This window comes from Struthio camelus, chromosome 3 (assembly GCF_040807025.1).
Source record: "Struthio camelus isolate bStrCam1 chromosome 3, bStrCam1.hap1, whole genome shotgun sequence".
In the NCBI taxonomy this organism is placed as follows: Eukaryota; Metazoa; Chordata; class Aves; order Struthioniformes; family Struthionidae; genus Struthio; species Struthio camelus.
The window spans coordinates 68,535,198-68,823,555 of NC_090944.1; the positions used below are offsets into that span (position 1 = coordinate 68,535,198).

At 40.9% G+C, this 288,358-nt stretch overlaps 4 protein-coding genes and 2 long non-coding RNA genes across 36 annotated transcripts; all 6 read left to right on the forward strand.

Moving 5' to 3' along the window:
* The first annotated feature begins 21,325 nt into the window (after positions 1 to 21,325).
* On the forward strand, positions 21,326 to 33,721 carry HEY2 (hes related family bHLH transcription factor with YRPW motif 2). 2 transcript variants are annotated; one of them, XM_068938218.1, is made up of 6 exons: positions 21,326 to 21,558; positions 22,748 to 22,826; positions 22,932 to 23,015; positions 25,658 to 25,739; positions 30,864 to 31,365; positions 32,625 to 33,721. In XM_068938218.1, exons 1-6 carry the CDS (start codon positions 21,476 to 21,478, stop codon positions 32,731 to 32,733), a joined length of 939 nt encoding a protein of 312 aa, XP_068794319.1. In that variant the 5' UTR covers positions 21,326 to 21,475; the 3' UTR covers positions 32,734 to 33,721. The 2 variants fall into 2 exon arrangements, with proteins under 2 accessions (XP_068794319.1, XP_068794318.1); XM_068938217.1 differs by having other exon boundaries at positions 30,864 to 33,721.
* Positions 33,722 to 45,164: 11,443 nt separating this feature from the next.
* NCOA7 (nuclear receptor coactivator 7) lies at positions 45,165 to 147,988 on the forward strand. Of its 27 annotated transcripts, XM_068938191.1 has the most exons (18): positions 46,539 to 46,679; positions 46,797 to 46,912; positions 47,723 to 47,921; positions 72,132 to 72,263; positions 91,801 to 92,054; positions 116,338 to 116,417; positions 117,315 to 117,422; positions 118,743 to 118,844; positions 119,879 to 120,004; positions 122,345 to 122,529; positions 123,979 to 125,045; positions 126,698 to 126,866; positions 137,712 to 137,859; positions 142,496 to 142,621; positions 143,083 to 143,235; positions 143,777 to 143,872; positions 144,585 to 144,658; positions 145,733 to 147,988. In XM_068938191.1, exons 4-18 carry the CDS (start codon positions 72,214 to 72,216, stop codon positions 145,866 to 145,868), a joined length of 2,874 nt encoding a protein of 957 aa, XP_068794292.1. In that variant the 5' UTR covers positions 46,539 to 46,679; positions 46,797 to 46,912; positions 47,723 to 47,921; positions 72,132 to 72,213; the 3' UTR covers positions 145,869 to 147,988. The 27 variants fall into 27 exon arrangements, with proteins under 27 accessions (XP_009681165.2, XP_009681169.2, XP_068794292.1 ...); XM_068938196.1 differs by lacking the exons at positions 46,539 to 46,679; positions 46,797 to 46,912; positions 47,723 to 47,921 and adding exons at positions 52,854 to 52,978; positions 71,557 to 71,585; XM_068938209.1 differs by lacking the exons at positions 46,539 to 46,679; positions 46,797 to 46,912; positions 47,723 to 47,921 and adding exons at positions 52,889 to 52,978; positions 67,387 to 67,545 and having other exon boundaries at positions 123,979 to 124,631.
* Positions 147,989 to 150,251: 2,263 nt separating this feature from the next.
* On the forward strand, positions 150,252 to 158,137 carry HINT3 (histidine triad nucleotide binding protein 3). The gene is made up of 5 exons (XM_068936489.1): positions 150,252 to 150,455; positions 151,615 to 151,732; positions 153,212 to 153,281; positions 154,202 to 154,328; positions 156,313 to 158,137. Exons 1-5 carry the CDS (start codon positions 150,252 to 150,254, stop codon positions 156,358 to 156,360), a joined length of 567 nt encoding a protein of 188 aa, XP_068792590.1. The 3' UTR covers positions 156,361 to 158,137.
* Positions 158,138 to 167,454: 9,317 nt separating this feature from the next.
* TRMT11 (tRNA methyltransferase 11 homolog) lies at positions 167,455 to 199,736 on the forward strand. 4 transcript variants are annotated; one of them, XM_068938214.1, is made up of 13 exons: positions 167,455 to 167,584; positions 171,082 to 171,147; positions 171,886 to 171,959; positions 174,582 to 174,663; positions 174,758 to 174,850; positions 176,119 to 176,253; positions 177,962 to 178,118; positions 182,183 to 182,263; positions 182,990 to 183,154; positions 184,839 to 184,911; positions 185,272 to 185,403; positions 189,387 to 189,507; positions 199,160 to 199,736. In XM_068938214.1, the coding sequence occupies exons 1-13, from the start codon at positions 167,477 to 167,479 to the stop codon at positions 199,289 to 199,291; spliced, it is 1,419 nt and encodes a 472-aa protein (XP_068794315.1). In that variant the 5' UTR covers positions 167,455 to 167,476; the 3' UTR covers positions 199,292 to 199,736. The 4 variants fall into 4 exon arrangements, 3 of the variants coding, with proteins under 3 accessions (XP_068794315.1, XP_068794317.1, XP_068794316.1); XR_011140192.1 differs by having other exon boundaries at positions 167,464 to 167,584; positions 185,272 to 185,423; XM_068938215.1 differs by lacking the exon at positions 167,455 to 167,584 and adding an exon at positions 167,789 to 168,045.
* Positions 199,737 to 205,256: 5,520 nt separating this feature from the next.
* LOC138066740 (uncharacterized) lies at positions 205,257 to 214,757 on the forward strand. The gene is made up of 4 exons (XR_011140193.1): positions 205,257 to 206,491; positions 210,294 to 210,369; positions 210,654 to 210,761; positions 214,574 to 214,757. It is a non-coding gene; the product is annotated as an uncharacterized lncRNA (long non-coding RNA).
* Positions 214,758 to 263,359: 48,602 nt separating this feature from the next.
* LOC138066741 (uncharacterized) lies at positions 263,360 to 272,479 on the forward strand. The gene is made up of 3 exons (XR_011140194.1): positions 263,360 to 263,430; positions 264,793 to 264,899; positions 271,986 to 272,479. It is a non-coding gene; the product is annotated as an uncharacterized lncRNA (long non-coding RNA).
* Positions 272,480 to 288,358: the final 15,879 nt, after the last annotated feature.

Here is a 288,358-nt window from a genome sequence, read left to right on the forward strand (position 1 = left end):
GAGGTCCTGAGACAACAAATCACTCAAGGATGTGCTTAACCTACATGCAGCAAGTTTTCTAAGGCGATCCCACGTGGATTAAGTTAGGGAATAATTGAAAATGTCATTACAATTTCTCTCTGGCTATTAATAATAAAGTTTGAAAACCAGGGCTCTCCATCATTAAAATTTGCACTGTTTCCAAACTCTGTAGTAGCACGTGGCTGGATAAGAAACAGTCAGCTGAAATATGTATTTTTTCAGTATCAGTTTGTCTTATAGGCTACATTATTTCTATTACTGGAGAATTGAAATAAAAAGATTGTGTTCTGGGTTTTGCTTAGTTTTTAATGTTATGCATTATCATGATGGCACAAAAAGAAGAAGAAAACATGAAAGAAATCAACAATTTTCAAGACCCCCAAAAGTGGATCTCTTCCTGAAGGTCATGCACCTACGCACACCATCCTGTCTCTGGATGTTTCCTCATCTCTATGAAGAGTCTGTCTTCCCTAATAAATAACCTACATTTGAAGAATTTTATGCTGAAGCTGCTGCAATATAAAGGAAGTTAAATTCTGGTCTCTATTTCAAATCTACCTCCCTTTGAAGCCCGCAGGATAGGCACTAGTAGAGCATCTGCACCAATGCTCCCTTTTGAAATGCAGGCAGATCTCTCCTGATGATTTAAAACGCACCTTTCCTGCAAGAAAGGAAGTAATTATCTGATTAAAGGCTACTTGCCTTTTAAATGCGCACATATATATCTTACTGTATATTTATCTTCTGCTTCCCAGTGTGTTCTATCCCCTTTCTAGATACAGCAAAGTTTAAGGGGGCAGAGGCTACTAGAAACATATCAGCATTGCTTTGCAAACCCATAAAAATAAAGTACCTCAATGTCTGAAGCGAAGTGGCAAAACCCAGAATATCCAGAGCTCAAGCATTCAATATTGAGTTTCTTATAACTCTCACCATAAAGCCTTTTGTACTTTATTTTTCCTATGTAAAATAAGGTCTTATTTTGATACAAAGGCTTTAAACCTGACTTATACACGTGTTAAATTTTACATACTGTCCACAGCCCTGCTAACATGCAAAGGACCATTCAAAGAGTGACATTTTGGCCATGTAGAGTTTTTACATCAGTGAACCAGGATAGCAACTACAAATGCAAAAAAGTTAATGTACAAAGTGAGCAGATACATATTTACACTCATGAATCCCAAGATGTAAGGGGTATCCTCCTCCTGAAGCTATAAATTTTTGATAATCAGCATCTTAATCCAAATCATAATTTAATCGCCACTAATATTGAGCTATTAGGCGGTATGCTGCAGGGCCATGGCAAGGGGGCAGTTCTATCCTGCCTGAGAAAAGGTCCAGAGCAAATCATTTCTACTCCTCCTGGATTGTGCTGTTCATGACAACTTAACGTTGGCCCAAGCCTCATGTCTCAATCACTCTGTTGAACAAATATCATAGATTTTACATTTACCATGGAAAAAAAAGAGGCTCAAGTGACTATTTTGGCCAACTATTCAGTCTGATATTTTTTCAAAGTAATATCTAGGATGTTGATGCTATTTAACAAAAATTGAATTCATTAACACATTAGTCAGTATTATACAAATATTTTTGATGATTAACTCCTTGTTCTCTGTTTCCCAGGCATAAAATGATCGAAGTAAGTCTCAGATCTGTGTTTTGCTGTTGATTTTCGTTCTTATCTGGTGGAGTTTTTTTTAACTCATTTTGTATAGATAGTTGGGTAAAAGGAGATGCCCCTGTCATTGCTCTCTGTTAGAACATTTCTGCTTTTTGCAGGGAAAGTCACTTTCATTGAAGGGCTATACGTCAAGAAAACAATGTAAAATACAGTTCAACAAACGCCATACACGGACTTATCTTTACTCTTCTGAATAGCATTTGAACTGCAGGATCTTAGAGGATAATTTTATGACTTTTATGACATAGCTCACTGTCCTGCCTAAACACAGCAGACTGTGCAATACAGTTCAGTTATATGTGTGCTAGAAATGTCTCTGCTCCAGCTTCTGATGTAGTCAGTGATAATTTTGCCATGAACTCATATTGCTGTAATTCAGATGTGATGTACATTTTCCATGATATGATTACTGATTTCAGTTCTGGTCAATTAAGGCGGTCTGCTCAGGGCTATCAACAGGGTGGTGATTGATGCTGATAAGCAGTCCTTCCTGGCATCAGCTGGCTGCCTTGTAAAACAGAATGAAAAGGCCTCATCAATTTACTGTCTTCAGTCACATTTAGACTAAGACTACACAGCTGCATGGAGCTGAAGCCCTATTTTGTAGCCAGTAAGAAGCAGGCAGAGGAAATACGTCTTACTATGAGTGCATCAGACTTAACACAAATGTGGCCACAGTTCAAGTTGAAGAGTTTGGCTGAAGCTTTGAGCACATCACATGTAAAAGACCAGCTGGCAGCACTCTGCAGCTACCTCACAGGAAGATTGAACTAGGTCTGCACCTAGTAGGAAAGCAGAAAATGACACAAAGCATAAATAAGAGAAAAGCTTATGTGAACATCTGAATTTGCACAATGTGTTATAATAACAAAACAGCCGAAGAGCCAGGGCTTTGGTGTGCGGTGGGCAGCCTGAGTGCCAGCACTGCTGAAGAAAGCACGAGAGCAGCCTCCAAACTGCCAGCTGGCTTGAGCTCCTGCCTCTGAGTGAGAACTCCACAGTAGAGAAACTTCTAGTGAACTTTAAGTGGGTTTCTGGGTTCTTCCTGTCTCCTTCTAACGAGTTTCCGGTACACCCATAACGACCCTTAACATTTCAGCAAGTGTGAAACATCTTCTGCTTTTCTCTTCTAGCTAGGCTTTCATAATCAAGCAGTGGGTTGTGTTTCTGAGACAAAGACGCTTCCTTGTACTCCAGTGACTCGCTCCTGGTTCCTTCTCTCCCTTTTGGTGCCACCCTAGAGACTGTACTAAACACTTCACTGCCCAGTGGGGAGCAAAGATGGACATCTCTCATTCTCATTGTTCTGAAGCAGGAAACGGCTGCAGAAAAGACTCTTCCCAGAGCACTCCAACTGATGACATGGGACTGGTGGGATCCCTTCTAGTCAGAATGTAACCCTCACTAGAACAATCAGCAATCAGCAATTTGGACACGTGAAAATTATTTTATTAAACAGCAGTTGTTAATCAGTAGGAGGTCTTTTTCCACATTCTTTAAAGCCCAAACATTTCCATGTTTCCTGTAATACTTGTGCTTAGTCACACATTGACAAATACAAGGAAAAAACTCAGATCTGTATGACAGATTTTTGGAACCGCCAAAATAATCTCTTTGAATTTTGCAGTCACTCGACAGCAGGAGGCCAGGAGGAGAGCAATGAAAACAAAAAAACATGTATTTCTTCACTGGAGTTTTTACTCCCTTCCTCTCCTGTAAAAGGACACCTATCATATTCTGCTAAAAATATGTTATCAGGCAAACAGACCACAGACCCAGCTACAGTTTAAAAATAGCTGAGTCCATTTTTTGCTATCCAGCCTACAACGTTTGATAGAGAGAGAAAGGATGGTCTTTTGCCAAAATTTAACAGACTTCAGGTATGAAGACTGAAGGCCCTGTTAGAGGATATCCTGTGAAGAGCCCTGCTGTCTTACAACCCTTAAAATCCTTATGAACAAAAAGATTCCAGCTGAGACGGGTCTCCTCTGCTGTAATACATGGCAAGAAAAGAGATCCTTAGATCAGAAGGTCCAACAGTTTAGAGAAAAACCAACATCTCCAACACAGAAGCTGATTGCACACGAGGCAGTATGTCGCTAAACCATAAATCTTTCCACGTCCACTCTAGACTGTGAGTAGACTGGCAGAGGGTCTTATATGGGCTATCATCCAGACAAAAAGCATTATGATAAGCTGATAAGGGTCATAGCCTGCTGAGAATAGCAGCCCTGTGGTCTGCTTTGCTGATGGCACTGTCCTGAGAAGCTGGGTTTAATGCTTGACCTTGCTTGACCAGTTCCTGCTGGTGGGATTCTCCCTCCTCCTTTCACCAGAGGTGGACCCACAGCTATAAGCAGCAGCAGGGCTCTTCACTAGCTCTCTGTCTCAGTTTTTTCCTCTCCTCCCCCTTCTCTTTCTGGCACAGGTCCTGTCTCTCCAGCCCTCCTCATCAGATAGGCTGTGTTGCTGAGAACCTTGAGCATGGACTACTTCAGGGTCTACCTCCAGGAAGGAGTTTCAGAATACATCCCGCAGCAGCCCTGTGTCAGTACCTGAGACCCAGGAAGGGCTGGGACTTGGGACGTGCCCACAGTGTTTCCTGTCAGCCTGCTAAGCAGTGTATAAACATCTTTTATGGCTACTACACATGCAACTACACAACCTAGAGCATGATCCGAAGTACTTCACTCTCCCTATGATGTGCCAACAGACTTTGGCAGCCCAACTCAAAGGTGATGGTTTCTGCAGGCAATGCTGTGAGCCAAAATTTCAAAGTTTCCCTGTGAATCTAGTCCTTAGCCCATTCTATGATCATTTGAACAACATGGGTAATATTCTTCACAAGACAAAATATTTCTGCAGCTCAAAGGAGTACTGTGAATATGTTATATATTCAAGTTCATGAGGTGCTTATTTCTTTAGGTCATTGGGGTCATTTTACTAGATGGATTGAGAGGTGCTATAGATAAAAGGAGCTCATCATCTTCACAGCACAAGTAGAGGTGACCTTTGTCTGTAAAATGAAACAAAAAACAAGATTCTCCAACAAATATGGATTGAGGACCGATCCCCTATAGATACCCTAAATAATCCCTTACAATAAAGACAATATTTATGCTAGAGATGGTATTTTAAATTTATTTTAGCTAGATGAACAAGGTGGTGGCTGTGATGGGGATAAAGCCATAGGCAGAAGACCCCTGGAGAAAGCAAACACTGGTGGCTGGGTGGGTATAATGGGTTTGGCTGGGCACCGCCAGCTTTGTCAGACCTCAGCAAGCCAAGTAAGTCAGCATTTTCCGTGTAACAGACAGCAGTTTCTTTCACTTTACAGCTTTCTCCTGCAGCTCTCAAGAGAACAATTCTTTTTCCTCAGCCTGTGTCCAACTGCCGTAGAGCTTCCTCCTAAGTCTCTGTAGCTCCTGCCCTACTGATATAGCAAAGGAAGAAAACCATAATGTTTTGAGTGACAGGTTCAGCTGTTTTTCTTCTTAACTAAAAATGTGGGAAACCTGTGATGGCGGGAGAAAGAGGTGAAAATATGCAAGTGCAGAAAGGTAACATGTCTTTGCAAGTCTCCTACCTCACTCCCCCCTTCCACAACCACAAACGGCCGTGAACATAGATGAAATGGGAGTGGCTGTTACAGATCCCCCAGCTCGTCCCATTATATCTTTGAAAAGTTCCTTTCTGAACAGACTTCTTTGATCAGTGATACAGAGAAGGTTAGATCTGAGCTGGCACAGTAGGTCATTACTGGACAAAGCCATGCTTCACTCCTGCCTGTCAGCGCGATGGTCCATATCAGCGGGGTTACTGCATATGCGTAAGAGAGGCCACACCAAGCCCCCAAGATGCAAAAAACTGAGGTACCGAATTTTCCCTCTTTGCCTCCAGCCATCCCTATTCTACTTCTTGCTATGTCAATTAATATCTACTATACCAGCAGTTAAGGGCTCTTGGGAAAAGGAACCCAGGGAGTAGGCTGGTTGCTCCCGATCTAGGCTCTTCCTGTGCCAATACAGCATATTTTCTGGAGTGTTTTTTACAGTTTGGTTTAAATGACTCAACTGAGGGGTTTTGTACAACTCCTGACCACAGCCTAACAGTTCTCACAGGAGGTAATATTTCCTAGTGTTGGCATGAGCTTTCCTCCTTTTCATCTTAGCACTTGTGCTCCTTCAGCAATCCTTACCCACTTCTTTCCTTTCTTCAGCCTACAACTTTGTAAGTGGTTACTGGCTCCCTCAACTTCTACTGAGTCCTTCACCATGCAGCATAATATATCACATTCATTACTGTTATGCAAGTACCTAGACAGACAGACTTATCTAGCTGTTTTAATCCTTCCCGTAAACCAGCGCTTAAAGTCCAAGAGTGGTCTGAGTTACTTTTATGTGAATCCCATCCAGTTTGTCAACATCAGTCTGGAACACTCTGAATAATTAGATTGTCACAGGGTTGACAAGGTATAGCCATTTTCTTTTTGGTAAGTAACCAGATATATATTTGCCACATTTTATTAATTGCACTTAAATCTATTTCTGTTTTGTCTCACTTTCGCTATCCTCTCCATACACTTTTTGTGGTAAGCAGCACCAGATGCAATTGGATTCCTTAGTCTGTGAGCAGCAGAGGTAATCACCGTAAATACTTAACACACAGTGAACTCTGATATACGAAGCAATTAAAACCCTTTCAAAAGTATCCTCTCTCTGAACCAACCTCCTGGTAAACTGAATTTAAACGGCAGCAAAGCAACCAAATCAAAATATTGCTTTTCATTTCCACCAGTGTGAAATGTTCTGCCTGTCTGCTCTATGTTCTTGCTCTACTGACAGAGCCAGTGGATATTTGATTAGGTACAGATTTAAACACAAAAAGATTTTCCAAGCCTCAGTTCCAAGTTCCAAGCAATTAGCCCATTTTCTGGGTGTAACCCACTGCAGGGTCGCCCAACTGGAGAGCAGAACAGAGGAGGCTCTTTACAAAGGAAAAAAAATATTCCAACTGCTTCACCTCACAAGGAATTCTTGAAAAATGTGCTTCCCCCCAAGAGACCTGGGGTTGTTTGTCTCAGTCAGGGGCTGCATATTTTCTTCTCACCATCAGACTCGGAAGAGGTCAAGGGCTCATGCTGCAGAATGAGTGAGGATCCCTCCCTAGCTAACACAGAGTATGAACAGGAGCTGGTGAGGGCTCCTCTTGCATCTTTTCATAGTGCTGTCTCCCAAAATACCAGATCTCTGCATTGGATTTCAGATGTAGCAAGAAGGATATAGTCACCTTCTCTGCTCACCTGCACAACAGCATCGGCAGCATAACAACTTTACAACCGGGGCAAAAAGTTCCAATCAAATGCTTAGGTCTGTCCCCAAAGCAGCCTTTCTGAAGAGAGAATGCAGCTGTTAAACTTGGTGGTCTTCCAGTGACTCTGCAATGCTGTCTCTGAGGAGCTCAACTAGAGAGAATAAGAGCTAGTATTGGTCCGCGAGGTATCAGATAATCAAGATTAAATGTGATTTTTTTTAACATTAAAATCAAGTAAAGAGAAAGAAGCTAACTAACTAGCTCTGACTAGATGACACTAAGTGGTCATAGCAAAGTTTACATTTATTATTACTGGACCACTTTGCAAAACTTTCACCCTTGGAACTGGAGTTTTGCAGCTTTGCTATTTGAACTTTCTTTTTAACGTGGGAGCCACTAAGTCTGAGCATTTTGAGTCTAGAAAGAGTGCTCAAACTACTAAAAAAACACACACAAAATATTTCAACATAAATTGTTACCATACGCAAAGGTAGACTTACTGTGTATTAAAAAGATGCAATTCACAGAATCACAAAATCACAGAATCACAGAATCACAGAATCGTTTAGGTTGGAAGGGACCTCTGGAGATCATCTAGTCCAACCCCCCTGCTCCAGCACAGTCATCTAGAGCACATTGCCCAGGATCGCGTCCAGGCCACTTTTGAATATCTCCAGGGAAGGATGGAGATATTCCACAACCTCTCTGGGCAACCTGCTCCAGTGCTCTGTCACCCTCACAGCAAAAAAGCTTTTCCTCAGGTTTAGGTGGAACTGCCTGCGGTTCAGTTTGTGCCCGCTGCCTCTTGTCCTGTCGCTGGGCACCACGGAGAAGAGACTGGCCTCATCCTCTCGACACCTTCCCTTCAGATACCTGTAAACATCGATGAGATCGCCTCTCAGTGTTCTCTTCTCCAGGCTGAACAGGCCCAGCTCTTGCAGTCTTTCTTCAGAGGAGAGGTGCTCCGCTCCCCTCATCATCTTGGTAGCCCTCCGCTGGACTCTCTCCAGGAGTGCCATGTCTCTCTTGGACTGGGGAGCCCAGAACTGGACACAGTACTCCAGGGGAGGCCTCCCCAGGGCTGAGGAGAGGGGCAGGATCACCTCCCTCCACCTGCTGGAAACACTCTGCCCAATGCACCCCAGGAGACCGTTGGCCTTCTTGGCCACCAGGGCACACTGCTGCCTCCTGCTTAACTTGTTGTCCACCAGGACTCCCAGGTCCTTCTCGGCAGAGCTGCTTTCCAGCAGGTCAACCCCCAGCCTGTCCTGCTGCCTGGGGTTATTCCTCCCCAGGGGCAGGACCTTGCACTTGCCTTTGTGGAACTTCAGGAGGTTCCTCTCCGCCCAGCTCTCCAGCCTGTCCAGGTCCCTCTGAATGGCAGCACAGCCTTCTGGTGTGTCAGCCTCTCCCCCCAGTTCTGTATCATCAGCAAACTTGCTGAGGGTGCACTCTGTCCCTTCCTCCAGGTCATGGAGGAATATATTGAACAAGACTGGGCCCAGGATTTAATTACTTAATGGTTAATGCATTATGTAGGGGCACTAATACAAAAGTCAGTGAAAAAAATCCTATTACTAAGGCAGCAGAGGACTTTAGCTAAGACATTCCATGGACTGTTCAAACTTACTTATGTATAAAATAGCAGCAGATCAGTTGCACTGTTTTTGAGAACAAGTGCTTATTACTCCTTATGCTCTCAGAGTCATAATATCTCTTACAAGAGATGTTTCAACATGTCTTTATTGGGCAAGATCCTTAATGATGTAGGAAAAAGGATGTCAGTGATGTGTTTTCTCTTCCATTATGATTTTGTGTATGATGTAGAGCACAAATATACGTACAAATATTAAAAGATATTTTTAAAAGCTAGTCAAGTGATGGAATGTGTTCTGTTAAGATGTTTTCTTTTCTCCCTTAGATGACCCTGTGAAATAATTCCCTAGCCATTTTGCCAGTAAACATGAAACCCCAGCAAAACATAAGAAGTCCAGCCAACCCAAAACTGCAACACTGACTACTCTGAAAATTAGCTCAACAGGTTCTTCCATTGTTTTTGACAGGCTTAAAATTCTGCCCCACTTAATAGACTGGATCAAGAGCTCCATGCAGGCAGCCCAGGAGAGGGATATTGGCGTAAAAGCAAATGCTCTCAAGAGCCACAATGAAGCGGAAGTCAAGGAGCAAGCAACACCGGGTGTGTGGACAGGTACCGTTTGTACTACTACTGTTTGTATAAATGAAACTCTATTCCCTTACTACGCAACATTTTTCTCTATGTATATTTCCAGTTTGAGTCTGAAGCATGTAAAACTTCTAATAATAAGGCATGTTTTGAATCAAAAGACTATGACTTGTAGAAGAAATTCTTCTCATGTAGCAGCCCTGGGGATAGAAAAAAGGGGACTTGCACTGGGTCTTTGGCAACTTTGTAAGTCCAGCAGAAACCTGTTTCTCCCCTCTTCTGGAAAACTGCCTGGATTAAAAGAATGTGGCCTGTAAAGAGATATTGTTTGAAATATTATTTTACTCCTGCTCCTGTATCTCTGCTCTACTTCCTACATCATATTCCCTTTAGACTCTACCTCCTGCTTTAGCTCTTTAACATGCACCATGACTGTTTGTTTCTGTCAGCACATCAGTCCTCTCAGAAGCAAGACACTGAAGTTGAAGTTTTGGCAGGGGGAAGTAGTTTCACATTTCAATACACGTATATATTTATAAATTGACCTTGTCACATGCCAACATTACTGGCTTGGACCTATTTCTTAGGTGTGCTTTGGTACCTGAGGCCCTGGAACGCTGAACAGTGGCTGCGCGTAGAAAGGGTAAATGTTATGTACATGAAGAAAAATGAAGGGCCTTTTCCCAGGGCCAAATGCTGCATTTGCATCACTAGCAGTTATTAAGCTTTCTTGGTAAGAGCAAGAGCAACCTTAAACCTTTGAGAATAATGGAGGGAAGATAACATGAAACACTCAACAGAAGGCTGTCCTCTTTCTTCCAAAACTTTCATAGCAGTCTCAGTGGTCATCTTCTTACAATGGAATAATTGTGATAAGTTGTTCTATAAGTATTATTCCTTGGATATCTGTATAGGTCTGCCCTTTAGGTGCATGACCATTTGACCAGCTGAGCTACATTAGCCAGTTTACAGACTTGCTACATTAGAAATACCCTGCAACCTTCTGTATGCTAGAATGGTCCCCCATTCCTCCTCTTTCACCTTATGATTGTGTTCTACCAGGTGAACTGGTTTGTTTATTTTCCCCGAATTTAATCTATTTTCTGAGCTTTCCAGGTTCCTTTCTGTCACAGTCTTGTCCTCAGTGTTGCTGGCAGATCTTCTGAATTGTAAATAATCTTGTATGCTCTCTTTAGCATCTCACAGTAGTCTGTTTACTTCCATTTTAAGATCAGTACAGAAGAAACAAATGGTCGAGACACCAATTCCCTCATGCATTTCTACCTAGAGCATAATACACTGCTGACCTTTCTTTTTTGCATCTGGTCTGTTAGATGCTTTTCTCTCTTTACAGCTGTGGTTTTATCTAAGATCCATTTAATGAGCAGATAGCTAAGATTCCTGGAGAACCAATTCGGAAGACTTGTATTGAAAATCGAAATACATATTATTTATGCTATTTTTTTGTATGGAACAAATGAAACACTGATCAGTTAAATCACCCAAGTGATGGACCTCAAAGGGACTACTCAGGTGCGTCCATGGACTCATATAGCAAAGGACTTGGGCCTTTGCGAAACCACAGTAAAAGCAGCATACGATGTGAAACTCTGCCTGAGCAACCGAGTCCTACTGGGTACCTGGCTTTATAAGGGGAGCATCCAAGTGCCTTGTACTCATCACATGGGTAATAATTTGTTTCAGACAGGCAGGTATTCACCAGTGGTCTCTGTCATGGCACTTGCTCTGGGTGACCCATTACTACTCCCTCTCCTTAATCAACACCTGAATGAAGACTTTTTTTTGTTCTCATTGCTAACAGGCTCTGTCTCAGGGCAGGAAGATTTGCCCGTCCATTTCATCCTCTCAGGCACTGCCCCCTGTTTAGGAACCTGAACCACCACATCCCCATGCACTCACCTTCCCCACACTTCCCCCTCCCCACCCACAGCTCACGCAGGACAGCAGCGGGGAGGTTTCTGGAGCTCGTCCCTCTCACCTCCTCCCTGACAGACCCAACTGTGCTGCAGTCAATGCCTGGAATTCCCCTATCAGGGATGAAAAATCCCCACTGATTGCGCAAACCCAAGTCATCCGCAGAGGTGGACAAACGACTGGGCCTGAGTGCCACTGCTCCGAAATGTCACCTCACAAAGAAGCCAAGCGCTCTGAAGTGCCTCCGTGTGGGGCTCGCAGCTTTCAGAAGCTCCAAGGCTAATGGAAAGAGAGACTCAAAGGTGAGAGGTCTGCTTACAGGCATGGACAAACCAGACAGGTCTGGGAGCATCTGGCTTTTACAGGCCCTGTGTTTAGGCCAAGAAACAATATAAAGGTAAGACAGAAGATGTACTATAGAGCTACGAGTATATAATCTGAAAAATACTAGAGTTAGTCTGCACTGGGGAGCATCTACTGAGCCTGGAAAATAAGTAGTGTGCATCTAAGTATGTAATACAGACAACTGTCTAGCACGCTTGCCTTTCGGAGCCCCGCACAACCACCACAAACTCTGTTATCTGCAAGACCCGTCACAAATGTGCACTTTATGTGCACAGAAAGAGGGAAGGCAGGCAAGTCTGGCTTTGCAGGATTAGCGGAAGAGATGAGGAGACAATATGGTATGAGAAAAGACAGGGGAGAGGCAGGGCTATGGAAGGGCCATGCTGGTGAAGACAGGGAATTTCAAGCGGAGTGGAAATGAGGAGCCAGAGCAAGTGACAGGAGTGATGTGGCCAGAGCTGTTAGCCAGAAAGATGAACTGAGCTTTTCTAATGGCCCAGAAGCTGTGACAGGAGACGTGTTTGGGAAGCCAGACAGATGCCTGAATAAAAGTTTTGTTTATCTAGCAGAAAAGTCAGTTTATTCTATGCTTTTGGAGGAAGACCTGATAACCAGACTTGGATCCAGCTTTCATGTCTATGCAAAAAAAGAAGCCATCAGTGTTATAAACCATCCTCACCATGACTGGAAGAACTGACACCATCACTCTTTCAGAGAAAGCAGAGGAAATAAGAGCGTTAGGGATGAACAAAGAAGCATACAGCTTTGGCTGCGTAAAGGCAAAGATAGGAGAGAGATGTGGGAAGAGGGAGAGCCTATCAAAAATGTAAGAAGTAACTCTGGCTGGGGACAAGTTATTACTACAAAGCAAGTTCTGGAGTCACTGGCCTTAAGATCACCTGAGGCTCTTTATGCGGAGATAGATAGGGGAAAGGGAAGGGAGCAAAGTTGGAGAACTGAGCACAATTCATAAAGAGCAGCAGAAAATTAAAAAAACAGGAAGAGAAATTGAGGATTAGGACTTTACAGAAAGTCACGGAGGCCAATATTTCAAGGAGGAGTAATGAAACGAAAGAATCAGTCAGAAGAGAAAGTTTCAGAGGCCTGAGATTTGCCTCAAAAAAGGAAGTTAAATTCTTCTATTAAAAAAAAAGAGTCCACGGTGAAAAGCAAAGCAACAGGGACTAAGATAGGGGCTGAAAGAAATAAACATAAAATAATAGTGTCTATCATATCCTTTACACCAGCAGAAAAGCACTTGTGAAGCTCATGGTGTTTCAGAAGTGGAAGCATTCCTTTGCTGTGGATCCAAAGTCATTGCAGGCTCGAGGCTGTGGTGTTGACCATCTCAAGAAGTTCGGCAATGGAGTCAGCAAATGGGGTAACATGGAGTCCAAAAATGAAACCTCTTTCCATTTCAAAGGTAAGAGCCAAAAGCCATTTAGAAACAATAAGTACCAAAATCAAAGCATTCTCTCACTAACAGTATCTTAAATATCCTTTAGTTAACATATTCCATGGGGACAAAAAAAAAAAAAAAAAAAAGAAATCACACAACAGAACAACTTACCAAGCAAGAGAAAGCAACTAATATTCTGGAAAGGCTTCAGTCTATACACACTTTACACGTCTTGCACCACAAAAAAGGTGAACACTTTTAAAGTCACTGATAATTGGTCTGACAAAATACTCAGAGCTTCAGTGAGATAGATCTTTCCTCTCAAAGAGAAAGTCTGATCTCTTTTTCCTGTAATATAAACAACATATGTATTTTCAACCTCATACAAACAAAGGATATAAGCAATAAAATTAATCAGTCAGATTTTAAGCTAAAATACCTCTAAAGTAATAAAACATTTTGAAGAATGGAAAAATATGTTTATCTCCGTAAATCAAAAATACATTGACAGCATCCTTTCATTTAAGAAAAGAGAAGAAAATTGGAATTAGGCCCAGCTCTTGCAGAGATGTCTTCGATTTCTTTATTGAGCCAAAAGTCATACGCAGTCAATACAGGCCTTCCAGATTAAGCTCAGCAGGATCGAGTGAAAATTATTAAGTAAAAAATGACAGAAATACTTCTTTAAGTACAGGCAGTTGCAAGACACAAGATTGACCTGAACGTAACCAAGAGAAAGAAGGTAACTCCTCTCCCAAGGAAAATGGCAGTCATTGACAAAAAGGAGCTTATGGCAGTTTAAAATAACTGTTCACTTCTCCTTCACATTCATAGCAGTATTTAAATCTTTCAGTCTGGAGAGGAATAGTTTACCTTTTCAGCCTTAAGATCCTAACATAGATTCGTCTGTGGTAGAAAGCTCTGGCTTCTTACTGAACCTGTGCCTGCTTATTTCAGGTCCAACTTCCTCTTTGAGTACTCATTTTGGTCTTAAATGATTTATAGGATAGATTTGGAAGATGTTTTCATTGATATTTGTCTTCTTCTACAGATTGTAACTTCTTCTACTGACAAACAGATGTGCAGCATGCCCTGTTATTTACCTAGTTTTACAAGGATCTATATTTTCACAGTCACTTCCAGGTGCCAACAATGACTACTGTTACTGAGGAAGTGAATTAAAATACCACGTATCTAGCCGGAATATCTAGAGTTGCTTATTCTTATTATAGGCACAGTCTATATATAGGAGTATTTTTAGAGCAGTAGGTGATGTAATTTTTTATTAACAGCTAGATTTGAAGCCTGAAGATAATAGACTATTTTTCTGCACAAATAAAAGCTCAGCTAGCATCACCGTTGTTTCCTTAGTGCTCACTGAAAATTGGTTCCTTCCTAACCCTCTGGAAAATAGTTCAAAAAAAATAATGGCGCTCAAATAATGACAGTTGTCCAGTTCTTGGCAACTGAAAAGCACCAAAGAAGACCTATTTGGAGTGAAAAGATTTAAGAAATAAATGAAAATGTTGCAGAAAGCAGGCAGTAGGAAAAAGGAAAAGAAAGAGGGAAGAATTCCTTCAGTCCGAAACTCACCAAGTTTTGATAAAAAAATTTCTACAAGCTCTCCACTTTCAACACCTAGTGTGTTTATCTAGTCTTTCCCGTAGTTACTAACAGCATGTGCTAGTCAAACCGTGCTACGCCACTTGGAAAATTCATTTAAACAGAAATGACTTTCAGTGAGAAAGCCAGGCTTATGTGCTCATTTCTACGACTAAGTACTCTATTTAGTTCCATTAAAATGGGAAAATTTTATCCTTGGTACAGCCCTATCAATTTTAGTAGAGCTACCTCTAAAATAGGTTAAAGTTCATCGTTGGTGTAGTGCAGAAAACTAGACTTTTGTTAACTAGACTAGAGACTAGGTTCTGTACATTTCTGTTTGGTAATTAAGTGACCTGATTTCCATTCATAAAGGAAGTGCCCTAGTTCCCGTTAACATCACCGAAGCTGTTCATTTAGACGACTAAAGTTAAATCGTTCTTAAATCTTGGCCCGTAGTCTTCAAAGAAAACACAGAGCCAAAGCCAAGGAGATATTCAGCGAAAGTTTAAAATGCACAGTGAGGCCCTAATTCTCCACTGCTGTATGTCTTGCGTGGTCATGTACAACTGTGTACAGAGCTCGTAAAATACTATCAGGCTAAAATCCTGCACGTATGTAGGAAATCAAGACCTGTTTTTTGCATAACATGTACACTGAATATCAGTCAAAATGCTGCAATTACCAAGCCCCTTCAACACAAGGACTTAAAAATGTTAGCAGGCAATTACTATTTCCGTTTTACTGATAGGAGACTAAAATAGAGAGACAAAGTAAGCTAGGTGAGATGGAAAAGCCCAGGAAAATGAACAGAGTTAATTTTTAAAGTGGATAAGTTAAACCACAAACAGTTCTACGTAGACATCCATTCAAAATTAAAGTTGCTTTTATTCGATTCAGTGTTATTTTATTTCGGAAGGGAATTAATTCAAATCAAACTGAGGCCACTTCCGTTGTGAACAGAAGTATGCAAACTGAGGTTCAATGCAGTTTGCAGTCAGTTTTAATTTACACCTTTTGTTAATTGAATTAGTTGTCGGGAGTGCCTGAGCTCACATGGGAAGCCAGTAAAGGTGGAAAGAGTTAAGGGTGAGGCTCTCAACTGCATGGCTCATTCTTGCCTGCAGCCCATCTTCTTTCGGGTGCTGCTCAACCCTCCTCATTATCACCAGGCTGCACAGCCCTCAATGCTGGATTCGATGTAGCCCAGGGAGGTATTCCTGTCTTTCCACTGTCACCTATGAAGTAGTGACAGCTGGCAGGGAGAGTATTTCATGCATTTAACGGGAGGACTGCACCAACATGCAGCGCCTATTGACTGAGGTCCCCAGGAAAGCGCATTCAGGGGCCTTTGCAGGCACTAAAAACAAGAAAATGGGGTGACATATTGCAAGGGGATGTGGAGTTTTCAGTGATCACCCTAAAAACCCAGTAGGCTGCTCCACTAGAGCGGGAAAACAGAACACTGAGATCAGTAGATTTGCAGAGGTGTAACTCAGTGACAGCCATTAAAAGGTGTCAACTGAGAAAAATCTATAAATACCTACTGCATCGCCCTTCCTTGCTATTTCTTTTTACCCTTACTCAACATGAAACTGCAGTTTCTTAAAGCAGGTCCCTGAATAATTTTTATACTTCTTGAAATTGAAGGAAGTAAGCTGAAGTGATCTACGGGTGTGACAGCATCCACATCGTGGCAATGCAGCTGTATCACTATCTATGCAGTTATTGCTGTAGCTCTGCTGTAGCTGCCTATCCACAAGCCCTTGTTTTCACCTGATGGTAAGTGTCCTATAGCCCAACTAATAGTCAAATATTTTTCCACAATGCAAAAATGTGTGGAATGCTGCACATCCACTTCCACCCGTATATGTGGTCACTGTCTAGGCAAGGCCACATGGTTTGAGGTCTCTTCATCTTTTTGGAGCATCATTTCTTTTGGATTCTTAGTATTCGGTTTCCTCTGTTCTCTGCTCTTTCTCCAGTCTGTGAATATTGCATTGGTATGAACTTAGCCAGAAATCAATTTAATCTTTCAGTTACGAGCACATCAGAGACGAAACTAGGAAGGGCTTTTCTCCGTTTTTTTTCAGCTTTTTTTTAGCACCTGACACGTTCATTAACCAAGAAGAAAATACAGTTCCATTGGCCATAGTCTTCGAATGCTGGTTGTCTGTCTTTGTTGTTCTTAAAGCTTCCTAATAAGAGAAAGCGACCTAAAGGTAACAGAACAGTTATCAGTAAGAGGCTGCTCACTGAGAGGAGGAAGTGAGATGTAAAGGTTTATTTAAAAGGCAGAGAGTAAAGTATGAAACACAGCTCCCAGACTAAAAGTTTAAGTGCCTTCTTTGTCAAACAAAGAAGCTCGGGACAATCTTGAACCCCCTTGGAGAGAGCTGTTAGGTAAAGGCTGCTATGCTTTCAGGAGGCCATGCTCATTTTAAAAAGTTCATAAAAAATCTCCTAACTACTTAATCTTCAACAGCTTACTGCTGCATTAAAGGGCATGTCCTGAAATCGCTGGCAAAGCTCCTGCCGAAGTCCATGTCATATTTGTTTTAAGGGGGAGGGCAAAGAGCTTTTCTTCTCTATGGGAGGCAGGCTCTATAGATTTGGTGAGAAATGTCCTAATTTCCTTATTTCGCAAGCCGATTTAAAAAATGCCTTAATCGTTCAACCACAGACTTGAGGCCAGGAGCTTCACAGGGGCTCCAGGAGCGCTGCCGGCGCCTCCCGGCGAGCAGGATTTGGCCCTGCGTGACCCACCACTCCCTCCGCCTCTCCAGGCCCGGGAGCCACACCGAGTTGCTATTCGCACCACATTTTCAAAGAAGGAAGGAGAAAGAAAAAAAAAAGAGGAAAAGGAAAGAAAAATCGCCTGCCCTCCTCTCGCACCACTCGGTCCCCGCTCGCTGGTGGGCAGCGCCGCAGTCTGCCCTCACACACACGCCAGTGCGAGCGGCAGAGGCAACCCCGCCGTCTGTTTTGGGTGAGGAAACGCCACTTTCCGAGGCGGTTGTCGCAGGCCACAGGGCACCCCCTACCCTCAACCCCGCGGCGAGACAGGGTAGCCCCGGGCCAGGGCGGCGCCGGGGCGCAGCTCCGCGCAGCGCCTGCGGAGCCGCCGCGGGGCCGGCGAGGCGGCCGAGCTGCCTTCCCGGGAAGGGAGCGGCAGAGCCGCCGCGGGGCAGCCGGTGAGAGGCGGGCGAAGGGCACCTTTCCCACCGGCCCGGGGCACTCGGGCTTCGCTGCTTTTCCCTTTCAAGGCGGAGCACGCTGAACGCCGACCGGCGAGCCGCCCCGACGGTGCAAGACAAGCAATTGCCAGTCAGTCCTTTTTTTTTTTTTTTCTTTTTAACCTTTGGAAGGAAAAGAAATTCAGAAAAAAATATTTATCGGCGTTTCAAAGTCATGCTGTAAGAGCACGCTTACTCCTAGCAGAGTGGGTAATCCCTCTGTAACAAGTATTCCGTGGAGCCGCTGGAGAGAGAGAGGGGCGACCGGTATCCCATTTCTCCCCCCAAGGGACCTCCGCAAAACTAAGGGAACAGCGAAGCGGACGGGGGCTTCCTCCGCCGCCGCGGCTCCCCGGGCTCGGCTCGGCCCGGCCTCCCGCGGTCCAAAGCGGCGCAGGCCCCCCTGCCCGCCGGGGGCAGCCCGGGCTGACCCGGCGGCGAGGCCGCGGAGCCCCTGCCCGCCGCAGCACACCTGCCGCGGCCGGCGAGCCCGGCACCGGCGGGGATGCTGGCAGCGCGCCCGGCAAGGGCCCTGCCTTGCCGGTTGCCTCCTGGAAAAGCCCGTAATTCCTTCCCTAAGGAGCAGGTGGATTAAATAAAATAATAATAAGAAGAAAAGAAGTCGAAGTGACAGCCTGTTTTTTTTTCCCTTCCTTTTGCAAAAGTTTCAAGCGCAGGCTGTATTGCCCTGAGCTCTACAAGGGAGTAAAGCCATAAAAAACCAAGCTGGGATTAGCAGCTTCCTAGAGGAGGGACTTCAGTAAGGTGCCGGGAGGATTTGGTAGTCGGACCCATGACAAACAACGCTGACATAAACCCTACCTGGGCAGGCTCAGGTTTCTGTAGGAGCAAAACGCGGGAAGAGTTGTGCCCCAGGGGGGAAAAAAATCGAAAGGCTGCAAGAACTATGTCTAAAGTGAGCATAAATTACAAATCCAGCGACGCTGACCCGTAACATTAAAGATTTCTGCGCAAAACCCCTAGACGGCTCGAAAATCCACGCGTGTCCTAGGGCGATCGAAATATTTTGTCGAGGACTGAGAACAGGAAAGGAGGCAGGACCTCCTTTCGCCTGCCGCCCGGTTTCGGAAGTGTTTCCAGGAGCCCCTAGAACAGCTGCAGCCCAGGCGAGGTACACTGACTTAAAATGTATATGTAATTAAAATTCAGACCTACTACATCTCCCCCCTCTGCAAGGTGACTTCTGCGGCGGGGCCTTTCCCGGCCGCTCCCCGGGCTGCCCCGGCGCGGCGCGGCGGCGGGAGGGCGCTGGCCCGGCAGGTCCCTCCGTGCCGCTACAGAACACGCAACCAAGGGACGCGTTTGTATTTATTTAATTTTTTAATTTAGAAAACTTCACCTCGAACAGTAAAATGCAGAGTCTGCTGGCATATTTCTAAAGCGCTGCTTCAAAGTAAGCTGGGACACTGCATTCGTTCCTCCGTGCTATTCCGTTTCTCCCGAAAGGCCCTAATACCTTTTCTCAGCTTTTTTTTTTTTTTTTTCCGGTCCGATATTCTCAAGCGGCCCACTGTGGGGAAGGTGTCCTAAGTCCCCGGAAACTGCCTTTGCCTTTCCTGTGGGCTCTGGCTTCTGTTGTGTCCATAGCAGCCGCGAAGTTTTTAGCAACTCTGCAAACACAGGCACGAAAAGTATGTCCCGGTACGGCAGTGAGGCATGAAATCTCGCTGTTCCTTTACATAGTAGCAACATTGACATGAAAGAGCAAACACTCAGCGTGCCACTAAACAAAATTGCATATATGGAGAGTATTAGTGGAAAAAAAAAAAAAAGAGCTGGCGCGCGTTTCTCTTTCAACACCGTCCTCCCTTGCACGCACACCCACAAACAAACAAAACCACCTGTACCTTCAGCAGAATTTAGCCGAGTGGAAAAATGACTCATTGGCATCCTCGGATGCTAAATATAAGGCAGATCGCGGCAGCCCGGGCAAACGCAGGGGGCACCGCGCGTGGGCAGCAGCCGTCGCTCGGCGGCGGCCGCGGCTTGCGGAGCCGGGCGAGGAGCGGGCTCCTTCCTGCCGCCGGCAGGGGCTCCTGCGGCCCCCGACGGGCAGGGGCGACCTCGTGGGGAGCAACCACGGCCCGCTCCGCAGCGCACAGCCGGGGGCGCGTCGGCCCGGGGCTGCCGCTCCCGCGGAGGGAGGCCGCCGGGGCTGAGGCGAGGGTGCCCGAGCTGTCGGTGAACTCGCGGAGCCGAGCGCACCCGGTGCGGTCCCGGCCCCGATGCCGCGGGGAGGGTCGCGGGGCCGCGCTGCGCCCGCGGGCAGGCTCCTCGCCTTTCTTCATTTGGCGGCCGCTGCGGCTTTCGCCGTTCCGGCAATTGCTGCGGCCGCTAAGGAGGGCGGCTCCGGTGCCCCTGCGGGTGCTGCTGGCGGATGCGCCGCGCTCCCGGGCGGCGGCAGCCGCGGCGCCCGCAGCCCCGAGGCGGCCGGTCCCTGTCGGCCGCCGCGGCTGCCCCGCCGCCGCCCGCGCCTCTCCCCGCCTGGCGTCTGCCAAAGCCCGGCTGCAAATGCTCCCGGCTGCTCAGTGACTGCCCCAAGGGTCACGACAACCTGGCGGTGCCCGGGCCGCTTCCAGCCCCGCAGCGCGCCGACTGTCCCCGGCCCCTCTGCGCCAGCGTCCCGGGAGCGGGGGCTGAAGAAAAGTATCTTAGGAAGGTAGTAAAGCGGGGGGGGGGAGGGGGAGTAGTTATCGAAGTTTAAAGACACTGGTCAAATATCTGAGAAGAGAGCCGGAATGTATTTTGTCAGGAATCCGGAATTAGAAATCACAAAACAAACAAACAAAGGGGGAAAAAAAATCCCCAAATAAAAGCAAAACGAAACCAGCCTGTTACAGATCCGCCGGTAACTGAGCCTCTGAGCTTCCTCCAAATCCTTTCCAATCATGATTATTTCCATACTTGGCTTCTACCACCTCCAGGTGCCGGGGACCCGCTGGGTGCCCGATGTGCGCGCAGCCCCCGGGCGAGGAGAAGTGGAAACCCCGCCGCTCGCAGGGGCGGGGGGGGGGAGCCCAGTACCCCTTTTCCCGGGAGGGACGGGAGCCTCAAACCCGCCCCGGGTGCCTGCAGGGCAGTCGCAGCCCGACGGCGGCTCGCCGGCACCGGGGAAACTCGCCGGCGGCTTTGTAGGACGGGGCGGGGGGGTTACCCAGCCCTGGGAGCGACCAAGCGCCCTCCAAATACCGCGGTCGGGAAGCAGGGCAGAGGGCTGGCAAGCCGCGCTACCGCTCCTACCCGACCACCTCGGACAAGACTTTTTTTCCCTTTCCTTTTTTTTTTTTCCTCCTTTAAGAAGGCGACCCCCCTTGGCCGCCCCCGAGCCCAGGACGCCCGACCCGGGGGCGCTGCCGAGGGGGGGGTGTGGATCTGCCCCGCTCCACTCCCCGCCGGCCCCGGCGCCAGCCCGCACGCCGGGGCCGAGGGCGGCCGCGACCCCCCGCGGGGAGGCTGCCCGAGCCTCCCCGGTGGGCGACCCCCCCGCCCTCCTCTCCACCACCCCCGACGGGGCGGGCCCTGCCGGGGGCGGGCTGTCGGGCTTGAGGCTGAGCCGCGGCGTGGGAAAGCGCCTCAGAGAGGGTTTGCTCGGCTGGCGGTGTGGAGCCGTGCCGTGCCGTGCCGTGCCGGAGCTCCCCCCCCCCCACTCCGGATTTATTTATCTCTCAGCCCCCCACCCCGCCCCCGGCGCTCCCCCGCGGCTATCGGCTGCGCCGCGCCCTCTGCCCACAATGAAGCGACCTTGCGAGGAAACTACCTCAGACAGCGACATGGACGAGACTATAGACGTGGGGAGCGAGAATAACTACTCGGGGTAAGTGGGTCCCCCCCGGCCCCCAGGCGCAAGTCTCGCCCCTGCGCTCCCCGGAGCTGTTTCTCCGCGGACGGCGGCGCGGGTGGGGTGAGCCCGGCGGGGCCCCCGCGGCCCCGCTGCAGCCCGCAGCCTCCCGGCCCTGCTCCTCTTCGCGGCCAGTTTTTTGCCCCTCTGCAGGCCGGCGCGACCCTTGTGTGCGGCCCCGCGAGGGTCCGCGGCGCGGCTCTGAGCGCCGGGCGGCGGGGGAGCCGCCAGCCTGGGGTCCCGCAGCTCTGCTAAATATGCTGTTCTCAAGGGAATCTTGACCAAAAAAAAAAAAAAAAGCCCCTGATCAGGCTGAGCACCCGAAATAAATCAGCACCGGTAGGAAAAGGCCTCTGGAAGTCAGCGGTGATCCGGTAGTTGAGTGGCAACGGCAGCAAACTCCCGTCTGTAAGCTGAGAAGGAGATTTCGTGTTTGCTGAAGGAGGGTTAGGTGCAAGCTCTGCGGGGACAGCAATCGTTTTGAAAGCTGATCTTGCCAATTGAGAGGCACATGTCCCAGAGCCCGGTCTTGTCCGCATCAGTGGACAAGTTACTATCAAGAGCTACTGTATTATTTCGCTCGCTCGTGATAAAGTAAAAGCGTTTTCATACTTGCGAGCAGTATAGTTCTAAAAGTGGATTTAAAATGCTTTTCCTGATACTGGACTACGGAACAGATTTACACCGAGTAACTGATTTTTTACTTCTTTGAGTGTAAATTGGCTGCCACAGTGATGGGCAGAGGTTAAATCTGGCAGGCCAGACAGAGATTGTGATATTATATGTATATGAATATATATAATTACCATTGCTGTTACCGTGCATAGACAATTGACATTTATTTGGACTCAGTTCTTTAGACTACTTTTCATAGACATTTCATAGACACATATGTAATGAAAGCAACATCAACTGAGCTGGACAGTGAACTGCCTTCAGAAAGGGACTTTATTTTTAGTAGAGTACTGTGTCAATTCAAAATATATGCTGAGGCAATCAAAAGTGAATCATCTCTCTCTTGATATAAAAAGTGCTGTGCAATACAAAGCACGTCTTCCAAGCATTTAAGACAGTAATGGCATTACTATGAATACTATGACCTAAGGTATCTTCAAAGAGCAGTGTCAAGTTATGCAACACCTGACATACTTTTATTGTTTCACAGGCAAAGTAATAGTTCTGTGATTCGATCGAATTCTCCAACAACAACATCTCAGATCATGGCCAGAAAGAAAAGGAGAGGGGTACGTTCTGTTTAATTACTTTCCCGTGTGACAATTAGCATGTGCTCTGTGATTTTGGCCTTCAACATTTTTTGTAAACTTAATATGTTTTGTTTTTGGGAATAGATTATAGAGAAAAGGCGCCGAGATCGTATAAATAACAGTTTATCTGAGCTGAGGCGGCTTGTGCCAACTGCTTTTGAAAAACAAGTAAGCCTTTTTTTTTTCTTTTTTTCCTTTTTCTTCTGTTTTTTTTTTTTTTAATGCTATATCTCATCTGCCAATGTTAGTTCTCTTGTATAGCTCCTTAAAATAATATTGTATGTGTCCTGATCTGGCACAAAGCAGGCATTTCAATAAAATGCTTTGTTGTGGCAAAAGTATTAGAAACATAATTCATCACAAAGCCGAAAAACTTTTCCATTCTTTGGCTTGTTTTTCCCTTAAGGGTAACAGTGTTCATGTTGTCTCTGTTCTTTCGATGAATTCCAGTAGTGGTTTTGTTTGAAAATGTGCCTTACTCTCTAGTAAAAAACAACAACAACAACAGCAAACCTATATGTCAATTCTATCTAGATCTTTAAATACAACCTTAGTTGTCTTTTCTTTAAGGAACCTTTTTTTTTATTTCAGTTGTGAACTTAGCAGTCCAGTTTCCTAAAAAAGAGAACAGACCGCCTAGATTATTTCAGTTTGTAAATGATTTTTTAGAAACAGTACATTAGGAGTGGGAATAGGCCCATATGGCTATAAGCTAGGGAAGTCAGCGGTACTTTCAAAGACTTTCAGTCAGTAGGAAGGCTGGAAGGATCCAGCTGACTTCAGTGAACTTTAGTTCAGCTCTGTAGTCATGAAATTACAGACCAAAAGCTTAGAATGCAATCTGTGCTACAAAAAGTGTACCATATTCGTGCCATTTAGTTTAGATTATTTTTCACCCCTTCATTTTTATTCCTTGGGTTTTGCTTCAATATTTAACATTGTTCCTGTTTTACTGAATATATTTGAAGGTTGCCAGTAGGTTTCAATAAAAGCAACCTGAAAATGAAGAACCTGATTTCCTTGTAATTAAAAATAAAGAAGAGAAAGTAAACTAACAACAGGCCTGTTGAGGTGCTCCGTTTCTGTGGTATCCAAGAGTGGCTAGCACCATACAGTACTGGGCCTGTTACATGCCTGAACTGAACAAAAGCTAAATAAAAAGAAATTTTAAGCATAGCAGACATGGTCAAAGCATCACTTTTCTCACCTGCAATACACTTTTAAATAGTAGCCATAACGGTGCCATTCCATAGGTTGAGACAAGATGCAATGACAGACGTATTTTCAGTTAGATGAAATAGGGGCAAGGGACAACAGTTGTTTGTCCCAATTTATTGTTTACTTCTGGAAAACCACAAACATTATAAAACAAGTCCTACAAAGCCCTTGGAAATTACCCAGCCACATGCAGTTTTTAGCTATTAGTCACTCACTGAGACGGCTTGTAATGTGTCTATGGAAAAGACTGAGACTGAGAAAAGTGCAGGATGTAATTGTACGTAAAATGCAAAATTCTACCCGAAAACTCACCCGCACAACAAAATTCATACGATGAGACGCTGAAAGCAATAACTGAATTTTAAAATATGTATTGGTGTAAAAATGGGCATGTGGTGTATTTTGTTCAAGAAACTCCACCATTTTTCTGTAATATGCCAAGGACAGAGTTTTTTTTTTTCAGCTCCTTGACATTCAGCTCCCTGAAGTTTCCAAGCTGGAGGTTTACTTTCAGTTCCTCCTACCCTCCCTCCATCCCCCAAATCACAGCTCTGCTCTCCAGGATCCCATTGTGGGGATTAGAGATGGTGAAGCGGAGCTATGGAGGAGTTCATAATTCTTACCTTATTTGCAAGCGTGTCACCTGGGCAAAGCCAGCTGAGGTTTCAGAGCTGCTGACGTCAGTGAGGCTGCACAGCTGATAACTAAGAGCAGGATTTGGCTCGCAGGATGTGATCCTCCGGTGGCTGAAGTCTGCACAGCTCTGATGCCAACGGATTATCTCTTTCACTGGAATAATATTTCGGTGTTCAATCCAGTCATTTGAGCATGCTCCATATATTCAAGGAAATGCTGCCACACAAAATAATTTTATTTACAGATTAATAGTGCTTTCAGACTTGCATTTAGTACTTTTTGAGCTCCTATATGTAGCACTGTGAGCTGGCCGCAGTAATGGAAGAGTCTTACTGATGGAAGAGCTAAGCTCTTCCTTTTCACAGTGTTTAGCTTCATATCCCTGCAAACTAGGCCTCTCAGGAATTTAAAAAACTGTGGACTTTGCAATTGTTTTTTCAATAGAGAATGAGAATAGAATATCCAGGAGCCAAATGACATGTCAAAAATTAATGGGCTATTAAGAAACAGGGATACTTTTCCATATGTGTCCACAGGGACACCTACCGGTAAAAGCAGAAAATAATGTTGCAGAAGGGTCTTTATCAATTTTTCCGAACAGACCTGCCATGCCATGATTCCATTTTTGCTTGGTTGGTTGGTTGTTTAAGTGGAAATTGCTGAGTTACGTACTTTTTTCATTTCAAAAAGATGCCACATCTACACAAACTCAGAGTTACTCTGAGCTGCAGCCTTAATAAAGCAAAATTGTCGTGCTGATGCATCTTTCACCAGACATGCACAGCATCAGTCCTCAGACAAAGCCTGGGATGCAGATGTTTACAAAAGAATTAAGTTGAGAAAGTCCTAGTGATAGGGGAAATTGAAACCATAAGGCTGATCTCAGTGGAAAGCGTATCAAATTAAAGCTTCTGCCTCTTGTAAGTCTTTATTTATACGGGTCTCTTATCTCAAAGGGATCTGCCAAATTAGAAAAAGCGGAAATACTGCAAATGACAGTGGATCATCTGAAGATGCTTCAGGCGACTGGAGGTAAAGGTAAGGAGCGGATGATTTCTTTTCTCACATTTGGGGAAATCTCAGCAAAAAGTGCTTTGACGAGCTGTGATAGGCGTTTCCAGATTAAAGGAGTGGAAATCAATGCTAATGGCAGGATTGAACTCGTGGGAAAGAACTACTGGGACAAAAGAAGCACTTGACCCTGGGCTTGTGTTTGCTTTCATAACACTGTGGGAGTAAAGGCTTCATTCACAGGCAGCCCAGTCAGAGATTTGTTTGGGGTTTCCAAAGAGCACTGAAATCTGCACAGGGAGACAAAACAAATACACAAACACCAAACATAAACAGGAGGTTTGTGGCAACAATTGTGTAGCACAAAACCAATGTTAAAACTCATTATACGGCAGCTATACCAAAGGAAGTGGATGGAGAGGCACTTTCAATATTGTTTATGTATTTTCTTTGTTCTGGAAAGACTTTAAAATGCAAGATTAGACTGTCTCATTCGCCAGAACAAAATCCAGTCTTGTTGTATGCAATTCTAGATATCAGATAAAATGGATGGGTAGACTGCTAAGAGTGCAATATGCACACGCATTTACGTGCCAAAGCTATATGTCAGAGGTCTCCGTTGTTCCTTATTAGTCAGTCCTGGAGTGACGCAGGGGCTGCACTAGCTGACCTGCTAGATCAGCCGACTGCCGTGAATCCAGTGTGCCTCACTTGTGCAAGCTGTCAGTCCCGAGGCTGGAGGCCAATTGTTTTCTGCCACCCACGAGGTATTTTGTATAGTCATGATTTCGGAACTTATTTTAAGTGAAAAACTTGCTAGCTTTTTGTAAAAAGAGTCTGAGGTCCAGTGCAATTAACCTTGATTACCTGTACAGTTCAAACTGTTGTCGTGCAACCAACCAATTTTTCAGTGCGCCATTATGCCAAATAGGATGCTGCTGCTGCTGCTTTTTCCCTTCCTTTCCCTTCCTTTCCCTTCCCTTCCCTTCCCTTTTTTTTTTCAACACAAACATTTATAGCCCGTTGCTGAATTACTGCACCTCTCTGTACCTTCCAGTGATTTCAGATTTCAATTTATAATTAGCATGTACTTAATAACAAAGAGATACAGGAAAGTGTATAGAAGGCTGGTGTTCTGTTATTCTTAAAATTAATACACAGCTGATTTGCGTATATTCTAGGTATGGAGAGGCCTTCGCTAGGACTCCATTAAGCTTAAGCTTTATGGGTAGTTTATGCTATCGGAGGAGAAAGCAATTCTATTGGCTTTCATCTAATAGACGCACCCTTTGATTCCTAGGAAAATATGCACAATTAAATCTAAAAAAAATTACATTTTTATATTAGAACATACAGGAGAAACTTCATTTGAAGAAGAGTATTTAGCTGGCAAAGCTAAGCTCTTGACAGTTACGAAATGCCAGAATGTGTAGTGCTTGTGCAATTCTAATTCAGATCCTCTTGCGTATGTGCACGGTGGTGCAGTCTTCAATTGCGTGATTGCATGCTGCTTTTCCACGAGGTCTGTCTCATTCAGTGCGCAGGATGAACAGCAGTCAAATACTGAGAAAAGTGGTTACTATTTCTTTTTATCTTTGCCATTCGATGTGGAGCTCGGTTATCCTGTTCTGATCCCTGCTTTATGCCGTTGTTCCGCATCATTTCTCTTAAGGCTTCAGCAGCTCCCACTGCCCTGATGTTTGTACCGAACAATACCGCTCTTGGTAGGGCCAGGAGATGAACCTGATCAGAGGCCTCATCTGATTTAAAAGTGACTCTCCTTTCCCTGCCGCCCTGCCCAGGAAGGTGTGTGCGGAGGGCTATTTTACACCTGGATCTGATCCAGTAGCTCACAGGATGTTCTGCTAGAGTCGCATATTCACATGGCTGCGATGGGAGCTGCTGGGCTGAGAGAGGTGTCTGCAGGGCCACGGCCGCCAGCGGCAGTCAGACAAACAGGATTTTGTCAGCAGCGCAGTCTCAGCGGGCACATTCCTCCTTGGCCACTCGTTGCTGCCTTCATGCCTCTCCCGGCGCTCGGCTGACACAGGCATTGCTGTGGTTGCCGGAGGGTGGTGCTGGGGAGAGAAGAAGGTGCAGGGAGAGGTGAACCATGCTCATACCAGCTCAAGCCTACTGCCACGAGTTGGGTAACCTCAGCCTAGTTCGGCACCCTTCCGAGTCCTTTTTGTTACTCCATGGTCCGTAGTAGGTGGCACATCAATAACAGTACCAAGCATAATACCTAGGCGTTTCACAAATACTCTGGCTTTATCTTCTCCTGACCCAGAGATAAGAGTAATCTCACTGTACAGATTAAGGAACTTTAAAAAAAAAAAAAAGGCTTGCAAATTAGTATCGGGCAGAGTTTAAATCTGCATTTCCTGCTTGTTTAATGTTTTACTTTGCAACCTAAGTAACAGCTTTTAAAAACAGCTTTCTAGGGTATTTTTAAGGCAGTTATTTATTTTATTTGCAAGCATAGCTATTCCTCCTTCATAACTCATCTTCTGAACCAAAAGCTTCCTTGGATCAGCAAAAAAGGAGCCCCATCATTTTAGGTTATGCACAAAAGTTATTGTCTTAGAAGGGAGAAACGGGTGCGGATAGCTCTATAAGTCTTGATGCTGAGAGCTGGGGAGAGCTTATTCTCTTCCCCTTCACACAGAAACTGAGGATGCGCTGTGCAGGGGAGGGCCAGTGGCTGGGAAAGCTGGGGAAGGAATAGACGGCTCTGTAGCGTGCTCAAGCTGAGGCAGGTAGAGCAGGAGAAAGGCCGGTGTGGTGCTGTGTCCTTCTCTAGGCTGTTCTTAGAGCCGCAGCAGCAGGCTGCCTACCCGTTTCTGAAGTCCTCCATGGAGCGTATGTTTCTGCCGCTCCCGTGCAGGTGTGGGCGATGGTCTTCTGTTGATGTGGAGTTATTATTTTGGCCTGGCACCAGCGCTTTTTGCTGACGGTGCAAGCAGGCAAAGAGGGAGAGTAACTTGTCGACAGCAAGTAGCTCCCGCTGCGACCTTCGTATAGTTTTACTGCATCTTGGCAGTGAAGTAAACTCGGGTGACTGACACTTGGGTCAGTCTCGGCACAGTTGTCGGTAACCAGCAGGAGGATTTTCAGCTTTTGAATGGCTTAGCCTGTGTCCTGACTGCGGAAGAGGTGGGTTGCCAGCACAGCTGAGCAGCACCCAAGATTTTCCATGCTCTGCAAAACTCTAGCGCATGAGTCTGTGCGGGGGGGTGCAGGGTGGGGTATGTTCTTGGGTTTTGGAAAGAAACACAGGCATTTTCAAATCTCCCACGGAAGGGGGAAACCTGGAAAAGATAACCATCAAAATCATAGCAAAATGGAGTCGGGGAGTCCCAGCTCTCATCCCACCCTGACATCATGTCTCAGCCACCTCATAGAAGACTGACAGGGAGCGAGTGAGCATGGTCAGGACGTTGGGACTTCTTGCCATAGAGGCAGGAGCTTAAACTCTGGGAAAACTGGAGACAATGACATTTCCCACATTTCCAGTCCTCTGCGAGGGAGGGCTTACTGGGAAAGCTGGGAAGCCCTGACTTGAGTGGAGCACTCTCAGGATGCCTAAGTTCACTGAGATATGTCCAGGAGCCAAGTCCTCGCCGGAGCTGGGACTCAGGTTTTGGCTTTGTGTCAGGCTGGCTGCAGTCATGGGAAGTCCTAGAGTCTCTAGCACTGAAGTTCACTTCATGCCAAGCTGTTAGGCAACTAAGCAGGTATCCTATTAGCTCACCACAGATTTCCTGCCTTTTTTTTTTTTATCAGAATTGCACTCAGACTAATTTAATTTCACAGACCATTTGGTTGCAGTGGATCTGATAGGAAAAAGTTTCAAGGAATCAGTGCTTTCTGACAACAATCCTTGACCAGTTCTGCTCACCAGTCTGGTAACTGAGTAATGGTTTCTCTTAGGTTTCATCTTATGGCATCAAATGAACAAGGTGGCCTACATCAAAAGCACCATCATAATTTGGCAAGAAACTGTATGTGGCAGACAAGGGATTTGGGGCAACGTCCATAACTGTGCCAAGTTAATTCTGTAATGAGGATAAGTGCAGCAACAGAAAGGCTCTTTTCTAGCTTGACAGTTGATAAATGTGAAAACAGCCATCTAAACTGGTAGAATTTTTCAAAAAGACCTAGATATTTTTGATGCCAGAAAGTGCAAGGCCTAGTATAAGTATTGCTACCAAAATCCTCTAAAATAAAAGGACTTGATCTATGTATATTAACAAACATCACAGTCACACATACTTAAATATTTTCACTGAAATAAAGTGGAAAAAACACCATGTTCACTTAAGAATGGATAGGACATTATTCTCTAAGGAGACTACCTTTAAACTAAAGTAGAATGGAAAGGGAATATCTTTTCATGTGTGTTTAATAATACTTTTTTTTTCCCCCAAAATACTTTTTTGTCCCAAGCCTGTGGAGCTCCAGTTGCTGTTTGCTGAAATACCTCATGGGCCATATGTGTCAGTCTTCCATCTCCAAATTAGCAATGGCATCACATAAAACGTTTTCTCGGTGAAGTTTTTTATGGTGTGTGTGCAGAGTCATGACAAGATGTTTTTAGTTTGTAGTTAAATAACACCATATGTCATACTCTCTTAATGACTCTACAAAGTACATGAGACCCCAGCAGCATTTATAACAACCACCTTGAAGTGTCAAGAAGTAGGTTTTAAGAGTGTTACTATGACTGAAAGCGTAGGGAAGAAAAGGCAGCAAAGTATGTGCAAGCTGTCTAATCTTCAGCCTGTTTCTTTGCGTGTATAAAAGACTGTCTGATTCACACACATGCACATGGGGTCAATGCTACACTGCAAAAGCTTGCTGAGGAATTTCAGGAGAGGCATCGTATAGCTTTTTGAAGACTCTTGAGTAGTTATGGTCTTAATTCTTTTCATTTGTATACTGTTTGCGAAAACAACTGTAGCCTATTGCATTACAGGAATGGTCACAGAAATTATTTACAGATCAGAGAACAAATTCTTCTCATTGCAAATTTTAACCCATACATGGAAGATCCAGTGGCTGAGCAAGGATCGTCTTAGCCAGGTGCCACCTAACGTTGGCTGAGAAGTCAGCTCGACGCTCAATGCTTCTTTTGCCCTCCCCCCGCAGGTTATTTTGACGCTCATTCTCTGGCCATGGATTTCATGAGCATTGGTTTCCGGGAGTGCTTGACCGAAGTCGCGAGGTACCTGACCTCGGTGGAAGGCCTCGACACGTCTGACCCGCTGCGCGTGAGACTCGTCTCTCACCTGAGCACCTGCGCCTCTCAGCGGGAAGCTGCCGCCATGACCTCCTCCATGGCCCATCATCACCACCCATTGCACCCTCACCACTGGACGGCCGCCTTCCACCACCTGCCAGCTGCGCTTCTGCAGCAAAGCGGACTTCACTCCACCGAGGCGGCCCCATGCAGACTCTCCTCCGAAGTGCCCCCGCACGGCTCGGCCCTCCTCACAGCCACCTTCGCCCACGCCGACGCCGCGCTCCGGGTCCCCGCCGCTGGCAGCGTCGCTCCCTGCGTCCCACCTCTCTCTACCTCTCTCTTGTCCCTCTCGGCTACTGTTCACGCTGCCGCCGCGGCCGCCACGGCGGCTGCCCAGAGCTTCCCCTTGTCCTTCACGGGAGCCTTCCCCATGCTGCCCCCCAGCGCCGCTGCCGCCGCCGTGGCAGCCGCCACGGCCATCACCCCGCCGCTAGCCATGACTGCAACGTCCAGTCCACCGCAGACCGGCAGCGGAGGGAATAGCAAACCTTACCGGCCCTGGGGGACTGAAGTCGGAGCTTTTTAAGGCTCTCCCCCAACTCTCACTCACTCACTCACTCACTCACATACACACACACACACACACACACACACGCGCACACACACACGCATGCACACAGGTGCGCACACACGCGTGCACCTCCGTTGGACTGCATGTGTCTGAGTGTCCTCCCTGTTCAGCCAAGAGCTGCATGCACACACATAGCCTTACAGATGCCTGAAAGTCGGTCAAGGAGCGGTGAAGCTAGTCCCACCTCAGACGTCCAGAAGGACACGAGTGATATATTTGTCTCGGTTTTGTTTTGCTTAAGGCACCTTGAGGGAGCAACAGCGGCTTTCAGAAACATCTTGCCCATACCAGCATTTAGAAGTGTCCTGGGAAATATGTAGACACTAGAACTAATAATTCTCCAGCTATGCATCTTTATTTGGCAGAGAGGTGAGGGGTCGTACCTGCCAAATCTCCTGAGGCTAGACAAAATGGTCGAGTTGCATAAGTGCCTGACATTTAAAAAATAATTTTAAAAAACCCTACATATATATATGTGTGTGTGTGTGTGTGTGTGTGTGTGTGTGTGTGTGTGTGTGTGTGTTCTGCTAAAACAAATAACATTGCACAGGTATGGAAATGCTATAGGAGAGAGGGGAAATCCTGCATTAAACTTCAGAACTTTGATATGTTTCCAGGAAAAAGTGTACTCTTTAAACAGACAGGTTTACTTAGCCAAAAGATTGCTGAGAAAGAATGTTCCATTTGACAGGCCTAGTTTTCGCTTACTTCATTTACTTTCTTTGTACAGACTTGCCAAATTGTGACATCTAGCATAGTATTGGTAAAAGCAATTATCTTATCAGTGCTTGGATTAATGAACATTTCAGCACTGCCTGTGAGCCCTGAGGCACTCTTTTTGTGGCGTAAATATGGTGCTAGCTTGTATCTGTACAAACAATGATTTTATTACGCACCCAGAAGTAGCCACTTATTTAAAGTGTGCACCCTTCAATATGATTGATTCGTGCCAGCACACGAGATTCAATGTTGCAAGAGTTCAAATTAACTTATTTAGCTGCATTTGGACATTTACTTTTAGCCGATTCTGTGCAAGATCCCCCTTCTTTTCACTATCAGCTTCTGGGATAATGATCTCTCTGGGTATGAATGAAGTTACGATAGGGACAATTTTTAAATTGGCTATTAACATGCCAACATTGTAATGTGGGTTTGATTCCAAACCAAAATGAATGTATTAAAGGGGATGTCAGTAAATTATTTTGTCAATACCCAGACAACTAGTGCTGCATAAAATGTTTTGCTTTCATTTTTTATTACAGTGACTTAAAATAACCTAAGTATTTTAATACATCAAGTCAAGAACTAGAGTTTTTATGTAAAAAAATAAAAAAATAAAAATAAAACACAGCATGTATTATTATGCACTTGATTTCTCTGCTGTGTGGAGAAAGCAATAAGCATTGAGAATGTTAAACATTATGCAAAATATACTTTAAAATATTTGTTTTAAAAATACTGTACCTAGTTGGTCTTTTATGCATTACTTTGTTAACCTTTTTTCTATGCAAAAGTCTTTACATATCACTAATTAAACGAAGTCCTTTTTGACTGCGTTTTATGGATGATTTGTTGCAGTTTTTGTTTGCTTTTGAGGAATGTCTGTGGACTCAAAGTTGCCGTTTCTACCTCTAGTCACAAGCCTGCCAGCTGTTGCTTTCTCTTCTGCTCCCCTTGCTCACTCAAAAAGCCCATCTCATACAGCATGCTTTGAAATAGGAAGCAAAAAAGACTGTCAGTGAAATAGTGTTGGTTTTCAGGCTTGTGCTGATGGTACACTTAGCAATACAGACCCATCCATCCATCCCAGTGAGCCCTTAAAATCACTGGCAGTTTTAGATTCAGCTTCTACTTGGATCCTCACTAAGGGTCCGTGTTTAGAAAGCGAGAAGTTTAACCCCATGGCATCCTTAAACATTTGGGAGAATGGGAGAGTGCAGCTTTTGCCATCACTTCTGGTTTTCTAATTTGCCAGTTCTCACTAAGGCAGCTACTGCTCTACATTTGTTATTATTTCCACTTAGATTTGCAAAGATCATTGGCAGAATATGTATAAAGCTCTGTGTGTTCATAAGGAAAAGCACAAAGTCTTGTCATCCAAGTGAAAAGCACTAAAAGATTATTATGTCCATATTACAGATAGCAAGACTGAGGCATGGAAATGAGGTGACAACTCCACAGCCCCACAGAGTGAGACAGCATCCGTAGCCAAAATACAGCCCGAGCTCAGTGACTCACTCCTGTTCGTCCCTTTCTCCCAAACGGTAAAAATTCAGCTAATCTCTGACCGCATAAACTAGTCTCCAGCACCCAGGAGGGAGGGATTTTGATTTGCCTGAACAGCATGCTGTCCCTTGGAGGAAAAGGACAAAAGATGAGGAAGAAGTCTCTCCACCCCTGAGCTGTAAATCATGTTTGATATTCTTTGAAGTTTTGTTGTTTGCAGGGGAACTAGGCATTTTTTTGTTTCAGGACGTAAATGCTACACTGGTGTAGTGGCATGTTTAGCAGCATCTGGTTCAGATAGCATTCGTTTTCCCTATAAACGATTTTGAGAATAGAGATTACATTGGTGAACCACAAGTAGATTAGAAGAGGACTTTATTTACATGAAAAAGAGTAGGTTTCAAGCATACTTGACTTCAAGCAGTTAAGTATTAACCTGCCCTCTAAGATCCTGGTAGGAGGTCTCCCATGTATTATACCATGTTAAAAATGGGCAGCCATTGATTTGGTTCTACCTAGGGGCTTCAGTCCTATCTGTGTGCCCCAATTAGTTACAAATGAAGCATATTGGCTCATTCTAAACAAAAGGTAATTTGAAAATATATTTTTAAGAGACTAATTAAATGATAGTGTAGTTATTTTAACATCCTGAAACAAAGCACCATGGATGGATTTGTGCAGGCCATGTGTTTGGGTTCATCCCACTTCCAGGCTCAGAAAACAGGCCAAATTCATGTACACTGAATTTCTCCTCTGTATCTTGTATGTGTATGTGTGGGGGGTGGGTTTCTTGTTTGTTTGTTTGTTTGTTTGTTTGTTTGTTTGTTTGAATTGAGTAACAGCAGTAGCGTTGCCTATGCTCTACTAACAGCTTTGTTGAGCTAAGTAAGCACCACCTCCGATACAGTCACCTGAAGGGACCAGCGCTGGACAAGGCAGGAGCTTAGCCTTCACGCCCACTTCATCCTGGGCCTTTTTTGAGAATGTTACCTCTGGAATGGCAGATGAAGGTTTTCCAAGTGAGAACCTGGTAAAGAGGAAGCATATTTTACATAATGCTGTTGGAAAGACATCAGAGAGTAATTGCCTCTGGCTTCTGAAGACTTTGGTTGTATAGTGCCAACAGGTCAGGACTGCAAGAGCCTACACCGTTTTTAAAACCGAGTAAGAGAAAGCTGTTTGCTTGGCATAATTGAGATCCAAAGGCAGGACATATGGCTATACATGCAAACATACTTCAACTCTTTTCTATTTTTCATTCTGCATTCAATGGTGCACGGTCCTGAAGGAAAAGGAGAGACTGTAATTTATATAATTTAAGACTAGATCATAGCACATAGCACAAAAAAGCAAATAAGGTTGCTTAGCACACAGTAAATGTGGTATTTACTAACTTTTCAATGCGTGGGTTTGCAACCTTAAAGTTCAGTTATCAAGAGGATCAAAGGAGGTTATGCAATTTCCTAGGATGTTTTTCTTAAGAGGAAAAAGCTAAAAAACAATTCTGTCACTCAGCATTAGCAGGCTTGAGCCCTTAACCCTCAGCAGCGCAAATAAAAAGCACTTATGCTGCTGGAGCTGTGGGACTATGTCACATTGCACCAAGAGAAGATTATTACCCTAGAGAGGAGAACAGGCTGACCCAAGACGTGAACTGCAGAGGTAGTGCTGCCTGTCATCTCCTTGCTCCAGTTGCAATTGGCAGAACTGCTGCATTCAGGCAGCAGGATAGTCCCAGATTAAAAATTGGCCAAGGGCTGAATGCATACATTCAAAGCAGACTAATCATACCCTGACTGTGGTTACATCTGCCGGAGCAACTGCCAGACGGTCCCCGTTCATGCTGCTGCCTCCTTAGCATGGTCCTTCAAAATGTTCGTTTGCAGGTATTTTGAAAGATGATACTTACATCAGGATATCATGAGATAAGTAGAAAGCTTTTACTGAAGCACAGGACACGAATATTGACAAATTGTTAGGACAAAGTCCTAATATGAAAAATGAAAATGTCATGAAATATCAAAAAGTCAAAAGCATCTTTATCAGAAGATACTATATCAGAAGATACAAATTAAATTCTAAAGCGGACAGTTACCAGGTCTGTAATCACCAATCTCCTTAGTAATCTACTTCTATTAGCGTAGATAGCCTAAGATCACACAGATGAGAACTTAATAGCCACAAGTGACTTTGTTCAATCTCAAGAAAAGATAAAGGCATTGTTACATCTTTGCTTGCAAGCTTTATGTGCACAGCCTCATTTATGTGAGGTGGCTGCGGGAGCCTGAGTGTGATTTTGCTCAAAGCTGTGATTTTAGTGGAGCTCTGTTCCTCTCTTTCTGCCATTTCACCCTGGCAACTTTCACCCAGCTACTTCTGGAGGGTGCGGGTCTCCCTTGTGTCCTGTGTCCCGTCTGCTGGCCCCGTGCAGCTGTCTAGGAAACACTAGACTGCTTAAAGCGTCACTAAATGCCTATGCCTAGGTGGCTGAATTTCTCCTTCTCTGCCTTATATTGCATCATCTGTGGAGCCATGGGGTTTGAACCTTAATAATATTTTCAGAGATGATTTAATTTCTTGAAAGAATCAGTCTCCTTCTCAGCAGCCTAAAGAAACAACAGAATAGTTTATCCAAATCAGCTGATGGTAACATGATGTCATCATCAGTCAATCTTATTAAACCAAGGCCAATCAACACACCTGCAATGGGCACATTCAACGCTGATCTCAGCGTTTTTCTTAATGCTTCGGCTGCTGCAATGACAGTCATTCCAAGACGATGTCCATATGATTTATTTCTAAAAGGACGTTTTTCTGCCTTCCCGGTGACAGAGCAAAGTTTGGCAGTATGAATTAGTGGTGCACCCCAGAAGCTCAAAAATAAGAAGCAAAAGGAAATTAATATGGGAAATAAAAGGAAATGTGTCTGTAGAAATTACTTTGATGATCTGGAGATGCAGATTCATTTTTATACAGCTATAGCTGTTGATACTGAATTCAAGTAAAATTGAATGTTTTAAATGATGTTTATGTGAACAGTGCTATTACTTACTCTACAGGAAACTCCTCCTGAGGTGTTGATTCTATTTTACTTTCCACACAGTCCATATTTAGCATTTTTCTCTTCTATAAAGGAAAGTTTTCAGGAGGAAAAAACACCTTGATGTAACAATAAAATTGTGATTACAATTACTTAACAGTTGGGAAATTTCTAACTCTGCCCACATTTTCGTATGTGTTACATTGCAAGACCTCCTTCTATTAAATCAGCCCACTACTCCAGGAAAGAGTATATTACTGGCAAATGTAGAGAAAAGTGCTTTACCTGTAAAAACCATAAGTAGTAATTTGTATTACTGTGTGGTATGTGAGAATCTAGTGTATGACTACAAGGTAATCCACATATCTGAGGAAACAAAATTACAGTTACTTAAGGGCCTACCCCCTTTTCTTCCTGAGTTTTGATTTAATTCTGAATGCTAATTTTTTTTTTCATATATCAGAGGGCCAAATAACTTTATTTTCCTTTAGGAGAAGGACTCTCTCTTGAGGATTTTAAAACAAAATGTTATGCGTTCAAGATACACATTTGCAGATAGATTAACCAGATGTCATCTGTTACGTGGGGAGAGTTCAAATAGTTTTTAATGACACTTGCCAGCACAACCCTTGGGTTCAATATACAAGCCTTAAAATAAAATAAGCCTGTTTCTCTCCCCCATACCCTCTCCCTCCATTGCTTTTTAAATGTATTTTGGTGAAGGAGAAGGGAGTTTATTTTGTTTGGGTTTTCTTAGTTTTGTTTTTCTGAAAAGGCACCACACTGGCAAGAGGAAGTGGCAGCCAGGCAAGCAGTCTCCTTGTGTACTGCGAATATCTCATTTAGTTTGGGTAGGCAAAGTCGCTTCCTCTGCCTTCCCCTTCCCCTTCCCCCTTTTTGGGCAGCTGTCCCACTGGGCAGCCCCCTCCCCTCCCTTCCTGACAAAAAGCAAAGGCAAATGTGATGAAACCACCATAAAACTGCCCTGCCAACCAGCCTCCTAAATAAAAGCTGGTGGTAAGCACCAGCAGTCAGTCTGCAGTTTCACCAGCCTGGCCCAGGTGCCTCTCTCCATTTGCTCTTTCCTTTCATTTCAGTGATTATTATGGCTCAAGTGTATCTTTTTAATAATTACCTCAGATACGCAACCTTGATCTGCCGTCATCGGTGTCTGCTTCCTTCCCTCCCCATGTTATGATGTGTCTGCTACCTGCTCAGTTACAACGAATTTTTCTCTTCTATTTACTGCACTACGCAGTTGGTAGATAAAAAGGCTATAAACAGGAACCTGAAAACAAAACAAAACAAAACAAATAAAAACATTTCTTGATACTGCTGAAAAATGACCTTTATGTGTTGCCCTGTCCTCCTTCAAGGCCTGGTAAACCCACAAGAAAGATTCCCATTAGTAAATCACTATTGGATCATTAAACCTTTTTAAGGCAGTATGTGCTTTACCAAGAGAATGAGGATTACGACACAGCAGTGCCTGCTGCCCACTGACAATCATGGGAACCGACCTCAGTAATAAATCCATGAATTATCTGGCTCACTTTGACCGGTTCTCACGCCAGAGCAGCTCCTTTGATGTGACCGTGAAAACCCAAGGATGCCCAGTACCAATAGCCACCGACAAAACAATAGAGAAGTAATAATTCGATATAAATATGTAAAGCCTGCTTCCCCATATGCCCAGCTTTTGCAGTGGGGCATTTCTTTGCCTGTGGATGAAATTGGAGACAAAAAAGAGAAATAAAGCCCTTGTATTTTCTGTGAATAACCTTTTAAGAGAAGAAAAGCTGGGCATGTTAGAGAGACATTTTTTAGCTATCATTGATGTGCATGACTTTTTTAGCCGGGGCGGGGGGCGGGGGACGGGGGGTTCCCTCTTCCTTTTTTACAGCAGTCTGAAGCAACATTCAGGTTCAGAAGCAACATTCACTTGAGGACTGATCCTACAGAGGGACTAAGGACATAAGCCATATTTAAAGGAACTGTTCCACTTCAGTGGGGCTATTCATGGGAATAAAGTTATTCATGCTTTTAATCCCTTGCAGAACCAAAACCTCAGAGGATACATTCTCATTTGTCTGATTTGCAAACATATTTAGGTGTCAAGCTCCCTTTGATTTTTCTGTGGTGTTTAAACAGGTCAGAAATATGACTGCCAGCTTGTCGGCTGCCCACCTGTAAAGTGAGGATAGCATTATTTAGTTTCTCTTGTCCTTGATCTTGTCTATTTAGATCTCAGGCTCTGGGGCAGAGATTGCCTCCAACTGCAGAGGCATGCTGTGAGCATCCCTAGCTACAGTCTCTGGCCCTCACTGTAAGGCTCCTGTTAACAGAAGATAGTAGCTGTCCTAAACGCAAGATGCTAGTGAAGAGATCAAATTTCTGATGGCATAGTGGAAAGCATGGAAAAAAAAAATCCTCTTCAGATCAGATGACCCCAGGAGAAGCAGAGTTTGCTACATTACTTTTAACTGTTCATTTTTTTATTCCTAAAGCAGGATCTGCAGAGGAGGTGGATTGTAGGTGCAGAAGACTTAAAGACAGCTGGTTTTCAAAAACACTGAATAGCTGTAACTGCACCAGCACGACAGGAATGAATAAGCAGGGGACACTGCTTGTGGGTGGGTTGCGCTGAGCTGTCACAGGGGAATTGCTGCTGCTTGGGGTGAGCCGACTCTCTCCTCGCTGCAGGCAGGCAGCTGCTCACTCCCACTCCGTTTGGCGTGTTTGCCTTGCACTGCAGAAGGTTTCCGATTCGGCGCACCCCAGCAGTTCAGTACAGTCATTGAGAAAACAGACAAACGGGGCTGATAAGGGCTTCCTCTACTTGTCTGAGTTTCTAAAGAAGTGTGGCAGTACGACTTATTGCAATGAGCTACTCCACATCACGTACCACCTCCAGACACAGCAAGAGCCACCAGCAGCTCCATTCACTCATTTCTTTGCACAACACAAGCTTGGGACAGGTCTTGGCAAGCAACCCAAATATAAGCACTTAGAAAGTGAGTTTTGCATGCACATGAGCCCTCTCTGTGACCATCGCAGAGGCAAGGAATTCACTGTGATAGGGACTTGTGCTCTCTCACGCGTGCTCTCTCTCACGCGTGCTTCATCCTCAGCTTCAATGCATTTGCTTAATGAAACATCAGTGCAGTAATGCTGGAGGGATGAAAACCACCTGGCAGAATATATCAAGACACTCTGTTTTGATTCATCCAGGACCCTTGCCTAAAACAGATCTGCAGCTGAAACTCTATACCTAGGTTGGGATAGAGGAGGAACAAACTGAAGGTTACATGCTGCAAAACTTCATCTTGTTGTAATTGGACAGGTGGCCTCTTACCTCCACAGAGGGAAAATCATCCCTCTGTTTCTTCATTTATTTTGCCCGATCTCTTGTGCTGAATTGTCATCTATGCAACACAATTTATGCAATTTATGCAATGCAGAGTTGCCAGTTTTGTCAAAAAAAGTCCTGGAAAGGGATTCTGCAGCCGCTTGGGGTGTCCCGGCTCACGGAGCAGCTCTCAGCGGCAGAGGTGCAGAAGGCACCCTGCCATGGTCACACACCGCTGGCTGTGTCAGGCTCACCGGGGTCACCGCCATCCCCAGGTCACACGCAGCACCACAAGCCAGAGCACGTGCTGCAGTATCAATTTTTCACTTGTTTTCCTGCTTTAGGGGGAAGCAGGCACCTCCCAGGTTTGTTTTGCTGCGAGCTAGCCAAAGAATAGCCACAGCATAATTCTTCATCAAGATAGTTTGCTAAAATGTAATTAATCAAAAGAGCACATGAGGAACAAGGCATGGAAGAGCAGAAGGTCATGATTGACTGACTACAAGGCAGTAATAAAAGAGGTCTAGAAAGTAGATTTTCAACATACAAGCAAGAAGTTCAGGCATTTAAAAGGATCAGAACTTTCATAATCTCAGGATCAGAGAACTTCTTAATAAGACATGGCAATTACTCCTGTTAAAGCACTTGTTGGAAAATGCTCCTCGAGTAGTATTATCTAGATCTGTATGTAGCAATTAAATCTGTATTTGACTTTCATTACCATTACCTTAAACAAAATGCCTTGTTTTGGATAAAATCATCTCTCTTAAAATATGATTCAGGGTAAATTTTCCAACTGTAGTTCTCAAGCAACAGCCATAGCAGGATTGCAAATGAGATTTTTTTTTTTTTTTTAGTTTATCTTATTCCAGAGGAGTTCTATATCAGCTCTGCAGTGCCTGGAAAAAGAGACTTACAGTTACCTTCTAAAACAACAGCATTTTATAGAAATCTTGGGGAGAGAGAACAGGAGGAAAAGAAAACAACTTAAAAAACAAACAAGTCTTGAGAAGGGATCGTGTGCCTGAAAGCTTCTTTTTTTCCCCTTTCCACCTCCATCAGTTTATCTAACAAACACTTTGCTTGCTTGTGTGCGTTGGCAGCGATGGCTACAACAGCCTCCTCCTAACGCCCAGACTGCTCCCCTGGTCCGCTAACCCTGTGAGTCCTTGGTGCAGAGGGGCATGAAGTCCGTCTTCCCTCTCTCCTGGCCGGCTGACGGCAGCAGTCAGCTCACCAGGGATGCACAGACTCTGGTTCCCTTCCCTGCCCTGGCGCAGACTTTCTGCACCATCTTCAGCTCAAAATCTACAGGTAAAACGGAGATGTCACTGTCCTCTTCGAATGGCTGCGAGGCTTAAACACCCCGAGGGCCACATGGTTCTTCATCACTCCAGCAGTGATATACTCTAACAGTATATAAAATCGATATATAAATCCTCAGATAAACTGAAGTGTTGAAGAATCTGCAGCATCTGCCTGATAATCCTTTACAACACCTCTTTTGTAAATGATACATCAAGGCTGTTCAAAAGATGTGTAAAGCTTACACACTCAGTCTTATACTTAAGAAAACATGTTGCTTGCAATTTGGCTTAGTAACAACTTCATCTGTACCTAACGTAGGTTTTATCAACAAATGCAAAGCCTTCATTACTTTATCGCTCATTAGAATTAAACAAATAGTGTTAACATTTGAAACTAAGTTAGAAATCTTTTAAATAGCAACCAGGCTGAGAGAGTAAGTGGAAGACATGCGACTAGGATGCCACCTTGTGGTGTATGAAAAAAATATTTTTAGCAATAAGCAGAGATTAGTTTTCCTTTAGAGGGCAGCACGATGTTTTACTCTAGTGTTTATTTCCACAATAAAAACAAAAATAATGGGATAAACTGCCGTCTGAATTTCATGGGTACAAAATAAATCCAACGAACACACAGTCAGTTAAATATGTCCTTCAGATAAAAGTGCGATATGAGGACAGGCAGAAAAAGCCTTTGGAAAAAAAGCTAGGAGCATTCAATTTTTTAATTATCCTATTTATTTTCAAAGTCATGCAAAGTTTTATGTTGACAGACAAAATATTTTTAATATAAGGTTGGGAAACCTTAAGAGGAAGAATTAATATAATGCTATAACTTTAAAGAGTCAGACAGAAAAAAAGTGCCAGAGACATAAAAACAAGTTTGTATGTGAAAGCTCCTGTCCCCTAAATTTTCCAAGACAGTATAAAAAATAAGAGTTAAGAGTCTTAACCAGATACTCAGCCGCTGGTTTAAATGGATCTATAGTAAAGGTGAGGTTTTACTTACCTCTCTTTCCTTATTTCTATTGCACTGTGATCCCATCAACCCTGGCTCTGAGATGGAAGGCAACAGAACAAGTTTTTGAGGAAGAACATAAGTGAAAGGAAAATATCTGAATGTCTCTACAAACACTTGAAATCCGGTATTTCGGGATATATCATAGCTGGAAGCAAATTCAGAATATGACTCTTCAGAAAACAAAAACCTCTTATTGACCTTATATTTGATTGTACCACCTGTCCTCCACAAAAGATCCCACCTCTTCTGGGACATTAGCATTCTAGTGTTGTGAGGTACTACTTATTTAAAACAGCAAAAACAACCTGAAAGACTCTAGGAGAGATGCCTCTTCCATCTGTTAATAGTAGAACTACCACAACTGTTTAAACTAAGCTGAAGGTGAACACTTACCCTGGCATCTTTTCAGTTCAAACCAGACCACTTTTAATCACTCAAAGTGTTAGTAAATCAGCAAGAGTACTCATTTCCACTCCTTGTCAGGTGGATTTTCTATTTTGCCTAAGTACTTTGGCAAGTTTCAGGTCTGGCATTGTGCCCCTCTTTTCTTTAAGAAAAGATAAATCTATAAAGAAAGACAACTTTTCTCAACACCTAAAGGATGATGGCCTCCCCTTTTGCTGTTTGCTTTCTGCCTTAAAGTGAGAGAGGCACCGTCCCTTTGCACCTTCTTAACGCTTCTTTGTCGTAAAAAAATATGTTAGAGGACCTCCGGAGTTCCCATGAGACGCTGCTATTGAGGCTGGAGAGTAGCCCAGACTGCGGTACTCATTTCGCACATCCTGACGAAGACGGCCAAAGTCGTTATTTCCAGTGGGGCTTTTACATCAGGGCAAAGTCATCCAATATGAAGCGTGGCCTGCTCATACTAAGGAGCTATACTGGCAATGCAAGGTCCATGGCCCACTACTGTCAGCAGGAAGGATCCACGATAAGCACAGTTTGCTGAGTGCACTCACCCCTATTTTAAGAGAGCTGGAGAGCTCTGCAGTCTGTCTAAGCTAATTTTATTGTGACTGGTATTTCTTAACTGTGGCAGGCACTGTCCAACATGAGAGAAGAGGTCCTCCCACTGCGCCCTCTCTCATCCCACAGATCATGGCCAGGGGCAGGAGGTGGGGGATTATACTCTAACTGGCCATGGGAGGAAGGAGGGCAGCAGCTTTTGTCAGAGCCAAGATGTGTGCTTGGGTCTACAACTGAAGTGCCCTGTTATGGGACAGAGCTGGGCTCAGCCCCACCACGGACCTCGGCTTAGTCTCACCATGGACTGGGCTCGGCCCCACCACGGACCTGGGCTCAGACCCACCATGGACCTGGGCTCAGACCCACCATGGACCTGGGCTAAGTCTCACCGTGTACCTGGGCTCGGACCCACCACAGACCTGGGCTTGGCTCCGCGATGGAGCCAGTGACAGCTTCATTGCAGGAGAGTGGAAGGGTGGGAGACTGAAGCCGATGAAAGGGAGGTATTAAAACTCCCTTAGCCTTCTCCATTTATTTCTTCCCATCATCCGAAGTATATCGGGGATGTGGGATCTCTCTCATCCTCTATCCATACACCCAGCCAACCCCTACGATTGGGGCTGTGCAAATACAGAGCGAAGAGGGTCTGTTTATCAGGTGAGCAAACGTCACTGAATATATGTGCACCCGGGGCACATCCTCGGCACAAAAAAAGGGGTCTGCAAGCAATCACCGTCCTAACCAGGCGCTCACCCTACGGGTGCCTGCAGCCCAGGGCTGCTGCACGCTGACAGTCCCTCTGAGCAGGTGTTGCTCAGCAGCCCTCTGCTGACTGCTAGGAACCCGAAGGGTAGGAACCGGGTGTCCAGAGACATTTTTATGATGGCTGGACTTCCCAGATAGAGGATACACCTGGACGGGCTGCCCCTGCTTGCCCTTACGTGCACAGGGAGTTAAGACTTTGCAAATTTCTTCCATACATGAGCCTTTTAAAATGTGAAGTGCGCATTAAAGCTTGCTGCTCTGCAAATGATGTCTCCTGCTTGCACAAGAGTTGGCTAGATGCTCTTTGGACTGCTTGCAGAACGAAAGACAAGGAGAACTTTAAAAATCAAGCGACAGTAATTAAGGGAGAGGGAAGAAAAAAAAACACTTCCCTGACCGGGAATCGAACCCGGGCCGCGGCGGTGAGAGCGCCGAATCCTAACCACTAGACCACCAGGGAGCTCCGCAACTATCTTTACAGCATTAAGTAAACAGCCCTTAGCAGGCGCAGGCGCGCCCGACCCCTGGACTCGCCTGGCGCGGCGCTCTTCCTCGCGTGTGGCCACGCCCCCCGCGTCCCGCCTTCCTTCTGCCTCCCCCCCCCCTTCCGGACAGTACCAAGCCCCGGAGGTAGGAGTGTGTCGGGGAGGAACGTTCCATTCAGTCCTACCGAAGGGGGGGGCGGCGGCGGCGGGGAGGGGGGCGCGTCACTCCACAGGCGGCCGAGGGCTCCGGAGCCGGCGGCGGCTGGAGGCGAGATGGCGGCGGGGGCAGCGGCGGCGGCGAGGGCAGCGCGGTTGCCGGGGCGGAGGAGGGCCGCGGCGGGCCGCCAAGCGGGGCAGAGCCGCGGGCGGTGCCGTGAGGGCGGCGGGCCAGCCGCTGACCTGCGCGGGGTGCGGAGCGGCGGGGGGGAGGCGGCACTCAGGGGGCGGAGAGGAGGCGGCCGGGCCGCTGAAACAGCAGATAGTTAACGTGTCCTTCACAGGAATGTGCTTTTTTTAAAAAAAAATTGTGTGTGTATTTATTTGCACACCTGGTATGCCCGTGCTGGTTCACGGGGCGCTGGGCAGCCGGTGGCGGCCAGGCGTCTGCGGTGGCCTGTATTTCCTGCAGGCGCCCTGTGCTGTGCGTAGCGAGCGCGGTTATAATATTCCTCGGTGCCAGCTGGTCCGCACTGAACCTCATGGTCCGCCTTAATCTAGGGAAAACCTTTCAAGAATGTTGGTAGCTGTTCAAAAATACTATTTAGAAAAAAAAAGTTACAGCGTACCTTGGGCAAAACCAGAGGTGATTTTTTTTCCTCATTTCGTGGTCCCTGTTTACGCTGTTTACGCCGTTCCTTAAAAGACAGTCATCCAGCTGGGTGTTTAAGTAGCTCCCCGGCAGGTCTTGCCTGCCGAGTGCTCCGGCATACAAATGCAGGGCAGTGATTCCCGGGAGGGGGGCAGCAGTGCGGTGCAGTGCGGTGCGGGTGCTGATCCGGCTTTCCTGCACTCCCTGTTAATCGGTGTGCCGATCAGGCCGGCCAGGGAAACAAAAATAATGCACACTTTCAGTTTTCCCGTATTTGGCCTATAGGCAAAAGGTGAGCAAAAGACCTGCCAAGTGGAAATCTGTGGCTCCACGAAAGCAAACCAGACTGGCCGTTCACTGACCCTGTTTTGCCAGGACGTTCTCACCTGATAGAGAACATGGATGAGATCTGTGACTTTTCTGTTTTCGGTAACGTTCCTATATGAGTGAAAGCTCTGCCTAGATGCAGATGATGTCTGCATGAGCATTTTTTTTCCTGTGGCATGTTGATTTCCTAAGCAATATAAATCCATAAGCGATAGTAGCAAAAGTAATTTTCTCTATGTAAGCAGTGACCACGATATAAGAGGGTTTACTCTATATAAGCAACTCTTCACTTCTCGAATTCTCTGACTTTGAAATTAATTATATAAGAAACCTTTTCCATGTTAAAATAGATAAGCTTCAGAGTCTATGCTTGTGTATCCTGCAAATATGACTTAGCTTATCTTAAAGGCTGTAGAGTCTGAAAGCAAACTAAAGGAACCCCTATTTCCTCAGGGATGTGATCAGGAGTTTTGCATGTTTGGTTTTCACTGTCTTATTACAGTCCCTGTTGAGTCAATTGTACATTTTATCTAAAACTTTTCACAGTTTGCAGGCTTGAACAGAACGTGTGCTTTCATTGAGATGAAAGGTTTTTTTTTTTGGTCCAAATCGATTGATTTTAGTGTGCAACAATGTAACTCTCTTATAAAACGTAAGGATAGGGGCTGGCCCTATTAGATAGATAGTCAGATGTCCTGTATACTGCAAGCACTGGATGTCACGTGTATTTTGATAGCAGCTTCTTTGGGTAGAGCAAGACATTGCAGTCCTTGAGGAGACACCACTCTGGAGTGCTGCAGGTAGGGAACAGTACGGACTGAGGCACTACCAGACCCCGAGTCCCATGCAAAGATGGGGAATTGGTTAGATGAGAGATTCAGTTGAACCCAGCAGGCAACCTGTGCCCTTTGCTATAGAGAAAGGCAAAGTGGGACCCAGTTACCTGCAAATCTGAGCTGAAGGAAAACTTCTCTGCAAATATAGTGATTTGACTCCGGAACCTGTGAGGAAATCACACCAACCAAATGTTAAAGTAGGTCAACCCTGCAGAAATGGAGATAGCTTTGAATGTGTTTATATGCTTATTAACTCCATACTATCATGTCTAACAGCATAGGCTACCCCACACAGCGCGTTGACTGTGCCTCTCAGGTGGGTTCGGGGAGGAGGGGCTGAATTCTCTGCTTCCGTGGCTATCTTGCTAGCAATACTTGAGACAGCTAGTTTAAAAACAGGAGCTGCATTTCCAGTATTGAAGTCTTGCATTACAAAAAGGTCATTGTCCCTGTTGCAGTGTTTGTTCTTAGAGAGCGTCCCTGCTGTGATACCTCAGAGGAAGAAAACAGTGATTCCCCCTGAGCTGTCTGAGTGACTGAGACAAAATATTCTCCCTAGGCAGTTTCAGAAAAGTAGCTGGGACTATGAAATACGAGATCTCCTGGCTAATGGCAGCAGTGCAGGCAAAGTTGTTTTTTTCCATGTCTTAGGAAATTGTTCGATGCAGAAGCAGATCATTCTTGCTTTGTTATGCTTCACAATTAGCAAGTTATTTTCAGAGTAGGTAACACATGATGTTACATTTCTATTTACCCATGAAAAAGTCCTTAATTGCAGCTACAAGGGCAATGAAAACTAAGTATGTACCAGAGAAGATTTTCTGAAACAAGGAATCCTTTCCTGGATATAAACCCTGGTTGCAGTGGTGAGAGGGCCGACCACTGGACCACCAGGGGAGTAGCGTTCAGAGTCAGGTGCTGTCTAGTTATTTTTAGAAATACCTTTCTTTGCCGCACAAGTCACACTGACAAAAGGTTATGCCTCTTCTCTGGCTTGCTATGTCTAGAGAGAGAAACCCATCAGTGAAACTGTCAGCGATTCAGCCTCCTGCCAGCGCAGAAGCAGCCTGTGCCTGTGCCTGCCTGCATCCTTGTGATGCTCGCTGGAGAAGAATGATTTTCCCGAAAGCGCCAGGGAAGGAACGTGGGCGGCTGATGTTTCTTTTCACTCATCAGAACGAAATGGCTGTGTGTCGCTAAAACCAAGTGAGTAACCCTCCGGCCTTAGAGGCACTGCACCCCAACTTTCAGAGTCAGGTACCCAGAGCTGAATTTTGGAACCTGAAAAATCAGAGCACTTACTTTTTAGCCAAGCTGTAAAGCAGCATACAGTTAAGTTGTCTGTTGCATATGAATATATTGTATGTTATTATTACTTCAGTTTGCCATGTTCGTTGATTTGTGACAGTAGGCTTACTAGGCAAAAAGAGAGAAAGAATAACATCAAACTAATTGGCTAATTTACTCAGAGTATTTTACCTGGATGTCTTTCTGCTATATCATTGTAAGTAGGAACTGTCTTTATTACCTGGAATGCTCACTTCAGTAGTGGTGAAAATCCTTGATTTGTGCAGAAGCTGTAAAGGGTATTTATAATTATGTATGTGTGCATTCGTCATTCCTCTTTTTCCCCGAGCAATGTATCTGATCTGGAAAATCTTTGTATCAGCTTTTCTTCTTTCAGTTAGCCTGGTTTAAAATGTACATAATTCTGTTTCTAGGGAGGTGGAGGGGGAGGGATGGGAAGGAAAAGACGACGCACAGTCTTTGGCTATTTTGTGATTAGTGTCTATGCATAGTCAGAATGGTTACATCACCGTTAGACTATAATTATTTTCTGGAAAAAATACCATTGCACTTTATATTTATTATAGGTGTTTGCAGCATAAAGGTATTTTTGTGAAAAGAATTTAAGGAAAAATCATCAAAAGGCGTTGTCCAAATAGTACAGCAGTTTATACACTCCGTGCTCAAATACCATGTTACAAAGCTCTAAGGTGACTGGTGACTGGCTCTGTCTTCTTGTAGTTTTATTTAAATAGAGCTAGGGGGCAGTATGTGAGAATTTGCAGTGTCATTTCTTAATATTATATAGACTAGATATTTACTATTTACAGAAAATTCTTCAAAGAATCAGAAGAAAAATGAGGGAGAAACTCACCTACAGTATTTTTATAAATAAAGTTTAAGTGCTACTCTTGTTTTCCTTGATCTTCGCGTCTTCCCCGACACTGTATTTGATCCAGGAATAACTCTGTTGGCTTTTCCTCTTATCCAGTTTTAAAATCCATATGATCTGGGGCTTGGGGGAAAATATAGTGGGGAGGGGGAGAGGGGAGAGGAGGGAGTGCTTCATCAAGTGTCCACGGAGCTCAGTTGAAATAAATATGACTTTTTTATTATCTCCTCATGTATCTGAACAAATTCCTTTTCCTTCACAATCTTTCTGCAGAGCGTTTTGGAAGCAACTTCTGGATTGCTCTACTAGACAGTAGAAAGTGGTGAACAGAATCAGTTATTAGAAAACTTCTTATAAAAGTTTCAAGTTCTCATCTCTGTTTTTTTTGATGAAACTTGTACAAATTTTTAATACCTCTGTTTGTCAAATTGAGTTAAATTTAGCCAATCAGTTCAAAGTTACAGTTCTGTCTGGGAAACTTGCAAAATTTCTCATTACATAAACCTAAGAAACCAGGCTAAAAATAGCAAGGAGTTGTTACAAAAGTCAGCCCCAAGCGCATGTTCGATCAAGCAGAGCCTCAATTATGCAAAAGCCTGCCTTTAGGAAACGTATTTTGTGGCTCTTTTGGCATGAATAATTGGGAAAAAACCAGAACAATTGCTAATAGGAAGAGAACTTTTTTTGTATATCTTCTCAAAACTGGGCTGTTATGGCGTTCAGGCTCAGCAATGTAATCTTTTACTGCAGGTTGTCTTCAATAAATAAATGTTAAGGTAACAGATGCAGATATTTAAAACAGTTACATGAGCCATACATGAACAATACAATTTGTTTTTTCCTGATGTTAGCATAAGCCGATCTGAGCGCGGGCCATATAATTACCTTCAGTACTTGTGGCAGAAGAGGAAAAAAAAATTGTAGTTTTAGTCTCTGTAATGTATGCAGTTCTGTTAATATACGCTAAAATAAGTATTCAGTAGGAAATCAAAACCCATTAAAATATTACACTTTTGCATCCCACGACTGTCCTGTCTTCCATGTATTATGTATGTGAGTGTGTGTGAGAAATCTTTTTCTTGGGTCAAAAATCACAATTTCAAAGTGATTAAAAAAGCAAACTTGCGTTTTTTTTCTCCTTCAAAATAGTGCAATCAGTGATAAGATAGATTTACTCAATCCTGAAATGAATGAACCAGGCGGTTTAAGATTTTCTTGGCTAAAAATATTCCAAGCATTTCTGTCATGAGGACCATGAGTTAAACAATGTTAGATCATTTGTATTCAAATGAATTGCCACAAGAACATTTTGCCACAGGAATGAGAAAACCATTCATCCTGTCCTCTACACTAGAGAGAGACCAACAGTAAATTTTATTTTAAAGGCGTTATTTCAAAGGTGATGTGTCTGTATCACATTCATTATTGTAACAGATAGTCAGGCACTGCCCAGACTCAGTAAAATAACATGGAATATTAGATCTCTGTCACTCTCGGTTTCCTCCACTGACATAGATCACGTGGGCTGAGGTCCAGGCAGTATCCCACAGCGCTGCAACAGAACTTGTAAGATGCTTCTGTCTCAGTCTTCCGGGTGTTGCTGCTGCTGCTGTGACAGGAGTTTGGGTGATTTCCTCCCAATGCCAGGAGGCTCGAATATGCGTTTGAAATGCCCGAGGCAATCTAAATACTGAAAAATGTGGAGTTACTGTATCTACTGTATGGAATCTATACATTGCCTTTATAATAGAGTTTTCCGGACAATACATTTTAGTGATACAGGTGAGATGCATGGAATGATGATGGGCAGTAAACTTGTACAGCGAGAAAGAGACAACTTTTCCTGGAGCTAATGAAAGGTATTGGATAGGGCTGCCTATCTTCTACTGAAATTTGGCAAAGGCAAATCCAAAAGAAGTCAGGGGAGAGGTAATATCTTAGGCTTTCAAATTTTTGTTCTTTTCTTCCAGTTTTTGTTATCTAAGCAGTGCCTAAGGAGTAACGGAGAGCAGGGCCGTGTTCTGTTCTGTTAGAGAATCCTTGTGCCGGTGAGGTTTTTGAGTTTTTTAACCAAAGTAACTTTGGGGTTGCCCATTGTTTTGCCTAGGTGGTCATGTAGATATAAAACTTAGCAGCCTCACTATGCTATCAAAACATATGCTAAGCAAGAGGATCTGTTTTAAAGAAAATCTGCACCTTGTAAAAATAAGATAAACAGTTTAAAAATGATACAAACTTTACATTTCGGATGTGGAGCAGTGCAGCTTCACCCAGAAGGGACTATTTCGACATTGTAAACAGGTTGTAGTAGAGAACTGCATGAGTAAGGATAGCAAGCGACCTTTTCTCGGTTCTTAGAACTTACTGTATAACTTACTGTTTCACTTTCCTGTAAAAAGCAGGAAATTAATTTAAAATTGTGTATGGATATTAGCAGAAGTGCTACAAATCTTTTAATTAGTATTTTTGTAGCATTTTTAGGTCTGAAATGAAGTACAGTGTTTTAAAAAATCATTTTTAGCTGGAAGTACAGGAGCAAATTTAGTAGAGGAGCAAAGACAGTTATTGCCCTCATTATTGACACTGAAGGGTAAGAAGCATACTCTGTGAGTAGGGTGGTGGTGGTGGGAGATGGCTGCATATCCTTATTAGAGTTGTCTCCGGTCCTGAAATCTACACATCTGTTTTTTGAAACGGATCTTTAAACAGCTGTTAGATTAAAAAATGACAAGCCTATGACAGATACCCATTACTTAAAATTAAAACTTGATTCATAATATAGTAACTACTAAGAAAAAAGATTCCTATCTTGAGATACCTGCACACAACTTGGTATTTTTTCTGTATGCTCTTTTAGCATGTTATGTATATGGATATATATACACCTTGTTTATACAATAGGTATTTATGCAGGTATCTGCCTATCTTCAGGCGTTTGTCTCGCAGGGTTTGGGACAGGATGGTGTTACAATGCCTTAGGCCTTTCCCTAAGCTTTGCAGTTTTTCATAACTGGTTACTTACTAAAGGAGGGAATAGAAAGCTGGATCTTCTTTAGGCTAGCTGCAAAGATTTAGAGGAGTTACCCAGCGTTATTTAAGGTAAGGAAACAGAGTTGCTGATCAGTGTGGTGGGTTTGGTTATGGGGTTTTGCTCTGTGTGTTGAGGGGGGGGGGCGGAGAAACCTGCAGGCTGGGAGCATGGAAACAGAAAACAGAGATCTTGAGCATTTCAGTTTCCTGCTGACCTAAAGGCTTTTGGTTAACCTCAGTTTTCAGAAGTGGTTTTGTTTCGTTTTAGCGCTGTCCTTAACAAAACTTAATAGAGGCAAGGGGTGAAGCTTGGGCTTCATCAGGAAATACGTAATATTTCACACTTCTTGGGGGGGGGGGAGAGGGAAGGGGGGCGTCCACAGAAAGACCCTTCCGTCAGGCAGGGCTGGCTCGCTCGCACTGACACGGGGCGGGGGCAGGGAGGATGCCCCATCCTCCATGAAGCAGTCAGAGGGGGGAAAAAGCCTCCCTCGGGCCCCACGTAATATTCAAATGCGGGCCCGCTTGCGCGTACATGAGCCGAGCGAGCGGCCTCCCTCCGCCTTCCCCCGGCGGGGCGACCCGGAGCGCCGCGGGAGGCCGCGCCGGGTAAGGGCCGGGCCGGGCGGAGCCGCGGGCGGGAGCGGAGCGGTGCGCTGCCGCGGGAGCGGTGCGCGGTGCGCGGCGGCCCTGCAGCGCCCGGCCGGCAGCGGGGCCGCCCGAGCATCCCTGCGGAGGGCGATGCCGCGGCGCAGGTGCCTGCCCGGCGCAGCCGCCCGCGGGGCTCTTTCGGGAGGGTGTCGCGGAGGAGGAGGAGGAGGAGGCGGCGGTTTTATTTCCCTGTTTTCGCTGGTGCCGACAGGGGAGGGAGCCGTCGGGGGGGGGGGGGACGTCGCGGGCGGCCCCGCGGGTCTCGCCCTGCCCGGGTGCAGCTTGGCGGCGCGTCCGCGGGTGGCCGCGGCGCTGAGCGGGGAGCGAGGGAGGTGTGCGGCGACGCCGGGGGTCACGCATCGCTTTCGGATGAGGATTTATTGCGCGTTTGGCGGAGGAGGAGGTGGTGACGTGGAGATCTGGAGGGCGAAGCGTGGGAGCCCGGGGCTGGCGTGGGGAGCGCGTGAGCCCCCCGCGTGGGTTCCCCCCCCCCCGGCGGGGGCGGTGGGCGCTGACGGCGGCGCCGCGCCGAGGCGGGCAGCGATCCGCGGCCGTGACTGCGGCCCGGCGCCTTCAGCGTTAACTTTGTGGCCGGTTTTGTGTTATTGAAGGAAGCTGCTTGCTCGCTAGCTTGTTTACAAACAGCAGCCGGGAATACAGGGCGAGCGCGGCGCAGGGAGGTGAGGGGTTTTGCCGCTCTCAGGTTTTTTTGGCCTTTTTTGATGGTTGTCAGCGGGTGGGCTATTGCACAGTGGCTCTACTTATTTGTCTGCAAGGGACAAATCTATTGCGCATTGGGTTACGGATTCAAGCGGTGGTATCTGCGTACCTGGACCTTCATTTGTGCTGTTATTTTCTTAAGCAGCTCATGTATTTGAATGGATTGTTATATCTTGGCTTTCAGGTTTTTAAATTTAATTCTCTCCCTTCTCTCCTACCCCCCCTCCTCCCCAATTTAGGACGGTTTGCTGGAGGGTTCCAACCTCTATATATTCATTTATTGCCTCAGACTATCATGACTAAGTGCTATTGGGTGTAGAAGGTGCAGCAGGCACTGATCTTGCCTGTTGATCTGTGCAGCAGACTTTCTTCTCTGCACCTGGATATGTCTTCATACGCTGTTTCAGAGTCGTTTTGGGGGTTTGCCTGTGTGTTGATGATGTGTTTGCAGTGTTTTGGTACTAAAGGATGTGGTAACTGTTCATTCTTTGGGTGATGAAATAAGATGATGAACGCTTATACCCAATAATATGCTAATATGTTTTTACTGTATGTTTACTTTATGTGCCACAATTATTGTTTTTCCACTAAGTTGTCATACTTTTTTTTGTTGTATTAATGCATAACGGTGAGCTTTTAATATGGATAGTAACTCACTGATCAATTATGGCTTGCCTCAAGCTGCTGTGACCCAGATTAAAGGCCTGTATTTAAGTGAGACTTAAAACGCATATTGAAGAACTCTCCTAGCCTACCGCAGAAGCAAGTATTTGCACAGTTTGGCAATGCAGTTAATGCTAATGCTGTTTTATGTACGTCTATAAACACACTCTAGAAAATTAATGCAGATAAGTATATAGTTTCTGAATGAGAATTACTTTAGCAGGAATTTAGATCTTTGAAAGTAAGCGAAGATTAAAAAATACATAAATCCTTTGGGTTTTAGGCTGCTTTCTCTTTCATCCTTTTACCTGGAAAATGTCCATAAATATCCCCAAAATGTTTTGAAGGACCTAAACATGTAAGTTCGATCTTGTGAATAATTGTATTGAAGTTGATGGGGCTGTTTACAGACATAAAATGCTGTCTGAGAGGCTCCCCTCCCCTTTTCCTTTTAGAAGGAACTTGAGTACAATTCAGTACCTTTTTTCCTGTTGCATATGTTATAAAAAGAAGCATGCATATAGGTATATGGCTGCTCTCTGTGCTTTTGATTTGTCATTTCTACTGCTGAGATGATAAATCATTCTCTCTGGAGTAGAAGTAAACCACAACTGATGGGAACAATCCTTGCCTTGTTGTGTGGGAATACTTCTTTTTTTTTTTTGTTTTATGTATTCAAGCTTTTGGAAGATACAAGCAGAATTGGCTAGGTATTGGCCGTATAAATATTTGTCTTACTTACGATCATGACTTCTTCAATGGACAGCTTGCCTATAGTAGTAGGGAATAAGTCTCTGTATTCCAAACAAAGGTGAACTTATTTTGAGAGTGATTTGGATTAGAGAATAAAATTTATTCAAAAAGGAAAGTAACAAAATTGTGAAAATCCTATAGATAAGTAACTGCAGCTACAGTGATTCTTTAGTCACCAGTCTGGGTGCGTATTTCAAAGGTGGAAATTAGTATAAAGCCCTGGAGCATGATCTGACCCAACAAATTGCTGGTACAGGCAGCTGGAGGGTTTTTGTTTTTTTTTTTCCCCCCACAAGAGATAATTGGGATGTAAATAGAGAAGGAAGGGAACTCAGTTACCCTTTGTGTTCCGGTAGGCATTGGAGGAAAGCTGGAATACAACTAACGGTAAGAGAAACGGTAAAACTTCCTATCTTGTGCCCGAGGTTTGTCCTTTATATCAGAGGGTTGTTTAGTAGATGCTAAACACAGCAGTCGTGAAAGACCGACGAGTCTCTTCTTCCTCATCATCAGTAACCCAAACAAGTTTAAGGCCTTACGGGCTCAGCATTTCTTTTAGTGAAGTATCCGCTTACTGGCTTAGTATTGAGGGTGGAAATGACAGCCTGCCACTGAGTTAGTTATTTCTCGCTCCCTGTTGTGAAGAGCTAGGTCTCGGGATTGATTTTCCTCATTGAGGGAGATGCACTAATTATACTGCTGCCCCAGGTCTTTCCTGTGGTTTAATACCACTTCCAAATCAAAAATGTTAACTCTACAGACAGTTAAGAATTGAAGTCAATGTTCAGAGAGCTCGCTTAGGTGGTCACCTTTGACAAGGAAGAAAAGAAGAGTAGGAGAGCAGCAGAACTAAATTTTCAGATTTTTTTTAAAATCTGAGTAGGTTCTTTATTCCCTTGTGATTCTTTTCCCTAGTTGGAATCATGAGGTAGTGACAAAATTTGTAGCAAACTGGAGGGATAATATTTCTCTTACAAACATATATATGGGAGTATTTTTTTTCCTTTTCTTTGTAAAGTCTTTTGATTTTAAGCAGATAACTATACTTTGTTCTTGGTCGAAAAACCAAGCACTGTGCTGCCACTGAAGGGTGTCTATTATGAACTGTTTGCTCTGTTTTGAAGTTGTGAGGGTACGGCACTGGTCCAGGGGTCCTTGATAATGAATCTGCAACTTACATTCTTCTTAACTACAAAGAGATAATATTCTCACATATGTGCAGGCTTTTTAGGGTCTGTTCATGATAGGTTGTGTAATAGAAGCTAGGAATAAGTGCTAAGAAAGTTGAGTTACTCCAGGTGAAGTGATTTGCTATCACACCTGTGCTGCTCCCAGGCTCTGACCAAGCTCTGAGAGCTGGTACCAGTATTTCAGTAGGGCATCGCAGAGTGTTGTGGAGACATACTGTACTTATTTAAGACTTAAGCTGTGGTTCAATGACAAGTTATTATCTTTCAGGAAGGCTTTTGGTTTTTGACTTGGAGCTTGCAATGGATAGAAAATTCGTCATAGTCTTAATCAGCCTTTCTAATCATTATTTAGCTTATGAGTGTTTTAATGTGTGCAGTGTTGTTGATTTGAATTGCATGCCTCAACTTCCATGTGTTGTGTGGTCTTACGGCTTTGTCGGTTAGATTAAGCTGTTCCTTGCTTTCAGTTATTCTGTAGCACACACGTGTGGTAGTTAACTTACCTCAGGCCTCTTGTTCGATGCGCTAAATGGATTGAATTATATATATTTTTTCTTTTGTTGCCATTGTTACGGCTGCTCTTAGTGTGTTTTACAGTTTTTCAACATCCTTTCTGGAGTGCAGAGTCTTGACTACTCATGATAGTCAGATAACGGTAGTATCAACCTTGTTTATAAGAACAGAAAACAGGAGTGTAGAGCAGAGTTATGCCTGTTTATACAGCCAGGAAGTGCATTTACTTTTTGGTTAAAGTGTCAAGTTAGGAATGTTTACATTTATTTCCTTATCCACTTAGTAGGATTTAGAAGCCCTTTTTTTTTTTCTAATGCTACCACTTTCTAGAAAGGAATCTTTTCTTCCAGGAGTTTCATCCAGAAGTGCTTTTGGGATCTTCCCGTACTGTTTCCATAGATGTCTGAAGGCCATTTCCCAAAAATCTAAGCCTTCCAGAGCAGACTACAAGCTGTCCCAGTGAACCAGTTAGGGAAATCACAGCCTTGCTCTGCAGAAATTGAGTGAATTGCTATTTATTTGAACCCAACCTTATCTTAAATAAAAGGTAATTTATTTCTTGACTCATTTTCCACCTAAATGTAACCTTTTTTTTAACACCACTGTCTCTTTCTGCAGCTACTCTTCTGTTTCTTCTGCCTTTTTTTTCCCCACATGCCATCTGTCTCACTTTCTGGTTTGTTTTCTTTTTAAGTACTCTAAACTAATGCAGCTGATAGAGAAGAAGTATGAGTACTTGCAAATTGTTGCTGCCACCTTCATCTGAGGAGAGCAGGTATGGAGGGCCTCCTGTCTGGCCAGGTGGCTCTGATTTCAGAAACTGGTTGGGATCTGCCTAGGTCATTACCTGGGGGAGATACTACAAGGAGCAGTTAGGCATTGTCGGTGACTCAGCAGTGCTTGCATGTTGTGTCACCAGTCGCTGTGCAAAAAAGTAAGTTAAGGAACGTAGTGGGTAGCATTAGTCTGTTGTCTCTTGGTTAAGTAGTGCCCCAGTGTGGTGGCAAGGGCTTTATTTCTACCATCAACCTAAGTGGCATTTCTGTGATGTTTTTAAGTAGTTGTGATCATTCCGGCTACTCTGGCACTTCTAACGAAGCTGGGTATGATACTGTGTACAGGTTTTTGTAGCTGTACCAAGCCCTGCACACCTTTGCGGGCCAGAGAATGGCCTAAGCTTTTCCTAATGCTTCCTCACAAAGGTTCGGCTAACTCATGCAAGTGCTGAAGTGTTTAATTATGTGCAGTTGAGCCTTGGTAGATTGAACACATTACAGTGATTTGTATGTTATTTAGAATATATATTAAAATAATAATTTGCTTCCTTTACAATACATAAACAGTGTTTGACATTCTGCCCTTCCCTCCCTTCCCCCCCCCCCCCCCAATACTGCCTTTTTTCTGTCCTGGCTGCTGACTGAACACGTTCCAGTTAAGCTGCTGAAGACTGAGGACCAAAGGTAGGAGCTCAGATCTGCCAGGGATAATTTGATTACCGGTATCATGAAATCTAGGCAATTGCATTTGTCCCAGCTCCTAAAGCTTTTAACCTGGAGGAGGTGCCCAGTAGATGGGTGGCGCGAGTGGCCGCATCCTGATAACAATGGGTAGAGGGCCAAACGGGTAAAATTGGACTCTTGCTTTGTTATGGAAGAGTTTACTGGAACGTGCCCAGGTATGTGGTGAAATATTGACTTTGCCTGGTGTAAGCCAGTCGCTTGTGCAGATATGGGCCAAATGATTAACAGTGGTGTAACAGCTGATTCATATGAAAAGGTCTCTTGCTAAAAAACTGTGAGGGGTCAAGTAGCAAGTTTGACTAGTTATCAGACTTGGCTAGGAGACGAATTGTGAACGACAAGAGAAAGACAAGGGTGGCTTTTGCTCAGTGCAGTGAATTGTTCACCAGTCCGTGTGCTTAGATATCAGCTGAGGAAATTTCATTTGACTTACACTAAAAAAACAAATTACTGGTATGATGCAGAGCTCTGTTCATTAGGTGTACCTTATTATTAGGGGTGAGTACGTGGTGGGAGATGGTTAGCGTCATTATGTTTCTTTACAGAGGCTAGATGAGACTTTGCAGTGTCATCAGTGTTTGTCTCCTGCCACAGGCACGCTTAAGGATTGAAATTAAAATCTCCCTTACTGGGCTGCTGCTGCTGATGTTCTTCCTCACTGGAGCAAATTTGTTTTCTTAAATACAGGGATTCTGGATTCCTTAAAACTGAAGCAGTGTGAGCCTGTGCCCCTAGCTGATCGCTCAGTGGATAAACTTAAAAGTGGATGATTTGTTTTGGAAACTAAATTTCCCTTTGTAATGCATGATTTTTGTTGTCAAAAGTAACACATGCATTGTCATTAAAGGAGATGAAGGAATTGGAGATTAGTTTTCTGTTCTCCCAGGCTGTTGACACTGTGGGCTCGAGGCTACTGTGGGAGTAGTAAGTTTCACTGTTTTGTCAACTAGCCCTGTCCTTTCTTGAGCCCTGTTGTGGTGGTTTCCAGTCCCTAGGCTGAACCTGGCAGATAACAGGCAAGTTTTACAGGGAGAGGACTGGAGCCTGGTCTCACAAGCAAAACAGAACAATCGGAGCACCCTTTACATCATCAGCAAATTGAAGGGAAATCTCAACAAATACTTCTGGGCCTTTTTATATTTTGACTTTTTTTACTACTGTGAATTCTGACAGCATTCGCATCTTTGATTTGTGTTTAGGAGAAAATCTATTTGACGCAGCTTTCTTTTTAAGAGCACGTAAACTTTTTTTTTTTTTTTTTTGAAATCAGGCTGGTCCAAAATTTCTCATTGCTTCTGGTATGGGAAAATTCATGAGCTCCCTGCAGACTCTTTCTCCTGGAGTTCTGCTTAGATGATAGTTTCAGGGAATCCAGAGTCTTCGGCAAAAACCGTTGGAAGAAAAACTGTCGCGAACCCTAGGAAACAACCAGACCTGCTGCAGTGATGCATGTTGGAGAGCCTCTTCTGAGCTCTATGAATAGCAAGCTGTGGGAAAGCATATTGCGAAGAAAGCTGTTCCTAGTCCTTCTGGTCAACCCTGAATGCTTTCCAGATTAAGTTGATGAGAAAAGCAAGAAAGGCACATTCTATTACTTTTTTTTTTTTTTTTTTTTTTTGCTCCTGGGAAGGAAATGCGGGCCTACATCATGCAGGGAGTGAAGTACTCTGTGCAGGGCTCCTTGCAGAGCTGGCCCTGCTCCCGTAGGAGTGAGGCACATTTGAGAACCACTGTGGGTAGTCAGTGAAAATACTGTCAGAAAGCCAAAGAGATCTACCAAGTGGAAGCCAGCAGAGCTGAAGGGATCACCTATAACAAGAAACCTGATGTTAAAGTAGTTCTGATGAAGTGTGTATTTCTTTTTAATTGGCTAACTATAATGTTATGTGCACCAGTATAAGATTTTGGATGATGTTAAAGCCCTTACAGGAAGCAAATGAAAAAACAATCTGGAAAATATATTTATTTGGCAAAATGATTGTCATCTCAGTGAAACGTAGGTGACTTTTAAAAATGGCCTTTTTTTTTTTTGGCTGTAATTTCTTTGGCTGTTTTGGGGTTTGTTTTTTTCCTATTTAGAAACTTTGTCCCTCTGAAATCAGTGATCAAACTTCAGTGAATGTCACTGAAATCAGGACTTTATCTTCAGTACAGAGTACAGTGTTAACTCTTAACTGCTTTGCTGTCAGCATTACATATCCTTTAAAATAAAAGTTTTACCTGGTACAATGTTTTCAGTTTTGATTTATTCTTCATCCCACATGCCATTTGCTTTGAAATCTTTGTTTTTTCCTTAACAGATATATTTCCTTAGCAGATAAGCTATTACTGTGAATATAAATGAATTGTTACATAGTGGTGAATTGCACGCTTGCTGTGAGGAAAGAGCTGCAGATGATGATTTTCTCACTGAAAGGCCCTAGGATAATATGTTATCTGGCCTTGAAATGCATCTTTCTTCCTGTTTCTCTTCCCTTTTTCTTTTTTTACTTGGCGAGTTCTGCAAGCAGATACCTCAGAAAAGCTATGCTGACTTGTAGAAAGCCAGTGCCATGTATTGCCTGTTCATTAGGTTAGTCCTGTAGCATGTTCTACATTTGAAGTGCACGTTTTTTATCCTAAGTCTTATAATTGTTATTGATAAGGACATGTATCTAGGTCTGGGATAATCCACTTTCTACGGATAATCTGTCAGTGCTTTTTAACTGCAAATTGCAAACACATCCAGATTGGGTAGCTATAAGCTGCATTTTCCTATGTTGTTTTAAAAAAAAAAAAAAAAAGCTTGCATCTGTATGCAATTTAGACAGGTTTTCAGAGAGACTGGGAAAAGGTCTGAATTGCTTTCTGCCAAATTTTAAGTTTTTGAAACTAAGCATGGAAGCACAATAGTCCCTCAGAAAAGAGGCTTTAACATGGACAGAAAAAAATGTTGTCCTTAATAGGTTAACTGGTTTGGCTGACTTCAACTTGAGGCAGCCCAAGCAATTACTTTGGTGCATCTGTAAAGAAGTGAAGACAAGGTTTTGTCCCGGAGCATGTTAGGCAGTCTGAAATGCTCAGCATTACCAACCACGTGAGGGGTAACTTGAAGTGGAAGAAAAGTTAACAGCTTTCGTCTTCAGGTCCCAGTTCTGCAAAAGTTTGTTTACTTATTACAAATATAACTTATACAAGTGAGTAGTTGCTCTGAATGCACTTGATGCTGATTTAGTTCTCTGCGAGTATAGAGTTCAGTGATATTGAGTGCCTAGTAAATGTGGCTGGAATGGCTTCAGTGAAAATGCAGCACTGGAGGAATTGAAAATATTAGTGAAGTTAGGTAAAATTTTGTGATTTTTTTTTTTCCCCCCTTCTTTCTTTCTTTCTTTTTTTTCTTTGGCCAGCAGGAAGAAAAAGGAATGTTTAGCTTCAGAAATGCTGAGATACTTTATGCTGGTGCTTTCAGTGTAAGATGTTCTGAATTTTAGTTTCAAGGTCAGCTAGCTTGCTTTGATCAGCAAGAGTACCTTAGTTTAATAATAATTTTTAAAACTCTTGAGTTATTAGAAGGTAAAATGTTTTGCTCCTGTTGATCTACCAGAAAGTTTCCGTGTTTCTGTTTTAATTCAGCTCAATCAGCCTTGATTCAAACTTCCTTTTTCGTCTTTCTTAACCAAGCTCTGAACCATCTCACTTGAGTGAACGCATCCAGTGTTGAGCAAATACAGTCCAGATTAGATATGCTGAGAAAAGGATAGCCTGTAGCTGGTTTGTATGAACAGGTCATTTGTTCTGGCTTTTCTGCATACACAGAAATAGCTTCCTTTTTTTTTTTTTTTTCCTACCTTCCTTCTGAACCGAGGATTTGTTACCCTTCTGAGAATTGGTGAGGGAGAGAAGAAAGAAGGGAGAGCAGTGGAAGATGATTTAAAAAAAAAAAAAAGTGATGATAACAAAAGTAAATGTGACAGTTTACATTTGCTTTAAGGCCTTCGTTCCACAGATTTTTGGCAAGGACAGCTTCTATAGCTGTTAGTGATTAGTTATCTTAAGGTGCACAACTCTTCTGTCACTGCAGATGTGAGTGTGTTTTCTCTGACTAATATTAAGGTTGCTAACCTTATTTATGTGGGTAATTTCAAGTAAACTTAGCCCGTCACAAATGGCTAGATCACAGAAAAGTAGAGGAAACCTGCTGGAAAGAAGCAAGTAGCTATTCAGAGAGATTCTGTAGTTATGCAGGTAAACGTAACTGTGCGATGTCATATGGCAAAGTCAATTTAGTTTCAGCTAGGAGTTTCTAACTTCTATGTGGCGCAAGTTGACTCTCTATTAGTACAAGGCCAGAAGCTGTGTGTGGTGTTCTACAAGGCTCCTGAGATGGAGAAAGGGAAAAATGGTAAGATAATATCAGATGTAAAAGATCTTGCAGAAGGCCAAGAGGACTAAGTCATTCTTCAGTACACAATACCTAAAGGAATTTCAAGGAGGAATGAAATAATTAGAAACATTGCTGCTTCTAAAACAGGCTTCAGACCGTGCAGTGGTACTGTCGAGTCATTGTAATTTTAATGCACCTAATTCTGCAACTTCAGAGCACCTGTTAAACTATATTGTTGATGTAATACGATGTTGCTTTCAAAGCACTTTAATGCAATAAAGATTGCGGGTTAAGAGGTTAAGAAATGCACAGTGAAGGTTTTCAGTGTTAATTCTCCAGGTTACAAACATACAGAATTTTTCTGAACAGTTAAACTGTTCAGAAAATGTAACTTAATATACAGTGTATGCAATGTGGCACAGTTAAGGTTGCTATGGAAACTTGGCATTTTGGTTCCCTTAACTGTATTTCAGATAGGAAAACATTTGCATTGCATTACTGTGAGATTTCTTCCTCCCACTGCACCCCCTTCTCAGCTACTTTGTGTCTTGATTGGGAGGTGGGTGAAAGAGGAAAAGCCAAAACCTAGGATTTGCATGATCAAGAGCCCTTGCAACCAGGGTTGATTGAAAAAGGGACATTGAGGCAGGACTTGAAAATACTTGTTTTCCTTTGGAGTTCCGTCTTGTATTCTGCCCCTCTCCTTCCCCCCCCCGCCCCCAATTGAGGAAATACTTAAATATGTTAATCAGTTCATTCTCAGTGGGCTGTTAATTTGAGGTGATATTTGTTTCTGAGAACTTGAACATGGTAGCTACATTTTAATTTAAAAAAAAAAAAATTCCAATAACTTTCACAGCATGATTATGAATTTTTTTGGAAAACCTACTTAACCAAAGAAACATTGACCGGTTCCAATACCTCCCATTAAATTGGTACAGTTATGCGTATTTTAACAATTTTTGGTTGCCTAGCTTTATTCTCTGAATCCCAGAGAAGTTATTTACTAAATCCTATTGAGTGCAATGGGAATATTTGCAAATATAAACCTAACATTATGCTTAAGCATTTGGAGAACAGGACCTGCAGTAATTATAAGTAGAAGGTGACTTATTTTCCACGTATTTCAGCCAAGCATTGAGCTGCACCGTTATTATCTGTATTTCTTTAATTGACTCTTCCAAGTAAGAACATCTGTCTCTTTCTACCCTACCTCCAATTTATTTATTTTCCATATACAGGCCTTTATTGGATTGGGGAGGAAGGAACAGAGAAGGGAGAGCACGTTTGCTGTGGGACTGAGGCTGCGATGGTCGGTCTTAGTCTGTCTCTCTCATCTTGTGAATGGTGCCATAGGTCCACCATCAGTCCTCTTTCAAAGTGTCAAACTACACAGCTGCTGTGGTGCACGTAACTACGTAACTGTGGAAGGAGTTACCATGTGCATCTGTAACACCTGTCCTAGCTTTGTGCTGCAAATCCTATCTTTTATAGCAGACTTGGCAGAGGTAAACACGTGTGTGCAACTTAGCTGCGCAGTGCAAAGTCCAGCGCTTTTTTTTCAATAGCTGAGTCCAGTGAAGGTGGCTTTCAGCTGATATGTTGGATATGAACTGAAATGCAGGTGTAGGGTCTCTTCTGCTGACTCTGTTACAAGTAACTTATGTGATAACCTTTTGGTAAGGGAATGGTGACAAACAGCTGAAACAGGTGAAAAGGAGAAAGTGAATGATGGTGATACTTCAACTTGCGGCAGCTGCTTGCTGCATGGACGTATTTTAACAGCTTGAGAGAGAAGGCCCAGTGCCTTTGGCTTGACATTTCTGCTGGCTGAGGTCCGCGTGATCATGAGAGAACGCTTGCTGTATGTGTCTCTGCATTCGGGCTGCTGCATCAGGAATTCTGCTCTTTTCCAGTGCATGTCCCGCTTGAGTCCTTAATGAGTTAATTCATAGGAGCAACTCTGATGTATAGCCAGGCCTGGGATATGTGACACTGTGGATCCAGTGGCCCTTAACAAAGTGCTGGATATGTGATGTAGGACAAGTCTCCTGACTGCTCAGCTGTCATGGAGAGGAGGTGGCACCAGGCGGGAGGCTGATTTCCTTTGCTACCTGATTCACTCTCATAGCGTGCTGCTTAGGGGGCATGAGGATGGCATGACTATGTGTTGGCTGCTTCTGTTGCTTTGCTTGGTTCAGAGCGGAGAATCTAGGGAGGACTTGGTCACATCCCTTTAAAAACTCATAGAGAACCCATAAGTCATCAGCTCTGGCAATGTTACCACTGTCTCTGTGCGTATATTTTGACAAGGTCAAAACATACCTGTGCAGGCTGTCTTTTGAAATGTTTTTTTTTTTAAATAGACCGTAAAACTAGGAGTTACTGCGAACAAACATGCTGGTGTCAACTGCCAAATAAGTGAAGTAGTCCTAAGGGGATTTTTTAAATGGTAGTAGATGTAGTATGTTCATGAATTTTTATTTTTTAGAAAACTGCAAGTACTTAGTGTTGTAGTTGAGTGCTACTAAGTACCTACATAAAAGTCCTCTCTGTATGTGTGTGCATGCCCTGAAGTAGGAAAGCAGTGATGTTTGTCTAATCCTCGATGGATATGGCAAACTGCGTCCTCCTGTTGTTCTCTGACTGTGGAACTGTGATGCTGTACGTCAATTTAGGATCTCATCTCAGAAATGCAATACAAACTGTGACAGGAACGCTTTATTATATGATGTAAGCACAGATGACTGCAATTAAAGATGCCCTGAGAAAGACGGGCACAAAAGAAAGATGGGTAAGCCATTGGGCTGGCAGTTGAGAGATCTGTGGTTTTGTCATAACTTTATAGACTGGCCACGAGGTCCTTTGGCTCTTGGTTTCTCACCTTTAAAATGAAAGTAATGATTTTGCCCAAGACTGTTGAAAGGCTTAGTTTATTAAATAAAAATTGCTAAAACTACAGGAATCTCGGAACTAACTGGAACCACTAGTCTGCAAATTCATGGGTACTTCCATTGCTTACATGCGTGTGGTCTTCTGTACTTCAGTATCTACGTAATTCATTCTGTTTTTACAAAGGCTAATATTTTTCTGCTGACTTGTATCTTTTTTACAGTATTTAGTAAGAAGAGACTGGTGTTTTCTGTCAACAGTCCGTAAAGCACACATGTTGTGCAAAGCTGTACAATGTGAGCCTGAAAGGCCACTGGGTTCAGCAAGCTCGGGCCTGACACTTACTTGAATCAGGATGAATTAAAACAGGGGATACAAGAGAATGAAGATATTAATTCTTTTACAGCTTCTCTGGGCAAGAAATTCTGCAGCAATGTTCTTAATGATTGAAAAATAGAAACCTTCCAAAATGGCCCGATTTCAAAAAGCTCTGCCCTTTCACGTTCAGTATTGCATAGCCCTCTGCCCATTAATAATACTCTTCCATGACGTGCTTTTTAACATGTTTCTTTCTAACAGCAACAGCTGAATTATACAATATAACGCATTTGTTCCTTCTGGAAAATATGTTTGGAAGTGCTCAACTGTCAGAGAAGGAGGATTTAAATCTGGATGTTTTTATTTCTTGACAACTGTCATTCATGACCTGGAATTTCTGGTACCTCTTTTGCTTCCTCTTATTCTCTGTGAAACACGGTAACCTGACGTAGTGGTGCAGTTCTCCTCTGGAGTGAACGAGAAGTAATTCAGCTGGGGAGTCTGTTGGAGCCGAATCAATCCTTTGTTATTGTTGTTCTGTTACTTGCTTCTCTATTTATTTATTTATTTATTTACTTTTTACTCTGCTGGTGTGGACAGGCTCTTGCAGATCTAATTAGTGTGTTGAAGGTGATCTAAGCTTAGCCTATGTGTGTGTGTGTTTTGGGGGTTTTTTTTGTTTGTTTTTTGCCTTAGAACAGACAGAAGTGCTCAGAAGGTTAGCCACTACATCTCTGTAGTGGGGAGGATAACCACCTAAACTTTTCCAGCTACCTCCTCAAGAGCGAGGGTGTTTGTTTCCTTTTTGCATCTCCTCTCCAGACTATATCTTTACAGTCCCAATTTTCTGATTGTGTTACTGAGAGCACACCGCATGGAACAGCCACATCAAATCTGTCTTTCCCCCCATCTGGAGATCGGGAGATGGCGGTACTGGTTTATGTTTAATCTGAACGAGAAGTCCAAAAGTCCTTTCCGTGTTCAAAATCATTTTCAGTCTTTTAATTTTTGCCTTTTGATTTGGGGCTTTTAAGAGCGTAGTCTTTTTACAAGAAACATGACAGGTGTAATACTTTAAAGGTCAGCGGAGTTCCTCTCATACAAGAGGGTTATTCATCGAAGCAAAGGTTGAGTGATCAGCCCTGACTTCAGCATAGCAGGGGATCTTCTCCTAGTCTGACTTAGAACTCTTCCGTTGTATGTAATGGCCTGCAACGTCTTTGTAAACACAGAGCTTATTCATATTTTGGAAATACCCTTACGTTTTACGTGGTAATTGTAATGTAAAAATATAATTGAACCTTTTACTATTACATCAAATGGAATACACTAGTGTAGTACAAAAGCCATAAAACTTTAAGGTGGTTAATCCAGTCAGTGAGACATAAATTAACAAAATGCAGCAAAGGTTATCATTTCTCAAGGAAGGTGCCAATAAACTCTTCCTCAGAGTTGATATTAGAACTTTGGCTTGTGAAACTTAATTACATACATCTGTGTGACCTGGCAGCAAATGAAAATGTTTCTGTTCCATATTCTCCTGTTTCTGTTGCCGTATGCTTAAATGTGTTGTGTGGCCCAGTACCGCAGCTTTGTTGGTGTGGGTAACTGCTTGTGTCTGTGCAGTGCCCTAGGCACTTGAAACCACTTTGGGCTCACCAGAGGCACAGAAAGCAATCCTAAGAGCTGTTTCAGAGCTAGTACACTAAAAATACTACCTCTTAATGTGTGCTTTGTTGTAGTTCCGTAATTCCTTCCTTTGCAAGCTAGGTGCGAGTTTTTAATATTACTTTGTGTTGTATCTGTATCTTTCCTTTTTTGGTCTTAATACTGACCTGTTGGTATAATCCTCCTCATCTATCATGATGTGCTTTTTTAGAGGTCGGAGCAGGCACGTGTACATGGCGGACTTGTCAGAACTGTGCGAAGGCGCTCTGTCTGCTTCCCGGTTGCAGATCTAAGCAGAATCGTTAGTAATGCTTCGTGTTCGACCAAGGCGGGTGGCAACACTTGAGTGCTCGTATTGCAGCAGATGATGGTGAGGATATGCATAGTCGTATAGCAGATGCATGTATTGTTTTCCTGTAGTCTCAGGGGCAGAGGTTAAAACAGAAGCAAAAATGCAAAACCAATGTTGTGTGAGGTGCTACGTCGGAGAGCAGGTGCAGGTTACACAACAGGTCTAGGCGACAGGCTGTTCCCTCTACGTGGTGGGGTTTCACTGTTGCATTCTTGGCCTGACCGCGTCTATTTGACTGTCACAGCTGGAATCTGTCATATCACCTCAGTCTTTCTAACTGCGGAAAACGTGTGCAGGCTTCTCGCCACCTCCGTTTTCTTTTTGCAGTTTGCACGTTGCCACTGTTGCTCACCTTTGGGGGCCCCTGCTGCAATACAGGATGCTACCCTGGGACTTGGGTTCAGTTCGTTACTCCATTACATGCTGTCTAAAAGCGTTGAGTGAGCCAATTAAACTTAAAAAGCCTAAATTCCTCTGTGCATCTATTTTCTTTTGTGGATCTGAGCATTAATTTCTGTGCATGTAGCCAAATAAATGTTGAGACTGCATACTCTGTATAGTCTGTGTCCGCTTAAATTTTACACAGAAAATAATAAGTGGCTCCTTGACAAATTAGTCTCTTCCCTCATCCTTAGTTAGGTTGTTATCCTTAGCTGCTTGTTATCTGTGCTGATTGAATTAAAGCTAGAGTGAGGATGCTTATGCGCGTTGCCTTTCCGCTCTCATTTAACTGTGTAGAGGCACTTCCTGTACTCCAGTTCACCATTTGTGAAGAAGAGAACTACAGCCTTTTCCTACCTGATCAAAGGTTGAGAGACATTGGTCCTAAATATGTGTAGAGAGAGAACTGCACAGTCTAAAACTATATTTTTCCTCTGTATGTCTTTCCAGGACTTGTATACTTTGGGCACAGATGGCCAGAGACAAGCTATCAAGTCCACTGAGTATTCTAAAAATAATCAGATGGTTCATTGGCTTCTGCATTGCTGTTGAACGTGCCATTGTCTGTGCACGTCGTTTTGGAAAGTGATGCTCACAGCTAGAAGATTGCAGCTGTAGAGCCAGCAGGCAGCTGTTTTGGATGCTTACCTTGGTCACAGCAAGCAAATATAGTGCTTTGTACCTTGTTGTCTCCTAAAAAAGCAGAATACTTAAACTGAAAGGAGCAAGGTATATTATTCTCTGTGCCTGAGAAATGAAAAGGAGGGAGGAGAGAGGAAAAACAAGTCAAAACTACAGATGACATTATCAAACTCTTCAGAGGACTTAGGATGCTCTGTTCGCATAGTTAGTTGTTTTTAACATACCCTTTGGAAACATAATTCCCTTCCTCCTTAGTTAGCCTCACACCTAGGATATCTGCCTCTCCCCCTGCTTTGCGTGTACCATGCCTGGGGATTGCCCAGGGGTAAAGGGTGCAGCGGTGGGGAGAGGGTGAGGCAGGGGCTTTTACAAAAACTTCAGTAACTGCTACCGAAAACAAGTATTTTGAAAGGCCCATTTCAGCTTCTAGTTCTTTAAGCAATAAAAACCTATAAAGTGTCACTGATGACCTATAAAGTAAACACTGCTATCAGTGACATATTAAAGCTACACCAACATAAAACACACTCCCACCCTACTTGTTATTGGACACCACCAAATAAGAAACTCCAGATATTCTTCACTAGTAGTAACTCCTTAAAATATTATGAAGGATATGTGATTAGAATGAATATTTGAAAATCTAGGTTTTATGAGACATTTAAGCCTGAAAAGGCTTTGTGAGGCTGCTAATTGTCAAGCTTTTTTTTTTTTTTTTTTGCTAAAATATGAAAAATTCCAAATAACAAAAGCACAACCCAGAGGTTATGAAGTTTGTGCTCCTAATCATTTTACTTTTCCTAGCACTACTGAAAGAAAGCATTTTCAAAGTACAATTTTCAGGCTTAAATATGTCTTCCTAGAACAGCTCTATGCTTTCTTCTAAGAAAGTGAGCTAAATAAGTTTTAAAAGTCAGAGTGATGTTAAGATACTCTTCTACTGTGAAAATTTTCATTTATTGGTTATTGGACATGAGATTCCTGTGTGTTTTTGTTTGCTTTTTTTATTATTAAATCTTCATCTGAGTGCCTTTATGTTGCTTTTTTCCTATAGTAACATTTCAAATTTTGAGGGTTCATCTATTCTGAACAGACTTTTGCTTTTTGTAGTTGTCCTTGTTGGGGATGGGTGGCTTTTTTTGTTTGCTTTCCTTTTATGAAAGGATTTTGGTGGGTTGCATATAGCTGATATTGGAAGTATAGGCTATATACCTGTGTTTTCATGGCTAGAGCTTTGTTTCACATTAATGAAAACAAACAACAAACTTTCCAATCTAAGCAGTGCCAAAACTCTTTGGTACTGGCACCCATTGCAGCATCTGCAGTTCTCACCTGGCCTCCTAGCTGCTTTTTACACCTCTTCTCCTCCTCTTCCTCCTGGCTCCCTGCTCAATGGTACTCCTTTCATGGCCAACACAGTGCCAGGGCCGAGCTGATATTCCCCTAGGTGGATCAGTAGATCATGGGAGGGGAAAAGAACAGATGGAAGGAGCAGCCACTTGCCTCTCTGGCAGGGTGAGGTGCCCAGGGGCAGATCTTGCTTCCCTCTGCTGACTCCATGCTTACGGGCTCCTCATATTTCAGTGAGGTGAGGAGAGCCCCTGCTCTTTCCGCTTCCCTGCGTCCCATTGTCCTCATGTCCCAGGTTTAATAGTATCTCAGTACTCTATGGTAATTTGATACCTCTTGGTATCAGCCTCACGAGGCTCAGATGTGGTCCATCATGTGTACACCAGCATGTCTTTACCTTCAGTAAAGACAAACTAGACTGAGGGGAAGCAAGTGGTTCCTCTTTCTTTGAACTCTTTATTTTGCTGTAGAGGCAATAACTATGTGCTTTTGAAAAGTTTATTTAACTTGAATGGAGTATGAACAAAACCTAGGTTGCGGATCTTCTGAGGGCCCACCCAAAGAGTGGGGGTAAGGATGCACCAAAATTGTCAGGAAATAGTATCTTTGTATAGACTGGACATCTGGACGGAGAAATTTATTTTGATACTATTCTTATCCTACTATCAGGTAGATTTGTGTCCTTAAGGAGATTGCAATGTGCATTAACTTGCAGAGATGGCTCCTGTGTAAAATGGGTACTCTATTGATAAATTCCAAGTTGTTATAGGCAAATATGCCATTTGAAGAGTGCTGTTGCATAGTGCCCATTACTATAAGACTCAATGTAGGCGCATAGAGATCAGAGAGACTAGATTCTCTGTGATGTACTGCTGATTGTATTCAAAATTAATGACTATGAAAAAGTGCATTTTGAAGCAATAACTTTGATTGCTCTGAACTGGAGAGAAAATTATGGTGTGTATTGCAGGTAGAATGTGGTATGATACGTTCTCCGACTTCTCCAAATAGGTTAGTGTAGTAAAAATACACTAGCTCTTTTGTTGACATCTGGCAATTTGTATCTCATAATCTTTTAGTATGGGAAAAATAATGGGAACTGATTAGGTCACAGGTAGGTAATTCTGCTTTTTATATGCGTAACTTATGTGGCTTCTATTTCCTTGTTATAGACTAAAATATTCAGGTAGTAACTTCTGGTTTAAACTTAAAATCTGGAGTACTGAAGAAGAACTCTCAAGCAGTTAACTAACTTTGTCCATGGGCACAAGCCATCAGGGTAGGTTGGACGTATTTGGGAGGTTAGAAGAGGATAAAACAATCTTGGTAGGATTCTTTGAGAACAATTGGTGTGGCATAGCGTTAATTGCAGTAATTGCCAAGCAGTCCTGAGACTCCCACCTTCTGGTTTACAGGTGCCTCAGTACTGTATTCTGCAAAGTTGCTGTGCTTTTGGTGTCATAAGCAAATAGATATGGAGATTGTTGTGTGTTCATCTAAAGATGCTTTTGCCTTATATTTCCAGTGTTACTGTGGTTTCCTTTTGGGTGTTTTTTAACTTCTCAGAAAATATTCCCTACTCTGCTCTTTCTCCAGGCGACTACAATTCACCTGGAGAGCAGGAGGTTGGTCCATCATGTTTCCCCCTCTGTGTGTGTTTAATGGTTCACAGCAATCAAACCTGTGCACAGAATGTAGATTACTCTCTTTCAATATTTCAACCTTCCTGATTTCTCACTGTTAAACAAAATTGTTCTGAAGTGAACATTATGTATTTTTCTATTTTTAGTGTTTGTCCTGGATGTTTCTGAACCTGCTTTTCATCTTTCTGTCTATAATGCAGGTGAAACCAGGAAGAGGTTTTGGTATAAACTATTTAACAGTTGGGAAAAGATTTTAATCCTGCCAGGGCTTTAAAACTTGCTAGTGGTCTTTTAATGGCCTCCTTTGCAGTATGCCTCTCTTTCTCTGCTGGAGAAACTGGCTCGAGTGCATTTATTGTCTTTTGTCTTATTGTATACTAAATTGATATCTCATAGCAAGCATTCACCGGTTAAAGATTTACTTGCTTTGTCGTTGGGTCAATTGCATTTCCACAACCCTGTAAGTTTGTGTAGGTGTTGTTGACATGTTGATTTATGAACTTCCTGTTTTTAAAATGTTATATACAGGGGATTCAGCCTGGATATGAGGTACTGAAGGGAAAAAGAGCATAACGCTTGGCTGCCCACCTTGCCCGTTTAACTGTACATAATGGAGACCAAGGAAGAGAAGAAGGAACGAAGACAAGGCTATTTTGCTCGGTAAGCTTACAAGTTTCAACACTGATTGAAATATGAAACTCATCACTCTGCTTTTTTCATGAGGCTTTACAATTTTTAAAGCATGTATAAAAATAACCCCTCTACTGCATAATGAATCCGGAGAGAGCTTTCTTTGTTCCTGTCCCTGGTGTTGGAGTGATGATTTGCTCTCTTTAGGTTACGGAGATAAATTTGAATTGAAAGTGTTATAAATGACACAAGACTCTTTCTGAGTAGTGAGCTGCAAATTGCACTGAACTTGAGCTTCCAGCATCCAGTTTCTGAAGAGTGTTTATAAACATGTCTAAGTACAAACATATCTAAGCATAATGTTTATCCAATTTCAAATTAAAGCACAGATTAAGTAGTATTATCTCGCAGGATAAAGTGAGCTTAAAAAAAGGGTAACTGTGCTAATGGTCTAAGCTGCCTAGACTTTATAATCTTTATAGATAAAAACAGTGGTTTCTTTTTTGTCAGTCACTTCTATCATTTGAAATTCCTGATTGGTGGGTTTTTTTTTTTTAATTTTTAAAGGAATAACTGATGTTGCTTCCTTAATAACCTGACTACAAAAAATACTGAATTAAAAGACATCTGTGAGCTCTGATGTACAGACCAAACAAAGCTCGTTTACCCTCTGTAAGGGGCAGGGGGAGAAGCTTAGTGTAAAAAACTTCCTTGGCTGTTTTCAAACTGAAATTCAAAGATGGCTCCTGCAGCATTGAGAAGGAAAACCGCATGCTCTCTCCGCTCTGTACTAAATAACTATTAATGATACTGCACTAAAACGCTAGTCTGGGTGCATTACAGACATCTGGAGATGTCTGAAAATTGAAAAGTGAGGGCAAAAGGGACAGCACTTGTCCATTGCTTATCAGGATGTAAGGATGGTTAAGGACTTGAAAGTTTTGTGATGAGGGACATCGGTTAATGGTGGGTAACTTGCTTTTCATTTGGAGAAATGCTATTTTGCTGATGGAAATAAATGTGATCTAGTATTTGAGAAGGGGAAATAATAGCACATATAGCAGAGGAGGTATCAAGTAGGATAAAACTGAAGTAGCTAAAGAGATTGCACTAAGGAACAAGTAATTTCTTGTTAAGGAAGACTTGGGCTTCAAGAAATGTCAGAGTTAGATGCTTTGGTATTGAAGATAATGTTTTGAGCTGCTGAGTGGTAATCCTTTTTAAATCTATCTGCTAAACAAATTGAAACTACCTCAAAAGGCTTTCAGCAAAGTGCTTCTTGACATTTTATTTAATTTGTTTTTTCAGGTTTTGTCATCTTTGGCTAGTCTCCCCTAAAATTCACAGGGGCAGCTTGTCCTGCACAGGCACTAGGCAGGGGTGAGAAGACCTGAATCTAGCACTTCCCTGCTATGCAACTTTGAGAAGGTCATCTCTCTCTTTCCCTCCTGGCTTATGACTGTCTCTTTTATCTAGGTTGCAAGTCTTAAAGGCAGTCCCTGCTCTAAACAAATCTGTGCATTGTTTCTACAAGAATGATACCGCAGACCCTCAAGTGCTGTTTTAATAGAAACTAAAATGGGCGAGAAGGTATTATGCCCAACATTCATATACTTTGTCTGTGTATGCAGTCAGGGACAGAGGCAGAACCAAATTTACATTTTCTTGATTTTTAGCCTAGCTTCATAAGTCTAGCTTGCTTCCTCTAGTAAGCAGGTGTCCCAGCAGCTTGCGGATAAATGCTTTGACACAGTACGAATGTCATACCAGTAACTGAAAATAGTAGTAATACAAAGGCAGTTCTAACAATGTCCCTAATGTGTCTTTAAGCTTTTTAAAATTTAACTTTCTACTAGATATAGGCAAAAGTTTCAAACTTGGGTGCCTGATATTGCCACAGCTACATATTTTAATTCAGTATGTATTTTGATTTCCCTGTCAATTTTGGATGTTTAGTATCTCAGAATCTGAAGGCGCCTGTTCTGCTCTCAAGTTTGAGTGTTCAGGTTTGATAATCTCAGCCCTGCCTAACTTTAATATTATTTTGTATACTTCTTCAAATATCTGTGTTGTCCTGCCAGCTTGGTCTCATCTTTTTTAAGCCAGGAGCAACCTTGGCTGATTCCCCAACACCTGCACCGCTCTACTTTCATTACTACTACTTCTGTTACTGTTTTTTTTTTTCCCTTATCTGTTTTTACTGTTATGTTTTGTGAGCCTAGGATAATAGTAGTATTTACAAAATCTAAATTTATGTACAGTAAATATTCTTATGGGACAAAGTGGTTTTTTCCCCCCTCCTTTGTTGATCTTGTTACTTCTACCTGTCATTAAATTAAGGAGATAAAAGATCAGATATTTATGCTTGTGGGAGAGGACTACTGCTTGCCAGAAGAGAGAATGGAAAAAGGATCCCTCGCTTTCCTAGCAGAAGAGACTAAACCGTGCCCCATGTCTGGGGAAAGGGGGAAAGCGCTCTGCTCAACTCTGTGCTGAGGAAAAGGATTGTGTTTAGATTAGATTAGAAAGGGCAAAACTTGTGCATGCAGTGCTGCTGAAATAAAATGTTTTACAGCTATCGTGTGGGCTATATTTGTGAAAATACATGAGTTTTATTTAAAAAAAAAAAAAAAAACTTCACGTGAGGGGAAAGGTTCTTGTGGTATTAACAAGGACATTAACATAAAAATGGGCCATGAGCGTGCCTACTTGAATTTTACTTCAAACCTATAGTACTCTGTACTGCTCTTTCTCTTAAGCTCCTGCTACCAGAAACCTGAGTTCTCTGTCGGCAGAGCAAGGGAGCACGTGGACGTGAATAGCAGGCCAGGCATCTGCTTCGCTGCCCTGCCGGCACCCCGAGCCGACTGGCTCCCCCTCAGAAGGCAGCGTTTGGTCTTCAAGCTAATGTCATTCTTGGCCCCTAGAGGAAAGCTTTGGGTAGGGTTGGCGCTCAGTGTCTGATGGATCATGGTAGCAATCCTTTGAAAGGCTCAACGTGAGAATCCCCAAATATTTCAAGTGGTTACTATGGTAGTAGTAATCTGCTGACAAACCAGCTCCTAAATTGCTAGGGAGGAAGCAAAATCCTCATGGAGCTACTGTCTGCATCCCCCTCCCTCAACTTCAGTGTTTCAGATAGGCTGGTTTGAACTATTTAGACTTCCTCTTTAGATAAGCTCTCCTTAGCCATCCCATCTTTCCACTTGGGGTCTTGAGTCCTCAGTACCTCATGTTTTCATGTTTTTCCCCTTAGAGGAACAGCAAGCACTCTTCTCACAGGTCCCCACCGCTCTTCCTGGGAAGCGAATCTGAAATAAAGCCTTCACCATCCATTTCTTTTTCTAATCAAAGGCTCCTCTGCGCTGCGTGTGTTGTTGTAAAGGGCTTATTTTTGCCTAAATGGGCTGGCAGTTGATTTAACTTGAAACTTCCCCCCCCCCCCCCAAAAAAAAAAAAGAAAGAAACGTCTACAAAACTTTTTAAAGACCAATTTAAATTCCTTGTGGAGATAAGATGTTACAGCTTGTGGGAGTTTAACAGGCAAGAAGAATGAGTATAAGAGTTAACATGCAAGCATGAGCTTCTCTTGTGCAAGAAGTCCTTATCTGAGACTGCTACTCCTATTTGAAGATTATTCTGTGTAGTTAATTGTTTTTGCCTAATTCTTCAAACCTTGTTTTCAGGCTCTTCTGTTTACTTCTGTGTCGTTAGCTTCAAAATGGACCGATATTACTCCAGCTCTTGCACAGAACTCTGTCTCCTCTTGCTCTGAAGTCTGTCCTGGTATCCAGCAAGTCAGAAAATAAATGGTACAATATAATATAGATGTACAATGGCACATCTATGTGTATTAGATACCTGCTTACTGTTGCCTGACTGTGACGTTTGGTTTCTTTTATTGTGGTTGTGTTCCCCTGAGCCCTGGTACAACTTGTTATTTTCCTTTACATGTGCTTCCTTTATCTTCCTTTTGTTCTTACAGAGTGGAGAACCTCTCTGCCTTTCCCCTGTCTGTTTTGTAGGTTCTCCACTGCAGCATAAATTCAGTGATAATATTGTGCAAAATCAGGGGGATATCAGCTTGTGCACATGTGTGATTTGGGATGGCATTATGTAGAAATAATTTCTGGTAATTATAAAAGCTGAAAGTTTGAATAATCCTGATTTTTGGTGTAATGAGGAACAGTATGAGAGCCATTAATTAACAAAGTAGCTGCTACAGTAACAGTGCTGTCCTGTTACGCCTTCTGAAGAGGAACACTTTAATCAGTAAAAAGGCGTAACAAAACAGCCTCCCCTTCCGAACTTGGTGTCCTTTCTAGTTATATCTTCTAGTAACACCGATTATTGCGTGTAGAAACCTAGTTCCTTTCACATCAGAAACTATGCTTAAAACAAGTTTAAAATAAATAACTATTACACATTTAAGTAAATTTAAAAGGAAATTACCAAGATGAGTGACGTGTCATATGGAAATTATTGCTTTGGTTGTAAATTGATAGTCTGGTACTCTGAATGTACAGTTTAAAACTGGAATTGTTTTTTGTATACATAGTTCTGTGATGCTGGATATATTTGGACGAGAAGTTCTAGGAGATGAGAGATTACAAGGGAAGAATTTGTTGAGTAGTTTTCTGAAAGAATGACAAAACAGGCTTTTAAAAATACTCTGTATCTCTTAACCTTCCTAATTGTGAGTTAGTCAGCATTTCCCGTGCTCTGTATGATCTACTGTCACTATTACAAGTAGTTCTCAACCACTTTCTTACTGGAGAACCAGAAATAAGTAATGCTTTATTTGAAAAAAAATATTACTTTTTGATACGTATACTGAGATTCTTACATTAGTTTATTAATAACTGGGAACACTAATGAGTGTCAACAACTTGTGGTGACCTTAGGCTGAAGAAAACAGTATTGAGATGTACGTTAGAACTGGCGTTTCCGTTGAACCAAATTTCTTTTTTAGGTTTGTAGGGGAATTGCGAGTTTTAGTTCTCAGATGATATAAATATCTGGGACATGCTCCAAAGTCCATTTGAGTAGGCAGGGACTCCCATTAGCTCCTGCTTTACTTGGTCAGAACCTGAAGCCAGTTGTAAAACCTGCTGTTCACCTCATTCTGCCTTGTGATATAACTATTTAAGGAAAATAAAGAATTTTACAACATATTTTAACTTCATTTAGACTCTTGGCTTTGATACTTAAATTTACCTTCATGCTGGTTAAGATTTGTTTGTTAAACCGAATATTTACGAAGATAGAGATCACTGTCCTGTACAGTTATCATTTACTTGACACCAGGCTTTTATTTGCATTTTTTTCCTCCTATTTATTTTTTACTACCTACCAGAAACAAACAATACAACAAATTGCATACAATGTTCCAGTAACGTTGGTTGTTTACAACTTAACTTTAGCTTTACTTTTAAACATTTACAATTAATTATAGCAAGAAGGATTAATACATAGTGACTGAGCTGTAAAGAGCTAGAGTCTGGATAGATTAGTTGGGGAAAGAATCATATATGCTTTTCACGTTCTTGTAGTCTTCCCTTGATACTTGCTTTTGGCTACTGTTGGGAGATAGGATGCTGAGCTACACGATCTGATGCAATATAGTCACTCCTTAGGTCAGGTTTTTGCATATTACAAATCAACAGGTTTACAAGCCTACCAAAGAGCTTCGGCATCTTTCCTGTTTTCTCCTTTTTTTATTCCTATATTCAGTGTTGGATACTTGATATTTTTCATTCCTGTGGCTGTTAAGACATAGGAAAATGGTGAAATGAGAAATATGTTGTGGGCACGGAGAGGGAAAGGATGAGAAGGGAGGATATCAAAGGTATCTAAGAAGGAGCAAAGCCCAGCAGTGAAATAAATGCACAAACATACTTTCTTGAGAGCATGTCCTGTTCATGACGCTTTGTCATGGGCATTTTTGTTGGAAATCTTTTCTTACTGGTGGGACTCGTTTTATCAGTGCAGCAATCTTAACATTAGGTGCTCCTTAGGTTACTTCTACAGCAACCAGCCCCTTGCTGGTGGTCCTGCTGTGCTGAGACAAAGTGTTGATATTTATTCAGCTTTCTGTTAGCACCCATCATTTATTTTTCCTTTTAGAAGGAAAAGTTTCCAAACATTGTTTCTAAAACAAACCGTCGTGGAGGTTTATCTTGGGTGTGAGGAATATTCAAGCCAAGATCTTGGAGATGCTTAAGATTTATAAATGACTCTAGGAAATAACACTTTGTTTCAGCTCATCTATATAATGGAAACTTCTTAGCTCTGCTTCCAGACGTATAAACATTACCTCAGAATCCTGTTATTGAAACTAAAAACGATATAAGGTTTTGCTCCCATTGTTTTGACCAATGGCGTATTTGCCTGAGGCATTTTATTTTATAAGAAATGGTTGAAGATATCACAACTTCAGATTTATAGGGCGCAAAACATATTATTTGCTCAGCAATTCAGGGGCGCATGTGCGGGTGATGAGGAGTAGTTGATTTTTCTCTGTTGGATGTTGAGAAAAGTTATAAAATAGTTTCCAGGTCATACACTATTGTGATTTGGCTTCCAGTCGCTTAAAGTGGCGGGGTTTCAGCGTTTTTAGCAGACTTTCTGCCTGCTGCTGCATAGGTTAGTATTTCAGATCTCTTTTGTAACAGGTCTAGTTTTGAGACGTTAAGGAACGTCTAGAATTTCACTGACAGCAGCATAAGAAGTTGTTAGATAGCTAGACTTTTGCAAAGGTGATGAGATCCTTGCTTGAGAGCCATTTGCTGTTATTGCTCATATACTCTTGTGTATATTTAAAATATTGAGATTTTATTTTTGTTGTGTTTGTAAACCTGAAAAGTGAGAGTTGGGGAGGGATGAGGGGACAAGCCTATTTTTCTGCAGAGAGTTGTAGAACGTGACTGTTCACAGGGGAACGACGCACTGAAAAGCTGCTTATCTGTTTCCTCGTTTCGCATTGCCGTTGCTTTCTGGATTCTGAGGTTTTTATATTAGCAGTCTTGTAATGGTCAAGCATGATAAGAGTCTGCGAAAGAACTGCCTATATTGTCATCCTCTACTTGGCCCATGAGTCATCAGATTGTACCCAATGTTACCATTTCCTTTGGGAAGCATAACCAGCAAAAGGATTTATGCAGTTTTAGTTCTCTGTGATGCTTTTGTCCTCAAAAGTAGTAGAGTCATTTAGGACTAGAACATTTTGTTACGGTGGAACATGAGTAGTGAAAAATATCTGATTGGACCCTGAGCCTTTCTTCTAGGTTTTTAGAAATTCTCCACAAATAGCATTTCCTCCAGTAGTGGATATTTAAAAAAAAAAAAAAAAACAAAACCTTGCATAAGACTGGAAATGCTGTTTATCTCCTCACCTGTTCGCTGCTTCCTCGCTACGCATAAAGAGAGACTGGGTAGCAGCGATGGATCTGTATAAAGATAATTTTTTATTTTCATATTTTGGAAAAGGAAGAAAGGAAAAGTTTCACCAAGTTTTTGATTTATTTTAGGACTATATAACAACATACAGAGAAAAGAGATTCTATGTATTTCATCTTAAAATCTGAATCTGTTTAACACCTGCAGTTTCAGAGTTTTCACTAATTATCTTGCGAAATACGTACAAGGCTAGTTCGTTAGGCAGCAAGCCTGCAATGACCTTATATTTGCTTTTCCCAAAGGGACCTTTTGAGTGTCTCTTATCAGCCTTTAAAAAGAAACTGTTTAAAAAAAAATTAAAAACTTTAGCTTCCTTTTTTTTTTTTTTTTTTTTTTTTAGAACACAAATAGTAATGTGATGTACCTTTTGATGTAGAAGTCTGTGCAGTTTTGATAAGAATTGCTATTAACATAGCCATAATGTAATTCCTCTTCCTCTCCTTCCCTACCCGTACTGCCAGCAGCTGTCTCTGTAGTGCCTGAGAGGTGTCCTGGAGGTGGTTTCGAGGACTTCGAAAGATGACTTTCTGGGTAGCTCAGATTCTGACTTATTTACTCTTCTAATAGCTATGAGCTGTTGGAAACTTAGCACTAAGACCTGGCAGACGCTTGGTTCCCCCATTGCTGTAAAGGGATGCTGAGAGCAGGCTGCTCCTGAAGGAGGTGGTGCTGCTCTCGGGCCCTCGTGCATCCCTGTCCGGTGGGTGGGAGCGCTGCTGTCGAGGGGTGCTGCCCTGGGCCACGGCCGCCATGCGCCCGGGAGCCCTGCGCCTGAGGTTGCTGCTGTTAAAGATCTCTTGCCCCTGCTTTGGGCAGTTGCAGTTGCGAATCAAGATTTTGCCCTCCTGGTTTTTGGCACGTGCTGTGCTAGATCCGATTGCTGCCACGCTGGATGAGATGGCCTATTTCCAGTAAGGGCACTGCGTGTTTAACGGGAAAGATAACGTGTTTCTAATGAATGATATGTGCCAGGATGCGCCTTTAGGGAGAAGCAGTTTTTTCCCCTCTGTCTCTGGGGTCGGAAGAGATTGCATAGCTAACTAAGGGAATCCTGCAGACAAGAAGTGCTGTGGCTCCTGTGACAGGGGCGCTGGATGACTGGATGCCTTCACCATATGCCGGTGGGCACCAGGTCCCTTCTGCTGCCTTCCCCGCCCCCCGGCAATTTGGCTTTTCTCCCTTCCCTGGGGCTTTGGAGGGTTGGTCAGAGTGTAAGAGCCTGTGCCGCTGTTCCTGATGGCATCAGGTTCTCTGTGCTGCCCAGCTGGTATGTTCTTGTGCCCTCAGCGTTAATCCAGCTCTCAGCTTTGATTCAGATTTTTTCCTCTATCCTGTAGTCAGATCGTTAAGAACTATGATTCTTCATGGGATTTTGTTTGTTCGTTTTTGGGGGTTTTTTTTGGCCACTGCAGGGTTCCCCCTTCCCCCCCCCCCCCCCCCGCACCTTTCTTTCTCCCCTTTCTCCTACTCTGTAGTCTGGAGCAGGATCATCTGAAATTTAAGCCTAATATTTTAACTCTCTCTGATGCTACTCTGCTGAGGTCCGTGGGATTTTTTTCCTGTTGATCTGTGTGGGAGAAAGTCTCTAGGAGAGCAGCAGAATTGGTTAGGAATTTAGGGGAGGGAGAGAATTGTCCTTATGCTGCAAAACCTTTGTAATGTAGATGAGTCATAAATCAGCTCGTGGCTCTGAGTGCCTTAATGCACTGAGTGTTTTCCTGTCAGACAGCAGTCTCTCTGGCACAGAGAATGTGTCTTGCATAGCACTTAGTCTACTGATAATTGCTACTGGTTTTTAGCATGATTTTTTTTCTAGAGAGGCTGCTTTTTTTTCTTTTTCTTTCTTTTTCTTTCTTTTTTTTTTTTTTTTTAAACAGGAGGCTTAAATTTAGCGTGTTTTACCTGCAGGTAAACTCAATTTAAATTACTTTTTTTTATGGTTTTTGCACAACAGTGCATTTCTGTCAGCTGCTGGATTTTTGCTTTTAATAATGCCTCTATAAATACTTGGCTTTGGGATTTAATCACGTTTCAATTGAACAATCTTTTAAAAAAAAAAAAAAACCTCCTTCAGCAAAAGATTTGTGTCCCATATCCCTGGTTTAAAAAAAGCTCTGCTTGCCTGAGGCTGAGAAGGGCTTTTTTGTAACTACAGAAGAGCTTCATATTGTAAATGCTGCCAAAACCCCATTTTTTTGGCAATCCCGCGGAGCTTCTTAAAACTGCGGAACATGGCTCTGTTCCCGCAAGCCGATACATTTGAGTAATTTTATGCGTATGAAGAATCCTATTGTTAAATTTAATAGGAGGCTGCAAGCCGCCGGTGTGGACAGAGCGCAGCAGGGGCGGTGGGAGCTGGTCCGAGGCGCCGCTGTGAGGCGAAACGCCTGTGCGGTGGAGCGGGGTGGGGGGGACCAGCATCTCCCCACCTGCCTCTGGCGTAGCGGGGCCACCACCAGCGTGCCCGGGAGCTTTCGCTCACGGCCAAGCAGAAGGGGACGGGCAAGGGGGGACGGAGGCAGGGTGTTGCAGCGCACCTGTCTCGCCTGCTCCTGGCCGCCCGGTCCGCTGGGAGCGGGAGGCTGTCGGTCGTCCTTGGAGGCAGCGGGCAGGGGGGCGGCTGCCCCCGTGCTCCCCGCCGCTCTGCGCTCGGCTCCTGCGGGGAGGAGGCGGCACCAAAGCCGGCGGCTCAGCCCGGTGGCCCTGCTGCGGTCTGGATGCGCGCGTGTGTCGTCGTCGTACTTAACAGTTAGTGATCTCTTGATTTAAAAGGTGTTGCCGTACAATTTTGCGTAGAAGCACTGATGCAAGCACCTCCGCTGAGGGGAGTTGCCATTTGCACTTAGGAAATATCCACTGTATGAAACAGTATCATTCGTATTTCAAACACGAAAACTCCTGTAAAGATTCCTGGTGTTTTTCCTCCCGTTATCAGCATTTTGCTGGGTGTTTCTTTGAACTTTCCTCTGTGTAACTGAGGATCTTCAGCGTACATTTCCTCCAACGTGCCGAGTGAGCGTCAGTTAATTGCAAGCCTTTTCAGGAAGCCATTTAAACTGTTCAGCCTGTTAAATGGGTTTCCAGTTGTTTGGGGACAATAAATGTAAAGATAGACAGTGGACTGGTTGAGATTTGGATTTGATAATTACTCTGAAATACTTTAATTAGTACCTTTTCCCACTTGCACCGCGGTGCTTCTTGCTTTCCATTTGTTCACGCCCAGATGAGTTTGCAATCTGTTTGTAAGCATGTGTACAGCATCCTGTTGCGTTGCGAGTTCCAGATGTGATTGATGGAATCCCCAGGAAACCTATTTCACTCCTGTAAAAGTGGCATTTTAATAGTTCTGGCAGCATCCTGAAAGTCAGCATGTAAAACCATCGGTTTGTATTCCTTTTTACTGCTTTCTTTCATCCTAGTACATTCTTCATACAAAAAGGTGTGTATTTTACTTTACAAAACTCTTTGAAAATACTGTTCTTTATGTTATATTAAACCTTTATTTTCATACCATACAGGATGTGCAATGAGGTAGAGCATTTAAGGGCATTTAAGTGTTAACTGTCAAAGTAGCTTTTTAAATAAAAGCAAAATTTAATGCAAAGACAAGTGCCTTAAATCCTAGCCCCCTCCTCCTCAAGATGCCCCTTTTAGTGCTCATTTAAGTAAAGAAATAATTACAGCTTTTGACTTTACTTCTGCCAATGGCTCCTGGACAGTGGTTCCTTTCTGATCCCCCTTACCTTGTTGATCATTCATTTATTAAGTAGAGTCAACTTATTCAACAGTAAGATCCTCTTCTTTATGAGGAAAACAATAAAACAATGATTTTTTTTTTTTTTTTATCTTCCCCACTGCAGTAAGGGGGGAAGCACTGTCACTGCCTTCTTGCTTTTTACAGCGGGGAAAGCTGCATCTCTCCAAACCCTGGTAGCCTAATCCCTAATGAAGGTTTGCTGTCACTGAACTGTCTGTTCTGGGTGAGCTGGAAGAAGCTGCCACCACCACTTGAGTATTCCTGTCCAGACGTCTATTGGACGTGATATAGCCTGTGTCTGGTTTGGCTTTCTGGTTTCCTGTTTTTGCTAGTCTTGGCCTAATGTTACACAAGAGCAAGGAAGACTATAATTTGACAAGCTCTTCAGTCTGGACAAAGTGCCTTTAAACTGGCACAACTGCCTGAAGAAGCACTATCCCTTCTTTTGGCCTTTTCATTTATGTTGACATAAATGTTAGCACAGCCAAGCTAGATTAGAGAATCTAATGTGGAAGTGATCTGATTTTTTTTTGTTTTAATTATTATTGTTTGTTGTATTTGCATTTTTGCATATCTGGTCCTTATGAAGCTGCAACAAATACTTGTGTGAGAGTAAGGACAAGTCAGGGAAAGGAGCAGCGATGGGCAAAGAGGCTCCTGTTCTGGTCAAACTGGCTTAAAATGTTTTTTTGAGCTACAAACTTTGAGCTGAGTCTCCTTTTCCCTTAATAGCACCGTGCTCATCCTAACTCCTAGAGGTTTGCTGTGTTTTTTACCCATATCGTATTCTGTCCCTGACAGTGGCCAGTCAGGGATGCTTAAGAAAAAACAGTGGGCAGGGGGAAGAAAAAGAAAAAAAGCCATTTCTGCATACAGGCATTCTTCCGCAGGTAGAGGTCGGCTTGCAGCAGTCTACAGCACCTCCTGAGTCCTTCCCATCACTGAGGTCTTAGCCCTTCATAGACACTGCTGCGGATTTTTTGCAGTTGCTTTTTGTACCTGTTTACATCTTTGGCATACATGACACGCCTAAGCAATTTATTTTTAGCTGCTTTTCACTTAATCAGGCAGTAGTGCTTAAGACAATTTAATTTGGTGCCCTTGGTACTTCTGTTTATAACAGATACTGAAATATCACTCCCTAAGTGTGTGTGGTGGTGTTTTTTTTTTTTTTTTCCTGGAGGTAGGTTCCAGATACATTATCGTTGCATGATGTATGTCTCACTTGGGCTCTTTTTTTCATAGAGTTTGCTTTTATTGACCATTGAATTTCATCTGCTGTTTATTGCTTCATTGTAAATGTCACTCGGCAATAAATTTCTCTTCAGCTGTTTTCTGTCAGCTTAATCAAAACTGAAACTAGATTTATATCATCAGAAAAGTTTGGCACCTAGATGATCGGAGGAAGTAGGTGAGTAGAGATGACTGTGTTGAAAAGCACACATCCCCATAGGTCTCCTTGTATCCTGTCATCTCTCTTCTTTTGGAAAAAACCTTTGCTCGTACCCTTTCATTTCCCTGTTTCAATCAGTTATTAATCCTGAAAGGACCTATCTTTTAAATTAAGTGGACTTTCATAAGATAAAGACTGTTTAATTGAGGGAGGGAGGGGTTTATCAGAATTTGAGGGGGAAATTGAAACGTATTTCAGTCAGCCTGATTAGCACGTGCTTTTTGACTTCATCCAGCACTCTTAATAGTTTTTTTTTTTAAGGTATGATTTCCCTGGGCAGAAGTTGTGCAGCTTTGCTGCAATACTCTTCTTATCCATGTAACTGTGATTCTGTTTTTTATAGCTTCAACAAGCTAATGTCAATTTAGGTGATGGTTTAGTAAGGTGGCAATTGCAGTCTGAGTGAACTGGTAGAGCTGTGAGAGCACCAGCTGGAGACAGAGAGTCAGGGCCATCCCTCCCTCCGAAGGGGTCTGAGGGAAGAGAAAGTGGCTTTGCTGAGCCAGTTTAGGAAGAATCTGTTGCATGCGTAGGAGCTGTTTGAGATGATTAATGAACACCATTGTAGGAGAAGTATTTGGCATCGTTAGCAAAGGAGAAGAGGAGGAGCCAGATGGGAATGTGGTAAGAATCAAGTCTGTATTTGTGGAAAGATAGATTCGTGGTGTGGATTTAATTGAACAAGTCTGTTGAGTCAGTTGAAGGCAAAGTTAAGGGCGTAATTCCTGAGGGAGGGATTTCTTCATTTTACCTTCTGGCTAAAGCTGTTCTTTGAAAACCCGCAGTAACTGGGTTTATAAAAGAAGGAATTAAATAGGAATGTAAATCAAACTAAAACAAGTTTCCAAAATCCTTTCCACACGGAAAGGATTTTATTAAACTACTGTCATGGTAATGCAGTGCTGAATACATCATAACCTGTCATTTGAACAGCTAACAGAGTACAGACACTCTTTAATATGTCGAAGCCATGGACTTTGTCCTTAATAGCTACTTCAGAGTTACTTTTTTTGTATTTTTTTTTCCTACAGTTAATTATTTAAATGCAGCATAAAAATGAATGCCACCCCTTATTTTTACCTGAATAGTCTGTTTTAGTAGTAAACATACAGTCTTGTGGCTTGCTTGTTACCTAAACAGGGTGCATACCAGGCTGAAATGGTTGATGTTTGGTGGAGGGAGCTTTCTTGCCGGGTGGCCACTACTTCGTTTATGAAGGTTTCTCACTGAGGATGAGTTTTGTATCCTTTCCCGCTGTGAAGTGAAAGTAGCTGAGGAAGTCGGGAGCAAGGTGTGATGCTCTGGCAAGCAGTCTGACTTTCTTTGGCTTTACAAGCAGTAGTGATTTATTTTGCCTGAGATCACTTATTCATCAGGTTGCATCAGACTGGATGAGAGCACAGCTGTGCCCAGAGCTGCCTGAGCTATGCTGGCACCGAGCTGGGTGAAGGGGATATCGATGATCTGTGCAAGACTGGAATACAATAGCTGCTAAGATCAGACCAGTGCATTCTTAATATTGATTTTTTTACTATAATGTTTCTTTTTTGAACATGATTTTGATTTATTTAGCCCTTCTGCATGGGTGGAGAAGGGCATGTAGGGCACAAAGACTTGATGAAATTATGATATATTACACTGAGTGAAGAGATGGAAAATTAACATAAAATAGTTAATTAACCTTATATACATAACCTTATACATAATCACACACAGTCCCATTATTTCATTCAGAATTAACAGGACTCTTGCTTGGGGACAAAACAGATCAAGATGTTTTAAGTGATTTAAAGAGAGTGTGTGTGTGTGTTTTTTTTTTTTTTTTAAATAATTTTAGTTAATCTTATTGCGTGCATGCATGCATATGTAATGGATTTAAGAAGACTGCCTCTGTGGAACATGATGTGTTTGTGCTCTGCAGGATGTTATGCTGATTGTATGCCAGATATCAAGGCAAATTTTAGAGGATGCACATTGTAGAAAATTTCCCAAAGGGAAAAAACTCTGTCAACTTGAAGATAAAATGAAGATTTCTGCTCCCTTCCCCTTTCTTTTTACATATTTGTTGCAGGGCCACTTTATTAGATGCTTTTGTTGTTAAGTAGAGGGTTGTCTGTACTCTGAGCATCTCTGATGTTTTTAATCTAATATATCATAAAAAATCAAGCGTTGTCTTATTACCCTAAGATGTGGACCTGGTGTTCTTTATGTCTATGATTAATTGAGTATCTACCGAATGAGTTCTTGTTCAATTTTTTGCTATGCATTTGAGTCTTAATCAAAACCAAATATAATGTACTGAAAAAGATGTTTTATTATCAGATTCCTATTTCTTTATTTTCTCAGATGCATCAGGTTCCCCAATTGTTTTTAATCTTCTCTACCCAGTTTCCACTAGAAGATTGTTTCTCGTTTGTGTGATGAGTTTTGTGTTTACACTAAGCCTCTCTCTCTTCTTAGAGTTATGGGAAATTCAGTCTGTCTTATTCATCAAAAAATGCGTATTTATTTGCCTTTTGTAGGTAGTCAGATGGACCTGGGTCTGGGAGATGAACTAGGTCTTTTCTTGAAATGTTTCCTAGCTCTTTTCCTGTAAGTCAATGGCTGGACTCTTTAAAAGTCAGTTGCAAAATACTTTTAAAAAAGCACTGTTGACTTAATATTTTTATCGACCTCATCTGGAATTATACCCATTTCAGATCAATAGTCTGTGTTAAGTAGCCTGAGAATGGTCTTTGCACTGCAAAATGTTTCTATTCCTCTGTTCCTCCAATAGGGTAGAACCCAGCAAAATCTCTGCTGGCAGCTCACAGTGTTCAGAAAGTGTTCAGTACCCATGATTTTCACGGGATTTAGTAGTAAGGCTTCCATGTTGGCCATTATTCACAGTAGCAGACTGAAGACTCTACTGAAAGACTATGTATTCAGGCAGGCTTGGAAAATAGAATGCCAGTTGTGGCTCAGAAAACACTTTGAGGATCAGTAAAAAGAGGCCTGTAAATAAATACAGAAAAATTATTTTGCCTGCCAGAACCAAATAGGTTGAGAGACTTTATCTGGTGTTTAAATGAAGTTACAGCTATGTAAGACTCTTTGCTTGGTCAGAAAATTGAATGTTTTTGCAGATAAGCTGTTAGTTTCTCCTGCCCTCCCCTTTTCTCTCTGCATCCTCAGCAACCTTCCCAGTGAAACACAACATACCCATTAACTGTGATACTGCAAAACAAACATCCCTGCTGCAGTAACAGCTTGTCCATTTGCTGAAAAAGAAATGAATTGTTTGGTTTAAAAGGCTGGTCTAATTGCAAAACCTGACACTATGGTCAAATTTAGGGGGGGGTAGTTTGTCCTTCAGCTCCCTTTTGCTCTCATAATCATTAGGACAAGACTAAATTTTGTTTTTATTCAGAGAGATTACCTTTAAAACTGAACAAAACCAGTAGAAATTTTCCAAAGCTGAAGAAGGGAATTATTTAAAAAAACCATTTGTAAAACTGATCTTGCGTGGCAGCTCGCGCTGTGAACGGTGGGAAATACCAGAGGTCTGGGAGAGAAGCAGAGAAGACCTTTGGCTACCTCCTTCCCCAGAAGATGATGGGTTTGAAATCTTACTGTAAGCTGGGGTGAGCGGAAGGGGGACTGGCGGCGTGCACGGGTGCCCAGTCCGCCTCGCTGCCTTGTGCGGCTGAGTGCGAGAAGGGCAGGTAGAGATGCGGGGGGTGCTCTGGGGGGCAGGAGTGGTGGCTAAGGTACTGTAAACCTTCCACCTCCTCTCTTTGCGGCCTAATCACTGCTGCACTGTACCAGTGCATAGTAATAATGAGTTGCCTTGTGTTTGTATAGGACTTTGTATTTGCTAGGCTAAAGGGCGCACCTGGTAAACAGTGTCAGAAAGCGTAATACATCAGATGCTGTGTTTTTGGTGTTAAGTAATGTTGAATACTTTGTTTTGGTTCCTCAGAATACTATAGTCAAGGGTTTTTAAGACTGCCTAAAGGTTTTTGTAGGTTTAGCCAGGCTTAGGAGACCTTTAAAAGCAGCATCCTCGAAGTAGAGGTCATAACGCCAGGTAGAGTTGCAGTAGCTCGGAGTCCTCTGATGAACCTCACAGATACTCAACCCTCATCCAGTATTTTTTTTTCTAGTGCTGAGGTTGCCCCTTCAAGAGTTGAAAGACCATCGCTTTGAAATGGAGCGGTGAGCAGGAGGAGGAAGCTCTGCATTACCTGAAAATTTGACGCATGTCATGCGTAGAGAACAGAAGTTTTGGAGCACCCAGATCTTTGGTCACTCTTACCTGAAGAGTGCACCTGTGATGCTTTGCTTTGGCCATCTGCAGCAGCAGTTGTGTGCCAGAGTTGCTGTGGGCTGTGTCAGTAGCTCTCAGTGGGCTGTGCGACACGGGAATCGGGGCAAGGTTGAACGCTGCAGTGAGGAGAATGAGTCAGTGTCGTGTTGACTGACTGACTGACTGCCACATATAGACTGTCATTTCTGCTTTCCTCTTTTCTATCGCTAGTGGGCCAATCCTGTTTTAGCTCTTTATTCTTTTTGTTGCCTGGGGCAAATTTAAAAGCTCCGGTTCAAATAAGTACATTTTAAGAAAAGTACTGATGGAAGCTGTCGGTATTGTCATGACATTTGTTGACTTGTGGAGATAATTTTTTATTTTTATTTTTTTTGTAAGGTTTATATGTTTTGGTGTTGTGTGTGTGTGTGTGTTGCGATACTATATTTATACAACGGAAAACTTGCTTAATGAGGTTTGTGATCAAAACAAATAGATTAGGAACTGAAAAAAGTGGGCTCTCAGATGTGAGTAGTAGAGGGGCTGCTAGCTGGGGCTTACCAGTTCTAGTCTGTTGAACCAGATGATTTCAATATCCTGTGATATGCGCACGTGCAGGAAGGTCATTGTTTCAGCAGAGTAAACTATTGGGGACGTGTCTCATTTACAAATCTGGAAACAAGTTCAACTGTGATGTAAGACTATGAAATTCCAGTGTAGAGAACTGCTTTGCAAAGATTTCTACCAGGTCTAAATTTAGACATATGTTTGCAAAACGACTGTAGTATTTTGTAGTTGTTACAGCAGCCTTTGATCAAGACTGTGGCTTATTAGTCTAAAAGAAGCTTCCTTTGTATACTCAAATTTTCATTAATCTAAACGGAACAATTTCATTTGTTATGTAGATGTGTTCACTTTTATAAATCCCTGGAGGTTGTTTTCATGTGTAGGCAGCATCTGATCTGTGAAGTTTCACACACACTGAATCTCTTTTGCTGTGCAGAGCGTGAACTACTAGTTGTCTTAGAAATCCATGGGTTTGAATGAATGGGGAGCTACAGCAGAGGTAGGGCTCATCCTCACTGAGTTTGCTGCAGAACGTGGATCTCTTGCAGTCATGATTTAGGAAGCACTGAAGAACTGTATGTATGTATGTGCGTGATAGCCACAGCTTTTGTGAGATGATCTTCTGAAACGTTTCATGGAAAATGTTGGTTGTTTGTGGCTCGCAAAAGTGACCCTTCTTAGGGATCTCAAGCTGGATATTCTAAAATCGGGAATTGATTTTGGTGTTATGTTTTTTTGATGGAAAAACTGATATGTAACCTGACATGTCTTACTGTAATTCTCAAAGTATTCTGTGTATTTATTTTTACATTGTAGCTTGAAAAAATAAATTTGTAGAGTACGAATGTAAGAGATGGTAGGGAGCATCTCAAATTCCTGCATAGACATTTGATTTTCCCATACTTATCTAAACCACTTGTATGAGGTCAGGTAACTTTTTCACGTTTGCAGTGAATCCTTCGTTGTCTGTATTTTCCAACTGTGTGCATAACGAAACTATTAGCACCAACAGACTTAATATACTGCTCCTTCCCTTAGGTACCATGTAACTGAAAATTTAATGTACTAGAGAGAAGGATCCTTAGAGTAGTTTTTCATTTTGTGCTGTGTATGTCAATGATTCTTAAACAGATGGTAACAGAGGACTGTTGTAATGACTCTGACTATCACCCTATGAAATGAGCCTTTGTTCTTGCAGAAAATCAATACTAAAGATGGTGATTTAGCAGAAAACTCAGTGTGTTAGGATTCCTGAGGCACCTTTCTCACTTCAGCTTTGTTTTAAGGCTTCATTTTAAAAAGAAAATACTCTTGTTGCTATAGCGATAGGTTTGAAGATTTAAAGGCAGGTCAGGAACATTTCTCTCAGTGGAGCTGTAACAGCTGAGGAATGCTTCTGGACAGTTTGCAGCCGCGTTTCTTAGTGAGCTGCTGGGTGACGCTTGGGATACGAGGTGATGAGGGTTGTGTAAGAGCAGCTGTACGTTAGAATGGGTGGCTGCTGGTAGATGACCTTGGACAAAATGGACGTAAGTAACAAGTTTATATGAAAACAAGCAGTTTATGTAGCAGAAATAGTTGACTGAAATTACAATGATAGTTGTTGCATTAGAATACATTATGACCTTTTTTGTTATGCTTTTTTACTTTATCCTAGGTTTCATCTTCAAAACATTATTCAGTAACTTGTTTCTATATTTAGTCATTTGTTTTTACAAAAAAAATCCAGTTGTGTGTTTTTTTTAAATTCTTTTCCTGGGGAGGAAGAACAGGGAAAATAACTGCAAAAACTTTATTTTTTTGATATTATTTTTTATTATTCTTGGAGATGTCCTTGAAATGATACGATGATTGAAGCGTATGCCCTGAGATAACGTTAGTTAATGAGTTACTGTTGAAAGGAAGTACTTGTGTTTTTTCTATTGAGTTGTAATGAATCTTGATACAGAATTCATTTTTTAAAAACAAAGTTAGCAAGTGAGTTAATCTATTTGTACAGGATAGCTACAGCCTAATGTTGTGGGTTTTTTTTTTTCATGCATAGTTTGAAAAAGAAAAGGCAAGCCAAACAAAACACTGAGACTGTCTCTGCCAATTCCTCTGGATCTCCTGTTTCCAAAACTACTTCTGAGAAAGATGATGAAAGCAAAGCCATTTTGGAGCAAATCAGCTCTTCTGAAGACAACTGTAGATTTGCTGGGGAAAAGGAAACTGCTCCAGACAAAGAGAAGAAAAAGAAAAAATACAATCAACTGAAAGACATCAGGCGCACAGAACTTAAAAGATACTATAGTACTGGTGAGTTATGTTAATGCTACAATATTTTTGAAATATGTTTGTTTTGATATATGTTTGTTAATGTACTTCTTGCATATTCTGTGCTTTCCTTAAAAGGATGATTGCCTTTGAATTGTCTTAAAAACAGACAAAAAATATATAGTCCTATGTATCATCTGCTTCTGACTTTATCCTACCAATCCTTAAAAAAGGTATTTCTTGTTTCTCAGTTCAAAAACTCAGCGTTGTTACAGGCAACAGTTAAGTTCGGTATTTCAGACAAATTTGTTTTTTGATTCGTCTTTAATGTTTTATGGCATTGGAGCTCAGTTTTTTTGGAGGGTTGTTTGTTTTGCAAGTTGGTACGTACTGATTAAGATTTCAGTCTTAATTCATATTCAGTTTTGAATATCAGTGAATATATATATATATTTTTAAGTATTTAGCTTCTGCTTGCCTATTGAAGTGTGAACAAAAAAGTGAATAAACTACACGTTTTCAAGCAAGAGGTCGAAGGTCTTGTGTGCTGGAAAGTTTGGGGTTTTTTCCCAACTGTATCAGTACCTCAGCTAATCGTAAGCACCTTTATTAACTCAGTTCTTGCAAGCAATTCAAATGAAGTTAATTTTTTGCTTAAGTATCTGTGAGATGATTCGAATACAGACCTATTTGCAGTTCTAGATTATAATTTGTTAAATACTCTAAGTTATCTTAGATATGATTTATGAGATACTATTCTGTCCAAACTTTCTCTTTGTATTTTGTAAGGATAAACTCTTAAGAGAATGACTTTCATCTTCTAAGAAATCCTTTCTTAAAAGAAAAAAAATTGGCAAATGAATACTGTAGATATCATAGAAGCAGGCTTCTTTCCTGTTAAAACAGTGTGCATGAACAGCTAACTTCTGAGGAGGATTCCTCATTAGCAGAAGGAATTGAGTCAGCAGTAAAATGTTGTTATGCATTGACTGGCACATGCAGGCTAATCCACGTCTTAAGTTTCTCTCTCTTATGAGGCAATATATGCCTCACAAAAAAACAAATCTTAGAATAATATCTCCTAGCAGGCACAAGAGATTAGTAATTTATTGATCAGTGCATGATTTTTGGCAACTTTGAATCTAACAAGATCAGTAATTTAGAAACGAGAAGAAAACTTGCTTCTGTTTTCTCTCGAGTTCTGACCACAGTGTTCTTGAACAAAATCTTTAGAACAAGAACTGAAAGGATTGTATTAAGGAATGAATCTGTGAACTATTCCTGTTTTGTTAATATGCTAGTTTAAAAAAAAAAAAAAGTCACTAGGAGACATCAAAATTATAAACTCCTGCTGTACTGGTAGTAAAGTGCTTTTGCTAAAAGCAGCGATTTGTTACTGGTTTGTACCTAAAGGAATTCAGAGTTTCGTGGGGTAGTTGAATTTTATTTGTAGTATTTCAGTAGTTTTGTGAAATACGTGATGACGTTTGGGTTTTCCCTTGCAGAAGTGGAAGGGAAAGGGGGCGAGTGGCAGCCCAGACGTGTGCAAGTGCAGCGCATGGGATTGCCACCACTTCTCGCCTCCTGCCTGTCCCTGCAAGGCTCCGGCTCTGCCTTTTCCCTACATCGCTCTTACTGGAGAGTATTTCTGGGGCTTTCCAAGGGAAAAAATAAAGCACTCTAGGTTGTCTTCGCAGAGGGAGCCCGTGGTCTGTGATCCAACAATCGCTATTAAACAAACACGCTAATGTTTGTTTAGTAAGTATTGATATGTTTAGTGCTGACTGGACGTTGTTAGAGGGTGACTTGAAACGCTTGCAGCTGTCATGCAGATGTTTTGAGGCCTTTGGGTTCTGCCGTGCCTTAAGAAATCCAAGAATTTAATTCTGTTATGAAGCTGAACACAGACTTGACTGACACAATCCGCAGTGAAACCCTTTTGTTATTTAAATCCTGTTTTCAGTGGCTTCTAAATAAATGCTTTTACCCAACTGGATTGTCAAAATTGTGGAAGTGAAGGTTTAGAGAGAGAGAAGGAAAGTTCTTGATTGTGAAATGAGTTCCATAGGAAACATCTACCCATCATGCTATTAAAATGAAGTAATTTAGGTTGAAACAGTAGTCACCATAGTATTGCTTGGCATTTCTGCTGCAGCTGTGCCAACCAAAGTGATTACTACGCTTAGCCATTTCTTATTGCAGCTCTCTGGAAAGTTGCTACCTTCACTATATGGTGACTAAGCAGTTCCTGAAAGCTCTTCCTAAGCCCCTTGCAGCTTCTGTGACCTGGATTAGTTTAGACAGCCTGCACCTGCCTGTCGGAGAGGACAAAACCTCTCTGTGTCTCTGAGCTGAGTTGTGTACAAAGGTGTGAATTCGGCAGTTCCCTAGTGGAAGATATGTTAGCTGTATCGGTGAGAAGATGCTTACTGCCAAATCTGTAAAGGCTTTGTTTTTGAAATGTTGATATACCTCCACGTTGAAACTGGCTCAGAGAGATTTTCGATGCATAGACAGTGCACTGTCTTCGTTATTTAAAATTATAGGTATATATACATATAAAATTCTTCTGCGTGATTTCTTCCTGTGAGTTGTCCCTTTATTGACTTTTCTGAGATCTTTTGACTAAAATAATGTCCCCCTAATACTTATAGCTAACTATTTTTCTGGGTATGTTTGCACAGAGGCCTTTTTTTTTTTTTGCTTTCCAATTATTTAGCTTTGACTTAATGCCTAGAATTTTAAAAACATCTCCTATTGGAGTTACTAATGTTTTTCTAAAGGCTTTCTGCGCTTTGCTGAAATGCTTTCTTGTCCTAGTGAAAAGAAAAACGTGTTAGATGCAGCTACAGTCCTGTAGATTCTCATCTCTGTGTTAGTAGGATGATGCATACATAATTTATTTCATGGCTTAATGGAAGTTCTATCATAAGTGGCTTTGAGTCTAGAAAGGTCACATATGTCAGTCTAACAGAATGAAGACCTCTGTCCCCTGAATAATCTCCCTTTCATGTTTTGCAGGGTCACAAATCCTTCTTTATTTATTGTTATTAGAGAAACAGGGGAAGAACGTTACATCTCACTGTAATTTGTTCCTAACGCATCATGTCCGTTAGAAGCTTGTAAATCTGTTTGCCTGTATGAATTTGCAAATGCTGACAGTGACTTTCTTGCTCTTTCACTTTGAATGTCATTCTTTTCAATGAGTTTATGCAAGAGCTGATATTTTCTCTCAGAAGGATTTTGTTGACTCAGTAAATCCCCCTTCTCCAGTAGGATGATCATAATGCAGTTTCTGAAGGCTGTGGAGGGCTGGAGGCGGTAGTGCTCCCTTCCACATTTTGTGGAAAATAGTGGTTAAAAGACCTTTCTTTTTCTTTGAAGACGATGGATGTGCAGCTACGAAATGAAAAGCTGTTTGCCGAGTATGTGCAAAGTGCCATGTTGTGTTATTGTCTGCAGCCAGTGGGTGGCATCGCAGAACCAAGGAGGAAGGAAGAGTTTGTGCCCTTTGCCTCGTGCAGGAAGGAATCCTCCAGCATCTGTTTACCTGTACAAGATTATTCTGTACAACGTATCTTCTAGCATTGTGATGGCATCGTTAGAAGTATCTGAATAGTATGCAGTACTGCTCATATCTCTTGAGACACTGCTAAGTGTTTGAATAGATCCTGCTGCCAGAAGATTCCTCCAGTGTAACTTCATCTTTTCACAGAATCACGGAATGGTTGAGGTTGGAAGGGGCCTCTGGAGATCATCCAGTCCAACCCCCCTGCTCAAGCAGGGTCCTCTACAGCATATTTCCCAGGATCGCACCCAGGCGGGTTTTGAATATCTCCAGGGAAGGAGACTCCACTACCTCTCCGGGCAACCTGCTCCAGTGCTCTTTCACCCTCACAGGAAAGAAGTTTTTTCTCAGGTTCAGATGGAACTGCCTGTGGTTCAGTTTGTGCCCGTGCCTCTTGTCCTGTCACTGGGCACCACTGAAAATGGTCTGGCCCCGTCCTCTCCAACACCTTCCCTTCGGATACTTGTACACACTGATGAGATCGTCTCTCAGTCTTCTCTTCTCCAGGCTGAACAGGCCCAGCTCCCTCAGCCTTTCTTCATAGGAGAGATGAAGCACTTGCATTGTTCTCTTAGCACTTCTCTTACCGCTTGCACTGTTCTTCAGTGACTCTGTAATTCTGGAATAAACCTGTGGCATTCATTCTCCAGATGTGATCCTATAAGACATTGCTTTTCAGATTTTGCCCTTTTTTCTTGCTTAAAGCAATAGTGGCACAGATACTGCTTGTCCTTCTTTTCTGAGGACGAATGGGAATAACACTCCTTTCTTCTTAATTTTGCCTCATCTCTTGACCTATGAGGCAGTCAGCTTCTTAACTTAATCTTATTCTTTATGCTATTATTGCTGCAGTAATCTTCTTCCAGACTTCTGAGGGTGTATGTGTCCGGCACAGTGCAATGCTTGGTTGGGCACCCTGGCTGCTCTACTCAGTGCCCAGGATGCCATACTCTTCTTCGGATAAGATTTGACCTGCCTCTGAACTTGGCCGCTTCATTCAGATGCGCTTTGTGTGGAAAGTCCTGTTGGAAAATGTTGAATTGCTAAGCTTCAGTTTTTCTTGATTTTATCTTTTTCCCCTGATGTCTTCAAACGCTTCCGCAGACCCGAGGCTGAATTCCAGGAGCCCTGCCTGCCTTGCAGCTATAGCAGACTGGAGGCACCAATTTCTTGACGAGAGTCCACGTCTCTGGGATAGACCTGTTAGAGGGACTGTTGTGAGACTAGGAAACCAGGATTCCTGTCAGGATTTGCTAAGCAGGATGAGGATTATTATTTGTATTTGGCCGATGAAAACACTGAAATGTAAAAATCTGGCTTTCTAAAAACAGACAGTGGAAGAGCGGCGCAATTAGCGTTGAACACAGTCCTCTGAATATTGTGCAGGAATAAGTATATTGACAAAATAATGTGTCTTGCTGCCAGATGTGCTGAGTATCCCCAGATTCCAGTGGTTTCCCTTGAAATCACAAGCCATCGGCATGCGTGAGGAATTGGTCACCGTTAAAGTGAAGAATGTACCCTAGAGAAAAGTTTGCTTGAAGTAACTTGTCCCACATCACACAGATACTTTTGTCTTATTAGCTGAATCAAATGTAATTCACTAGCTTATCGTTCTGCTCTTTAAGTACAAAAACCAGCCATTTTCTTCAAGCAGTCCCCTATCTCATTCGCTGTACACTTCTCAAGCTCTGCAGCAGGTAAGGGGGGTGTGAGACCAAAAAAGCCTCCTTTTATTTCATCTCTGCGATTCTTGTCCTAAACACTGGGACAGGAGCCCTGAAGGGGAAAAATGCGCCCATGTAATGAGATAGGTATATTGTGTGTGAACAGGGGGTGCCAGCGTATCTCACATAAGCCAGAGGCAGAAAACAGTTTCCTTTTGGCTTGTGCTCCCTGATGTTACTTGGGCAAGAGGGGATTTGGAGGCAGGACAGCACATGTGCGGTTACCAAGCCCTGGAGCCTTCTGGTCAGCTGGCCAAGAACAAACGCTAGTAAATAAAACAGAGGATATTGCGATTTTCAGCAGTCATGATGCGGCCCTGATTGGCACAGAACCAACAGAGGCAGCTCCCTGATATCAGGAGCGCCTGCTGTCACGTTCGAAGTTAAAAGTTGCTTGTAAGGCAGTGAAAATCTGGAGAGAGCTTCAAGTAATAAAAAAGTGGGGCACGCTATGGAACCTGCTTTGCATAATAGTTTTTAATCCTTAGTTTATTTAGAAAATAAGCTTAATCTGAAGAAGAATTTTCATCTTGTATTGAGTTGAAAATTGAAACTTTCTTGTGCTAATGTGTCGTAATTTTCTCTTCTTTACCATCTGTTTCTAAATATGGTTATTCAACAGTAGGATGCAGCTGAAGACTTAATTAAGGTGCTGCTTTTAACCTGAAAAAGAAAAAATGCATTAAAGAAATGTATAGAGTTCTTGCTGGTAACTGGCTAATGCTGATCAGCCCTAATCACTGGAGGCTTGATTTGGCCACCCCTCTTCATACTGAAAGGTACTTTGTTGTAAGTAATCCAAATGATTTACTCACATACTTACAAACTGGACTTGCCCGTCTTTATTATAATAGTAAGAGGAACAGGATCTGAATATTCCCAAATTCTGAGACTGTGGTGTACCTTTATGTTTCAGTTTGGCTTCAGACAGCAAATATGGGATGAGGAGCACGTGTAGGGAGGGGTGAAAAGGGAAGAGTGAATTTTTCTTCCAAAATCAAGATCTCAGAACTAAAGCAGCAGAGGAAGTGATTATTTAATTGGCTGTAATTGCATGGAGAGAATAACAAGTGGGTTGGAATATCTTATTTATGGATGTTAACAGGATACAGTTGTTTTTGGGCTGCATGGGAAGCATCACGTAGTTGCTATATTAGCATCGTTTGCTGAAACCATTTAGAAAGGATGAGGTGGACAAGGGACTGTGGGGGTTATCAGTTTCAGATCACCTATTTTGGCATAAAGAACAAATGACCTTGAATCCCAGTGGATCGGTGTTAAGGTGTTACTATCTTAGTTTAAGGTGAGGTGTTAATTGATGTTTACTAGAAACTGTCAGACCATACAAGGAATGCCTACTCCGTGGACAGGAGAACTTGATCAGAACTGCAGATACCAGAAATAATACTGCTAGCAGTTAACTTCTGAAAATTTAAAATGAAAATATCGTAACATTTCTTGAGCTTCTGATGTGTGGAATCCTGTTTTAAGCTACATCTTGATGGATAAATTCCTGTTTAGTGCAGAACTAAGTAAAAGATGTAAATGAGTGAAACTTGTATTACATTGTATGTAATCCTTTTTTAGAATTACCTAACAACATACTGCAAGGTGCCTCAAAACCCGCAGTTAAGACCGAAGGCTGAGATGTTTTGAAGTCTGCTGTTAGATTGCAGTGTAATTTATATGATTTCATAAAACCAGATTGGAAACGTGATCATTGCTAATTGGCAAACCAATGAAAATTTGAAGTGAGAAGCTAGGGAACTGAAATGGGAATGTAAAGAAGAGAAAATGCAAACTCTATCCAGTAACATTAAGTGGTTTCTTAACTTTGTTATGAACAAAATAAAAACTAGAAACAATTTTAGCTCATTGTAGTGGTTTAATTTTCAATAGTTTTCTGTTTCTGGTCTGCATCTTGGAAGAAGGGAAGAAAGAGGAAAATAGATGATGTCTTCATATCCTCTAATGTGAATGTGTCCACTCAAACAATTAGAAATTATTAAAAAAAAAAAAAAAAAAAAGCTTAATAGGGTTTTTTGTGTGTGTGTTTTTCTTTTTTTACTGGCGATCTACTTTTCATGTAGGAGTTTTAAGAGTTGATTAAATACATTCGTGATCACTTTTTTTTTTTTTCCCAGAAAGCCTTAAAAAAAAGGTTAATACAAGATCTGATATTCCTTTCCTTAATTTTCAAGTAGTCAACCAAGGCCAAAGGAGTTGTATGGGACTCCTTAAGTTGTAACTTTTCTTGAGGAAAAAATCCAGAGCCTAAATTACCTGTGTATGTAGTTGAAATGTGAGCTTTAGCAGGCTAAGCAGGACAGGAGATGGAGAGAGACGAGTGTAGATTAGAAATCAGACATACCTTTTTAAGCGGTAGTAATTAATGAAGGGAGAAAATTATGAAGGGTTATAGTGGAATTTCCGTCACTGGGGCAAGATACCAGGTTTTAATAGATTTTTTTTTAAATTTATATTCTACCATAGCAGTTGCTCAGAGTAGGATTTTAGCATAGCGAAGTCTTGTGACCTTTTTGGCAAAGGTCAGACTAGAGCATGACGTGAGTGGTGTTTGATCAGCTAAAGCTAACCTCTGCTGAACAAATGATATTCGTTTTCGAGAGCTATCTGTTTACCTGGGGCCTGAATTTTCTAGAACAGTGAGCACTTACGTTGTTAATTATGTTTAAGTAGAGACACTTAATAACCCTGAAAATTGGCCCCTGGAGAAAGGGGGGAGAGTGATGGAACAACTGGACTCAGCACACAGAGATGCTATGGTGTGTGTGTGCGCAGGAGGAGCGAGGGAAGCTTGTTGGAAGAATAAATGAAGGTTTGTCATATTTCTGGCTGGGATAATGAAGGGAAATAGGTGTACATGGCTAGGGAGTGCTTTGCTTCCAGGATGCACTGGCTAGTCAGTGCACGCACAGCAAGTGTCACGAACGTCCGCCTGGGTATTTTTGACTTGACAGGGGACGTTGCTGGAAAAGCCAGACATATGGTGCCCTGTGAATGAGCTCCTTAAGGCTGCACAGGACCAGCAGAGCTGTTTGGCTTCCACTCGTCTGTGCTGTCATTCTGGGAGGACTAGTAAAACCTCACAGACTGGATCCTTCGCCCTCCTCCTCTCCCAGACCTCCAGGACCAGCACTGTGGGTGCCTGCAGAGCCATCACCCATGGTGCTGGGGTAGATGTTTGCGCCCGCCATGGTCGCTCCTTTGTCTTCCGTGGAGCCCAGGCACCTCTGTAGGGAACTCTGCCCGCAGAGAGGAGGCAGAACGTATGCTTTGTAGTTTACATTTATAAGGTGTTATTTTTTTAAAGGGAGGGATATCCTAACTGCTTCATGATCCAAGTACATAAGGAACATGTGAGGCTGTGTTTCGAATCATATTGTGAATGTTTTAGCATCCAAACATAGGCAGCTCCCTTGGCTTGTTCTCTGGGATTCTACATAGCTTAAGCCTGGTATCCCCAAGGCTTTAACTGCTCTTCTGAAACCACTTCCTGTATTTTGCTTGAAATACACTGCAGGAAATTAACCTATATACTGTGAAAAGTAGAACTGCTTGGACCTGTGTTTAAATAATAATGCAAGGTTAAGCTGGAAGATCTTTTTCTATTTCATAATGCTCTTGTTCCCAGCTTTCCAAGCTGACGTTTCCTAATGTCTCATCAGTCTGTCATGGTGTCTGTGATGTGACTCAGCAGACTGCACTTGGGATCAGTATCTTGTATAAGCTGAGTTGCTCTTTTCTACAACTCCCAAAGGTCTGTGTAATGAAGCTGTGCTGGCAGTCAGCAGTGTATCAAATGCTGATGTCATCTTTGTACACAAAACCAGGTATATATGTTTGTATATTTAGAGTCTTTCTGATTTTCTTGTATATTTTTAACTTATAATATCATCATTACCAACAAATAAACGACAGGATACAGCAGGCATTTTGAAGTGTTTTTGCCCCATATGTTTAAATGGCAGAGCCTTCACAGACAAGATGCTCTGTGTTCAAGAAGCGAAACAAATGAATAAAAACAGCATGTGTAATGTTAAGGTTTTTTTTGAAAGGTGTATATCTTTTGTGGTGCCTAAGTGTATGTTCCCTCAGCCCTGATCTGTTAGCAGATTAGTTTGCCTCACGTTGTGTATTGCATCCTGATTTTAGTAGATAATCAGTCAGAAATTGTATAGCAATAGTGTTGTGATGGATATATTTAGGTTCTGACGCTTAACTCAGTAAGTTCCCTGGGAAGCTCTCTGTCAGACCAGAGATGGGCAGCTTCTCTTCTACTCATCTGCAAAACCCTGCTATAACCTTCCTATACCCAAAGCCTTCCATAAAATCCCACTGAGCCTTTTTTTTTTACATCCCTACTTCCTGAAACAGTAGCTGCCCCCTTCCTTCCACCTCCATCTTTGTAGAAGAAACCTGGAACCAGCTCTGGCTGTAACAACATCCCTCCCAGGGTGCACTTTAATAAAGAGCTTGAGCCAGCCTAAGGCCACGCTGTTACTAAAAGAGCATCCTGCCCTTCCTCCTCCTCAGCCCAGCTGTGTTGTCCCACTACCTGCCTTTGCCTCAAGAGTCCACGACCTGAAAGCAGAGCTGTTTTTGCTAGGGTTGGTACATAGCGAACTCTGCCAGTGCAAAGCTGGTGGCGGAAAGGAAGGTTGGTGGAATTGCCTATTTGGCAGCAGCTTCATCACAGATAGATTTTTTTTTTTTTTTTTCCTTTAAAGCCACTTTTGAGGCTGCCTCCAAATCCAGCACTGCTATAGAGTGCTTGTTAAGTTTCTTCTTGGAGAAGAGCTGTACAGAGTCATACACATTAAGCCTTTGATTGCCAGGGTATGCGTGTTGAAAAAATTAAAGGTATGAAAAGATAGATTCTAAGCATTATTTAGTCTTAAAAGCCTATCTGGTGTTTTTGTTAACAACAGCAGCAACAAGCTTGCAAGCTGAAATTGGGTTTAGAGATTTTTGTTGAAAGAGATGTGCGCCAAGAGTGTTTCCTAAGGAAGATCTTTGCGTTTTCTCATTCCTTCTTCTCCATTTTGTTTCTAAACTTGAATGAAAACCAGGAGAGCCCTGAGAACCTTTCCTTCCTATATCTGTTGTTTTTTTTTTTTTTTGCACTAACTGAAAACAGGATGTAGAATTTGCATAAGAATTGGTTTCCTGACCACATAGATATCAATTGTCTGAAGAGCCAGTCAAGCATGTGACAGAAAATGAGAAAGTCCTTCTGCATCTGATCTAGGGATAATTGTAGTTCTCTTCTTGCAGTTCCCAGTAACACAGCCTGTTTCTGTAATGTATTCAAATCAATCTTTATGTGTCACCTACATGGTTTTGGTCTAGTTTATGAGTTGATACCACAGACACCTTGCGAGGAGTATACATCTTGCAGGTGACCAGTTTAGCCAGAAAACTTTTTCACATGCTGTTGATAATGAGAAAAATGGTATCCCAGGGGGCCCACTATCCAAGGCAGCACTTAACAGAGTCTTTATTGCTGTCTTTAATAAACTGAAAATGTGGATTTTTATTTTATGCATGCAGTAGAACTGTTAATCAAGTAATTTGTTCAATTTTTTCATGTAATTCACCTTTCTAGTTTTTGGGGTGTAGAATTCTCTGATAGTGGTCTTTAAGTGTGTGATTACTGTTGCAATCTGATAAGATGGCTAAAACCCTCTACTGACTGATATTTCTGGCAAAGCACAAGATTCATCTTGTCTTGCAACTCCATCTGGCAGCTCATTCAAGAGGACCTTTCATGCTACACAAATACAAAAGGAGAGCGAGAGGTTTTAGAGGTAAACTCAAACAGAAGGGGTCTTGGGGCAGATTGAATGATCTTGAACTAGGAATTGGAAGAAGTGAGAAGAGAAGATGTGAACAGGTTTTAATGTAAAGTCGACATTTCTTTAATGTTAGTAAAGCCAAACTGTGGAAGGGAAGGAGGTTTCTTGATGCCAAGCTTATCGTTGTGTTATGCAAACTGATGTTTCTGTGGAAGGTTGGTTTAGTGTTGGTTTGTGTAACACCAGTCTGACTAGTGGAGGACTAGAACAGACTGGTGCCAAACGGTGCTGAGCATATAATAATGCAGTTTCAGAGGTTCCTGCCATGTACATACCGCATGTGTACCCAGCAAATTTGTAGAAGCTTGTGCTAAAGTTTCTATTGCTGCATCTTTGCTTTGGCTGTTATCTGTGCTTCTGAAGTTAAAGATAGCTCTTGTGTACGTGTACACTCTGTAATCACTTTCCTGATAGCTGTGGACCTCATGGCCAGTAGCTATTTAATCTGCCCTTAGGTGGTAGACATCCATTGCTCGCAGGCTGTCCTTTGTGTGGCTTGTTGATAATGTTTGCTCTGAAGGAGGGTAAAGCATCGCGCTGAAGATGTGGTATTTGGCAGCTGAGTACAGTTAATCTAAAGTGACAGTGTCGACACTGAGTAGGACTTTGGTCTGCCTTGTGGATAGCTCAGGTGAGCAACACGCTCCAAAGTCCATCTTACAGTGGCTGTCAGTACCCGGTGAGGTAACAGAGGGGAAAGACAGTTGTTAGGGGCAAATGGAAACTAGGTCAGCGTGTGGGAACAAGCGCATCTCATGGAAACTATGATCACTTCCTATTGTTACAATAACGTCGATATTTTGCTGTGGCTATCCAGGGCCTGAATAAATATATGATTGCAAGTACTTCCACAGTAGATCTAATTGTATCACGTAAACGCAACAGGAGGAACCACTAGCAAACATTTTTTCCATCCCAAATTTTCTGTGAATTTCCTTTTGAATGTTTTTGTCGCACCTAAAGCTTTATGTAACAAGATCTCGTTTTGTTTCACTGCTGCTTTATCTAGATGCAGGAGTGCACAGTAGTGGGTTGGAAGGCTGACATTATGATTTATGTTTGCATCCAGACAGTATCAGCGGGAAGTGGGAACTGAGGAGAAGCTTTGGAAAAAAATTGTGATAAAATATATTAGACATAAGACTGATAAGGCAGAGAGAATACAATTAACTGGGGGGAAAGAGCAGAGTTACAACCTGGAACTACCACCCAAGTGCTTTTACATATGATGTTGCTAGCTTTTTTAAGACACTCCTGTCCCTCTTATCTTCTCACCCTGCACTAACACCAAGCTTAGTTAAATGCCACCTTGTCCTGGAAAGGTTAGGCAGGTAGGGATGGAGTGAGAGTTGCCAGCAATTCATAGATCAATGGAGGATGAGTAGAAACTGAAGCCAGGAAGCTGCTTACTTTTCAAAATACAGTTGAGAAGTTAAGCTGTCCAAAACCAATGAATTCCAAACTTGTTTTTGTACAATAATGTGGATATCTCCAAGCTGTGTGATGTTGTTTTCAGGTAATGTTGCTCAGTCAACAACCTCATGTATGAATGGTTCTGATGATTGTGGTCCATAAAAGGTATGAAAATGTAGTATGAGGAGGATTAGCTTGGCCATTGGGACATGTAACTTGCAATTCTATTAAGCTCGTATTAGCAGTTTATTCACAGATCTAGAGGAGCTGCTCATATGCTTGAATCTAGTTCTCTGCTATAGTAACTGTTGCATAAAATTTGTTATAGCTCCATTTTAAAACTAATGAGAGCTTCTTTCCCTTCTAGATCAGCTACTCCTCCTTGTTGCTGTCATGTCAGCCATCATGTTTTGTGCTAAAATTTATTCAGTTTATGCCATCTGAATCTTTCTGGTTGTTTCTTAAAATCTTTAAGAGGAATACACAAATTCCATATATCGAAAATGATTTGATTTGATTTTTTTTTTTTTTAATTTATCCCATAAAGTAGCCCAGGCTAGATAAAGACTAGCTCCATATATGCCTGGTGATTGTAGTTTTTTTGAGGCAATGGTTTCATTGCACAGCTGAGTGATATCAAGACCTTGGTGTTCCACAATGTGAAACAACACCTTGCTGGCACCAAAAAGGGAGGTGTTGTGCTTCTGTCCCTGCTCCGGACTGCACTGTCTCCTCTCCCTGAATTGGTACTGGCATTCATCTGAGCAAAAGGTAAGTTGAGTCAATTCACAAGACTAGCAAAGAAAAAAAAATCACTTTTCTTCTTCTATTGAATTAGTTTTCAGTTTTAGTTAATTGAATTGGCTCACTGTGGGATTAAATGAGAGCCAGAGCCCAAGGTAAAAAGAAGTAGGAGAAAAAAAACAGTCCTTTCCTCATTAGTAGCTGTTAATCTGATTTATGAAACCATACCCTTGTGTTTGCCCTGAAGAACTGGCTATATCATTTGTTAAATTATGTGAGATTCAAGGAATCTAGATCACAAAAGCCATATACTTCTCTTTGGTCTGTCTTTGTAAGTCCTTCAAAACTTAAATTCTGCGTATCTTTGTATAATTGTGCTGCGTTACGCAAACACGAATTTTCTACGTTATGAGTAAGTGAGCTATCAAACTGTCTTCTAGGCCACTACAATTTTGTTGAGGTCAGTTTGGTAGCTGTGTGGGTTTTGTTTCCATTACATTCCCTAAACCAAAAATCAAATAGTTCTTGACATCTGCTTCTTTCCTTTTCTTTCAGGTATTTGCATATGGATGAGTTTGATTCATCCTGTAAATGCTTTCTTCTACTTAAACAGGGCTGATAGTCAATCCTGCTTGCTTTTGAGCTCAGAATGTTGTTCAGTAGCTTTTACAGTTGTTTAAAATGCCTTATATATCATTTAAGAGCCATCTGCATTTTTTTCCTGTCCTCTTTAAGGTATCCTCCTGATATGTAGGGAAAACTGCTTTCCCCAGTTTTAGTTTCAAATCCCTTTACCATTTGTATTTCTCCCTTTTGTTTGTATAGCTGCAGTAAACAAATATAAATAAGTGTACAAGTATAAAATACCTCTTGCAGTTTTCAAGATACCAAAGTGATTTATAATGTGAAGCAAGACTACCTCTACAGTAAAGCTCTTTGCCCAGCTCCCAAGCTTACAGTCTTGGACAAGTTTCAGGGGTCTGCAGATGTACAGCATGTGTTGAACTTCAAGCATCTGAGCAGTCCCTTTTGGTTTTGAATGGCTTGTTACCTGTACTTGACAAACGTTTTGACATGTTTGTTGACATACCAGAAATGTTTTGACAAACGTGTTCCGATATTATAGTGTGGCAGTATAAACTACCACTTGCAATAAATACAAAGTAAATTTTCAAAATATGTAAGTGTAAAATCTTCAGAAGAGATGCTGTTGCTTCAGGGCCCTTAATTGCTCTTGGAAAATTTGACCTAGGCACTTTAAAAAAAAAAAAAAAAAAAAAACCTGCCCAAAATGAAGCAGCGACTAGTATCTCAATGTCAGTTACATCTTCTCCAAGAGCAAAGTCTGAGCATGGTTCAGTAATACAGCTCACATCTGTCTTTCCCTGGGAGAAGAAGGGGAGGGAGAACAAACCTCTCCTTTTTTTCGGAAGTAGTGAGCTGTTAAATCAGCTCAGCCTTGTATGTAGCTCAGCCTTGTGAAGGGAGACACATTCGTGTCTGCGAGAACTTTGCTTGGGGAAGTGGTCCAGTTGTGGCTTGAACTTGTTTTAAGAATTGTGTGAGCTGTTCCCTTAAATGTGATTAGCAGAAATGACTGCTGTTTTCTTTTCCCATCTTTAAAAATGAATCTCTCTGTCTCTCTCTCTCTCTCTCTCTCCCTCCTTTGAAAAGTTGTTCAAGATAATTATATTAATCTACATCCTATTCTCATAGGGGCATGCAAAATTATTTCCTGAAATTTAAACAACCGTTTAAAAATAGCCACAATGTGTGTTAAGGTTGTGCCTCAAATTCGAAAGGGAATGTGATCTGTGTTTTGATCCACAGAGAACCGAAGGTGTTTGCTGGTGTAACCAATCTGTCTCAGAGAGAATAAGGATACTCAACATCTGCACCACATCATCTGTTGCTTCTCCAGCACAGAAGAAAAACTGTGTAACCACCTTACTTCAGGGCAAGGAGGGATAGATAGGATCCTTGCTGCTGGGAGGGTGAGAAAACTCTGTCCAGCTAATACTATTTAATCAAACTCCTGAGCAGTTGTTCTTAACTTGTATTTATCTGCAAAGCCTGCTGTTCCTCGACCTGAAAAGTGGATTTGTGACTGCAAAGGCTTCACATTTTTCGACCTATATCAATTGCTTTAACAGAAACCTACTGCCTCTCACAATCTTGGTTTGCCTATTTCAGACTATCATGGTTACAAGACTATTTCATTTCCTCTTGTTCTCTCCTTCCTTCTGCCCCGTAACCCAAAATATTCGCACGGCAAATGGGCTGCTTTGCTCCTGAAAAAAGGCCCATCTCCTCCTCCTGGGGATGGCTTCCATGGGAGATGGAGGCAGAAGCTAGCCCATTGGCATTCCCCATTAGCAGGGAATGGTTGTGCAGGCTCCATCAGCAAAACGGGTGCATCTAGTAATGGCTTTCTCTATGGGTTTGCTGCAACTTTGATAAGCATCGCCATGACCTGTTTCTTAAGGATTGATCTCTACCTACCCAATGTGCAGGTAGTACATCTAATTTCGGTCTGACATGAGGTTATCTGATCTGAATCCTTCCTGTGTCATCAGACAACATATAGACCACAAGGAACACTCCTCCACCCCTGCCTTCACTGGACATCCCCGCTGCACATTTGCTCTTTTAAGCTTCTCTTCTGACAGTAGTGTTCAATTTAAAGCATTTTCTAGTCACCCCATTTTAGTACTTTCTTCTGGGTGATATGCCACTTTGGCAACACACTATTCTCCATATGTTCTAAGTATTGCCATATTTTTTTTCCAGATTAGATTTAGAGCTAAAGCACTGGACTCCTGGCTGTATCTCACTGTTTTTTTCTTTCTTTCTTTCTTTCTTTTTTTTTCCTCAACATGCAGAATTACTCCTGGCTGTTGTAGTATATGAACTGCCTCCCTCTGAAGTTGTCTTTTTTTATTATTTTTTTTTCCTTTTCATAAATTTCAGTGACCTTTTTAACTAGATCTTTCTTCCTCCTCTTGCTTTTTAGACAAGTTCACATGAAGGAAACTTTGAATGCTGTGGTATGCATCTTACCATCTTCAGCATGAGAGCTGCTTAGTTCCTTTGTGTCCCTTGGTGCTGGCAGCCCCTGCACTGTCCCTGCAGTTCTTCCGTCTCTTGCTTCATGTCACTCCAGTTGGTTTGTCATGCCTGATGTGAAGTGCCAGCAAAAGAGGACCGTGGCACTGCCCTGGGCAGTATCTCTTTATAGGGCTGCTTGGTGGGACAAATCCTGATGGAGAGGCCCTTTCCTCCAACCCTGTGTGTGGGTGTAAAGGACTAAGAGGCTTAAGGGAAGGATGGCAGTGGGTACTCTGTTGCATTGACTTTGGTAGCATGGAAAAAGGTCATTTCACATATTAGTGCAGCACATTCAAATGATCATAAACTGTTAGGAATATGCAGCATTGTTCTGTGCCTTTTCAGTTTAAACCAAGGCAGCAAAAAGCACATTTTTGTGAGGGAAGGGGTAGATAACTAGTTAGGAAAGCGATTTAAGTCTCTTGCACATGTTTACAATTTTCCAAGTAGAAGGAAGTATCAGTGGCTAAACTCTTATTTATAAATGCATTAAAACATGGTCTCCTTTTATAGCAGAAGGAGTTGCAGCCTTTTTTTTATATCACTTCCCTGAACTGGTTGTGATTTTGTTGGGGGCCTGTATTTTCTGGTGATCTTTTTGTTCCTTTAAAAGGCTTACCTGGAAAATAGCTAGGGCAGAATCACAACCATTTGTTGTTAATGAAAACAGAGGAAAATTGCTCAAGCTGTAGATGTTTCAGAATCACGTGGCTCTGGGAGTTGCTGTTCCCCTTTGGCAGGGGAAGTTTCCGTGACTAAGGAGCACAGGTATGGTCATGATAGGTGATAGCTGACTTTTTGTTTCAGGTGACTCCAGCAATAGAGAAAGAGGAAGACAAAGGAACATTGTGATTCAGTAGAGGAAAAATATGCAGGAATGAAGGTGAGGGCTTTGCGGGAGGTTATGGGAGAAAGAGAAATCAGAACAGGAGAGGAGACACCTAAGATAGTGCACCCCCCTTGTACAATGCTAGCAGTCCACTGCCCAAATCCGGGCCAGGGGATGTTTCTGTCTAATTTGCTGCCTTTTCCTCAGGGAGGTCTGATCCAATGCCTAAAAGCCAAAGGCCTCTTCATGGGCGTGTGCCCCAGCTACTGCTAGTGCCTCCATTTGGATGAAGGAGGGAATGGGGTCTCTCGCTAGGGTGCTGCTGTTGCCTCTGCGTAGCACTGGGATCCTGGAGTCAGTGGGGGATGTCCCAGAGCAGGGATCTAGCCCCCATGGTGGAGTTCACTCAGGCTTGAGAGTAGCTGAAAGAAAGACCTTTAATAAAAATAATGATTTTATTAAACACACGGTTCAGCAGTTCAGTTTGAGACTGAGAGAGTCGGAAAGATGCCTACAGAGACACCAAATGAAATCAACATATATATTCAGCACCTCTGTGCACAAGAGCATTGCTGAAAATTGTTACAATGTCAGTCTAGAAAGTAGAGACGAAAAAAGGTTGTTTAGATAAACTTATTCATTTTTTCCCCTTCCCTCCTATACCAGCCAAAGCAGGACTTGCACATTCTTGAGGTCTTTGTGTCTCTCTAGAATGACTTAAGTGAGGCTTATTGTACTACCTACATGTCTATCTTTTATAATATGTATCAGGCTTCACTCACTGATAAGGAAGGTAACTACCCCAGGAAGCTTTGTTTGCTTAGTTCTGTATCAGTACTTTTTTTTAATGATTAGGTTACTGGAAGTGATTACTGCCTCCCCTGAATTTATTTCATTCCAGATTCTTGCAAGCTGCCTTCATATTTTCACTCCTTAGGCCTCGTTGGCTAGGCTGTAGCTATATTCTTTCATTTCTTCTAATAAATCTGTTACAGCGACATAGGACTGTAATGTCTTAAAGCAGTACTGAAGTACTCAGTGATGTGGAAAAAGATTAATAGTGTCTTAAGGAAGCCATCGTTATGTCATATAAATTCATGGTTCGTCCACATCTTGAACACTGTGCGCAGTTTTCCACCCTCCATCTCAAAAAGGATGTATTAGAAGAAGGAAAAAGTACCGAGGAGGATAGCCAGTGGGATCAGAGAGGTAGGAAGGAGTCTAAGTTATGCTAATGTTAGCCTGAAAAAATGAAGTAACTAAGGGGAAGATACAGAGGCCTGTGATGTTGTGAATGATATGCAGAAGATGAATAAGGAATGATCATTTGTTCACCTTTAAAATAATATTACTTGGAGTGATCGGTGAAATTAATCAAGTTTAAAATAAAAGAAAGGAAGTACTACTTTGTGTTGTGCATAATGACATTTGGGAGCTCATTGTCGTAGGAGAGTGTGGAGGCCAAAAGGGACTGGATAGGTTAGTGGATGCTGCTTTAGCTAAGGAAATCGTTGATTTCTGGAAGCTAAGGGGGCTAGTCAGGGAAAAGACTGCTACATTTGCATCCTACTGTTAAAATTCTCCCTAGGCCCTTATTAAGGGTTCATGCAGAAGACTGGTATTGATGAGAAAGATGGACTTTTGGTCTTATTGAGTATGGCTTCTCTTCTCTTGAGCTACGAAATTTATTAGCCTGCTGTGGGAAGTGTTAGTTTTGTGGCCCCCTGTTTACATTGACATTCTGATATTGGCCATATCTGATATTGGTTTCTGATGTCAGCCAAAGTGATGGTTTGGCAACTGTTTGGCATGGTTCAGCTGTCATTGCTAGTGCTGTAAAACCTCCTGCTGGCTTCAGCCGGCAGCAGGTTAGTCCATAAAGTTAATGGTTATGGCATCTTCTTGCACTGGGGTGTTGTGTCTTGGTACAAGCAGCCCAAGATTCTGTTAACTCTTCTTGACCTCTTCTGTTCTGTTTTTACAGCTATTTATGTAGTTGCAGAGGTGTAATTCTCCTGTCGTAAGTCAAGATCTCTTAGATGATACACTGGCTGACCTCTTCATCTTACTCCATCAGTAGCTGCTTTCCAAATTATTGCTATGCTACTCTTTTTTTTTTTTTTTTTTTGGGGGGGGGGTAAGGTTTCCTATAGCATTGCAAAAAGAAATGTGAACAAGCTACTAGGAAACTGAATTAAGCATGAATATATTGATAAGGTCAAAAAAAAAATTCTATTCTAGTCCTGTTAGCCTTTAATAGGCCAGTGTTTTCTTGCCTGATCTCACTTGGCATTCATTTTCATTGCTCATTAGTATTACTATTTTTACATAATTCTTGTTTTACATGTTTTCTGAAAGTGCGGAGAGGTTCAGTCCACCCACTCCACCCTTTTTCTGCAAATGCAGTGGGATTACATTTGCATGAATACCTCTTCAGTTCTCAGATTTTAATACCCCCTGTTCAGCATATGTGCAATGCAGGAAAAGCTTGGGAGGCATAACCATCAGTCACTGTACCACTAAGCAAATGTCCAAGTTCAAAAGGTAGCTAGCTGCTTTTATTTTAAAGCTTGGCAGGAGGTATCTCCCTTCCACCCAGTTATGTCTGAAAGAGTAGTTACTGTGGGTCAGCCTTGGCTAGACTCTGTCATGCTTTGGTGTGCTCTGGATGCCCATGGCACTACTACCAGAGCAAACTGCCTGCGGATCATGTCAGAAAACATTTGACTTCCTGAAGGAGATGTGAGGGAACTGGACAAATAATACACTGTGGTGTTCTGCTGTCTTTACTGTTTTTTTTTTCCCCTCTGCAACCATTCATGCAGAGTTTAATTTATGACCTTGGCCTAGCTATACATGTTCAGTAAATGGGATGAGCAGTGCCTATCAGATTTAATGGATTCATTAGAACTTTTTCTTTTCAGGGGATCTGATAAGGTTTTTATTTACAATTTTAGAGCTTCACATGCACAATTAGGAACATAAACAAGTCAAAAATTTCCACATATATATATATATATGTGGTTTGGAATAGTAGCCTGTCAAATAGTTAGGGTCAGTGTAAGGATGGGATCCAAAATACATTGTTGTTGGGAATTAAAAAAAAAAAAATCCAAACAAGAAGGGTCCAGTTTTGGTAGACAGGTAGATTTACAGACTGTGAGGGCTCCTTTTAGCCTGCTGTGGATAATAGTGTGTAGGGGGTTCCTGGCAGAGCAGCAGCTGCAGGCATTCTGCCTTCAGGAGGTTATGGTTGGGTATGGCAAATATCCTTCTAGAAGAGGAGGAGGAGGATAGAAAGGAACATCTTTTTCTACTTTTGCTGAGAGAGAAAACGAGGCTCTCGCTAGCATGAGCCTCCTGTGACGTGTGTGGGTGTTGCAGCCCTGCCCTCCTTCCCTTCCATCACAGACTGCTCCAGAGCATGCAGTGGGCAACTCCTGTAAGGAGCCCTTGTTCCGCAAGGCGGAGAGGGGGAAAGGGCTTTGCATGTTGGCAGTGTAGGAGTTAGCTTTGCGTTATGCCATCTGGGAAAAACTTCTGCTTAAAGCAGCAGTTCTAAGAAATATTCATTCTTTCATTGCGCACTGAAAATTCACAAAACTCTAAATTTAAACATGAAGATGGGGGAGATGACGTGAAAGTTGTTACAGGGTTAATTCAGCTAACAAAGATCTTGAATGAACATTTATTAGATTTTTTTGTAAAAACATCTGATTTTAAGAATCTTGGCAAAAAGACTATGTAATGAAATTCAGCCACCGTCACTGCTAAAAAGTAAATGTGGGAATCTTATGAACCAATCCTCATTTTCTTTAAAATGAGTTAAATTGGCAGCACTTGCAGTACTGTTATCTGGCCATATAGAAAAATAACATCCTTCTCTGAAATCTCCAGCTTGCGGAGGAAAGGTTTCTTTAACTACTTTATTTTAAATGGACTTTGTTTTAAGAAGTTTTTAAATGTATTCAAGCATATTTGCATAGGCTGTTAATATTGCAGTTGCAAGGACCAGCTTACTTTCTTGAACATGAATAATGGATGCAGAAGAAAAACGAACCAACTAGGTACTGGGCATATGTAGGATGTATTGGCTTTTATGGGCAAAAGGTGGTCTGTAATATATTTGGTAAGAACTTGGTTTGTCTTTTTGAAATGTTTTCTCTTTGCTTGTCTGTATAGTTCGAGGTTTAAAAGTGTAGTATGGGCATCTAGCTGATACTGCTGCATTGCATCACAGCTGTGTTGGGGATTCTGTGAAACAAATGGACAGCTTTGTCAGCCAAGAACTAGAGTGTATTGTATGTCTCTTTCCAACATGGTATTTTAGGTCATAAAATATTATCCAACGAAATGTTATCTACTCGAAATATATGCAGCCAGTGCTACTGAGAAGACTTTTTAAGGTTTGTTTACAGCAGGAGGGAAGTGAGAGAGGAAAAAAAACGGAGGGTAGAAGCTGAAAACTTAACTTCTGTAGTAGATACCAGGTACTCTGCGCTGCAAACTCTTTTTCCCCTCTAAGGTAGGAAGCTGTGGTGATGAAAGTTAACTGTATTGCCTCAGTATTTTGGGGTCCTGTTTTGCCACATTATATAGTAGTTCCTGACATGATCAGCCCTCAGTCACCTCTCCTACCTTCCAGAGACCGAATCTCGAGTGTATGGTGTTTGATATTAGGTAATGAGTTTCAACAAACAGAGAAGCTGTTTACTTCCTTCCCTGTGCATGTAACCTTTTCACGTTCAATAGGTACAAATTGTTGCTCTCTCTGCCTCTCTCTGGACAACTTACCTTTTTTTTCCCCCCTGTAAAGTCTTACTGATACATATTTAGTCAGCTCCAAATAATCATTCTTAACTGTTACCGCTTTGTGTACTGTTTCAGAGCTGAGGAAGAGCTAATATATCTGAAAACTTGTGTATTTTTTCAAACCAGACCAACTGATTTAATAGAAGATTGCCTCTATCTATAAACCTTGCCTTGTCTGTCGTAATCTACTGATAGGTCACAGGCAGCTTAGGAATTTTCCCTTCCTGTTTGTATTGCATAGTTCTAGTTATCCTCGAGTAACAGAAGAGGTATCTCCTGAGTAGCACAGAGTAACGTGATTTAGCTTATTCTTAGCTGGAGGATTTCTTCCTTGTAGGACTGTGTCCATATCAGCAACTGTTCATAAATAATGCATTAGAGCAACATCCGCTGTTTGCCATTCTCTGTCCTTCCTATTGGCATTCGCTTGCTGAAGGTTTAGTACAGTGTTCTGATGGCCGTGGTCACTACCCTGCTTTTCGGTCCTTCACCGTAGATTGCTTTGAGCTTGATCTGAGGAAAATGATGACAACGATGAAAATGCAAATGGTCAGAAAGAAGCAGCAAGAATGCTGACACTAAAAGATTTACTCTGGGTCTCCAGTCTCAGAGATGAAATCTTTGCATAACGCTCTGTTCCAGAATGCCAACAGCAAAAAGCCAGCCTCATCCTGATGTTCCTGTCCCTGCCTTTCTGTCCTTCATGCCATATGTACTGTCCCCGGGTACTTAAATTGTTTATATTTAGTCCTGGCATGCATTCCCTCTCTGTTACCCTAAGGGAAAAGTTGCTTTGCTATATGCCATTTTGCTAACTGCGGCACTTCTCAGGGCTGCATCCCTGGCGAGGTCGTGGGGTATGTCTGCATAACACCTTCATGTGCAGACCAGACTGAGCTTGTGTGAATCTCTGTCGTCCGAAAGCGAAGTTATCTGACTGTGTAGTTTTAGTCTTTAAAAAATGCTGAGGCAGTCCTCAGCATTAATCTGCCTGTGGAAATGAGTTGACGGAAGGGTCAAGTGTGACGTGCTTCTGGGCTCCTCCTTTCTTTTTGTATGCGTTACAGTTGGGAATACGAGTCCTCGCCCTTCTTTTTACTGTCTGCCTCTCGCTCTTTGGCAGTAGCAAAGGTTGCAGCAAACCCTGGACGTGAGCCAGAAGCCCTGTGTTACCCTTCCCTGTCCTTTCTTCCCTTGCATCCTTCTGCTTTGGACCCCAGGAGCAGTCCCCTCAGGAGGGCAACATCTCCCCTTTTCTGACTCCCGGTGCTCAGTTTGCTAGGCCCAGCCGTGCCTTTCCTTCTCGCCCCTCCCCACCTCAGCCAGGCAGCAGCACCCGGCTGGCCGGGAGGCAGCGAGGACCTCTCCTCCGCCCTTCGCAAGGGGCCAGCCGTGAGGGGCGGCAGGGCCAGCGGCCAGCCTAGCGTGCAGGGCCACCATGCACAACCTCGCTGCTCCCCGGCCCCGCTCCTGGAGCTGGGGCTGCGTACCACCCTCTCCTCCCCCAGGTACGCGGGGCTGGGGGCGGGGGGGGGGGGGGGGACTCTGCGCATGTGGCGGGGCCGGGGGCGCTTGCAGGGAGCTGGGGCTGGTGGGGCAGCGGGGTCGTATCTTCAGCTTCACTTACCTTCTGCCAAGGTAAGAATTACAAATAACTGCTCCTCTCATGCTGCTGGTCCTGCAAGGGTTGAGCAGGTGCAGTGAGTTTTGCATACGGTCGCTGATGGAAAATGTCTTCTGACCAGCGTGCTTTGTGTGTGCCTGTTTGGGAACTCTTGGCATGCTTGGAACTTTAGAGTTTAAAATAGCATTTAAACATGAAGCACCGATGGTGAAACGATGATTAACCACTGTGCGCTGTGGTCATACTGATGCAGGATCAGCACATATATCTGTATGCTGATTCCTGTCTGAGCACTGATAGCAGCTCATCGCAGCAGGTGCTTATATGCAAGCTGAACTGCATAGTAGGTGTGGAGAAAAACATGGGAGCAGCTCTGTACTGATGTGGCAGCGTGTGTAAATTGTGCTTTCAGAGTTCCTGAATGATTACTAAACCTGTCGTACGTGATGAAATTGTTGTTGGCCTTGAGATGCAATTTCTGGGCCTAATAAATATTTTGGACATGTCCTCATGTTCCTATTCACAGATGTAGTTTGCACATCCTGTAAATCTCCTTTAAAACGTGCTGCTAGACAAATGTCTTGAAAGTCAATTGATTCAATGATTTTTTCCCCTCTACAGATGACAATCAAAACAAAACTAATGAAAAGAAGGAGAAAAAAATGGTTTCTCAGAAACCCCAAGGCACCATAGAATATACTGTAAGTACTGGTGTGTGGCTTGTCCACTTCTGCTTTTCAGAAGTGGAGTTGTTGAGGTTGATAGCTAAAATGATACAAAACTGAAAACATCAAGTGCGTAATGACTGTAATTTGTATGCATCTCAGTAGGGATTGTTCCAAATATCTTTGAGTGAGGAGAGCTAGGCTCACATACAGAACCACTGTTTGGCCCAGGTGTTCTGCCTCTTCTCACAGTTTCCTGTCCTATTTTTATTTATGCAACATGGCCCTTTAATAGACAAAATGGTTTTCTTCTTCTAAAAAAGACTTCTGTTCCACAATGTTGCTCAGAACATCTATTCGTTGGTCTGTGCTTGGCCCCTGAAATGGCTGAGAGAGGACTTTTTCTAAACTGAAGCACCATGGGCATGTGCTGTCAGCGTACCTTGAAGGACTGCCTCTGTGCAGAAAGTCACTCCCGTGGTGTCCAGAGGCGCTGAGCAGTGGTTGCCCCGACACTCAGCGTGAACGTAAGGGACTAGTGCCCTAGCTGGAAACGAAGCAAGTGTCTCACTTGCTGGGGCTGATGAAGGTGCGATGACCTTTCCAACATGTGTCCTTTCCCCGCTTGCCATACCAGTTCTAATTAAGGTGCTGCTGCATTGAAGGGGTGTTGCAATTAAGTTTTATGACAAAATGAGATGGACATTTTTCACACATTTGTGCTTTACCTACCGTATAGCATGAGAGAATTTTTTTTATTTTTTCCTTGATATTAGCTTATCACATATTTTCTATGGGAAATATAGCTATTAAATGGAAGATGTGTTAGATTATCAAATCTATTCCCTGAAAACAGTCTGTTAGATGGTTTTAGTTCAGCTGTTGCGCTATATGTGATCACTACTGTATCTTAAGCTTCAACTCTTTCTTCAGGCTGGAAATCAGGACACCATAAACAGCATAGCATTGAAGTTTAACATCACCCCAAACAAGCTTGTGGAACTCAATAAGCTTTTTACGCACACAATTGTTCCAGGACAGGTAAATCTTTTATGATTTTTTTTTAATACCTGAAACCTGATTATTTGCTATGTTTAAAGGCTTTTTGCTGCTTTCACATATCTTTTAGGTACACGGATACAAGGGGAATGGACAGTAATTTAAATCCCTCAAATGGGAACTCACTAGATCATTACTTGGGCAGGGGGTGGGGTGGGGAGGTGGAAAGGGACTTTGTAATTGCTATGTATGATTTTTGTTATTTATTTGCTGTCACTAAAGCTTTAAGATTACTCTGAAGCTCAAGAGGAATGTATCTGTTGCGAGAGAGCTGATTTGAAAAGCCTAGATAAATGCTATATAATGCATTAAGGAGTTAGAAACAGTAATTGAAATGGCCCTTTGCCTTTATATTAGAGATGAGTCAGTCTCCTGTAAGATGAGAAATAAATGGATACATGATGGACTGTTTTGGGGAGATTCAAGTAATGGAAATATGAGGGCTACCACTTAGTTTCTAAAGAGCGGATCTCTACTCTTGCTTCATAGATAGGAAGAGACTGAAACGTGCTAATTTGCGGAGAGGAAACTGAGGCATAAAGAGGTGGCGTGACTTGCCTAAGATCACCCAGCAGACAAAGGCTGGGATAAGCTAAATGGTTTTATTTGTCTTAACATGTTTAGCTTAAAACTAAAGTATGAACTTTTTTTCTTTTTTTGCTTTAGAAGCATCTTCTTTAGGGTGGATGTCCAAAGCTGTACTGCAATTGAAAAATTGGGGCATTCCCTGTGATGAATTGTAAAAAGTTAAAGTATTATATTTTTGTATGAACGCATTTGTACTAATGTAAGGGCTTTTTAAAATGAAGTACAAAATGCTAAAATGCTGGTTTTTGGAAATGGGCAGCCTAGAGAAGCATTTTAAGTTTCTACTACTGAAAATCCCCTCTTTTCAACAGTGGTGTTATTTTTTTCATCTAAACTTTGCTGTTACGAGTCACTGGAAGTTAGTAGTCGTCTTATAGATTACTAGTTTTGTAGCTGCAATAGTTACAAGACTAATACAGAAACTGGGAGTATAACCTAGGAAAAAAAGGGTATTCTTGCCCTAGGGAAAATATTTTATTTTTTTGCCCATGCTGCAACACAAAATGTAAAACTAGATCCTGTGATAATATCTGCATTTGCCCCACCAGCACCACTAGTGAAAGAGGACTCTAGAGTAAGAAGTTTTTTGAATAGTGTGTTGCAATCATGAGTGGATATTGGTGTGTCTCTGTAGTAGAACATAGGTGTTTACAGTAACTTTTTTTAAACTTCTGGCTATTACTGTTTTGATTGTTTTGTTTTTTTTTAATTTAGATTCTCTTTGTGCCAGAAACAAGTGCTGGGAGGTTGTCGTCTTTCAGCCCTGGTGCTCCTGTTTCTCCTTCGTCATCAGATGCTGAATATGATAAACTTCCTGTAAGTGAAACATTGGTTCACTGGTGTTAACGCTTTCTAAATAATTTTGTTCTGATTTTGAAACTGCGATACTGGGCTGTGTAAATAGCTGGTTTTGAGATTACAATTGAGACCTCATGAATAACGTTGTTAATATTGACTAATGATAACTTTAACCTGCTGTACTACAAACTTTGCCATCGCTTAACATATTCCAAATGAAGGACTCTAATCTTAGAAAGCCAGTGTGAGTTGAACTGGGCCTAGAGTACATCAGAAGAATTGAAAAAGGTGTAGTGTATAGTTAGTTTTTAAAGGATAGGGAACTAGATATAAAGTATGTATTTAGTGTTTCACCCTGGAGGTTTCCCTGTTGTTTGGCAATCCAGAGCTTTGAGCAGGAGCATTGGGATTGCTGAGCATGGGATTATTAGTTTAGTATGAGCATCCTCCTTTTTTGTATGGTGACGCATATAAGACAAGACCACCGGATTAATCTTTGTGATTAAACCTTTCATTTTTCTTAAAAGGCTGTGATGATTTTTGGTAGTAGTTTCAGAGGTTTTTGGCTGTCCACGTGCTGGTATTAAATCAGTTAAGCATTTCATACCATAACTAATTGAGAGAGAAGTCTGGAGTGAGTCCGTGTGTTTAAGCTTTGCCTTACTCGCCTCTCTGCCACCTGCATTTGGCGTCACACCAATGTCAATGGGGCTGCACTGTATGCAGAGGTCTTTGGTGTGGATCAAGTGGCAGGAATGAGCTTCACTTAACTTAACGTGAGTCCCTGATAGGAAAAGAGTGTATACTAAGTTGCCTTGGTATTTCTGACTTTTTTGCCTGTTATTCATATGGAGGGTTTTTTTGTAATTTTACAAGTTTTTCTTCCATATAGGATAATATGTGAAGTGTACATACATGCGTACTTACATGGCCACAACTCTTTCTCCTTAAGCAAAAGGAAAACAGTTGGCAGAAATTGTTTTAGTTGCCCAAAATCTATGAATATATAATACTGGTCCTCCAACCCTGCACTGCTGCTTCCTTTTTTTAAGGATGCTGATTTGGCAAGAAAGGCCTTCAAACCAGTTGAGAGAGTCCTATCTTCTACTTCAGAAGAGGATGAGCCTGTTGTTGTCAAGTTCTTAAAAATGAATTGTCGTTACTTCACAGATGGTAAGGTAGGTGGAACCTAGCCCTTGGGACGTTGTTTGAGATCCTTTACAAGCAAAATCAGTTTGGGTGAGAGATGAGTAGTTGGAGAACCAAATGCACACCACGTTTGTAAAGAACGTAGATGTTATGCTAGCTTTATTTATCGCTGCTCTATTGTTGCCATGGTAATATGCTATATTATTTTGTTTGTTAATTACTTGTATCTGTTATGATAACTGTTTTATGGAAGAATAGCTCTTTCTTCTGCCCGTCTTCATTCCCTTACAGTGTTTTACTAGAAATATCTCCTTCAGAGTGTTGCTAGATAATCCCTGCAGAGAAAAAATTGCATTTCGGAGTTCAGACGTGTCAGGATTAGTTGTCCAGTTCCATCGTATTGTGCAATGGCTTTATAAAATGAGTGCACGCCTGTCTATTTCATTTATGAGTTGAAGCTAAATTTCAACTGTTTCCAGAGCAATATTTCCAAAAACATACATGTTACTTCTGCACTTGCAAATGAATGTCACGCAACCCCCAATACAAATAAAAATATTGCATGGTATGGCCTTTTTTTTGTTTTTCTTTTCCCCTCCCTTCGCAAGCCCTCTTGTTTTACCTATTGGGACTGCAGCCCTTATTTTGGGGGCCAGCTGTATCAGAAATGAAAGCACAGAGCTTGGACAACCCCCGTCTTTTCTAAAGATTACAGAGTTTGTCTCCTTGAACTGTATGCTTTTGTGCAGCTGCTGTTGTTGATTCCCATTACAGTTAGAGGTTTGCATGTTCGGGTTTTCAAGTTCTCTGGAATCTGCAACACTGGAGATGCTAACCATTGTGCTTTAAATATATTTTTTTCCCTTCGTCCTATGACTTTCATAAGAAGGATGCATTTACACTTAAACTTTTTGGCTTCTTTTGGCATTGAGTGGGTGCAGACTGCATTTAAAACCACTCTGCAATTTCTGTAATCTGCTATTTTATAGAGAGTAACAGAGGGCTACTTGCTTTCCCCCCCACAAATTACAGCAGCGCTCTTACTTTGTTAGGTGATGTTTGCTAGGTACAGAAGACATAGTGCGAGTTTTATGGCTTTGGGATAGAAAAAGTCACCCGCAGTCATGACAGTCAGAAGTCGGACAGCTTCTTTGCCAGTGTAGAATCCCGTGTTACCTTGCTTCCTTTTGTGACTGGGTAAGAAGTGCAGCCTACTGATGTATCGTCCTCCCACCTGAATCAAGTATGTACCTGCGGACGAAGTCTCTGCCCTTGAATCAGACTGTTTCGTCCAAACACAAATCTACTACGTGTACGTTAGTCATACAGGGGGAAGCATATGGGAAGTGTATTGCTTTGCAAGAGAGCAGGCACACGTGCTCACCTGTCAGCATCAAGTCATTAGTTTTATCTCCCAGATAAATACTTCACGGTCATCTGACTGCCTACTCCTTAGCCTCCCCTGGCATGTCTTGCAGATGACCTTGAACAATTAGTATCTCCAGTGTAGGCTTGTTGACCTGTGACTCCTGTTTGTCAGATCTCATGATTTGTGCCCAGCTTCTGTGTTCAGTGAATTTTGTACCTCATCTTGGAGAGGAGAAAGGGTACAGGAACAAGACATTAAAAATCTCATTTGAAAACCTTCAAAAATTGTCAGATGTCACAGGTTGAAGTAAATGATGAATAATGGGTGATGCAGCCTCTGACCAAATCCATGGCTAGAGCAAATTTTGAAGAATTAAATGCTTCTTCTGCAGCCGGGTACAATACTGTCAGATCAGTGATACCAGAGGAGAAGCAGCTTCATATTAGGTAAAATACTACATAGATGCTTTTACCTCTTGAAGACTAGATCAAGGGGATGTGGAATTTGGGTTAGAATGGTGACCCTGACATTCCCATAAGTAAGGCTGCCTCCAGGTGTACTGCTGCATATAAACTCAGACATCTTATGAAGGTAGATATAGCCAGAGTAAAATGGTACTGTTTATTTTTTTTTGTTGTTTTGTTTGTTTTTTTGGTGTTTTTTTTTTTTAAACCCACCACCCTATCTTGTCTGAGGTTGATTAACAAACTGCAGGTTTAGCTTGTAGCAGCCAACTCTGAAAATCGAATTGTTCAGATTTCTTCCTCATTCTGTACTTTTTAGCCAGGAATTGGAGTGCCACTAAGAAATCTTTTTCTTCGTGCTCTTGCAATGTCTGACCTGATGCAATTGGAAGCCAAAATGTTTGATTAGGAAGCGCTGCATCACAGGGGTTTAAAGAGGCATGAGAGAGGTTTTTCTAGGCTAGTAGCCTAAAAGCCAGTACTAAGTGATAAATGGATTATATGTGATGTGCTAACTCTTTCTCCTTCTATTTTAGGGTGTAGTTGGAGGAGTCATGATAGTAACGCCAAACAACATCATGTTTGACCCACATAAGTCTGATCCGCTGGTAATTGAGAATGGCTGTGAAGAATATGGGCTTATCTGCCCCATGGAGGAAGTTGTCTCTATAGCTCTCTACAATGACATTTCTCACATGAAGATTAAAGATGCATTGCCATCGTAAGGAGTGTTCTTTCCTGAACTTATATTTACAAATTGTCATTAAGGGAAATGAAAAAAATAAGAATGAGGTTTAATGCAGGAGAATAAGACATGTCAGGGGAAGAAAGTGCCAACAAAGAAATTACAGAACACCGGTGCTGTTCTTTCTCTTTCTTTTAAAAACACTTCATTGGCAATAAAAGAGAAATGGGTCATTAATACAAAAACGGAACTGCAAAGACGATCAGTTAAAATTAGTGATTAAAAGCGCTGGTGGCGTGCCAAGGTTAGGCTTGTGCACTCTCTGATATCTAGGGTTATTTCATGAGGAGGTTCTGCTGAAAATTGCATTGTTTCAATGGAAGTGTGTTATTGGGACCGTACTGAGAGTATTATTAAAAACTTTTGAACATAACAGCAAGTCAATTGCCATCTTCAGGACTTGCAGAAATATCAATCTATAGAATAGTTCTACTTTGGAACCAGAAATATTTTGGTAGTCAGAGTTTGTAATACATGATAGGCTTTTTTTTTTTTTTAAATAAGGTTACATTTTCATTTATGCATAATCTAAGCATTGCTTATGTATGTGTTTTGTGCAAGGTTTTGTCTTCACAATTTAGGCAACATCGATTTAGTCAGTGAAGTTCAGCTAGCTTCCCTCTGTCTCGCCCCAAAAAATGTTCTAAGTGTTTGCATTGTGCTCATTACTAGAGTATTTTAAATTCTAAATGAAGAAAATCTTGTATTCTCATTCATCTTAAACTTTTTATCAGTAACAAAGCTTAAGCTGTATGCTGTTATGTTTTTGAGAATTTTCTATTTTGAACTATTTTATGATTGCCCCACTTTAAAAATAAATCCTTGGGGTAGCCTGCATTCAGTCAGTACATTTTAGTGACAGAGAAAAAAAAAAAAGTAAAAAATAAAAATAAAAACCTTATTGCCAGTTACGGCTTTGCAGTAAACATGTTTAAACAGGGTACAGCTTATACCTGATCTGCTTTCTTCTCAAAAGCATGTTTGTAGTGACTAGAGGAAGCATGAATGGTTAGAGAGCTTGACTCATTGTAAGTGGGTGAAGTAACATTGTTAATATGGGATAAACGAAGTTTCAAGAGCTAAATACCTGTTCAGAGGTCTTTCATTGTTGAACTTCTGATGACTTGCACATTGTTCTTACATATGTACCATTTCTTCACCTGGGTGGCATACTCTGCAGAGTGGTTTACTCATTTTTTTTTTTCAGTATTATCCTTCCCATATTTTCCTCTGTTATTTGAAGTTTGTTTTTTGTTCTTTTAAATGTCACTTATTTCCATTGGTATATGTTTATTTTGGTGAAAGTAATTTTTAGTTGAGTTTCAGAGCTTAAGTTGATATATATTATTTATTTTTCTTTTCAGTTCTGTTTGTTTTCCATTTTGCTTTTAACATCCCATGTACATCCATCATTTTCCCTGACAGTGACATACCAAAGGATCTTTGTCCTCTGTACAGGCCAGGAGAATGGGAAGACCTTTCATCTGAGAAAGATATCAATCCTTTCAGCAAATTCAAATCCCTCAGCAAAGAAAAGAGGCAGCAGAATGGGGATTCACCCACTGCTCTGGGTGCCAAAGAAATAAAGCCTTCAGATATAGAAAAGTCTGCTGATTTTGAAGTTCTTCAGTCTTCTGAGAGTACAGGCTCAATCAAATCAAAGTCATTGGAGTTTCCCAACAACATGACTGCCACTGAGCATTTGGAAAAGTCTGCTGCAGAGCCACATGCCAAGGAGCCTTCTGGGGAAAAAAGTGTTTCAGACATCAAAACCAAAGAATATTTTCTCCTGGGAGGAGGAGGGGATGATTTCATTGAACTGGAGGAGACTCCAGCTTGTATGGACAGAGGGTTGGACAGGAAAGGCTCAATAATGGAAGGCTTTCTGGCTGACCCCAGGGAGCTGGGGAGAACTAAGCAGCAGGTAACCAAACCCACTACAGAAGTCCAGGAGCGCTTGACAGTTGATTCCTTGGAAAAAAAGGACAATATTGAACCTAAAGCTGACTTAGACTTAGAGCTGTGTGAAAAGCAAGATGTTATTCCAGAAGTAAACAAATGTATCAGTTCCCCAACAGGTAAGGTGGAGACTGCATTGGACACTAAGAAAGAGCTAGAGAAAGATAAACTTATTGAATTTTACCTCAATAAAGATGGGAATGGGTCTCGGTCATCTGAAGACTTGCACAAGGCTGAAATCCAGAAAGGTGAAAACAATAAAGCAATTGGCATAGACCTTACACTTAGCAGTTCAAAGTCCCAAGCTAATGAAGTCCATACAGTTAAAAGTATGGAGCTTGATTCCTGCTGTGTTGAAAGGAAAGCACCTTCATTAGAAATCAGCTCAGCAGCAGCAGAGGAAAAGGATCTGAAAGAGTCTGTGGACTCTTCATTAGTACCAGCTATAGACAAGACCTGTCAAGAAACACAGTTAGACAATCAATCAGAAATCAGACTGTGGCTGCTGCAGAAAATTCAAGTGCCAATTGAAGGTAGGTCTCTGGTTATCCTTGTTTCCTCTGAGAGCTGGCCAGCGTTATGACGGTAACCTTTGAATTGATCCTTGTGCTCTAAATTTCCTCTTTCTATAATATCTGGTCTTTTTTTACTCTTACATAAGAATGTATATATATTTTTTTCTTCTAAATAGTGGAAAAATATAAGAATGCCTTCAAATTTCCTAAGCTTCTAGTTTGACAAGTAGCTCGCCTCCTCTTTCTATATTCAGTGATTGCTGTTTATACATACTTTACCTGTCTGTACTGCTTTTAAGAAGGACAATAAAATGTCATCCAGTTGCAGTACTGATAAGAACACGTTATGACCTCGGAATTTTTACTCCGTATCGATAAGTTCTGTTGCTTCAATGAAGTCTGTCAATTTATTTCTGAGAGTCAGAATCCAAAGTAGCACGCTGCTGTAAAGTGGGTTCCAGAGTATTCTTGCCTACCTTTATATCACCCTAGTGTCTTTCATGCTACGGGTGCTCCCAAAGAAGTGATAAATAGGCACGTAGGTAGAGTCTTACTGCCCGATCGTTATTGGTTTTTTGGGCCATTGGATAATTATAGTTAAAATTCAGGATGTTACTGGAAAACATGAAACAAAATGAAATCTCAGTTTAGAGAGCATGTTCATGTGCTACTAGTTCCACTACTACCTGGTGCCTCTGAGCACTAGTGCATCCCAGAACACTGTTTCTCCTCTCTTTCTAGTTCAATGAGCCTGTGGATATACCCTAATTCATATTGCAGTGGAGACAATTAAGAGTAGAAGTCTTTACTTTAAAAGCAGTTTTTCTTAAAGTCATTTTTTCCTCTCCTTTTAGAAGGGTTTATGTCTTGCTGGTTGTATGTGCTCATCTTTCTCAGTGGGAGGAGAAGAAAAAAAAAAAAAAGGCTGTATGCATTGTCCTAAAATGAATGTGGCAAATTCAGTGTGATTGAGGTTATATTTTAATGAACAACTTTTGGTGGCAGTGGCAATTTAAGGAATATAAACTGCTCTTATTCTTGTGTAGGCAAAAGGTGGTTATATGGCTGTCTGACCATCGGAGAGCTGATGTAGTGTAAACAGAAAGTTTTTGTGTGTGCATGTTTGCACAGTTATTCTTCTGCTGTATCAGTTTCCTGGGCTAACGCAAGGGCTCGGGTGGATGAGCCATCTGGAGCGAGACGAGACAGCAACTGCATTGCCCTTTGCCTGTGGTGCAGTTGGTTGAGCTAGCTCTGGTGGCAGAAGTAACGGACAGTGTTCGCTTTGCAGTCCCCCTTCCTTGCCGGCTCCATGTTGCAGTCCGCTCCAGCTGGGTATTGCAGCTCTGCGTTTTGTTTTGCCAATGTTATTTTTACCCCTCATCATCTCTTTAGGTTTATAGGGCTGTTCTGTAAACAGCTGTACAACTAAGGGGGATAGAGGCTGTGAGGAAATGGGAGTAAAATCCTAAAATCCTTGCTCCTCTGAAACTGTGGCCGTGATTCAGCCTGTTTTGCTGTTGAACCACATGTTGAGTCTAGCAAGTCTGTGTATGGTGCCTCCGAGTATTCCTTCGCACACGGTTACTGGTCTTTGTGCCACCGCTCGGTCAGGTGCAGTAGTTATACTGTCCTGTAAACAGGCTGTTTCTTTCGTCTCTCTTGTTCAGATATGCTTCCTTCAAAAGAGGAGAAGAGTAAGACTCCTCCAATGTTTCTGTGCATTAAAGTGGGCAAGCCCATGAGGAAGTCCTTTGCGTCTCAGAGCACCACCATGTCTCAGCAGTACAGTAAAAAGATAAAGCAACCAGAGTACTGGTTTGCTGTTCCTCGGGAAAGGTAAGCTGCTGCACATTGTGTGAAAACATGCTTCTCTCTCAATTTTTAAGTGTGCAGTGTTTTCTAGAGTTGAATCTGACTTTTCCTACCTGATTGAAGGTGCCAAATGCGGCAAGGATGCTGAGATGAGAAGAGAGGGTGCCCTTGTTTTCTTGCACACCACAGACACAATGTTGTTGGTCCAGTAGGGGCTCCTAGTGGGAAGGATAAAGGGAGCAGGTGTGCACTTGGAAGATGGAAGTAGGAATATACGTGCAGCGAGCGTATGCTAAAAGCACTAAGGGACCGACTGGATTTTGGCCATATGCTAGGGAGTGAGGAGGAGGGTAAAAGTGGAGCGCTTGCAGGAGAGGAACGACAGTCCAGCAAGGTGCCACTGCCGAAATTGATACTTCACGCGAGCAAAGAGCATAACGTAAGAAAGGGAGACGCTCCTAACTGAATGGATATGGCGGTTCCTGCCTTCAAGCCCATGTGAAAAATTCATCCCTCCCTTCCTGATAAAATGCATTCAGATGCTTTGTGCACATGTGTGTATATATGTATGTATAATGAGCATTGCTATAACAAAAGGAAGGTGAAGGTCTGTGATTTTTCTGGGTATATCACCCGGGAAATTCCCCTGACTGTGAGGAATCAAATCCTTGGCCCTTCTCTTGCTTGATGGCAGCAGGGCGTGCATGTAGGTGTTGAACTGCCTGTGTGCACAGCAAAAGTGTGGAGTGGCTCCTGCAGAGCAGCTGCAGCAGCTCTGGCTTTGCGTGCCTGGCTGTGTGCGGCGGGAGCACCCCGTTGGTAAGCAGCATGCTGCCTGTAAGCTGCTGCCTGGCATCTCCTCCCTGCCAAAGGTAACAAACTACTAGTTATTCTCCAGCTTCTGTTAAAGCCATGCTCATAACTCTTCTCTGTTTCTCTTTTGAACTCCTCCACTGCTTTTCTCTCTTACAAATGTATAAAAGAACGTAACTGTCTTATTAAATCTATATAAAATCTGTGTTTTTTTTTTTTTCCCCACAAACTTAATTAGAGGAAACCCTTTTGCAGTTGTTAAATATTCTTTGAGTGGGAGGGCTTTTTCAGGCCTGTATTCTTGCAGAGCATGCCGTCCAGTTGCTGCTACTATTTGTTTACACAAACACCCTCATCTTTCTTGGATTTATGCCTGTAATGGAAAGAAAGTTGGAGCAACTCTCAGGTCTGTTGATGACCCAAAGTAGGGAAATCAGTGATAATGCTTCTGGTGAATGAGGCATCAGTCTGAACTTGTAGTAATGCAGTGGTGTTTCTTTAACATGTAGTCAATTTTCATGTGTTTTTGCTTGTTAAAAGTTTTACGTTTGTTTAAAATGTGTAGCATGTGTATTGTTTTTATGTGCTTATTTCTTTTATTTTAGAAGTAAGTGTGTTAAGCAGATGAGCAGGGTGGAAGCTGCTGCCACCGGGGAGGCGGGGGAGGTTTGATCCAGCTGGAATGGGGGCCATAGGAATATAATTGAAGGTAGCTTTTGGTTCGCGTGCTGTATGCTGAATCCAGTCCTTGGCTCCTGAGGCACTGCAAAAGTGGAGGTTCAGAAAATTCTAAGATTAAAGGGTGATAAAATACTTCCTGGGGTTGGAGTGATGCTCTAATATAATACAAGGCTTTACTTGTATTATACTTACTTGTATTGTACTTACTGCTTTGAGGATAGTGTGTCCAATATTGAATAAAGCTATTGAACTGAATTGAGGTTGCATTTGATTCACTATTCTGTTTAACAGCAAATCTGTTAAACTTCTTAATGCACACTTGGAAATTAACTTCTCTACTTTGTCATTCTTTGTCATTTTATGACCAGAAATAATTCTGATTTTGGGGGGGGGGGGGGCTAATTCATTTATGAATTTAAGTACTGAAAATTGGTTTAAATTTTAGGTTTAGAATGAGAAAAGATAATTTTCTGCAGTGAGCTGTGGCAGCAGTTCTTGACCATGTTGGCTGGCAAGCAGCACCTTTGCTGTCAGATCTGTTACTCAGATCTTTGTCACACTTCAGTGGTCATTTCAGTGCTGTTCATACGTGTCTGTTTTAACACCATAGAGATGTATTAAAAAGTCACAGAGGAGAGGGCAGAAATTAAGAATGTGATCCATCCAGTCTTTCATTTGATTACAAGATAGATCTTTCTGTAACAAGTCTGTTTTCTCTAAACTCTCCAATGCATCCCAAGGCAAAATGTATAGCTTCCTTCGCACTGGTGATACTACTTTTACCAGAAATCACAGTTATCAGTGCGCCATCTTGAGAAAGCTAAAGCTATGCACAGTCAGCAGGCCATTTGGGATTGCTTGGCAATGCGTTTTTGATAGAGCGTATCAAAAAAACTTACTGTGTTTAAAAGCATTTTGAATGCAGATTATATTCGTGTATGAACACATCAAACTACCTCTCATCTCATTGACCATAAGGCAGCATAAATAAAACCCTTTCTGTCCAATGCAGTCACAGTAGCTTGTGCAACTTCTTGCTATTTCATGGTAATTAAAAAAAAAAAAAGAAAAGAAAAAGAAGAAAGAAAGAAGGGATTGAGAAGGAATTAGTATGCATATCCATAATCCCTATGTTAGCTAAATCTTCCTCTGATTTTCATTTAATTGTGTTTTTCCATGAACTATTACTGTGTGCTGTAAAAACAGCTTCAGTAATCAATTGCGAAAGTGGCTGCATTTTCACCCTGGGCCCTTAAACAGCCGCTCCCAGCAGAGTTGCTGCTCCGGGGGTCAACAGCCCGATATTTTCATGTCCTTGACAGACTTCGGTGAAGTTGGGGGGGGGGGGAGCTTTTTCCCCCTCCCTTGTATATGTGTGTATGTTATTAATATGGAGAGGAAACTGTTAGGCTGTTTTGGGGGGTTTTGTATTTTTTTCAGGCCGTTAATAAATCTTCCATCTTGTTTCCTTCTGCCTGCTGTCCCAATTCTTCTCTCTTCATACGTGACTTACAGGGTGCTGAGAGTGGCCTGGAGGAAGTCACTCCCAGACCCTCCGACCATCAGAGCTGAGTTAATCAGTGACTCTAGAGCACTCTGTGCTGCTTGCTTAATGACAGGAGCGTTTGCCTTTGGCACGTACCAGGGAAGATGGTCATGTGTCGTTATCGTTGCCTTCTATAAAGGTTACTCTGCATAGGGCAGCTTCTTGTCAGGTTAGCTGTTCATTTGAGCAGAGAGGCGCTTATGCTTTTGGACAGTGATGAAGAGATTCTTCTGCTGAAAAATCTTGCAATGGGTATAGCTTACAGTGTTGGAGGGTAAGTTTGTGTGCGCTTTTACTGCGTGAATTTGTGTTTAAGGATGTTTAAGTGGAATGTAGATTTTCTATCTTTAATTGTTTTTGAGTAGAGGTAGGTTGATAATTAGGTCACTTACGGATTTCCTAAAGGTCTTACAGAGAAAAGGACAGAGATGCTAATGCAGAATGGTTTTGTTTAGAAGCATGTGTCCTGACATAATTTCCTCATTTTAGTATCGACTGGTTACTCAGTCGAGAAGCAAATCTTGTTGATTATCTATAATATAAACTTGGTTGACAGGTTTGTTTTATAAATGTATATTTTGCATTGATACTGATATAGAAGACTTTGCACTGAGATCATGCTGCTAAGAGGGTATCTACTTTTGTAGAAGCTTGTAATTTGAGGGAGCAGGTAGATTTTCAAGGAGGAGAACTAGCAGGGTTTGAGCCTTGCTTGCCTTTTTCAGTCTCAGCTTCCTGTTGATTGTTGGCTTGGGAAATTCTTGTTGTTCTTTCTCTTCACGCCCCTCTCCCCTTTTCTTTCTCTTTGCACAGCTCTTGTTCTGACATCTTTTAGTAATGTAGAGCAAGATGCTGCTTGGTTGTGACTCCTGTTACGCAGTATCTAGCCTGTGACACGCTGACTGAAGTTTGCTATGGTTGCAGGTGAGGTTTGAAAGAAATTGCAGCATTAGGAGCTGAAGTCAGTACATACATGCTGCTTCCTTGCATTTATATGGGGTAATGCATAAAGGGGCGATGCTTAAGATGTTTCTGATGCTCAAGTCATGCTTTCACACTCTTATTAATGGAATTAGGTAAGTAGCATGACGCTTAGATCTGGACTCCTTTTGAATTACTCTGGAGTGCTCTTAGGCACCTGCTAAATAAGATCTCAAGCTGCACAGGTACAACAAATGGAAAACCTGTTTGTATCTATAGCTTGATATCTTATATGTAGCCCTCATAAGATTTGTGAAGGATTGTTGTTTTCATCTGACCTCTTTATAACAAAGTCATAGGACTCCTATTAATTAATTCCTATTTCTGGGCTAGGTTGGTTGAACTCTAGAGCATTTGTACATGTATCAGCTACAAATCCCTCCTTCTCCTCTTGCCCCTGCCCCAAACCACACACAGCTGGGAGTAGCCCCCTTTCCTCCTGTGATTGCCTTGATGTCATTCAGCTGTAGAAAACTTGTGTGCCCCTCCCCTCAGAGAAGTCAGATACTGTTGCCATATCAATAGAAATGATTGTGTGATGTCAAACATCATTTACAGTTCCCCCTCAAGAATCTGTTGTAACTCGGCAAGCTGGCTAACACGTTTTATTGATGATTGCTTTTGTTTAAAAACATTCTCTTTCAGCGTCCTCTGTATCTACTTTAAATTTTTCTGCCTTCCGGTCTCTGGATGTGGTTATATCTATTACCAGGATTCAGTTCCTCTTCTAACTATCGCCAGGGTACTATTTCTGTAACTTAAACAGCTCTTTTTGCCTCTCACTGTAAGTTAGTTATTTTTATGTCTCCTTCTCTAAGCTGCAACATTTGAACGTAATTCCTGAGTCATGTGCAACAGATGTGGACGTTCAGGTAGCTGTCATCTAAGTGTCAAATCCTAAAATAACAGACTCTCATTCTTTGCCCTGAATATTACCTTGTTTACACATTCAAAGACTGCAGTAAGTATTGTCATCAGTGTGTTAATGTGAAGCTGTTGCTCAGTAATACAGAACCATTAACAAGACCTTTAGGTCATTCTGCCAAGGATAAAGCACCCCTCCTGCAACCATGGCCTCTGCTTGCTCTGCTTATTGTTCTTAGGTACATGTTCCTGTGTTTGGCTGCATTCAGATACACATCTGACTGGGCCCAATTTACTAAGCAATCCGGTGGCACTAACGGTCCACCATGCTTCTGTCTTATACTGATTTTTATAAGCAATAACTTTATTGTTTCTGGTGGAAATTTTTCAGGGGGAGTAGTGTTCCATTGGAAAGTATTGAATTTGTTTACATTTTATTTTGGAATGAAAAACATTGCAGAAAATTTTTTATTTCAGACTGGAATTCCAGTCATAGGAAAGACAAAGAGTATATTCTTATCTGAAATGCCTCTTTGTATAGAATTTTTTTTTGAGGGGGGAGGAAGGGGAGGAGCTTAATTCTATACCAGTTCTCAAAAAACTGAAATGCCACTGAGGAACTACCAGTGTTATCAAAATAATGTAAAATAAGCAATTAAAAATGCTGATCATGATCAGCATTTTTTAAAAACTTTCTAATAGCAAGAATACTAAAGCACTGGAGTAGATGCCTCGGGGTCCTCCCTGAGGGCTTCCCACTGCTCAGGCACGTTATGCAGTCAGTTTGGTGCTCTGTGGAATCGCGCTTCACACGTGTACCATCTCTGCTCAGCAGAGGAGGGAGGAAATAACACACAGAAAAAGTTTTTCGAGGGCTATAAAGTTCTGGTGGGGGTGAACCCCACTGTCTCCAAGGTAAGACCCCTTCTGGCTTAAGGAAGTTGTGGAATCAGAGCTCTAAAGACCAGTTTAGGCACTTGTCTGTAGTGGTTTCAAACAGTATCTGCTGTCTGGGGATGAAGAAATGGACTTGTGATCTCTTGTACACACATGCACTGCTGGGGATCATTCTCCCACAGCAGCACTCATGATTTACCTGAAGTCACTAATTTCTTTTTTATATTTGTACTTTAATAAATCAAATTATGATGTGATTTCATATCAATACCTTATGGAAGCCTAAGTATAAAATGCTGATACCTGGCTGATCTCTGTCAGCAAAATGAGGATCCCATTTTAACAAATAATTAATTTTTTGAGATTCATGTTAATGAAGCGGTATTTCAGCTATTCCATTATCATTAGAGTTACACCCAAGTTACAGTAGTTATCTCTTTCATCCTCATCGTTCTTGTGGTGTTGACCCAATGATAGTTTTCTCCTAGGCTTTTAGAACCGCTGCAGTACTTTGTTTTATTCAAAAGCAGCATTAGCTATCCAGCTCTTTTAAAACTTCCAGACATAGCTTACCTGGATAGACATAACTTAAAACAACTGCTTGTAATACTTCCTCCTTAACATAGTTCTTAACTACTATAGGAACATAAAGTATTTCATGATCGCCCTGCTTCACAAATTTTGTGTGGTGGTTGCTTAAATATAAGTAGAAATATTTATTCAATAATTTGCCTGTTTCAGATGACTATTAGTAACTTGTTCTTTTATTAATTGAATATGTTTTTAGGATTCAAGTTGTTCATGAAGTGCTTAAATCTCTAAAACCTTTCTATGAACTTTTTTTTTAATATTCATTTTGTGCCTTCTGTGTGTGTTTCTGTGGACATATTTGTAACTACATTCACTTCCCTTCTAACCTGGCCATGTATGTCTTCTTTTTTCTCCCCCCTCCCTTTTTTTTTTTTTTTTTTTTTTTAAACCACTACTCTCTTTCATCTTTGGATTATGGCTCTTAAGTGTTTTGTAAAATGTTCCCTTTTATTTTTTTTTAAGATTTTTTTTGAATAATTTCTTTCTGAGAAGACTAACTTCAGGTTTATGAAATTGATTTGTTCCAAGTACTTTGCATTTTATTGTTTTTTTTGTGTTTTGTTTTTTGTTAGCTCATGACACACACAAGTATGTTGTCACCTAAACTACTTTTGAGATCTATGATAAATTTCTTTGTAACTGTCAGGTTGGTTGTAAGAGTTCCTCAAGCACTGTTTTTTGGTTTAAAAATTGTCTCCAATTTTTGCAATTTAGTAATTTGGAAATATCACTGTAGTGTAATGTTAAAACTATATTAAAAAGAAGGGGTGCTTTTGCATACCCTTTCAGAATCATTATTTCTGTAGTTACCTATTCTTCAGTTTATGCTGCTGCTCCCTAAATCTGCATTGTCTGGATTTGTTTCACACGTGCCCATGTTAGAGGAAAACTTTGTTATGGACTGCTTGCATCAACTGAACACATATAGGTTGGTGGGACCAGACAGGAAATAACTTAGTGTATTGAGGAAGCTGGCTGATGTTGTTGCAAGGCTGCTTTCTGTCATCCTTTCAAAGGTTATGAACAATTGGGTGGGGTCTTTAATGACTGGAAAGACAAATACTGCAGAAATTTTCAGAAAATGCAGAAGGATCTGTGGGACCATTGGCCTATCAGCTGCACCTCAATCCCTGGGTAGATTATGCAGCAAGTCCTTATGGAAGCCATTTCCAGGCACATGGAGAACAAGCAGTGACTGGGAACAGCTATTGTGTGTTTATCAAGGGCAAATTGTATTTTACTACCCTGATAGCTTTTTTGTCTTGAAATGACTAGCTCTGTGAACAAGGAGAGGGTAATGGATTTTGTTACTGTGACTTTAGTAAGCCTTTCAGCACAGTCTCCCATGGTATCCTTACAGTCAGATTGGAGAGATGTGGTTTGGATAGGTAGGTTACAAGGTGGGTGAAAAGCTAACTGGACCTTTGGCTCAACAGGTCAATAGTAAAAAGTCTAAGCGGCAACCAGGTGCAAGTAGTGCTCTTTGCAGGCTTATGCTGTTTAACATCTTTATTAGCGACTTAGATGATGGGACAGAACGTGCCTTCCCTGTGTTTGTGGATGATACCAGGCTGGGGGCAAAGCTGCTGTTCAGAGGGACCTCGACAAGCTGGAGGAATGGGCCAACCGAGGCCTCAGGAAACTCTGCACGGGGGATGGAGCAGCCCTGTGCAATGGTGTAGTCTGGGAAGTGCCTGTGTGCCTAGGGAGCAGCTCTGCAGAAAAGGAGCTGGGGGATGCGATAGACAGCGAACTGAACATGTCAGCAGTAGTGCAGGCTTCGCTGCTTGCTGGCTTCCATAAGCAAGAGCATAGCCAGTAGCTTGGGAGACACGGTTATTCCCTTCTGTTGGGTGCTTCTGAAGCCACATGTGGTTCAGTCTCCAGTTCTGGGCCCCTGGTAAAAAAAAAAAAAACAGAATATTGATGAACTGAAGGGAAAGCCGCTAAGATTATTAGGGGGCTGCAGTATATGACATGGGAGGAGAGACTGAGAGAAACAGGTTTATTCAGCTTGGAGGAAAAAAAGGTTAAGGGGAGTGAAATCTAATTGCAGTCTTCCACTGTCTAAAGGAGGCTGTAGTGAGATGGAACTAGACTCTTCTCAGAGGTGCACAGCGAAAGAACAAGAGGTCACATGCTGCAGCAGAGGAAATTCCGATTAGATGTTAAAAAAACAAACAAAAAACCCCATGAGTTTGGTTATGCATTGGAACAGGTTGCCTATACAGGTTGTGGAACCTCTTGTTGATTTTTCAAAACTCAAATGGATATAGCACCCTGAGCAACCTGCTCTGATTTAGAATTCAGCTCTGCTGTGAGCAGGATGTTGGACTCAGTGAGCTCCAGAGGTTCCTTACAACCTAAACTTGTTCTTTGATACTGAAATCAGAAAATGCTTCTCTACCTCCCCCCCCCCCACATGAATGTGCTTTAAAATTGGTCTTAGCCAAACAGCTACCTCTGGTTTCATTGTTCCTTCACAGGGATTTGCAGGAATAGAAAATAGCTTTCAAAACTTGGACTGCCGCACATAAAACGCACGGAACTTAGTTAAAGGTTTCTTTCAATTACAACTAAAATTAATTAGCAGAGAGATTATCATTCTGCTGTTTCTGAAGCATCTGTGAGCAAGTGAAGAGGAACAGGGCATTCTGAATCACAGCTATTGATGTGGGCAAACTTCTGCAATTGGAAATAAAGAACTAGAATAAAATGAGATGATACAGCTTTCAGAAGCTTCTTCCATAGTTCACTACTGATACATCTATGCAAACTTGTGAGCTGGCAGTCACATGACTTCTCACAGAGAAGGGGGAAACTCTTGACGACTGGAGCGTGATCCTCTTGTAGCATCTTCCAGGCAATTATTGGCTAGAACGGTCCTGAAGATTGATTGCTTACTCATTACTACCTCGATGTATGTATGTGTGTGTGTTGCTGCAGAAGAACAGCAGCTATAGAGCTTTTATATCAACATTAGCTACCTTGCTTGTTCTGCGTGAGGAGGGGCTGTCGACAACTTAGAATTAGGTGGTGTTCACAGATTTAGGAGTGTGGTACTGCAGTTGTTGGCTTTGTATCTTAAGGTTTTGCAGGTACTGTTTTTATTTGACAACAAAAGCTTAAAATTCAGCTAGGTCATTTGGTAGCCATACGCCACAGAATCATTTGTGAATGTGCACAGGGGAAGAGAGGAAATAAAGGTAATGCTAGTTTGTTCCTTTTTCATGGTTAAGAGGACATTTCCATGATGCAACAAAGTCAATCCTTTATTCTTTCTGAGGGCGGTGGAAATTGGAGCCAACCCAAAGTCAGTCAACTCCTCCTCACCCTCCAAATTTCTCACTTTGACTAGGAATTAATCTAGCTGATGTGAGCAGGCAACAATTTGGGGACTGTCAGTTCAATGTAGTTAGAAATGACAACGCTCTAACCCCTACTGCTAGGAGTGTAAGGCAAAAAATGTAGACCTAACTGGAAGAGACTGTAGCCTGGAATAACCCTGAACACAGTATTTTAAGACTTTTGGTGTGTATGCTATGAATTCAAGTAACTTGAAATACAGGGGGAAAATACCTCCTAGGAGTCTTTAAAATTTTACTTATTTCATATTTATCAAAGAATTGACAGGCAGATTTTTTTCTGGCGAGTAACTGGAGAAAGATCCAATGTCATAAGCTCGTACTGCCTTTCTACTTGCTCTCTTTAATTAGGGTATAACTTTTGCCAGTGATTCAGCTTCTAGTACAGTGGGTCCACTAGCATTACTCCCGTTGGAAATTGCACGGGTTTGTTTTAATACTTAGTACTATGTGTTGGGTATAAAGGAAAATGCTAAATATATTTCTTCCTTAGAAATTATGTCACTGTTAGTTAAGGATGTTGTCCAAGAACATCTCTTTCTATAAAGTGATTACGAGCTGACTGCTTTTATGGAAATGCATATACTACTGCTATTATATAACTCTCAAAACTGTCAGCAACTGATTATTTTCACAAAGACGAAATAAGATGAAGAAGAATTGCCTTGTGGTTAGGATTCATAAATGATATGCTTCAGAGGGCATCTAGAAACGTGGTATATCCTTTATTGGTGGTATCTGGTGACTTGTTTTATGCAGGAGGTCAAACTAAATAATTCAAGTGAGCTTTTTTTTTTCTGGACTTAAGTCTTTGTGAGTACAATCTAATAGCAAGCAATTGGACTTGTTAAGGAGTAGTGTGGGACCGGACAAGCCATTCTTTCCACGTTGCTCTAATTATATGCATAGCAGTGGGGAAAAAACATTGTGAAGAGGGAAAGCAGAGAAACCTTGAAGTGCTTTATGGAAGGAGCTATTGCCTTGTGTGGTAGGCAAAGGTGTAGGTTCGTGGACAGCCTGCATTTGTGTAGTTGTCCCTTTCTTGTTACTGAGCAAAATCTCTGCGCTATATGGCAGTGCTGTACTCGCGCGTCACTGAACAACTGTTCTTTTCTCCTCTTCTTTTTACAGGGTGGATCACTTATACACATTTTTTGTTCAGTGGTCACCAGAAATATATGGGAAAGATGCTAAAGAGCAAGGTTTTGTTGTAGTAGAAAAGGAGGAGCTTGATATGATAGACAACTTCTTCAGTGAGCCAACTACTAAAAGCTGGGAGGTGAGTGCTTTTTGTCATATATGGAGCATGTTGTATCAAGCGTGCATCCTTTGTTAAGAATCTGAGTGCTTGCTCTTCTGATGTTTTCTATGGCGTTTATAACACTTGCTGCCTTATATAGAAGTGTTCTCAAGGCTTGTAGCTGTCTGACAGCTGTACTCATTTACCTGTAGTATTCCTTTCTTCCCTCCCTAAAAAGGGCAGGCAAACAACTGGGAACTTTCTGGTCTGCAACCAGCACAAGTTATGTAAATAAGTAATAATTACGTAATAAGTTATGTGGTGATTGCCTTTTGGAAAACTATACAGGTGCATGTGGTCAGTGTTGCTAAATTCATATCATATTTATGCTACTAGTAAAATTTAGTACATGTATATGTACCCATAAACACCAACACAGATTCCTGTGTGCTGGTTGAAATGGGTCAGTATGTGGTATCGTGCCAGGCCCTTACTTCTCAGATGCATATAGCACTACTTTTAAAATATGGGTTGTTAAGATGGATATTTTATATCATACATTACCTCAGCATTTTGGGACTTTTGCAGTCTGTTTCAACTACTTGTGTGTCTGTGTTTCTCTCTCTCTCTCTCTCTCTCTCTCTCTCATACATATAAAGCCTTGTTCCTAAGGAAAATAACCCAAGCCTCTGTGCATGTGATTTATTTTATTTTATTTCTCAGTTCTTAAGTACTTGCTGTGCAGAAGATGCATAGGCAAATTAAAAATAAATCCTCAAATGGAAAATAGCTTGATGGTGTGATTTTAAAACTGATCTGATTATTTGTCTTAAACACATACTTGTTTTCAAAATTCTGCTGTCCCTGTTTTAAGCCTTTCTGTCTTTGAAATATGTTGTCCTGCTCAGAAGCTGAAAGTGAGGCTCGTCCTTGGAAATGTAGCAACATCATCTCTGATCCTAAATAGCTTTTATTTTACAGTTTAGCAGTTTCTTCCTGTTGGTGCTATATGAACTGCAGAACAAAAAAATGCCTTCATTCCTCATTTTGTGCAGAGCTGACTGCAGTCATATATGACGCTAGATTTCACTATTCAGTTGTTATTTGCATGCTATTTTCTTAAACTTAAGATGAGGGAGGAGGGACAGTGATCCAAAGAACAGAGGTGAGAGAGATCCAGCTATACAGGGAACTTGTCTTTCATTGTTTTATTTAAATTTGTATTGGGAGAAGAAATAGCTGGAAATGTTTGTAAAGGCGTGTCTCCTTTATATTTTACATTCAGGCTTTACAGATTTGAAGTAGGTCTGCCAGGAAATCTCTGTCGAAAGGCCAAATTTGGGCATGATTATTGTGAAAGTTTCACTCTCTCTTCTGCGGAAACAGAAAGTGTAATAGTAGGGATGCATATAAGCAATTTTATCAAAGCAAGCTGCAGACAGCTGCAGTCTTGCTTGTGGGCAAGAAGTGTAGTAGATACTGCAGAAAAAACTGGTAGACAATGAAGGGGCAACAAATGCCTGTAAATATTCGAATTCTTTACTATGCCAGACGTGACCAGGAACCTTGTGTGCAGGTATGTTGGACTGTGTCCCTATTTGAACAGCATATATCTGATAGAGCACTTCTTAGTAAAAAAGGAATTCTGCACTTAATTTTATTTATAATAGAATATTTCTGCCCCAGGTAGCCTGCTGCTTCATTCCTGTAGACGAAAGTGCTTAAAAATCTTTACAAGACTTTGTAGCTCTGGTTTCTGTCATAGCTCATTCTTTTCATTTGTTTTTGCTTTTGTGTGTGTAGATATTTTTACCTTGCAGATCCTTTTGCTGCAGTTGTTGAATCCGAAGTTGGTTCAAACGTGTTTCAGTTCTGATGAAAAGAGCTGTGTTTATAAAGTTTAGACTGAACAGACACTCATGCAGGGAAGAAAATTAGATGAACTTCTCTTTTAAGTGATGAATACGGACTTGTTTACATTTGGAATTGATTTACAATTTGTGACTCTTTTCAGTAGATTTTCTGTAGTTGTCTACTATGTTTGTAAACATGGTTATATTTTGCTTCAGGTACCTGTAGGCTGGTTGATTTACTATGCTTGCTTTTTTTTTTTTTTTTTTTTTTTGGCCCCTTTCCTCCTGGGGAGCCTAGAGAATAGCCTTTAAAAGGAGAGTAGGCACTTCTGATTCAAGATGAAAAAGATGTTCATTCAATTAAAAAACTTAAATGAATGATCTGAGAGAGGAGGGGGGAAGGGGAAATCACTCAGGCGTGGAAAAATAATAACGACAAAAGCAGAAAACCCACGTTCCTGTAACTTTTTTTAATGGCCTTAATTTTGTGGTGTAAACCTTTCCTGAAATTGGCAATACGAACATTTTTCCAACACAGGATTCCCTCCCGTCTCCAAAGACCCTTGACTAGATCCCATTGAGCCTGGGCTAGATTCTGCTGGAAGGATAGGATGCAGCTGTGCAGCTGGTACTGTATCAGCAGCAGTAATACTTGTACTGCCTGGGTTCACTGGGGCACATAATATTAATTCTGCAGTTTGGATTTTGCCTTGTGGTCCTGTCGACTTTTCTTAACCTCCGCTGTATGCGTTTGAGCGCTAGTGCCTAGCTCCCTGCTCGGGGCTGCTGCCTCAGGCACTGCTCTAAGTTTCTGCAGACGAACATGGGCTGGACATGCGCAACTGCAGTGCATGTGTTGCTCTGCTCCCTCTAGAGATGCTAGGTGTGACCGACATTATTAGGGCTTTATTCTGTGCATAGTGACCTCCTCATAACTCCTGGTCTTTATGAAAAGCTCTTTTTGTGCTTTGTGGTGGCTAAGTCCACAGCTGGCATCTGTCCAGTAACTTGGCTTTCTAGTTTGTGGAGCAGGTGTGTGTAGGACTTCCAGGCACTCCTTGGCAGTTGCCTGGACTGTTGACAGCTTCAGCAAGTTTGAGCAGCAATTATGAAGGTGGAGATGGGTTATACAAAGCTTTTTCCGTGTATACTGTGAAAACGTTTTAAAGCTGTATCTGTAGGAATGGATGTGGAAGTAGTCAGTGCAGAGTGCTTTGCAACCACATTCTGAAGTTCCTGTTCCTAGATAAGACCCTTGTGGTAATAGGCTCATGGAAGGAAGGTGGTTTAACGTTTCCCAGTTGTTCTGTAGCTAGGCTTCTTTGTTTCCCCTTTTCTTTGTCATCAAGCCCATCTCTGAGCTCTTGCTGTTGCTTCCTGTTTGCCCTGGTGGCATAGAGCCCAAGGTAAAACCCTGCTGCTGTAGGCTATGCCTCATCTCTAATGTTGGGGTACCATAGTACGGAGACTTGCGTCACTCATTAAGAACCAATAGTTGAACTGAAGGATTAGCAGCTTTCCAAGTGTCCTCTTTGCCAACTTAGCAATCGAGCATACCAGCAGCGACTCAGTGACAGCTAGCACGTTACCTGTTAAAAATTCAGGTTGCTGCCAATGAGTAGCGAGAGGGCATCTTGCCCCTCTGCAGGGCAGCTGACTCCAGCTTTCACTGAGCTCTGAATGCTGTGGGTACTGGCCACTTGGGAGCTCCTATCTCAAGGGACATGACAGGAGATGTTTTGGCTCCTGTTTCCTGCCCTTAACTGTATGAGGTTCAGAACTTGTCTGCTGATTTTGTTACCAGCTTGTAGGCTGCTGACCCCTTCTGTAGACAAGTGTTAAATGTATGGACTTGCGTTCTCATGGTTTTTAGCTTTGTTGGAAAAGGTAGCGTGTCTACCTGTAGCTGCTGGACAGAATTCTCTACTTTGTTTTACAATTGTTTAAATTCAAACCTAAATTAGAAATATTTATATGGACTCACCTTTTAAAATACTGTAATGTACTCTGCTTTATAAAATCTTAAAGTCTCCCAAGAGCTGTTTAATCGTTTTCAGCTGAGAACATATTCTATAAAGACCTTTACTTTCTCAGAATGAGTACTTTAAAGAACTTACTGACGTGAACTGCATGCTCAAAATCTTCCTCAGTAGCTTTTGTACATGATAAAACTTCCAAATACTTGCTCAAATTGATTTACTTTTTTTAGTTCTTTGGTATATTGCTTCTATTTCAGTTTGTATATACAAAAACATGTCTGTGTTGGTAAAGAAAATCAGCAAAAAGCTGCTATCTTTAATAGAAAGAGGAAGTGAAATTTTCAAGTTGTTCATATTCTTATGCATTAGCAGCTGAGAATTATTAATATACTCAACTAACTGCGTGAAAGGAAATGAGAAAGCTTTTGTGTCCTTCCTATATGAACTACTACAAGATATCTGTTTAAGACGTGTAGCGTGCCTTCAAAGGTGTACTTGAGCCTTATAACTCAGGGCAAGTATGTCTGAGACCAGTCACCTCATGTTGCCTGGCTACCTCAATATTTATTAATCCCAAAGGATGTTACAGCTGTCAGAAGCCATTAGGATGTAAAGAAATCCTGACCATACTGTCCATACTGTCTCAAAGACACCCTGCCATTTGAAAATTTAACCATATTCAGTTCAGGTTGCCTGTGCTTGCAATTTCCATTCCATACGGTATTTTTGTTTCATGCAGTATGATGGCTAATTGAGTACGTTGTTTTAAATTCACTTGCTTCAGTAGAGGATTGACAGAATGAGAGCTATGCTTTAGGCTGGACTCTTGTTCTCTTACCTCAGATCATTACTGTAGAAGAAGCAAAAAGACGAAAGAGTGTTTGCAGTTACTATGAAGATGATGATGATGATACTTTACCTGTCCTAAAGCACCACAGTGCTCTCCTGGAGAATATGCACATAGAGCAGGTATGGCTAGAAAAACCTTAAGTTTCCTTATTAGCTCTTGCACTGTCTGAGCCGAGTGTGGCACAGTCTGCCTTCTGGAGGTGATACCAATGCTTTCTCATAGCTTGGGAAATGCTTAGTTTGTTGGAGTGTCTTTGTGCAAGGTCCTGTTTGCTCACTTGAAATACTTATTTCTATTTTTGCAACTCTGGAGAGTTTGAGTAATGATATTGAGAACTGTCATCCTTTTCAGTGCTGGCAGACGGGCTGCCAGTTTGAAAATCTCTTTCACACATCACGTGAATGCAGTTGATAGGGCTCAGAATACAAGGCCATGCGCAGATGGCAGAGGTGTTGAGCTGCGGGCATCAGCTGCTACCCTAACTGCTGTTTTTTGGCTCAGAAGCCACTGTGGAAAGGGAATAGTCTGTAGGTCACCACTTGCGGCCTGTTGAATGTATTTGCCCCTGTTTATCGCCTAGCTTGCCCGGCGTTTGCCAGCAAGAGTGCAAGGATATCCATGGCGGCTTGCATACAGCACACTGGAGCATGGAACTAGCCTGAAGACTCTGTACCGTAAATCAGCATCTCTTGACAGTCCAGTTCTCCTTGTTATCAAGGATATGGACAACCAGGTAAGCAGTGCTCGTTTTGTGGGGATTGGACTGAAAGGGCACCATTAAAAAACAGTGAGGGTTGTGAAGTGACAATCACACTGTGAAGTGACATCATACGATAATGCCAAAATAAGACGTTTGTATTTTCTTCTGTGCTCTCTTCTGCTTAACCTAAACTTACAGGCAGGAAAGTATATGAGAACTAACAGAATTAAAACTCGCAGTTTCATAATAGCAATGAATGCCCCTTTTAGTAGGGTCCATGAAAATATCTTCCCCATGTAAATCAGTGAAGCTGTTACAAATAATGCTTCTGTGGAGGCGTAGTACTCTAGTAGCTCCTGGAGTCCTCATTCCTATTCTCATGTGGCTTTTAAACTTGAAGGATACAAAAGATTTGCAGGAACACTTGCTAATGTGATATACTTCATTAGTTGGTTCTCTTAGTATGAAGCACCAGCACAGTTATTCTTCAGAAAGTATTTTGAAAGTGGTTTTTTTTTTTCCTGTTCAATTTTGCACTGTCCTCAAAAATAGTTTAATCATTTTATTTTGACAGATATTTGGAGCGTACGCTACGCATCCATTCAGATTTAGTGACCATTACTATGGCACAGGTGAAACATTCCTCTACACATTCAGTCCAAATTTCAAGGTAAGTGGTGTGGCCTTTCTCAAATAAGATTTTGGGTTCAATTTCTGAAACGTTTATGAAGAAACAAAAATACAGAGAGTGCATATTTAAGTTCAGAACGCGTGTCAACTGTTGGTGAATGCAGATCATCATTATTCATTGCTTCAGTGCAATTTTTGCTTTAAGCAAAAATCGTTTTAATTATTTAGCATGCCGAGAAGGTAATGTGCAAGGGTGAGGAGAAGGTTTTAAGTTGATTGGAGGTGAAGGAAGCGGAGTAATGAACGAACTGCCAAAGATTAATCTTTGGTGGTGATTGATATCAGAAGTAAGGTACAATTTCACACATGCTTAGGATCACAGTGACGACAAAGCAGAGATAAGAGTGCCACTGAAATATCCCTTAATGTCAATAGCTTGTGAGCTTTTCATTATTGGATATATTGATCCTTTTGTTTTAACAGAAGAGCTATTGATTTGAAGATGCAAGTAAAATTTAAAAAAGGATTAGAAAGATTGTTCATAATTTTAGATTCGTATTATTTTCTATTACCTCTTCTCCTTCCCCCTTCAAGGAAAAAAAAAAAAAAAAGACCACCAAAAATATCCCCCAAGGGGGTATTAGTTCTCACTAGTTTTAGATTACTAGAATCCTCACAATGTATATATGTGTGTGTGTGTATATATATGTATATGCACATATATACATACATGCACATTTTCCCCCCCTCAGGTATTTAAATGGAGTGGCGAGAACACCTACTTCATCAATGGAGACATGAGCTCTCTGGAACTCGGAGGTGGAGGGTGAGCAAGTGTTTGGTTTTGAAATCATGTGGCTGACCTCCCCCCCCCCCCTTTTTTTTTTAATGAGAATGGGGACAATGGTAGTTGCAAGAAAAACTAATCAGTAAAATGGCTGTACTTTTTCAGTAAACTGTTTACAAATGATACCTCAGCAATTTGATTACTGTTACAGACCCATAACAATTTCTATTGCCTAAAGAGAGTAATTAAAGTTGGGCAAGTTTGTTTGGTTTTGGTTTTTTGTTCCTGTTCTTTAAGTGGTAAAAGCAGATATTTTGAGTGGCTACACTGCTTATTGTTTAAGAAGTTTGCAACTGGAAGATAATCTCTAATGGCAGTTTTGCCATCAATTTCTAAGGTTTCCCCTATGGTCTTTATTGACCTGTCATTACTCTGTTACACAGAACAATGATACAGACAGGGCTTAATCCTATTTCAAAGGACAGTGGGCCCAAAATAAAGGGCTAAGTCTATACTACTAAATGAACCTGACCAGAGACTGTACTGCTTGACCTCTGGGCATGGTTTGCATCAGGCTTGCATAATGAATAAACATGCCTCCTCCTAAACAGAAGGGGCCATAGCTATAGCCTAACTGCCAGGGAAGGGTCCCTGACATCCAAGGTCCTTGAGCCATGCCCCAGCAGCGTCTGAGAGACTGCTAGCTGGCAGCAGTCAAATCTGACTTTGCTAAGAACCGAACGGCACGGGCACACGCTCAAGCCTGTGTTGTTTCATTTACTGGTATAAACAAAAGCAAGGAGACAGTCTTGCAAGTTTATTTGCAAATGCTTTGCCTTCATGTTCAGTCTAAGTTGTTCTCAGAATTATCTAAATTTTTCCACATTGCTCTTCTGGTTGTTTCTAAAGCTTCCAGGATTTTTGTTCTGTTTAACAGAATATGCTTGCTCCAAGCGGCTGTGGGAGAGGGGGGAGTTTTTTGTTTGGAAAGTCTAACAAAGAATAGATGCTGATTAATTATACTGTCAGTCTTAGTAATTAGGAAGAGTAGACATGGATGTAGATTTAACTGTTGAATATGAACTTGAAATTTGATATGTATTTCCTTTTTAGTGGCCGGTTTGGCTTATGGTTAGATGCAGATTTGTATCATGGGCGAAGCAACTCCTGCAGCACCTTCAATAATGACATCTTATCTAAGAAAGAAGATTTCATAATACAAGACGTAGAAGTATGGACATTTGAATGAAATACTGACTGCCTTAAGGACTGGATCCATTAGGCACTTAAAAGCTAAAGAGAAGGTGCAGGCTGCCTCACAATGTTACACGCTTCTTTCTCAAATTGTACCAGAGCATGACTACGCAAAAAAAAAAAAAAAACCCAAAACAACAAAAAAATCTGGTTTTGAGAGGCAGTAAGAGACAGAACAATAAGATGTGATGCTTATGAAAACATTCATGGTGTATGAGTTGAGAACTTTTCCTGTAACTGTGAAAAAGATACTGTGGGAAAACTATAACTGTCTAGTACATTCCATGTGTATTTATGTTCAACATATAAATGCTAACCAAAAATAAAAGGTTATGTTACCAAAATCTACAGCATACTGTTTGCCATGGAAAAAAAGTCTGAAGTAGGTGTACACAGCACTTAAGGGAACATGTTTTTAAGATCTTTTTATTTATTGTTATTGTATAGCAGATTTTTTTAAAATATCTTAGCTATGAGTTTTTTCTTTTAATGTTTCAAATCTCAATTTGATAAACAATTGCTATTCAGGTAGGTTTCTTATGCATTGGCATTTATTCTGAATCAATTTATTTGATTTCTGAAGTTAATTTTTATATTTTTATTTTGTAAATGAGATTTGGTTTTCACTTTACCCTAGTTAGAGGGTTTGTTTTCTGGCAGAAACGCTTGAGTGCATAATTCTGGTTTTCTCTGAGATGAGGGAAAGGTAGTTAGTGCTTCGTATTGAGTCTGCTGCCGCGCTCCTGTTAATAGATTATTTTGGCAGTATATGGAGACACTGGGCAAACTACCAGCTGGTATAGACTGTATCAGCTCTGTTGCAGTCAAGAATCGGGACAGCATGCTCTGAGCATCTGTCCTGGTATTATTTGACTGTTTACTAAAGAGATTTCTAAGAGAAGATTGCTTCTCTGTATCACCATCTGATTCAAAATAAACTGCCCACTGTGCTTTTATGAGCACTTTTTTACAAATTGAAGAATAACTGTTTTGTTAAGGAGAAAATATAATCTTGAGATACGGAGCAGAATGTTATTTCCCTAACAGGCCAGGTCATGTTAGTGTAATACCTGTTTTTGTAGTAATTAATATACGATTTCCTTCCTGAAAAAGACTTGAAGCAACAGGCTGGTTTAGGATTTGACAGGTAACTAAATATTTTTCTTTGTTTTTCATAAAATACTTGTCACTTTTCCCCTTCCCCCCTCAACACTAAAAAGATTCCAGGTTATAAAGCTAGGCTGAACTCTAAACCAAGTCAGTGTTAAGAAATTTTCAGTAAATAGGGAAAATGTAAGAGAGCACTGGGAATCTTTACTGTTTTCTAAAGAATTCTGCTTTGCAATTAAGCTATACTTTAAACAGAAGTTTAAACAATCCAAACCCTGCCAAGATGGACTTTCTGGCAACACCAGGATGCTGTTCTATCCTTAAAACCAAAAGTATCTTTGTCTTGGAAAAGGTAGGTTTTAGAAATGGTAATGGGCTTCCATGCATTGAACAGTACAGACTAATTTTGGAATATTAATAATTGAGAAATACTGTTTGATTTAGTTACTGCTCCTCCCTTTCTTAATATATTCAGAAAAGTAAACATGACAAGCGGTTTTCTTTCAAAAACATTAACAAATCTTAATCCTGCACAGAAATTTCACAGTCTAAAAACCAATGCTAAGTCTGTATCACGCTGCACATAAGCTTTTCACACTTGTTCTTCCAGGTGGTCTAATACAGCCATGAATACAGTTCTTATTGGTAATGCTGTAAAATATTTTGGAAGTTGCTAATAGCATAATGCTTTGACGATACCAGGAATATCTACTACTGTTTGCTCTTTTTACTGGTGGCAGACCACTTACTAGTTCAAAAAAAAAAAAACAAAAAAAAAAAACCCACACATCCAACAAGTTCAACATTTTGCATACGTTTCACTATTGTTACCTACAACTTACTCCATTATATTATACTTGTCAGAGGATATCTAGACGCTGTGTTCTATATTCAAAACAGTGTTGTTCAATCAAAATTCTGTGACCCTTGAAACTATGAATATTGAACATATGTAATGCAGTGCTATCACATTATTTTCAATAAAGGAATTTATGCATTCAGAAACTCGTTATAGATGTTTTCTCCTTTATCTAGACTTTAGTACATTTTAAGGATGAAAGGATACGGCTTAAATTACAGATTATGCAGAAAGAAATACCTAAGCTTCCTCAAAAAGAGAATTCCAGCAATATCCTATTCCGGAAAAATGGCTAAGCAGCTTTGTTTGTTTAATAGTATGGCATCTCCTAAATGGTGCTGTATTTGTGTTCACTTAAAGACAAACTGTGCTAAAGGGCTAAGAAATACCAGTTATCTTATTCTAGCTGAACAGTTGATTAGTAGTTCTCATCAAATTGTTATTGTTTGTGTCTATCACCTGTAGAGAATTACATATATTTCTTCGCCTTTTTTGACCAACCTGTTCCTAAAAGTCGGAAGTCTCTGTACATGTTTTCTGTGTGCATCCTTTTTATAGTGCTAAGCTGTTGGGGTATTTTTCTTTTTGTTGAAGCAAGACAAAAGCATACAACTTCAAAAAAAAAAAAAAAAAGGGGGGGGGGAGGCCTCAGTTTTATTCACTTATTATGTACTGAGGTGGAATTAAGAAAAACCAAACTCTCATTACATAGTAAAGAAATGCTAAAAATTTCAGAACAAGTATGCTATCTATGAATGTTACTTGGAATATAATAGTGGTAAGAATTTTTATACAAATGTAAGCTAAGAGGAAAACTACGGTCACTATTATATTTCCTCTCAGAGGGGGAACTACTTTAGAAGAGTATAAAACACATGTACTTTAGTGGTACTCAGATGAAGATTTCTGATTCTGGCTTATTAACAATAAGGCTGGTAAATACTCAGTAAAGCACCAATGTTTTGTTTTAATGATTTAATGCTGGTTTCGGTGCCATTTTTGCACTGGACATGTATGATGCCACCTTTAGAGCAAAGTAGAAGCCAGTTACTGTCAGAGTAATCTTCATATGTAAACTTTAAGATTTCACTTGCCTGTTCATAGCTGAGAAAAGCAGCAGGTTAGCTCATTTCAAAAGGACTGCATTACATTCCACAAGTCCGTAATTGCTGGCAAAGGAGCTTTTTCAGGTAGAACAGTTAACCACATCTTACTTGTACAGAAGACAACTTGTTTGCTCTGAAATATGAATGTATTTTCCAAAAACCTAAGGAGGCTTCTCTCGCTGTCAACTTTGTAACTGGCATCTCTTTAAACACTATGACAACTATTTTATGCCATCTGAGTTGCAGGAAGAACATCAACTAGAACAAAACCACTAAAATGCTGTTACCAGTGATTCTGAAGCTGTGCAGCTAGTTTAATGAAAAGTGCAAGCAATTTAAAAGACAAACTCTTCAGGCAACAGTTTTGGATTACAGAAGGCAGCTACCACTAAGGAATGCCCTCTTCTAACTTTGGAAATAGTTTATTTGAATCGGCTCAGAAAGCAGTCACTCAAAGTATTCACAGTCGGTATTCTGAAAAATTATGAACAGAGTTCATGTATTTTTACTGATGCTTCACTGCTAGAGGTTTGCTTCAAACCTTCAGAAAAAGGAATTAAGGTAATTCAGAAGAAGTGAAATACTTGTGTCAGAAGCAAATTTGCTCTAAGAATACATGCACCTCATCTCCAGCTTGGGCTGTATAAAACTTAAAAAAGTAATTGCTTTCATAATTCATTTGAAACAGTAAGTAACTGGAATTTGCCACCATGCTCTGACCTGCCATGCGCTTCTGCGTGGATATATAGCTCGTAGAAGGGAAGAGCCCATACGGGACGGGGCGGGGGGGAAGCCAACAGTCTTATTGTAAAACACGGTGTTTTGCTTTGTGGTTGCTCACCTTAAAAGGAAACCCTAGTTAACTGCAGAACCGCTCGCAGCTTATGCTGCTGGAGTTAAAGCTGAAGCACAGAGGTCAGGTCACAGGGCTCTAGCTTACAGAACACGCAGCGGCTTCATCCTCCGTGTGACGGCAGCTGCCCGACGCCCCGGCCCGCGGGGAGGGCAACAAGGCGGCGAGCCCGCAGCTCCCGCCCTTGCGCTGCCCGCTGCGCCACGAGCAGCCGCCGGCGCCGCTCCGGCCGGGCCGTGCGCGGGGCGGCTCCGCCCCCGCGGGGACGCCGCGTGCCGCGGCCCTTGGTGCGCGCGCGCGGCCGCCTCCGCTCCGGGGTGGAGGTTGGGGGTGGGGGGGGGGGAGGCGCGGCGCCCGCCAGGAGGCGCGCGCGGGGCCGCTGCCGTTGGGCGGTGACGGCAGGCGGCCGTTGCCGGGCTGGCGGCGCGCGGCGCGGGCGCGGAGGGGGCGATGGCGGGGGAGGAGGCCGCGGCGGCGGCCGTCGCCGCCCCCGCCCCGGAGGCGGACGTCCCGGGGCCCGCGCGGCCCCCCGCTGAGGCGCGCCCGGCCGGGGGAGAAGCCGGCAACGGCGGCGGCGGCGGCTACGACGGCAAGTGCGTGTTCTGCAGGATCGCCCGCCGGGAGGAGCCGGGCACCGCGCTGCTGCCCTGCCAGGTGGGTGAGGGGCGCGGCGGCGCTGGCCTCTCTCCGGTGTGCTGCTGGCCGCGGGGGAGTTGCCGCCGCCCGTGTTGTGCTGGTTCGGCCTGCCCGGGCCGTTAGTCGGGCCGAGGCCGCGGGCGCCGGCGGCGCGGGGGGCGGGCCGCTGCGGCTGCCTGGGGGCGCCCGGCTCACCCGCGGGCAGGGGCTGCTGCGCGGCGGGGCCGCCCGATGAGGGTTTCATACCCAGGCGCTGTTTAAACTTGTTCGTGAAGAAGAAGGATGCGGTTTCAATGAACGAGCGGCGGGTGTTAAGCTGTATGTGTGGAAGCAGGCACAAAACCCTAAACTGCGGCGCTGCGGCCCGGCTGTAGGGCCTGCAGGCGTAGACAATAGCGTCAGGCTGGAACCGAACTAGGCCCTGGTGGCTGCAAAGGCGTAGGCACATCTCGCCTGGTTCCTTGCAATTTTAAGAATGTCCATAAATCTTTGTATGGTCACCTTTATGTTGCTTTCTCTTGATAATAATGAAGTACGAGATAGGGGTTTTTTATTTTTAAGAAGAGGCCAGTTCTGATTCTCATAACGCCTGTGTAAAAGCTTTTATGTGAGTCCTTGTATCTGACCTTGTCAGCACCAAGATGTGCACAGATGGCACAGCTCAGGAAAAACAGAAAAGCATCGAAGGGGTTAAAGTATAAGAATTAAAGATTGAACCTTGAAATCACCAAAGGTCATGTGATATAGGTTCTCTCTCTCAGGCTCTGTCTGCTTTCAACTAATGAAGGACCTCACTTGAAAAGACTGCAGTTCTGGGGTTGTCACGGAATTTTGGAAGTTCTTAATGGAGATAGTAGTGAAACATTCATCAGAAGGAAGGAGATAACTTGTCCTTTTACATGCTTCTGCAATAGCAAGAAATGTTCAAGTAGTCATGTAACAGGGGTTTTTACTGTTAGATGTCGAGGAGTCCTGAATGCAGAAAGTCAATTGAGATACTCCAAGATGATTTACTTTGTAGCTATGAAAAAAAAAAAATAGGTTGCAATTCTGAGATTTTAGCTAGTTATTTTAGATATAATACTAAGTATCGCATTGGATGGGGAAGGACTTTGTTACCTACTGTTTATCAGTATGCTCATCCTGACCAGCTTAATATGTTTGTATTTTCTCCCAGTATGAAGACCTTGTTTGCTTCAGAGATATCAGACCTGGTGCACCCCACCACTATCTGGTGGTACCTGTAGAGCACATGGGAAACTGCAAGACACTTAAGAAAGAACACGTACCTGTAGGTAAGGCTATAAGTACCTGTTAATATGCATTTAACCTGGAGGAAAATAATTTTGTAGTCTTACTCTGTGTTGCTGCAGTGTTTTGTCAAGTAAATCACAACTTTGAACACTATTTAGTTGTGCATGAAAACATTCAATATGAATGGTATGAGTGAGTATAGGCCGAGACTTCCCCTTGCTAGGAACTTCCGTGGCATGTTTATGTTATTCTAGAAGAAATTATTTAATTCTGGGGTGAAATTGTAGGGGATTCATTGTATTAGTACATGTAATCTCTTCTGTTTCCATGGAGCAGAGAAGCTTTTTCGATTTATTTATTTGGACTACTACATCATTTTTCTAAAGTATACTTATACCACTTCATCAGTTTTTTGTACATATATATGCAATCTTAAATTATATATTAAAATTCTATAAAATATATGTATACTATTTTTCATAAAGTGTTACATTATCTTTCAGGAAAGAAGAAAAATGAAAGAGAGAAATGGTGTTCTAGTAAACCTAATTTTTTTTTTAAAAAGATAGACTTCAGGAGTACTGAAATCATGACGTATTGTCGATGAGCTTTTCTTTCTTATTTTAACGTTATCCTGGGATTATATATTTCACAAGAAACGTTTTGTTTAGCTGATGTGTTGAGTATCAGAAAAAAATTGCAGCTGTAAATGCATGAACAGGTTCTACCTTAGGGAAGATTACAGGTGATGCAAGAAAAGAGTTATAGTTGTGTCTTGTATAGTTGTGTGTTGCACCTTCTTGAATCACTGTGTTTCTATTCTAAAAGTAGGGCAGTTTTCTCTAGAAACAGCTTTTGTGTGTATTTGGCTCCAAAACAATTCATTTACACTTTTGCCTTGAAGTTTTTGTCTTAGCATTGCTTCTTTCTTTACTGATACAATAGTGAAAAGTGTGTACTTACTAGTAGGACTGAAGGGTTTTTTTATTACTTTAGTTTAAACTGATGTGCCATCTCTAAAACATTTGAATGTAGAAGTCCTTATTTTTGTGGGCTAACTTTAAAAAGGCTTAAAGAAAAACATCAGGCTGCACAGTACCTGGAGATCAAAATCATATAACTGTGTAGAGATAGTAAACACTGTAATATGTGTAAATTCTGTCATTCTGACCAACTGATGTTTGCAGTTTTTCTGTAAGGCGATACCATGGCTTCAGCCAAAGTTATTAGAATAATACCACACTTAGAAGCTTCATGATTGTCAAAATCAGTGACATTGGTGTTTTTCATGTCGCTTGTAGCACGCTGTCTGGCAATCTTTGTTTGATTATGATTAGCTACAGTATTTGTATTTTATTGTAAAATGCATGAGTTTGTATTCTCATTGTAAGCAGTTCATTGAAGTTAATATTTGAATATTTTGTTTCTGAAGAGTACCTTTTTCAAATTACTTGACCTAAAGACCTATGGTGCATAAAATATTAAATACTAAGTGAATTTTTTTTTTTTGTATTTAACAGTGAAGAAAATGATGGAAGTGGGAAAATCTGTCCTCCAACGAAATAATTTTAGTGACTTGAATGATGTAAGGTATGTAAAGGAAGCCATCTGTGGATATGGAATATGATCTTTCTTCTATGTATACTGAATATATTCTTGACTTTCCAAAATGGTATTTTAGAGATACTGGCAACACCTGCAGTATGATTTATTGAAGAAAGGGGGATTAGAGTCACTTATTGCATGACTTCTCAAGCAAAATGTGCTGGCATTGGATATAAACTTTTTTTTCTGATGAATTTTTACTGCAAATTTCCTTGCAACTCTGAGATTCTTTCTTGCCCACGTGTTGAGGAAAGGATGGTATTTCAAACAAAATATCTAAAAGCCTGCTCTTTAATTATATGCTGAAAGTGTGCTCCAAAGTTATAGACAGCAGAAGAGATGTAAACTTTGTCCTGTTTGAGCAGGGCATTGCGTTGTATTTCAGAGACATATCTGCATTGGTTTGATTGCAGTGCTGCTCCCTATAGTTTAAGCCAGTGTATTTAGTAACTAAACTATTTCTAAACTCATTTGCAAAGTGAAGTGAATTGAAGCATAATTTAAATATAGTATAGGAAGATGGGCCATCCTAGTTAAAATAGGTAGAAGCTACTTTTATCTAAGTAACGGTTGACTTTCTAGTGAAAACTAGGTATGATACATTTAAGGTATATTGTACTTTTTTAAAAAGTCCTTTTTTTAAATTATATTTTCAGTACTGAGATGTGAAGGAAGAGATTAGTGGACTTTAGGAAGATGTCTTGAGGGTATGATTAAAGTAAAGAACATACTTTTGTTTATGCCCTTATGTAAAATGTAAATGAGTAAAATGTAATCAAGCTGACATACCAGGCTAAAAGCTAAGCACTTAACTCAGTTGATCATGGTAAATAACTTATGATGTTCAGCAGCTTCTTTCTGAACTAATATAAATATTTTAACTTGTTCGTTTTCCTTTTCTGAAGAATGGGTTTTCACTGGCCTCCATTCTGCTCAATATCCCACTTGCATCTTCATGTCTTGGCTCCAGCCAGTCAGCTAGGATTCTTATCCAGACTGATTTACAGAATCAATTCCTACTGGTTTATCACGGTAAGTTTAATGCAGATAAGTCGGTAACTTTTCAGTTGCAAGCTGAAAACGTGGTATCTTTCTAAGAGTTCAGCTATGTGCAAAAATTCTTGGCGCAATTATTTTGGTCATTGCTATAATTAATTTGTATATTTTTGCACTAACTATTTGAGAAAACATAATGGTAAAATTTAATTGTACTGTTTACGCTTATTAAAGAAAATAGAGTGACAATAACATTAACAGCGAACAGTTCTGTAACTTTGAATCTAATGTGTAGCTTATGTTAACGTGCTGGACTTCTGAGTACACTTTATAAGTATTTGATATTTAATGTGAAAAAGGTTATATTGGAACATAATGGGATAGGTATTGTGTACACCTTGATTAATCCAACTTAGATGAAAAACATGGCCACATAATGGCTGCTTACATCAATTCACGTGAAGCTTTTCTCATCTTACTGTGTTTAGACTGCAGCAAGCCTCTGCTTTACAAAAGCATTTTGTTAGCACTGGTATCTGTCAGTAGAGATTAGAAGTGAGACTGAACTGGCACAAACTGACTAAATTACTATTTAAAAAGTTTCCTCTCCTTTGAGGATCCATACTTGCTCTCACTGCTTAGCTGAAAAAGCAAAGAACCTATCCTCGCGATGCAGCTACAGCACCCTGGTGTCATTGGACAGCCCCAAAACAAATATGCTGAAAGAGAGGTCTGTTTCATCTCAAGAAGAATCTAGAGCCTCTTAGTTCAAAAAAAAAAAAAAAAAGGGGGGGGGGGCAAGCTTCTTGGTGGCACCTTGTTGGAGGTCTCACCTAGGTCTGAACAAGCAGATGTGTCTACATTGTACAGCATCACACAGAGATATTTGGCCCTTAGATAAGTATAGCTGTGTAGTTAAACTGTTTTGGGTTATTCAGGGATATCTATACCAAGTTTGGGTATACAATATAGAAGTACTTCAAGAGATATTTTACAAAACCTTTTTAACAAGTTGGAAAATGTTCTTGGATTTTTTTGTTATTTTTAATGACTTGAATGTGGTATTTGTTTAAGAATGCAAAGCAAGGTTCAGCTAATAGCTTTTCAATACCTTTATTTTTTTATCTAGCTTTATTTCCAAATAAACTGCAAGAGCTACTTACCTCTATTAAATTGTTCCTACTTTGAAGTAGCTGATTGTGTATCTGCTGTGTGTATTAAAAAATACTAGATTTAAGGTTCTCACCTTTTAACTTGGTTCCTTTGGAGATCTTAGTAAAACCTCAAGCACTAGTTCAAGTGTAAAGATTAATTCAATGAGACTTGACAAAAAAGGTTGACAGTAATTTAAACTGATTTATTTCAGAAATGCCCAAGTTAGCGCCCATATGCTGGATTTAGCCTGCCAGAACAATGCCTTCTTTCTACCCTGAGCCTTTGTGAGGTCTCTCTTGGCTGGTACTGTCCTATGTACAAAATATAACTGTCCCAGTTACATTTCTCATCATATGGCTATTTATGCATCCACCATGTATGTGTGGGCATGGTCACGTAACCAAAGAATGGATGTCTATCTAATGACATGATCCACATATATGAATACGCTCCCTCTCTCACGAATCTGAATTGGTTATGTGACTTGTGTGAGAAGAGGCCACAATTCCAGAGGTTCTGGAACGTCTCCTGAAGAGCTCCTCCAGTTCTCATAACTCAGTTGGTCTGACCACTGCTGTCTTCCAAGGTTAAAATCGTGCTGCTTGATTTACTATTTTTTTGCTCAAACATACTCCAGCTTTCAGTTTCTTTTTCCTTTTCAGATCAGCTAATAGGAGTTTGATAGAAATGGTGAAAAAGAGTCTGCCATTTAAGACAGTCATTTTATTTTACTTCTGTTGTACACTTCATCTGTGTAAAATGAAAAGTATATGCTTTGTGCATCCCTGTCACTGGTGTTTTTTAAACCAGAATTTTCAGTAAACTCATTCTTGTGTAGTTAATGCATTGCTTGCTTTTTTCATAGGCTGAACAGCTGATTGAACGACTGCAAACTGAAAATGCTGCCAGTTGAAAGCACATCCAGCTCTGTGTCAAAAAAGAATTTGATTGTCTTTGAGCTCTGATTTAAGGTTGCACAGTTTGATGTTACTAATAATATACCAGGATGAAAAAGCTTTAATTCCTTATGAAGAAATACATACAGAATTTGTAACTGTCATCCTAATTCTTGCAGTCTGTATACTTAAGAAGTCCATGTACTTCTCTGACAGTGAGGCAATGTATTTTAATGATAATTTTTTATTTATATATTTGTAGTATACATACATGTATATATACACACATGCATATATATATATATACACACACACACACACACACTTGCAGACTACTTTTCCTAGTAAAATGCAGAGTGCGGCAGCAGAATGTATTTGTAACTAAGAAAACAACAGTTACTACTAACAGCATGTATGTGATACCAAAGGGAATGTTTCATGTGGAATCTGGACTTTTATTTTAAAAATATATTGTTCTGGGATTGCAAGTAACGTTTAAAACTTTAAAGTTTCCATCTGTACTCTGTTAGTTATGCCTAGTTATTAGTAAGTACATTGCTAAAGTGCACTACTAATTTTTCTGGTGCTAAACCACTTTAATATATTAGCTGTCTTATTTGCATGACAGTGATGTAGTAAATGTTAATACAATATGTGCCCGAGATGTGTTGATGCTATATGATATAGAATATAATTTAAATGTATGTATAATTGTTTGTATGTTGGACTTAAAAGACTGTTTCCCTCTTATGTGCACAATATTTTAAATTAGCTACTGTATGTTTACAAAGAATGTGAAGAGTTCAGAGGAATTGATTTAATGTACTGGTCTTCTGCATGACAATAGAAGAGAAAATCAAATTTTGAGATTATGCTCTTAATGTTCTTACTGGAAGTTGCTTGGAGTGTACTCATGTCTTGGCTAAATTTGATTTCTAAATGAAGTCACAAGAGAAATGGGTCTTTAGTGCAGTGACTATGTGGCAGGCTTGCATAATAGCAATCTGATTTGAACTCTGCCCCAAACTGGAACTTGTACGAATTGTGTTCTGAATTGTTTAAGGAACCTGCTAACACTTGCTTTTACTGTATGATTCTAACTAGTAATGTTAATGCTCTGTTTTTTCAACACCATATTAAGGCAGACTGTTTGCAAAGCAGAAATTCCAGAAAACACAGGGTGGATTTTATTCGTTCACAGAGTGTATCTCTTGGTGCCTAACTAATAAAGTGTCCTTGGCTGATACTTTTAGATGCAGATAAGGTGATGATGGTCTGCTGTACCTGCAAACTTCCCTGAAGATAATCTTCTCAGTGTTTTCCACTGATCCAGCACCTGTTGCCTTAGTGGTACAATGTATTGTAACATTCATACAGTAAATTGTACATAATATTTCAGAAAGTTCACATCATTCTAAACAGCAACATTTTATACCCAGAAGTTTACAGCTCTCTTTTCCATAAGACCTTGTTCCTAATGGTTCTGGTATTCTTATTAGCGGACACTCACATGTAATTTGCAGTACTTTGTGGTTTTGATTTGTAACTTTTAACTAGGAAGAGTGTGAATTAAATCCACTGAACTTTGACTAATTCTGTGCAATAGATTAGGAGGTATGAATTAGCTCCTACATTTATGAAGTATTTGAACATAAGATCTTTCAAGAGTTAATACTATGTATGTGTGTTCTGATTTGTAGTTAATGTATGTAACTGTACGTAACTGTGATATGTAGTATTTAAGGTACCATAATGAACTGTTGTCAGAAAGGATTAATAAAGAGCAAATACGAATCTTGGAATCTTACAATAGTTGTCAAATGTAAATAGAAGGAAACATAAAGGTCAATTTTTAGATGTTTTAGCTTTATTTTGCACTTCCACTGAAGTGCAAAAACAAGCTAATTTTGGTATGTTGATGCCATTAAAATAATAATAGCATGGGAGGTGCTGGGTATTAAGTGTAGGGTCCAGCAGTAGCTTAGTATGATTTTACTGAGGGTGAGAAGGAGTTACGCACATTCCTTGTTTTCTGTGTGCGTTGGGCTCCTCTGGCTAAAATCAATTACATTTCAACTCCTTTTAGCTCTGAAGGACTGCTGCATATAAACAAAGGTGAGGTATAGCTCTGCCTTGTATACTATTACTTTCATAAATTTGTTACATTTGAGACAGGTCCACTAATGACTGTAAAGGTAAGATCAGGACATAATCTAGCTTCCACAATTTTTGTTGATGAACAAGGTGAAAAGCATTCAACTTGTCTCTTACACTAGCAGACAGTCCTCAAACCAGCTCAAATAGGAAAGCGTAATTATAAATGGAGCCACGTTAATTACTGAGACGAACAGTAGTACTCGACATCTCATTAGTGCTTTCCAGCGAAGCACTGCATTCCATTTCCCTTCTGTATTGACAAGTGTTCTTCCTGACCCACCCTAAAGTCTTTTTTTTTTTTTTTTCCAGTTAGACCAAGGAATATTTTCTGAAAGTTCTGTTCTAAAACTTTGGGGTATGTTTGAGAATTGTTGGCTACCCTTTGGAAAAGGCAGTCAGCAGAATCCATTAATGATGTCTGCCCTCTATTACAGCAGCCTTATAATACGATTTTAAAACTTCCAACATCTTTTCTGGAGCATTCCAGTGGACAAAGGTAGTTAAAAGACTTTTTCTTGGAGAGTAAACTTACTGCCTCTCAGCAGTTTTTATTCTTGGATGCGTGTAAGAGCCTGAGAAGCAGAGAAAAGTTGCTTAGCCACTACCCATGGGTCTGTTGTTCTTTGATCCCGTATTAGCAGTCCTGAGAAAAGCAGCTTTTTTGACTACATGTTCAAGGTTTATTTGTACTCTTTTGCCCAATTGTTTTACATAAAGTACCAACCTAATGCAAGTCCAGAGAATACTGCTTTTATGGTGAGGTACCGCTTGCCCCTTTTTGAAAGAATGAAAAAGATAACACGTGAAATGCTGTTAAATGTTTAAAAAAAAGAAAAAAAAAAGCACCTTCAGGCATTTAACTAAGAATAGCATTTTCAGTGTGATTAAGTTGGTAACAGATCTTCAGGCTATTCAGAAGTCTACTTAAGCATGAGTAACAAATGACAGCAAAAAATGGGAGCACAAACTGATGAAAATCGTATTTGAAATTTGTCATAGTAGGAAACAGTAAAACCCTGCATAAAAAAAATCACTTGCTTCATGTCAAACTGATGTGCAATATTTATTGAAGTGCTGAAAGCATTTTCAGTGTTTCACAAGACAAAATTCAGATAATTCCCGTACAATTCATAGTCTAAAACTGATGTAGAATAGACAAGCTTCAACTGAAAGAAGAGGAACGACTACTGACGGAGCTGATAAGCTTCCTATAAATTTAGGAGAGATTTGAAGAGCTGAAAGTGTCTTGATGTGGCAATAACACCTTTTAGAAGGTCAAAGTTTACTTACTACTACAAATAATCTGTAGTACTAACACAAACTCAGGTCTTAACACTTCTCATGACAATGATGTATTAGATTAGCTGTTCCATTTACTTTAATAGTGGACCACTGCATAAAGCTTTAAAAACTGATTTATCTCCAGTTGCCAATGTCTTTTCTACATTGCAGATGACAAAGCAGAATTTTCCCTAGCTTGCAAGCTAGGAGCTAAGTCCAGTCTTGTCCACTAGATATGATGTATACCTGACTGTACAGGCTTTGGGAGTAATTTTTATTTTTGAGTGTCCCAGTGGACAGATTGATCAATTGCACTTATCCTTTAGACTTCTTTTGGAATAACAGCTACTGCTGAAAGCAGCAGATTTGTCAACCTGTAAATTGACCCAATTTGGCAACTTTCTGGTATTTATGATAGTTGTATGGATATGCATGACAGAAAGATAGCATTTACTCTTTACAGAATCCTCAGCTATAGCTGGCGATAGGAAATTTGGCCCTGTGATGATTTTTTAAAAAATCTATCCCTAAATAAATCATCCTTCTGGTAATAATTCTTGGACTTACCCAAAATATGATAGGCAAGCTTTTAACAGTGGCTTACAAAGTTGGTATGACCATTTCATTAGGACTTACTCTGCTTTTCTGTGTTTTGATACTAATCAGAGGTATGTTTACAGCTCTTGCACATGGACCCCAGTTATTTTTACAGCTATTGTAGAGGCACCCAGCAGTAGCTGGAGCAAGTGCAGCAGGGACTCTATAAGTACCTAACATCATTGACTATGCCCATGGCAGTTTAAGCCCAGATTCCCGTGGTTTAACTCTCTGAGCCAGTTTTAAATAAGAACTTGTAGGTCTGCAGGAGCTGCACTTGCATCTTAGTTGAGGCAGTGTGCAGCCTGAGCCTCCTATGTGCTTTCTGAGAATAAAGTATTATTTTTCCTGAGGCTGTTGTCCTGTTAGTGATACGTGAACTACCTGATACTACTTCCTGCAAGTTATGAACTAGTGTTACAGCAGAATCACCTGGATCTATAATTAAGATAAAATTAAACGAACCACATCTTGTAACTTTATCGTAACAATCTTGAGATTGATTTTAAAATCTTTATACAAAGTGTGCCCAGGCTTTATCTAGTGGGAACTGAAATCCGCTGGGGCGTACTCATGTCGTTTTGGCAAGAAATAGATTTTTTTGAAAAACACAGCATTTTAAATGTGTTAAACGCAGTCTCTGGTGTAGCACGTATCTCCCAGTTTCCAACATGGTAAAATTATGTGATGATAAAACCCATCCTTTGTTTCCCTTTCCATGCTATATCTGGCTTCTCTGTCCCTCAGATATGCTTGCTTTGGCACCTTCTTTTCTCCTCTATTTCCTCTTCTTCTGATTACCTTTTCACTAGGAAAAGGAGACAAAGGGATAATATAAACTATATTTTTATTTGTTCAATCAAAAAAAAAGCGTTTAGATGCAAGTCTCTGATGAAAACATGAACAATTTTTTTTAGGCTTTTTGCAAAAAAAAAGTCTTTTATATAATTACTATTCAATAATTTAATCACATTTACCATGTTTGTAATTTATATTAAGTCTCCACATCCTTTTGAGGCAATAGAATACTCTTATTTTAAAAACCCATTAAGTAATATAGTTAACACCACAGAATAGCTTTCATTTAAGCCGGTAAAAAATAGAATTTGCTATTCCCAATGGATACAGATTTCTTGGTGGGAACTATTGTAAACACAGCTCCTGAATATTTCTAATGGCATTATTACAATTGTTGCATATAACCAGTCCTTTTTTTTTTTTTTTTTAAGTTGACAACGTTTCCCCTGAAGAATCAGGAAATTTTTAAATAGCAGCTCATTTTTTTCTCCTGGTTTGGAGAACTTAAAACTGTGCACTGGAAGCACAACTCTGCCTGACCAAGTGAGACTTGTGACTTCAGTGCTATACTTTTATTTATGCATTTGGCATCCAGGCTCTCTACTCTCCTGTTGTAAACAACATTGCTACATTGTGTTGAAAGAAGTGAAAGATGTTTTTTTTTTTTTCTTTTCACCAACATACAGTGCTCCAGTATACAGTTTCTGTTCTATTTCACATCTCTTTGTTGTGGCACCTTACTTTCTAAGAAGAAATATAGTCAAATTCCCGCAAAAGGCTGCAAGGCTTTCTCAACTTCTATGGGTTGAGGTAGTGTTAGAAGCATAGAACAGGTAAAAAACGGTGCAAGATACAAAAAGGAAAAAGAACAAGAGACACCGTAAAGCTTTGGAGAAGATATGATGATAAGAATAGACTATTAAATACCAGGACTAGTGCAGTTCTACAGAATACATGAAAGATGCAGCTAATTTGGGAACCATGAAATATCCTTGCTGTATATTCTGTAGATCCTTAAGCAAGCGATATTTCTGTAAACTTGGGAATTTTCATAGACTTCCTGAAAGTCAGCATAACTTCCATTTATTTAACTTCACCATGTGAAAATAATTACACTTTTGCTATAGATCAAGCTCTTTTTTGAAGAAGTATATGAATTCCTACAGAAGTATTTATTTAAATTCTGTGTTTTACCATTAAAATCCTCCACACAGTGAGAATTTCACAGCCTGCAAGAATCAGTGTTGTACGGTAGCAAATCACTAATTTAAACTTCCGGCTACCTAAAGTAATAAGCCAGCAGAGATATTTAAAGACCATATGCAATGGATGATAAAAATGAAAGGACAATCCATTGACAGAGTGATAGATTAGTTGACTATTTGTGATTTCTGTCCACAATATCTACCATTTTTATGAAAATATCTTTCATCCTTCTTACCAATTTTCTCTTCTGCTCATGTTCCATTAATTAGCAGAGTTGAAATTCTGTAATGAAAACCTCTTTCAAGATGGTATCATGATATGCTCTTTCCAAATGGAAACATGCAGCAGAATTTATCAGATGACAAAGCCTTATTCTAGTAAAGTGATGATCACATCATCATCTTTTCCTTGCCAAAGCATTTCACCTTCAAAATGAACCAGACCGTGTTTTCTGGCTCTCAGCAAGATCCCCACTACTTTATTGGAAATAGTCACGTATGTTTCAAACAGCTGCCGGAATGTCACACTCACATGTCCATCTTCTCCCTTCTCTCCAGTGCTTCTTATGATCAAGCACAGCTCTTCTACTTCCTTCCCCACATGTGAGTGGGCATCTTTCCCTCTCTGCTCTGTTTTAGACCCTTCAGGGGGTCTCCCATAGGCAGGATCTCCTCTGTGGGTATGCACAGGTTTAGATGCAAGCCTCTCATCGTTGCTGAATGGATTCTTTCTCTGATACTCAATCTGATCCTCTGCCCAGGTCTGCCAACTTTTCCTCAGGTCACCCACTGCACTGGTAGTTTTAACACTCTGCCCTTTATCTTCCTCCATTTCTTAAAAATGTTTTATGGCACTCAAACAGGAAGCAAATCAATGATTGTAAGTATGGTAGTTGTGTGCACTGTCAGCTCTGAAGGAGGGAAAAAAAAAAAAAGAAAGATCAGCCTTTATACAAGAAAAAACTTCTAATAATTTCTGTAAGTTTTTCCTGAGTGAGAGGCTAGGCTACTGAAAGAGACATTAAATAGCTGAACATTTTGTTAAGCCCGCTCACAGTTCTGCAGCAGTCAAGAAAGTAAAAGGGATTCAGCTAAACTTCTGAAGTCATTTAAGTAATATATGTCACTAAGTTAAACTTGCAAGCTTCCAAGGCATATAATTCCCCCCAGTTCTCAGACACAGACCTACAATACAAGCCATGTAGCCTTTGTACATAAATGTAGTGTGATATTTACTTACTTTTCATGCAATGACGCCTTTTAAAGAACTTTATCCTTCTATTTTGCAGCCCAGTACACTTCTCAGATAATCTCATCCAGTGTTGGTTGACCTGTTCAGTACAGGCTAAATGACAAGCGAGAGCAAACCACTCCTCAAGAGCCAGAGCACCAATCCACAGAGAGGGGTGGGCATCTTTTCTCCTGCCTGTGCACTTATTAAAGGTGGACAAAACAAAGCTATGCTCACAAGGTTCCCACAGATTATGGTAGTTATTATATACCAAAAGCATTACCTTTGAGCGGCAACAGCAATATGCAGGAGAAACATAAGAATTTTGCTCATCGAACTTTGAAAAAAGAATTCCAGTTAATTACTGTGGTTCCATCTACAGCATCGTGTTTAGTAAAGAGCACAAAACCAGAACAGATAGTTCTCCCTTAAAAGGCTGTGCTGCACAGCAACGTCTGCCTAGTAAAACCTACACTGCAGGCATTGCAGACAAAGAAGTTTGCATGGGAGAGATGAAAATGTCAATGTCATTCAGGTAAACAGGTTACCCTCTATCTATAAAACAAAATGTACACAGAATATGGACTGTAGTTGCAGAATGTAATTATTTGGAGGAATTAGGGAGAGACTGTTATGTACATATAGAGATTTGATTGTGTTATGACCACATCTTTTCTAGATCATATATACTTCAGCTGTTAAAACTGTACAAACTAGATTTTCCATATAACGCATTACTAACACTGATATTTTTCATACGGATATCTGTAGATAAAATAGAGCATTACTGCAGGCTTTTCTATGGGAGAGGGGAGGAGACAGAAATACGGATAACTGAATTACATATTGTACATTTCTAGATTTTAAGTTATTTTGTTTAAAAATAAGGTTTCACTAGTGTTATGGTCCATATATAAATTTTAATGCTGCTACATATGAACTCCATTAACACAGAGCAGTCACAGAGTTCCCAAAATCCCCCAGCTTAACGTGCAAGTCACAGTCAAAAAAAGCTTTTGTTGTGTTTAGCTCTAAAATAGTGCACAGGGTGGGCAGAAGACAGCGACACAATGGCTGTGAAAGAGAACTGAGAAAGATAAACAACAGCACGCATTAAATAATGGCTTTTCATTCACAGTCTTTCAGTACTTTTAAACTGAAACTCATGATCATCACATGATCCTGTTATATTTGTCGTGAGAGAAGGGTGGTTAATTCTAGATTCCTGGATAAATTCCAATTAGAGTAATTATATTTGGCGCACTCAAAATTCCCCTGAAGGCTAAAAAGGATAGATTGTTCTTCCTTTCCCTCCCTAAAACAGTTATGTAATGTCGTTGACTTCAGGTGACTACCAAATTCCACTCTAAAAAAACTGCTACAGTGTTACTGAAAATAATCAAACAATGTTTGTAAAGTTTATATATATATATACAGAGTTTGAAAAGCACTTTCGTTTTATGTCAGGATCAAATATACTGTAACTCTGACTTATCAATATACATGCATTTTTAAACATGCTGAGCAACGCGCTCCTTATAGAGACTCAGGTAACAGATCTTGCACAGGTCCTCAATTTGAAAGCATGAAAACAAACAGTATTCACCTTTTGAGAAGAGATAGCAACCCAGTATGCAGATAAAGTAAGAGAATGTCAGCCCCAAAGAGATTCTGCTTAAACAAGTACCAATAACTAGTCAGAAGTTTCTAGAATGGAAGCTGTACAGCTAGGACATTTAAAGCAAGACAGACTGCAAAAATAAAAGCAGTCATCTTCCACTAAATCTCTTTTTGAAATTCCAAGATTTGGTAAACCATCCTAGACTAGCTGCATTTGTCAGCAGTTTAACAATGTGTTTATTACTAGGTTTCAGCATTACACTGCTGAGATGAAGAAGATCAATCCACATCTTTTCTCTCTCTCCAAGGACTACCTAGGACAGTCACATTTAGGTGTTAGGTTCAAATTTAGATTGTTTTCTTATCAATCACCAGGGCTAAAGCTTCACAGCAAACTTCAATTTTGAATACTACAGGCAAAGATCAGAAAACTAGAGAAGCTCTAGTATGAGATTATGGAGACAGATAATGAACGTGGCCTCTTACAGGTCATGAGCAAAATCTTAACCTTCTAGAAAAAAAGCTATCCTAAATCAGCACAGAAACTGAAAAAATGTGAGTTAAGTGCTGAGCTGGCCTGGTTCTAATAAAAGGCTTACTGAAATCTGGATAAGCTGAACCTTTCAGATCAACATAGCAGGGGGATCAGTGAGTAGAGGATTTTAGTTATCAAGCCTAGTTTTTAATAAAATAAAACACAACAAAAACTAATCTGCAATACAAAAAACGTTATTTTCCTTTCTGTTGGATAGTCACATCTCTATCCTGTGACTTTCCTGAGAATCTTTCTCTTCTCTATTTGCTTTTGCACCCGTGTCACAGCTATCAACCTCCCTCCCATGGAAAAATGAATGTGACTCCTTTGGTGTCTATTAATTGTTAATGTTATCCAACTATCTGCTCTATTGATGCCAACAAGGGAATGTTATTGCTGCACAACCAGAACGGCATGTCAAAAACCAAGAAGATACTTCTAGGCCATTACCAGTCACTAGAATTATTTGATAACATTTGTATTTAGAGCTATGCGAAAGTATGATACTGAACAAGGAATTTAGAAGGTCTTTTCTGCTAAAAAGGCTTGATAGGCATATTTACACCAACAGAAACACTCCCAGAAAAAGGCCATGAGAGCCAGAAAGCCCAGAGGAAAATGCCCCAACATAAGCGTGAGGTGCGAGACAGCTGCGTCCTCCAAGGATGTGAAAGTGGGGCAGAAGCAGAAGCCACCTCCTCTCCCTGACAGCACAGAGCCCTGCTTTGCTCACATAGAGATCACCCCTCAGGCCCCTGTGGGCTCTGAGAGCCCCTTCCTTCTTCTGCCAGGAAAGAAACTGATAGGCAAACCCCACTGGGACCAGCCTTCCCAGCCCCAGGAGCCAGCGTTACTGCCACTACAGCCGCCTCCTGCTGCCAGAGCCAGGGGAGGTGTGAGGGCAGAGGGAAGGGAGACGGGCCGCTCGCCCACAGAGGCTGGCAGTGACTGCAGCATGTCCCAGGCCACCACCGCAGCTGCGCCTGGGGACAGCCCCGCGTTGGTATCTCCCACCAGCAGCTTGCCCAGCACATTTCCCATGCAGTCCTGTCACCGTGGCCTGCTCCATGGCAGCGCTCGACTCCAAACCTCCCCGCTGTAGGTAACTGACATTTCCTCCTCCCAGCACACTTCACACACGAACAAACAGCCTGGCAGCACAACGTGGTGCGCGGGGCAAGATTTCACACCTAGTCTTCCCGCCTGGTTCCTCTGAAGCAGGCAGAGGGGCTGCAGGCCAGGAAAAGAGGGGGCAGCTGGGTGAATGGGCTTTACTAGCATTAGGGTTAAAGAGATGGCTCTGGATATGCATGCTCGCTCCGGTTTAGACTCTGGGCTGAAAGGAAAAGCTTTGTTGCTGTTTCTCCTTGCCCAGCCCCTGAGGCAGGGCCTCTCTCCTGAAGCTCGCCCTCCGCCGGCAGCCACTTTCACAGGACGCACAACCTCCTCCTTCTGGCGCTTAGGCGCCTTACCAGGGCACGGAAGGGAAAAAAAATAGAGAGAGAGCGAGAGAAAGAGAGGGACAAAAAATTCCCTCCAGAGCTCTCTCACAGGGCTGGCAGCACCCTGCTCCCGCAGGGCGGCAGCGAGCGGCGAGCCCAGCCGCCCGCTCAGCGCTCCCACCCGCTCCCGCTCCCTCCGCCGCCGCCCGCCTCGGCGCTGGGCCCGCCCCGCCGCGACCGTGGCGCCCCGCGCCCGCCCGGCGGCGCATGCGGCGCGGGGAGGCGGCGGGGTGGCCGGACATGGCGGTGGCGGCCGCGGCCCTGCGGCGGTACCTGCTGCTGCTGGCGCAGGAGCACCTCGAGTTCCGCCTGCCGGTGAGGGCCGCGGCCGCGCGGCTGGGGTGCGCGGCCCGGCCGTTGGCCCGCGGCCGTTGGCCGCGGCGGCGGCGGCGGCGGCGGCGGCGGGGGGGCGGGCGGCCGTTGGCCAGCGGCCGTTGGTGGCGGGGTTGGGGGGGAGGCGGCCGTTGGCCCGCGGCCGCTGAGGCGGGGCGCCGGCGAGGTGCCGGCCCTGCGCAGCCTCTCCCCGCATAGCGCGGCGGGATGTTGCAGGGAGAGGGGCTGCTCACCCGGCAGCTCTGCCCCCCCCGGAGAGGGCTACGGCGTCCCGCCGCCCTCTTGGCGCTCGGCTCCGGCCCGGCCCGGCCCGGCCCGGCGGCCTGGCTTTGCCTCCGGGCTTTGGCGCTCGCCGTTAGCGTGGCAAGCCCTGCGGCGGCCGCGATACAGAGCGCCCCAGCTTCGGCGAAATAAGCGTGCAGCAGCCAGCAGGGCGGCCCCGGGTGTGTGTGTGTGCGGAGGGCAGGGGCTTTTCTGTTTTTGTCGTTACTTCCTACCCTTCTTGTAGTAGCGGAATGACTTCTTAGGGCTGATTTTTTTTTTCTTATTGCCCTTTCAGTGTCCTTTTTGTTTTTTCTTTCGTTTTCTTTCGTTTTCTTTCTTTCTCCCTTTTTCACCCTGTGCAAAGGAAACTGTCGTTGGTGACTCTAGATGATAAGTAGAAAATTGGAAGAAAAAAATGGCGTATGGAAATGTGTCTAAGGTCCTAGTTTTTCCAATTTTTCTAGATGAAAATTGGAGGAACAGAGAGGATATGATCTCTTTGATGTCCTAACCTCTATGGCATAGGCAAGAAGGGAGGTCTCCAAGGCCTAGGCCAAGGTTATCATCACATCCGTCCTCTTCTGCATCAGCACCAATGACACAGAGGACTGCTTTATTTTGACTTTAATTTCGAGCATTTATTTCTATGTGATCAGGAGCGTTCACGCCATATTGACTGAAATGGGATCAGAATGATCCCGTTATATGTGACGTTTGGGAGCAAACAGATGTGCAAATGTGCGTTGCGGTATTTTATTGTTATGACTCTGTGGTATATATAGTTTAGCATATACTCAATTTTCATGTTTATATGTAAGAAAAAAAGTTCTGTTTGTGAACTTAATTTGTGACTTCTTTTTCATGATGACTTAGGCTACACACTGTAGTATGTTTAGATCTGTGTTGCATGTTCTTTCGGGTACCATCTTGAAGAGCTAGTAATATGATATCCAGCATAATATGTTGTTGCTTAAAATAGTACTGTTATGCAGGATTTTTTTATTAGAATCGGTAGGTAATCAGTGCATCTGTTGTAAAATATATGATGAGTATTGCATCACCTTGTTTATTTTCCTTCTTAGGAGTGTTTCCTGTGCATTATTGTTTATTAAATGCTTTGTGGGCCTGGAACATGGATTTATTTATTGCTATTTATTTATTATCAACCCAATATTTCTTTAGGCGGGTCATGAGAGCGAGAAAAAAAAAGATGTATGAAGCATACAAAGTTTTATTTTTTCCCCCAAGCTTGTAGTTACTCTTAATTGCTCAAGGATGTAGCTCCATTTCCTTTTTTCTCTGTGCCTGTGTCTGTTCAACCATGTGTTTGCCTATGTGAGGAGCTGCATTAGGAAACTGACTTGTTTGAAAATAAACTCACTGAAAAAACCAAGCACAAAATTTTCAGTCAGATTTTCGCCTAATCGGCATCTCTCTCATGGGAGACAGAGGACTACTTTTCTTCTGGTGGTGGTGCTGGATCACAATAGCTGAAGGTGTTCATTGAAAGCTATGTTTGTTTTTGAGTGTCTGCAGAATACATCTTTGCTTCATATTAGCCTATGAGAAGTCAAGCTTGATACTCATGGATTTCTCTCTCTCTCTCTCTCTCTCTTTTTTTTTTTTTTTTTTTTTAGATCAGCTATTGAAAGATTATGTAACTCATTGTTATCCCAGCACAGGTCATCTGTTAATGGACAGGTGCTTGTCAAGTATGTTCTTAAGAACCTCTTCAGTGCTTCACTGCCTTTACTGTTGGAAACTCCTCCTAACGTCTAATCCACAAATTTGTTATGATCTGGATCCCATTGCTTTTGTCTTCTCCACAGCAAACAACGAAACAAGATCATTGCCTTCTTTTATCAGAGTAACCCTTCTCATGTGCAGAGATCATTATTATGTTTCTCTTCATTTCTCTTAAGTCTTTCCTCACAGGCCGTGTTTTCTAGACTTCTGATTCGTGTCTCTTCTTTTCCTGTCGCGTTCCTCTAGATGATATCAACAGTAATATGTGAAGCGTGTTGCCAAATCATGTGTAAAACTCATGTTCTTTTGTTGTCCTAGGACCATGCAATGTAATATGTATAACTTTTCATTTTCCTGCAGCAAGTAGCCTGTTTTATTCAGAAATCTTTATATTCTTTCTACATAAATGGAGGGATGGAAATGGATGGGATAACATTCCACTAAAGCCATACACTAGTGTTATCTAGGCATTTTTCCTATATTTTTGGGCATATTTTAAGACAATCCTTTTATTTACCCACCACTTCAAATATTAGTCAATATAAAAATGTGTTTCCATGTTCTGCTGACAGTAATAGTCAGAGGCTACAGCTTGTCATCTCTAGTGAAGGTTCCATTAGAAATATGCCTGAAGTTTATGCTGTTGTTTAAATTGAAAAGCACTTTTTAGTGGGTGTTTTTTTAATTATTACTTACTAGTTTGTTTCTTGGAGGTTTGCTGTCTTCCTTGTTCAGTTTACTGCCTCCGATTCAGTTTACTATCGAAGAGACATGTCCTGAAGAAAACTGTTGACAAAGCTCTAAGCAGGGAAGTAATACAAGAGAAATTAATGCTTGTTAACGGACTCAACCAAAGTCTGAAATGTTACTAGTGAAACATCTCTTTTACATAAATTAGTCAGAAAAATATTTATAAGTGGATATTCTAGAATGATATTCCAAAAGGAATATTATTGTGAGCATAGGACTGAACAGTAGATGTTTCGACAAAAGATAAATACACAACTGTAAAAGAGCAAGCTTTGAGTATTGCAATTTGGCTAACTTCATGTTATTATATTGTATGCTGTAGAATTTTTTGTAACCTATTTTCCAAAACTAGTTCTTTTTCAGCTGAACTCTCAGAAGGGTGATCAGGTATTTATACAGCTAGAGAATCTTTTTTTTTATTCAGTTCATAAACAGTATATAAAATTGAATTTCACTGTAAACATTTAGGCCAGGCACACAATTACTCTAAGAATTTTTCATTGTTGGCTCCCACAATAAATCACTGGTAAATAGCATTCTTTTTTCTATTACTGTATCTAAGACTGTGCTTACAATCTCGATGGAGATCGTAGAACAGCATACTGTAAATTCTAACGCAGACTATCTCTGGAATTGTGATGTTACAAAAATACCTATTTTTTTCTTTGAAAACATTAGTATCTGCTTATAAAGACTGACCTATTACATTTTCACCATAGGAAATAACATCTTTGCTCTCACTTTATGGTGGACAATTCAGCAGTCAGCAGGAAATTTGTGTAAATGTAAGTGTCGATCAAATATTTTAGAGTGCATTTATGGTATACAAATATATTCTCTATAATATTTTTATTACAGGTAGGTTGCTGAATACATTTTGAAGTTTCTTAGGAAAGTAAAATATCTTCCAAAAATGAATAATTCTCAATTTCAGTTAAGATTTTCAATTTAGTAAAAGATGCACAAAATGCAGCTGAGGACACCTCTGTTTAATAATACGAAAAGAAATAGTGCCATCTACTGGAAGGCTTTTGTTTCTTTTCAGAATAGTTGAGCCATGAAAAGAGTTAGTAGCTGTGCATCTCTTTAAGTTTGGTATTTGCCTCTAAATCAATAGTTTGACATCTCTAGAAAAGTGAAGCTAAGAAACGATTTTATTGTAGTCTCAATGGTTAATCAGAGAACATTTTTCAGTTTTAGTTAGTACTCATGTTTATCTAGGTGCTATAGTTCTTTAGAGAATGAGTAATCTAGAGAAGCATAAACAAATAATACTTGTCAAGTCAAGGTATGGTGGAGAAATGAAATCTATAATAAAATTTCTTGGCCATTCAAGTGAATATACAATTTTACCTCAAATTATATGTTTTATCCTCATGTTCTCTGTATAGTTAACAGATTTTTCTTTATCTTCAGTTTGCATGTTCTTTTTTTATAGAGGTTATTTGGATTGCATTGCGTAACTCATGTAATATATTCTGACAAGGCATTTGGATCAGTCATGTATCTTCTTTTTATTTCAGTCTCCATTTTGGATTCTCAGTATTCCTTCAGAAGAGATGGCAAGGGGACTAATGAAACGAACAGTATGTGCAAAGTAAGAGGTGAAAAATCTTATAAATGATAATGTATGCTGTGGAAAATTATTCCACTATACTGTGGCAAATACTAATTTTGCATGGAGCCTTTGTATGGAGCCTCTTGTCCGTGGTGCCAAGTGACAGGACAAGACGTAACGGGCACAAACTGAACCACAGGAATTTCCATCTAAACCTGAGGAAAAACTTCTTCACTGTGGGGGTGACAGAGCACTGGAACAGGTTGCCCAGAGAGGTGGTGGAGTCTCCTTCCCTGGAGATATTCAAAACCCGTCTGGATGTGATCCTGGGCAATATGCTCTAGAGGTCCCTGCTTGAGCAAGGAGGTTGGACTAGATGATCTCCAGAGGTCCCTTCCAACCTAAACCGTTCTGTGGTTCTGTGAAAGTACACAGTCACTCTGAAATGAGGAGGCGTTGTTGGAATGTGCAGGACTGATTATGTGGAATGCCTGTCCTCTTTACATAGGGTAAGATTAGCACAGGATCTTGAAACAGTGTTCTTTACTGCAGAGCCAGTACTTGCCTTGAAGTGTTACTGACTTGAATAACACTTATTTAGTGACTTATATTAAAATACTTATGCGATTAAAAGATAAAAATGGAGGCCGTTAAAAACTGAACATCACCTTTAAAAGGGAACGATAGTGATTCCCTGTGTCACCCTCCTAGTGTTGATATCTGAGTCCAGTGCAGACTGCTGCAGCAGAGAGGAATCCTTCTAGAAAATTTGAGAGCAAAGGAACATGCCAGAGTGTTAGTGATTACTCCTGCTGCTTTTGGTCATTTATTGAGGGTCTGAGTAACAAGCTTTTCACTGAGATTTGAGGGATACCTCCTTGGTGTAGTTCAGGACCAGAAGCAGCGTAGCTTTAGTGTGGCTCTCTGACCACGCTAACTTCAGCTTATAGTGCCTGTGCTGTCTAGTTCAGAGTTAGTCTGGGCATCTCTGTGGAGCGTTCCTTGGTCCTTGTTGAGTGCTTGTTGTGTTAGGCATTCAGTTTTACCTGCACTGGCTTTGGCTGTCCGCTCTTGCCAAAATAAAGCCATGTATACAAAATTGTACTTATGGTCATGTTTCAAATGGGGAAGAACTGTGTTGCACTTCAAAACAGAATTGGGGGCAATTAAGGAAGCAAAACATGAGAACAACTTACAGGTTATCTATATACCGTGCTCTTTCAACTAATATGTATAAGAAATGTATGTAGAAAGCATAAAACTGGCCTGCTATTTTTCCCATCTGTTACTGAATCTGGAGACGCATGCTAGTTGGAGATGCACCAGCAACCTTACTCTACTTTTTCAGTGCTAGTAAGTATTAAAAACTGTCAAGCATGTATTTATCGAAAGAAAAGCACCCCAGCATTTAAGTGGCTTTTCCAACAGATATGAAACTCTAAAAGTAAGAAGGGGGCCTGAAGATGTTATAAGAGCTTCTCCAACATTAGAATAAATCCAAAGATAAATATTTAGTTCTGCCTAGTGCAGCCTATGCTGCCAACATTTCCATAGTTCTGTCTATAAATCTAGTTTAAATTCTCATAGTAGATACAGATGCTTTGAGAAGAAATTACATACTGCTAAAAATGCTTTCTTTTTCAGGGCAACTGCAGATTACGAATGTAGCCTTAGATAGTTTTTTCAAGAAAGAAATACCTTAACAAAATGATTTACCGTTGGACCTAGGTGTCTGCTATTGTCGCTTAGTAAAACGTAATTCTCTTGCACGTCTGCTTGAGTGGGCTAAACCTTTGAACATTTTGAAGATTTTTCTTCAGGGGTCAGCCATCATCTTTGAAGGGTACTACATGCCACTTCTAATCCTGAAAGACTGTCTCTGTATATGGTATGTTGGATATCTAACAGTACATGCAGTGCCACTAGGATTCCTGTACTAGAGGATTTTTTTTTCCTATGGAAAGGCCACTAGACTGGGATATTTGAGCGTTGGGAGAAAGATCTCTGATATGTTATGTGTTGTTGTCCCTTTATTACAGTAGTGTGAATTCTCTCATCTTCCCAAGGCAGTGCTTTTCTTAAAAGCCAGCAATACGGAAACAAACAAAAAAGAATAAGAAGAAAGAATAACATTTAAATACCTTAAAATGTCAAAACCGTAATATCTTAAAATGACGTAGAACCACTGACGACATCATTACGTGTAAGGTGTTACAGTTCCTTATTTGTTTTATTCCAGGATGGCGTGACACTTTGAAAGTCTGTTCTTGACCTTTTCCAGCCTTTGCCTACCCCACCAAACTGCTAGAAGCAAATTAATTTTTGTCTCGCTTGCAAGTATCGCTGCTGCAGAGCAGAAAAAAATCTGATGATATCCAAGAGTACAAAGACTGAAATTTACTTTTTAGTATATGTTACCAAACAAATAAAGCATCATTGAAGTATCAGCTCAGGATTTAAAAAAAAAAAAAAAAAAAAAAGGTGTCCCTGTTCAGAACGAAACTTAAGTGTGTCCTAAAGTGTAAATAGATGCTTCAATACTTCATGAAGTAAAGTCTAAATACATTGGACAAGAAGGATTGGTGAAAAGGTATAAGTGTCTGTAAGGTATCTTTTTTTCCCACCTATATGACTACAGTCTACAAATCTTGGTATTTTCAGGTCTGTATTTGAATTGTGGGGTCATGGCAGGTCTGCAGGAGAGCTTTATGCATCTCTGAAGAGCTATCCAATGGACAAGATGGTATGCATACAAAGAATCTGGATAATGTATTTCTGTAATCACACTGAATAACGCGAGAGCTATACTAACAAAAGTGTCCTTGCCTTTGTTTCAGCTTCCGTATCTACAGTCAGACTCTACATACAAAGTACATATTCATACATTTAACAAAACGCTGACCCAAGCAGAGAAAATAAAAAAGATAGATGTAAGTGGATGTTTAAAGAAATCTTTATCCTTTAATTTCATCCATTCATGCTATTCTTACTCTGTGCTGTCAGTTTTGTCCAAAATGTGTTTACGTCCAGGTTTTCTGAAGGTCTTAAGGCAGTTTACGGTTTATGTCCTATCAACTCTAAATGTGAGATTTTTGTATCTGACTTAACATTCCCCTCAAAGTTCCTGACTTTTTTTTCGCTTTTCTTTTTTCTAAATAGACCATGTAAGGCATATAGAAAAGACGCACAAACATCACTGTGCTGATTTAGCGGGTGGGAGTTATTAACCTAGAGTTGTGGCTCAAAATTATTAAATTCAAATGGTTAGAAAAGACACACAAATATCACTGTGCTGATTTAGCGGGTGGGAGTTATTAACCTAGAGTTGTGGCTCAAATGGTTAGAGGTAGGTGCCAGATGTTAAAAAATCTGCTACTTGATCTCCATATTAGATGTTTATGGTTGTAGGACATGGAACAAGCTAGTCTGGTGACTTTAGTTGCAAGCTGTGGATTGTTTGCTGGTTTCCTGTCCTGTCCTTATGCTCTGGTCTGCACTTATTCTCTCCTCCGAACTGTAACAGTATTTTAATTGAGAAGAGTTCTAAATTATTATTAATGTTTGCTTTTTAATGTTCTGCTTTTATCAGTTACTTTGTTTAGTTCGTTTACTGAGACTGAAATTAACTGTATTAAATATAGTATGTTTTTGTATGGGGTTTAGGTTGTCATGAGGAATTTCAGATAAGATTTCTTTAGCTTTTTTGTTTATATGTGTTGAAGGGTATGTAAAAGCATGAGGGGAGATGAGTGAGGAAGAGGACAAAGGGAAGGAGATACCTTTTTTTGTTTGCATAGGTTTAGTCTGTGCAGGAAATAATGCTGAATATGTAAATTTGTGTTGCAGCACACGTCACTGACATTTTATACCTCGCTGTCCGTTAAAAGGGTTGTTTTTTAACTTGAAAATTGCATAATTAACATATATATATTTTATTTTCTCAGAAGTTGGATGCTGTTCAGCTAATAGTAAATGTTATAGTTCCACATTTCTTAAATCTGAATCATTTGGGCTATCTTTATTCGCAAGAAAGGCATTTTAAAAATCCAGGGAAAGCTGAGAAAGTACTTCCAGTAATAATTCATTATTCCTCACAAGTGGACTGTTGTTGTTGTTGTTGTTGTTTTATTTTCTTGGGGTGTATATTAAAAAAAAAAGTTTAAGAATTTCTGTACTCTCTTTTGCTTTATTAATACAGGCTCTAGAATTTCTGCCATTCAATGGAAAAGTGAATTTAAAGAATCCAGAACACGTTTTCTGGATTTTAGAAGATTATGGAATGGACCCTAACAATGTGCCCGAAGAGCCTCTTCATCTGTATTTTGGTAGATGGGTGCGTGAGTACACTTATTTCAGTTTTTACTAGCTGGTATTTTCAGGAAAGTCTTCTTAAATTAACTATAAAAATCTATGCAAAATTTGAATGAAAACAGTGATAATATAATTGTAGCTGAATATGTCATTGCATAATGCACCGATACAAGTCCTGGAAAACCTTGCTCTGAATAGGGAAAGGCAGGTTAATTTAGCAGTTTAAACAGAGGTGGAAGAAATTAAAGGTGTATGTAAGAATGTACCTTATTTTTGCCCTTTGTTGAGGGAACTCAGTGTAGCAGCAAGTCTGCACGGCTACAGCATTTTATTTGATCAATGTGGAGTTGCAGCTAAAAGTACCAGTGCTTACTTCAGACATGAAGAAAGATTTACAGGAACTGCAGATGACTTATGGCTGTGCTAAGTTGCATCAGCCTACTGGAGCATTCCATAAATGCTTGAAGTAGTCCTGAAAACCACCTCAGCAGAAGGGCTTGAACTGATCTCTGAGACTTTGGACTTCAGTGCGTCCAGCCCAGAAGTGGATGCTTGTGTGGTAGGATGCTGGCAGTGCTCTGCTCTGCAGTAAAAAAATATTTAAAAAAAAAAAAAAACAAACGTTCTGGAACTTATCATCTGAGATATTTTTTACAAATGTTCTTACCTCTTGAGTGTGCATACTTCAAACCTTCAAGTCTTATCAGGACATTCTGAGGAAATGGGATCCGGTCTTTTATACCTTTTGAGGAAAAAGTGGGTGCCCCATGGACATCCTTGAAGAATGGCACAAGCCACTGATGGGGAGGATGTGCTCTGGAATGTCCTGGTTCAAGTGCAGTCAGAAAGGAGAACCACCACTGAGATTGCACAGCTGTGATCAGAGGTTATGTTCAGATAACTATGTAAGTTAGAGATCCAAGTTAGCTTTTAGTGCCTGTGAATATTCTTCATTCCTGTGATTAATGCAAAAATGCCCTAAGTTGTTGCAAAGCTGCAAACCCATCTGTGCTGGATTCCTGAAGTGTTTAAAAAACAAAACAACAAAACTGAAAAAAAAAAAGGCACATATATTCTGTGTAGCCAGTAAGGCTCATGTTGAATAGAGCTAAGGGATAGTTTTGGAGGCGCTTTTGAATGTGGTTTGTTCCACATTACTTTGATCCTCTTCAACGTATTTTGGAAGTCTGATGATAAAATGCTCAGGAGTTGAGGCGTGTTTTTTTTTTTTTTTTTTCTGGTAAGTTGTAGTCTGTCGACACTATATTAGATATAGATTTTAAGCATGAGAGGAAAGCCAATGAAGATGGAACTTCTGTGTGATCTTAAGCCTCTGTGTGTGTGTGTGCCTGTGCGCACGCACCTATATAAACATGCATTTCCACTTCTTAGCATTTTGAAGTTATTTTAACTCTGAATTGCCAAAAGTTGTTATTCTGAAAACTAGAATAATAGCAATATTACTAAAATTATTATTTCTTTAGAAGAATTTTCACTCCAAATTCCTTAGATAAATTTTTCAAGATAGAGGCCAAAAATTTAAGTATTGCGCCGAGATATCTTTTACTTGGAAAGAGTTGTGTCATGTTTTCAGAAGGCAAAAAGCAAAGTGCTATATTGTGAAATGGAGAGTTACGTGTTTGTTGGACAGTGTCACTAAGCAAGTCTGTTAATCTGACTGCTTATCTCTTGTATCTAAGACATGACAGTGATTTTCAATGTTTCCACAGATTGCAGATGGCCAAAGAGAACTTATTGAGTCCTACAGCGTAAAAAAGAGACACTTCATTGGAAATACTAGCATGGATGCCTGCTTGTCTTTCATTATGGCAAACCATGGAAGAGTAAAACCCAATGATGTTGTATTTGATCCATTTGTCGGAACAGGTATTTTTTCTTCTACTCAGGGAAAAACTTCAGTTTAGAGACTGTGTTACTGCTTGCACCACCCTTCTACCATACACAGCAGCTTCTAGTGCTTGAATGAGGTTTGAGAGGGTGCCAAAAGCAAAATGATGGTTATAAAGTGAAATGTTGAACTATCTTGTAAGGGCTTTTTAGGGAGGTGATCAACGACGATGTAAACAGATTTGTCAGAAATATAATAAGCCGTCTTTATCAGTTATTTATGTAATATGGCTTAAATACCAGTTGTTGTGTGTTACGGACTACTTAAGATCCAGTGTAATTTAGAAGTGAAAATTTGGCTCCCGTGTTTCCTGCAGCCAATTTCAAAACATTACATGGAGCAGCATTTTTAGAGAAGACTATTTAGAGCAGCACTGAAGGCACTTTTGAGCACGTAACACAAAATAGCAGTTGTTTGTATCGTCCTGTCTTTAGGACAGCAGCGTTCATATCAAAACTGAGTTTTTCTTAGTTTAGCCAGCAGGGGGAGCTTTTACTCCATATAATACTTAACTGTGTATGGCTTAGAAATGCTTTTCTCCTGAAGGAGACACAGCTGTTTTCTAATTGAAATAGAAGTTCCATTTTGTCAAGTTGTGTCATTTAATCATGTAAAGTAGATCGTGTTAAGGCATAAGAAAAGGCTGTGTTTCTGACCTGGTTTTTGATAACCTTTGATCAAGTGTTAGGAAGGCCATATGTGAGCCACATACAGTTAAACAATATTTATATTAATGTTGGGAGGATGAAGAGAGTTCACTGAGCAAATCGTTCTAAAGATATTGGGGAAAGAGAAGGCAATATTACAGGGTCAACTTGTAGGACAAATACTTATTATCATGTGGCTTCTCTGTACCATAGAAAATAGATCAGGAATATAATATTTTCAGAAACACAGATTTCAGTGAACTATTTGATCTCTAAATTTTGCCCGTATACGACTTTTTTTTTTTTTTTAGCATGCATAATAATCTCTTATGAAATGTACTTCTCTTTCCTGTGCTTGTGTTCCTTGCAGATGGGTAGCACTTTTTGAAAGGTTGAGGAAATTGAGGAAGTTCCTCTAGTTCTTCTCTAAGCAGTTTAACTTCAATGTCTGTGGTTTTGTTTCTTTTTACAAAAATCTACTAAACCTAAATCAAAAAAATCTCTGAGAGAATTCATTCTCTTGGGAGTGAAAATTGAAGAAAGAAATAGGAAGGAATAGCTTCCCCATGTAGTAGTGGGGAAGCTGTAGAAATTCAAGGTAAGTGTTATAAGTCTTACGCGATACAGTTCTAAAGTGTAAGTCATGTACAAATTTATCCTCAAATTACCAAACAATTAAAAGTGTGTTTATTTTTATTATGCTAGATATCTATAATGTACAGGCTTGCAATTAAAGGTGTGTAGGGACACTAGAGATACTGGGTAGCACCCACTTGTCAGCAAGGTTTATTTATAAGGATACAGTTATTCTAATTTGGGTAGCTTTTATTTTGCAGCTATTCTTGATGAGTAAAATCCAGGAACTTTGTTAGTCTTATGAGATCATTCAGAAGATTTTCAAGATTGTCAAGGCAATGGTGCGCCATTATTGAAATTTTGGAAGGTAGTTCAGAGCTGAGAATGATACCATGAATTTGAGCTGATGGGTTTGGAAAGAACAATGTATACAGGAGTTGAGGAACACTTTGAAGAAACTGTAGTCTAGATTTTTTTATTGGTGCATGTTTAATATCTGGCTTCATTTCTTCCCATTTTTATGCTGACCAGGTAAATATCACCAAATTGGAACAGCTTTGCAAAATTGTGCTTGCTTGTAGCAAGCAAACTCTTTTTGCTAGATGAGTCAAATCACAAGTCTTTCACATTAATGTAACAATGAACAATTGGAATTTATTCTTGGAAGGAAAAATGCTTTTGACCAGGCTGATTTAAGAGATTTAGTTCCCTTAAAAAAAAAAAAAATGGCTATGATTGTTTTTGAGATGTAGAATGTAATTTCCATAAACTTTTTAAACATTTTTTTTTTGGTCAAAGTTGGTCAGAAAGAAGCTTGGACGTTTCTGGAAGGAGAAATCAAGTCTTTTATCGGAATGCTCTGTACTGTCTTTCTGGACAATTTGCTCTTGTTATCTCGACAAGCGTATTGTTTGTACCTCTGAACATTAGTCCCTGCTCTCCTTTTGCCAATTCATGATGCCGCATAATTGCAAATGATAGGAATTTTTTCTTTGACATCCTGGAGGATAGCTATATGGCCAAGATCTGATGCCTGCTCAAGAGGTGGAGAAAATAGACACTGTCCAATAGAATGGCGTGAAGTTCTGTGCCATCGTCATTCTGCTAATAGAGTCATCAGAGGACAGTATGATTCTCTGCTTAACCCTCTGTATACATCTGTTTAGTATATTAGGTCAAAAGGCTAGTGAAGGTACAGTGTTTTAAGTGTCCATGGACCATATATGTGAACACAACTGAATTGAGTACCACCTGAGATTTATTGAAAGCTGTAAGTTTGTTTTCCTATTTCCTTTTTTCTTCTGTATTTTAAAAAATATTCTTAGATGGGCAAAGTACTTTCTTTTTACTCTTTTCATAGGACTGGGTGGTATGGGGGCCCTGCCCCCATAATTGGGGGCAAGGCTAGCTAAATTTGTCTTGACCCTCTGGAGGCACTGCCCATCTGTTCTGAGGGATTACAGCCGAGAAGGGAAATGGGTGACTCCTCTGGGGTGAGTAACCTTGTTTTTCCCTGATCCATTTTACAAGAAAAAGCAGAGAATTTTTTTTTCACCCTCACCTTCAGTTTTAGATGAATTTATTAGCGTATGATATGGGAGTTTTCTAGTGCTCTGATACAGCAGCTTTGGCCTGTATGTGCAGTCTGTTTTACAGATTTATCAGTGCTGAGTGGGTGGCATGGTGGAATGCAGCTGCCTGACACGTTCCTGTTCAGACTGTCAGTTAATGTGAAAATTATTGTCATCCACGCAGCCAGCTTGTGCATTCCTTGTGCTTCTGAACTCTTATTCTGCAGGAATCGCTTGCCTCATTTTAGTGGGACTAATTCTATCCATAAAGCAGTTGGCATCAGTAGTCCGCAGTTCACAGCCTAGTTCTCAGTTACTGTTCTGTTTTAAACTATTTATTAGTTCTACATGTCCTGATTAACAGCTTGACAATACAGTTCTGTGATAATCCTGTGCAATCCCTCCTTTTTTTCTTTTTAGAAGCTGTTAAAGACATCATGGAGATGCTCTTTTCTGTGGGCTATTCAACCATTGCCCAGTTTCTAGGGGAAATCACACATGCTTTTTTGGTAGTACTTTTTGACCAGAAAAGCAGATCACAATAGCAGTAGTAAAATAGTAGTAAAAAACAAAATCTAGTTTTATTACAAGATAAATAAGCTAATGAATGTACTGACAAAATAGATGGCATACCTGCAGGAAAAAAATGCATCTGTATATAGTTGTTTTCACACTGCAAAATAATTCAGGAAACTTTTTTGATATTGCCATTTACACTGCATATCTTTACATTTGTGAGGTATCTGGCCATTGCTTCTTGCTCGGGGCATTGCCATGTAACACAACCAGTTTGGTTTTGGACACAGTTAAGGAGACAGACTTGGCAAACAGACACTGTATAATTACCATTTATTTGGTGATGATTTTTCAAATGTTTTTTCAGTAGTGCATACAAAATAAAATTACAGTTTTGATTCGTGTAATGATTAGAGGGTGTTATTGCCTTGAAATACAATAAACTGTAAACAAACTCTTAAGAACGATGTTTAGAGATAAGGACCAACATAGCAAATTAACTGTACGCTGAAGGAAAATCAGCTGTAACAGACAAGACTTGCTGTTGTTATCTCTGATTATACTTGTGTAGTGATTCTAAACAGTTGATAGTTTTATTTTTATTTTTTCAGGTCTAAATTAGAGTCTAGCGTGCTTCTGGTTTAAACTCCTGAAGTTCCTGGGGAAAAAGTACTGAAGTAGCTAGTGTTCATGACAGCAGTTTATACTCTTCACTTTTTCTGCCCTTTATAGGTGGCCTTCTTATCTCCTCAGCACACTTTGGAGCATATGTGTGTGGTACCGATATAGACTACAACACAATCCATGGATTAGGTATGTTGCATATTTCTAAGCAGTTGAAACCTAACTCTTTGGAATTTAAGAATATTGAAGATAGCATATGATACTTGGTAGATATAAAAGCAACATTCATCTTCACATTTTCTCATGCTTGATGTTAATGACCAATTTACATGTATCCTAACTAAGCTGTTTTATAATATTTAAGCAGGAAATATTTAATAAAATGAATAAGGGAAAAAATAAAAACAAAATCCTGAATAGTGATGACAATGTCTGTACACTTCCTTGTTCTTTAATGCAGAAGTTTATTTTCCTGTAACCTACTGCTTCAAGTCTAATCTCCCTCTCACTTCTCTGAAAAAATAGCAGTGCAACTTAAATTTGGATTATTGGACAGGTTTATGACTGAGGGATAATAACAGCTTGATGAAGAATGGTACTCTAAAGCAAACATTTTACAAACGAACCATTTTAAAATGTGCTCTATGGCATCCTATAGAGATCGGAATAAGGAAATTGTTCATCTTGTGTTATTGTTATATGGTTTTTTACTTGTAAAGTTTATCATAACTGCTTGTGACGGTGAATAGGACAAGGCAGGAGATAACACTCTTATTTTATATGTGATATTTAATTACTTTGCTCTAAAGTAAATGATAGAGAATGAGAAAATTTTTCCTCTAAAATAGTTTGTCGTGGAGTACTCTTCTTTTTTTTTTTTTTCCCTCCCCCTCCCCACCCCTTCATCCCACCCAGGCAAGGCAACCAGAAAGAACCAGAAATGGAGGGGGCCAGATGAAAATATCAGAGCTAATCTCCGGCAGTATAGTTTAGAGAAATATTACCTTGATGCACTGGTTTCTGATTCTTCAAAACCAATATGGCGAAAGGGGATGCTGTTTGATGCCATCATTACAGATCGTAAGCTTATTAATGTTTTTGTTGTCTAATAACAGTGACTAAAAGATTATTGCTTATGTATGTGCTTAATTTCATATATATCTAGACTAATAAAGATTATTAAAGCTTTCCTAAACCAAAAAGCAAATTAGTAAACTGAGGATCTAAGAGGTAGTATGAAAGGCCAGATTTTGCTGTATTCTTTTAGCTTTAGTATGTGAGTAATTCTATCAACTTCATTAGGATCCATCAGGGAATAAAATGCTATTTGTCATAGATACATGTTACTCAATTATTAAAGTTATAGAAATAGAACCTGCCTTTTTAATTTATTTGAAATGGGAAGAAGTAGATTTAATGTCTTGATGACTGCTCAGGTCTGAGATTTCTGTATTATAAAACATGACTGTTGAGGGCAGCACTGTTGAAATCGAATCTGCGATTTGACATCTCTGTATTTATTTTAAGGAAGTTTATAAATGTATAACAAAGTTAGAGAGCTCTATTAGGATATTAATTTAAAAAAAAAAGTAGTTAATATACATTTCCACAGAGAAAGTATTGAATTTGTCAGTAGAAATCAGTGTGGCTGAAAATTATCCTTTGAAGAAGTCTGATTCAGTAAAGGCTTTTTTTTTTTTTTCATTCTGGAGACTTTTTATCAGAATGCTCTGTGCTGCTTTTGAGACTTGTTGCTCCAGCACACTGGAGTCTGCCATGCATCTGTGATGGACTTCTGCAGAGTTCTGTTAAGTGCTTGTTGGAATTCTTCCAAAGAGAGATTTTAATGCATTTCCTGTACACTTAACTACTAGAAGCACTAGGGGCTTGAAAGAGTCCTCCACTCTTTTAAAAACCTCTTTACCTAATACCATTTGTCATGCATGAGAAGGAGTAGAGACTAGGGAAATAAATATAAGACACTGATACAGCAGTTTCTGACCTCTAGTGCTGGCTCTTACCATGCTGTATTTGATATGAGTTAAGAACAGGGGATGTGACTTTCTTCTGTGAGGTGCCTGTTGATTTTCATTTGGCCTGTTTGTCAATAAGATGATGTGTAATAAGAACATGACTTAGAATTGAGTTTGTAAGTTATGTTGTAGCTTCTGCACTTACAAAATGGAGATGCTGGTGCTTCCATGATGCTGAAATGAATCTTTCAAAAACAAATGTGCTAAACATGAAATAAGTATGTTATGCCATTAGAAATTTGCAAAAATATATGAGAACAGCCACTTCTGTCTGTTTTTACCTGTGTGAGAATTACCATTTGTGGAATGTTTTAGCAAGAAATTCAAATATATGCAATTTCATTTTGAAAAAGATTCCATAGGTGTTAATAGCAGAGAAGCTTTTCACACAAAAGAGAATGGGATCACCTGTCATATGGTGGGAATGTAAGGGATAGCTTTTAATGAACTAACTTGTTATTAAGACAGGAAAGCATTGTCCTCTGTATTGTAGCTGATGTCTAGTATGCTAGAAGCCTGTTACTACTGAGGCACGTTCTTTGAAGCAGCTTTAAAAGTAATCCTTTGGAGCAATAAAGTTTCAATAGATCTTGAAGAAACTACCCTTACCAGCTTTTATTTTGTGACAGGCACAGTTTGTGCACTTTTGTGTATGTGTAACAGAATTTCATGATGTTATTTGCGCCAAGAGTGAACTTCTCATCTCTGCATTATGTATTTGCTTTGTATAGCACCATATGGTATCCGAGAAGCTACTCGCAGGACAGGTTCACAAAAGGAAACAGTTAAGTCAGCTGAAAGAAGGTACATAGCCTGTGTGTCTGTTTGATGATGTAAATGTCTTAATGGGAAGCCAGTCGGCGTTTCAGAATCTTTATCATTTCTTGATTAGCTGTCAGCAGATAAAATAATAATAATTAGAAAGAAAAGCCCTTTCTATTTTTTTTGCAAAACTACTATGTCACTACTATGTCACTTCCAGAATTTGTCTTGTTTCTGTTTTCCCTGGTTATCATTTGCATGTATTCAGATATCAAGTCCTATATCTCAGCTCTGTGAACCACTTTTACCTTTGTATTTTGTATTCTTAGGAAGTTCTCTTCAGTCCCTGTGAGTTGCAGAATCCCCTTTTATATTTACACTTGTATTTTCTGTTTTGTTTAGCACAGAAAATCAAATCTTCATTTCATCCAACTATCATCTGAGTGACATCTTTTTTGACCTGTTGAAGTTTGCAGCAGAGTATCTGGTGATGGGAGGAAGATTAGTTTACTGGCTGCCGGTATACAGGCCTGAGTATGTATTCTTGATTTCTGGTATGTAGTATGCCAAAATGGATTTTACATTCTAACTACAATTTCTTCTTGGCATAATAGAGCTATAACTTCCATAGTACTTGCACTGAAGAGTCATGCTCAGACTTCGTGTATTCATATGTTAAAACATCATATGGAGGAAATCAGATTTTGAAATAGTGGTTTCGAATGGAGATAACTCCTGCCTATTTCCAACAAGAAAAGCCTTCATGGGTCCTTGTAAACACATATGAAGTGGGTTGAGATTTAAGCTTTGAGAATTAGACTTTCAAAGTGCAGATATATTTCTAAGATAGTAGCAGAAAAGTACTTATTAATATGTGTTTCTTTTAGAGTAGTTGCTCGGGGTTCAAGACCAGGTTCTATAAGAGAACATTCTTGGCTCTTTGGGGCTTGGCACCACTAACTTAACCTTGTTCTGAGAAATCAAAATCAAGTGACTAGGAGATGGTATGTGAGAGGCAGGAAGTGCAGGAAAGTAGCCCGGTTGAAGGGGAGAGAAGTCAGCAGAGCCTGGGTGGTGATGTCTGCTCAGGAGCGCAGCCTAGGATTAGGACTGTGATGCTCTAGGAGGATGATGAGATATAGATGTACTCAAACAAGTGGCAAGCGTTGGGATGGAGAGTATCTGAAGAAGTCAGAGAAGGTCTTAAGAGGAGACACATCTATTCACATACCTTAGTTATGCAACTCTTACCTAAGGGGTCTTTTTGCTTTTTGAAAACTGTTTTATATTAAGTTGGGGAGTTGATGTAGCTGTTTCTAAATAACTCCCAGATGCAGATGGGCTCTGAAGAAAGCTTCAAGACAGCTTCAAGTCATATTTTTCTAGGTACAGTCAGACTATGCTGTTATATAACTGGTTGCTGACCCTGGTTTCACCATGGAAATGGTTTGTGACAATCCCACCTATAATATCACATGCTGTTTTGAAAATCCGGGAATCAAAAAGCAGCAGACTCCATTTCATCAGATCTCTGCATTGTCTTCTGTAACAGAGGAGTGCACTTCTGTAGCTTCCGTGTCTTTTTTCTTTTTTTGATTGATGGTATTAGTATTTTAGACTTTTTTTCTTGTAAAACCGTTCACAGGCAAAACAATGCCATTGATTGTAATGTAATTCATTGTTCAGAATGCCTGTCTGTACACGTTTAACTCTTCATAGACCTCATGTGCTTCTGAATTCTTAGATTTCCATGCCAGTAAACTCTCCTTGGAATTATAGAGTTCATTCTGTTTGTCAGTATACCAGAGTTTTTTTTAATCTATTCATTGTACATTGGTAAGAGCGTGCTTCCTCAGTACACCAGTGCACAGTGCTTAATTTGGATTACTATGAACGACACATTCTGGTTCTACTTCAGTTGCTGTTCTGGGGAAATAAGCTCTCGAACTCTAGTTTGGGTGTCTCTTAAAGAACAGATTTGTACGTTCTACTATGAACTGACTTTATGCAATGAAGGTTGAAATGCTGAAGTCACTATATAAGCACAGAATATTAGTACAATCACTTCAGTTTCAGTTGTTATGAGGAACATGGGACCAAATATTAAAATAAATATGCGGGGAAAAGAAGATGATGGTTAGTAATATGTTGAGCTGTTGAGTATCCGCTTCCATGTTGATGGAGGGCAACACCTTCCATCAGGTTAATTTCTTACTTATGATCCTTGTGTGTTACTTTAATGTAAAAACAAATCTGAATTAAAATGGATTTTTGTTAAAACCACTGCTGTTATATTTCTCATTTGATAATATTCTGAGTTTCACCTGAAAGTATGTAGTAAGAACCATATGTGTTAATGCTAACAGACAAGGCTTTTTAACAAAGTGATAATAATCTCTCACTCTGCAAGACAGCAGCTCGCTCCAAAGTTTACTCTTTCCATCTGACACTGAAATCGTTGTTGAGTCAGAATTCTTTTAACTCCTTTGCTGTCAGGCTTTTATATGTTTATGAAGAAAAACTTTTAAGATGTTGTTGCAGAGTGCTGACCCTCGTAAGAGTGAGAGGCAGTTTGACAGTGCTAAATGCCTCAGAAGTCTTTATGTAATAGGAGGAAAAAAAAGCTGAGAATTCATTTGATTCTCCTTTGTCAAAAGGATGTTCTGACTTTACCTGGCAGAAGTGACTTAATTTCAGGCACAAGAAGTGACTGAAAGTTTGTTTAGTGATCTGGGAGCTTTAGAACGATGCAAAGAGGCAATATAGTTTAGTTTCTTCTTATTTACTACACTGTATTTTGTATTGTCTTACTTATATAACAGCTCACTATTGTGTTTAAACTAAGAAATGTCAAGATTTCCCTTAGAACTTGGATAGATCTTTAGGCTGTTCAGCTTTCAGAACTGGTATTTTTCTTCTCTTTCTCCCTATGGTTTGTCGAGGATGACTTTTTTTTTTCCTGCAAACACTGTGCAAACAACTGAATGTCTGAAATCTATGTTAAAAATAGCAAAGGTTATTTGAAATTTGTGTCCACCGAATCCTGGGTTATCATGGCTGTCAAATGAGGGTGTCCGCCCCCCCCCCCCCCCCCCAACTACTGTTAATGAATTCCAGAACTATGGCCTAGAGAAGTTTGTATCACTTCCTGGTGTTGCCAGGTTAAGGCTAGGCAGGTGAATTTAGTTTTTACAGTGTTACTTTGGTATGTTCTTTAGCCTGGTCTCCTCGATCCATCTCCGGGTTTGTGTGCCTAAATAGCTTTGTGGAGCTGGCATTTTGTGGATTTGCCTACTGTCGCCCAGCAAACCTATACGTGTATATAGGGAGAGCTATTTTCAGTTGTGCTGGATTTGGTTCCTCTTTCTATCTGAACAAGAATACTTGGAAAGTGCATTCATAAAATCCACTTCTGTACAGGAAAAATGCAGAGTTCCTTCTTTGTATGTCTTAAGTTCACGTGGTAGGTGTGAAGATTATTTAGTTCTGCTTTTTGATGACTGACTTCTGTTGACCTAAAAGCATGGCGAGATCACGAGAGGAACCATTTTATATGAAATTTTAATCACTGACAATATCGTGTACCATTTTCTGCTGTATGTTATAATAAATGCTATACATAAGCTTATTGCAAAAACTAAACCTAAATAGCTGGTCTATATTGCAGTATATAGGAAGGATGTCTGATCTTGTGTTTATCTTATTAGCTAGGTCAGTACTTCTCTCTGCCTGTTCTCACAGCTCTTAAATCCTAAATTCCACTTGCAGCGTTTGGAGAAGTAGGAGGAGGATATATAATGCGGAGAAAACTGTGTCTAGGGAAATTAGCATGCTTATAAGATGGGAGATACTTAAAACATTGTGACTGCTGACATGGACAGAATGTAATTGCTAGCCAGTGTTGCTGTCATCTGATGTGAAAAGATAATTAATATCTTTTCCTTTAGAAAATGTTTCCTTCAGCTGACAAAGAAATTACAATGTGATACATTTGTAACACCAGCTTCTGAACTCGAGGAATGTCACTGTCTATTGAAGCTGTTTTAGTATGGTTTGGAATTCAAGCATAATGATCTCCCTTTAGGGAGCAGGAGTTGTTTCCTTATTGTTGCACCTTTATATGTGTTGATTGTGAAATACTTTTTTAAAACCATAGTTCGTGATTGGGTAAGTTTTTACACCTGATTGGCTGAGATGTTTTCCACTTGAAATGATACAGCCATACCTATTTTTAAAACATGTAAATACCTTTAGAAAATGGAGATGGGACCCTTCTTCCTGTTTACAGTGAGATTTTCATTTATTCTACATGTTTTATGTCACAAGATGATGGGAATATATAATGTAAATATTTTGAGCACATACACCTGAGTATGTGGTAACTTAATTATGCTCAAAAAGTTGTAGCAGCTTCCTGGTGTAAGCCATTTTGTAAAGAATGTGTATGAATTTTGTGTTTCCAGTGCAAGTGATGCAGTTCATGAGCTTACAACTCTCTGAATGTTTATATCTTCCAGATATACAGAAGAGATTATTCCCCGGCACCCGTGCCTGAAACTTGTTAGTAACTGTGAGCAGATGCTTTCCAGCCACACATCGAGGCGCCTGATAACCATGGAAAAGGTGAAAGAATTCAAGGTAAGCTTGAATTCTGATTATATTGTGTAAAATGCTAGGTATTACATTCATGAAAGGTTTGTCTGATCTTCATTTCTATTGCTCTTGAGATTTTTGTGATGAGAGTTAGAGCTTTTGTAAAATTGCCACACATTTCTTTAAAATAAGTTGTGTAGTGATTGGAGGGAGTGTTCTAGTTTTAGTCTTTTCTTTTTCTCCTCAGCTTTTGGTAAACTTTTCATTCTGGGCAAGAAGCATAACAGTGTGAAAGGATCTTTGAAGTTATGCTTGCTTGCAGGAATTGTGTATGCTTTTCTTGGAAAACTCCACAGTGCAAATCAGATCCACAAAGATGCTTAGATGCCTAAATTCCCACTCATTCCAAAGTGTAATTAGGTGGCCAAATATTAGGTGGAAATATGCTCTAGAGGACCCTGCTTGAGCAGGGAGGTTGGACTAGATGATCTCCAGAGGTCCCTTCCAACCTCAACCGTTCTGTGATTCTGTAAATAAGTACTAAATGTGTTTGTGGATCTGGCAGTACAGGTACACCATGTTCAGTTCTGTCACTTCATTTTTACAGTGGTACTTTTGATCTTTAAATCAGTAGAAGGATAAGAGGAACGCAGCTTTTGGAAAAAATATTGAATCTTGACATAAGTACAGCAAAGCAAAGGGGGGCTTTTTAACTTTTTTTTTTTTTTTTGGGGGGGGGGGGGGTTAACACTAAGTGCCTCTCCTGAGGCACTAAGACTTGAGAATATTGCTTTCAGGTCTCCTTCCCATTCTTTCTGCCTTTTCCTCTCACCTGTTTATATTAAGAGATACAAAACCAAGGTGAAGCAAGTTCTTAGTGAAAATGTATGCAAAAGGTGAGCTGGTGTTTTTTACTTGTCAGGTGGAAGAGCTATTTTAAATGACAGGAGACAGAGTCAAACTGCTGTGTCTGCATGGTGCTTGCACTAATAACGCAGCACGACTTCAGCCATCATTAACATTATGAGCGTAGTACTGAACTTCTCAAGCAACACCTGAATTTTTGTAAAATACCGTATGTGGAATTAGGAGACAAAGCTGCCAACTTTGTCAGTAGCAAACCAAGACGGAGAATTAAGAAACTTCTTGACAGGCATGTCTCAAGGTGTTCGTGGAGGTTTTCTGTAGAGTTTTTTTGTTTGCTAGTGGGTATGTGATTACCAGTGCTACAGGATAAGGTGTTCTGATTTATAAAGTATATTCATCCTTCTGTTAACAGGCTTTCCATCATTTGTTACCTTTGTTTTGTGAATTGCCTATTCTTCAGTACATGCTTTGACAGGTTCATGTCTGGAAATGGTTAGATTTGACCACCTGGTGCTAGTGGCCAGGCCTGCTGCTTAGATAAAACTGTGCAGGTGATTCTGCTCAGGACACTAGAAGTCTTTTAGAAAACTTAGAGATACCAGAAGCCCATGTACTGTTTCTGGTGATGCAATGGTTGTGCAGATATTGTTTCCTTAGCTTGTGCCTGTTTGTTTTAGAGTCATGTTGTTTGGCATCTTACTATCTTAAGACCTCCCCTCCCCTCCACAGTGTCCCTTAACTGGCATGTTTCCTGTTCTCTTCACTCTTGAGGACGTGTGTTTTAAGATGTTAAGACAGGAAAAAGTCTTTGAGGTAGTTACTTCTGATTCACTAGATAATACGATAACGATTCACCAGTGGGCGCTTAGTTAAGCTTTTATTTATTTATATTTTTCCTCCCCTGTATGAAACGATGAATCTGTATTCATATACGGGTATTATGTTTCCAGGCAGTTCCTGTTTGCTTTACTAAACAGGTTCATAACAGGAACTAAGGTATCCCTTGTAGTTCAGCTTCCTGTAGTATTCTCAAGTGACTGGGAGGTTTTACAAACTATGTAGGATCATTATGCCATCCTTCAGTATCCCCAGTGTTTGCCACCGGTAATGAACTGTGAATTTCACAGTAAATTCCGTTTGATTATTAACACTCTAAACTCTTAACTGAAGAGGAATTTCATCAGGTGCTCAACATGAAATTAATGGTACAATTTTGTTGTGCTTATAGTATACAGGAAAGCAAATTGAGCGTAAGTCTAATTGAAGTGTTATCTATTAAAATCAATCATAAGCATGAAGATCATATATATTGGATGAGAAACATTGCAAAAGATGGCATATAACTTTATATCTTTTAAGTATCCAGTCTATTCTATTTAAGTTTAAAATGAAATTGCACCAACTGAAAAATATTTCTTACTGAACATATCGTTGAAATGAATAGATTTTTCCAGCATGCGCACAATGTAAGCAGATAATAATGATAATAAACATGAATGAATGAAGGCAGTTGTGGAGTGCAGTTAACAGTAACCAGCTAGCCCCTTCTAGTTTTCTAAAACCTAAAAGGTAGAAGAACTAGAGAAGTGAAGAACTAAATCACAGCATGGGGTAGCAACCAAATAGATGTGATATGAGGTGAAGGCTTACTAGCCTGATGTATTACTTTTTCTACGGATTTTAGTTTCCCTTCTTCTGGTATTAAATGGTTATGGATCTCCCCAATATCTGTAAGCCTGAGAGAAAACTCTCTAAGGTAAGTGATATTAGAGCAGGTAGGACTGTGCGAGTCTAGCCTCATTAATGTAGAGAGAGTTTTTGAAGCAGTAAAAATAGAAGTTCAGCTCTCCAAAGTCTCTGAACATCCATATTTAAGAGCTGAAACGCAGTAGTAGTGGAAGAATATGAGTAGCTGTTGGCTCAGCAAATTTATGTTGTAAGGTCTGTGAACTGTTATCTAGTAGGAATCCAATTTTTTGCTCTAGGTCAGAGACAGTTTGAAACAATTCTTCTGGACTGAACCAAGTCAAAATGTACTTTCCATTGTGCCACATTATTTTTCAAGAGTCTTTAAAAATCTACTTTTATAAGACTGAAAAATCTCAATCTGTTCTATCTCTATCTTTTTTTTTTTTTTTAATTGTTAAACTGGTAAGTTGTTAATCAATAAGAAAATTGGAGTAAAACAACTTACAGTGTTACTACCAAGTAACCTAAACAGGTTTTTGGAAATCTATATCCAGTGGTCAACGCCCTGTTTTCGGAAGGGATGGACTTGCTAACAATCTTTAATTCGAAGGTTGTGTGATGTTCCCTTTCTTTATAATGATATGTCTAGCTTTTTTTTTTCTGAAGCTTATTGGTTTCCCCATAATTTTTTTTTGGCTGCTGCAGAATTGCTAGCACTTTCATATACGTTTTGCTCCTCTGCTGGCAGTATTACAGAGATGCATCATTTCTATTTGGCTGGTAAATGCTACCTAATTCTGAAGTTTCTACTTCAGAGGACTATTTAAAAATGTTGGAGGAGAGGTCTCTAACTGACAAGGACTGAGAAAGACACCTGGAAATTATATGGCAAGATAAAGCGGAAAACTTGACTGAAGAATAAACTCTGACCAAATGACTACCCAGGAAGGGGCTCTAACGTATTGAGCTTACAGATCCACAATGCTGAATGGATCTAACATTTCCACATCACACAGCCACACTAAGAATCTTTATTGATGTTGAATTTTTCCTACCAAATGTAGCAGTGTCTGTTCCTGGATGTGACCCTGCTGTCCTTGATTTGAAAATTACTTGGTGTTGTTTATAGCTGTATAGCATTAGTACAAATGGTTTCTGTACATCTGGTGCTGGACAGTAGCTACAGTGGTAGGAAGCTGTGATAAGGCAAAGAAGATTTTTAAACACAAACTGAATGTGGGTAATTACCCGAAGGCTGAACTGAGGCCGGTAGATTCATAAAAACCTTTTGAATTGCACTTAATATCTGCTAAGATTTAAATAAAAGCAAAGTTCACTTTTGTTATCTGTAAGCTCCTTCCTCTTTATTCCACTTCTATTTTTATTTACTGGAAGCATGTGACACCTTTTTTAGCGTTGCCTTTAGAAAAACATTAAGTTGAAAATTCAAATTAGCTGAAAGCATTTTGGTAGCATCTACTTTTGACAAGAGTTTTGTTCGTTTTGGATTGTCACAGGAGTCACTGTAAAACATCTCAGAGTGTAAGTTTTATGTGATGTTATAAGTGATGACAGTTGTTTGTGATTAGACTGCTGTTTTGAGAACTCAAATTATTCGAAGTCAAAACCAAGGATGATTTAAAAAAAAAAAAATGGCCAGGGCGTAAAGAACATCTTCAGTTCAGACCTTTACAAACAAAGGAAGAAATATTTGTTTTTTAGTAGTGCTGGTAGAATGCAGAAACACCTGACTTACTGCCAAGTAAGCTGATTATTGCTGATCAGTCTTGACACATGGCTGAAGGAAATGCGTTCTTGGGAAGTTTCACTATTTTATGCAGAATAACCAGTAACACACTTTGTCCTGTAAACTGACATTGTACTGTTGTTTCACAGGAAGTAAAGTGACAGAGGCTTCCTTACGCTTTCTACTTATCCTTAGATGAAGCTTCATTGTCCAGTGAGTCAAGCTAAGAGAAAGAAAGGGACTGCCTCCCTTCCAGCACTGCAGTTCAGCTCTGCTCTCTGAGTTTAACCTTAAAACAAACAAACAAAACATTAGGGAAAGGGAAAACATGTATGTTGACTGCGCTGGACAGTTAATGGGCTTAAGAGAGAGCTGACACTGGTATGGTCTTTAATTGAAATCTTCCCTGTGACTTTGTCCAGCTTATTCGTTACTGTGTCCTGCCCACCTTTTCCTACTGGAAAGATCTTCTCTTGCCACAAAACATTCCTGCCAGTTCTTTAGAATGCGTATTCTACCAGTTTATGCTTCTCAAAATACAATTTAACTGAGGATGTTTGATGGACTTCCTTATTAAAATGAACTGTTGCCTAATGCCCAAGAAAATTCTAATCTTATTAGGCAGAATAAATAGTTTCATTAATAAGAAATTTTGACACATTTTTCTCTCCGCAGAGTTAAAAGTGGCCTGTTACTAGTGTTCAGATTGTACACATTCAGCTCCCTGTATAGGTACAAAATAACTGGAATGGATATCCCAAATCAGAATTTGTTCAGAATTCATTAGACTCTGAAATCCAAGAATTGCTTTTATTTTGATCAGTTCTTGTATTCCCTGTAAAACTATTTTAATGACTAAATGTCAGCATTGAGTGGCATTTCCAAACAGTTCAGGATTTCTTGTTTCCTTTTCCATTTTTAAGAAGCAGTCCCCAATCTGTGTTTTTTCTTTATTGGGCAGTCATGCCTGTATAGAGGGGAGAGAGCAAATGGGAGCTCTGAAACTGGAATTATGATGATGTGTGCCAGGAGATCTCTTTGTAAGCTCTCCCAAGAAATCGCTGCCTGAATGCAAATGTCCTCTGGTTTAGCAAGCACAGCTTTTGATGAGGTATGGATTTACAAAATGGATTCTGCTGTGGTGTGATGCACCAAGCCTGTTAACATTTGATGAATGCAGATGCTCCTCCTTACAGCTGTGTTTTAACCTAAAGTTTACATACCGCATCGTCTTGCTGCCCTAACCAGCTTAGGGGTAGAGGGGGGTAGTTCCTTCCTCCCTTCACCCTGCTTCAGCGTTTTCTTACTTAAGGAATCAAGATGAATGCTATACAGATGTGTGACCTCTTAGAGGTTATAGGGTTTAAATTTTATGTTAAAATACTGTTAATCCATATATCATTATCCTTTGGGGTGAAATATCCCATCCATTTCTCAAAACATGTAAACTACGTAGGATTGTCATTAAAATACTTCCCATTCTGTCTACCAAATGAGATATCTAAAAATATATGTTTAGGTTGAAGAGGGATTATTGACCTGCAAATTCAGGGGAAGGACAAGCGCTCTTTTCCTAACAGTGGTTCTGTATAATTCCTTGGGAGGAATACAGGGACGAGTGTATTGAGTGTGCAGGGATGCGACAAGGAAGGCTAAGGCCCAGTTGGAATTCAGTCTGGCAAGGGATGTCAAGGACAACAAGAAAGGCTTCTTCAAATACATCAACAGCAAAAGGAAGACTAGGGAAAACGTGGGCCCACTGCTGAATGGGGCGGGTGCCCTGGTAACAAAGGATATAGAAAAGGCAGAGTTATTGAATGCCTTCTTTGCTTCCGTCTTCACTGCTAAGGCCAGTCCTGAGGAATTCCAGACCTTGGAGACAACAGAGGAAGTCTGGAGAAAGGAAGACTCTCCCTTAGTTGAGGAGGATCGGGTTCGAGATCTTTTGTCCAACCTTGACATCCATAAATCCATGGGCCCCCAATGGGATGCACCCACAAGTGCTGAGGGAGCTGGCGGATGTCACTGCTAGGCCACTCTCCATCATCTTGGAAAGGACATGGAGATCAGGAGAGGTGCCTGAGGACTGGAAGAAAGCCAGTGTCACCCCAGTCTTCCAAAAGGGCAAGAAGGAGGAGCCAGGGAACTCCAGGCCTGTCAGCCTCACCTCCATCCCTGGAAAGGTGATGGAACAGCTCCTCCTGGAGGTCCTCACTAAGCATCTGGAGGACAAGAAGGTGATCAGGAGTAGTCAGCATGGATTCACCCAAGGGAAATCATGCTTGACCAATCTGGTAGCCTTCTCTGATGGAATGACTGGCTGGGTAGATGAGGGCAGAGCAGCGGATGTTGTCTACCTGGACTTCAGCAAGGCTTTGGACACTGTCTCCCATCACATCCTCCTAGGTAAGCTCAGGAAGTGTGGGCTGGATGAGTGGACAGTGAGGTGGCTTGAGAACTGGCTGGATGGCCGAGCTCAGAGGGTTGTGGTGAATGGCGCAGAGTCTAGTTGGAGGCCTGTGGCTAGTGGTGTCCCCCAGGGCTCAGTCCTGGGTCCAGTCTGGTTCAATATATTCATCCATGACCTGGAGGAAGGGACAGAGTGCACCCTCAGCAAGTTTGCTGATGATACAGAACTGGGGGGAGTGGCTGACACACGAGAAGGCTGTGCTGCCATTCAGAGGGACCTGGACAGGCTGGAGAGCTGGGCCGAGAGGAACCTCCTGAAGTTCCACAAAGGCAAGTGCAAGGTCCTGCACCTGGGGAGGAATAACCCCAGGCAGCAGGACAGGCTGGGGGTTGACCTGCTGGAAAGCAGCTCTGCCGAGAAGGACCTGGGAGTCCTGGTGGACAACAAGTTAAACATGAGCCAGCAACGTGCCCTTGTGGCCAAGAAGGCCAACGGTCTCCTGGGGTGCATTGGGCAGAGTGTGGCCAGCAGGTGGAGGGAGGTGATCCTGCCCCTCTCCTCAGCCCTGGGGAGGCCTCACCTGGAGTACTGTGTCCAGTCCTGGGCTCCCCAGTCCAAGAGAGACATGGCACTGCTGGAGAGAGTCCAGCGGAGGGCTACCAAGATGATTAGAGGGCTGGAGCACCTCTCCTCTGAAGAAAGACTGCAAGAGCTGGGCCTGTTCAGCCTGGAGAAGAGAAGATTGAGAGGCGATCTCATCAACGTGTACAAGTATCTGAAGGGGGAGTGTCAAGAGGATGAGGCCAGCCTCTTCTCCGTGGTGCTCAGCGACAGGACAAGAGGCAACGGGCACAAACTGAACCACAGGAAGTTCCACCTAAACCTGAGGAAAAACTTCTTCACTGTGAGGGTGACAGAGCATTGGAACAGGTTGCCCAGAGGGGTAGTGGAGTCTCCTTCCCTGGAGATATTCAAAACCTGTCTGGATGTGATCCTGGGCAAACTGCTCTAGAGGACCCTGCTTGAGCAGGGAGGTTGGACTAGATGATCTCCAGAGGTCCCTTCCAACCTAAACGATTCTGTGATAATGGAGAACCAGTGGGTTCTGTGAGTGGGTTCTGTTCTCTTCTATGAGAAGAGAATATCTTCTGTGTCTTAAGTCCTCCTTGTTTTCTGTCTCCCACTAGAAATTTTTCCCATGGATATTTTAAGTCTGTTGATTATGAGCCCGAGAAGGGTATTAGAGATGGCTGTGTTTCACCTGGTGATCAAAAGACAATAGGTAGTACTGTGTTTTTAATAGGTTTTATTAGGTCATTTTCTCCTACTAGTTTCCAACTTCTCACTCTTTAAATGGAACTAATTTCCTCATGATGATGTGCATGTTTTACACATTAGATTTCCACGTGAAATTTAACACTTATCCACTTAATTTAAGCCAGTAGCATGCCACTGGTATCTGCTAGGATAGTAGATGAGAACTACTTTCATAGGGATATCTCACTGTGTCCAGAAGAGGGCACTTGTACATGCACACGTACATCTTGCTGTGTTACTAGGCTTTGTTTCACTCCTTTAGAATGTATATTACTGCACTGTGCGTACTCCAAAGCAGGGTCTGATGTTGACCTGTCTACGTGAAAACCTAGAAAGACTACAAAATACCTGAAAGGAGAGACGTTCACTAGAGTTCATTCACCCTTGTATTTTACTAATTCGGTGATGTATGAAAATACAGACTTTATTTACTTCAATGTTATTGCTACTTGTGCTAAAGCATTCTGGAGCAACCTTATTTTCAAGTACAAATGAATAAACCTGAAATGTAAGCTTAAGTAATGAACCAATCTGTTATGTTGCTGTGTTGCTTAAGTAAAAACTTGCAGTAAGCCATGAGCATGCATTGAGAAGAAACACTTTGCAAAGAAGAGTTCTAGTTCTGTTGTGTGCTTGGTTTTATTTTTTCTTTGCACAGTTTGTTTTTTCTTGAGAGACTGTTTATATCAGTTCCATCTTGTTAGTGAGTTTGATAAACTGACATCGACCATAAGTGCTAAACTGTTTTTAATGTCACCATCTGTTTTCTTTAGCACTGAAATTTAAGTTTGATGTATCATTTATCTTAGGATATTGATAACAATAGTTGACAAGTATCTTCATATTTAATTGTATAAAACCATTATGTGTGACAAACTAAATCTTTGGGCATATAATGGTCGAATCTTCTAAACTGTATTCTTGACTGATGTCAAATAAGTATTATGTGTAAGGATTTACAATGTCAGTTTTAACTTTCAGAGGTAAGTAAAAGCTAAACAAGGAAAATATCCTCTGTACCGCTTCAGTATTTGTAGGAACTCATGTTAGCCATTTGTGTTCCTCTCCTGTTTATATCTGCTTTCCACAAACCTCTGAGTGATTGGATTTTCCACATGGTATTTTTCCAGAAACTAATCTTTAGATTTTCTGTTACAAAAGACTGTGTGGCATGGTACTTATGCTTCCATTCATTCAGGGAAGGCTTGAATTCTAGTGATGGTAGCTGAGATGTTCCAGTGATTCAGCATAGTTCAAGTTTCAAGTGTCCGATACTGACAACTTGCACGGAGTAGAATAATAGAAATTTGAATGAATACTTGAAAAGAAAAAGAACTTAAAATACTAAAAAAAAGAAAAAACTTTTCTGCTTAGAGATTATATTTGTCAATGTCACATTACGTATTATCCGTTGCATATGAGTTCTCATTTGTGTTTAATATTACAGTTTGTGGTAGGATGTCTTTGTTCTTCTTAATCCTAATGAAAAACTTATCTTTGTATCTTTAGAATTTTTCGATTAATCTAATGACTTAATTTTTGCAAATCAGTGGCAAAATACTTGCTTTTGCTCACAATTATTTTAAAAAGTTTTGAGGATAAACAATGACAGTGCGCACCGAACATGCTACCATAAATTCTAATGCTTGCCTTTTGATACCATGCAGGATCAAGATCAGAATTCTTACTCATTGGATGGTCAATACATGCCGTACAAGGGACACAATTCTTTTCGTGAGAAGTATTTCAGTGGTGTGACAAAGAGGATTGCCAAGGAAGAAAAAGACAACCAAAAGTAAAATATAATGTAAACAGATTAAAAAATGAGGAAAGAATGAAGATCGTGTTTCTTTGTAAGGACATCTGGATGTGAACATTCATCTGGATGCTTCAGAAAATAAATACTGCTTTTCATTTTAAAACAAGATGAAACCCACAACACAGGTTGAGAGCAGTTCTTTTTAATTAGCTTTGTTTATAGCAGATTTTATTGTACAAGTTTTTTGAGCCTTATTTAATTTATATTTGTACTTTCAAGTACTAATGATGATTGACTAAAACGATTATTATTGTTCTTTCACCATTAACATTTACAAAAAGTAGTAGTATTATTTGGCTTCTTAAACTGTGAACATCTGGTTGTTTTCGAAACACGTGGTGGTGATCAAGGATTTGTTATTAAGAAGATCGCTTTCATTTGTTTTGTTTTTTTGTAAATGGTATACAATAAAAACAGCAAAGCTTGTTGTGAGGCTTTTTTTTTTAATTATTGCATGCAATAACTGCTCATATGAATTCTGATTGCTCTGGCTGAGGCCAGCAATGCTTAAAGCAAACAAACAAAAAACATAAAGAAACGCACACACAAAAAAGCCTCTGTGACCTGACAAACTCTGGACAGCCTATTAAACCCTATGAAGCTTGTCCGCATCTGAAGCTCATCTGTACCTTGGATTTGCTCTTGCATTCCTAAACCTTGACTCTTGGTCAAGCCAACTGCCTGCAGTTTTTGGTTCAGAAACTGATAGTTAAAGCAGTAACAACAACAGCATAAAGTCGGTAATGGTTCCCTAATGGTGTTAGGCCTAATCAAATCTTTGAAACTGAAGCTATGTTTGTTAAAGGGAAAACTTTGCTGAATCCACACCGTGTCCGTCATGAAAATACCTTATCTGAAAACCACTCAGTCAGGATGTTAATGACTTTTCTCAATTTGGTGGTCAAATATGGTCAAATATACTTCAGCAGGGCGTTGGTGAATTTATCTATTTCCTCCAGCCAGATAAACCCTTCCTTCTTAATTTGCTGAAGGTTATTGACTGTGGTCATATTACGATCTTTATAGATCATAATCTTTGAAGAGCCTCTCCAAAAAACCAATAATACCTAGCAGGCATGAATCATTGTGTATATCTTACTTATTTCATTAACTGAATTCACTTTTTTGTGTGTTGTGGTCCTCAGCTGCAGCAGGGAGAGCTCAAATACTCAATGACAACTTTGTCTGACCTTCTGGATCTAATCTGTGGTGTCTTAGGAAGTTCTGAAATAGTGATTTATTTTCTCTGGTTCCATTATAAATCACTTTGTTTTGAGACTTTTAATGTTAGCCATGTAATAGTTGTTCTGGGCTAACCTTGGAGTAAGCATCAAAGCTCAGAAAATTTTTCAAAAGCAGAATTTGAATTGATCACTTTCAAATATTACATCAAAAAAAATACGGCTTCTGAAAAATTGTCTTCATGTAATTTCTGACTTCAATTTTAGCATTACAATTTGGCATTCAGCTTTTATTACTTTACAAATTAAAATTACTTTCTGTTCTTCCTGGACAAGGAATATTGTAGATGGATTTATTACGTACTTATAACTTAATTTTCGTAGAAGTTACCCTATATAGACATGATCTAAATGGCTAGACGAAATTTAAGGCAGTGGCAAATCTGGCTCTCTCTGTTCAAAAAGAATGATTTAGTTTGTTTCTGCACTGTTTGGTCCAATGTTTAGTCCATTTGGCAGTGGTGTGTAACCTCTGTTAGCAGTTCATATTTAACAGCTCTATTAGTAATTACTAATAGCAATTATTGAAGGATACCATTTTGAACAGAAACTATAAGCATATTTGGGGTGCTACATCAACATCCATTAATCATAAACATTATAGAATTGAAATCAGATGTTCAAACTATACTGATCCCCAACATTAAGACTATCATTTGGAAATATTTCTAATCACTACATTTCTCCTCATTTAACGTGCATGCTGCAAACTATTGTATGCACAGACTTGCAAAGCAGAGAGGCATACTGTAGAGTTGTGATAAAATCTACCAAAGAGTTGTCAAACTTTGCAAGTTTTGTCTCTCTTGTATGTGGGTGAGTTAGCATTTTGGCAGGATCTGGCTATTGATCGCCAGCGGTTTCTGGCACTTTCATTCAATCTGGTTCCATTCAGTCTCTTTTCTTTAAGTTCCAGTTTCCTGTCCCTGGCAGGGAGGGTCAGTTCATGAGCTGCGCTGAACTCACTCCATTGTCATTCTCTCCTTTGGGGTGGTTTGTGCCATTTTCCAGTTTTGAAAAATAATGTTATTTCTGGAGAGCTTTCTGGTGCAGCAAGTTGGATGGAGGACGGAGCTGAAAATGGCTGCAAGGTCATATGGGCAGAGGCTGTCTCACTCTAGTGAGTTGATAAAGGGGAAGAGTCTCCTTTAGCTGGTGGGAGTGTTTCTGGCTGTCAAGCCTCCTGTATATCTACAGGGAGAGGAAATGGAGGAATTAGATTTTCTCTGCATTAGTTGTGTGCCCTGCCTATCCTTCTCTGATATATATTTTTTAACTTTTGGCCAGTTTGAACAAGTTTAACAGAAGGTCAAGGTTTGACAAGGTCTCGCAGACAGCCAGGATTTACAAATTTTGTCTAAAGGAGCAGAAGTGTTGAGGAGAGAGATCTAGCTGCTGTCTCTTCCAAGAAAAAGGCTGTAATACGAGTTCAGCTCTCATTAAACATCAGAGAACCCACATGGAAAAAAGACCTTAGGGCAAAAATCCTAACAATGATTGTTACTGCTGCTGCTACAAGCAGTGCTAGTCTTGCATCTTCTGGATTTTCTCTTTGAAACAACAAGACCCAAATAATAACTAGCAAAAGATTTTTTAGAAGAACGTAAAGCTCCCAACTGAGCTTTCCACTTCTACTTGAAGCTGTGACACCAACTCACAAAAACTGAAACTCAGTTACTGTTTCTTCTCAGGACATCTATGTCAGGAGTGGAGCAGGTATGTCAGGTTATTGAAAATCTCAAGGAGAGGGTAGTCCTCATCACACCTGCAGCCTAAAAAATTATTATCAGTTATTGGAAGAACGTCTAACTCTGGGTCTTCTCTAATAAAACAAGTGCACTGTTTCCACAGCACCTATGCTGGTACCATGCACTTAAGCAACTTCCGCTCACTGGATACGAGCACTTCAACAGCAGCTCTTGAAGTTTGGTGTCAGGTTCTGTCGTGGATCCTTCCTTCCTCTCTGCCTGCTAACTGAGACTGGAAAATTGAGGAGGAAGTCCTTAATTGTTTGGCCTCTCTCGTCTCTTTCCATTGCACCTAATTACAGTATTTTAGCTTAGAGTTATGACTTAGAAGAGGGCGATTGCTATCCAAACAGGTGGAAGTTGGCAAAAGGCATTCAGATTTCTGTGAATTCTGTTAAGGTTCAGCTGCCCAAAAAGACTGCAAAACGTTGCATAGAAGATAAAAAGTACAGGCTTTCTCTTGGGCTATTCTGGTATTACAGGAAACTACAGAGCTGTTAAAGGGAGGAAATACCTTAATAATTCTGAATCTTCTCTTTTCTTCTGTTGTTTTTTGACATCTCTTTGTTAATAGCTGTTTCCACCATCTCCAGGACAGGTCCACAGTGTCTGGCCACAAGCAAGGGTGTCACAGAGAAGGTGACCCAGTGACTTTGCACTGTCCTCTGACCACAGGTTTCCAGAGACAAGGATGTCCTGTGTGAGGGCAACACTGGAGCATACAGTGCTTGCTACTTTTCCTGTCAGATGATGAGCAGCTCTGGAATTAGCTGACGGGAGACTGATAAAAGTCTCCAAAAAGCAAAGGCTGTTCGTTCTCTGCTTGCTGAGTTCCCTTTGGCACCGTATTTCTCATTTCTTACTCTTCTTTACACCCTTTCACAGTTTGGTTTGAAGTCTAAACCAAAGACTTTGGTTTAGACCAAAGGTCCAGAGAACAAGGATGTTTTTCAGTCTGGAAGTTGCTTCCATGCTCCTTAAAAAATAAATAGTTGTGGGTACCCAGAAGGATAAGAAGACTGCTATCCCTCTCTCTGTTTTGTTTGCTATTTGGAAAAAAAACAAACAGTTTTTAAATTTTGTTCTCTAATTTCATTGGTTTTGGTCAGCTTTCAGTGATATCTAGGTATCGTTAAAACAGTGGAATGTGGTATCTTATCTACCTTCATGCTACCTTTTTGAATACATTGCTGATGCTCTTTGTTGGCCTACAGGACTGTAGAAGTCTCTGTTAATGTATGTACACTTGCAACATTTTTAATTATAATTTTCTATCGTTGCTGCTGTCATTTTGTACAGTTCCTCTAATCATTTGCAGCTTTTCTGAGCCTATGGATGCAGAGGACTGCTCTCAAGAGAGACATGTAATCAGCTAGAAGACCTCATTGGTCAAGATCCCAGAGAAAGGACAGTCCATCTGGCTACACTAAGGATACTGGACCTCAGGACAGGTTTACTAAGCAAGTGATCGTTTTAAATTCTTGTATGTATGTTGCTTAAAATAAGTTGGACAGATGAAAAATAAACAAATCCATTGACAGTAGATCGTACTGTCTTCAGTATCGCAGCTGTGATTGAGCTGAACCAGTTCAAGTTGCAACCACATTCTCTTAAGTATCTCTACACTCGTAAGGTATCCAGGAGATACATTATAAATTTCTGACAAACCACAGCAGACGAAAGCACAGGAAGCTTCTAAGCTATGCGTCAAGTTTGACAAGGAGTGTTTGACAAGGAGTGTTCTGAGGATGATTGTGTAGGAACAGGACATTTTGTTTTATTTAAAATTCTACAGAAGTTATTCTACAGAAGGTAACTAACTTAATTCAGTTTTCGGGTGCTGGAAAGAGAGTATTTTGTGCAAAGAAATGATGATTACCAGTCATCATTTGGGATTCTAATCCCATTCTAATCTAAATAAAAATACTTAAAATAAAATGCCTTCCCTTCCAAGAATGTCAAAATAGTATAGTATTATCACTGCTTTACTTCTTTCCAAAACTAAGTTTTATTAAAAATTTGTTTTTCAGATTGCTTTTTCAATGTAAATGCCACTTGCTGCAAAAAAGTGTAACTTAAAACTTTCACCAACAGTGATTCGTATCTCTTTCTTTGGCTTATTCTTCATGGATTGATTCATATACTAATACAGTTAAAAAAAACAGGTTATGTTATTGTATGTGATGGGCTTAGTAATTCATTCTAGTCAAATACATAACTCTTAACTAAACAGTCTCATCTCCATAAGGAGATACCATTGGCAAAACAAGCACATAGCAATTAATCATAATACTTCCTTCTGTAAAAGTCTGGCACAAATGATATGATGTCTCTGAACGGTGACTAAAGACAGATGTTTAGTGCCAGGACTGGACAGCCCACAGTATCTTTGCTTTATCCTGAGCCTGATATAAGAGATTCCCACTGAAGGCTGGGAATTATGTTGATGATTGTGTTTTGGAGCAAGACTAATTCTTGATCTCCTTTTTTCTACTGCATGCAGCTTTGGGAGAAACACAAGTGGGTAATTTCAGTCCAGGATAAATTTAGCTGTGAAAGTTCATAGCAAGTAATAGGGAAGGTTCGTAAAATACTGTGATTTTTGCCTAGAGATGAAAAATAGCTTTTGTTTATGTGGTCAAAATCCCATGGTAGTTGAATGTAGTGAACTGGAAGGATAGGTCCTCCTTTACACACAGGCAATCTTCTGCGCTAAACTGTGGTCCTATTCCTTGTGTACATGATTGAGTGGAATGATGCTTCTTTGGCTGCAGTTCATGCCTTTATAAAATGTTCTACTCTACAGGTTTATTTTAAGACTGTATAAAGCTGTGAGATCCTGAGATTAGAAGTGCTAGGCAGATGCAAATGTTTATTACAATAACTGTGCCTTGAATAACCAAAGTTACAAGCCAGTCCCATGGCGGACATTTTTTGTCTTGGGGAGAACCTTTTATCTTGCAAAAAACCAAAAAACCAAAACCATAACAATTCAGGAAAGTTTTTGGAAGCATCTATCTACTCTCTTCAAAATGCATATGTAGCAGATAGATAGTATTGTATGCTTTTGTTTGAACTTCACTCTTTCACACAACATTTCCTAGAAAAAAGTAGTGAAATTATATGAGAAGAGAAGGGCTGGTTTGGTTAATCAGAAATTTTTGTCAGAGTTAGCATTTGGAAAATGTCATATTTTAGTCTCTGCTGCTTGTGACAAGAGCTGTCGCAGAGGGATGTGTGCACCTATGTACGGTTCTTTGAAAGTGGTTACTGGAAAGCAGCTTATTCTTACTCAGTAACATGAGGAATCTGCTCAGTCATGTAATTTCAAAGCATCTGGTATGGACAGTGGCTGGCCATTCAGTTTTGTCTGCCTGAGTGACAATAGCATACAGAGGTAGGCAAATTTTCACAAGCTCCCAAGTACTATGTACATTTGTTCTGTTTCAGTATTATGGTATTCTCTGGAGCAATCTGACAAGCTGCAGTTTGAACTTGATAAACTACTTCTGTTTGCTACAGGGAATGACCTACCAAAAAAGTGCAGGGGCATGTGTCTTTAGGGCAAGGGAAGTGGAACCCCCTGCCCCTCTTTTTAAAGTTAAGAACATTTCTACCTTAATAAAAAATTAATTATAGAATAGCTTTTGAAGCCTTACATAAAACTGACAAAGTAGACAAAGATATTGAACATTTCTTAATTAAATATAGATTTCTTTTGTTTTTTGTTTTTACTTTAAAAGCTGCAAAACATGTTTGTGCCAAGAACTGTTATATCCCACCTCCTTTTCTCTTTTTTTTTTGATTGTATTTTCATATGCTTGGCAGAATTAATGATGAAAATCTTTCCAGCTGTGACTCTGCCAGAATCCTTTTCTGAAGCTCCTACTAATTTGGATTAAACTGGATGGATGAAAGCCTCAAACAGCAAGTACTGGCAGTAGATTTACTGAGGCCCCACAGTATATACTTCTCCAACTGTTCTTATCTTCTGAGGCAAAAAAAGAAAAAATAAGCAAACACAGTTTTGTAGTCTAACAGTTGTTAACACTTGTTCTCTCTTTCTCCTTCATGGACTCAGGAATCCTGCGTATGTGTGCAGGACCATGGCGCACACAACAAGCAGCTCCTACCAGCCTGAACTCTCTGCTTTAACTCCCCTTTGCAGGAGAGACCTACGATTTTAGCAAGGTGAAGTTTTGATTTCAGGTCTGGGTTTTTTTAAGTGCTTGAATGCGTTTTGGTATCTCATGCCAACTACCCTGTGTGTTAACATGCAGTGTGTATTTTAAATAGTCGCCACTCTGAGCAGTAACTATTTAATAGAGCAAATGGGAATGTTAAGTTTGTCTCATTGATTTGAAGCCACGGAATCTTCTGAGTCCTGCGTGCTGGGCACTTACCTCTTGTTTAACTCCAGGAGTTAAACCATATTTTCTTATGCCCAGGATTTCTGCCTGAGAAGGCAGCAGCTGCAAGCACTCTTACTGCAACTAACAGTTAAATTAATTTCTTTGAATTGGACAAATGAACCTCTGGCAAGTGGCCTGTGTCCTTTCCCCTCCTCTGTCTCTCCAGGAGAGTTTTCTGGAAGCTTGTGAGCTTACTAAGACCTTGCTAAGTATGTTTCTCTCTTCAGAACCATGCTGAGAAAGAGAAAAGGTAGTGTGCTAAATTCAGCCAGTGTTCTGTCCTCCTGTGACACTGACAGACTGCTCTTGTCAGAGAAAAGGCCTTTGAAGAGCATGCCCACTACACCCAAGCAACCAGATACGAGGTTGCAACTCTTGAAGATATATCAAAGCTGCTTGTGAACAAGTTAGCTTAGATACCCAGTGATGCTGTCACCTTCAAAACAGGCCATACTGCCTCTCGGGAGACACTGTACGGTGTAAGTTGTTGGCAACAGAAACACACGATATTGCCCCTTTGCTGCTATCAGCACCTGACCTAGCTCACTTAAAGCTGGCTTGGATGTGCTGCAGTCATACCTCTGGTTCCTTGCCAACCAAAGCCAATCTAACCACTGCCTGTTGACTTCCCACCTTTCTCCCCTCTCAGGTTGCGCATTCCCACCCTCTCTGCTGCAGGGATGTAGAGCTTGTTGGACCCGTTACGGAGCCTTTTCAGTGTGCTAATTCAGCAGAAAAGTATTCCTTTGGAGAGGGGAAGTGGTTAGTTTTCTGTCAGGTCAGCTTGCTGAAAAAGGCCCTCAAGGGGTCTAGCAAGTGCCAGAGCCAGTGTAAGGCTGGCAGAGGCTATAAGACAGGGCAAAATTGCAACAGCTACTGGTTAGATCAGCTTAGGCTACCAGGAAACTGTAGCCTCAGTGTAAACATATTCTTCAGGTGCGGTTTGAGTAGACGTCTGAATCAGTCTAACAGCTCACTGCCTCTGAAAAGAGCGGGCTTGCCCCCTTCCTTCTCCACATCCCTCCCTCACGCTTCCTCAGGCCAGGGGGTGCAACAGGTTCAGGCACTCATCTGATCCCTCAGGTTTCTGTGTCAGCACTAGCCTGGCAAAAGTCTATTTGCCTTTTAACTTTTTTTCCTGCTGGGTGAGTTTTCTGCCAGCTTGTAGCGCTCAGTCAGCACTCCACAGGATCAGCTGAGCAGCAGAGAAACAGGAGGATGATGCAGCTAGAAGTGTGGTTGGGAGGAGAAGAGAGGCATGAGCTGGACTGCTTCTGTGGGCAGCAGCAAGCTGTTAAGTTGGCTTAGCCCTCATACTGAACTGCATCTTCAATGTCTGAAGCGAAAGGGGCTGCTATTCTACTCTAACCCCTTAGGCTGACTGTCCTCCTGCTCTGTGCTACGACCCGGTGAGATCTGAGAGGAAGAGCTGCTGTCTCCTGGTTACTTGCTGCTCAGAGCACAACAGTACTTACCAGCGGGTATGGTAGCATATACCTGCTGGTATATAACCGCTGGTATGGTCCTACCATCCCGCTGGTATGGTGGGATCTCCTACCATGTGCTGAGAAGAACTGCAGGTGCTCTGAGTCTTGCTAACTGACCTAGAGCACCTTGTATACACATAAGAAGGAGTATGAACACCATCCATTATTTTTATGGTATATACTATTAGTGAACTATAACTAATTATGCACAGTAACAATGACACTTTTTCCAGACACACCAGTTAAAATTTCTGGTGAATCTAAAGCTTATGAAGGAAAGAGCCTCTACTCTGAGTTTCTTTAAAGTGTTACGGGAAATTGTGGAGGCAGCAGCATCTTCTGTCTCCAAACTGTGCATGCTAGCACTGAAAGCCATGCAGACTTCTCTAGCTTCCTGTAGGAGAGCTACCTTTCTGCTCATTTCCATTTGCCTGAGTTTGTTTTGTTTTGTTTTGTTTTTAGAAGGGTATGCCCCTTGTCACTATTAGTTGCTGATTTTCTCCGCTGCCTGTTGGGCAAGTATAGGTAGTGCTTGTTAGACCCCCCCTCAGCTTGCCTCCTAGCCATTTCAAAGGAACAAGGGAAATGCACAGTGACAGAGCTCTCTCTCCCTTCTCGGGGCACCCTGAGGTAGGAATGAAGGCAATCTCATGGACACGAAAAGAGGAAAGTGAAGTCTCTCAGCTTAAGTCCAACCTATCTGTCTTTCAGTCATGGGCCAGCACTGTGGCTACTTTTGTCTGTCATCTTGCATGTTTCCGTATCAAATACACTCAGTTGGTGAGTGGGAAATACTTCTTCCCTGACGGCCAGCTTTAGAAATGCACTTGGAGTTTTGTCACAGCAAGTGAATTTTTTTCTATTCCACATCTTATTATGAGTAGAAAAAGTTATTCAGCATGATGTATACTCCTAACAAGATCTGTATAAAAGTATTATCTTCAGATTATGCCCTTGAAAACATCCACCACAGTTCCTCTCTTTGTATTATTCGTGCATAAACAAGGCATGAATTTGGACATGCTTCCTTTTAAAGATAGGTTGTTAAATTGACTTGTAATTATCAACCATCAACAGGTGTTAAATTCCTGCTTTGAAATGTAAAAATGTATTTTAATGAGTTGCTTTGCTTTTCCATCAAATCGTAACTCTGAGGCTGGCATATCAGGATGCAAAAATGCATAACATGCATAAGGCACAAGGGGCATTCATTTTTGCACAAACAATTCCCATGTCTATTTGCCTATGGGAGAATAGAATTTTAGTAAAAGATGATATAGGAAGTTCTTTGTTGAAAGTAAGGCTGGTATAATCATTGTAGTGGTGACAGATTGAAACTAACTCCTTGAAAAAGCTAAAGCTTCTAACAGAGTAATCTAGTAAATTATACATTTTATAAAATTTTAGTTTAGTATGGTAAAAGTCTTTAATTTGTTCAACGCTACAAGAACAACAAGAGGTGGATGAGTTTTTAATCCTACCTTTGATTTTTCATCTCACTAAGGATCATTTGTCCCTTTGAAATGTATAGCTAATTAAAGGGAGCTATCCATTTAATTCACTATCAGTGAACTGGACAAAGTGGATCATTGTTTCCCATGATACTTCGTTCTATCTTGATTTGTGGAAATCAGACATGTTTGTAAATTAAAACTTCCAAAATTTGGATTGTTTCAATCATACAGTAGATTTTTAGAATTTCAAATAGCAGGCTTTCAGGAATTAAAAAGTGCCAAAAAAAAGGCAACTTAGTGAGATTCTTAGATGTGAAAGCATGTTCAGGCAAGTGAAAGGCTTAACTATATTTAGATTCTTGAAAGACATTTTAGAAAATCTTTATTTATCTATGCCTTCAGTAACTGCTAATAAAGCCTTTTGAAAAATTTAATAATAATTTTGCATCCAGTTTCAGCAGGGCAATTGTTTGCCTAAAATATTAATTAATAGGTTTTAGATGCGATTAACTGTTGTGGTTGTCTGGTCTGACCTTGTACACAGTATGTGCGACATGATTTCCCTGTTTTAATTTGTGCTTTTAAGTCCAACAACTCTGGTTGTACTAAGGTAATGGTTTTTGTTTGTTTCCATCTCTAGTCCCCTGACATTTTTCCACTGGAAGAATGTTCCCGGAGTAGTGAACTTAAATCTATGGAATACACCGTAATCCCAGGTAAGTTCCATCAGTACTCAATTACTATAACTGTTAACATTATCTCTTTTTTTTTTTGTTTTTACTCTGAGTATATTTAACTTCTAGCCATTAGAATCTTTTTTGCTCTGCTAGATTTAAGAGATCCTATGACCAAATGTATGTTCTCCATGTACATCATATAGACCACTCTTACTATCTTTGAAACTTCTATTTTATAAACTAAGGAGATCAACTGATCTTCCTAAATCTTTCACCATAAGATGTTTTACAGTTTTCTAATGCCCCTTGTGGTTCTTCTGCAGATGCTCTACAAGTCGTCAGTATCCCCCTAGAATTGTGGACAGCATTGCTAGACAGCTGCTAGCTGTTACAGTATTTCACCACTGGTCATATCAGTGTCAAGTATGGAGGTAAGACAGTGGCTGTACTCCAACTCAATGTTCCTTGTGGAGACGCCCAATAATAAGCTATTACCTGTTTTGGCCATGCTAACTCATTCATTCACCTGTACTTCCACCACAGCCTCCTGCTTTCTCTAATATAGTACTAGGAGGTACTAACAAGACGGGACCAGTCTGGCTGGCAGGCCAATACTTTGTCCTTTTAGAAGATTGGAATAACATTAGCGTTCTTCCAGACATCTTATATTTCTGCAGCACACTCAAGTTTACTGACAATCAGTACTTAGACTCAGCTTTGTCTCGTCTAATCTCTGATGTTAGATATTTCCATCGAAATCAGTTGTGTTAAGGCTCCTTTTATAGTCAGTGGAGAGAAATAAGTCCAGAGTACTTGTCAGTCTGCTCTTCTACAACCTTTGGATGTGCACAAACTAGCCCTGCTCATTTAAGAATATCTCCAGTTGGTAATGTCTATTTTTTACTAGAGCTCTTCCAGTGCCAGTTAATTCACCTTCATTTTATTCATGCATATCAGCTGCTTTTTCTGTAATGCTGGATAAGACTATTTGTAAAAGACTTCTGCATCTTTATTATTATCTGCTTTGTCCATCCAAAAATGTACCGGTATTGTTTTTGATAAACAGCAAGAAAACAAGAGTTCAACTCAACACACACAGAAAAAAAAAAATCCAGAGCAGGCATTCCAAGGGCAAAATCTCTTCTTTCTTAGTGTGTTTAGGTGGTCACAGAATTTGTCTCCCTCAGACCTGCTGCTTCCCTTGTCGGTTTTCTGGCTTATGATTTCTATGAGTCGCTGCCTACTTCTCTTTTTTCATGAGTTATCTAAATATTTTTATGGCTAATTGTATTTTCGTTTTAGCTAGAATGTTATTTAATATATGTGATACTTTGGGGAGCTAACGGGTGAGTTATGAATTCTGCCTGAGAGTACCAGATTACATTTTATGAGAGGTTCTGCAGATGAGTTATTGCTCTATAGTTCTCAAGTTCTCAGCCTGCAGTTTCACAAGCAGGGGAGCTAAAAACTTTTTTTTTTTTTTCTGGGATAGGGGATATGAGTCTTCTTCCATTAGAAGTGAGCTGCTGGATCAGCTCACAGTAACCATGAAACTGTAGTCTCTGTCACATCACTCCCAGATCATAGGCTGACAGTGGAGATTTTGCAGCTCCTTGCTGAATCACCAGAGAACCTTCTGCAAGGAAGAAGGAAGGACCTGATGGTCTTTTGTGTCACAGTGGGCTTTACTGAAGCATAAAACTATGGAAAGTTGAAGAAGAGAAGCCATTAGCTGCCTTCCTAAACACAGATCAGCTATGTCTCTGGGAAAAGAAAAGATGAACTAAAGTGAGGAGATTGCATTTTGGGGATATTTAGTCACTTGTCACTTATACTTTATTGTGTTTTTGTTTCAAGTGAAGAGCTACGTTGTGTTAGCAAACTCTGCTCAAAGCTTTGTAGGTGGGTATGTTTGTTGTTATCGTGAGAGAGGGAGCGATGAGGATCAGTAATGGAGCCACAACTAGGCTTTTGGTCTGCGGGATTCAGCTCCTCAGGGAGGTGTGGAGGGAGGCTTTATTGCAACCCAGGAGTTCTTGTAGCCTGTCTTCAGATTCAGATTTACAAGGTGTAGAAAAGTTCAGCCACATTTGGTATGTCCCACCAGCATAAACTTCCTTTTCTGTGGGTGATTGTGGCTCTTTAGATATTCAGAGCTCTGTTTTTAAACAACTCCTAATTATTGCTTTTGTTTTCCTTTCAAAATTATCTCTCCAAGATGATTTGACTCATAATTGTTTCCAACCCTGTGAATCTAGCCCTTTAGAGGCATAGTGTGTTTGTTATTTGGTCTTTGTCCTATTTGCATTTAACAAATTTAATCAAGTCCCACTTATTTTCATTTCAGTGGCTTCTGATCAGTTCTCTCAGTCTGTCAAAGTGAGATGTGGTCTGGGATTCTTTTACTTTGCATACTTCAGCTTTTTGCGACAGGCATTTTGAAGAACAGCATGCCTGAGTAGCTGGTGCAAAGGGAAATAGAGGGCCTTGAAAAGATGGATGTGTTGGTGTTTTTGTTCTCTGAGCGTTTGGTGAGACAGTCCTTGTCTGTGCTGGTGAGATCTGAGGAGCCAGGATGTTGATGAGACTCAATTAATGAAATCATTGACTAAGTAATCCCATCCTGGATAGTATAGAAGTAGCAGCAGTGTCGTGTAGCAGGTTAAGTGAGACGTGATGTGTGTACTTTTGGGGATAGTTGTACACTCCATATGGAAATGATAAAGCGGTAGAACAGTGACAGGACAGTAGTTGTGACTGCAGTGGGTAGCCCAACTTTTATATTCTGCCTGAAGGGATTTTCTGAGTGTGAAATGCAAGTAGATGTTCATCTATGAGGCTGAGAACACCTTTCCATGTGAAACATCTGCCTTTAGGAATTCAGGATGAAGACTCCTTTTATCCAGTGCTCTGGTGGTACAAGGAAATGAAGATATTCCAAGTCTAAGACTAGCTCCCAAACCACTCCCACCACCATCCTTTCTTTCTAGGACTGACCACAAGCAACTCACAGTGTAGTATGTCCATGGGGATTTTTTTTTCCATGGTAGGAGATATGAGAAGTATAACATTCTGAATCTGTAGATCTAAAGCTGGATCTGATTGTATATAGGATTCCATTGTCGCATTTAGTATTTGATACTTATGGACGCTATTTACATCCATGTATTGGCTCTTTGGATGAAAGATCGCATTTTCTAACTGGAAAGATCCAGCAGTCCTTAAGATTGTACTGAAAATACATGAAAGAAAAACTGATTTGTAAATTAATAAGGAAATTTAAGGTGACCTGTAAGATACGTGTTCACAATATACTGCACTTTCTGTTGAATAAAATACATTGAACGAGTTATGTAAACTGTTTGGTACCGTGAGCCAACATTCAAGCTATTTTTTAAGCGATTGTTAAATTTTTCTAGACAGTTAGTATGATCTTCAGGAGAAATTTGAAAGGTTGTAACCTGCACCGTTGGCTTCACTCACTCTGACTTGTCATTTGTAAGGAAGATACTCTTTGTTTTATACTGAACGACCTAGGAGAAGACACCTAGGAAACTTAGAGAATTAATCCTTTATTGTAGTGATTATCTTTACAGTTTGTCTGCAAGTTTTTTTCCTCAACAGACACAAATGCGTTAGGTTTTCCAAAAGAAAAACTGAATGTTTATGATTCCTAATGTCAAGAAAGGCTAATTCATCTATGGAGCTCTGTTAGCCTGTGAGCATCTCTGATGCTAGGACTAAAATGCACTCATGGCATTTCCTTAGAAATGGAAGGTAATTGGTGCTTATCACTCCACATCTAAAAAAGGTGCCTGCATTATTTATCTCAGTGCTGTGATGAGTTATTCAGTATGAGAGATGCAAGAATAGCATTTAATTTTTAAGAAAGCTTTATCTTATTAATGGCAGTCCTTCACAGGAGTCATATGAGAACTGAGGTGTCATTTAAAACTTACTGTTCTTCCGTGTCACCTTCAGGCACGTTTTGCCAGATCTGAAATCTAGAGCAGTGTTGACACTATTCTCTCACTCCAGAGAGAATAGACCATTCAAAACCTGTTTGTCACTCAGCAGAGCTGTGACAAGGTGAAGATAAAACCATTATAACATTTCAGAGAGTCTGTCTTAGCCTTCTTCACAGGATATGACACATCAGCACCAAAAGAGAGCACAGGGTAGTGAGGTACCTCCAATATATGCCTAGAAGATTATTTTCAAAGTTTTTTGTTTGTTCTTCTAGAAATGAATTCCCACTCTATGATGATGGATATTTTTGATCTTAAAGGTAAGAAGTTAGACTATCAGATTACTGGCTACCAGATATGGACAACTGATCATATTGGCTATTCCAGCAGCCTGTGTTTTTATGTCTGTGTTTAACTCTAGCTTTCTAGCTTTACTGCTGTGGATGGATACTGGACTGCTAATCCTAAATGAAATTAGAATAATAGACATTAGAGATGTAAAAATACCTAACAGCCTATTCCCCTGCAGCTGCCAAATAGACTATATGAAAAAAATGAAGGCAGATATCTTCCATGGCGATCTTTTACAACGAAATATTACATCCTCTCTAAAATTTGGGCTAAGAGCAGGAAATTGAACCACTTCTTGGCTTAAGATTTTGCCAGTCTGTATGCTTGGTCCTCAAAGCTTTTATTATGATACCAGTTGCTTTTTACTTTGCAAATTTGGAGCATCTGTAAAGTTGGATAAGACTGTTTTTGCAGTTTCCAGCCAATAGTCTGTTGTGCTAATACCCAAATTCTGGTAAGAGGGTCAAGATTATTTGTTGAATCACAAACGTTAAGTACCCCATGCTGCAGGTTTCCTTATTTATAACTCAAACCACAAGTGTTGCAATTTTGCAGTGGTCTCTGCCTTAATGGTAGGGGTGGTGCTGTACAACTCTGTAGTTAAAATGGCTGTGCGTACTTCACTTTTACTCACTGTCAAAAATGTAATTGTTCTGTATGGAGCAAAGGGAGTGCATTTTTTCCTAATGATTACTATCTGGTGACTGTCTTATCAGATGCACATTTGCATTGTTGCTTCTGAGTTCCAACAGTTCTTACTACGTGATTATATGAGGTGTGGGTAAAATACAAAAGGGAACATATTCTTATCTGCCAGGTGTCTCATTATTAGAAGGCTTTGTGTGTGTTTGTGTGTTTTTGTAAATCTAGACTGTATAGAAGTAACTGAAATGTCTCATTTAGGTTATTGAACCTGTAACGGAAAGGAAAAAAAAACTTGCAGACACTGTAACAACTTAATTGTTACTCAATTGCTTGTACTTTTTCTGGCTTTTAAAGAAAAATGTCAAAGAATAAATTATAAAACCAGATGTATATCTCCAGAGATTTAAGTTGTCCAGTTTCCAGGGACATGCTTTAATTATCCTCCCACTTAGTAATTTTACACTGGCGCAAGTTCTTTGGATAAGAAAGGGCAACTGACCCCTCCAAATTATTTTTCTTATGTTGAGCTGGAAACGATGGAATCTCATGAAATCTATAATCTCATTAATTATGGTTATATATATTTATATTTTAATTCTGAAAGCTGGGTAGTATAATTAATGTCCTGGAGGTGAGCCAGAGAAAGGCTTCAGTGTATGCAATTTTGCACATGCTTAGGTGCTTAGCCAGCTTTGGAAATTATTATGGGTAAGGAATTACTGATGACCAAGCTTTTCCACTCTTTTCCCATTCCTCCCCCTCTCCCTTCCCCACATCTTTTCTTAGATTTCAGTTAGTTCAGGTGTGCTCTGTTCTATAAATATCTACTTGAAAAAAAAAACCACCTTTGCTTTGTTCTCTGAAGGTCCCAAGACTTTGTTTCAGCTGGTCCTTGTGAGAAAAGGGTTTCTGCCACTGCTGGCCTTTGTCAAGGTGAAACAGCAGCAGCCTAGAAAAGGCGAAGGGTCCCCTCCTAGCATGTGCCTAGGTGGGCCGTTAAAAGGGAAAGAAATCTGTGCCTGGGTGTCATAGGTTATAAAAGACATGTTTTCCTTTTCTCCCCCGTCATGGATGGAAGCCAGAGTTGATCTATTGCATTGCTTCAGTTTGTGCTGCTCATGCCTTTCCTCTTGAAATATTATATTGCACCCTGAGGCACAGGATTTAAAAGGATGAAAATATGACATGTGCTTGGCTCCAAAAGTGGCTACTTCACTCCAGTAAAACAACCCACCAGTCTACAGGTGGCAAACTAGCTAGTCTCAGACCCTGGCAGACCTATGCTGGCCTCTGACAATCTGAGTTCTCCTAATGATTTGGTTCTTCTTCTGGGAACATATTATGGTAATTCAATCAGGCAAATGATTGGAATATTTATTTATAAAGTCTAGTAGAGTGATAAGGTGGGATAGTGATCTAAAACCCGAAGGAAATAGGCTCTGTTTATATGAACTGGAAGAGTTTGAAATCCTAAGGTCTCATCTTGTTCTGCTTCCTTTGTGGGTTCACGTTCCTCTTTCCTATTCATTACTTATGACAGAATGAAGTTTACCAAAACCTTTCATTTTCCTAACTCCTGTCTCAGAAGCAGAAACTCAGGAAGAAGTAGAATCTATGCCAGCTTTGATTTCTTTTCTCTTCTCCGTTGGTTGTCATCTGAATATTAACTACCTCGATATATATACTATAGCATATATATTGGAAAAACAGGTATAAAGTATGATTTCTACTAAAACAAGTTACTTTATTTATTATGGAAACCATCACTTTGCCTGTTTTCATTGGTTTAAAATATGACTAACTGTTTGGACAGACCAACAGTTTAGCTGGATGGTTGGCTAAGCAGTATAAGCTGTTTAAGACTCAAGTAGTTGATTTTGATGCTAAAATATGCTCAAATATTATTACAGTTGTGTGTTTGCCTGAAAATTGAGGGGAAAGATTTTTTTTGTCTTTTTTTGGCTGAATTCTTGATTTTCTTGGCCAACGAAATTGTTCTATGTCAGTCTTATTTGCAACAACATTTTCAGTGGGGACTTGTAACTGTTTATTAGAAATATTGGGGTGATACTGAGACTGAAGTCCTTTTATTAGAGATGGAGGACAGAAATTGTTTTCCGTAAAGAGTCTGAGGAATAGAATGAACCTAGACTAGTTCTAATTGCAAGAGAAGAAATCTGAAACTGAAAAATAGAGTTACTCATACAGATATTTCCAACTCCATTTCTAGTGAACCTATAATTTTGGAAAGGGGTGATCTATCTTTTTCTAACGGTATTTTTTTCCCTTGTTATGCTATCTTTAGAAATCATATGGCAGAGAGCAGGATTTTTTGTAATCTCTTTGATTATTTAGAGTAAAGTTAAGCTTTCTCAGCCTTTCTTAATTGAAGAATGATGGAGTCATATAAAAAAATCCAGGAACCTTTTTGCATCCCACTATTTGTTGGATAAAAGGATCAGTAATAAATAAGAAAGTCTTTGGCATTTTGGCTAATTATTTTGCAAATCATAGTCTTGTAATCAATTTGATTAAAAGTGTTAATATGAGAAAATGTCTTTATACCTGCTAATAGGTCTTGCCAACCTACTGTCCAGCAGGCAATGACACTTTCCTGTGAACTGCCTTGGAAGCTATGGGTATGTTTAAAGAAATGTGTAGTCATCTTACCAGCGACCTCCTGATGATGCAGAACCCCCAGTGTTTCTGTGGACCTCAAGCTGAGTATCAAAGATCAGAGATAGCAGAGCTGTGGGCCCTCACAGCGTACAAGCACTCTTCCTTCTTTCTTCTTTTTTTATAAAATTTCTGCTTTTGAAGTTCACCTGGACAAAGTGGACAAACATTAGAATTGCTACCTAACCCAGAGTTGGGAAGCAAATCTAGCATTTCTCAAACAAAAGAAGGAGACCAGTTTTAGAACAGGGGAACAATCTCTTTTCCTGTGCTTTGCCTGATGGGATGATTAGCATGAACCTGGAGGAACAGAGAATACTTTATTGGTTACATCTTGAAGGCGCACAAAAGTGCTAGGAAGGACTTAAAATACCATTGTGCTTAGGCCTTGGCTAGCGTTATGAGGCTGGTTGCAATATGTCCAGGAAGTGATAACGAATCAGCAGAAACAGAAGCAATGCAGATAAACTTGTTCTACAAACGAAAGATTTTCAGGCTGATTATAGCAGAAATCCAAGTTTGGTTGTTTTTTTTTTTTTTTTCCCAGCTAATTGCAGCACTATGGCTGGCATAGCCTCTAGTATAAACTGTGGGAAATCAGTTTATAGAGCTATAGTCTGAGGTGATGTGTCTATTATACCATCTTTCACTGACACATTTTCTTTTTCTAGTCTTGGGCTTCCTCATATTAGAAGAACTACTTTCAAGGACTCTTCCCATTGTAAAAGGGGAGCTACGCTGTTGTCTCTAATATGCTGTAGAGCTAAGTAAAATTGGAGCTTTGAATGTGCATTTCTACCTACTTGAACACGAGGGGATGTAAAGCCTGCAAACAAAATTTACTGCTAGCTAAGGGACTGAGTGGGGTTAAGAAGAAGGCATTACAGTAACCCAGTATTTACAGTTTAGCCCTCTGAGTATGCTCATCATTTCTTAATCTGTCCTTGGGTCTGGTTATAATTTGCATCTTGAGCAATTGTATTGTATTCTGCATTTGTATAATGCATGTTGTGTTTTCTTTTTCTATTGTTAAACCTATCTTCATCTTACACATTTTTCATTCTTCTGCAGCCCGTAGCCAGTAATAGATGAGAAGGTTCAAATGCAGAAGATCAATTAGATCACCCAGTGTCCATCTCTGCCAGCAGAGGATTATTGCTTTCATGGTCTGTTTGCTATGGTTTTGTCCAGTCGATTGCTAAATAGGCTCTATTTATTGGACAAAGTTTTGCCACCAATAACTCCCCACATAACCTTAATTATAAGAATGGAGTTGCATGGGGTATTATTGAGGAGTGGGAGATGACCTCATAAGGTCAGAAAAACTAGCTGTTTTTTAACTCTTCTTTCTCAGGTCAGACTCAGCATGGTTTCTCAAGCCCAGTTGGTTTACTGGTCAAATCAAACACACGTATCAACATCACTGTTCAAGTCCTGCTTATCTTAATACTTTTATTCCTTATTCCTTTCATTTATTCAAGAGCATCAAGTCACTGTGGGCAAAGAAGGTTGCAGTTTGCTTTCCTATGGTTTCAAAAGCTTAAGAAGGTAGATAAGAAACTAGTGAAAATTACTTGCTTACAGAAGGAAGTAAAGTTTCATTGGCAACCATAGAAATAGAAATCCACTGAATCAAAGACTGGGAGTAATGCCATATTGCAAACATCGTTATGAAAATGACATAGTGTAACTGGAGTGCACATTTCAGTAACCTTAAATATAATAAAATCCATAATACAGGTCTGGAGCATATATAACTCATATCAATTTCAGAATGATTTTCTAAGGTTAGAATTTAAATAATATTCCATAAATGACAATGAGGATAATAATTTTTAATTATTTTAAAGTAGTGTCTTAAGTGTCTTCTTCAGTGTCTTAAGGTCTGCACACCAACCTATTGAAATCGGTGGACAGATTCCATGTAAGCACTATACAGCTGTCCATAATAAAATATTACCTAAATACATTCTGCTCATGCAGGAGCTATAGCATTTTTCAGTTAGCTGAATAAAATCACAAAAATATTCTTTGGGATAGTTTTTATTTGAATGTAACTCTGAGAGCTGATTTCACATAAATATTACTCTTACACACTTCATAAGGAATCCTAAGGAAGAACTAAATTTCTGTTAGGATTCAACAGATACTGCATCCAATATAAAATAAATGGACACTTGCATTTCTCTTCCTCAGGGAGAGCAAAGCCTTCTTGCACAATGTAGCATGAACTAGGAAAGATAGCACCAAGCTTGTCTGTCAGCTGGCCTTGCCAAATACAGTGGTGACAAAATGCTGACAAACAGCTGGCTGTGAAAGTCTTTCGTGTGGAGCGTTTACAAAGCTCATCTGTGTCTTCACGTTACTGTAAGCAGTATGGGCAACTATGGCATTGTTGTGTTAATATCAGGAGGTAAATTTCTTAGGGCATCTAAGCACCTAGGTACAATTTGTAGGTACAATTCAAAATCCATGCTGTCTACCTAAACCTCTATTTGTTGTCATGCGTACCATAACTTCAGTTTTCAAGTGGCTGACCTTTTCAGAGCACCACTTACATCTGAGTCCTTGCAGGAATTCTCAGACAAATCATGTCTTCCCCATCACATCTGTAGGATTGCCTTTATAGTTACCCTCAAACTGTATCTCCCTTTTGCGAAGCAACTATAAATTAGGTTTTTCAGGGTGCGTCGGACAGATGTTGCCCAATATACAGAAGGCTGATCTGAGAAGAGGGGTATGTTTGCAAACTCGCACAGTGTAGTTGACTGAAACATACATTTGAATGCCATACTCTCATATCTGCTATAGGCATTCTGCTCATGGCTTTAACTGGTGTGTTAAGGTGAGTCTTTCTCAGTTTGTCTTGTTGAAGCCATTTCACTTTGCATAATCTCCTCACCTCACAGGTGAAGGAGAGGGAGCAGGTGGACCTGTTTTGATACAGGTGCTCGCATGTGATGTGTAGGAGTCAGGACCTAATCTTTGCCACAGACTGGGCAGCATAGAGATTTGAAACAGGTTTCCCTTCTTTCTGGAGAGTGATCTGACTATGGAGATACTGAATGCAATGGGAGGTAAAGAAAAGAATGAAGTATCTTTTTGTGGCAAAGGGCTTGAACACCTAGTTTCAGGAGCAGATTCAAGACTGAGCAGAGAGAGAGATTTTTGATGTCTCTGACTGTGATCCTGCTCTGTTCTTCTGTGGTTTCTCCAGGCCAGTGTAAATAACTTCATGCTCAGTGTGCTGGTTTCTAGGAATACTATTCTAAGGCACCAAATTCTCCTCAGGAATTGTAGCTTGACTGTCAAAAACCTGGCTGAGGAGTCTGCTAGGCAACAGGAAATCTACAAATTAAAACATTGTAACATCTAAGTCCCTGGCTTTACCCCAGCTTTGCTGGAGGACCCAGTTTTCATCTGTTTGCCTATGAAAAATACACTCAGATGTATATCCTTTCTCTTGCATCATTTAAATGATTCCTCATGCTTCCCACCAGCTATTACTTTTATTACCCATGTGCAGTCACTTTACTGCTCATTTTGTTCATTGTAACTCAGCCAGTAGCACTCTTATTTCTTGATCCCCCAAAATGTGTGGTTTAAGGTCCCACATTAGTAAAATTGGTTACATTCAGGTGGGCTGAGACCTCCAGCTCCAACTCATTTACTGATTGCAGAAATGGACCTGCCCTTCTTGATTCACTGGATTGGATGGATTCTCCTCTTCCCCAGCTCTAGTGTTTTTTTCCTTTCTTAGAAAGAAAGTGGAAGAGCCTGTGTTCCAAGTGGCTTGCTGACAGCAATCAGTATGACACTAGTTGTCTCCACTTCTGCCTCCAATTAACTCTGCATGGTCCTTTCATTATGAATTCAAGAATTGTTCTCTGTCTTTACCCCAGAGTATAGGTCCCCGCAGCTCAGTAACAGCACACTAACCTAGTGTCAAGAAGGAGCTTCACTGCTAGAAGTGTTTTCTTTGCAATGATAGTAATCTGTGGTCCTATAGTTTAAACATAGAAGTACCTATGTCAAAGTGTCAAGTATTCAAATGTGTGAATGGTTGTTCAGAAACGCTGCAAATTCTTCTTGAAAATCAAGACTGAATCAAGTTAACATTTTTACTCTACTGAAAAGTAAGTCCGAGTGTTCAAGGAAATTTGTAGGCATTGCCACTTGGAAGATTCTGAAGTACTCAGAGACTTCCAAATTTTAATTGCTGGGTTGAATCCATCTATTTCCCTCTGGACTTTTTTTCATAGAGAGAGTTTTCTTTTTTGATAGAAGGAAAGGAAGGCGTCTTGCCTTTGACTGAAGATTAAAGCTAGCCTTTTGAAGAAGTCATGAAACAACAAAAGTATCTAATAAATTGTGGTATTTATTCTTAGGATGTTTTTAGGAGTGTGTGTGCCCTCCTCTGTTACTTGATTTCTCTGTCCTTCTGTAATGTGTGATAGTCAGTATTAAATAAGCTTTTCTTTTAGAAGACATGCCTGCAGAAATGTGAGAATGAATCACTAATATTCTCACTAGGTTCCTCATGTTGACACCATAACAAACATTACTCTGAGGAACTTTCGTCAGCCTTCTACACTAGCATATGAAGAAACAAGGGAAATCTTACTAGAAAACCAGTGTTAGTACTCACGATTTCTTAGTAATAGACTATTGAAACGCTCGTATGGGGAGAAGACTACCTCTGCGTACGGGTATACAGTCATCCACTGAACAGAGACTCTGTATTCAGAGAATGCTGGCTTCTTGCTTACTAAGCCTATAAAGTAACCTTTAAGAGTAAAATAAGACAGACCCAAAAGGACTTAGAAGAGATTTAGGCACTTCCAGCCCTAACTGCTTACCCAGTCTGTGAGGCACCCTGTTTGAGGGACTGGGGGCAGGGGGTGTTACCCCACCTTCTAGGAGAAAAAAGTTAGAAAGCTTTGTGGGGGGGGGGGGGATGGCGACATTAATCTTCCTGTTGACGCTGTTGTGTTTGGGTTCAAAGAGTTTTTAGTTATCACGTTGAGAGGAAATATCAGAACAAACAAGGCTGTTTCACCAGGCTGCTAGAACTCTCCAGAGACTGTGGAGAGCTGAAGTCCCATCTCCTCCTACACATCTTTCAGACAGAGACAGGAACCCAGTTCTCATGCTCCCAGGTGTCTGTTCCTCAGCAAATACTTCTTTAATCCATGTGTAGCACACGAACTTTTATATGAAGGGATATCCTATGGAATGGAGGGAAGGCCATGTTTCTGAGCAGTGGGACATGAAGAGGAGGAGAAACTGAACGGAGACTCAACTTCTTGCAGGAGAAGAGTGAATCATAACTTTTTATCTTAAAAAATATATGCAACCAGGGTATACATTGTGCTGATATATGGACCAGTGCTCAGTGTTGCACTATTTCAGTTCTGCTTGTGAAGCTGGACCTCTGGTCTGTGCAGCTGGAAGACAAATAAATTCTGGATTTGGAAGGATTATTCCTGAGCTACAGGAATACAACTTGTTTATAGCGCACAAGGTAAGATTTACTGAGCACTGTCATTATTAATAGCACAAACCTATGTAACAACTTACTCCTTTCTAGCTGACAGTTCCCTGGCCCATGCTAAGAGTCCTGGACTATCATCAAGGACATTGTTATGCACAACATATTAAGAGTATTGCTTCAGATTATTTTTGATTACAGCTCTCTCTTTTTTCCTTTCCAATTTCTTGTTCCCATGTCTGTTTCTTCCCACTCAGCTTCTTCCCCTCTTTTCTGGCTATTTGACTGCCAATTATTTTGTGTGTGTGTGTGTGTGTGTGTGTGTGTGTGTGTGCGCGCGCGCACGCGCATGTGTATATGTGTATGGGCTGAACTCCTTGGCTCCAGATCTGTGAGCAGCCACAAACAAAATGACTTTTACTGTTTCCTGTCTGTGGGCCCCATGAACAACTGGCAGAAGTAGACACAGCCCTACCTACTGGCATGGAAATGGCACCTTTTTCTGCCAAGGCAGAATCTAACTTTCCCAGGAGAAAAGGGATCGTTGCCTTGGCCCGCAGGAAGCCTGAGCAAGTACCAGACATCTGCCAGTACAACTGTGCAGTGAATATGCCCTTACTGTTTGTGTGCTGTCATGTAATTGCTGCACCTGGGTCCAGCCGTGAAATCCTGAGAGAAAGGCAAAGGCTAGATCGCCCCTTGACTGATGTGTTGGGTGTTCCCAAGGGAAAGAGTGGTGAGTGAAAAGGCTGGGTTTTGTTTGGGTGACAGGGAGCATCCCCTTTGCTTTTTGAGACACAGTATTGTGAAGGGCAAGGCTATTACCTACAGTTTTATAAATAGAGAGCTGTACAGTACAAATTCTGTAGAAGACATTCTGATAAGGTCATAAATAATGAAAAGATTAGTGTTAGGTGCCTGAATTCAGTTCTGCAAATAAAACAATCGGTTATGAGAAGTGTTTGCACTGGAATGAAAGGGGCACCCTTCTGATTTACTGAGCCAAGACACACCCACTCTTGGGCAGCCTGCTCTAGGTGACCTTGCTGGAGCAGGCGGGTCAGACCTGAGGATTTCCAGAGGCCCTTTCCCACCCCAACTGTGTGTGGCTCCCTGATTTTCAGAAACAGCAGAGCTGTTCCAAAACTGAGCAGCCCAGTGACTGGGACATGTGCCTGGAACCAGGGTCAAATCTGGCCTGTTTATTGTTAGGACCTGAATCCTCTGATTCTCTAGGCCAAGACATCAGAGCCTGGTGCGGCATTTGCAAGCTAGAGCTCACCACTCCTGAAAAAGACGCTGTTAGATCATCAGCTACTATAAGTTAGCATTGAAACAGAGGACCTTAGTAATATACATTAGCTTAGTAATGTACATCTGCTTCATAAAATACGTCAGATTTAATGATATTTAAGTTCTTTAATTGTTGTAACTCCCCAAACTTTAGCAGTCAACAAAGTTAATACGCTAATAATATTTGGGACAACACAGAGCTTACTTGGGGGTTAGAATAAGGCTGGAGGTAGAATGAACTATATTTCCTGGCCTCCGCTAGTATATGTATATCATTATATATACTATATATATATAGCGTGTGTTTGTGTGTGTGTGTGTGTGTGTGTGTGTATATATATGTGTGTGTATATATAATATATATATATATATAATCTTACATGTTTAAAGGATCATTACACTAAAATCAAAGGTGGTTGGAACAGTCTTGCAATTACAATTGCCCTGTAAATTCAGTATAATTCTGCTGCATAAACTAGGAAGTGTAGCTGCATAATTTAGATCTAATCTAACCTATAATTCACAGAGTGGTGTGCAAACTGCATTAGAAAAAATGTATTCATTTAAAATAAGATGTGATCTAAAGCATCTGATTTTAGTAATTGGACAAGTGCTGAGCCAAAGGCCTAGATTTTCTGTTTATCAGCAACTTTTGTTGCTTCGTATGCAAATTTGATAACTTAATGAGCTTTGGGGCCTGGTTTGTCCTTGAGTGTACGTGCAGTTCTGGCTGACCCCAAGGATAGAAACAGGATATATGTATCCAAAGGCATAAGTGGGCCTCTTCATTTGCTCTACATAAATTTCAGTCTTTAATGACTTTAGGGAGAATGTTCAAATACTTAAATGAATAAATACTTCACTATTCTTGAACATGAAGTTTTAATAGTGCGCATCTTAAATTTATCGTCAACCTGTATAAATTTATAGCAGATGAAAGTCTGGTACATAATACGTTATCTGCTTTGAAATGAAAGGCTGTCCCATGATTGTGGAATCTATCCTGTATGCGTTAGTTCTTTCAGAAATAAACTCCTAAGTTTATAACTTGCTGGGAGAAACTAGTGATGAGCAAAAAGGATAAAATGATTTACCTTACAACTATGTACAGTTTAGGTACAGCAGCAACAGCTGCCCTGGTCATCTTGTTTTTAGCTTTCTTTCAGTATAGTTAGAAAAGAAAAACTGGACTGCTATATTTTAATCAGAGTGTTAATTTTTTGGTCTACGTGTTAGTTGCTTGTAAAAGCTGAATCTTTGTACTGGGAAATGATATAATTACTGAACGCATTTGAAAGCCTTAAAATTCAGAACAATACTAAAATGTTTTAAATATGTATTTAGTCAAATATAATTTCAATAACTTGAAGTGTGTAATATGGCCACTTTTGTTCTGATTTCAAAATAGGAAGCTTTTACTTTCTATCTGGAAACTGCACACCATTGTAGCAGGTTAACTTTCCCACAGGAGAGGATGGAAAGGAGCCACCAAAGTGTAAAAAGCACTTGTAATCTCATACGAAATAAATGATAAAGACAATCCCAACCCATATTATTTGAAATGATTCTCTTGTCAGCTTTGGCTCTGTTGCCTGACAGTGACACCTGCTGGGGCCAGCGAAGCCCTGGAGCCAGGCACCCATCCCTGCAAGAGCCTGTCTCTGAGTCACTGCAGCGCTGAACTTGGGCTAGATTGGAAACAGAAATACCGATTGTCATGTCCCCCGTATGCTGTGCTTTTAAGCCAAGTGGTAAATGGAAAAAAAACACTAACAGATGTTCTTATGTTATTAATATTGTTATTATTATTATTATAAATAATATTCCTTATTGGCTGGATTTCACTCCTAGTACATCTGGAGCACACATGCTTGGGAAGAAAGCACCGGGAGCCCATTTCTCCGCACACCGTTTCCCTGCACACCTGTGAAAGGGGCCCAGCAGATCCCTGGGCTGTGCGTTCTCCGAGGGTGAGGGGGCGAGAAAGCCTGAACTGGGGGCACGAAACCCAAACTGGGCAGGGGTTCATGTGCCTCTCTGCCCACTTTGCCCTTCCCGTGGCTGCAAGACACATTCATAGCATATGAAGACATATGCCTTTCCTTAAAGGACAGAGTAAATGCCACTCTCAAAGAGGGCAGAGTCAATGCCCAAAAGAGGGGGTGCTCTGAAAGCCTTGTATCCCCATTGCCAAGGCCGGCATAACACAGGGCTGCATGAAATGCCCACAGAGCCCAGCGGGGAAGGGAAAAGGGTCTCTTCCCCTCCGTGGCAAATAAATCTGTGTCCGTCGGTGCGCCCCATGCCAGCCTCTCCAGCGGGCTGACTTGGCTCTGCTGACTGCCCCATGTCGCTCACCGAGTCCGGGCCTTCGTCCTAGTTTCTTCTTTCAAATAGGGCTTAACCCCTTCCCCCACAGCCCTGCTTTGAGAACTGTGTGTTCATACGTAGCCCTGCTTGAGCAGGCTGTGACAGACTGTTTGGGAGCCCCTTGTCCTCTGGCCGTTCCCCCGCCAGCTGTGTCCCGATGGCGCCCTCCTCTCCCATCAGTGATATGCTGAGCTCCCTCCGTCCTTCAGCAGATCCTGAACCAGCCACCTCACAGGCAAGCTGATGGGAATTTGTTATTCACCATATTGAAAGAGTTTGAAAACTTTTCCTCTCTCAGCCTCCTTTTCATGTCTTTCTGATGCCTACTAAATCCATTTTCTTCTCCCTGCATTACTTCTGATTTTCTAGCATGAAAATGCAAGCATTTATCTCCTTCCAGGAGCAGATAGGGCTGCACGGTGACTCTTCGGTGTTATTGGAATAATATTAGTACAGTTCTTCATGGTATCAGTGGAAATTTACTGGCTAAACCTCCCTATCCGCCCTTAGATCTGAGACTCTCTAAAAATATTTCTATATATTTTTTCCCATTCCATTTCACCAAAAAATGAACTATTTTTGGAGATGAAAATTAAGAGTATGGCATCACTCCAGTGTGGGTCTCACCATAAGCTCCATCAAACTCTATGACTTAAGGATGCGCCAGCTACAGTCAGTGTTTGACATAAGCGCCAAACCATTGCTGGAGTGGAAATTATCCCATTATTCTCAGCGTAGGCCAACTGCATAAGAGTACAGGAACAAGAAAAAAAATAGTGGAGGAGGTGATGACAGTGGTTCATTAAAAAATAATAAAATACTAGAATACTATTAACCATGGCATAACAGTATTTGTATATCTCTAAGCTGAGCAATCACAGCTCCAGTATAAATAAATGGAACTTTATAAATTGACTTTTGCGGTCAGGCTAACTGTAATAAGACAGTGTATTCTTAATTATTACATTGACATGTAGAATGGGCGAAGTACTTTCCATGCATACAGGAAGATGCTACACCTGCCACTAGAAGTTTACAGCCTACAAGAAACAAAGTACAGTACTCTGAAGTCAGCCCTAGGGTGAAAGTGCCTTCCTCTTCCTCATGATGGAGTGGAGCTGGGACATGCCAGGTCTGAGCTTTGCTTGTTATGTTTGGTTCTATTACCAAGGGGAAAAGCTTTAATCAGTTAGAAGATGCTAATACCTACAGGGGCGATTTTTGCTACTGAGCAATTTCCTTCAATGTGCCACTTAGATCTGCCTGCAGGCAGTATGCTAAGGCCAGCTGCGTGCAAGGCACGTCCTCCCTGTGCTCGGCTCTCTGCCGGGAAAGCAACACTGCCCGGGCCGCTCGGGGCTCTTCATGATTTCCAAGCATGAGAGCACCGATCCGCTTGCCTTCCTTGCGTTCCTGTCCACAGATGGGAGAAGTATCTGCTACAGCTACTGAAAAAGAGTGGCACCTCCCAAAATCAAAATACAGCAAGTAAAAACCCTGGCCAAAACAGCCAGCTGCATTCTGGGTGACATTTTGGCTGCACTGTAGGCATTAGCTGGTTTTATTCAAAATGAAATCAGTTATCACATCTGGCTTCAGATGCTCTGGGTCTGTGTTGGAGCCATTCTTCTGTCAGCAGCTACAATAACAATAATAATCTATTTTATCTATACCTTGAGCAAAGATCATCCTATGCAATCAGCTTTGCAAGCAATTGCGTTTTTGGACTGTATCTCCTTTTCTATCTGGTAGCTTTGCCCAGACAGAATTGAAGGAATTTGCACACTGGTCATGGGTTTTCCAGTCTGACGATGTGTGGACACTTGGGTTTCTGGAAATGCAGAAGCTTGAGGGAAATGCGAGGGTCATGCACAACTCCATAGCACACCTGGGGTGGGGGGGAACCTGCACTTCACAGAGATCTCAGGTGTGCGCTGCCATCCGGGAATCCTGGTGGGACTCTGGCAGCCCTCGTGGCTCAGAGGTTGAAAACTAAAGCAGTTCATCCCTATAGGGACTAGCTTGGTCTTTTTTCTTTCTTTTTTCCTTTTTTTTTTCTCCTTTTCCTTTTTCTCCTCTGAGGAAGCAAATCAACCAAATATATGTTGGTGAAAGTGGCTTCTTCAGCCATATCACTTCACCTCAATGTAGTGCTAGAAAACAAAATCACTGTTAATCTAAAGCCATAAAGAAAGAGCAGGAAATCTTCTCTCTATTAAACCAATGAGGTATTGCCATCGATGTGAATAAGTCATAGACTTCGTTCTTGTCACCTGAGAGACGTTCACTCGTCCTACGAAAAAAGAGAAAAGGAATTAGGTTAAGCAATGGGCAAATGGAGAGATGTTTGCTTCTCCCTTCCTTTTCCTGCTGTTTTACAACACAGTAGTTTTCTGCTCCAAATGGAAAATAAGGATCATTACTGTACTCAGCCTTGTTTTTTGTTAGATGCTTGTAAATCTTGCTAATTAGCTGTAGAAATCATAAAAGCTCAGCATCATGTTTTAATCATATACTCCTCGGGCCACCGATGTTCATGTTGTTCCTCGGTTCCTCATTTCCATGTACAAATTACTGAGGCCATAACACTTCGGCAGCTCATCTCTCATGCCAATGACATTTCAAACACAATTATTATTTCAGTAAGTAAGCCACAAGCATGCACCTACAAAAAATAAAAGCATAACACAGCAATGGAAGGTCCCCTCTCCTTGTATTAGTGGAATATTAAAGAATCTTCAAAGTAATTAAATGCTGATTTCAAATATAAAGCCTGGCTGATAGATCAGTAAAAGCATTTTCCTCTTTCCTAAGGAGCTAAAGAAAAGTTCTCCAATCAGCAGAGAAGGAGGATATGAAACTGTAAGCATTTAGACACCAGTGCTAACACGTCGAGAATTTCTGGGGCGGTCTAACAGGTCCAAGACATTATGGATACAGCTGTGAAATCAAACCTCAGCTGAATTCTTATCGAAATCATCGTAAATGAGGTCAGCATCTGCTAAGACACTGGATAATAATAGGTTGCTTAATTATACTTTTGGCCTGTAATTTAGTCCAGACCAGCTTTACTAGTGGCAGTGGTGGTGGGTATTTTCCAGTTCTTTTATGTTCCTGTGATTAGTGAATAATGCCCTTGGTATATGTGCATGCACCTAATTTTCACTTTAAACTTTAATGTGATTTAACATTGTCAAAATACATATTATTCTTCCCTTTTCCAAATTTTGTTTCAGCACTTTCAAAGTAAATATTTTGCTTAAGAATCTTATTAAAGAAAGTCTGTGCCTGCTTAATGATGCTTTCTCTGACGAGAAGAACGAGCCCTTCCCTGTATCATGGCAGTGCAGCATCACTTTCGAGACCCTGGTGCTTGTTTCAAGGAGGATATAGCCACAGTAAAGACTGTCCCCCAGCTGCCCAGCCTGCCTGTGGTGCCTGCCCTGGGACAACAGTGGCCGAAAGGAATAGGTATTTGTATCTTGCTTCTATAGTTTTCATTTTGAAGCACACATTGGTACCATTTTCTGTCAATTAGTAGAGGATGAGACCTTTTCAACCTGTGACAGACAGGCAGTGTGGACAGCCATGGGTATCTGCTTTGGCCGTTTCCATTAAGTTTGCCTTAGTTACAGCCCAAATAATAAAGGAGGAGTGGGATAATGGGATACGAGTTTCTCCTTTTTTTTCCTCTCTCTCTTTTACGTGCTTTGTTCGTGTCTGCCCTTTTTTTAACCTACAGAGAAAATACAGCAGGTAATCCACCTATTTAATATTGCTAAGAATGTTCTCTCCTCCTACGTGCAAAGCAGGGAACAGGAAGATATTTGGTTCTTTGTGCCCAGTTTGTGGCAACCTAGAGGGTACTGGTTAGGGCTAGATATGATGTGAGAAGAGGGAACAGGATTTGAACCGTCATACTAAACTCATGTTTGAGTCTTAGACATCAATTACTTTCATTTGCTATCAGCACGAAGAGGATGTCAATCAAATATCTAAGTACATTGCAAGAAAGAGTTCAAAGCTCCCATGCTGAGCACAGGTATAAGACACTACAGAAAATGGAGTTGCTATGACCATTCAGATGCACCTCACTTCAGCAGAGATATGGTTGAGGTGTCTGATGGTTATTGCTGATATACCTAAAACTGGTTTCTGGCAGTGGAGATCACCATTGAAAATAATAGCCTAATTTTCAGCAGCAGCAGGAAATCGTATAGGACCTGCCCTATCCTAAAGGGGCATCCCCATCTCTCGCTGGGAGTGGCTTAGGAGCGTAATGGGAAGCTCTCTGTAACCATTTTCTTAATCAGACAAAAGCACCCTTCAAGATAGATAGGTTACATTTGCTAAAAAGTTGGATTAAAAAGTCACCAATCATGAGTTTCTGGTTAGGTCTTATTTTTTGAGCTGTTTTCAAGCAAAAGTGAAAATTGAAAGCTGGCAAAATTACAAGATCAATAAGATTTACTTAAAATGACTCACCAATTAGCATAGCTGTGGCTTTTAGTAACATTGTATTCTTGCCAATCACACTGGTTTTAATTTTCACTCCTATATAAATCACACACCCAGAACCATGTCTCATCTCTTTTCTTTTCTTTTCTTTTCTTTTCTTTTCTTTTCTTTTCTTTTCTTTTCTTTTCTTTTCTTTTCTTTTCTTTTCTTTTCTTTTCTTTTCTTTTTTCTTTTCTTTTCTTTTCTTCTCTTTTCTTTTCTCTTCTCTTCTCTTCTCTTCTCTTCTCTTCTCTTCTCTTCTCTTCTCTTCTCTTCTCTTGCCTTCTCTTTTCTCTTTTTTTCTTTTTCCTTTCCTTTCCTTTCCTTTCCTTTCCTTTCCTTTCCTTTCCTTTCCTTTCCTTTCCTTTCCTTTCCTTTCTTTTTCTTACATTTTCCTTTTCTTTCCCTAATTTTCCTTAATTTTCTTTTCCTTAATTTTCTTTTCCTTAATTTTCTTTTCTTCTCTTTAATTTTCTTTTATTTAATTTTCTTTAATTTTCCTTAATTCCCCTTAAATTTCCTTAATCTTGCTTATTTCCCTTCCCTTCCCCTTTTCTTCCATCCTTGCCTCACCCCTTCCTTTCCCTTTCCATCCCTTCTCTCTTCTCCCTTCCCTTTCTACAGAATCCTACACTGGATATCTCTGAGTGAGACTGGCCTACAGCAGAAGCTTGACTTCAGGGCAGATACCCTCAAGTGTTGGTAGCATGTGGGACTGAAATAGAGACCTAGGAGAGAGATTATCTTATAAGAAGATATGTGGTCAAAATTTCTCATTTCAAGTTCAAAACTCTGCAGAGAGTACCTTTTAACCTTTTAGAGGATCAAGGGAGAGGTGTGGTCAACATTTCTCTTTTCTGTTCTGAGTCTGGCCAGCAGAGTGTGGCTTTGGGCAGGAGGAAGAGCAGAGCAGAGCCAGCTATGTCATCCATGCTTTTGTCACCTTGTGATTGAACTACTGTGGAGAGCTCAAAGGAGGTTACACCTTAGAAGTGTTTGGAAGAAGAAGGTGCAGAATAGATCTGATTTTACATGTGGATGGTTGGACCAAGTCTCAAATCTAGTGTAAAGTTTCTGCTTTATCTAAAACATCTGCAAATAGCTTGGAACTTCCATGCTCAACGGACTGTTTGCTGTTCTTGACAGTGCGTGTGCGTGTGTGTGCATGTGTGTGTGTGCATGTGTGTGCGTGTGTATGTGTGTGCATGCGCGCATGTATATGCATGCATTCAACCTGATCCTCTTCATGAATCTGAGATATACAATTGAGTTGCTATAGCTTAGTGAGCTATGATATATTAGCTGAATTGGAGTAACTGGCTGTACATGTGCTCTTAGCCCATGAGAAATGTCAGGCAAGAATCCATTTATTTAAACCTCAGTGAAGGCGGTTAAAGCCACTATGTTTTACCTTGCATTTGCCATGTACGAAGAGTGCTCACACAGACACTCACCACATGGTAACTCATTAAGCAATGGGAACCTGATCATGTGTCGGAGCCCTTGTTCAGTCTGAAAGAGGCCAGATTTGTTGACCTTTAAGGCACACTGCAAACCACATTATTTCTCATAGGCATTTACAGAGGTTACGAGCCTGGGGAACATGTGGTTAAAAGGGAATTAGGCCATGTATTTACATGGTTTCATTTTATTCTTTTTCTTTTCCTGTGTAGCACATTATTTTATTTGCTATGAAAACGCCTGTGGCAATTGGATAGGCACTTTTCTATGTGTGAGAAATCTAGAGAAATAAGAAGTTTTCAAGGGGCTTAAACATCATCTTGTGTTTAGCTAAGATGAAGCCTAACAACAAGCTGGACTTAGATGAATTTACACACAGGAGCATAAAGCTCCAGGGTGGTCTAGAGGGTCTGCTGCATCCCCCTTCATCTGTAGAGCTCCAGCCATCCTTCACATTGTGAGTTTGCACAGGTGTGTGCATAATTTGGCTTCAAATGTTCTCATTTCTTGCAATGAGCCACCAGACCGAAAAAATCACATCACACCAGCTTAGCCTGAGATCAGTTTGCTGGGCTGGCAGCTAGGAGAAAAGCTCTCATGAACTGTTTGCATCTGACATGGAAAGTGGGGAGACCATCAGACTTTGGGCACCTCAACACCATTTTTATAGATGTGCTTTCCAAGGCTGACCTGCCCTGAAAATGACATAAGAGAAGAGCCCACACAGTGAGTCAGTATTGGAACTGAGTTTCTGGCGCTTGGTCCTGTGTTCACTCTGCTAAACCACACTGAGATTAAACCAACAGAGGCAAGCAGGGAACTTGGATATGAGGGAATTTAGCAAGGAACCTGCCTTGACTCATTAATGGAAACTTCTGAAAACAGACAGCAGCAGTAATTTTATTATATTTTTTTCCTCATGCTGAAACAATTTGTGTCCAGTAGAGTCATTCCCTGGAAAAACATTTCTTTAATTTATCTTCTTTAATTATCGCTCATCTTTAACAGCATCTGGTTCTGATATTTTATTAGAAAGTTTGCATGTTTGAACCAGGCCTGAGTGGTATTTCGTTTTTTCTTGTTTCCATTTTCTAGTGTGATGGTACTTCCCGTGGTGGGAAGAGATTGGCTTTGCTTTATTTCACAAGGCATAATAAATTATATGGACATTCTACTTTAACATCATTATTACCATGTAAGCATGCTCGGAGACATATCCTGCAGATTGCTTAGTGTATTTACTTGAGGTTAGAATGCCAAGCATTACAAATAGCAGACTGGGTTCCTGTTGTGAAGATGTGCATGCTGCTTAGGGGAAGATGTACTTTCTAGCCAAGATCTTAAAAACTGACTAGTGACGCTGAGTAGCTTATGAAGAAAGCCTGATTTCTGAGAGAACTTCTTAAAATTGTGCCCCTTTAATATATCTCAAGTTGTACACCCAAAGCATGAAGTACTCCGCATCCAAGTCACTGCTGGGATTTTGAGCTGTAGTCTCTGTGGACAGTTGTAGACAAAAGAGGAAAGGTTGCCGTTCTTATAGGGAAGTTCTTCCCTTGCTACTGTTGTTTTTCAAGTCTAGCTCATGGCTAAGTAGCAAGATGTTGCTTAGATTTTTTTTAAGGCTGACAACCTTACGTTTTTGTTGCTGATTCTTTCTCCTGCTAACTGTTTTCTTCATGAATGATCATATATGGCTTCTTCTAAAGTAACCTAGCAGTCTTGAACAGAAATCACCTATCAGGCTAACATTAACTCACCTGTAATTAGAAGTTTACTTGAGATTCTGAATGGGAGAAAAATATCTTTTAGAAAATAGCAGATATAAGCTACCAGAATTTTAGAATGAGCTAGTGTATCTGAAAGAGTGAAAATGGGAACATAAAAACAGCTATTAAAGGAGATCTTTAGGCAGAAATAAAGAAATGCAGACGTCAGTTGAAGTTTTCCGTACCTTACAGTATTGTACTTTCTCTCCAATGGCATCTGCTTACTCAACATGCTGTACTGGATTTTGTGGTGTATACTTAGCTTGTGGTCTGCCTGTTTTCCTTATCATGCAATGTTTTCTTCTGGTTAGATAGAATTATGGCCAGTGTGGTAAGGGTAAATTAAATATGACCTAGCAGTCACTTGTCCTTATATGCATAAGGCAGTGAGTGCTCACTGTTGTCCTGCAAGGGGCTATGTACATCTTACTGATGCACAGCTATAATGTCCACTGAAGTCTCAATGAAATTTTGTCTTAATAAGCAGTTTGGTTTTGGAAGAGGACAACTGCTAGTTCTAAAATGTAGCATGGAAAAGTTGTGCTGTGAGGATACACTCAAAACAATCATGAGGAGGATATGCATTAGCATTAGTCTTGTTACTTCCCTGGAGCTGGAAGGCAGGGTCTGACCAGGCCTGGTGCCTACTCCATTGTAGAAGTACTGCAAAATAATTAGTAAGATAATAGATTTCAGGTGGCTTAAACTAACCTCTCTTACTTTTTTGCAGTGGAGCAAGAGTTACTAGGACCTAGCAAGATGTGGTAACTTCTTCAGCAATAATTGTGAATGATTTCTCACGATGGTACAAGCCTGGGCTGTGAGTCTGTTTGAAGTGGAACATGCTCATGCTGATTGCAGGGCTAGCAATGCCTCTGCCCCTCTGGCGTACATTTGGATATTGGGCAAAGCCCACAACAGGAGGGCTCAGACATCAGGCGGTATCCAGTGATCTTCTTGGAAGAGAAGACATGAAGGAGCCAACTGCTAGAGTTGGACCACAGTAAAGCAGGACCAGCTGGGCTGTGGAGCTTGCAGGGCGACCTCCATATCTGCAGTTCCACCAGAGTTTGCTACAGGGAACAGGGTCTTGACCTTGGGCACTTGCCCAGCTAGGAGAGATTTCAGGAGTTTGTGTCTCTTCTACCCTTGAATTGCCAGGGGCCTCAGTACAGGGGAAAAGGTTTCACTGAAAGGTCCAACCATATTTGGATGCCTGTGGACCTTCCGTCAAGGACGGTGTGACATATGGTGACCACAAAATGACAAAACCTCTTTCTAAAAACTATAGCGTTGTTACCTTTTCCAACAAGCATTTAGAAAAGGTACAACTCTCCTCCATCCTCCAAGTTATCCAAAGATCTGCCCTTTTGGCAAATAAGGCAGCTCTAGTTTCTGCAGACACTACAGTAGTGAATGCCAGAGTCTCGGTCTGGTGCCCCTGAACAGCTTCCCCAAGATCTCCCTGGCTCTGAAAAGAAAGTCCTGCTGCTGCCAGCCAGAGCTCCTTTGTTCTACTCTGTTGTCAGACTTTTGGCTCTGTGTCCCCCAACCAGTTCATTAGGCCCTGCAGGAAGCTGAACTGGGCTCCACCAAGCCCATGACTTTCCCATTGTCCTGTGTAAACTGCAGGGCTGGCTGAGTTTAAACCATTTTTCTTCCCTTCTGATTGTTTTCCTTACAGTTTGTTGTTAAACTTACCAAGTATTTGTGCAATAAACAATTATTAGGCCAATATACACCGTTCAAATTATTGCAGAGTAGCTCTATGTCCATTATACCACACACTACCTAGCCAAAAATGCAAGACGCTGCTCCTTGTCCATTACACATATGGGTATCCCTAGGACATCATCTTTATAGTGGCACAATGTGATTAGTGTAGAAAAACGACTCCCCTGACACCTACACCCTTATGTTCAGACTAAGCAATCTACAGGTTCAAGGATGTTTCCAGGAAGGTTTTGTTAAATGGATTTGAACTGGGGACATATGGCAATGTTAAGTTTTATTCTTGGATGATTTTGATCTTGTTTCACTGATTTTGGAACAACAGTGAACCGATCACCTTACTCTGAGGCAAAGTACAGCTAGGCACCTCACCTTAATCAAGGGTATAAAATCAATGTACTGGAATGCTATTATCATTTGTTCAATGGGCTGTGTGAAATGCATTGCACTAGAGTCTCATTGCAGCAGCCAGAGAGCATAAGCTTTATATCCGAATCACAAGAAAAACACATAGAGTCTTTGGTGGATCTTAACAGGTAACCCAAAAAGAAGGCAAGCATGGACACTAAAGTGCTCTTTCATCTGTAGCTAAGTCTGATCCAGGCCCTCCCCTGGGACAGAAGTACTTTTTCAGTAAAGTTAGATTTACGGCGAGTGTGGAGGAAGGAATGCGTTATGGAGAGGAGAGTCTTGAAATCCCATTCGTTGAAAATGGCCTGGCCTCCCACCCAAATGGGACTGAACCTGCTCCAAGACATTCCTCCTATCCCAACTATCCCATCTTGTGGGATAACAAAAGACTTCATTTTCCTGAGGTGCCAAACAAATCATCTTGTGCCCCGAAAAAGCCACTAAAATAAAAAGAAACAAAAAAGCTTCCCTCAAAAAGGTAGAAAATGGTCATGTAATTAGTAAGCTGGATTCTGCACTGCATTTTATGGCTGTCACAGATGTAAATTTGGCCTTGTGGTTGAAATGGCACCACTGTAAACTTCAAAGCATAAATTCCTCCACACTTTTTTAATAAGCTTTCACCCTCATCACCAGACAATCTGGATAGTCCAGCTGAGTTTCTCAATTTCCAGTACTTTCATGCGTGAAGTAGAAGCTGTTATTTCTCAGTCTTGCTTTAGGACACAGCACTCATCCATTAGAGGGAAGTTTTTCCATATTGCTCACTGACAGGATATGGAAGGAGTGAATGTTTTGCTGGAAAGGCCATGGATTATTCCCTAACAAATTGAGTATAGTGTCTGTGGCTTGGCATGAACATCAGCACTTATTTGTCTCATCTTTATTCGGAATCACTGTGAGATATTCGATCACCACAAAGGACACATAGGCAGATTAGTGTACTCTTTCCAGGTATTTTTCTCTTGCTTTCTATTGATTCACTTACCTAGGAATCCTAGAGCTAAACCTCGGTAGAGCATACGGTCCACTCTTGCTCTGTCTTCCTTTTCAGCCTTCTTATGTCTAAAAATAAGTGGAGGAGGAAATAACTACACCAGATATTTAGGCTAGAGGTCCCTTGGCTCATTCACGGCTTATTTAGTAAGCACCTAATTTAATGTTAAGACTTCCTCTCCTTTCCTTTTCTTTCACTTTTCCTCTCATGAGCCTTACTGGTTGGGTCCTACTGAATTTTGATTGTATGCCACTTGGATTATACCTTCACAAATTCTGGGAAGAGCCTACCTACTACATCCTCAACTCTCAGAAACAATCACAAGCAAAAATAACTTATATTTATTACACCTTTATTAAATAATCTATTTAATAAATCTAATTGAATGATGTGGGAATATCTTGGCCATGATGAGGTTGACTTTAAGATCATAACTCATGATTTGTTGCTGGTCAGTGCCATGGTTTGTAACTCTGGGAAGTTCCCATGTACACTGAAGAACAATCAAGATCCAGGTCCAACTCATTGCTGTACAGATATTTCACTTGTTCTTGTGTCAATAGTAGTATATTTCTCTTTCAAAGAGACCATATCCCACTTCCTCCTTATACTCTTCCAGTTCTTCTGGAGAAAGTAAGGGAACCCAGCGTTAGCACTGGAGATCTGATCCCAACACACCAATACTTCTGGTTGTAACTGCCAATAAAAATGTAGCTCATATTGCTTCATTCAAACAAGCTTGCAGACAACCTGTAGATCAGCTTGGGAAATCTGTCCACTTGTGAGGCAAGTTTTGTGTTTTGAATTCACTTCCTTCCCTTATTTTCCATGTGTAACTTTGATTTGACCGGCATTAGGGGTGTTAAGAATAGATTAAACATACCACTCTTAGCTGTATTTAGCCTGCGTAGAGCAAAAGGATGGAGTAGATGACTTCTTGAGATCCTTTCCAGTCTTATTTCAAGGATGTTTATGATCTTACTATGCTAGGTTGAACACACTGTGCCTAAATGTTACCCTGTTTTTTATGTTGGTTGCTTGTGAAGCTGTTAGTTCAAGCTGGACCCCCATACTCCTCCTGACCATTTTCAGTCTATACATGCTCACAGTGTTCTTCAACTCAAGACGCTTCTGAACCATTATGCCTACTGTACATTTTGCTTTTATTCATTTTACTTACTTTTCTTGTTTGGATATCCTCTTACATATTTGATTTCAGGAATTACCTTAGCCCTTAGCTGCTTTTTTATTAGTGGGAAGATCTCAACTGTAGTTCAGTTAGATTGTGCTGAACAAGAATAAGAGAAAGCTTTCAGGCAGGGTTCCTTCACTTCTCTGAACGTTACATATTCTGGAGATCCAGTTTTGCTCTTTCAGGCAACAATAATGGGTAGATTGTTTAAAAATCCTATGCTTATTGTTACAGATCATTGGGAAGCAGGTATTAATGCAGTAAGGATAGTAATGTCACGAGTAACTACCATTCTTATTGAGCAGAGCCTCTATATAGGATAAGTTAAAACTTTGGAATGTTGATTTGTATCTATTCTGTAGAATGATTGAGATAAATAACTGAGATGGCTTTTGTTGTTGTTGTTGTTGTTGTGCCAAAGTCCTAAGCAGAGTCATAGAAATAGCGTTTGAAAGGAAGAAATGTTTCTCTGCATCACGTGGTAGGAATAACTCCTGCCTAGGTCAGCCAGCTGATGTATTTCAGGGGAGAGACTAGGACGCTGCAGCATCAGTGATAAGCCTCATTTGCTGAAATATTAGAATTATCTCAAAGATACACAGAAAAGCCATTTCACTTTCTCTCTGAAATTTAATCTAGCCAGCTGACTGAATGGATTACAGAGCTCTAGTTTTGAATGCCTTTATTTTGTGGGGAGCTGTTGTTTTGTAGGGATGTTTCTACTTATGTCAAATAAATGTTATTGCTATTTGGTATAGAAGCCAGATACCACTGTCTGCCTCAGAAAATGCTACATTTTTTGGTACACTGAGATGCCAAGTATATGTGTTAATATATGCTACATGTATATGTTCCCTGAAGTCTCTGTTTTGGTATCAGTATTGAATAAAAATACTATAAATGTATTTACTGGAATATCTATAGATAGCTATAACGGTTATACCTGAAAAAAAAGTCCTATTTTGCATTCTTGACAGATCAGAAATGCAGTGGATCCTTAGAAAAAAGCTTCAACTCTGTAAGAGTAGTGAATGATCGAGGTGCAGATTACTTTTTCCTAGGAGAAGAATGAATGCCTTTTCCTGGTCTGCTTCAGTCACAAATACTGTCTGCAAAGTATGGGACAAGTTAGCTCCAGGCACATACTTCCTGTCCAGATTAGGGGAACTCTAGGGGGCACTTTGCAGTTCCCTTCTGGGCCCTAAGCCTCAGTTTCCACTGCATGGGGTGGAGGGGACCAGCGTGCAACTGGGTCTGTACTTGACACAGTGTTGGATGTAGCTGGCATGAATACCTACGCAGAGTTGATAGGAAGCACTCCCAGGTCCTGCAGGACAGACATGGGCAAAATGCCCAGTGCTTATAAAATGTTTTGGAGCAGAGATAGATAGCAAATCTTGCATGCTTAATACTTACAAATTACCTTTCTAAAGACATCCTTCCTTCCTTTCAACCAGCTGTTCTGCCTCAGCACTCTTAGCTGGTAGTCTTCCAGAGCCGCAATGAGTTTAAATTAGTATCTTGAAAAGTCCTGCTCTTTGCTGCAGTTTTCTTACCCCTCTATCCTGAAGCTCTGTTGACTGAGTCTGCTGTGCTATATAAGAGAAAATTAGTTGAACTAAGACATTCTCAACAATTCTTGTTCTATTTCCTAATAAACTTTGATAAGAAAAAGCCTGGTCAGTCAAACATCTTCACCAGCCTTTTCTGCCTATTGTTTGCTGTTAAAACAAAATGTTGTTGAGCATTTCCTTTTCATTTGTATCAAGTGGATTTAGGCAAGGGCTCAATCTAGCGCTTAGCTAAGGCACTACAGTCCTTTCATTTATGAGCTTGTGGGGGCATTGGATGAGTTTCTATCTGCATATGTCTGTATTTTTGCCATGGAAGTTGAAAACTTGGAAGCTGAGGTTGGAGCCCTAACACAGGAGACATGAAGAACAACAGGAAAAAAAAGGTGGTTAGAAATGGGAAATCTGTATCAACTACACCTTCACCATTTCTCTGCTTCTCAAACACTCTGGAAGTCTGCAGCAACAGTATTAGCTTTTGAATGCTTGGCGCTGAGCCCAGCAATGCAGGTACTCGGTACGCAGGTACCACTCGGTACGCACCACTCCCACCCATCCTGATGGCCACCGTATACTGAGGATGTGGACTGTGTATGGGTGAGCAATACAGTACTGAGGGAGGACAGTCCTCAGTCCAGTGGGTAGGATAACATACTTGGTTCTGTCAGTTTGCTTGGGTAATCTTGCACGCAGGTCTTTACCTTTACTCTTCGTATGCCTCAGTTCTTATCTGTAAAGTGGGAATAATAACATCTTATCTAGAAAAACAACTACACTGTGCTACAGCAAGTGTCCATCCATCTCATTACCTTCTCTCTGATAACATCCAGGAGCAGATTCTCGAAACAGAAGTTCTTGGTCACAGCCTTGGTGATTTATGTGGGAGATTTTAAAAGGTAACTTAGGATTTTTCTATCCCATCCCTTTAGCAGTGGAAGAGACAATAAGTCTCCTCCTCAGCTGTCATAATTCACAGCCTGGCATATTAACTTAAAACATGTCATTCTCACTTCACCTAAATGCCCTGGTCTGTGACCTGTGACAGATGCATGCTCTGATTCATGGTCTCTGCTGCCTGGTGACTGATGACCTATGGGAACAGTATCCTCTTTAGCCACTGCTGCTAAATTTGACAAGGACTGTGAATCAGAATCCTAAAACAGGGCAAATGAGTGAATCTCTCTGTGCATCTAGCTGTGATTATGCTTCATGTACCTAAACAGACTTCACACACAACCTCCTCCTTTTGGTTATTTTTATAATATAATCATCCCTGTGTGTTTGAGAAATGTTTAACCTTTCCTTTAAACCAGTTTCTGATCATTTTATTCTTATTTAAAGGCAATAGCTCTGAAATGTCACAGGTGAATTTATTACTAAATATGCCTTCTCCAACTGTGCAATGCATTTATTTCAAAGTCTAATGGCCTTCCTTTCCTTTCTCACTGTGCAATCTTTATTGATGGTCTTCCATGATTAATTCTGGAACAGGAACATGAAAGAATGCTCTCCAACAATGGCATTGTCTGCATTCACTCTCACATGGATTTTTTTTTTATTTATTTCTTTGTTAAAAGATATTTCATTCAGAGAATCCCTGCTGAGCTTTTTATTGCAGAAAATTAGAGATCATAAATCGTCCCTCAGAAAACTATAAATCCAGTACTATTGAAACATTCCATGGGCAGAGCTTGGCTCTTTGATGAAATCACTCCTTTTTCTTGTATAATTTATGAGCTTTTTTCAGCATGGGAGGATTTATGCTTTTAAATTGCTCACCAGGGTTTTATTGAATATAATTTGCTAGCAAATTTATATGAGCCAAATATATTGCATTTTATCCACAATTATGAGCAATAAAATTGATGGGGCTTTACTTTTCATTTTCTTCTGGCAAGCAGAGGAAACACGAGTTTATCCCGAACTTGGAGTGAGGTTTCTCAGGGATACACATGTACAATTAAAAAAGAAAAGAGTGTAGTCAGCAAGGCAAAGGTGACATTTTGGAAACTTTATTTGGTGTATGGGAGGAGGCGAGCTAGATTTCTTATGTTCCAAAGGGACTGTAAAACACTGAGGATCTGAGTTAAAGCCACTGAAGCCTGTGACACACATTGACTTCTGCAGGGTTTGAATCACACCGTCAGGAGGGAAGGTGAAGATAAGCTAAGAGCTGCTTGTCTTTCCAAGTCCCTTTGGTTCCATTTTCTGTGATATTTTGATCTTCACTTGGTTCTTCTTGGTATGTTCAAAGGCACAAAACAAAAAGCCTGCCTGCTGTGATTTTTTACTGTATCTAAACTGTATTCATTTCTGTATGCCTAGTTTTTTAAGGATGTTTCCCACTGGTGCAAAATAGGAATAAAATTCCACGTATCATTAATCTCACATTCAGAACCGTCTTAAAATATACCTATAAAGTGCTCCGTGCCCTGATTCTTGACTAGGCTTCTAGATGCTATCTTAATACATACAAAGAACAGGCCAGGTTTCCAGATACTATTTTCTCAAAATGAGACTTCTAAATCCGTAGATACCCTCATATCATGGTCTTATGCAAATCGCACAGCTTTCTTCTCAGTTGGTGCATGACAGACACATCCACGGGCAGGACCAGCTTTGTCCACATCAGGTATTAATATGCCTTTCTGGACATCAGGTAAGAAACCAGAATTGTTTCTGTTTTTAGGATAGGAAACAGAGGAATTGCTGAAGTTACTCAGAGTCACACAAAGATGCTCTGATAGCTCAAGGCATTGAATTTAAACCCCCAGAAGTCCCAAGCCATCACTTTCGAACCTGCATTCAGATCCTTTTGGGCCACAGTGCATTTTTTCTGCTTCCACTTTATATAGTGGAGGCCTTTCTCATGAGCAGGTTTCAAGGTAAACAGAAGAGGGAGGTGAGAAGCCTGAGCAAAGATGCAGGAGGCCTGAGATACGATGTTTTGAGCAGGACTGCCTTACTCCTGGGACGACTCCTGTGGCTCTCGGGTTATCTAGGGGATGGGGGGGGCTGACCTACCTTGTCACCTCACAACAGGAGGAAAATCTCCTCCTGTCCTGAAGGAAGCATTCAGAGGAGGCATCCTAAGAGGAGTCTAGGTAACTTTTTCCTCCCTTCTTGGCCTCTTCCAGATTTTACATCCAGAGGGTTCAATTTGGCACAGAGCAGCTACCTTGAGGTTTTCTTTGCATTACTGGAAAATTAAGGCTGCAATTCCAAACAGGAGAATCAAAGGAAATTCAAAGTTTAAGACCAACACACTCTTCCAGCTATTTGTCCCACAAAAGCCCAAGCTCTTGGTATGGCCAGTGCGTTAACAGTGAATTTCCTGTCTGGCTCATGCCTATTTTTTGCCATAGCCATATTATTATTTAAACATCCTATAGGTTATGCACGTAATGTACACAGAGTGATGATCGCTGGGGCCATAATAATGAAATATGGCTTTCTTAATGAAATTTCAGCCCCAGCTCATTTCACTGCTGACACTGAGGTGACTGCAAATAAACACTTTCCAGAAGAGTCAGTTAAACGGCTGCATAAGCAATTTATCAAATACTGCAACATTTAAATAAATAAAAAAGAAGTATTCGAGTATGGTATATTACTGCCTGTGGCTTTGTTCCCAATAAGCTCACTCCTTGTCTTTCTAATAGTTAGATTGCCACTGATAGAAAACAAATCTCTCTCCAGCTTGGAGAATTTTATCAGATTTATCTCAGAATGTCAGATCAATGTGTAGGAAACAAATGGAGTCAGCAACATGATTTAAATTAGAAGTCTAACAATTTACAGTCTCCACTGGTTTCTCATAAACCTTATTAACGTTTGGCATTGGGTACCACGGAACTATAAATAACATTCCAAGAGAACATTTATATCTGCTTAGACTCTCGTTATATGTCTTCAACACAGCTTAAATAATGTTAGTAATACCTTCATCATGAACAGGAAATGAAAAAGTTACCCCATACATGTTCTGTCTTTTAATCAAATATTATTTTCTCCTTAGAACTGCAGAACTGTTTTTTTTTTATTAACATTATTTTATTTTATTTATTCAAAACTTATGGCTACAATTTCCACTTGTTTTTCTAGATCTCAGTAGGGTACAAAACCCTCCCATCTGAACAGAACTGAACAATTTCTTCACATCATGCTGTGCAGTCCTTCCCTCCTCCCCCTTAACCTCGGCTGCTGTCGCAGGCCAGGTTCTCTCCTTGGCCGCGTGGGCAGGGGCAGCACGGTGAGCTGGGTGAGGGCAGACAGGGCAGGAGGAAGAAATGTGCTGCCAGGCATTTCTAAAATCAGGTCTGATTGCTGTGAAGTGGGAGATGAGAGAGATTTATAGGTATACTCCCCAAGCTGCCCCCACTCATATTTTTTATGATCTTTTTTTCTTTTTCTTTTTTCTTCCCTCTCATTTTAGTCTTTGTTCCTGCCTCTGTGGAACAATTTCATTTCCTTCCTTTGAAAAATGGACCCAGATTTTTTTTTCCATCCAACACCTCCCAGTACTCCTGTCCAAAATTCAGCTCTGTTCTGAGACCATCTGTTCCCAATCCCAGGCAAGGTCCTTGTTATTTTGATTGTCTCTCTTAGTTGGAAGACTGGTTCTTCAGGAAAAGATGTGGAACTGTTGCATGTTTATGCAGCACTGTGCTAGGGCCAGGCTCTGCATGTAACAAATCTCACCTAGGGTGGGATTCATCAGACCAAATGTCAGCACCTACACTGTAAACAGCTAAGCCAGGCAGCTCCTCACAGTCAACAGAGAGAGATGGGCATGTGGAAGCAGTGATTTATCTCATCTTAAAATAAACAGCTAAGTGGGGCAGACAAGCTGTGCCCCACAAATGCCAGTTTCTCTTGAATGACTGTAAAGGAAGACCGAGGTCAGCAGCCAAAATGTAAATGTTTAAAGCTGGGAGAGATGAATCACACCCGAGAGTGTACAGGACATATTGTTATTTCAGACACATTGGTACGGGCTTTTGCTTTAAACAGCAGAAGGTACATGACGGCACTGGAGGCAAGGTTTAATCCCATGTCTGTGGCTTCTTACCATACTGAGTTTACCAGGCTGAAATGCAAGGAGGTACAAACAGGTATGTGTGGGCAGGAGTCCCTAGGAATGGCTCCATGTCATAGAAGGTCTCTGCCATGATAACAGAAACAGCAGCAGTATCAGCAGGTACAACTGCTGCTGCTTTGCTGTGATGAGCAATTGCACTTTGGGGAAGATAAAGAGAAATGCCACCCCAAAGTAATCAAATTATCTGCAGCTGTGTGAATGAAAAGTTGTTGCTCTATATCTTTGCCGGGGCAATTGTGGCTCTTCTGCAGTTGAGGCAATGGCAGTTCAACAACTTTTTCTACCTTACAGGCTGAAATAGAAATGAGATTGAATGGAAGCTGTGCAACAGTGGAATACTTGCTTGATCCACTGTACTGCAAGAAAACTCAGTGTCTGTGTAAAATGATCAGTTGTAAATGGTCTCTACTCCTCCCTTCCCTTGAAATTTGAGAATTTAGTGGGCAGAAATGTCAGCTAAAGGGAGATCTACTTATGCTTGGTCAGTGAAGTCAGAGCATATTTTGTGATGGAACTGGCACCTAATCATGTTGCTGATGTCAAGTAATCAAACAAAGCAATACAGATGCAATAGAAATAGTGGAAATATAGGTATAATACATGCAATGACAAAAAGATTAAAAATATGCAACAGCGCTAGTGCTCTGGAAAAGAACAAATAGTAGAAAGAAGCAAAAATCCAAAATATATTACCTATGTGGATATTGTAAAAATAGACATAATTCTCATAGATATGCAGAGTGCATTCACTTGAACTAATTTTAGAGGCTTACAGAGTCCACAAGCATGTATAGCCAATATAGTCAAGTATATAGTCAATGTAATCAAAGAAAAGAAATAGTTATGTTGGAAGAGCTATTCGTGTTCAAGATGTCTGCCTTAGGAAGAGGTGTAATGTACTTTCAATGTGTTTGTTTCTCCCCATTAACTATAAAGCGAGTTTAGGCAATTAGTCTGGGTGCAGATGTCTAATGACACCTAATAGGAGGTGCAATGAGACTTGCTGGCAGCAGCAGAAAGGATGCTCTTGAGGCACGGCATGCCGGGAGCGATGTGATGGCCTTCAGCCGTGACTCCCAGCAGAGTGCAAGGACAGCGGCTGCGTAGCCAGCCTGCCCATCACCCTGTCTCGTGCAAACTTTTGCATCCACGAAGTGAGGCCCTGTGGCTGCCCTCAGTGCCCTGCATGGCCTTGCACAGCCCCATAGGGCAGGGCAGCTTCATCTCTGAGGTGGTGAGGAAGTTGGCACACAGTTGTGACGCTTCACTTGCAATTTTTATGTTTTCGCCTGGATTCTAATGAGACGCCTGGATTCAGAAGGGTCTTTGGATCAAGAAAAATGTGCCCAAGGCAGAGAAGGAAAGAATACACACAAAAGCTAAAACCCACAGAAATGCTCAAAGAAATATTTCAAAGAGGTGAAAATTAGATTTAGCTCCTCGGAATGATGTGACAGAGTTTCAAGGGTAGAAATATTTGACATACATTCAGTAGCACAAGAGCTGGTGGAAAATTAATTCCAAGAATGCCTAGCCATAAAGCTAAAAGTTTCCTCACCTACAGAAGTCAACTGCAAGAAAAAGAAAACCTTTAGCTTGACCTTCAAACAACAATTCGTGGCTGATTTATTGATACTGTTTTCCAGAAAATGGACAATGCTTATGGAGATATTCAGAAGCCTGTGTAATAATTTATGTTTTCTTTGAGCTTCAAGGGATGGAGCCAATTTTCCACTTTAAATGAGGGTGTCCTTTTGTCAGCTCTAAGAATTAAAATCAAACAAAACAACTGCTTTACTGTAGCATGTGGTTTAGCAATGGACCTGAGGCTACCTCACAATATTAAATCTCCACAGTAAAAAAGAGGAAAAATTACGCACTTTGTTATGGAAATTACATGATCACCTCATTGGAAACCTCTTTGAAAATAAAGCTAAATATATGGTAACTCAGTTTTCCACTACCAAGTTATCTCCTCGCTGCGACTATTTGAGGAGATCGTTATGTTCTGGATGGGAGTCAGAACCCATCATTGCAAGATTTCTAAAGGACCTTTAGCTGAGGGAAGGAGAGACTTTAATCAGAGTTACTTTTTATTTTGTAAAGCTTTTTCTTTTGCCCAGAACACTATCATCATTAGTAGCAAATTTTTCTAAAAGTGTCTTCAAAACTACATGGCACTCACAGTGCAGAGTTTATGTCGTCAACATACAAGTGAGGTTTGTAACATTTTTTGAAGTGCCTAAGTGCCTCCGTTAACAAAAGAGATTTAAGAACCTAAGAGCCCAGATCGGCCTCTCAGTTCCTGCAGCATAATAGGTTACCATGTGTCAGCTAAATAGCAATACTTGTCTGTGCATCTGTTTTCAGTCTGTGGCAGCTCTGAACTTACCTCATAATACGAGAGGTTTAAATTAGGTCAAATTACATTGCATTTGTATCCACACAGACATTTACTGCCACCCAGCTTAGGCACAACCTCTGGTAACTTCTGGCTGGACAAGTTGCAGTAACCTGACTATGTGTTTGATCTCTGAGTACCACTCAAAATCAGCAGGGCTTAGTAACAGAGGCACTTTTGAAAATTTTACTCAGAAACTGGCAACCGTGTGTGAAACACCTCATCTCTTATTTAAGGAGATCCTAGCAATTTTAGGAATACAACAGCAGACAGCCTGTAACAGCATGATACTTGCTAAAGCAGCTGCAAATCATCACATAATCAATCTGGCATTTGTCTTTATGCTACATTATGTGATGAAACATCTACATATACAGGTTTACTTCTTGAATTTGCTTTAAAATCTTCTCTGTGGAAAGTGTGTAATTTGTGTAATGACACAGCAAGGACAAGGACTCTTTAGTTCATCACAGACCCACTGAAAATCCCAGTCAAGAGGCAGAGCCCAACACAATGACTCGCAAGGAGACTTCAGCCCTGGGGATTTCCCGATGCAGCTGCTGTTTGGGGCACAGGATGATAATGCTGGAAACAGAGGGCGCTGGACAATTTGAGCAGTAAGTTGCATGTGTGTGGGTGGCTGAGGCACCAAAACTATCTGGATATGGCACAGAAAAAGGTTGCAATTTTGAGCAGGCATTACAACATAGATACGTTTTACAGAAAGTTGTAGAAGAGCAGGGAGCAGCGCTATAGTCACTGGGCAGGGGCTGAGCTGTTATTTAGAGTTGGAGGCTTATACCAGCCCCTTCTCACAAACTATGCCAAGAGGCCTCCTCCATTTCATGCAGCAGCCCAGTGCTTAGAAACTACTGCATGGGTGGTATAAGAGTGCCTTGGACTTATTAGTGTTTGTATTCATGGGGAGGGACAAGCAATGCCCTCTCCAGGGGCTAGAAGTAATAAGGAAGAATTAATGCAATTCCCCAGTGGTAAACCAAGGCAGATCCACAAGTCTTTAGAAGCTTCTTGTACTTTCACTCTTTGTTTACAGCCTGGAGAAATGCAGTTATGCTACCAGGTGGCTTAGAGACTTCATCAGACAAAAAAGTTTAATAATATAAAAACAAGCCCTGAACTAGGGAGGGCAAAACATTCTTCACATAAGAGCTGACAGGCACAAGACCAGGACATAGAGAAGCAGGCCTGGGGGAGCACCTGAGATATTTCAGAGCAGCCAGTATTTCCATGTGGCTGGTCACCCATGAGTTGCTGATTGTTTTTGTGACATGTTTCTGAAATGCTCTCATTCTGGACAATTAACACTTTGCTTTAAGAAAACTGACCAGCCCTGCTATAACCCTATCATTGCTCGGCAGACAACAGAGCAACAATGACTGAAATAAACTGAAATGCCTGTGATCTGTGTGAGTAAAAAAAAGTCTGTAGAAATCATCAGAATGTGGTTTTATTCAGCGATATCTTATCCTAGAAGAATTTCCTTTTACAGATACAGTCCGGGGTTATTACACCCCTGCCAGCTCTATAAGCTTTGGTGGTAGATTACAGATTTTCAGCAATTCCCTATTGCCTTTTCACTTTGCTTGGCTAGATATCCAGCTCCTGGGTTTGCCAGTGGTCCAGAAATCCTGTATGAATGGCCACTTTACCTAAGTGGCTGATTCTGCTACGCTTATGATGTGCAGCCAGCCTGCACATTCACACGTCGAGTCTTGCATCTGCTACTTGTTGAACTTGAAGTAAATGCTCCAATCAATTGCCCTTGCAACTGGACTGAAATCAGACCTTTTTGGATTGCCAGTAAAGGAAGGCCTCATTATAGTATATAGCACATGCACTTTCCAGTTCAACCTGACTTCAATTCTCTACTGAAATGAGAAGGACTAAATATGAATGGATGCAAAGTGAACATCAGAGTATTGTGTAGATTTTATAACTGACCCTCTGTCCGTGTTGATGAAGCAGATTAATATAAGCACAACAGATTTAGAAATGGGGAAACTGATGGAGACATTTATGTCTAGTACCATATAGGTGCTTAAGTTGTCAGGTGAACACTTAAAAGAGAAAAAAAAAATCATTCTTTTTATGAAACTAGTCATGTGCAATGTAAGGAGAAGGCCTAAAGTATCTCATACTATCCGGAAGCTTAGCAGTCCTGCTCAGTGGCTATTTGTAAAAAAAATATTGTTCTAGTCCTGCGTCCCAAGCTGCACAGGGAATCAATGAGAAGAGCAGATAAGAACTGTGGAGTTTCTAATCACTGCTTGTGTTTTCCACCTCTAAGCCAAGCTTCTGGACTAAATATAAAGTGAGCTGTCAAGTAAATGCACTCACGCCATATGCTAGAAACATCACAAAGCTTTGTTGGCCATATAAATGTCGCTGCACATGGGAGCAATAACTCTTTCTTTCAGATCTGTGAAAGACAGAAAATCCTCCCCTTTCAGGAAACGGCCATTCTGCAAGGGCTAGAAATATAACACTTTCTTTTTTTTAAAAACATACTATCTGGCCCCTCCCCTTCTCAGAGCTGTTTTTTTTAAAGTATGAACTCTGAGGCTTCTTATGCCGAGATTTTAGCCCAGAGGAAACATCCCTGCAAATGATACAACCCCTTACAGATAGGAGTCCTCAACTGGAAGAAAGCCCATCTGGCCAATACAGTGATCGCTTCAGAGCTCATAGTGAAGTGTCTGTCAGATTTTCCCTTGCACTCTCTCTCCTCCATTCCTCATTTTCAAGGTATGACATTTTGAGAATTAAATTCAGGAGAAATGATCTGTACAAAGTTGGGCGGTCACTGCTTTTTCAGATAACATAAGATCTTAAGTTAGTGGTATGTCTCCATATTCTATTTCTGACTGCAAAATGAACTGAAGGCATAAGGACAGTTGTCTCAGGGTAGGAATAATTTGCTGTTTCGATTTAAGAGCAACTTTGGAGGCTTTAAAGTAAGTTATTGTACAAAAAAAAAAAAAAAACCATGTCAAAAGGAAGCCCGCACCTTAGAAAGATTGCCTGTACCTTAAAGATGAGTGACAAAGATGCATATATGGGGCAGGAACTTTTATTTATTTGTACAACACCTTTTGTGACAAGATTAACTAATTTCTGACCAGGACTCTTAAACGCAGTGGAAATACAAGCCGACACTAAGATACACTAAGGTGGCCATAAGCAGAGGGAGGGAGCTCAGCTTCCTCTGCCTTGCCAAGGCTTTTTCTGGCCAAGTAGGGGCACGTGGGGAGGGCAGGGCTTTCCCACCTCCCCTTCTCCTCTCAGGTCATCCTGGGACATGTTTCCAAAGTGTGACTGTGTCCCTAACGACACCCCAAATGACTCGGGCCAGGGCCACCGCCACTCTGTGTGGAACTGGCATCTACATATTTCTCTTTAAAAACAGTTGGCTCCCTGCAGATGGGAATGAATGAGGCCTAATTAGCTATGGTTTGTGTCCCATGACTGAGCAGCTTATATGTCAGAGAAGGCACCAGCCCTGCCTGAAACCCTTTGCGAGGTGGGAGTGTTTCTGGGACCTTGCTCCTGCCAGACCTGCCGAGCTCTGCTGGGAGCAGGGGGAGCTATTCTGCTGCCACCTTTCCCTCGTGCAGGGCATGTCTCCGAAGCCTCAAGGACCTTCACGGGAAATTCTTCTCTGGGGCAGTGGTTGCTCACACTTGCCTGCAGTTGGAAAAAAGGTTCAAAAGTTGTTCAGTGTGGATGGGAAGGAAGGCAGGCAAGCATGCACACAAATGGAGTGGCTGTGTTTGCTTTGCTTCCAAGGAAGGCAGATGAACAATTCAGTGTTTACAATTGTAAATGTTATAATTGCAAATGCAGTCATCCATGTGGAATAATATGAAGGAGAGAACTGAGGGTCATGGGATGAGCTGGAAGAGCACAGCACAGTGAAAGAGGGGGATTCACAGCTGGAGTCTTCAAGTTCAGCCACCAGTGTGGTTATCATTAAACGCTGCAAACAGAAGCCAAAACGGGATCATGTAATAGCACAGCTCAGTTTTTAGAAGTGGTTTGGGGTTTTTTTGTTTGTTTGTTTGTTTGTTCAACTAGCATCTGACCACTGTATCCTTATCATGCTGGCCTAAATCTACTTTGCATATAAAAACTCCTTAGCAAAACTCTTGCCCTCTGATCAAAAGGGCAAGCATAGAGAAAAGGTTAAAGCGCAGGTTATAATACATGCAGCTCCAGGGAGTTCTGTGTTGCATATGCGTGTATATAAACAAAATCCTCTCTGTATGATGCACTGACAGTAAATAAGATTCATGAAGTGTCCTGGTCAGGAAGCAGCACTGCACTGACGAACCTGCCTGGTGCTCTGTGTGCTGAGCAGCGCAAAATGCCCAGCTGCAGACTAGAACCATCTCCCAGGCAGGCCTCCATACTAGTGGCTTTGCTGAGCTCCAGAGCCTGCAGCCATTTTTTTCACATACTGAAAAAATATTGTGAAATCTTTTAAGATTTTTCCTGAATAGTGGCATAAAAAAGGGATTATGAGAGCCTCACTGCCTGGTTGTTTATTACTTTACTCTCCTGATGTGGTCCCCGTGCAACTAGCTATTAAAGCACTGCTGGTGCCGCAACGTATCTTTCCGGACACAAAAGAGAGCTGTGCTTTGTTCTCCATCCTCATTACTTTATGCGGTTTCAGCAGACTTGTCTTTCCCAAACCTTTCTTTATATTCCTGTTGCCTCCCTGTGCATAGGTACACCTTGAGACCCAAGGTCTTCTGCCTGTCTAGTACCATGCAAGGCAGAGTTACCCTGGGGGAATCTGTCTAAGCATGTTTGGTGGCCAAGGCTGATTAAGCTTGTTTCTCCATATGAGCGGCTGTACAGCGCCTGTGCGGTATCACTGAACAGAGCTGCACTGCACTGCTTGTGGAAACTCTGAGACTGGGAGTCTGTCTTTAGGCTCTGCTTCAGTATTTTTCTCCCACAAATTCCTTCCTGGCCTTATTCTCCCCCTCCCTCAGTCCTTTTTCCCTGTTCTGCTCCCCATTGTTGGCAAAACTTCCTCCTTTGCTGCCTAGACCCTAGTGCTTGGATGTATTTGTGCTCAGCTACCTGATTATTTTTATTTCCTTTCTTCCTTCTACTGATTTTGCCATAACTGAATCCATGTGCTACATCTGGGGTGGATGGGAAGGCTGTTTTTCCAATGGCTTCTTTCCTCTTTAAAAGGGTGGTGTTTTACAGAACTCAGCATGAGAGTTTTGGTGCTGTCTAGAAATTTCCACAGAACATGTTCTGTATCATTTCATTACCACTCAGCTATTTACTGGTTATTATTAACAAATTTGATTACGGTGGGTCAAATTGTATGTGAAATATACAGTGTTCCCTTTCCCTCGTTCCGCCAAATAGCTATTTGTGCCAGTCATGTACTGCGCTCCAAGCCAATGACAGTCCCAGAGCTGCCAAGAATGCAGCTGAAGCAGGATTCTCCCATGTTTTCAGCTTTCCACTTGCTCCCCAGCCAATGTCCTCAACTTGCCTTCAAACTACCAGCTCCCTCACCCCCATGACCTGCTCGGCCCATGAAGTGCTCTCCTCTTCATCCCCAGCCCCTCTCTCTGGATGAAGCAAAGGAAAGAAAGTGGGAATCTGGGTGCAGGAAAAGCAGACTTCCATGCTAGCTGTGCACAGCACCCACTGCACCAGCAAGCCTTCCTCCGCTGCCGGTCGGCACCAAAACTGTTCATGCGTCTCATTCCTGCAATGCAAAGGTGGTTAGTCACCTGAGCGTGTTTCACAGTTGTTCTGCCTACAGATAGCAGGTGGCCATACCAAGATAAGCTTTGCAGCAGTTCTCCAACTGTCGATGCCAGATGGTGCTTCTTGGATGGATACAAACACAAAGCCAACTTTTTCCTCACTTGGCTTGACTTCCACAATCTCAGCTGCTATCACAGAGCTGAAAGAACATATCACAACGACTTGCTCATTATACACCATGCATTTTACGCATGGTTTTTTATTATTATTTTTTAATGCAGATGCACAAAGACTTCCTGACTGATGGCTAAGCATGACTTTGAGGCCATGTGAAAAACACATCAAAGCTTAGCACATTGATTAACTTCCCTGAATCCTAAATTTGTGTATAGCAGAGAGGAATTCACCCCATAGCATGTAGGGAAGCTTCGTTTTTTTAGTAGCAGAATGATCTATCATCTCAAATACCCAGGAGGGACTGAATAGTTGGCCAACGTGATTGGTGGCACCTCTGTTTTGGCCTGTTTTTTGCCCCGTGCTGATATGTTGCTGTGAAGTGGGGTTGGGCATGAATCCTTGGGAGTGCAGTACCAGCCTTTTGCATCCTCCCGTGCATACAGCAAATCTGCAGCTGTTCTCATCTCATGGGTGATAGTAGCGTGTGGCCAAGGGCAGTGTGTCTACCGATGAAGATGGAAAGGGTTGAAGGATTCTCCTTGTGTCCCTTCCTGCAGAGGTTAAGAGATTTTCACACAGGAAGTTAAGAGAGTGTCTTGATAGTTAAATGAAACCTCTCCAATGTTAATTCAGCCTTCTGGCTGACATTTTGACACAAAATATATAACGGAAATCAGCATTTTAATTTCTGCAGTAATTGCCATAATTCAAAAGTATTGTTCAGAAATCTTCTATTACTGTCTGGAGTGGTAGTTTTTATGGTGTCATATACTTTTGCAGTATGGACAAGTTACAGTTGCCATGGGAATATTAGCAATGAAATTCTTGAGTTCTCTGTGCTTAAAAATCTCAAATGAATTATAAAGGAGGTTTATTTGCATTTCATTTCCTTAGTTAAAGACAGAAAAGAGAATTCCCACAACTCTTTGTGACAAAATTTGCCAAACAAAAACACCTTCATGTTAAAGCTCTGTTTCATTCTTTTACCAACAAATCTCTCATGTATCACTTTTTACTACAATGAGAGTAAAACTTTCTTTTGGATAGGTCTCAGGAAATGCCATGCCCTTCCAGCCACTATCATTTTCCCACTGATATTGGCTCAACACGAGCTCTGGAAAAGTGAAATTGTGTTCAGGATATGGAGTGAAAGCCCTGCAACCTGGAATCTATTGCTAGTTTTGAGTAACCTTGAGCAACTTCCCTGACTTCTATTTTTTTTTTTTTTTGATTTTTGCCTTCTGTAAAATGAAGCTTTTGCAGCTTATCCACCCTGGTGTTTTTTCCTGGGTCTACTCAATAGTGAGTCTAGAATGCTGTTGGAAGTCTAGATGAGGCTGAGGTAAGGAATTTGAAAATGCAAGTTAGTATTTATTCTGTGTGAGTTGATTATGCCAGAATATGTAGACATCAAAGCTGCTTTGGGGATTACAAAGGAAATTTTTTCCCCCAGGAAGGTATCACAATTTTCTATTTGAAACCTATGGTTCCCTCCACCTCAACTCCCACTTCTCCTTTCCCATTAGCACACATTGCCTGGTGTTCATCAGGATCCTCTTCCTCTTGTTCGGTGATACAGTCCCCACCATGCATATTACTGAAAGGTTTCATGTCCTTATCTGTACACTGAGATTTAGCAGTATCTCGTGAGAGTTTCTTAAATTCTCACAGCATTAAGTGGGAGAAGAGTTTACTGTTATCACAGTCCAATGCTGTTTTTGTTTATCTGGGAACTCCTCTGTCTGAGAAAGATTTTTGGAAAGTGTCTGAAACTTTCAACCTGTCCCCCCACAATTAAAATTAGCTTTTCACCTCCATTTAGCAGGACAGTAGAAAGGTCTCAGGCCTGAAGGCAACAGGCAACCAGAGGAAATCAGTACATTTTTTTCATAATAAGAGAATAGTTGTTGGAGCAGAAGCTGACCACAGTACAGCCAGAATAGTTCTTTCGAGTTAATCTGCTTCCCCTCTGGACCTCATTCCACAGAGCAGATAACAATAAAGGACTTAACAACAAGCAGTGTTGTATTCAGAAATACACTGTAAGCTTCCATGTGTATTTGAAGAAGACCGTAACAGGAACTGGAGGGTCTGAGTTAACATCCCTACAGAATAGTGTTGGTTATGTGGGCAGAAAAATCTCAGATTGAAGTACGTAAGGTACCTAATGACCCATTATTCTCAAAGTTGTAGTTTACGGGCTAGGTGCACATATGACAGGAGTGCACTCATAGCAAAAGCAGGGTATTGCAGGGTTTACAACTGCAGTATAAAATGTTATTTTGCACTCAGGAAAGACAAAAGGTTGTGTTTCTATTTCAAACATTTTTAGATGCATGTATGAAGTGTGCGGTTATATTAGTGCTTTGCAGTCTTTGAAAACTGCAAAGCCAGTTTTAGGTGGAAAGTCTCTACAGTATACAGCTGGGGATTGTAGGGATGAATGCAGTGTGTAAAACAATACAGAAAGTTTGGGAGTCACAACCACTAATCCTTGGTTTGTCTGTGACAGGGGGCATGAGGTTCCCTAGGGTAATTTGCTGTTATTATTGTACAGTGGTGTAAGGGTCGCAGATCCAGGTAAATGGGTTGAAATGGGTACTTGATGTTCAGCCTAGAGGTATATAGATGTGTAGAGAGAGAAAAGACATGGGAGCTGTGATCCAAGGTCACAAAGGAGGCTGAGAGCCAGAGAGAAATGGTGGGAAAAGGGCATAGGTTGAAGGTAGTTTAAAAGGTGAAAAAGACAAAATGGAAGAGGGGAAAGAAAGTACAAAGCAGAAAAAGCATAAAGTACAGACAACAGAGACATAGAAAAGGTGGAAAGCGTATAAGACAAAATAGAGTAAGACTGATTAATGAATTACCTAGCCATTAACAGCGACCAAGAATAAATGATAAGATATTGAGTAAAAGGTGCCTCCAGTCTCTTCTGTCTTTCTGAGTTCTCCGTTATGGACCCTGGCATTTAAGAAACTTGGATGAATTTAGGAGGCTGGACAGGAAACTGTTGAAAGTAGGTGTTTCCACCAGCTCATTTCTACCACTTGGTTTGTGCATTAATCACCAAGTTTTGGAACCAGGAAAAGAAGCATTCATTTTGAGAAGAAGAAGAGGCAGGGCTTGGGTATGAAAGAAGAGTTTGGATGTAGCTGTACTGGGAGACGGATCCAGTGATCAAATGTGAATTGAAAAAATACAGAAATACTTTACCCTTCATTAACACTTTCCAACTCATTTATCCCACAGTGCTCTACAGATATGTAATTGTGACTATGGGACTGACCCAAAATTGATTCAAGCAAATGGGGTGTCTTCAATGAGCTTTGAACTGAAGTTTCTTCTCTTTCAAATGAAAAGAATACTTAAGATTTAACAGCTTGGGTCTGATTCTTAATAATACTTACAAAGTTTATATTTATATATTTTTGTATATCTATATATATATTTTATGTTTTCCTTTTCTGAAACTAATATGATCAAAAAGGTAGAGGGGATGTTGGTTTAGCATATGTAAGTAGGACTCGTTTCTGAAAATGTCAAACAGATTTACGTATGAATTAGTATTTGAGAATAGTCAAGGTAGAATAAAAAGAAGAAAGAGTAGTAAAATATGACTGAATTATGCTGTGAACAGTATTGTTAAATGAGAAGGGAATACATGTTGATAGTCAGAGGAGGAAGCATTTCACCATTCTGAGTTCTTGAAAAATTCTTATTTCTTAGTTTTGAATCGGATGTCATTCTTCCAGTCACTCCCAAAACATGTCCTATACTGGATAGTGTTAATATACCTTTCAGTTCAGAGAATATGGATTTTCAATATTGACCGTTATCTGAATTCCTAAATCTCTAACTTTTCAGGGTTCCACTTACATCTACTCAAGTGGACTAATTTCACGAATGGGGTTTACATTGTTGATTGCAGCAGTGAAATTTGGTTCACTGTAGTAGATCCTTGGCTAATACAGCTTCAGTGGCATTGCTACATCTCTGCCAGTCAAAGGTCCGACCCATAAAGTAGCAGTGGGCTTAGTCCTCTACAAAATGCTGTGTGCCCTTAACATCTTGTAAAGTTTCTGGCAGCTGTGTTAGCCTGACCTCTTACAGAATTGCTTAGCATCTTGAAAGACTGAGTCCTAAAGTGACTTTGTAATCTACTTTTTTTGGCTAGTTTGCTTTGTCCGCTGAAAAAAATCACAGGAAAAAATCATAAAAGTTCTGTTACAGTCGGAGATGGGACATAAATGGAGTCTTTAACTGACCCCATCCCCTCTCCCAAATTTAATGATTCAAATAAAATGGAATGACATCCAAACCACCCTCAAGTTGTTTTTGTTTTTTGCAAAACCAAAACCTGAGTGATGAGGTTTTGCAAAATTCAAACGCAGACCACTCCAGTTTGCCCTTTATAGACACGAGACTAAACTCAAAACCGTTTATCTGGGCGCTCTATCCCCTGTGGACTTTGGTGGTTTGGCTAAAAATGGAACCTGGATTTAAACCATCCCTGATTTGGGTTTTACAAATCACAACCTGACTAATGTAGGTCTTCAAAACCAAAACCATAACATGGCCTTCTTGTTCCATCCCTAATTAAATTGAATGCTTTGCGTCCAGAGCATTATGAAGACTGAAATGTGCAGAAGAATATTATCAGCATAAAGCAGCCTTCTATTTTTTATTCCCAGTGAGCCTGATCCTGAAATCACAAAGCCATCTTGCCTGGTTAGACCATTCTTGCAGGCACTTGGAGAGAGACTTCTGCTTTGAAGAGGGCTATTGTTGCTTTCATTGAAAATACAGAACGAGCTTCCATTGAATTCAGGAGCAATGAACCCTTTCTCACTTCCTGTATTTCCTGGGTACTTTGTTATGCCATATAAGTGCAGGTAATCCAATCTTTTCTATTTCAGGAGGGGCTGAAATTGAGCAAAGTTGTTCATGGTTCCTGTTATCCGAAGAGAGCAGACTCTTGAGTTACAGTAAGGCTTTTTCATCCTCAAACCTCACAGAACTCCGGTATCAGAAGAAACACAGAATACTCCCTGTATGGCATCTTTCGGCATTTCTTACAGACTCTACCATCTTGCCATTCTTCCTAACAGAGTGACTCTTGGCACAAAAGCAGCCTATGCATCTTCTAGGACAGTCCTAGAAGTCTTCTAGGGTACGTCAAGTTCTGCAAGGCTTTTGTGAAAGCCTTAGTGTATCGTGGATTTTTTGCTTGTGATGGATGTATGTTCTTTCTTAGTTTCAGTACTTTCTATGCCTTCTTTTACTGCTGTGAGCAGGGCTCCAAACACAGTGTTTTCCAGCCCCTAGCCTGTGGACTACTTTAAAAAGATTAGGAAATGGTAACTAAGAAAAACAACCCCAGTGTCAAGGATTTAATGCAGCATCATGTACTCTGCCTCTCCAGCATGACATTTTAGAGGGTCTGCAAATAGTGAAAAGTCTGAAAACCACCAGCTGAGTTCGCAGAGAAACCTCCTGCAGTTTTGGGAAGAGAGGGCAGTGCTACAGGGAAACCAGCTCCACCCTGGCTCCGCAAGGAAACAGAGTGGCCTAGCTCTCTCCCTGCAGAGACCTACTGTTTTCTTAGTAGCTATGCTAACAAATCAAGAATCCTTTTTCTAGTTTTGTGGAATTGTTGCATGCTCAATACGAGCTAATGCTTCACTTTATTTATTTAGCTGGATCCCATTTTCTGGTGTTCCATTTTTTTGTTTCATGCAGGTAAATTGTTACTTCTCTGTTAGTGTTTTGCTGTTGTTGATATTCTCTGATGATTTCTTTTTTCCTGTGTGGATTTCAATAGGTCATTTAGAAGGAGTAATTGCAAAGGAGAGATTTTTAAGAACAGCACAGGCAGATTAAAAACAAAAACAAAAACAAAAAAAGCACGTTAAATACCAAAGCTGTGACTTAACAGCAACAGTTTTCACTGTCTACTCCAAACGCTAAGACTTGCATCCTTTTTGCAAAGCTACTCTGAGGAGAAACAATCACAGAACTGGAGCAAGCTGGACGTTTTACCAGATAGCTGGCACAATTACAATTATACCACAAGTCAGCTTGGACTAATAAGTTGAATGAAACTCAAAGCCCAGTGTCTTTTTTCGCTCTAAGCAATGACTTTTATCCAGTATGCTCTCTTAAAAAGAAACAGGCTAAAATCCAAGGACAAAAATGCAATCCTATGTGCCTAAAGTTAAACAACTAAATCTATGCGGGCCATGCCCCCCTACTCTGCCCTCAAGCCCCAGGGGAGGGGATGTTGTGGGTTCTTTCTCTCTTTTCATCCACAGTGCAGGGCAGGAGGAAGAGGGAGAGTTTTGTTTCATGAGAAGAACAAGCGAGGGATCTTCTTCCTTTCTCCTCTTCAAAGTCAGGGAGGAAGAGGCAGCTGAGGTGGGGGTAAGGGAATGGAGGGAGGTCATGAGAGAGGATTGTACCTTTCCTTTGGCATCATGGGCTCCCTCCAGCGAATCCCACCACTTTGTTGTTAAAACAAGTAAAACTTCCTTCCGATGCCTCTTACCTTCCTGTTGACCCAGACCATCTCCCTCCTGTTCTTCATTCAGTACCACCAGAATATATTGTTCTTCAGCCATCCCACCTGCTGGACACTTTGCAAGGGTGGGGTGGAACAGTAAATGTGCATGCCTTATGTGCGGGTCTCTGTAGTGCTGCACATCTGGGTGAGATTAAACAAAGCCGGGGCGGGAAGCACCAGTACAACAAATAGTGTGAGCCATAAGAGCTCAGCCTCGGTGCATATGTTTTCAATGCTAATTTGAAGCAAACCTTTTCAGATTCATGCTTTAGATTTCATGTCCTTTTGCAATGTCTAGAAGTGATGTAACCCCATTGCCTTTCATCCTTAGGACTATACTGTTGCTTGGCCTGCTCTGCCCAGGCTCTTTATACAAAACCTTACGGTTAGCAATGCTGACATGTTCCAGTCAGATCAACCTCCCCATACACCTCTTTGTCAGGCTGCCACTAGAAATTAGCTCCAATGTGGAGCAAGTTCCCAGCCCCAGAAGTTTATGAAGGGGGGAAAGAGCCCAAACTTGTTGAAAGTGCCTATACGGGCTTTTATACAGCTGCTTTGGAAGGGGCTGGGTATGGATAGGTCTGAGTGCTGTACTGCTTGAGCCCCCGGCAAGTACCCTGGGCTTGGCTTCTCCTGAGCATGGCGAGGACTCTGAGCCCGAGCAATAGCTGCAGCAGCGTGGCTGGAAAGCAGCAGAGTTGCAGAGCTGTTTCTCGCTCCAGCTATCTCACAGCATTGAGCTAGCCTTTGTAACCTAGGAATAAGTTCGGCAATCATCAAGCCATGTAAAAATATGAAAAACTTTTCAAAACTTGCTGCTCTGGAGTGAAAGCAGTGTACAAATATTGGTGGGTTATGTAATAGAGTGCACTAAATCTGGTAGGTTTGATTTAGAACAGGCTAGATAGATAGAATTTTTTCCACTTCTCTGCCCTCCACCATAAAGTCCAACCTTTTAACAAGGTTAGGATGAACTCCTAGGGAGACCTTCTGATTCTGTCTGCAAGCTCAGTTCCCTGATTGCCCTATAGCTCTCCTGGTGTAATTTCTACGTAAGAGCAGAGGTGCTGAAGGAAGCACCATCAGCTGAGGGAAAGGAGGATGAGGACAGTCATCCTGAGAGATATTGATGGAGCAGGTCAGAGAGGAGAAGTTTTAGAGTTTAGGCACTGAGTTTTTCAATGAGAATAAATGACGTAGGAAGAAGACACCTGTGAGAAAATTCCCCTCTGAAAGCGGTTGTGGTAGAAGTATTTTCAACAAGCCCATGCTCCAGACCTGCTTACTGCATTTGATTGAGTTGCCATGTAAAGCTGAGTTCTAAAAAGTTGTTAAAAGCATTCCTTCTGAGACGAGCTATGCTTCCTCCCGTCCTGCTGCCAGGAAAACAGGTTTCCCACTATCAGATGCAAAACCTTTGAGGCAAAACTGGCTTGAACTATAAAGTTAATAACATGTCCATAAATAAGTGAATTATCATCAGACATTTTGGTGGATCTCTTAAAGTATTTATTTTTTAGGGGTAAGTTGTGTAATGGGTTTTCCTCAAACCTTAAAGTTTTAGTGGGCAATGAAGAATGTGGAGTGGAAGCTGCTTACCAGATGTTCCACAGCCTTGACAGATAAAAGGAGGTTGTTTTTACGAGTATAAATGGTGATATAGTAGTCTGCACTGTGTAAAATACATATTTTTATTAAGTCATTATGCAGTTGGACAAATAATTTTCCATATTTCACAGTCATAACCTGTTTGACTTGCCTCATCCATGCTGAATTTTTGCCGGTTCTGACTGCTTCTTTTTCACCTTACGATGCTGGGAAACTTGTTAGAATTTTTTTAAAAATTTCCTTGATTTTATTGCTTTAGTTATTTAAAATGACATCATCTTTTGAAACTTAAGATTAATCTAATAAAGCTAATCTCATTAATAGGGTGCAAAAATATCCCAACACTCCAAAGTGATTAATCAGATTGGGGAAATTGCTTACTGCAGAAGATATACTCAAAGGTAACAGGATTCAGTTCTAAACTCCTATAAACGATCTTGACTTTGAGTTCAGGAGTGCTGCACTAATTTACTAGCTGTTGTGGAGCTGGTCCTTAGAGTAGAGCAATTAGTATAAAGTGGGTGAAAGTATTTAAAGCAGCAGAACAGCAAAAAAGGAAAAGTCTATTTTCCCATATGATCTACCATCTGTTTAAAAATTTTCCATACTATGTTCACAAGGTGAAAACCTTGAATTCTTGTTTCTGTTTTCAGATCATAGTAAATAAATAAAACTCAAGAAGCAGGTAATGTGCTCTTGCCAAAAGCAGTTGGGAGCTTCCCGGTTATTCTGGTCTCAAACAGGATTTCCCAGGAGTTTGTTTCCTTTTTGAGGCTATGGGTTTAGTCTGGTTGTATGTGCTTCTCTGTGTGCAGTTGAACCTTTTAGAGCCTTTTGGAGAAAAAGATTTGAGAAGCAGGAATGAGAAAAATATCTAATTTTTCTCAAACCCCACCCTAGGCTGAATTTTTTGTACAGCCCTATATTATCAGGATACCTAATTTTTTCACTGTTCATAATGCTTCTGTCTTACATCTGTTTTGCACAGATGCAGCAGAAGGATGTGAAGTCTTTGCCTTGATCTTGCAGAGGAGGGATAACAGGAGCCTGAGCAGACAGAAGGTGGTAAGTTTTTGTATTAAATCACCTCTAACAATACACATAAGCTACTTGTTTTTATTAAGCGTAGGAGTCAGGTGGCTCACAGCAAAAATCATGGGCAGATGGACTGGTCTAGAATAACTGAATCCCCTGGGCTTCTGGCTGCAAAATAGAGGTTATTTCTAGAACTGAAGCTGAACTGAGCGGTACAATGCTGAAGCATTTCTAAAAGCTTTCTGCCTTTCTGGTTATGATCAGGAGTGAAAGCACAGGTCCTGAGACACTATTAAAAATCCTGGGCTGCATCAAATCCTAAAAAAACAGCTGGTAAAGCTTGCTTCCAAAAGATTTCTAATCCAAAGTTGTGAATTCTGTAGCTTTGGTTAGACCAAGCTTTGAGAACTAATCACAACTGAATCTGAAATTAGAACTGTCAGACTTGCCTGTTGCTAGTGCTATGAATTAAAGTAGCGTTACCTCTATCAGAACCTTGTAGCCTGTATGACATCTAATAGAAATTGCCAACATGCCTTGCACCAGAAAAGAATTATTCTGATTTTAACATTGTGTGACCACATAGTTTGTTTTAGGCTAAGGGTTTAAATTAATTTAAGGTAGAAATTAAGACAAGGTAATCCAGTACTGTGCCTTAGCTGGCACAGCATCTAAAGCACACCATAACATGTAAACCTCACATGTTTTGAAAATAAAGCTCTAGTTCCTGAATTCAAACGTATGGGATTATACTCTACAGTTTTGACTACATACTATTTGTGAGATTTAAGCATCTTCTGTGTTTTCTTTCTTTTTTTTTTTTAAATCTAAATGAGAAATAAAGCCACAGAAATAAATAGAGCATTATTCTTGGCTTTGATTCAGCTTCAGATCCAAACCTTGAATCCTTGCTGAAATGTAACAAGTAGGATGTAAAATGCTGCTCTGTTGAACTGTCTTTGGTTAGAATATGCTGCATTTTACATCGATCAATGCAGTCACTACCTGTGACCAGAGATTTTTATGCATGACTAATGGATGTGTTTTAAAAATCCAAGGCTGTTCAATAATTTGTTACCTGGGTAAAAAATATCAGGAGATATTACTGGACAGTATAATCTACATAATTCTAAGTTCATGCTAAGAATGAATGGAAAAAAACATGAAATGAATGAGTGTTAAAATAACACTCAAACTGGTATCAGAGTTATATTTCGGTAGGAAAAAGTCTGAGCAACAAAAGAATTGTATTTGTAGTTTGAGAGATCTGTAAATAGTATTAGGAAAACACAACTGCTTTGAAATTACATACTAAATGACCCTAGGGCAAGACAGTTTGTTGGCATATGATTTATTAGAAGTATCTCATTTCAGATTATTTTTCTTTTTTAGTCTTCTGTTTTCCTGGAGTTGGGTGTGATCAGCTTTGTGCAATGTCCCCAATCTTAATGTCACACATACAGCAATAAGGCCCTTAAAAGCAACAGTTGGCATACTGTGTAAGTAATTTTTTATTTTTTCTAAATATTCCTATGAAATAGTCCCTTTGCCTCTGTTTCATTTTAGAAACACAAATTCTTCTGTGAAAGATACATCCACTTCTGCATTAGAAAGTGAGCAAGGAAAGTCACGTGTGCAGAACAATTTAGTATATGAGCAAGACCTCTGAGCTAGAAGGCTGATCTCATTTCACACGCTCCCCTGCCAAAAACGTTTAGCAGGACTGTGTTTGGGTCTGAGTCTAGCATGAGGCTTCACTGGAGAGATGTCTGGCAGCTCCCAAAAGATCACAGGGGATATCAAAACTCAAGCAGCAAGATCCTCCTCCACAAGTGTAGTAATTAGATAATATTTTCTTACAATCCTTTGTTGTCACTGTTTACTCACTGACTCCATGTCCTGCCTCTCTAGAGAGTACATCCATTGCTCTGAGATACTTGCAATTACCGAAACACCAATGTGTTGCTTTTCATATTGCTCATTTACTGAACTCTACAGATAGTCTTCCCAGGGCAGCCTGGAACATGTTTCTTCTTTAGATAAAAGGTCCTCTGCCATGTCTAAAATCATTTTTCTAAGACCTTTCCATAAAGCCCAATTCTTTGCTGCTCAAGCCCTTTTAGCTTGTTCAAGTTCCTTGAGGTATAGCAAATATTTTCCCTGCCTTTCCCAGGAAATGTATAGTCTCCTGGATCCCTACCCTGCAAGTCTAGTCAATGCTGTTATGAAAGAGTCTCACAGTTATCTCAGGCCTAGAGAAAACCGTGATCCAGCCTCCCAGTATGAGGCCATGCATGGAACATGAAAAAAAATCCTGACAAAATGTCCCCACAGTTAAAATTTCCGGTGTTTTCTATTACCCAAGTACCTCCAAAAGCTTGGTCCCAGCTGGAAACATGTAGGCACGCTATTGTCTGTACAGGAATTACATAGGAAATTCTATACATTGTAACAAGAAATACTACCTATTGTGTTAAATTTAGGTGAAATTTAGGCTTTGTGGACCTAAGTTATTACAAATGGTGAGTCAGTGCCATGGCATCTCGGGGGTTATTTTGACGCTCTGTATGCATAGACAAAGCCTTGTCTCCTAAGGTCAATACCAAGAGTGCAGATGAAGCAGCATTCTGGGTTTTTCAGTATTAACTGTTTCCATATAGCTCAGGTGCTGCTCATACTGGCCTCTTCTGTGCAAGCACCAAAGAGTAAATTCAGTTACCGTGTCTCCTCCTGGAGTGAGGTAACCAGACATCCCAGACTCCCTGCTTGGCCAGAAGACCTGCGATTTTTAATAGCCATTAAAAATATATTTATATTTTGCTGTTCTTGGCTGATCTTCTCCTTTCATGCTGATTAACAATGCTCTGATCTTTTACTACTCCCTTTTAGTAACATAACAGCCTTCCAAGATGGAAGAAGGCCATGCTATTCCTCTAGCCAGTGTTTATGTACCCTGTAATAATTTTTCTTCCATGGTTGCTGCTTTTGCTAGTTTATTCAACAACCTATTCCATGCATTTTATTTTAAATGTAAAGGCACTTGTCTTAATTTTCCAGAAGATCTTTTATTTCCATTTACTTTAGAGATTTGGCTGTTGCTTCTTTGTCTGCAATACCTGCAGACATTTAATTTACCAGTTGCAATTTTATGACATTGCTAATAACGTCTCCTTTTTTTCTAACTGTAATATCCTCTGATATGTATTCTTCTGATTAATTTCAGACTTTTCTTTTAACATGGAGCAGCATGGCGTAGGGAGTAGGTAATGCGATAGGAAAACTTTTGCCACTATCTCACTTCTCCATGTCTAGACTGGGAAAGTTAGCAGAATGTTTTTGCATGAGAAGGGTTTTTTTTTTTTTCATTTGATTGTTCTAATTTGATCCTCAAAAGTGAGTTTAATAGCTGTCAGAGTGTGACGTTGCTAATGAAAATGAACAGATTGCTGTTCCATTCTACAATAAAAACAAGCGTATGCAGTGATCTTATTAGAGGAAAAATTCTGCAAGTGTAATTGATATTTTCCTTTCCTGTATTCTATTTGTTTATAGTGCAGCAAAACAATTTACAGCTAAAACAATTGCATGTAGCAGATGGATTGTTTCAAATGAAATAAAATTTGTTTTTCCAAGTGGCACACTGTGAGACCTGTTGAAGATTTAAGTAGCAGACACATATATATGGATCTCTTGAATGTGCTTCTTTATTAATAAGAAACCCTACATGAATGGAAACTTTTGAAAATGAACCGTAATCACAGAAATGCTTCAGCTTTTGCAGGTGGGCAGAGGAAATTCTACTGAAGTGTATAAATCACTTAAAAATGTCTTGGCTTGCAAAGCTTCTGAACTCTGCTCCCTGGAGTATCAAAGGATTATGGGTGTTATGCAAAGAGATTGTGGATTATGGGTATTAAATATTATGAGGGGACACATGGCACACACACGAAGAAAACCTTGTAGAAGAAGAGATTTTACAGAGTGGAAGATTTTTAGTCTCCCCTTCATAACTCGATGCCTTTATAAAAGAAAAAAAGCAACAAATAGTCCTCTGCCAAAATAGGTTGCTCTTTGGTATTGCTGCACTTGGTGTTTTATCTCATATTTTCCTGGTTCAGCTTTGGATCATTGGTTCCACTTAGGTTAAAATTTGCTGGATCTCTGACGCTTTTGTTCTTACTACAGGAAGAGTTATATTAGTGTCTCTGTTAATGTAACGGCAAGGTCCTAGTGTATATCTGTGTATGTAATAAAGATGCTATGGGAGAAAGAGGCAGAAAAATGACCAGGAATATTTTATCTCTATAAAAACACTTTTGAGAAAGATCTTTGCAGTATGTTTGAGCCAACCCAATTGGCAATAACCCTAACTGCATTTGGAGTCATTTGATGGTACTTACCTGAAGCTAGAAAGCTACTCTTGTGAAGGTTTAGGGAGGTTCTATTTCAAGGGCAATGGCCGTTTACAACAAACATGTGTATTCTGTTTTTAGTAATCACGGGCTTGTTTTGTGTTCACAGAACATCTGCAGGGTCTGAAGCCTCGTTTTGCTAAACATCACATGTGCACATAGCAAGCAAGAGGTCTAAAGGTCTTACAGGTCGAAACAGACAGTTGAAAGCAGAGGAAAGGGATCCCTCCCTGTTTTACAGAGAGGGAATTGAGGTTCAGATACTCCAGAATGCTTCCTGCTTTGTGCACCTCAACCTCACGGAAATCAGTGTGAACTAAACACCTAAACATCTTGACACCTGGCCTGGGAATCTGGGGAATGTCGTCATCGACATTTGGCTGCTCATGGCAAAGAAGTGTAAGGGCAGCAAGCAGGGGCCTGTTTTCAAGCTGTAAGATTACTCTGCTCCACTGGCATCACTGAAGCGCAGAACTATTTCTGAGAGGCACTCCTGTGCTCTGTTCACAAGGCTGTGCTGTTACCTAAACTCAAAATTGACTGTCAAAATTGAGCTGAGTGAAGACTTGAAAGACTTGAACCAAGACAACTTCTTCTGTACAGGAATGAGCTTTATTCATCGTGAATAAATCTCACAGGATCAAACTTGTAGATAGTGAAAAGTAAACGAAATGTTAGCAATCCACTTTAATCACACCAGACAGTTATTAGTAACAGAGCAGGAGGAAAAAAGGAACAAGTTATGCTGAGTATCTTCCCTTAAAAAAAAAAAGTTTAATAGAAAAATTATTTCCATTTGCTTGAACTGCTCTTTTCCTATCCCGCTGTCTTCATCTTTCAGCTGCCAAAGGCAGAATGATGTGATTCATAAGACTTTTTAATTGAAATTGTACACAGCCAAATCATAGGGCTGCTGCTCCCTTGGAAGCTGGTAGCAACATTCCCATTGATTTAAATGGGAGCAAACAGAAGTCTATCAATGCCTCGCAAAACGTACATCAACCTGGGTGATCCAGGAAAGGGCCCCTTACATCTGTGGGACCATGCCCTGATTCATGTCCTGCAATACCTTACCTTACTGGCTCTTGAGTACCTGTAGATTTTGCAGTTTCATCCACCTTTATTAAGAGTCTGTTCCTCTGCCCAACTGACTTTAACTTCTGATATTTAGCCTATACTTGTCTCCTCATTGTGTCAGGCTGTTCCTGCATGCCTTGTACCTTCTCAAATGAGTACTGTTTCCCTTAGTATATTCTGTATATGGGAAGGTCTCACACAACATCTAATTTGAATTTTTTAATTGTTTGAAAGATTACCACAGTGTAGATCCCCTTCTGATCTTAAATCTCATGATTTACCTACTCTTCTATGAATATTCATCAGTTTTCCCTACCCTAAGTGCATCTCTATGTAGAGTGCTGGCTGTATGACTGTAGTCTGTAGGAATGAAATGCCTGATCTGAGATGGTGCTGAACGGTTTGGTGTGATCCAGCAAAGCACTTAAGCATTGCTCACAAATAAAGTAAGTGAGTAATTCCAGAAGCAAACGACAGCGTCAGTCCTTACATGCTTTATTACTGAGTGGAATTCAAAAGAGCTGTCAGCCTCCAGCTAATAAATGGGAATGTTTGCAGTGTAGCTGGCAGTACCAGGGCTGTCAGACATACAGAGACCAGGGAGACCAGGCCTGTCTAGCAGAGCCTTTACAATGTTGACAGAAGGAGATTTTTTTTTTTTTAAGAGAGATGCTTTCCTTAGGTGTATGTTCAAAATCTACAGCTGGAGCTAATTATTTTGTCTCATTTTAAATATTACTGAGATGCCTGGCTGATCAGTGAGCTTGCTAGAGCGATTAGTGATCACAGATGGCAGTATAGATGGGTTATCGCCTCTTTTGCCACTCAGGAAAGACACTGAATTGATTAGAGCCGGAGACTGAGGCTCTCCAATTCAGTAATTCTCAATCTCTTCCAGACTGCGACCTCAAGTCATAAGAAGAGGGAGTTTCAGGTCTCTGGTCCTAATAAAAGAAGGATGTTTCTTGCACATGTGTATGTTTCCCTTCAGACTTATCACATTCAGTAGATTGATTTTACTATTATTTGTCCACTGAATGGATTAAACATCTGCAACAGAGCAAACATCATCTCTTTCACATTCACTTATAGTGAAGTCCTCCATGGCTTTGTAAGCCAGTGATCTCTAGATCTGCTTCACTGCACTCTTTTGCACCTCCCAGTTTGAAAGTAGCCTTTCCAGATATTTATTTTCTGCTAGGTTACCTCTAAATCTTATTTTCTCTCTGGAATAGAAAGTTCATCCTTGCTGATTTGTGGAGATAGTTGGTTCGTGTGAAAAACAAAAGATTTTGCAATGTTAATGTGAGTGGGATGTCTGAACATAAATTAAGTTTGATTTTCATGCAGAACAGCTAAGTGTACACTCAAATCTTACGTGATAAGTGATCTTTGCAGTGTAGGCAGATGTAATTCCTAAAGCCTTTTTGATGCGATCGGTCAGTTAAAGTGAAACAACCAAGTCAGTTCTGCTAAATCCTCCATCCTCATACTTTCGGTGAGCAGGGCAGGACAGTGTGCTATTGCAGAGCACTGCACTAAATATCTGCGTTTATATTCGCAAATGTAGATGCACTGCAGAGCAGCAGATTTGCTCAGTAACATGTGGATACTGCAAAAGGAATACTATGTCTCCCTAACGAAAAGTTTGTTATAGGCAATCCATATGTTCTTTTTGACAAACTTCATTCCATTTTATAAGTGTAATTCAAGCTATTTTGGTCAGAGACCTCACTACTCCATATAGTCAGGTCTGCTGCCTCTACCCACAGTTTCCATACTGAAAGTTATTTTTCCTGGTTGCTTGTCCCGTTTGTGATGCAGAGCCCCAAACTGAGGACATCTGAGACGTAGACTCCTCCTATTCAGAAGGAGGAGGGTTGGCACAAGAAGAGTCCAACTCTTCCCTGTTCTTCCTCCTAGCCCTTTTGGGACTGAGATGTTTACAGAGTGGCAGGAGCACCATATATAGCAGCATATAATGATTAATATTCATTTATGCCTCTCAGTGGCACAGAGCTAGAGGAACCAGAGCTTGTTCTCTCTGGCATCAGCAGCACTGCCAGTGCCACCCTTTCTCCTCGTTATTCCTCCTCAGGGCTCTTTCTCCCTTTCTCCCTGTAACACCAGTGGTACTACAATTGTGCTGGAACAACTCAAGGCTTTTTAGCCTTTAGCCTTTAGTTGTGAAATTATATAGACAGATATCAATCTCTTTTGTCCAGGTATACTCTCTCTCTCTGAAACCAGTACTTCTCCAACCGCCTGCTCTTAATGAAGTAAATAAAATCTTGAAGGGGAGGAGAATGACATTATTCTTTGTCTAAAATCCTAAATCAGTTCTCAATGAGCCATACATTAAATTGATGTTCTTCTTACTATCCTAAATAGTGTGACATTTTTTTTTCTGGTCTGCTTAAATGTAGCAACAGATCTGTAATTGACAGTAGTAAACCACTGTCTCAGATCAAATGATGGGTAAAATGCAGTTTGGCCTGGAAAATTTCACAAAGGCTTTCTTTCCCCTCCTCCCTCTAAGTTTTCAAATGACGCTGCATAATTGACATTTCCCACTGGATAATAAAACCCTGTTCAGCTGAGATAAGTTTGATGTGAGAGAAGAGAGCTGTGAGAGCGATGAGAAAAGGTGCCTCTTGTATTTATACTAAAACAATGCTCCAAGGAGTTAAACAAACTAAGAAATTCAGATCTCGCCAACATCTGTTTTGTATCAGCAGAAACCAAAAGCTCATAGCAGTCTAGCTGGATCATTACGCTGTGTCTGTACATGTGTGTGTTTTAACTTCTCTTGACATTACCTGGGCGATCACTAGACTAGAAGATGCCCCTGTTACTTCATACTTCACACACACAGACGCACACATAAAAACCCACATTAGTTGTATTATCTTCATCTGCTTAACCTCCTCATCTTGTTTATTGACAGTACAGTGAGCTCTGCCATTTCTTATGGTCCGTCAGGTCACCTAATGTAGGTACCTACGTCTTCCACTAAGATTATAGCAGACCTTTAGGAAATGTTAGGTGCCAGTTCGCACTAAGCCATCTCATTGTATGTCTTTCTCCTGAGGACAGGTGCCAAATGGGAGAGGAGGGTCAGGGAGATGCTCCTTTCACACAGCAGCGGTCATGGTACTACCACGAAGAGCAGGACGCCTTGAATGTTGGGTGCCACTCAGCTGGACAAGAAGCGAATTCATCTCTTCATCTTGCGTAAGCACCCTAACTGTCAGGCCATGCTGTATCCCATAGGAGAGCATCTGCTATTCCATCTGTTGAGGGTGAACCACAGGAAAAAGGAGCAAGAGACATCTTGACTTTAGCCAACTAGTTAGATTGCTTGATTAGGAAGGGAGAAAGCTGGGCGTTAGACCCTGCTAACTGGGATGAGTGTGCATTTTCCTTGAGTTTGTCATTGGTTTGTTATAAATTAAAGAAGATCTAGAGCAGACCTGGAAGAAGGGAGTAGACCTTTCAGTCCTCTCCCCAACAATGAACGCCCTAACCACTAACTTGTAATCATGTTCCTTGTTGCCTTTTCTCTGAGTGCCTCGGTAACTCTTCCATGTCCAGCTGTGCTGGGGCTCAGCTTCAAGAGGAAGAACAAAGTACTCTTGATCTGGTGGCCCTTGCACCCTATAATCTGATGGTCAAAGCACTTTGTTTGGAGTGAGTGGGCTTAATTCCTTTCAGGCTGATCAGTCCCTTCTCCTTCCTACTTTGATCCTTTACTATCCAAAAGGCAGACACCAACACTAATTCTGACTGTCTTTAGCTCTTCATGCTTCTCCTAGAGACTGGTGCAGTGTTTAGGTGCAGTATTCCTGCACCAAAACTAGTTTGCAGCAGAGCTTTATGTGCCTGTCTCTCAGAAGCATGCGCTTATGAACGTAAAGAAGTGAATAAAGATGGAAATGTGCAAGGAACATTTAAATAAGAAAAATAAATTAATCTGGCTTAAACAGTGGAGGGAGGACTGGATTACCATTTGTGTAAACCTACTTATATCTCTAAGTAAGATATAAAAGGACAAATCCCACCCTGATCATCTGCAGAATTTCACACACAGTGCCACTCAGGATATCATCCTGAAGTGCTCCTGTCCTTGGGAGAAGCTGTGACTCTTCTAGTCCCTCAGAAATCCATATAAGAATTCTTGTTCGTTTAAAATAGGCAGAACATGCTTTGGAGACCTGTTTCTGTATTCACAGGACAGGGCATGTGTTTTCTATGGTTTTTGGTTTCCACTGCTTTGGTTTCATTTCTCCTTGTTTAAATGTAGACTTTCACTTGCAACTTTCTTGTTTTTATTTTTTGGGAAATAAACATTTCAAGTGACTCATGAATCTGATGGGCTCTTGTATTAAGAAAAAATGCTTAAATATGCTCCAAAATATTATGATATGTGATATGCTTCTAAAGTTACTTTTGGTCTAACTCACCAGTTGAAACAATGCTAATTCATAGTCCAAAGGCTTTTACCATATTCTTTTATCATAGTGTTTAGGAAGTTTATGCTGCAGCTTATCCAGCTGAAATCATCCTCTTATGGTATGACATATTTTAATTTTTGCTATCTTTGCAGAAATGAGCTGAAGGTGTCCCAATTCAGCTATATATCTTTGAACCTGGATATCCTTTATAACTAATAATATTTGAAAGGTGCTTTTTTGGTTTTCCCTCCTCCCAGTGTAGAACATTGGGCATCCAGATCAGATTTAAGCAGACGCAAGACATGGAAATACCAGGTGTAGTCCTGAAGGAAAAAACCTCCTAGCTCAGCAACTGTGGGATCCTGGAGGAGCCATGCCCAGCATGTGGGCTCCCGCCAGGCAGGGCGGCCTGATCCGCCCAGGCTTCCTGTCCTTTGCAAGCTGATCATTTTAGTAGGTCAGCAGAAATGCTGAGGAAAGGTTCTGCAGAGAGACACATCAAGCCTAGTGACCAAGCCGCTTTTCTGACAGCTGAAAGTGGTAGCTTTGGAGCCCTTATTTCATGAAGTGAGTGGTTTTTATGCAACAACAACAACAATAAAGCATGAAACATTGAAGTATCATCTCTTTCACTGATACTTGACTTCCACTAGTTTAGAAACAACTGATGATGTTTCTTGGGCTAAAAGGAGCCAGTGAGTGTTGCTCAGTTCTTTTTAAATCAGCATGGATTCTGCAGGACCTCCTCTACATCTCCCCCTACCCCCGCTGTTTCCTTCCAGAAGGGGTAGGAGTTTAGAGACATTGCTGTTCTCACTGTTCCCAGTGAGGCACTTCTAAGCTACTTCCCACTCAGCACAGAGATTTTTTTGGACCACCCTTCAGAAGGACATTGCTTTCACATTCTGTCATGCAATGTATACTTTTGTGCCTAATTCTGGGTTTTGAATTCCGCTCCCAGGGCCGGGAACCTACACACTGGAGAACACAATGCCTAGCTCCTATGTCCCTGTGTCTTTTTTTCCTCCCTGTTTTTGGATCCATCTCTCAGTACCTATTATTACTCTTTCTTTTCCAGTTGCATTTCATCTCATTTTTTTGTCTACGCTTTGGTTCTAAGGATAAGTACTCCTGCAATGCAATATTGCACTGTTGTGGAGATCAAGAGAATGTGCTGTGCTAGCGGACTTGTAAGCTGTTGCATTTTGACCTGTAATGTCAATAATATGTGATTAATAAAAGCAGAAAAAAAGCTTTTGAGAGGTCTTTGGAGAGCCTCAAATCAGTGATGGAAAGCAGGAAACATGCATTTCCTATCATACGATTTTTCCAGTTTCCAAAACATATATAATTATGGTCAATCCTATTTAAATTATACTCTGGAAAAAATTATTTAAATAGTAGAAGATTCCACTGCATTAGAAAAAACTTATGGCTGGATGAGGCAGGCTGTGTCTAGCTGCCTAGAAATGTAGTTGAAGTCCAAACTGACCCCGCTGAAAGGATCAGAAATCTGAGTTATCCTTGCTATGTGATATTTGCATACAGCTGATCAGGGATAGTTTTGCCAGGAAGGACAGAAGAGGAGGGCAGTAGTGGGAGTAGCGCCGGAAGTAGTGGTGGCTATGTTAAAATATTTAGGATACTGAAGGCAGCGTTTCAATCTCCCTGGCACCTGCAGAATTTGAGGAGGAGCCCATTTCACACTTGCTTGGCCTCTTTAGAAAATCCAAAGGATTATTCCCTTTCTTATTCTTCAGAATGTTCTTGATAAAGCTCGACAGAAAATCATGCATTTCAAATATTTCTGACATGTCTTTTTATTTATTTATGAAATGTGTTGCCATTTCCCTACCATTCTCTTCTGAAGGAAGAGGACATTCTTAATACTTCTCTCATAATGCATCGTTAATGCTGAGAAGGTTGGATGGTGGCATTTTAATTAGCAGACTTAGATAAAAAATGCTTGGAAATACCCTTGGATTACACTTAACCCAAAGAAATGTTTAAATTACTACTGTAGCTGTTTCCAGCCCTATTGGCACACATTCAGGGGACCCCAATGGATGTGGCGGTTTCAAAGTTAAACCAGCTTCTGCAGTTCTAACATCAGGTCCCGGTAGAACAGTCAGGTGCTCAAAAATAAATAGAAATCTCTCTTTACTTCTTGGAAAGGCCTGGGAGATGATGCACAAGGGAAATTCCTGGGAAGCAACACACCAGTGCTTGAAAGGGTACACAGGTAGGTAATCCTGGGGAAGTGAGTGCTACCTGTAAGCTCTTGAATCTTGAATTTTGTACTTCTGAGTCTCAATTCTGGAGCCCAAGGTGATGTCTCATTTTGTTGGGCCTTTGAATCTTCAGCTGTTTATGTATAAACTATGCCTGGGTGAAAGAAAGTATAGAAAATGGCTGGGGGTGGGAGAAAGATAAGATACAGGGATACCTAAATGTTTTTTGCTCTTCTCTCAGGGCAGAGACCAGCAGGCCAAGAACATCTGTGTTAGCTGATTGTCTCTAGTTGCCTCTGTGCTCTTAATTTCCCATGCTTACGCAGTGTTTGGAAATTTGCAGTTCATTCACATTGCACCTTTGCACTAGCTCTGATGGCTAGGGATCAGTGGCAGTGATCAGTGATGGCCAAAGATGCTGATAACTGATGAAATTTGCCAACTGATAGATGTTTAGGTGACACAGGTTGCTCTCAGTTTCTGTAGATCTCCTCACTGCATACCCACAACAAGGTCTTTGAGAGAGTAAGGGAGCGTGGAGATGAGCTACTCTTTGTGCTTGAGGTTTAACTCTGCTCACTGAATTTGAGGTGTTTGTTTTGGTGGGGTTGCCTGAGGAAAGCTAGCACTGCTCCTGCTGTACTGTGTTAGTGATGGAGAGGGGTTCAGTCAGATGTATTTAGACTTTGGTGTAGTGCCTTTAAACTGTGGGATAAACCTCATTAATTTTGACTACTTGTGTACTTAAACAGAGGCTAGCCTTATGTGCTGGGTTGGACTGGTGGTGTAATGACGACACCAATTCCTTCCCTTCCCCCTTCTTTTTAAATCTGTCAATATTTTATTTTTAGAAAGAGCACAAAGAAAGCAATGATGAGGAGAAAGAGGAAACTGCTCTTGGCGCTAAAATCTTGCTTTAAATTATGGACATAATAATAAGATGTGTCGCCTTTTCTGGTTCTGCAGATTAATGATTGATTTACCAGGAAATGTGATGTTATTACAAATGTGGGGCCTAATTTGGATTTTGTTGCTTGGGAGTTGCCTGGGTGGGAAAGGAAAGTGGGATCCAGCCCTTATTTTTGTTTTTCTTCTCAAGCTTGGGAATGTACATGTTCAAATAACATTTGTCTCGCTCCTTTTGCACGGTCTGCTCGTCATTCCCTTCTGCCGAAGCAGACCAAATAATATTAGCAGGAGAGCCCAGACTGCACACTTACTCTGCCCTGTCAGGCAGTAGCTGCATTTTAGAAGGAAACCGCAGCACAAAATTGGGATCTCAGGTTCCATACAGTGTATGCAAAGTAGTTTCATTTAAAATGTCAGGTTTACCTTGGCAAAGCCACTCTTTAGTAGGGATTAAGGCTGCAAAACCCACTGAATCATACTCTGTGTTTCCATCCGTGTGCCAGGTCCCAGACATAAATTGTAATGTTGGCCCTTAGCCGTCATCACATAACGCTCTGGCATACTTTTTCTTTTCCTGACTATGAGTGGAATGAGAAGGTTACTTGGAAAGTCATCTGTCTGAGAAGCTGTCCTAATACAATTAGAAGAGAATCTTGAATTTCATCTCTAGAAAATTATGAAGTGAGGAGGGGAGGAATGGGATGAGTATGGTAAATTACCAGAGCCTTTGGTAAGTCAATCTAACCATGAGCCAAGAGTTCGAAGTAAAAAAGTGTGGGTGGTGGTGGGGAAGATCAGACAATGCCATTGAAAAAAAGAGAGACGTTTAAACTTGACCTCAGACAGCCAAAATGGGATCTAACTATGAGTTTAAATTTTTAGCAGTTCTCAAATTCAGGGATATTTAGAGGTGGGAGTTCAGTTTGGCTTGCATTTGGTATCAAGGAATTGCTTTTCTTTTTAAAGGCTTCTCAGAAGTCAGAGTGAACGAAAGGCAACTCTTAGATGGGAATTGTAGGGTAAGGGAAAGTAGCACACAATTGGATGGAGGCTGTAGCTTAACCAAATGTTAGCAATGACAATCTTACAAGTTAATTTACGGTATCTTTTTGCTACGTGTCTCTTCATACCTGCACTACAAGTCAAGGACTGCTGTTCTTAGCTATACTTACTTCACGACACCTGCAAGTTGTATCCAATCTCCTTTTGCTGTATTATTCAGAAATCTGCAACAGCTGATTTCAGAAATCTGCTACAGATGATCTAAACTACCTTAACATCTGTGGAAGGGCAAGAAGGACCTTATTTCATACCATGTATGTTTCTTTATGCAGAGGACATTATGCTTTTAAGAACTTTCAAATAGACCTGCAAAAGAAACTGTATTTCAAAATTTTGTGATAAATATGTTCTCTTTTTTTTTTTTTTTGTCAGGAAATGTGTTACTATTTTTCCACCAGCTGTAGCATAGGATATTAGATGTTCTGAAAGGAAAATAAATGCTTAAGGCTTCCTTCCTCTGGCACTTCATTAATGCCAAGAAGGAGGCTGGGTAGTGTTGCTTTAATTAGCAGGCTTTTGTTAAAAGAAGTAGTTGGAAATACCTGATCACGGTTTTCCCCAGCTAAAGAAATACAAAAATTACAGAACAGAACAGAACATTGTCTAGCAAGGGCAGTGCTTATAATATATTTGGCTATACTTGTCTTTCTTTACAATTTTATTCCTGACTCCTGCTGGGGACTGACTTAGGCCTTGAAACATGAGGACTGTGTTTCCTGTACTAACTAATTTAACTGCTCGGTGGCTTGGCATCACTGGGATATTTTTCCCACTCTCTAAACCTATGTGATGTGCAGTCTTTTGTTGGACAGGTTTATCAGATATTTGTTGTCAGAATATATGGTGAGATTTCATTTTTTGGTGGCCCTGATTCTTTACTACTCAGCCTAAACTGCTTTTCTTTTGTATTTTTTATCAGTCTTTGCTCTCTGAAAAATCACAATGTTTGGGCACTCACAGGGTAGTGGTCTGTGGTGATATTTGGTTTCCTCTTGGATATTCTAATATCCACTGAATTTCCCAGGTGTTCAGTGATGTGTAAAAGAGCATGATTTGGCTGCATGAGGAGGAATTTCTTTACCCATTGCTGTGATGGACATTGTCAGCATAAACACAAAGGCTTTCCTTTATGTGTTGGGTGTATGTTTCTTTGTAAGGGACTTCTATAGCATACTGTTTCATGAGAAAATGTTGTTCTGAACTCTGGCAGTAAGTGCCTGGTTTGTTTCCTGAAATAAGAAGTTTTCTATTATTTCGTTTATTTTTTTTTTAATCTTACCCTTATTATTACTGTTTTTTACAATTTATGTAAATGTTGAATTCTGTTTTGAGTTCCCTCGGGCTCTTCCCCAGAGCTGTTCCAGTCTGTTCTGCAAGCACATCTTAGATGGCAAATTACAAAAGAACTATTTCGAAATGGGATGCATTTTGAACAAAGGAAGAAAAATTTAATTATTCCAATCAGGATTTGAGCAGGCCACCATAATTAATAGCGCTGCTTTTCCAAATGTGCCTCTGTTTTGATTAACTTATGTGCTTAGACAGTCCCTGTTGTGGCAGTGACCACGACTGAATGCTTGTAACCACAGGCAGACAGCTATTAGAGCCCATCCACAATCAGGCAGCTATTTAAGTTTTCTTTTTATCCATAAATCCACAGCATTCAAGCGATGCCAGCTAAATGTTTGTTTCTGTGGGAGTGTTATCTCTTTCTACCATTCAAAATACTTCTTTTGCAGAACAGTTTACATTTGATCTATTAATAAAGTTTTGAAAAAGCATGTTCTTCAACTCATTCCTTTAGGAATGTCAAACCCAGCCCTTGCAACAAAAAAAAATCCTAATCTCACTGGCCACTTGAGGGAGGTGGTGTGTTGTCTGGATGGTGGAACTGAAACCAGTTTTCTTACCAGCTTGCAACAGAAATAGCGAAGTTTTAAATCCTTTGTGGGCAAAAGGGAATACTGGACTTCAGCAGTGGCTTTTTTTCCTCATGAAGCCATTTGCCGTGCAGTTTATGAAGATTCATTTGTGACTAGCCAGCTTCTGCTCACTGAAGGGCATAGGGTTTACAGAATAAAGAAAAATAAAGTTGGACCAAGTAAATGTCTTTGTTCTCATCAGAAATGAAGGAAAAAGCAAAATCTAAGAAAGGATTTTAAAAGATGACAGTATAATATGCAAGATTACTACAGCCATGAAGTATAGTTTTCAGAATAGGATGTTTACTGACTGGCCTGAGCTCAAATACAATTATAAATGTAAAAATTCTTCATTCCTCTAAGTGAGTTATGTGTAATACTCAGAGACCTAACCTTTCAGTCTTTCCTCTGTCTTCTCTTCCGTCCTCCGGATGTTTGGCCTGGCGGTGCTGCAGAAAGGCTGAGGTAAAGACAATACAAATGTGATACAACATTTTCACATCTGAAAGATTTGGAAATGAGCCTAGAGTTTGAGAGAAATTAAAAACTGAAACATTTTAAAATTATTGTCAGATCTGGGGTTTGGGCCCATCTCCTCAAATAAAATCGGGGGGAAAAAGTCATGTGTAGCAAGCAGTCCAATCCTCTAAATTAAAACTCTCTGTATACGTGAAGAAGCTATGAAGAATGGAGGAATTATAACTCTACAGCTAAACTAGCATTTTGTCACCAATGGTAGTGGCTAGTGGCTAGTTCCAGATCCTCTGAAGAAGATATTCTAAACTCCTTAGTAATAAGTCATAGAAAAGAGAGCTAGACTGGACTGAGAAGTGGAGAGAACAAAACCGAATAAAACAGAACATAAGATTTTACCAACCCTCAGTAGAACAGGAGACTTTGCCTATCTTTTCTTGTGTTTATAAGTCCTAGCGTAGTGCTTGGACTTTCCACAGCAGGATGACGGGGCTGATTTATACTCAGATAGCAATCCTTTACAATCCTGAGATCTTTTTCTGGATTTGTCCACCTAACCAGTTGGTCCCCATCATATATCTGAGAAGCTGATTCTTCCTGGCTACATGTACTACTTTGCATTCTTCCTTGTTGGATATCATCCTTTTTTTATATATAACCTCGGTTTTCAAGATCATTCTGAGCCCGTCAGCATGTCTAAATCTCCACTTGTGGTAGTTATTGTCTACAAATCTAACAAGGACATTCTGTATCCCATCACTTAGATTGTCCGTGAAAATATGCTCACTGAATGAGATTTCCCCTAAACCCTGGTTAACAGAGATTGGCCTAAGTCTAAAACTGAGATCTAATTGTTCTCCTAAAGCTTTATATCTACTTACTACAATTCAGGATAGTCTTCTATATTTAATAGATTTTAATTGGTTGACCTTTATGAAATACATAGTATAATCTCCCCAAGGAACAAGATGCTGCCGAAGCGCATAAGTAAAGACTCTTTAAAAGAAGTCCTTGTAATTGTGTATCCTGTTTTTGAATAAGGGCAAGAGGACTAATCTGTTTGATTTAGAGGAAACAAATCAATGAGGAGATTAAGGCACTCTGAGAACACAAAGGCGCTTACGAATGAAATAATTCTTTCTCTTTTGCATGTCATTTAAACCTAGCTGATCAGGGACATGAAATCAGCAAATGGAAGCCTTGAATTTATTCAAAAAACTATCCCTATGGATCATCAGACTTCCTAAAATACTCTAGATATAGGAATCTGTGCTCAATGTCTCAATAGTTTATGAACGCTATGGAGGATTTCTGCCTCCTTCTGTTTATCTGTCACTTTTACTTTGGCAATCAAGTGACAAAGTTTGAACCCCAAAACCAAAAATAACTGTGTAACCATATGTTTGCAGATTACTAAGAGACTGAAGTCTTCTGGGAAGTGTGGGTCCTGAGTGACAGTTTTGACACAAATAATATTCAACCTCCATATTAATAAGAGCATGCTGGTGATATGTCAGTAACAATATCCTGTAGCTGAATAAATTACAATAATCTTCTCTTCCTCCCCAGTAAAATAGGTATTTTCCTACACGTTTCCATCATGTTAGCTGTTAATTTTGACAAGGTCTCTATTGTCTTTATATTTAGCTGGCGATATTTTAAGAAGCTGTAGACCCTCCTATTTTCCTTCACATTTTTCTATACCTGCCCGTTTAACTGATGTTTTCTTCCATGATAATTCTGCCTGTAGAACCCCCTTTCGCACCTTAACCCAGTCAGTTGTAACTGCCTTTTCTGAGTTCCTAAAATACACTTCTGATAGGACCTAGAAACACTTGTTATTCCCATATCAAGGAGATAGATAGTCATAAGCTAGACAACTCACAATGGAAAAAAATGTTTAAAGTGCTCCATATAAAAACAATCTTTTCAATATAGGTGATGTAAAATATGCATAGTATGTATTACTTTTTGATCTCCACCAATACTTACCACGTAGTTAACATATATATAGACAAATACAGCTAAGTAGTACAGCAAACAATACTGCAAACATAGTACTTATCAATCTATCTACTCTGTTTTCTAACAGGGTTAAGTTCTGGTTTGCCTAATACAGCCTTTCTTAAGTATTGTCTTTTTCTAACATCGTAGCATTTCCATGTGGCTGCTTTCATTCCTACATAGCATTAGGTAAAGGCAGAAAACATTATCTGCGTTGTTGAAATAATCAGTCGATGTTTCTTGGGCTTTGGTTTATAAAGATGAAAGCCAGCATAGTCTGAGTTCATTGTCTCCTTCAGAAACATCTACTTTTTGGCATTCTTAGTACATCTAATGATCAAATAACATACTCCTCTTAGTAAGGAGACAGTTTTCAGTTGCTGAAGCTCTAGTTTGTTTGATTTTAATAGAGCAACCAATAAAAATGTTTAGAATTTTGTCCGAATTAAAAAGGAGCCAACAGCAGAAGGCTGCAACCACTGAATCTTAGGAGTAATCCTTTAATTAAATTGAAGGAAAAATACTTTATCATCTGGCTATTAGTTTTACGTCTCAGAAAAAACTCTGTCTTATAACAGTACCTATAGGAAAGACATGCAGATAAATAACAGGCAGACATACATTCCTTAACTATTACAAGAACGTAATCAACATTCTATGCACACAGGTATCCAAAAATATTACTCTTAAAAGCCAAATAAGGCTTACTGGTATCTTGGTACTTGGAAAAAAATAAGCATATGATTTGTGTGTGTCCTTTTCTTCCTTTTTCCTCTTTAATGTGAAATGCCCAGATAAGTGCCATGAAGGAGCAAATACAGAAAATTTGTCATCCAAAAGACAATGTGATAACAGCATAGCAGGGTAACTCAGAGTGTAACCTGCTAAAGGGTCCATGTGGTTTACTTTTTAATTAAACATACGGACACACACACCGTAGTTAAAGAATTCATCTGGAAATATAACCGGTAGTGGTTATGCATTTTATTATCCCCTCTTCTGATTTGCATGTTACTTTATCCTTCATTATCTGATCACTAAAGAAAAGGGCTCTCTTACAACTGGTGTTAAAAATCATTTTATAATCACATCTATGAAAGCTAGGAGAGAGAAATTAGACACAGCAGAAGACTTCCGCTGTGAGCTATGGTATGGTGAGATTTGTTACACTTAATGCAGAAACACAAGCTATTCTAATGCCACTGCAGTGCGCACACTGCTTCCAGAACTGATTGATGACATTTCCATATATAGTTAGGAGTAAGACACTGGTTTTGAAAATAGAATTAAAACTTTCCCTTTTTAGGAGCAAGCACTTTGGCAACACAACCAGCCTCAAGTACATTAGTTCTTTTGGTCAAAACATTAACAGGGTACTTTGTTAACAAAATGTTCAGGTCATGATGAGGTCAAAGCATGAACTGCAAGACTTGTTATGAGCTAAATGTTTCCAAATAGCACTCCAAGTTGAAAGTGCTGAAATTAAAGCTTTTCTCCTGTAAACAGGGTGTTGCTGAGCTGAGTAGATGTTGTTGGGTTTTTTTAATTACTCAGCATAGGTGATGGAACTACGCAATGGCATGTGTCCCCTGAGCAGATGCTATCAGAAACACTGAATTGTAGCAGCAGATTGCCTTGAAGAGAAGGCAATAAAGATATATTTGTATTGCCGCTTTCTGTCTCTCTTTCCAGCTTGGTTACTATTTGCATGGTCTCCGAAATGAAAACTTTGTGCAAGAGCATATTGGCTTAATGGTAGACATAAATCTGCTATTCTGATCTACTTAGCAAAATAAGGACTTTTCCCCCTGTATTCATGCTTCTGGAGTAAGGACTAGATTCTGCAAATGCCGGTGAACATTAATTCCTAGTGGGACGGACTATCATGTAAGTGATAGCTCACTAGTTGTACTACAGGTAACACTGGCCATGACCATTGCAATGAAAAGTGAGATGTGATTTTGGATACTGTTTCAATGTAGATACTTCTGTACCTACGGAAGTACAAGATAGTTCTTACGCAACTAAATCAGTTCCTCACCCTTCACAAGCAAACAAATCAGCAGCAACAGTGCAAGGTCTGAATGTGAAACAAATTAGAAAAGACATAGCTATAAGCCTATGAATTTTAAACTGAGAGAAATAGAACTGAGTGCAATTGCCTAAACTCTGCAGGCGAAACTGTCATGTCATGTCGGTATGTTTCCAAAATTGCACATGAGTTTGTGCAAGTTTCAGAAATCCAGAAACATTTCAGGTTTGTTTTGTTGTAAGAAAAGACTCACAGCACGGGAAATGCTTACCCAAATGTTTTTATGCACCCCAAATCAAGCATGAAAGTGGTAACTCTAAAACTATCTGAACTGCTGCCTGCATTTAGAAACATAATATTATTGTAATGTGTCTAATTTGCTTTGTATATCAGAGAAAATTGGCAGGAAAAGTGTTGAAATAATTGGCATTGAGCTAGCATTGAGCTGTCTGTTTTGCCTGTTGGGCCATCAGTGGCTTCACAGTACTGTACGGGGCTTCAGCATCAGGCGCTTAAGAGATGGGGTTGTGGTTTTGGAGACGGGCCTGGGTTTTGCCACGGAAGCAGTGAAGTTGAAGGGATAATAAACTGGCATGTAAATTGTGTAAGACAATATTTTTGAGAATACACTATGTAATAAAAAAATCTTCTCTCAGCACTGCAACTTCCTATGCTTTAAGATTTGATCTAGAGATTTCTGCACTTAGCGTTTACTGTGAATTTGTCCATTTATGTTATAAAGAGTATGCAGTAGGTAATAGAAAAATATGATCTAAGTGACTGAAAAACAGCAACACTTAAAAATTAGATGAAAACAAATGGCTTCCATTGCTTATTTCCAAACTGCTGAATTAAAAGTGATGTTCAGTCTAGTATACAGAATAAAAACTACATAAATTAAGATAGTGTCAATATTACACTTATATTTCTTTCTCATGCTGTTGCAAAAAATTTGTGAGTGGTCTAAATAACTTGAAATGAAATCTAGGTTTAATAAAAATAGGATTCCATCTTGCTTCTGATCCCTAAGTACAAAATCATGTTATGTCTCTCATCTTGGATCTTACTTAATTTGAAAAAGTCTGTGCCTTATTGACATACAACTACTAATAACAACATAGTAATAATGCTGAAAAAAAAATCAAAGCCTAGACCAAACGGGTGAATTTGAAGAACCAGTGACAAAGCCATGGAGAATGAAAGCACCACCATAAATGGGAGGCTGTTCTTGGGGGTTTCCATTATTAAATTCTGTCCCTGCAATTCTGTTTCTGCAATACACTATTTTGAAAAATTGAAGAAAGAAAAGGGGAAAAACTACATTTGGAACATACACTTAACGATAGAAGGGTGCAGATTTGCAGCTCAGAAGTGGCACAGCTCCTCTCACAAATGATACAGCTCTAGTTGTACAGACACTGATGTGGATATATCCAGCTACCTGTAAATGTGTTAGCTGGATGTGCCTGTGTCACGGCCAAGCCACTACATGAATCCTGAAGAGAGTTTCTGGATGGGGTAAAGCCGTGGCAGCTAGATGTGAGCATCGGGGAGCTCCCCCTTTTTACTGCATAGCACAGCATGGGAGATGTGAGTGGTTGTCTCCCTGTGGTAATAGCACCCTATTACCCACCAAGAAGGATAAAATTATGCTAATATGGTATGACAACTTTTCATACAGTAGTGAACGCTAAATATGGTTTGGGAGTCTCAGTGCAGCCTTCTCTGCTTGCCCAATTCCAGGTGGAAATACTTGTAGCACAGTTTGCAGCAGCGGTACAGCTATGTCAAATCATGCCAACTAGATAAAGAGAATGACTTACAATTTTAGTCCTGCAAATCTATCCTCAACTTTATAAGAACAAGTGAAGAGAAACAATAAAGTGAGATAACTTCAGCAATGACTGCTGGTAAAAGATATATGAATAGGATGCACAAGATCTTGGACCGTTCTCACCAAAATAAGTTTTTAATGCAACTAGAGAAGCATGTTAACATCCTGTTTCATAATCAAGAATATACATCCACAGACTAAAGGATCATAATGAACTTTACAAGATACAGTCAGGTCTAAACTGATGAACGATATCTACTTTTGATTTCTGTTACCCCAATGACTTCAAAGCAGCTGAGGAAGAAGTGACTGGATCCTTTTCTCTTTGAAATATCAGCCACAGAACTGACATTTGTTCTGTTTATGGAGTCCCACCACATCATTACCACAGTATCTTGTGTAGGAAAATATATTATCAGTGGAAAGGAGAGATTTGGTAAAATGTGACTGTTCTTGAGGACTGATAGACTAATAAAGATTAGAAAAAGGCATCAGGTGGCTTTACTGAATACCAGTATTTGGCATTCAGCTTCCCAAGGGCTGCAAAGACTTTCTAAAGATGAAAAAACTGAGGTGCTCAGACCAGAGCAAACTTGTATAAATTCATCCAGCAAATCTTGACAAGCTGAAGAATAGAAATCCAGCCATCTTGAACGCTATGTTCCTTGTTCCACATACTAGGCAACTGAATTGTGTGCTGAAGTAAAGTAAAATTGAACTATTTCTTCCTTAGTTCTCTAATGGCAGCTATCATAGAACAGACCCAATCCTCTCGAGGTCCGTACAGGCTCTGTGCTGGGATCTGTAAAGACAATGCATTTACTCTTTGAAACTCTCTCCTGCAAGACACAGATCATTACTGTCAGCATCTCTGTCTATGGATTATTGAATACCAGTTTTCAACTCATAAGGACTTCTTTATGTGCCACAGGCTTTGGTTTTCCTCTTTCCCTGCATTCACCCTCCTCAGCGGTGGCAGTGGTTCAGACCAGATCTATCACTCACAGGATCACCTGAACCGGAAAAGCACAGGCAGGATTTCAAGACACTCGCTCTGTTGTTCACCACCTCCATGACCCTCCACCCCCTCCATGCCTATTCCCAACTCCTGTGATGGCGCGCTGTGACCCATGGCAGGGCTACAGTACTGCCCTTCAATTCTGCCAAGGTTACAGCCAATAAAAGTCAAGAAGAAACAAAACAACACAAAAAAGATACATCTCTCTCTGACAAAAGGGCCTCTCACAACGAATGGCTCCTGTTTCGCAGCAGGTGAGAAGAAATAAGAAAAGCTCCTTTATCAGTCGGCTCAATCTGGAGAGATGGAGAATAAAAGCAACCTTTGAAATAACTTAATACAGAAAGAGAGACCTGGTGGGAACATTTCTAGCATAGCTTGCATTCTCTTCCTAACCTCCGCTGCACAGTCACTGCCCCTCTGTCATTTACTGCCAGCTTTTCAACACAGAGGTCATTGCATTACTCCGAGCTATTGCGCTCTCCCAGAAGCCTGGAAAAGTTGAAATAGAGACCAACACCACAGGACGCCCTAGGGTATTTGGAGACAGACACCCACCTGGCAGATGCAGTTGCTCTGCGACACAGCTGGGCAGTGGTTGGATGTGCTCTAGGGAGATGTGCCCAGCTCGCCCAGGTGAGGCCAAGGGCCGCAGCACCTCCTCCTGCACGGGAGCCCTTGGCCCCGGCATCACACAGGGCTGCGCTGGTGGCTTCAACGTCAGCTCACGTGCAGAGCTTGGTCTCCCGGGTCTAGCACACTTTTGTCTGAGAAACAGACAATTAATTCATTTGAATCCCTTTTCCCCTGTTTCCTGTGCATCTGGGTCGCTCGAACCAAAGCAAGTCTTCCTGAACGAAATATCTAAACCTGCCTCTTAGCAGAAGACTGGAAGGCTGCATTCCTCTATCTGGTAGGATTTTCTTTTTCTTTCCATGAGCTAACACTGTAAATCCCACAGCAAGGCATGAATAAACATAAACTAGGAAGGATTAGGATGTACTGTTTAGTGAATCATGACTAACGCAGCCCCGTCTTGCTTCGTCTGAGAGCATGCCACAAAAGTTTAGCAAATATTATTGTGAAATGAGCCACAAAGTCTTTATACACTTCAGAAATGGCATCTTTACCCATTTTGCCTGGCAATAAACAAGTTGATTTAGTTTCTGGTTGATGGGAAAATCTCTAAATTTAAAATATTTGACAATTGACACAAAATTGGAGTTTTTCAGTTCTTTTCCTCCCTCTTACAACTTTCCTTTAGGGCAATATAATTTAGCAGAAGGTTCATAAATTCATAGGGGTTTAATCAAGAAGAGAGGCTACTTGCTTTGCTTCTTGCTAAGAAAACACTCAGCAACAATTCCTTCCATGAAGTGATAGATTTAGAAATATTACTGGGACAGTCTCCTGTTCTTGGGGACATAACTGTTGCAGATAGTGGGAGCAGAGAGTACATCGAGAGGTGTTTTCTGGTGCATACAGAAAGGAAAAAGAAGAAATACTTTCTTCTTCTAATGTGAACTGGA

Excerpts from the sequence above, each read along its gene's own strand:
- NCOA7 (XM_068938190.1), top strand. The coding sequence starts at position 52,460 with ATGAGCCGAGCGAGCGGCCTCCCTCCGCCTTCCCCCGGCGGGGCGACC. Across the intron at positions 118,845-119,878 it reads CTGAATATGATAAACTTCCT|GATGCTGATTTGGCAAGAAA; the intron begins GTAAGTGAAACA and ends CCTTTTTTTAAG. Across the intron at positions 120,005-122,344 it reads GTTACTTCACAGATGGTAAG|GGTGTAGTTGGAGGAGTCAT; the intron begins GTAGGTGGAACC and ends CTTCTATTTTAG.
- HINT3 (XM_068936489.1), top strand. The coding sequence starts at position 150,252 with ATGGCGGGGGAGGAGGCCGCGGCGGCGGCCGTCGCCGCCCCCGCCCCG. Across the intron at positions 150,456-151,614 it reads CCGCGCTGCTGCCCTGCCAG|TATGAAGACCTTGTTTGCTT; the intron begins GTGGGTGAGGGG and ends ATTTTCTCCCAG. Across the intron at positions 151,733-153,211 it reads GAAAGAACACGTACCTGTAG|TGAAGAAAATGATGGAAGTG; the intron begins GTAAGGCTATAA and ends TGTATTTAACAG.
- TRMT11 (XM_068938214.1), top strand. The coding sequence starts at position 167,477 with ATGCGGCGCGGGGAGGCGGCGGGGTGGCCGGACATGGCGGTGGCGGCC. Across the intron at positions 174,664-174,757 it reads GCTATCCAATGGACAAGATG|CTTCCGTATCTACAGTCAGA; the intron begins GTATGCATACAA and ends CCTTTGTTTCAG. Across the intron at positions 176,254-177,961 it reads ATCTGTATTTTGGTAGATGG|ATTGCAGATGGCCAAAGAGA; the intron begins GTGCGTGAGTAC and ends ATGTTTCCACAG.
- HEY2 (XM_068938217.1), top strand. The coding sequence starts at position 21,476 with ATGAAGCGACCTTGCGAGGAAACTACCTCAGACAGCGACATGGACGAG. Across the intron at positions 21,559-22,747 it reads AGCGAGAATAACTACTCGGG|GCAAAGTAATAGTTCTGTGA; the intron begins GTAAGTGGGTCC and ends ATTGTTTCACAG. Across the intron at positions 23,016-25,657 it reads CAACTGCTTTTGAAAAACAA|GGATCTGCCAAATTAGAAAA; the intron begins GTAAGCCTTTTT and ends CTTATCTCAAAG.